Source organism: Pongo pygmaeus, chromosome 11 (assembly GCF_028885625.2).
Source record: "Pongo pygmaeus isolate AG05252 chromosome 11, NHGRI_mPonPyg2-v2.0_pri, whole genome shotgun sequence".
NCBI classification, from domain to species: Eukaryota; Metazoa; Chordata; class Mammalia; order Primates; family Hominidae; genus Pongo; species Pongo pygmaeus.
In genome coordinates, this window is record NC_072384.2 from 99,583,927 (window position 1) to 99,812,146 (window position 228,220).

The window sequence follows — 228,220 nt, forward strand, 5'->3', positions numbered from 1 at the left end:
CACCATCACTGGCCATCAGAGAAATGCAAATCAAAACCACAATGAGATACCATCTCACACCAGTTAGAATGGCAATCATTAAAAAGTCAGGAAACAACAGGTGCTGGAGAGGATGTGGAGAAATAGGAATACTTTTACACTGTTGGTGGGACTGTAAACTAGTTCAACCATTGTGGAAGTCAGTGTGGTGATTCCTCAGGGATCTAGAACTAGAAATTCCATTCAACCCAGCCATCCCATTACTGGGTATATACCGAAAGGACTATAAATCATGCTGCTATAAAGACACATGCACACGTATGTTTATTGCGGCATTATTCACAATAGCAAAGACTTGGAACCAACCCAAATGTCCAACAATGATAGACTGGATTAAGAAAATGTGGCACATATACACCATGGAATACTATGCAGCCATAAAAAATGATGAGTTCATGTCCTTTGTAGGGACATGGATGAAACTGGAAATCATCATTCTCAGTAAACTATCACAAGAACAAAAAACCAAACACCGCATATTCTCACTCATAGGTGGGAATTGAACAATGAGAACACATGGACACAGGAAGGGGAACATCACACTTCGGGGACTGTTGCGGGGTGGGGGGAAGGGGGAGGGATAGCATTGGGAGATATACCTAATGCTAGATGACGAGTTAATGGGTGCAGCGCACCAGCATGGCACATGTATACGTATGTAACTTACCTGCACATTGCGCACGTGTACCATAAAACCTAAAGTATAATAATAATAACAAAAAATAAAAAAAAATAAAAAAAAAAAAGAACTAAAAGTAGAACTACCATTTGATCCAGCAATCCCACTACTGGGTATCTACCCGGAGGAAAAGAAGTCGTTATTTGAAAAAGATACTTGTACACGCATGTTTAGAGCAGCACAATTCACAATAGCAAAATTGTGGAACCAACCCAAATACCCATCAACCAACAAGTGGATAAAGAAATTGTAGTATGTATATGATGGAATACTATGCAGCCATGAAAAGGAACGAATAAATGGCATTTGCAGTAACCTGGATGAGATTGGAAACTATTATCCTAAGTGAAGTAACTCAGGAATGGAAAACCAAATATTGTATGTTCTCACTGATATGTGGGAGCTAGCTATGAGGACGCAAAACTGTAAGAATGATACAATGAACTTTGGGGGCTTGAGAGGAAGAGAGAGAGGAGGGCAAGGGATAAAAGACTACAAATAAAGTGCAGTGTATACTGCTCAGGTGATGGGTGCACCAAAATCTCACAAATCACCACTAAATAATTTATTCATGTAACCAAATACCACCTGTACCCCAATAACTTCTAGAAAATAAATAAATAAATATTTTTATAATAGCTCTTATCCCCTGAAATAACTTTGGGTTTCCTAAATGAATACAGGTAACATAAAGATTTGCTCCTTTACTTTATAAATGGAAGGATAACAGGAATAACTAGACTTGTTTGCCATTCTCTAAATTTTAATTAACTCAAGACTATTATGAGAGCTTCTTTCTTTACCAAACTTAGGATAAATTTCTTTTTAACTGACAAATTTAAAGAAAATTTCAACATTTCTATGTCAATTATGTATAAATAAAATGTATTACTATGAATACGTCTCAATTATTGTCTGTTCTGCATGTTAAAGAAAACATGGTCATATAGATACATGTATATACAAAGATTTTTGTCTCTAGGTTTAATATGTAGTATCTGTAGCATATATTTTTGAATAAATTGAAGGCCTAGAGATTTATCACTGTCCTCACTACCTATATTATATTCTCCCTAAGATAATCATTGACTAAATACCTACAGGTTAATTTTATGTGACGCCTCAATAGAGAATTTTACTTTTCTCCAATCTAATACTGTAGTTTAATATAATACATTGGCAGGATATGTATATTCTTTCCACCAAAAGATATAAATAGACTTCCATGCCTGCCACCTAATCAGCCCCCATATGATATTAACCAGATGATTAGAAACTTTTGAAAGATGATCAGGTGGCTCATGCCTGTAATCCCTGTGCTCAAGCACTTTAGGAGGCTAAGGCAGGAATATCACTTGAGCCCAGGAGTTCAAGACCAACCTGCACAACGTAGCGAAACCTCATCTCTTAAAAAAGGAAAGATGACCAGATAAAGACTTCACTTAAACCTTATCAGAGGAGTCTTTTTCATAAACTATTAACAACTAACATAGCAGTAAGAATCCAATGATACATGTTTCCCAGAGAAGACATCATCCATTCTCCAACAGTAAAAACATAAAAAACTGTACTTAATAGAAACATTAATCTGAGGGTCTCTATAGAGTCTCCTAAAGCAAATGGTCCACAGAATAGATAGTGAATTCAAGATCCTTGGGAGAAACAGATGACTGTATATGGTCAGGTTTGGTTCAAGACCATCCCTTCCCGGCAAAACCAGAGGCCAGAAGCCACTGGTCTTGTGCTTCTTTACACATTTTGTTCTTTATCCTCTAAGCCATCTTATTTCCCCTTCCTGGTTCTGGTGTTTGAATTGTTAGTGGACACCTCTGTCCCTCACACATGCCAAGATCCTTATCCTATATAATTTTCAGCTAGTGGATCACGTCTTCAGTCACTGGCAAAGTTACACCACTCATAGCTGAACTAAAGATAAAAAAAAAAAAACTAGGTCATTTAAGAAATATCCAAATACAGTAGTTTGTGGGACACTTGGGGCATATTTCAATCATTGATTATAATCTTTGTATTAGTGTTTGTCTCCATGATAGCTGCCAAATGCATGAGCTCCAGTCTTAACTGTTGCTGCCTGCCCGCTGTCATACTAGATGATTCAACAAATAACCATTCAACAAAAACAGCTAGAAGGTATAATGCTTATTGTCACCAAAACAACTACCTTACAAATGTTCAAATCTTTTTAATAGATTCAGGCATTATAAACACAGGTGCAAAACTAAATAGACTGTATTTCCCAAAGAAAGTGATTACAAGAAAATGAAAAATGGCCATACTGGCAGTTGGGCTGTGGCAGAAATGGCAGAGATACTGAGAAGTGAAACAGAAGCTGTTACTTTCAAAGCTTCAAAACAGATAAACTGCACTGAACTAAAGTCATCTTGTACATCATACAGTTTCTAGGCTCAAACTTTTTTTTTTTCTTTTTTTTTTTTTTTTTTTTTTTGAGATGGAGTCTTGCTCTGTTGCCCAGGCTGGAGTGCAGTGGTGCAATCTTGGCTCACTGCAACCTCTGCCTCCCAGGTTTAAGTGATTCTCCTGCCTCAGCCTCTCAAATAGCCGGGATTACAGGCATGAGCCACCATGCCTAGCTAATTTTTGTATTTTTAGTAGAGACAGGATGTCACCATGTTGGTCTCAAACTCCTAATCTCAAGTGATCTGCTTGCCTCAGCCTCCCAAAGTGCTGGGATCTCAGGGGTGAGCCACCGCGCCTGGCCTCTAGGCTCAAACTTTTTAAACAGGACCTATTCAGATCTGTATGTAATGAGAAAAGACCACAGACAAACTGATCTAATAAACAGTAACTGCACAGGCTAATGTGGTTAAAGATCAGATACTGTTCCGGCAATTTGCCTGGTCAAGGCCATCCTTTGACTAATCCAAACCTCCAAAGGTTGTAAGAACCATTCATTAACTCCTGGGCTGTTGAAATGCCACAGAGATCCTCTGGAGTGCCTTCTCCCTTATGCACCAAGATAAACAAATGTTGACTTCAGGTGTGTCCCTGATCGTCTTTGCCTGGTAGGCTTTAAAAATCTTACAAAATTGGTATTATTTCTATTCCCATATTTCAGATTTTATTGAAAATATTATCTTATAGCAGCACTGTCCGAAAGAAATTTCTCTGATGATGGAAATAGCCTATAATCTGCAGAGTCCTTCACAGTAGCTACTAGCTATATATGACCATTGAGTACTTGAAACATGGCTAGTATGACTGAGGAGCTGAAGTTCTAATTTTGTTTAATTTTAACTAATGTAAATCTATATAACCATATGTGACTAGAGGCTGTGATATTGGACAGTGCAGTCTTAAGAGCATGTACCATTCCTGACCCTGGTTCAAGCAATTCTCCTGCCTCAGCCTCCCTAGTAGCTGGGATTACAGGTGTGTGCCACCACGCCTGGCTAATTTTTTGTATTTTTAGTAGAAACGGGATTTCACCATGTTAGCCAGGCTCGGCAAAGCTGCTGTGGCCAGACTGCCTCTCTAGATTCCTCCTCTCTGGGCAGGGCATCTCTGAAAAAAAGGGGGCAGCCCCAGTCAGGAACTTATAGATAAAACCCACGTCTCTCTGGGACAGAGCACCTGAGGGAAAGGGCGGCTGTGGGAACAGCTTCAGCAGACAAACGTCCCTGCCTGACAGCTCTGAAGAAAGCAGCAGATCTCCCAGCACAGCGTTCAAGCTCTGACAAGGGACAGACTGCCTCCTCAAGTGAGTTCCTGACCCCTGTGTATCCTGACTGGGAGACACACTCCTGATAGCGGTCTACAGACACCTCATACATGAGAGCTCTGGCTGGCATCTGGCAGGAGCCCCTCTGGGATGAAGCTTCCAGAGGAAGAAACAGGCAGCAATATTTGCTGTTCTGCAGCCTCCGCTGGTGATACCTAGGCAAACAGGGTCTGGAGTGGACCTCCAGCAAACTCCAGCAGACCTGCAGCAGAGGGTCCTGACTGTTAGAAGGAAAACCAACAAACAGAAAGGAATAGTATCAACATCAACAAAAAGGACATCCACTCAGAGATCCCATCAGAAGGTCACCAACATCAAAGACCAAATGTAGATAAATCCATGAAGATGGGGAGAAACCAGCGCAAAAAGTCCGAAAATTCCAAAAACCAGAAGGCCTCTTCTCCTCCAAAGGATCACAACTCCTCCCCAGCAAGGGAACAAAACTGGACAGAGAATGAGTTTGATGAATTGTCAGAAGTAGGCTTCAGAAAGTGGGCAATAACAAACTCCTCTGAGCTAAAGGAGCATGTTCTAACCCAATGCAAGGAAGATAAGAACCTTGAAAAAAGGCTAGATGAATTGCTAACTAGAATAACCAGTTCAGAGAAGAACATAAATGACCTGATGAAGCTGAAAAACACAGCATGAGAACGATCAAGCGGAAGAAGGATATCAGAGATTGAAGATCAACTTTGCCTCATTTTCTGATTGAATTAGCTCCAGCATCACTGAACAAAGATTAACAGGAGCATTCTTCTCTCTACTCATCAACCAAAGATGTTATTCTGATTCAAGTGGGACAGAGTGCAAACGACACTGTTTGTGAATTCAGCCCCAGCATACTCTTTTATTTTTTTATTTTTATTTATATATTTTTTTGAGACAGAGTTTTGCTCTTGTTGCCCAAGCTGGAGTAATGTGGCACGATCTCGGCTCACCACAACCTCTGCCTCCCGGGTTCAAGCGATTCTCCTGCCTCAGCCTCCCGAGTAGCTGGGAATACAGGTGCACGCCACTACGCCCGGCTAATTTTTTGTATTTTTAGTAGAAACGGGATTTCACTGTGTTAGCCAGCCTGGTCTCAAACTCCTGACCTCAGGTTATCTGCCCGCCTCAGCCTCCCAAAGTGCTGGGGTTACAGGTGTGAGCCACCATGCCCGGCCCCCAGTGTACTCTTATCCTTGGAAATACCATGAAGATTCTGGCACATGGTGAATGCTTGCCTTTATTATAGTTTCCTTTGTAATGTGAATTTGCATACTTAAGTGTCCTAGTGGGTATTTTAAATGGAGAGTTAGTAGACTGTGAACCAAAGGCTGCTTAAGTTGGCACCTTCATAAACCAGAAGTCCCAATGTTGCTGGAATGTTGATTGCAATGCTTGATGGTACAGCAAGAATGTCTATTGCTGAGATGAATTATTTTAGAGCATTGATTCTCAATCTCGATTGCACATTAGAACCACCTGAGGAGCTTTTAAAATTCCAAATGCCAGACCACATAATTCAGAATTTCTGAGGGTGGGACTCCGGCATTAATATATTTTACAGCGCCCTAGATGATTTCAATGGACAGCCAAAGACAACACTCAATTTTAATGTGTGGTTTAACACAACTAATGATTACATGCTAAAAATAGAATGAAACACTTCTAAGTTAAGTCAAAAGGATAGTAACAATAAGCCTTACTTAGTGACTTCCTGGCACTTTGCAATATCTTCAGTCCCACAGCATTTCTATGAGGTAGACATTATTATTCTTATTTGCCATTGGAAAAAACTGAGTAATTGATTAGGGATCTGAACTTTAAAACCGTTGCTTATTAAAAAATATGTTAATATATTTTACTGCTTCCACAGTCAGCTGAATCACTGATAAAGTCTTAATGCCATCAAGAATTAACATTCTGAATATTTATGGTATCTTATTCAGGACTTCTCTTTAAAGAAAATGGATTCATTTTGACATATGTTAGAGGGCATTATCATTTATCAATGAAAAAAGTTCAATTTAATGTGCTCTCATTTTAAGCAGTATTTTGCTTTTCATTAATGAGTACTAATTACTGCAGATATGCATTGACAGTCAACTGGTTATTCTGTCTAAACACCATTTTTAATTGATTTACCAAGCTTGTCCTTGTGTACCTTAGGTTAAAAAGAAAATATTTAAACCCCGAATAAAACTATAATATTGAATATATAAAGCTCAAGATTCTATATAGAATAAGGAAAATAGATGTTAGGGAGAAAAGACAAATGAAAACAGATAATTAGGCCGAGAATTGCCAGTAAGTGTCTGTGTACCGTAATAGAGTGCTCTGTGAAGTCATGCTAAACCTTGCTCTAGGTTGAGAGAATCTCCTCTGTTTTCTGACCATGAATTAAATCCAGCAAATACTTATTGACTTCTTTGACCAAGGCATAGCAAAGAGGAAATTATCCATCATGATCTTTTACATTAAGTAAAACTAACTGCAAAGCTATTTCCCATTGTACTAGATGCAGCAACGACAGATATACTTGAAGGGCATTTTTTAATCTTGTATTTGTTTGAGAAATTTGGCTGGGTCTTGCATCTTAGCTTTACATAGCAGATGCTACAGATCCTGAAATTGTCTCCACATTAGCCAAAATGAAGAGATTTTGAGGCCTGATGGGAGTTTGCATTTGTACATTGTCAATATCCTTGAATGTTTAAGCAGGTGTACCTATATAGCACAAAGCAAAATACAGTGGTTAAGAGTCCAGACTTCGGTGCCAAACTGCATGGAATCAAACCAACTCTCTCAACTATGACACTTTGGGAAAATTATTTAGAATTCCTTGTACCTGAGTATTTTCATCTGCTAAATGGCAATGATGAAAATAATAGCACCCACCTGAAAGGGCTGCAGTGATGTTTAAGTAATTTACATGCATGCATATTACTTAGACCAGATCCTGGTACAAATCAAGCATTATGCTATCATTATACTCTAGGCTTATACTTTGAAGAACCTCAGGTAATTGCTTTTTACACAAGAGTTTAGAAAAAGAATGTAATCATTAATTTGCCATACATCATATCAATCTTCATGTTACTAAAGGACTGTTGATCTAATACCTATGTGGTAATAAAAGGCTGTAAGCCTTTATTGTCTTATGGAAAGAACACACAGAGCGTTGACAAAATCAGAAGGCATCTTAGAAGGCATTTTTTCTTCTCTATTTAGGGCAGCTGATCTCATTCATCTAAGGTGGTTTGATGTACCTGTACAGAAGACATAGAACTTAACTCATCTGTGTACCTGAGTATTAGTCCTTGAAAGAAAACTCAAGAAGCAAGTTACAGGCTATGGAAAGGACAGAAATGTTTGGCAGTATGGAAGATTGAGGCATTTATGAGCAGCTTTATTTGATAATGAGCCCTTTAGAGTACACCCATTAGGAATTTGAAGAATTGTTATTTATTACAAAAAAGAATTAAGCAACCTGCTTTTCCTTTAAATCACACAACTGTACATTAGTATAAAACTTCATATTTTTTAAAGTAGGAGATCCATTGGCATCATAATCCTTCCTAGCTCTTTCTGAATTTTGATCATCATCTTCCCTGCTCTAGAGAAGTTGTAGAAAAAATAATATAATGAAGAGAAGGATAAAATGACAACTTCCTCTAAAAATATAAAATAAATCTTAGGTTTACATAAAAATATATGTAAACCTAAGAAAGCAAAATCTTCATCCACAGAGTATGAGTGAACTTGACCACATTTTTCTGGGATTTAAATTTGATTATTCATGTCCTGAAGAGTTTCTCAGGTAAACAGAATTCTGGTTTTCCATCGTTGTGGGAAACCTAGAACCGGCAAAAATTATGTCTTTCATTTTATGAACTTTTTTTTGTAATTGAGTCAACTGGTCTGATATACAAATTCCTTCATGGAGGGCTAGATCATGATATATTATGAATTATAAATTGATGGGAAAAGATCTGTGGGGCTGCCTAGAGATGAGTTTCTGAAGGTGTGAGGCTTAATGTTTGCTATTTAGCACAAAACTTCAAAAGTTGGCATTTCCTTACTGTGTTACTCTGGTGAAGATTTTTTTTTCATTCTACATATCAATATTTAAAATACATAAATTAACATGTTGCTGTGTTTGAAGTTTTATAAGATCTGTCTTTGGAAAATGCTTTAATTGTTCAAATTTAGATTGTGGCTTTCTTAAGGTCATAAATAGGGTATCATTGTCTAGTTTGGGTTTCTCTTGGCCACTGTGATGGCTTTTTACTTGTTTCTTTGCTGTGGACTCTCATTCCATGCCGTCTTCCACTCTACTGTCAGAATTCTGAAGGATAGATTTAGTCACATCACTCTTTTAAGAATATCTATTGTCTCCATATAGGCCTGTAGGATGAAGTCCAAATTCCTTAGGGAGATATACAAGGCTCTTCCCTCATGCTGGCTCCAACTTCCCTTTTAATCTGAGCTCCTCCCACTTGTCACCAGGAAGTCTTCTATAATACTTTGTTTGTTCCATGAGAACAAGAATCATGGCTGTTAGGTTCACTATTCTATCCCAGTGACCAACAGGCTTAGAAGTGGCCAGGCATGTAACACGAAGGAGAGAAGATAGCAAGGTGGAGACTGGGGTGAACTGGCAAGCACATACTTCTTTCAAAGAGGGAGGGGGCATGGGAGCTGCTACTCAGCTCCAGTCATTTGTTGCCATGTGGGAATGTGGGCCCAGTGTTGCCAGATCTTCTAATTTTTTTTTTCAAGAGAAGCCAGAAATCTGGAATTTTATGAGAAATCTTCCAATTTTTAAATCTTGGCAACTAATTCAAAATATTTTTAAAACACTGTATGGGCCAAAAAAGAAAAAAAAAAAAGTCTGCCAACCAAATTGAATGGGACACCAGACTGTGACCCCTGTGGTAAGAGCCAGAAAGTGTTTGTTATCTACCTAGCCTTGTGTTCCACCCACACGAAACTTCCTGTTGTTCCCCAAACACACCATGTATTTTGTGCATCTCTTCAGCATTGGCCTTGCTGCCAGGGATGCTATTCTCATTTTCCACATAGAAACTCCTACTCATCCTTCAGGACTTAGCCAAACATCACCTTCCTCAGTGAGGCTCATCTTCCCTGAGGAGATTGGTCAGTGCTCTGCCCAGACTCTGCTATAACATGCACCATATATATGGCGGTCCAGAAGAAACTCTCTTATGAATCTTCTCTGGCATCCAACACAGGGTCTGGCACATAGTAGGCTCTCACTAAATGTTTGTTGAATGGATGTGTTCCCATCAGAATGAATATATGAGATTTCCTGAGGAAATAAACACTTTTCATTTCTTCCCATCTTTGCCATGTTGATTTCAATGTGGTAGGCAAATCCATCTGTGGATGTTGGTGTCCTTTTTCAGTTCTACGCTGCGTGCAGACTGTACTCTTTTTGGAGCTCTCCACCGTTACACACTCATTGGCTTAGGGTTAAGTGTATCTAGGCAGATGGCTATATAACTATTTGTCTTAAATTGTCTAAATGATTCAGACAGGTTTTCGAAAGTGTAAGGTGTAGAAGAGTTGTTTCTTCAATGATCTGGGAGTCAGTTTTATAGAAATAAAATTATTACATTTCAGGTCAGGTATTCCCCATTAAAAGAATATATCCCTTTTTTTTCTAGTTTTGGGAGCTTATGTTCTTTGTGACAATTCATTTCTTAAAACTGTTTTGGATTCCTGCTTGATGTATATTATGAGAATAATTCCAGCTTAAATGATTTCATATGGAAAATGAAAGCCACTCCAATCCATCCCTACCTCTGTTAAAGTAAAACCATAAGGGCTTCTAATTCCTAATTTCCTGTATACACCCCATATTTCCCAACAAACAAGCCCATCCACATAATTTGACCACATATTCACCCACACAAAAAAGCCCACAGATTCCATACACATACATGCATATAAACAGAAGAAATATTGTAAGCAATTTGCATATAATCATTCCATCTACACAATAGTATTCAAAGTAGACTTCCTCCTCTGGGAAGTTATACGATAATACATTAAGTAAGAAATTTTATCTTTCTTATGTCCATATATCCATATACTCCTCCATTTTATTTTTCTAAAAATTTCTACGTTTTTTAGTATTCAGACAAAACTTGTCTGAAAATGTGAGAGGGTTTTTGAACAAAGGGCAAAATGGTTTCGTAAAGTTACCAACAAAAATTTACTTTGTTATTCAGAAGCTCACTAATTAGCTGAATCAAATAAGATCTGAAAGAAGTTCCCATGCACCCATTACCACTATATTTCCTATAAAATTTTAAAGAAAATTGTCTTCTTTACTAAGATGTTTCCAATTTGACAAGATGGAAAGAATGACTAAAATGTATAAAATAGAAAACTCCAAATAGCCAAAAAAGAAAAGGATAAAGCTTTCAAATGATTTATTTTCCAAGTCAACAAGACATATCATTTTGCATGATGACTGATGGTAGATTATTGTAATACAAAGTTTACTCTGCATGATTATGGAGCAGTATTCCTTCTTTCCCCTACAATATTTTCTCCTAAAATACACCACTAATGGGGTTACTCAGTTAGGACCTTGAGAACTCCAGAAAAAAGTCGGGGTAACACACAATGCTATGCTTGGCAGTGAAGCTGAACCACAATCCCAATCTCCTGCCTCTAGCCTCACACGCAGGGCTCCAGAGGCTAAAAATATGCCAGGTCATCAAAGTGTCACTGATTAACTTAAATGGCCTTCTTCAACAGTGAAAATGAATGAGAAATTGGAAGCACTACACAATGAACTTGAAGGTCATAGCTTTGAGCCTCCAAATTGGAAGACCTTGGTCACTGGTCAGCATAAGCATAATGAGGGTTCAGGACACACTATTGCCAAATATGGCATCTCGGCATTTGAGAAAACCACAGAAGCAGGAAGGTCACTCTCTCAACTTCTCTTAGCCCTCTCCCTGAAGCAGGCCATAAAACCCAGGAAGGAGTTTCTGACTGTATTAGCCAGGGTTCTCTAGAGGGACAGAAACAATAGGATAGACGTATATATAAAGGGGAGTTTATTAAGGAATATTGACTCACATGATCACAAGGTGAAGTCCCACAATAGGCCATCTGCCAGCTGAGGAGCAAGGAAGCCAGTCCAAATCCTAAAATCTCAAAAGTAGGGATGCAGACAGTCCAGACTTCAATCTGTGGTCAAAGGTCCAAGAGTCCAAAAGCTGAAGAACTTGGAGTCTGATGTTCAAGGGCAGGAGGAACCCAGCACAGAAGAAAGATGTAGCCTGGAAGACTAAGCCAGTCTAGTCTTTCTATGTTCCTCTGCCTGCTTTTATCCTAGCTGCGCTGGCAGCTTTGGGTGGTGCCCACCCAGATTGAGGGTGGGTCTGCATCTCCCAGTTCACTGGCTCAAATATTAATCTCCTTTGGCAACACCCTCATGGACACACCCAGGAACAATATTTTGCATCCTTCAATCCAATCAAGTGGACACTCAATATTAACCATCACACTGACCTTCCTCTGAAGCAGATCATAAGACCTTCATTCAAGAGGTGCCCTTTCTATACTGGGAGTAAAGAACATCCTTATCTCTGAAGACACAGTGTCACTGAGTTTTCTTCCAGTTTATGACCATTAGATCATACTTTTTAATCCAATCATACTTCCCTATGACTATCCACATTTTCTTCCAACCTAGCATAAAATATACACAAGTTTACCCATTTTGCGGGAGGGGTCTTCATTTCCTTAGGAAGGCTCGCATGTCATGTAAAACTTACTAAATACTTTTGTAGGCTTTTCCCTTGTTAATCTATTTTTTGTCACGGGGCCTCAGCCATGAACCTCGCGACTGATGATGAAAATATATTTCTTCTCCTCTACAGCATGAATTCCCCTACCCATTTGTTCTTTTATAGTCACTTTGAGTGCACCGTGATTCTTCTTGGCAGCTTTCTTGTTGTCTTAGTCCATTTTCCGTCACCATGACTGAATACCTGAGACTGGGTAACTTATAAAGAAAAGAAATTCATTTCTTACAGCACTAGAGCTGCAAAGTCCAAGGTCAAGGGCCAAATCTGATGAGAGCCTTCTTGCTGGTCAGGACTCTGCAGAGTACCAAGGAGGTGGCACAGAGCATCACACAGCAAGGGGGCTCACAAGAGACAGCCACAGTGGCTTTTATAACAGCCCCATTCTCATGATAGCTAATCCACTCCCTCAATAACTCATTAATCCATTAATCTATTAATCTATGAATGGTTTATCACTTCTTAAAGACCCAACCTCTTAACCCTGTTACATTGGGGATTAAGTTTTTTTTTGTTTTTGTTTGTTTGTTTGTTTGTTTGTTTGTTTTGAGATGGAGTTTCACTCTTGTTGCCCAGGCTGGAATGCAATGGCATAATCTCAGCTCATCACTGCCTCTTCCTCCCGGGTTCAAGCGATTCTCCTGCCTCAGCCTCCCGAGTAGCTGGGATTACAGGCATGTGCCACCACACCCGGCTAATTTTGTATTTTTAGTAGAGACTGGGTTTCTCCACATTGATCAGGCTGGTCTCGAATTCCCAAACTCAGGTGATCCACCCACCTCGGCCTCCCAAAGTGCTGAGATTATGGGCATGAGCCACTGTGCCTGGTGGGGATTAAGTTTTAGCATGAGTTTTGGAGGGGACAAATACGCAAACCATAGTACTTATCATTTTTGGAATTTCTATATTTGTATTCATTTATTATAAAGCATTTTCAGAATTACTTGTGATGGCAAAAATATTACAAATGACCTAGATATTGTCTTAGTCAATTCGAACTGATATAACAAAAATACTACAAACTGTGTGGCTTGTAAACAACAAACATTTATTTCTCACTGTTCTGGAGGCTGGCAAGATCAAGGCACTGGTAGATTTAGTGTCTAGTGAGGGCATGTTTTCTGATTCATAGGGAGTATCTTCTCGTTGTGGGAGAGGCAAGCAAGTTCCCTTAGGCTTGTTTTATAGGGGTACTAATCCCATTCTTGAGGACAGAGCCCTCATGACCTAACCACCTCCCAAAGGCTCTACCTCTTAACCTTGGAGTTTAGGATTTTAACATAAGTATTTGGTGGGACATAAGCATTCAAACTATGGCACATGTCAAATAGAAAAAAATAATATTGTAACTGTAAGTCAAAGGACAGCAAGAACAAGGATGTAGTGGCCTTAGGATAAAGTTACTTGTAAGTGAAGAAGGAAAAGGACTTTAACCGGGAGTCTGTGGCTCTCATTCAGTGGAGCTTCTCTACAGTTTTAATTTTCAGAGACTACAATAGGGAAACACCAGACAACGAAGGTAGTTAGAATTTCCAGTTGGGAAACTATAGCAGGTCATTTTTAGACCAAAAAATCCTGCATCTTTCCTTTTAAGGAAAATAAAACTCCTTCAGTATGATGCAGTGGTAGACAAAGCTCATTATTAGGTTATAAATTTTAAAAAACTTATTAGGATCCTCAAGCCAGGAATCTAAAAGTACAGTCTCCCTTCCCCCCTGCAGACATATTTATTGGCATCTATAGTAAAAAAAAAAGGCTTCTGAGAGTCCCAAATGTATCCAAATAAGCAGTTAAGAATACACAATGTGCATATGCCACATCAAAAGAGGTATTGTAATATAAGGACTGTGGGGTAAAAATAAAACCCAAATCTGCCACAGTTGCATAGAAATGTGTTTAATCCTCTGTCTGAGTTATTTGGTATGAAACATCGCCCAGCCCCCACAAACCTTGACACAAACCTTGGTGGAAAGTTAGCAAGGCCACTGGGTTCCTACAGCCTCTGTGGTGGGGTTAGCCAGTCTTCAGCCCCCTCCCAGGGCTACCACACTTCACATAAACTCATCTGACTTTAAAGAAATGTTATGCAGACAGACAGATTGTTTGTTTGCCCTTGTATTTCTGAAATGGAGACACTCCTGCTCACGTTAAAGTCACAGTAGAAAGCTTCACTGCAAAGAACAGAACCAGGGAAATCTCACATATACCTCATAAAGGGACTCCTGTAGGCATAATAGAGTCCCCCCTCTTTGGATATATAACTATACTTCAGACAAGTCAGGAACTCTGGGTCAATGAGGCCTCCACATGGTGCTTAGAGAAACTTGGGGAGTTTTCCCAAAAATTATATTTGTCATGCTTCAGTGCCAAGTGAGTGATTGTTTTTTTAGTTCCAATTGCACATGCATATAATGATCATAATGCTAAGTAAAAATTATTGACATACCAATAGAGCTAAAATTGGTCTTCTCCACACTTTCACATGTTTATTAAACATCTACTTCATGCCAGACCTTATACTGACTCAAACAGAAATGTGAGAAGAGCATGCATGTGGAGCACTGATGAAGTCACAAAGGCTAGACAGTGGGTGCTAGAGGAGAATGGCAAAATTCAAGGAGGGAACTCAGAAGCATTGCAATGGAATCAAACTTAACCAAGTGATTATGGCCAAAAGTCAAAAAGCAAGGCAAAAAAGTCTCAAAAAGTTTCATCGCCCTTGAAAATCTTTTATGAAGGTGCCATGTTGGTACCATGTGCCATCTCTCAATAAATTATTCCCAGGGAGGCTTTTCTCCCACCTTTGTGGAGAAGGCTGTTCCTTCAGTTGAGGACCAGATGAAAAGAATTGGCTTCCACTTTGAATTCATGGTGTACTAGGAGTACATCTGTTGAAACACTGGCATTCCATTCAGTGTGGTGAGATGTCCACCCCATGAAAGGCGTGAAAAAACTGTCAAGTAAGGTGACAGAGATGGAAAGGAGAGATTTAGAGAAAAAATGTAGGTGATAAAATTGACAGCCCTCTTAAGCCTTTGTGACAATATCCAACGCTATGTCCTCTCTCCCTCCCTTATATACCTCCTCCAAGCTACAACTCACCATTCTAAGTCACTAATCTGATAACGGTAAACTCCTTTAAACACTTATGGCCAAACAATAATGTTCACACTTTCAGCTTTGATTTTCTAAAAGTCAAATATTAATGCCTGACAGAAGAATCAAGAGTAACAAAATTGCAATTTATTTTTTTTATTTTATTTTACTTTTATTATTATTATTATTATTTTGAGTGGGGGACAGGGTCTTGTGCTCTGTTACCCAGGCTGGAGTGCAATGACACAATGATAGCTCACTGTAACCTGGAACTCCTGGGCTCAAGGGACCCTCCTACCTCAGCCTCCCAAGTAGCTAGGACTATAGGCGAGTGCCACCACACCTGGCTAATTAACAAAATTGCAATTTGAGTCTTGCTGTGTCACCCAGCCTGGAGTACAGTGGTGCAATCTCAGCTCACTGCAGCCTCCACCCCACCGGGTTCAAGCAATTCTTGTGCCTCAGCCTCCAGGATAGATGGGATTACAGGTGCCCACCACCACGCCTGGCTAATTTTTGTATTTTTAGTAAAGATGGGATTTCATCATGTTGGCCAGGCTGGTCTCGAACTCCTGACCTCAGGTGATCCACCCCCGTTGGCTGTTCAAAGTGTTGGATTATTGGATTACAGGTGTGAGCCACCGCACCCTGCCAAAATTGCAATTTAAATGTTGAAATACTGTAGGCAAAACTTAAACATTTCATTTTACTAAGTGAGAGCATGTCCTAAAGTGAGAAGAAGATGGGAAATGTAACTTGCTCTTTCACTCAACAATTTCTTCAGGCATTTCATGGTGTGAACATCTCACCACACTGAATGGAATGCCAGCCAGTGTTTCAACAGATGTATTTCTGGTACCCCATGAATTCAAAATGGAAGCCATTTTTTTCATCTGGTAGTCAACCGAAGGAACAGCCTTCTCCACAAAGGTGGGAGAAAAGCCTGCCTGGGATGAATTTATTGAGAGATGGCACATGGTACCAACATGGAGCCTTCATGAAAAATTTTCAAGGGCAATAAAACTTTTTTTTTTTTTTGAGACAGAGTCTTGCTCTGTCTCCCAGGCTGGAGTGCAGTGGCACAATCTCGGCTCACTGCAACCTCTGCCTCCCATTTTTTTTCAAACGATTCTCCTGCCTCAGCCTCATGAGTAGCTGGGATTACAGGTGCCTGCCACCACACCCACCTAATTTTTGTATTTTTAGTAGAGATAGGTTTTCACCATCTTGGCCAGGCTGGTCTCGAACTCCTGACCTCATGTGATCCACCCACCTCGGCCTCCCAAAGTGCTGGGATTACAGGCATGAGCCACCGCACCCGGCCGGGCAATGAAATTTTTTGAGAAGTTTTTGCCTTGCTCTCTGACTTTTGGCCATAATCACTTGGCTAAGTTGAGATTCACTGCAATGCTTCTGAGTTCCCTCCTCGAATTTTGCCATTCTCCTCTAGCACCCACCACCTAGCTGCTGTGACTTCATAAGTGCTTGATATGGTTTGGATCTGTGTCCCACGTCACAGATCCATCTAAATTTCATGTGAAGTTATAACACCCAGTGTTGGATGTCAGCCCTCGTGGGAGGTGATTGGATCATGGCGGCAGAGTTCTCATGAATGAGTTACCACCATTGCCTCCCTGGGTGCTTTTCTCGTGATAGTGAGTGAGTGTGTTATTGTGAGATCTGGTTGTTTGAAAGTGTTTAGCACCTCTGTCTTCTCTCTCTTCCTCGTGCTCTGGCCGCACCCTCGCTTCCCCTTTGCCTTCCACCATGACTAAAAGCTCCCTGAAGCCTCCCCAGAAGCAGAAGCCACTATGCTTCCTGTACAGCCTGCAGAACCATGAGCCAATTAAACCTCTTTTCTTTACAAATTACCCTGTCTCGCATTTCTTTATAGCAGTACAAGAACAGACTAATGCAGTGTTCTGTATGCATATTATTTTCAAACTTCTGTTTGAGTCAATACAAGGTCTGGCATAAAGTAGGTGTTTAATAAACATGTGGAAGTGTAGAGAAGACCAATTTTAGCTCCATTGCTATTACTCTGCAATAAAACAGAGGTAATGAAGATGGAAAGCAAAGATTTAGAGAGAAAATGTAGGTGGAAGAATTGACAAGATTTGGTGATTACTAAGATAAAAAGGATGAAGCTGGAAAAAGTAGAAGTTAGAATAAGGTTGGTTTTTGACAGGATATGTAAAATTCAATGTCATTCTTGAAAACAACTTATAACTTGAGTTGGTAACCCAGAGCACATATAAAAAAACTTGAGATTGATAATGTGGACTGTACAATAGTGTTTTCCCCAATATCTCTACTGTGAAGGACATAAATTAGGATTGATGATTTATTTGTCTGTCAAATTTTGAATGTTGTTATCACTTGAAGCTCTGAAATAATTTTTTTAAGCAGGATTAATTTTGATAACAAGGATAGCAAACTGGTACATGCAGGTACAGTGCTGGTGGCTGACTGTCATTGGGACAACATGTTTCCCACAAAAGCCTGCAATTGACAGATCAGTGATCTATAGATTCCACCAGGTACAACAGAATCCTGCAAGAAGTGATTAGGGTCAAAGGTCTTCATTGTTGTGTGTATTATAGCACTTTCATAAAAACAAAAATGTCAGCCCTGACTCAAATTTAAGGAGACATGCCATAATAGGGGTTAATGGGGGTTTCCTTTCACCGTGACTTATTTTTAGCATGATATTGAATCCTGTAGGGCTAGAACCTGCTATATACTTATGGGGAATTAAAAAAAAAAAAAAAGTTTTATCTTATCATTCTGACTGGTAAAACTTAATACTACCTGTATTATATGTATTGAAAACTATATCTTCATTCCTGCTCTAGGTGGGCCCATCTAGGAGGGAGCGCGTGTCAGTGTGTTTGCGGCATTGTATATTATAGTCAAGTGAAATTAATTATGTTTGTTCAGCTTATTTCTAGCTCTTCAGTGGTTTTAGCTAAAGAAACATGAATGGCTATATCTTATATTAAGCAATAAAGGAATGTGGCAGTGTTGACATATTAAAGTTCTTGTAAGATTTCCTGGCCGGGCACAGTGCCTCATGCCTGTAATCCCAGCACTTTGGGAGACCAAGGCAGGTGGAACCACCTGAGGTCAGAAGTTCAAGACCAGCCTGGCCAACATGGCGAAGCCCCGTCTCTACTAAAAATACAAAAATTAGCTGGGCATGGTGGCACATGCCTCTAGTCCCAGCTACTCGGGAGGCTGAAGCAGGAGAATCACTTGAACCCGGGAGGTGGAGGTTGCAGTGAGCCAAGATCGCGCCACTGCACTCAGCCTGGATGACAGAGCGACTCCATCTCAAAAAAAAAAAAAAAAAAAAAAAAAAAAAAAAAAAAAAAAAACAACGGTCTCCTTTCATAGAATTTTGCCTGGGGGTTGAAATATTACATAATTTCCCTAAGGTAAAACTTGCCATGGGTTTATTCTTCTCACTATTATTATACATGGTATAACATTATTGTTAAGTTCTAAGATACATGTTTTTTTAGTAATGACTAACATTTACTATCAAATCATATTATAAAAACTTTTTAAACAATAGACAATTCAGCTGAACAGTAGTTATAATAATAGATTACATCACTCTCTAAATTAATAAAAGATGGCTAAAATTTAAGAACATAAACAACACCTTTACCTTTGAGGAATATTAAACAGCTGAAATAAAACAAATCTATCGTTATAATGCACCAAATTGTTTTTTATTTTAGAAGGCCTGATTATATTAAAATCTGTGTAATACATGAAAAAAAATTATCAATTTGGCTATAGTGACTATACTACATTCAAGTATACATTCTCTTTCAATGATTTAAAGTGGTATTGTATTAACTCTATAATTATATATACTATGTGTGCAATAATTCCCAGGTATACTTAATTTTGATTTCCACCATTTTAGAAAGAATGTACCCCAGGCCTGAAGTAAAACCCTCTTCAGGGTAAAGTGCCTTTCTGGAATATTCAAGTTCAATGGGAATGTTGGAGAAATGTCTAGTATTTGCTCAGTAACTGCACATTCAAAAATAGTTAGTTTTGGCCAAACCTTTATTAAGAAAAAACCCACACATATGTAAGGAAAGACACAAGCTAGAAACATGTGAACACACTGAGAACTTTTCCCAGTGCATTGGCCCCTGGCAGTGCGACCACGGAGGCCACTTGGGAGGGTGCAGGAAGCCTCCCAAGGACAGAGCACAAGGCCGCATTTCTCCTGAACTCAGGCAAGTTGTGTGTTTTCCCTGAAAATCTGGACCCAACTCTTGGCTTCTTCCTCCAAGGATTCCATACTCTAGTTTTCTCTGTAATGCTAGAAGTTGGCCTGGATTTCCAACATTTCAACATTCCTAATTAAAGGAGGATTGTCTTTATCAAGCTGGCAGATGGTGCTGCGGCAGAGTCTGCTTCAAACTAAAATGTGTTTGTGAGGCCTTCTCTGTCGGAGATTTATCAGGAGAAGCAAATGCACAAGGCGCACCTTCCATGGCAAGAAAGTTGGTGGGTGACAGGTCATGAAGGAGGTAGAGAGAGTGATAGAGATAGGGGAAGAGACAGGTAGAGAAAGGTGGAGATAAACATAGGGCTCAGATTACGACTTGCAGGTCTTTCCAGCTTGAAGTCCTGTTGTATGTTTTCTGCAGGAGGCAGTCAAAGGCAATGGTTCCTATGAGAGAACTGAAGTCCAACAGATTTTATCTTGAATCCCTATGCTGCCACTTATAGAAGGGGAAGGTCTTTAACTTTTTTATGCTTCAGTTTTCTAATACACAAACTGGGGACAACATAACTCTCCCAAAGGGATATTGTCAGGACTGTATAATAATGTATTTAAAGAGATTATTATACAACTGGAATTGGCACAGTATAAGATTTCAGCAAATTACATTATGTCATTAATGTAAGTCAATTGAGTTTATATTTTTATAGAGTGCTGGCCCAAATATTACTGATTTTGGTGGCCTCAGAGATGCAGCTCGCTAGATTGTGCTGTTAATACAGCATAAAAACACTGGATCAATTGGTTTCTATTTGGGGCAAAACTTTAATTTTGGACTTAGTGACAGTTAAAGGTTTTGTTTTCAAATAGTCTACACTGAGTTTCAAATACCAGCATTAAGGTTAAGTTTATCTCCTTTTTGGTCTTACCATAACTCTACAGGCTAAGTGAACATTCTGATAAGAAAGTAGTCTCTAAAATGTGGAGGCTGCAAGCTAGCACTTGACCCGAGGGGTGGGTGATAGTGCTCTTCCTCACACCTACTGATGATATCCTTTCTGCATCTGTCTTCGGAATTAACATCAGGATACCTACCGTCAAGCTGTCCCAGAACTGTCAGCTATGGTCTTAGCTGAAAGTAAATCTTTGTTTCTCAATAAAGCACACCTGAAAAGCAAAAGACTTTAAGAGTCAATGGAAGCCATCTTTAATTGTAATATTTTAGCTAAGTGGGTGGACAGAAAGTCCTCTAGGAATAGCCTTCTTAAAATTCTAGCCGGGCGCGGTGGCTCATGCCTGTAATCCCAGCACTTTGGGAGGCAGAGGCGGGCGGATCACAAGGTCAGGAGATCGAGACCATCCTGGCTAACACGGTGAAACCCCGTCTCTACTAAAAATACAAAAAAATTAGCCGGGTGTGGTGGTGGGCGACTGTAGTCCCAGCTACTCCGGAGGCTGAGGCAGAAGAATGGCATGAACCCGGGAGGCGGAGCTTGCAGTGAGCTGAGATCGCGCCACTGCACTCCAGCCTGGGCGACAGAGCCAGACTCCGTCTCAAAAAAAAAAAAAAAGAACTCTAAATTATATTCCTATAGTCATTTACCTAAGGCTGACAATACTGGGGTAAAACAGAAAATCTTTAGGGGGTAGGACCTGAGACATCTCAAAAGCAATTAGAAATATAAAATAAATTTGAGACAAAATTCTTCTTTTCACCTCTTCAACTAACTTTTCTACAAATGAAAGAAAAGCAATAAATTTATTTCTTGAGAAAGGCATTGTTAGTGGCAAGTTCTGGCAAGGATATAGAGCAATTAGAACTCTCATACACTGGTGGTAAAGGTGTAAATTGGTACAATCGCTTTGGGAAATTGTTGGGCAGTGTCTACTAAAACTAAATTACAAATATTCTATGACTCAGCAATTCTACTCCACCAGTGATACATACATATGCCTGACAAAACATGTGCAAAAATGTTTCCTTTATGCATAATAGATAAAAATTGACAATAACACAAATGTCGACAATAGAATGGATAAATAAATTTGGTATTTACATAATGGAATACTGTTTGTCAATAAAAAAATAAACTATTACATATAATACAAGAGATGACTTTCATGAATATAACATTGAGCAAAAGAATCCAGACCAAAGAGCACATACCATATGATCCACTTTACCTAAAGTTTAAAACCAGGCAAGTCATAACAGTGGCAATTCTTAGTGGGACAGTGACTGGAAAGGGCAACAAAGTGGGAGGGGACTTGGTAACATTTTGTTCCTTGACTTGGGTGTTTGGTTATATGGATGTGACCACATTATGAACATGGATCCAGGTGTACACTTATGATTTGTGCACTTGCGAGCATCTATGTTATACTTCAAAAAAACACAGCAAAACAAAATGACTCATACAAAAACTAGAAAAAGTAGACTACGGTTTGGAAAGCCACTTTGCTAGTTCTGCCAGTTCTCTGAGAAGAAATATTAGAAGCAATTTTAGAAGACCTGGGTTCTACTGTAAACATTTGAGCAAGTCGCCTTTCCTCTCTTGGCCTCATTTTCCTTTTCTGTAAGAAGAAGGATGTCACTAAAGGTCCCTAAGATTTCTCTGTGTTAGACCCGTGGCTCTAACACAGGTACACTGACCTCAAAACCAGCACACTTAACTACCAAACTTGTTGCCTCTTAGATTGGACATGAGGAAGCAGATCACACTTTTGAAGTTTTCTCAAAAGTAAAGCCCACTTCTTCCTTAGGAAGATTCTTGGACAGTGTGATGGAAAACAACATTAGGACGAATCCCTAGAAAATGATTTTTTCTCTGGTAGTCTGTATCCTGTCAATGTTGGATCTCATTAAACAATAAGCCCTTGAAGAGAATTTATCCTAATTCTAAAACCGGTTGAGCATCCCTCAGCCAAACATTTCAAGTCTGCAATGATCCAAAATCCAAAACTTTTTGAATGCCAACATGTTACCACAAATGGAAAATTTCACACCTGATCTCATTCGATGGGTTGCAGTCAAAACACAGGTGTACAACACACCGTTTATTCAGCGTCCCCAAGGGAAACTGGGGACGTCCTATCCCCCTTCAGCTGCAATGTATCTTTTCTGCTCATGCCCAGATTACCCTACACAAGTACACCCACCAAGGGTAATAGAACGGCCCATGTGCCAGCCGGATGCACCAACAGGGGGTTCCTGTCCAATGTCCCCACATGGGGCCCAAACCTAGGTGCATCACTCACTGTGGTTTTTTGTTTGTTTGTTTGTTTGTTTGTTTATTCTTTGCACTGTGGTGTAAAGATACTGTGGAAAATGTCGAAAAGGACTACAGGTACTCCTACGGGTAACAGTGATATGAAAGAGGAAGCATTTATGTTTATCTATACCACAGAAAATCAAGCTGTTGGAGAAACTGGATAGCAGTGTAGGTATGTATAACATGTATATGAAACATAAATGAATTTCACGATTAGATGCAGGTCCCATCCCCAAGACAGCTCATTACATATATGCAAATATTCCAAAATCCAAAATCTGAAACACTTCTGTCCCAGGCATTTTGGATAAGGGATACTCAACCTGCAGACATGAGATGGTTTAAATCAAGAATTAGAATTCAGGCAATCAACCTAAAGACCTGGTGGCCTTAAGTGAGCTGCTCTGAGGGGGTTTATGTTCTTGAAGTTGCCAAATGAAGCCCTTGGATTTTTGGTTGCCTGCTGCATCTGACCTCCTGGCTGGGGTTATCAATATCCCCTTGCCAACTAAACTCTACTGAAGAGGTCTGAACCGAAATTAAATGCAAATAGTTTAAATGAGGCTTTTTTTATTACGCTAACCACGTCCTTCTCTGGACCAAAAGCTTCCCTAAATTGGGACTGTTGTTTAGAGATGACATTGCCCCTAGCCCAGCATGGAGAAGAAGGAAGAACCACGTTTTAACAGGCTCCCTTCCCTAGCCCCTCTCTTCTTACCTTGGGACAATGTAGAAAAGTTATTAGGATGGCAAATGTTTTGCTGAAACTTTTCTGCATATCGTCTCTGAGAATTTTCCAAAATAGTAAAGGGATGCTGACTTCCCACTAGGACTCAATAGAGTGTAGCAAATCAAAAAATTTTCCGAAAGGCATTTTCCTACCACTCATCCGACCACATTTCCCACCCCGCAGAGAAGTGTTGTGGCTGCAGGCAGAATCGGATCTGAGATTCTCACACAGAAATAGGTAAGTTTTCAAATCTTCAAAGGAGAAAAGAGCAGATAAAAACTCTGCTGTTGTAGATTTTGGAGTGGGGAGGGATGGGGTATATGAGATGACAAGGAAACAATAGACATGTAATCAGGAAAGAAACAAACTCACTTACTTTGTGTAGTTGAGTAGGGATGGGGTGACATCAGCTCTCTGATGAGTGTGGAGAATGACTTCTTGAGCAATACAGAGAACAGTTTCAGATTCTACTCCCAGTGATCTGCAGGTCTTGTCTAATCAGGGAAACTTTATTTTTCATCGTTCCTTACTGAGCTGTGACACATGAAAATAATTTCTGAGGTTAGAGATGGAAAATATTTATTAGGTCAGCTCGACCATCCTCTCCACTATGGAGGCGGGCTCCCTGCTGGGCCTGGAAGACGGAGCTGTGTCTTCCAGGCATGTCACAACCTGGCATGTCCCCTTCTCCCTGAATCTAAAACGCAGGTTATCCATCCCTACAGGGTCTCTGCTGTGTCTATGATCAGCCAAGGAGGAAAAAGAAGAAGACAGGAGTATGTAATCCAGCCACAGGAACGCTTGGCTCTGAGCCACCGGCCAACCATTCAAATGGGTAGTTGTTGGATCTGGCTTTAGAAGGTTGAGCTCCAGCGCCTCCTTGGGAGACTCCATTACCGGCTGCTTATATGAGAGGTGCAGGAGGCCATGGCTAAGGCTGGGAAGCCTTTGAATGGGTTGTGTCCTGTGCTCATCCTTTGTCTTTGAGTAAGGCCTGGCTCCTGGGAGCTGATGCTCGGTGGCACTTGCCGGGGTGCCTGCATGCCCCACTGGCTGTTAGTCAAGGAGGAGAGACCCGGTTCCCTCTCGGCTGGCCTGGTGGAGTCACTCCCCCTGAGCCTTCTTCCTTTCTGGCTGTTTTTCTTCTGCTTGTCTTCGAGCATGCTGACATTGAACCCTTCCTAAAGAGACCAGGGCAGCACTTAGCAGTCTAAAGGTGGGCTCTTCAGACCCATAAAGACAGGGCCGCCTCCTGTGCTAGGCTCTCCAAATAAACGGCTCTCCTCAAACCCCCACAGCTCCAGTCTGTGCGCCCTTGTTTCATGCGGAAGTCTGGGGCTGGAGGTTCTCTACAGGACTCAGAGGCACTTAATATGTGTAAAATCGTGCTCTCTGCCGAACCCCATTGCCCCCGGGAGCAGGGAGTGCGAGGGCCAAGGCAGCTTCCATCGCCTCAAAATCGCCTCCCACATCGACAAGGAGCTTTAGGACCCCACACAGAACTGGTCTCAGAAAACAGCCCAAAGAATGGATTCAAATTCCTATCCAAGCTCCAGAACATCTAGTGGGAAAACGGAGCACACGTTGCTATAAAATCAAGGAAGTAACTGAGGGAGAAGGTTATAGTGATTGCAGGGATTTACGTCGAGGGCCAGAGTTGCTTGTACAGGTGGTGGAGGGCGAGGAAAAGCGTCCACGGAAAGACAAATGATCCATACAGTCTGCTTGTCCACGGACAAGACGGGCCTACACGGGTTGTTTTTAGGGTAACTGAAAACCGTCTACAATCCTCCTGAGTAACTGCAGAGGTCTGTGGAGAGGGAGATCTTTTACTGGCGCTAGATTGGGCCCTGATGTTACCACAAGCTGTTTACATCCATCAGGTCTGCCAGGCAGGGGAAGCGATAACTGAGCCCTCAGCTCCGCATTGAGACTCTGTGTTTGGTGGTGAGTGGGGTTTTACATAACACATCTTCTCACAGAACTTTGAACGTGCTGCATATTAGTTAGGTCGCATTAGGGTCTCTTCACTCCCACGTCCCCTTCTGCGGCCCAGATGTGAGCGCCCAGTGGCCTGGACGTCCTCCACGCACTTCAGCAGGGAGCACCGCGTCCCGGGGAGCAACGCCCTCACGGGGAACTGAGGCAGGTGTCTGAGGCCATGTCCACACTTCACTAAAATAACTGGTCTACTTAGTGTTAAAAGTGAGGGAAGTCATCACAACCATTTGAAAAACCCAATTTATTATTTTTACTGCAATCATAATGTATAGTGTGGAGGCTTCCTTCCTACATATTAGCAGTTATTACGATTATCATGATTTTCCCTAGGAAAAATAGAAATATAAATAAGATACCATATATGATTGGATAAGAGTAATCGAAGATAACAGTCTTAAAACAGGAGGTTTTCAGATCCAAATAATAGTTAAAATTATAATGGTATTTCAAGACTTGACTGCTCTCTACCAAACTTGGATAATATCTCTTTCGGCTTTACCTTAAATTCCTATTTTTCACTTGCTCCATATCCACTGAGGGAACTGTGGTAGGGAACTCGCTAGCCTCATTTTGATATATTTTTCTCATTCATTTTATTATCCATAAACACTTCAATTTTCGTCCCTTATTCTGCTGGAAAAAAAATCATGCTTTTCACTTTTCTTTTTTGGAAAATAAATTAACCAAATGTAATATGATATTTAAGTGAAGAGTGCCACTGACATTAAATGGTCCACGTGGCGTTACATTATGTTTTCCACTTTATTCTGTGCATCTTTCTAATACAGGCTAAAACTGGTGTTCATGCAAATTGCTCTGGTTTTATCAAACAGGATGCTGCATTCTTTTTGAAACCCAGGGCTCTGGTGCGGTAATAGAAAAAAAGGCAGCAACAAAATAATGGGCACTGGCAATCAAACTATCATTATAGGTACATTATGTGCAGGGTGCTAAATTGGTAGAAGGCCTTTATTTTTAATTTCCGCTCATCTGTTCACCATTATTAAACGAGCTTAGACACCAGAGGAGATTTAAGAGTGACAGAGGGTAATTATACACTTTAAGAAAAGATATTTTTCATCATAGGGTTAGAAATGCACCAAGAGAAAATCCCACTGAAAATGTTACACAGGGCCTCTATGTATATTCTTGTTTGGACATGTACATAATTTTCATTTTATATTCTAGTTTTAGTTTCACATGCCTGCAATTCCTGTTAGATTTTTATAGTTTGTCTGGATATCGCTTCAAAGTTTTTTAAAAAAACATTATTTTAATAAATAAGTGCTCATTTTGCATTGTGTACTTAAATATAATTCATTATACAGTTAAGGAATTTTTAGTTTTCCAATTATGGGTAGTGTCATTTGGGATGAAACAGTGAATATTTTAAACATAGTCAGAGACTTTGGTTAAACTCTTGGATAATTAAGGGAACAAAGTTGTAGGACCTATATAATTTTTAAAGTTTTATTTATACATAATTGACAATACAATAACTACTTATATTTAAACTGTATACTTTTATAAGTTTAGATATACATATATGATATGATATCTATTTTTATGTCTATACCAACACAAACACAGACTAGTAAAACCATCATCACAATCAAGATAGTGAACATAGCCGTAACCCCCCCAAAGTTTTCTCATGCCTATTAATTTGTAATCTCTCTCTCACACCCCTCCCTAACCTCTGCCCCAGGCAACAATTGATCAACTGTCACTATAAATTAGTTTGAATTTTCTGCAGTTTTACTTAAACGGAATCATACAGTATATTCTCTTTTCTTTTATTATTATACTTTGTTTTAGGGGACATGTGCACAACGTGCAGGTTTGTTGCATATACATACATGTGCCATGTTGGTGTGCTGCACCCATTAACTTGTCATTTAACAGTAGGTATATCTCCTAATGCTATCCCTCCCCCCTCCCCCCACCCCACAACAGGCCCCGGTGTGTGATGCTCCCCTTCCTGTGTCCCTGTGTTCTCATTGTTCAATTCCCACCTATGAGTGAGAACATGTGGTGTTTGGTTTTTGTCCTTGCAATAGTTTGCTGAGAATGATGGTTTCCAGCTTCATCCATGTCCCTACAAAGGACATGAACTCATCATTTTTTATGGCTGCATAGTATTCCATGGTGTATATGTGCCACATTTTCTTAATTATTGTTGGACATTTGGGTTCATTCCAAGTCTTTGCTATTGTGAATAGTGCCACAATAAACATACATGTGCATGTGTCTTTATAGCAGCATGATTTATAATCCTTTGAGTATATACCCAGTAATGGGATGGCTGGGTCAAATGGTATTTCTAGTTCTAGATCCCTGAGGAATCGCCACATTGACTTCCACAATGGTTGAACTAGTTTACAGTCCCACCAACAGTGTCAAAGTGTTCCTATTTCTCCACATCCTCTCCAGCACCGGTTGTTTCCTGACTTTTTAATGATCGCCATTCTAACTGGTGTGAGATGGTGTCTTTTTGTGGGTTGTTTTTTTTTTTGTCACTTCTATCTTTACGATTACTAATATATTTCCCCTTTTTTCATCCGCTCCTTTTTGTGGTTTTGATTTGCATTTCTCTGATGGCCAGTGATGATGAGCATTTTTTCATGTGTCTTTTGGCTGCATAAATGTCTTCTTTTGAGAAGAGTCTGTTCATATCCTCTGCCCACTTGTTGATGGGGTTGTCTGTTTTTTTCTTGTAAATTTGTTGGAGTCCATTGTAGATTCTGTATATTAGCCCTTTGTCAGATGCGAAGGTTGCAAAAATTTTCTCCCATTCTGTAGTTTGCCTGTTCACTCTGATGGTAGTTTCTTTTGCTGTGCAGAAGCTCATTAGTTTAATTAGATCCCATTTGTCAATTTTGGCTTTTGTTGCCATTGCTTTTGGTATTTTAGACATGAAGTCCTTGCCCATGCCTATGTCCTGAATGGTAATGCCTAGGTTTTCTTCTAGAGTTTTTATGGTTTTAGGTCTAACCTTTAAATCTTTAATCCATCTTGAATTGATTTTTGTATAAGGTGTAAGGAAGGGATCCAGTTTCAGCTTTCTACATATGACTAGCCAGTTTTCCCAGCACCATTTATTAAATAGGGAATCCTTTCCCCATTTCTTGTTTTTGTCAGGTTTGTCAAAGATCAGATAGTTGTAGATATGTGGCATTATTTCTGAGAGTTCTGTTCTGTTCCATTGGTCTATATCTCTGTTTTGGTACCAGTACCATGCTGTTTTGGTGACTGTAGCCTTGTAGTATAGTTTGAAGTCAGGTAGTGTGATGCCTCCAGCTTTGTTCTTTTGGCTTAGGATTGACTTGGCGATGCGGGCTGTTTTTTGGTTCCATATGAACTTTAAAGTAGTTTTTTCCAATTCTGTGAAGAAAGTCATTGGTAGCTTGATGGGGATGGCATTGAATCTATAAATTACCTTGAGCAGTATGGCCATTTTCACGATATTGATTCTTCCTACCCATGAGCATGGAATGTTCTTCCATTTGTTTGTATCCTCTTTTATTTCATTGAGCAGTGGTTTGTAGTTCTCCTTGAAGAGGTCCTTCACATCCCTTGTAAGTTGGATTCCTAGGTATTTTATTCTCTTTGAAGCAATTGTGAATGGGAGTTCACTCATGATTTGGCTCTCTGTTTGTCTGTTATTGGTGTGTAAGAATGCTTGTGATTTTTGCACATTGATTTTGTATCCTGAGACTTTGCTGAAGTTGCTTATCAGTTTAAGGAGATTTTGGGCTGAGACAATGGGATTTTCTAGATATACAATCATGTCATCTGCAAACAGGGGCAATTTGACTTCCCCTTTTCCTAATTGAATACCCTTTATTTCTTTCTCCTGCCTAATTGCCCCGGCCAGAACTTCCAACACTATGTTGAATAGGAGTGGTGAGAGAGGGCATCCCTGTCTTGTGCCAGTTTTCAAAGGGAATGCTTCCAGTTTTTGCCCATTCAGTGTGATATTGGCTGTGGGTTTGTCATAGATAGCTCTTATTATTTTGAGATACAGCCCATCAATACCTAATTTATTGAGAGTTTTTAGCATGAAGGGGTGTTGAATTTTGTCAAAGGCCTTTTCTGCATCTATTGAGATAATCATGTGGTTTTTGTGGTTGATTTTGTTTATATGCCGGATTACATTTATTGATTTGCATATGCTGAACCAGCCTTGCATCCCAGGGATGAAGCCCACTTGATCATGGTGGGTAAACTTTTTGATGTGCTGCTGGATTTGGTTCGCCAGTATTTTATTGAGGATTTTTGCATCGATGTTCATCAGGGATATTGGTCTAAAATTCTCTTTTTTTGTTGTGTCTCTGCCAGGCTTTGGTATCAGGATGATTCTGGTCTCCTAAAATGAGTTAGGGAGGATTCCCTCTTTTTCTATTGATTGGAATAGTTTCAGAAGGAATGGTACCAGCTCCTCCTTGTACCTCGGGTAGCGTTCGGCTGTGAATCTGTCTGGTCCTGGACTTATACAGTATATTCTCTTATTTTCTGGCTTTATTCATTCAGCATCATTATTTTGAGATCCATATTATGTGTATCAATAGCCCATCCCTTTTTATTGCTAAGCATTATTCCATCATATGGGTATATCACAATTTGTATATCCATTCACCTGTTGATGGCCATTTGGATTGTTTCCAATTTTTGGCTATTTGTATTGACTTGGTTCACCAGAGAGACAGAATCAAGAGTATATATATATATGGATATATGAGAGGGGACTTATTGGGAGGTTAGTGCACACTATTATGGAGGATGAGAAGTCCTGCAACACACCATCTGCAAACAAGAGACCCTGGGGTGCTGGTAGCATGGCTCAGTCCAAGTACAAAGGACTCGAAACCAGGGAAGCCTATGGTGTTAACTCTCAATCCAATGCCAAAAGCCTGAGAACTTAGAGGGGCTGCTGGGGTAAGTCCTGGAGTCCAAAGGTTGGGAGTCTATAGTTGGTTTTCCAAGGACAGGAGAGGAAGGGTGTCTCCCAGATTCAGCAGATAGATGGACATATTTGCTTTTTCTTTGTTTTTGTTCTCTCCAGACCCTGGTGGATTGGATAGTGCCCACCCATATTGAGGGTGGATTTTCCCCATCTAGTCCACTCAGACTCACATGCTAACCTCTAGAAACGCTCTCACATACAGACCCCAAAATAATGCTTTACCAGGTTTCTATGTATTTCTTAATCCAGTCAAGGCCACACCTAAATTTGTTATAGACATTCACATAAAAATCATTGTATGAACATATACTTTCTTTTTTGGGAGGGGAGTGGTAAGGAATAATGGAATGGAATGTGGTGAATGGGTGCTTAAATTTTTAAGAAACTGGCAAACTTTTTCAAAGTGGTTTCAGCATCTTATATTCCCACCAGTGATCTATAGAGATCAAGTTGCTCCTCACCTTCACCAACACTTGATATGATGAGTCTTTTTTATTTTAGACATTCTTATAGATATGTAGCAATAGCTTATTCTGATTTTAATTTGTAGTCCCCTAATGGCTAAATATTTTGAGCTTTTTTTTTTTTTTTTTTTTTTTTGAGACAAAGTCTCACTCTATCACCCAGACTGGAGTGAAATGGCACAATCTTGGCTCACTGCAACCTCCACCTCCTGGGTCCAAGCAATTCTCCTGTCTCAGCCTCCCAAGTAGCTGGGATTACAGGTGCATATAACCACGCCCAGCTAATTTTTGTATTTTTAGTAGAGACGGGTTTCACCATGTTGGTCAGGCTGGTCTCGAACTCCTGACCTCATGATCCGCCTGCCTCAGCCTCTCAAAGTGCTGGGATTACAGGCATGAGCCACCGCACCCGGCCTTGAGCATCTTTTTATATGCCTATTTGCCATTCATATATTTTCTTCAGTGAAGTGGTTGTTTAATACTTTTGCCCCTTTTTTCGAAAGGGTTATTTGTTTTCTTATTATTGAGTTTTGAGAGAGTTCTTTATTACATATACTGGATATAACCCTTTTATCAGATGTATACTTTGTAAATACTTTCTCCCAGTCTGGGGTTTGTCTTTTTATTCTTTAAGAGCATAATTCAGAGAGAAGTTTTTCATTTGATGAAGTATAATTTGTCTTTTTATTTCTTTTACAGCTTGCTTTTGGGTGTTGAAAGAAAATTTTGCCTTAAGAAAATTTTGCTCCTATTTCTCCACATCCTCTCCAGCACCTGTTGTTTCTTGACTTTTTGATGATTGCCATTCTAACTGGTGTGAGATGGTATCTCATTGTGGTTTTGATTTGCATTTCTCTGATGGCCAGTGATGGTGAGCATTTTTTCATGTGTTTTTTGACGGCATAAATGTCTTCTTTCGAGAAGCGTCTGTTCATGTCCTTTGCCCATTTTAGTTCAACCATTGTGGAAGTCAGTGTGGCGATTCCTCAGGGATCTAGAACTGGAAATACCATTTGACCCAGCCATCCCATTACTGGGTATATGCCCAAAGGACTATAAATCATGCTGCTATAAAGACACATGCACACGTATGTTTATTGCGGCACTATTCACAATAGCAAAGACTTGGAACCAACCCAAATGTCCAACAATGATAGACTGGATTAAGAAAATGTGGCACATATACACCATGGAATACTATGCAGCCGTAAAAAATGATGAGTTCATGTCCTTTGTAGGGACATGGATGAAATTGGAAATCATCATTCTCAGTAAACTATCGCAAGGACAAAAAACCAAACACCACGTGTTCTCACTCATAGGTGGGAATTGAACAATGAGAACACATGGACATAGGAAGGAGAACATCACACTCTGGGGACTGTTGTGGGGTTGGGGGAGGGGGGAGGGATAGCATTAGGAGATATACCTAATGCTAAATGAGGAGTTAATGGGTGCAGCACACCAGCATGGCACATGTATACATATGTAACTAACCTGCACATTGTGCACATGTACCCTAAAACTTAAAGTGTAATAATCATGAAATAAAATAAAATAAAATAAAATAAAAATAAAAATAAGAAAATTTTGCCTAATTCAAAGTCATAAAAATTTTCTCTCATACTTTACTCTAGAAGTGTTAGAGTTTTGTGTTTTACTTTTAATTCTGAGGTCCATTTTGAGTTAATTTTTTAAATATAGTATGAAATGTGGATGGAAGTTTATTATTTTGCATATGGGTATTTGACTGTTCTAGCACCCTTTATTGAAAAACCTGCATTTTCTTCACTGACTTGCCTTTGCAGTCGTGTGAAAAAAAATCAATTATCTATGTATGTACCTATTTCTGGGCTTTGTATTATGTTGGTCAATTTATCAGTATGCCAATACTGAGTCTTCTGACCCATAAGCACAATTTATCTCTTTATTTATTTAGATTTTCTTTAATTTCTCTCAACAATGTTTAAAGTTTCAGCACACAGTTCTTTCGTATCTCTTGTCAAATTTTAATTTTAAGTATTCCATATTTTTATGTTATTGTAAATGGTATTGCCTTTTAAGTTTAATTTCTGATTTTTGTTAGCAGAAATGCAACTAATTTTTGTATATTAACCTTATAACTAGAAATCTCAATGAACTCACTTCTTCTGGCTCATTGTAGATTCCGTCAGATTTTCTACTTGAATGATGACATTGTCTATGAATAAAAACAGTTCTATTTTCCTTCCTAATATGGTGTCTGTTATTTTTCTTGCCTGATTGAACTGAATAGAATATCTAGTATAATGTTGAATAGGATTGGTGGTAGAGGACATGGCTTAGCTTGTTCCTGATCTTAAGAAGGCTTTTGGGTTGAGCGCAGTGGCTCACGCCTGTAATCTCAGGACTTTGGGAGGCCGAGGCAGGCTGATCATGAGGTCAGGAGTTCGAGACAAGCCTGGCCAATATGGTGAAACCCTGTCTCTACTAAAAATACAAAAATCAGCCGTGTGTGGTAGCGCACGTCCCAGCTACTTGGGAGGCTGAGGCAGAAGAATCTCCTGAACGTGGGAGGTGGAGGTTGCAGTGAGCCAAGATCATGCCACTGCACTCTAGCCTGGGTGACAGAGCGAGAATCCGAAAAAAAAAAAGGTTTTCAGTCTTACCATTAAGTCTGATGTTAGTTGCAGGTTTTCCAAAGATGCCTTTTATCAGGTTAAGGATGTCTCTTTCTATTTTTAGTTTTCTAAGCATTCTTCTCAGAAATGTATGTTGGATTTTGCCAAATCTTTTCCTGCATTTATTGAGATGATCACATGGTTTTTCTATTTAGTCTGTTTGATTTATTTATTTATTTTGAGGGAGAGAGAGACAGAGTCTTGCTCTGTCACCCAGGCTAGTGTCCAATGGCATGATCACAACTCCCTGTAACCTCAAACTCTTGGGCTTAAGTGATCCGACTGTGTAAGTCTCCCAAGTAGCTAGGATGACAGGTGCATGCCACCACACCCTGCTATGTTCGATTTTCTAATGTCAAAACATCCTTGCATTCCTGGGATAAACCCTACATGGTCATGATGCATTACTCATTTTATATATTGTTGGATTTTATTTGCTAAAATTGTGCTTAAAATACAGTGTTACTATTTTTTAAGTGAAAGCGAGTTTACTAAAGAGGTAAAGAAATGAAAGAATGGCTACTCTACAGGCAAAGCAGCCAACATGCAGTGTTACTTTAAATAATGGGATGTAATTTTGTTAAAAATACCAAATACAAAATACAATGACTGGAGTCTAATACAAAATTTAGACTCCAGTTAACTTTTGAATAGTTCAGAACATAAAATCTTAGGATCATAGAATTTTTTGAAAAAAAAAATCTTTTAAAATAAAAACTGATATTGACTTTCTGTAGCATTATATCTATACTATGCTAAGTAATTGTACACCTTATTTGTATTGCTTTAAATTATAGAATGTATTTAGTATTGCCTCCCCAATTATACAGTTTTTAAAAGCAATAATCACATTTAACCTATCTTCTATGTTCTTCTGAGCACCTAGAACAGTGTGTGACTATCTGGGTGCTCAATAAAATACTCACTAATTTAAATTAAAGGATTGATTGAATACCTTCTACTTCTTAGTGAACTTCAACATTGATAAGTTCAGAATTTTAGACTTTTGAGAGTGATGGGAAAAGAATAAAAAGCTAAACTTTTCTACTTCCCAGTCTTTTGTTTCCAGGCACGAAAATAGCCGGAAGAGAAAGAGTGGGAGGGGTTCAAAGTCAGAGGTGGGTCTAAATGAAGTGGGCTCTAGGAAGGCTGATATTCTGTTCCCTCATATCGTAGGTTCAAGTCACCTGTGTAGGCAGTTCGATTGCATGTAGAGAACCCAGGTTTCACATATGAACATTAGGATGGCATTTGCAGAATAATTTCACTGTTGTTATTGAATTCACATACAGGCTTTAGAAGTAACAGTCAAGAATTGGAATTGATACCACAGATCAGTTGCTATGATCCCTAAGATATCAGTTAAAAATAGCTTTCCCCCGATTCAGAGTGTCACAAAGAGTAAAATAACACTGATTATCTTTCCTAATGATGGCAAAAACTCTGGTGTTACTCAGTAAATGCTGTTATCTGGTGGCAGTGAGGAATTGCGAGTGATGGTGATTCATATACATCTGTTGATAGTCATCATAATTTTCTTATATTGATAAACAATTTTTTAAATGAGAAAATCAGAAAATATACCCTCAACTCTGCTACCTTAGAAATGATTTAATTATTCTTTTACAATTCAAAGGATCTGTCTGTTTTTTTTTTTGGTGGGGTGGAGAATGGAGTCTCGCTCTGTCACCCAACAGAGCACAATGGCACGATCTCGGCTCACTGCAACCTCCGGCTCCTGGATTCAAGTGATTGCCTCAGCCTCCCGAGTAGCTGGGATTACGGGCATGCATCACCAAGCCCGGCTAATTTTTGTATTTTTAGTAGAGAGGGGGTTACACCATGTTGGCCAGGCTGGTCTTAAACTCCTGACCTCAAGTGATCTGCCTGCCTCAGCCTCCCAAAATACTGGGATTACAGGCATGAGCCACCGTGCCTGACCTGTCAGTTCTTATAATGACTAAAAATTCACTGGAGCATAGAGAAGTTCTAATTAAGAAAATCTTAGTTAATATTTGATGCTTTATTGAAATATTGCTTTATCCACTTTGCAATAAAGATATTTCCTTCCATTTGTATATTATTTCCTTAAAATATGTAATTATGAAATATACATAATAAACATATAACATATATACATGATTAAAATAGTAATAAACAAAACACCTGTGTATCACTATCAGTAATTTGAAATTCCCTATGTAGCCTTCCCAAATTATATTTCCCTCTTTCTCCCAATCCTGCATTTTGTGTACAGAATTTTCTCAAAATTTATTGTATACTTATGTCCCTAAACATTATGTTATTTGGTTTGCATATTTTTTAACTTTATATGAGTTAAATAATAATTATGTATTTGGTTTTTATCTCCACGTTTGTGACATTCACCTATGCTGATACATTTAGCTGTAGCTCATTCATTTTTCACTGCTGTATGATACTGAAGATCCCTGACTTATGATAGTTCAATTTAATGATTTTTTTGACTTTACAATGGTGCTATCTTTTAAGTACAGTATTTAATAAATTACATGAGATATTCAACTTTTTATTATAAAATAGGTTTTACATTGGATGATTTTACCCAATTACAGGCTAATGTAAGTGTTCTGAGCATGTTTAAGGTAGGATAGGCTAAGTTAGCTGTGAAATTCAGTAGGTATATTCAATGCATTTTCAACTTAGGATATTTTAAACTTATAATGGCATTCTCAGGATGTAATCATATCACAAGTCAAGGAGTACCTGTATTCCATTATCGAATATACCATGCTAGGCATTATAGATATAAATACATGTTTGAAAATTTTTTGATTAATGTTTCTAGATTGTGCCCATGTCAGAATGCCTCAAAAGAGGCCGGATGCAGTGGCTTATGCCTGTAATCGCAGCACTTTGGGAGGCCAAGGTGGGTGGATCACTTGAGGTCAGGAGTTCGAAACCAGGCTGGCAAACATGGTGAAACCCCATCTAAAAATACAAAAATTAGCCGGGCTTGGTGCCGCGCGCCTGTAGTCCCAGCTACACAGGAGGCTGAGGCAGAAACACTTGAGCCCGGGAGGCAGAGGTTGCAGTGAGCCAAGACTGCACCATTGCACTCCAGCTTAGGTGACAAGAGCGAAACTCTGTCTCAAAAAAAACCAACCAAACAGAAAAAGAATGCCTCAAAAGAAACCCAACCATTTCCTTCTTGAGAAGCAGTGTAGGGAATGTGGTTAAGAGCCACTTCCAGGGCTTGATCTTTGGCTTCACTGGTGTAACTTTGAACAGGTTACTTAACCTGTCAGTGCCTCAGTTTCCTCATCTGTATCATGGGGATAACAATAGTATCTGTTTCATAGCATTGTTATGATGAAATGAGATAATATACATGAAGTGCTTAGAAGAGTTCCTGGCTCACTTTTTTTTTTTTTTTTTTTTTTTTTTTTTAGACGGAGTCTCACTCTGTCGCCCAGGCTGGAGTGCAGTGGTACAATCTTGGCTCATTGCAAGCTCCGCCTCCCGGGTTCATGCCATTCTCCTGCCTCAGCCTCCCGAGTAGGCGGGACTACAGGCACCCGCCCCCACGCCCGGCTAATTTTTTTTGTATTTTTAGTAGAGACGGGGTTTCACTGTGTTAGCCAGGATGGTCTCGATCTCCTAATCTCGTGATCCGCCCACCTCGGCCTCCCAAAGTGCTGGGATTACAGGCGTGAGCCACCACGCCCGGCCAGTTCCTGGCTCACATTTAAATGCTCAATAAATATTTGCCGTAAGAGATTTGGAACAATCTCTGCAGATTTAAATGTCTATGGTAAGGTATTTTAAGAATTTTCATTTAACAAGGAGAAAAGCATGGTTCCTAATACTTCTGGAGAAAAGATGACAAATTTTGTTTCTTTCTTGTACTGTCTGTGACATTAAAGATAACTTTAAATGGAACACAAAAGAAAAAGGAAAAAGGATAAGCTTTAAGAGCTCATATCACTAGGGTCTAGCCCTTAAACAGAAGAGATGAACATCTCTTATCTATATTGTAATCATAGACTTCACATGGCAAGTCCATTAGGATATAAATTTATGATGTTCTTTAAAGAAAATTAATCATCATGAAGACCTCTAAGTGAATTGAAAGCTCAATGAGTAATCAGAGATTAAATCATCATCTTTTTATGGAATGAATCCAATTTACAACTAAAAAACTACAGTCATCTCCACCTTTACCCTGGAAAAGAACAAATAGGGGGAGGGGGAGGAGGAAAACTTTCCTCTCTGAAGTACTTTAAGGATCTGGAGTCTAAATGAAAATCAACAACATACTTTCTGAATATAGGAAACATTCATGTAAGATAGGTACAGGTGAAATGAATATTCTTTAGCTGTCCCACAAACTGGGAAATAAAATTTAGGATTTTTAAAGGTGACTCTTCTGTTCATTATTTGGTTACAATCTCATTTCAAATGCAGAAATAAGCCTCAAAAGTAAAACTTCACCTTTCCTTTTCAAAATCTGTTATTCCTTGCTATTAAGGTAAGATAATAAAATTATAGGACTGGAAGCAATCTCATACTAGACATGAATTAATATATTCTACTAGGGACTAAGAGACTGTGAATAACATGATTCCAGAAAGTGTGCCCGCCTCAACCCTATTGCAGCTCCAGGCTTAGAACAATGCTTGGTGCATTCACACATAGATCGTTTTCAGAGACTAATCGTGGAATAAATAAAGGAATAAACAAACTTCTATGTTACCTTGAAATAACAGTGGTCTCTATTTTAATCAGTCTATCAAAGTACATGTCAATGCTTGTAGGTTAACAATTCTCATTGCTGGATGTTAGTTTTTGTACCTCACTTATTTCCCAATGCTATATTCAAGATCAGTGGTTCTCAACATTTTCAAAAACAAACACCCCCTTTTAGTAGCAAACATTTCACACAAAAAAGATAACATCGTTATCCTTTTTTGTATTTAGTGTTTGATACAATTATAACAGTCTGAGGATCCCTCTACGTAATTCCATGGGAGCCTACAAATTGGAAATCAAAGTTCTAGATTCTCTTCTTGTGCTCTTGTTTCAGACAGAAAGAGAAAACGATCGCTCTGTATGCTCTATGTGGAAACCTTTAATGTGATCGCCAATCACTGCATCAGTCACTCTTAAGTATTTTTAAACCTTAGCAAAAATAAATCCCTTTAATCTTGCTCCCAGCCTTTGTTTTTACAGTACTTTTATTTTTCATAGTCTTTTCTGAACCTTCTCCAACATTTCCACATTTTCAAGTTGCAGAAGCCACAAGTTGTCACAGAACTCTGGTAGCACTCATTTATTAAGTGTAACAGGGTAACAGGCTTCTTAAAGATAGGCACTTTTAAATCTAGAAAACAGCGACTAAAAATCCAAATTAAAAAATAAATGTTACTAAACAATGTTGGCCTATAGTATTTAACGAAAAAGATATCACAATATAATCCATAAAGTTACTGTATTTCTTGGACCTTATCTCTCTCATTCTAGTGTTATTCTGCTGTGTAACGGGATACACAGTTCATGTCTCTAACCCATAAAAATGCAGGAATGAGTCCCATATGTACCTTTGCCTATTCTTTATGATGTAGATTCTGATTAGCCTCTGGGCCACACAAGTTGAGTTAATGTGTCTTTCCAAACAATTCTGTTGTATTTCATTGCTCGGACTCCTGTTGGCAGGCTGATGAAGTGAACAGTTTTGTTCTCCCTGTTCCCTCAATCCAACTATGGTATCATGGAGTATGTTCCTAGAAGCTAAACTATCACTTCTTTGATCAGTCTTTTAAGGCATTAATAAAACACGAATCACATCATTTTTATCAGCATAGGTGGGAATTATGAGCTAACTAGAGATTTTCCAAAATCCTGACCGGGCTGCAAGTTGATGTGGTAATTTATCTAAGCCCTTAAGGCCACTGCACTGTGAAAGAAGTCGGGAATGTATGTTCTTGGGTTTTTATTCAACTTAAAGCTTGAGGGTCTCAGAGGACAGACATGTTAATGATGAGCTAGCAGCTTTCTCAATCTGATTTCCTTTATACCAACATTTTCTCTTACTCAATCTGAGTTTAATATAAAAGAAGAGCAACAAACGTGAACCACAAGATGCTTCATTCCTGGATTTCCCCTTTAGCATCTGTGTAGTTTGGGACAAGTCACTACCTCCCTGGGTTTGTTTTCTCTCTCATATAGGAATAATGATGTCTCGTAAGTGTTAGCTTGAGGATCAAATGGGACAATGTTCAAGCATGGGCTGGGTAAACAATAAAACAGAATTAAAACATAAAGTAGTATTGCAATTATAATCAGCAGCATCTCATAATCTGATGATTTCTGTATGACTTTATCTTCCAATGAGCCCATAAAGGGGTTGGCAAACTAAGCCAGTGGGCCACATCTAGCCCATGGCCTGTTTTTGAACTATCTTTCAGCTAAGAATGTTTTTACGTTTATAAAGGGTTGTAAAAACAAAAACAAAAAAACAAACGAAAGAATAATAATAAGAAGAAATCACAGAAACCATATGTCAGCTGCAAAACCTAAATTAATTTACTATTGGCCCTCGGGCCCTTTAAAGAGAAAGTTTGCAGACTCCTAAAACAACAGAAATAAGTCACATGAGTTTAGACCAACAATATCCCTACAGACTCTGAGCATAACACCTTCTGCTGCTGCCTCCATTTCTTCTCCTAGTTCGAAATCTCTCCCAATCCTACACAGATAGGCTATGGATGCAAAGAGTCCATCATTTTGCTATTGGGTGGGGGGGGTGCATAAAGATTCTTTGATCACATGTGAAAGATTAAATCAATTTCCAAGTCACATGATTTGGGAGGAAAGATTAAATCAATTTCCAAGTCACATGGTTTGGGAGGCCAGCAAATCTATGTGCTCAAATTGAGCTGTGGGCACAAATTATTTTAGAAAAAAACCAAAGAATTCATATTTTATATTTTTGTTTCTCTCCTAATAATCCACTGCAAATAGAATTATCTCATCTCTCTTTTTCTCCTATCACCACAATCTCCAAAAACCCTTAATCCAAACTAATACTGGTGGCAAAGAGCCTCTGACGTAATTAAATTGAACCATGTGAATTCTGGATCAAGATTAAGAAAAAATTAAAGCATTTATTGTGTTGAAATTTCTTATGCCAATTTTCTGCTAAAAAGGAGGATTCAAAAGGTCAAGGATTTTGCAGCACAGACTTAGTGGTATATTAGTTACAGTAATCCAGCCTGAAAACTCCAGCAGAAATAAATACAATGGAATGCCATGAATTACAAGAAACCACAACTTTAATCAGCTCATGGGAAAAGAAAAACATGCATTTGCCTATTGACGGTTGATAAACTGAATCCTGAAACTATGGGGCTGAGGAGCACCAGGGGCTCACCGTCACTGCTATCATACTGAAGAAAATATATTGAGCTTCCATTCCCCACCCCTGCTCACTGTGATATGAAGGCACACAGAACAGAATACTATCTGGATTCCTTTGGCAGATGCTCATTATATGCATTTAGTGGGTGTTCTCTGAGTCAGACAACACCCCAAAGCATAGGAATCAATATGGTTAGATGGTAAGTAACAGAATCATAGAAACTTTATGAATTATTTTACTTTAATTTCAAATGCAACTGTATAAACCATGGCACAAGCTTGAAACAGTCTTAGCTTGTAAATCTTATTTATACTAATATATGGGAGAAACCTCAAAATTGAAAAGAATACTATGCCAGAGACATATAAATATTTGTTGAATATGTTTTAACATAAGAGTTGTATAGAATTCATGAGCTTTTATTGAAACACTGTATCCAGATTTCATATGAGTTTTGACCCATAAGAATAATGCCTGGACTTACAAATCCTTTTGCTTCTTAAGGTTAAATAGTCAACAATGCTAAAGTAATTTTGGAGGGGGGGGAGTTACTTAATAAATTCATTATAAAATTTATATAGAGGACAAATACATGGAAATAGTCAAGGAAATTTTTGAAAAAAATTAATGAGGTAAAACTTCCCTTCCACATAATAAAATTTTCTCTAAAGCTGTGATAATTAATATGGTAAGGCACCAATATAGGAATAGGCAGATAGCTCAATGACACAGAGCAGTTTAGAAACATACTACAGAATATGTGGGAATTTATGAAAAAAGTGGTATTTCTGATCATAAATTGTTTGGAGACAAATGGTGGAAAACTGTGAAAAAAATTTTGGCCCTTACTCATGCTACACCTAAAAATAAATTTCAGAAAATCATTTGTTGTAAATATTTTAAATATAAAAAATGAGAGCATGTAAGATACTGGGTTTTTGTTTGTTTTGTTGTTGTTGTTGTTGTTGTTGTTGTTTTTTGAGACAGCTTCTCTGTTGCCCAGGTTGTACCCAGGCTGGAGTGCAGAGGTGCAATCATGGCTCACTGCAGCCTCGAACTTCCAGGCTCAAGTGATCTTTCCACCTCAGCCTCCTGAATAGGTGGGACTACAGGTGTGCACCACAATGCCGTTCATATTTTTTGTAGAAACAGGGTTTCATCATGTTGCCCAGGTAGGTCTCAAACTCCTGGGCTCAATTGATCTGCCCACCTCGGCCTCCCAAAGTGCTGGGATTACAGGCGTGAGCTGCCACACCCAGCCAGATACATTTTTTTGTAATTCTTCAGTGGTGTTACCAATGTCAAAAGATGTAAAGGGGATGATGAAAAGATTTGGTAACATAAAATTTCTAAGCTGATTTATTATAAAGGTGCCATAAACAAAGCTGAAGGACAAACAACAAACAAGAAAAAAGCTGCAATGCATTTGACAAGGAAATATTTTCCTAGATGTATAAAGGCCTATTACAGATCAACTATAAAAAAACAAAAACATAAACACTATGACAGGAAAAAAATAGACAAAAGCATGAACAGGTAAGTCACAAATGAAGTACAAATGTCTAACAAATATATGAAAAAAATTCTCAGATTCATTGATAATTAGAGATAAATTGGTAACAAGATATAAAATTTTGCCTTTCTTGAAGGCAACCTGGCAATATGTATTAAAGTTTAACCCATGAATTGTATTCCTAAAAATTGAACCTAAGGAAATTATTAGACAAATACACAATAAACTATATCCATGGAAATATATATTTACATGGTAATAACAAAAACTGAGACAAAACTAATTATCCATAAATAGAGAGTTGGTTACCTAAACTATACAGAGAAATATTAAATAATGATTTAAGAGACTCATAAAGAACATATACATAAAGTATATGTAAATAGGAAATATCAAGAATTATATATTCACACTGGCTATTTATGTGATACAACTTTTTTTAACTTTCTCCTTTGCAATCACCAGATTACTTGATTAAAACAGTGATGTACATAAGTCATTTAATACCAAAATGAAATCTGTATATACTTTTGTGAAAATGTACTAGTGATTTTCTTTAAGTGAAAAAAGCAAGTTTAAGAACAGTACATGTATTGTAGTCTCATTCAAGTAAAAGTATGGAAAAATATATAACAAAGGAAAGGAGAGAAAAGTCCAGAGGATATATATACCAAGAGGTTTCCTCTGACTACCTTTGGGAATACGGGATTATAGATACTTTCTACATAGAAACTTTCTCCTATTTGCCTATGAGTATTTTATTTCTTTTTTCCTTCTTTTTTTTTCAGTTTGAAGTCTGTATTGTTCTTGTAATAATAAAAAAATTAAGCAGGATTTTTAAATTAGAAAAATATCAAATATTTTAACATGAAGTTACTAGGTGCTGGCATACAGTAGGTCTTCATTAACTGCTTCCACTTGTTTATGTGTTTACAAGAAAGGCCCTTGAGGGCAAACAGTAAATCATCAAAAGAGCTCAGCCCTCACTTCTGTCTCACTCCTGTTTGCCACCCAATTGTGAAACAGGGATGGTAATACTAGCCAATCTATTGAGTTGTTGCAAAGAATGAGAAAATATTTCTGTACATATAGAGTTTGCCTAGTTTCTTGTTAAAATGAATAACAATTGTAAAATTAACAAATGACAAGCTTTCTGATTATATACGGCTGCTGTCCAGGCCCTTCCTGTAACTCAGGCCAAATTTCCATTAGTCTAAATGGGAAACATCTTCAGAAAAGACTGAAATTTTGGCATAAGAATCATTTTTTAACATGTTCCTTCCTGAGTAAATTACTTTGCGAAAGAATTAATAATTGGCTCCATGTCTGGAATCCTGAAAGGGCTGTACATAGCTTGCAGTGAAATCTATGATGTTAATGCTTATTTAGGCACTTAATAAAACATATATGCTTATTATCCAGTAGCTTATTAGAGCTCCTTCAGAGCCACCACTGCTGCTTTTGAATCTGCAGAAGACTGCCCCATAAAAATGTGTTGTTTCCTATAAAACAGAGTGAGTTTCGAATTGTTATGGAGCATCATTTAAATTTCAACCCAGGCTATTTTAAAAATGGATATCTGGCTCAAAAGACAGTAGAAGTTTCTCTGTTCTATTGTGTAAAGATAGATATTGGCACTTCCCTGACACTGCAAATGTGAGCCAAACTTCACAGTAAATGGCGTTACAGGGATGGTAGTCTAGAAAATGAGTCCACATGATGGCTACAATAATTATAACTGACATGACCTCATTAGAAAATATGAATTATATTCTGTTCCAATATCATGCTCTCATCATGCTTCCAACAATTATATACCTCTTTAAGGTAGTTTTTTAAAGCCCTAGCCTCTCTTAAACCAAAGGGCACGTCATAGGCCCAGGTAGCTCATTTTCTGCCTGTGCAACATTTCTTCACAATGCTTGGGAGTGGGGGTATTGAGAAGGTGATGTGTTTTCTGTTTCAGTCATAAAAATAAGTACATGCAACAGCAACACAACCCCTTAGGTGTTATTAGTGCTACTCAAGGAAAAAATAATGGGGAAAAGAGAAACAGACTCCATCTTCATCTTCTTAGGGGATGGAGGTGGGTGTGTGTGGGTAGATTCAAATGGAAAATGAACATGCACACTGGGGAGATTCCAGAACTACCTATTGGGACATAGAATAAAAATAAATAAACTAAGGCTGCAAGAATAATCTTTGACAAGGTAAGCAAACAAAGAAGGAAGAAAGGAGTGGTGGATGGGGAGAAGGAGAGAAATCTTTTTTCCCTTTCCTAGTGAAAAGATGTAACATAGCAAGGGATTTTCTTTAAATGGGCTGTCCTTTAACTTCTCTAAGCCAGAGACATTGCCATCAGCCAACTACATTTACTGACCATCTACTTTACACCCTCTTTTAAGCTGTGTAAAGTCATTTGCCTCAGGTAAGACCAAATTCTTAAACTTTGCCAGGCTCTAGGATTTAGATGTTGAAAAATATTAACATCTAGTCATCAAGGAAAAGATGATAAATAAATTTCAATGCTAAACTCAGAGTAGAAAGCATGTTTCAAAACTGTATACCCAGTGCTTTTGCAGGTGGTTGAGGAATCATGCATATGTGTTACATACTAGAGTTTCTTCAGTTGTCCTTCTTCATTTTGTATGTTAATGGTTGAGGGACTGTAATCTCATGTTTTACAAATATGCCTTTTAAAATGTATTGTGTTGCCTAGCCAATTCCTTCATTCATGTACTGAACCCTTGTTATATAACAGCCCTGGTGTTAAGGGCTAGTAAGACACAAAATTGAATAAGGCAGAGGCCTTATTTTTAAGGCTCACACTTTAATGGGGAAAAAAACTCCTTAATAGATCATTTCAACTTTGTAATAATTGCTATCACAGTAAAGAATGTCTTTTTCACCATCAATCCTTTGAAGTCCAGCTTAAAAGCAGCTATCTCTTTGAAGTTTTCAAAAGCTTCCCTGACCCAGTAGAATTACCCATCCCCACACCTCATTTCTTTCCATCATACTTTGTTTCTAGGAGAACATAGATTTAGTATTATACATTATGGCTAATTACATACATACATAAATTCTGGGCAAATTGTGAGCAATCTGCAATAGACAGGGGCCAGGCTGCACTCATTCTGTGTCCCAGGTACCTAGCAGAGTAGGTGGCATGTCGCAGACACTCAAAAGGTGTGACTGAAATTGAACTGAATTCCAGTGAGTCATTTAATTCCCAGTATGCTGGGTCTTTCATTTGATTATGTCTTGTCTCCAAAAACAATGGGCCAATGAGCCTGGAAGACAAAAAAAAAAAAATTAGTCCTTGAGGGAAAAAAACAAAACAAAACTGTAGTCAACAGTTTTTCATCAAATTGAAATTGAAGTAGTAGCTCCATTATTGTTTTCCTTTTGGTTAATAATGAACAGGCCTTCATAGCAGTGAGGATCTAAGTGGTCACTGAGAAGTAAAGGAGCTAGTATTTGGCTAATATGGCTAATTATGGCTATTTATTTATTTATTTATTGAAACAGAGTCTTGCTCTGTTGCCCAGGCTGGAATGCAGTGGCACTATCTCCACCCATTGCAACCCCTACCTCCCAGGTTCAAGCAATTCTCCTGCCTCAGCCTCCTGAGTAGCTGGGATTACAGGTGCAGACCACCATAACCTGCTAATTTTTGTAATTTTAGTAGAGATGGGGTTTCACCATGTTGACCAGGCTGGCCTCAAACTCCTGACCTCAGGTGATCTGCCTGCCTTGTTCTCCCAAAGTGCCGAGATTACATATGTGAGCCATTGCGCCCCACCTTAATTATGGCTTTAATCAAAAGTAAATCTTTCCTTATGGCACTTTAGCTTACTACCTTTGGGTTCATTTTCAATCTTCTTAAAAATCATTTCTAGGAAAGAGTTACTATTTCCAAGTTAAAAACTTTTTTGAGGTGCAAGTATTAAATAATTGTTTAAAAAAACAAATCATTTTGAAAATGTACATTTATTAATGCTTGTTTTAATATACCTTAAATAATGTCTTACAATGAACAATAGATAGGAAAACTATTATAATAAAAAGTAGCCAGTGGACAAAAAGTCTTTTTTTCCATTGTCATTCTATTCTGACATCTTTATAACTTCTGGCTTCTCAGAGTTATCAAACCTTTACATTTCATGGACACGTAAAAGTTGGAGGCTCAACATAGATTTTGCCAAACTTTTATTTTACCGAATAATGGCTTCAAAAATAAAAATTGATAACTACTATTTATTATGACATTATTTCATAAAATAAATAACTTTATAACATACAAAATATAGAAGGTCTTATGAAGATAGACATTTAAAGTGAATAAACCCATTTCATGTCCTTACTATTCTCATTTTGCTGTGGATCAGTGAAAATTTGGACATGGACTTGCAATGTACAGAGTTCGATTTTTTTTTTTTTTTGAGACTGAGTTTTGCTCTTGTTGCCCAGGCTGGAGTGCAGTGGCACGATCTCAGCTCACCGCAACCCTCCACCTCCCGGGTTCGAGCGATTTTCCTACCTCAGCCTCCCAAGTAGCTGCTTACTACTTGGTGCTCCCCGAATAGATTTTTTATTTTTCATAGAGATGGAGTTTCACCATGTTGGCGAGGCTGGTCTCAAACTCCTGACCTCAGGTGATCCACCTGCCTTGGTCTCCCAAAGCGCTGGGATTACAGGCATGAGCCACCGTGCCTGGCCCAATTTTTGAAGTTCTATATTTTTGTTTCCTCTTTCATTCATTCCTGCATCATTCCATCATCCAACAAAGTCAAGAGAGTTTCTTCTATGTCCCAGATATTGTGGTAAGAACATTCATGTGTTTTCTCACAGCACTATTGAAACAGTCTGCTCCTAACAGGGGCTCAGTGAGCAATAGTTCAACTGCTTTGAATCAAACTGGATAAATATCACCAGTAAAAGCTGAACCTTTAATAAAGGTTTCACAAAGAAGAATTAAGCACATAGCACTATCAGTTTGTTTAGTTTAAAAAAAAATGACTGAGGACTTTTTAAAGGTATAAGTTATAGAAATGCAACTCTGCATATATGATAGCAATGTAGCACTCTAGAAGAATTAAATAGAACACATCTTACTAAGGAAATTTAATTTTTAAGATCAGTTAATGTTAGAGGCAATGCATTTACCCTGCACACTGAAAAAAATTTAAGCAGTATGAAAGAGCATATGGTGAAAAGTCTTTCTCTTTCTTCTGAACCCCAGTTGCTTAAATCCCCCTCCCCAGAGATAACTACGGCAACTATGGTTACCAGATTTTTATGTATCTTTCCATAGATAGTCTATGATTATGCAAACACACATATCCCCATTTTTTCTTTTTTACAAAAATGATAGTATACCATATATACTGTTCTCTCTCCTTTTTAAAGTTAATTTATCTTAAGGCTGTGCCACATGAGCACCCACAGATCTGCTCATTCTTTTGAACATTTGTGTAGTATTTAATTGTGTACCTATACATACTTCATTTAACCTTTGCCTTTTAAGGTTTTATACTATCTTGTGCTATTTCAAATAATAATACCATCAGTATCCTCATACCCAGTTATGTGTACACCTGTAGGATATCTTCCTGGAAGTTGAGTTGCCAGGCCCAAGGGTTTGTACATTTCTAGTGCCCCCTTGCCCTGCCTTTCCACAACAATTTGGAGATTTTAAAAAGTCCATCCTGCTCATCACCATGCCATTTGGCTCTTCTCTAAACAGGCTGAACCTCATTTCTTTATCCCATGGCTCTGAACCCCGCTGTACATCACAATCAACTTCGAGTTTCTCAAAATACCAGTGCCACCTTCTAAGCTCCTTCTCTGGTAATCCTTTAGTTTGTCCTAGACAGAAAGTAATTCTAAGCAGTAGAGAAAAGACAATAGAATGCTCTTGACATCTGATTGCAAAAGTGTTGAATTGTTTGTAAGAAGGTCAATTATTTATATACTAAAGGAGTCTGCAGGGGCAGAATAGGGTTTCCTCTAGCCTTCTCCTTGCTCTCAGCTCCCTCTTTCACTTCTTAACTAGTTCACTTTAAATAGTTCCAGAGATGTCACTGGGTCTGCTCCTTTATTAAATATGGGATGAAAAATCAGTATTAGTAGAAGTCAGAGCAAAATCAAGAATGAGATACAAGAGTCCATTATGATCTTAACTCCTCACTACATACTTCTTACAGATCTTTAGTTTTTCTCCTTTTTGCATAATTTTTTCCTTTCATTCTCTCTTGTCCTTATCCTCCTTTTTTTCTTTTTCATGTTTCTTTTCTAAAAAGTTTGTTGCTTCTTCAACTTACTTAGGAACTCATTGTTATAAGGATCAGATTATGACTGACAGTATGCAGTCTGAATAATTCCTTAATTTTTGTGTCTAATAGGTGAAGTCACTATGTAAGTTTTCCTGTGTTCAGTGTTGCAAAAACACCTATCATTAGTCTTTGATAACGATTCATGGTTAGAAGCTCATCCGTTCCAGAGAAAAGCTGATGAAATATGTAACCTTTTGCTTCAGCTGTTCATTTACAGATGCTGGAAGCTCTACTCGGGGCATTTTTATATGCTGCTTTATAACAATTAAGCTAGCTGTGGTAGAAAATCAGTTCCAGCATGTTTTACGGGCAGCTACAATTTTGGTTCAAAGACTGGAGAGCATAATCTCTGCAATTCCAAAAGGGAAATACTACAGGCAAATTCCAACATATTTTCCTCTCATGGCTGTTTGAGGAACCACTGACACCTCACACTGCTGTGCTTCTTCCTATTTAATAAGTGAATAGTATAATAATTGTGGATAAACTGGGAAGGAGTGAGCGTGGAAGCTGTTCTCTATTGGGAGTGGAATGTTGTGCCCTTAGTATGATAAGCTGATCCCATTCCATTAAATCACAAAGCTCTCTCCCCTCTATGCATCCCATACAAACGGCTGAAGAAAAATCGTGGAATTGCTAACACTCGCTGCAGCTGTCAGGAAATGATACTAATTAGTTTAATTTGCAATAACACAAGCACTTAACTCTCCAAATAATCTAAGTTAGTAAGTCAGTTTTTATATTATGACAATGACATGTTTAAGAGACTCTGGAGCACTGCTTTTTTGACCTTTGACACACATTTCTGATAAAGCAGCACATCAAAGATGTTTTGTTTTCCTCCTCCGTTTTTCTTTCATCTATTTCAATGGGAATTATTTGATAAATAAGATGGTTTGGTAGCTTTACATAACGGAAAAGAAGCTAAGATCTGTGTCTTAAAAAGCACACATTAGCCAAAGAAGTATATTTTTAAAAAGAAATGATCACAGTACCAAATGAATGACACCTCTCAGATCACTAAATCCCCTAGAATTCACACATTCACATTTAATTCCATCCATTGTTCCCTCCCCACCCCCCCGCCGCCGCCCCCGGCCACTTTGCCCCTTTTTGGTGTTTGTCAGTTTAGGAAAAGGGAGCTCAAATGGTGAGTTTCACTTTCCCCTCTTACTCCATTTCCTTTCTCTGTTCTCAGGCACAGCCAGCTGCTACTGTTTCTGCTCCTTCTCCTGACAGGCGAATGTTTAATGTCTCTTTCTCCTGTCCCCTTTCTATACATTTGGTATCAACATCTCTTTCACGAAGCCAAAGAGGAAAAAGCTCTCAAAAACATTCGCATACATATTAAATGAGCTTCATCTGGGGTCTCCTGGGGTGCCTCTGACTGGGAGCCTGCGGCTGGACAGGCTTGATCTGCACCTTCATTCGTGTTATGTATTTTTTTCCTTCCACAGGCCAGGGGTTTGCGGCTGCCACAAAGCACACGAACAATTTCAGACCCTAATGGAATCCTTGTCTGATTAACCACTTAGATCTGGGGAGGTGGTCTGGGAGCAGGGATTCCTGCTATCAAGTCCCTGGGCTTTGAATGACTTTACACAACGGTTGGTTATTTTCATCAGTGCCTCAATTTCTCAGCCATCTTTTTTTTTTTCTTTAATTAAATATAAAGCGTAACATAGGTCTGTGGTGCTTGTTAAGACTTCGGGAAGAGAAGTATTATGAATTTCGATTGTTATTCAAATGGGTGAAAAGTTGCCTGGCCTGTTGGAGAAATTTTCCTCATAGAGAGCCATATTTGGACTCAGTGATTTTTAAAAGGAAGGGTTGAATTTGAGTTTCCCCTTCCCCTCCTAACTGCGGTTCAGAGGTAAAAGCAAAATATTATTTTCTTTTGGAAGATTTGATCATAGTCAATGAGAGTTAAATTTAAGATCAAACGTCAAGTGGTTACAGGACACTGCTCTGCCATATCTTGTTTTTAAAGTTAATTCCTGGGGAAACTAGAACAAGTTTTAGTTTAAAAAATTTGCAACATCAAGGTCTTTTATTCAAATGATGTATAAAGTTGATGTCCGATCTAAAAAAAAAATCACTCCAAAAATGGATCATATACTCTAGAAATGGGGAGACGGTGCACGATGTTGAGGGAAGGGCATTAAAATAGATGCTAAATATTTTAATATTTGCCCAATTTGGAAATTCTGCCTCACTGGAACATGTATCACGGAAGCCACTACAGTTAATATTCTGTCAATGTTTCCATCATAAATAAGCCTCAGTGTTGAAAGCTTTATAATTTGGTTATAAAAATTTGCTTTCTACTAAAATTTGACAGGATACACAGGATCCAATTGTCCCAGAGAGAGATTGTTTTAAAAACATTTGGGAGGAATAAATAAAGAAAGATTAACATATTGTGAAATGAGAATCAGAACTTTTATACCATATTTTTTTAGTGGTCTAAACAGTGACATATTTAGATAAATCTTGGCCCTAAAGTGAAATTTTAGAAAGAATTCACTTATCCACTGGAAACTGCCAAATAAACATGCCTCTAGTGCTCTCTTGCCCTCCACGCCCCCAACATTCCGGGGCAAGTTAGGTGATATTTAGCAGTGTAGACATTATGGAGAAAAAGATGCTAAGGTCTTCTCTTTTTTCCTTCTTGCTCTAACCTGATTTCACTTTCCATTTTATCGTTTTTTCACATTTTTTAGGTAATTAATACCAACGACCTGGGGTACTCATCATCACTCACCCTAAAGGTAACTCCCATAAATTTAACAGATGTAGCTAAAATAGTGTTACCATGGGAAAGTTTCTTTTTTTAACAGAAAAAGAATGATTGGACAATAGGAGCCCAAGAATCTAATCTGGATCCTGCCACTAACTGGTTGTATGACCTTAGGCATGTCATTTAATCTCTGTGGGGACTTTACGTTTTCTCAACTATAAAATGTGTGTGTTGACATTCCACTCCTTACGAGCACAGTCTTGTCATCTTAGGTGCAAGGGGCATGGTTTATGAAGGCTCAGAGTTCTCTCATAACACTTTGCAAATGCCTCCTGTGGAATTAACAGAACTTGTGGCTTCCACAATGGTTGGGGAGTGCTTGTCTCTCTTAGGACCTCCAAGCTTTATGGGGAATGCTTTGAGTTTAGCTATAAGTATGGCTGTAATGATTGGACGATGATAATGTCTATGTAAACTATTTTATAAAGCACTTTTCTTTTGAATATACAATCTTTTTTCATCTCACAAAGCACTTAAGACATAGATATATAAAAGAAAACTGAGATCAGTCAGATTCAATAAGGTAGCTGAAATGGAAAGTGATGGAACATTCTAAAACTGACTTTGGTCCTCTTTCTGCACACTGCTCCCTAACTTCATAATGCTTCTAAAAAATTAATAGAACTTAATTTAGGATCTATGGGCATGAGAGGACACATCTCTATATTGGTGCATGCTTGCCTGTGAACAGGTGCTTTTGTTTTTCTCCCATAGTTCTCATATGGTCAAAAGAGCCAGCAACATATTCTTGCACTCCACCTTTGCACCTCAGCCCACCAAGTTTCAGATGTTGGGATTCATGTTCAGCTACAGGCCAACTTAATTCCAGCTGCCAGAGGGCTCTCTCTCTGGCTTGTACAACCTCTTCAAAGCAGCCAAGAAACACAGATGCTCTTAGATTCTTATAGCTGAGTGAGCTTTCCTGACATTATTTCAGCCCCGACTCTCAGTTTCCAGAAGAAACAAAAAGTCCTCAAAGACTTGAGAGTTCACCCAGCTGGCTGGTGGAAGTACTGGGACCAGAACCTGGTCTCCAGGGTCAAACACAACAGCCTTCCCATCTCCACTTCATGAGCCAAGAAGACCTTTGTAGAGAGAAACCACTGAGGCCTATTTAAATGAGCAGATTACACTACTAACTGAAGGCCTAGATAGGGCACTGGACACAGCAGGTGTGGCTGTGGTTCGTAAACCTGTCTCTCCTCTTCAGTTCTTCAAACATTATATGCATCCATCCCCCATAAACACCTGTTTTCCATTTCCCTGCTTCCTATGCTTAAATATACATACGTGTGACACAGTGACTACTTACCAACATCTGCAAATCTTGAGTCCTTAAACTTATACATATAATTCTTAATGCTCTGCTCTCTGAAACATGAAAGAAATTCAACCATTAATTCAAAACAGCTAATTAAGGGGCCAGGCACGGTGGCTCACACTGGCAATCCCAGCACTTTGGGAGGCCAAAGAGGGCAGATTACTTGGGGTCAAGAGTTTGAGACCAGCCTGGTCAACATTATGAAACCCGTCTCTGCTAAAAATACAAAAATTAGCCGGGTGTGGTGGGGGGTGCCTGTAATCCCAGCTACTTAGGAGGCTGAGGCAGGAGAATCGCTTGAACCTGGAAGGCGGAGGTTGCAGTGAGCCGAGATCACACTACTGCACTCCAGCCAGGGTGACAGAGCAAGACTCCATCTCAAAAAAAAAAAAAAAAAAAAAAAAAACCCAACAACAAGAAAGCTCTCCTTTTTCAGCTGTAAAAAAGGTACCCTAACGGACAAAGATGGGTTACATGACATGTTTGGATTACAGTAGAACAGAGAAGGAACAGAACCAGGAGATACAGCAAGGTGAACGAAGATCAAAGAGCCAGCTGTTGCTTTGTACAGTAAATGAAAGAGCTATACTATCTAGAATGCAAGATGGTCTTCAATATTTCTGGTCAAATATTCAAGGTCTCAACTTTAGAAAAAAACAAAAAAGAACAATGCATTCCCTTACCAGAACTATTCAGCAGTTTTGCATCATAAATCAGTTGTTTGAAACCAAAAAGACCTAGCTATTATCCTCTCGTATTACAACAGTGACCACAATAGTATAGGGAAACTGACATTTTGGTCTTCTCCTGGGGGAAAGGCCAGACCTGCTGGGAATGGTACCCACAGTGGATGACATTCTGGTTTTGGTTCTTAGATCCATTATTATTCAGAACCTGCTGCAATCCAGATAACATACCTTGTTTCTGAGAGGTATCACTTGCCTTTGTGATTTTTGTCTGTACTTCAGTAAACAAAATTCAAAGATTCTGAGGAATTAAAGAAGGTCTTGGAGTCAGCCAAGTAAATTGAAGAAAACAAGTGATGTGTTGATTGCATAGACTCAATCAAAATACAGGGCTAGTAGACAGCACACATAACATACAAAATATCCACTGGACAGAGGAATCTCAATGCCACCTTAACATCCTTGAGTCCCTGAGTTGCATTTCATTTACCAGTCTCTCTCAGGGAAGACAATATGCTACATAATGTGAATATTTGAAGGGACAGAGCCACCATAGTGGAGACCCTGGCAAGTGGTTCCACACAGCATATACCCTTCAGGTCAGGAAAACACAATAGAACAATACAGGATGGCTTCTCTTGCCTTGTGGGGCTGTGGCAAAAGTGTGCTGTGTCCTCTATCAGAAGAAAACTCAATTTGGGTTTCACATAGTCATTCTTGACATGTATCCTAGGGGCTCTTTAATTGTTGTTCAGTAACTTAACAGGTCCACTTTTGAAGCAGAAGCCACTTTGCATATTGAGGTACACAGGTGATCTCTCTCCCTTGTTTGCAGAGATCAGCTTTAAGATTACGTGTGTTTGTTCAAAATGCACCCTCTACAAGACATGAGGGCTGCTTACTATAATCAGTAATTTAGAAACAATAAGAACCCTTTTCAGTAGAATTATAATGTGGTTGTCTGATACCCCGAATGCCCCCTTGCCAAAGCTTCACTTATAATCAACATGAGAAATGCAGCGTGAGTTGGCAGTGGCCCTGAAGAAAGGACTGGGTGGAAGGGGAGTTTGTGCCACATCAGGGCCTGCCTGGTGAAACTTTACTTTTCCCCCTTGGACACAACAATACAGAATTATCCCCATCTATGCTTCCACCCTCCCTAACTTGGACTGCTGTCACCTTTCCTGGCACAAGAAATCAGTAACAGATGTCCCAGGCCTTGAATAAGAAAACAGAGATCATAGGGTACTTTGTAACATGCTCAAACCTTATCCTGGAGCTTACATACAATTAAATTAAACTATGTCAGGATTTATGCTTCAACAGAGTCTAACACTTTGGAACATTCCCCCTCTTGGTAAAATTTTAAACTGTCCCTTGAAATAATTTACAATAGCTAGACTTACTCTACATCTCATATTACTGATTAAAACACAGTGCCTAGCTATTCCAACGGAGTATATATTAATATGAGGCATACGCACTCAGATTTTTATGTGTAGAGGTCTGAAGGTTGTTGGTTTTTTAAAAAGTGTCTTTCATTGGAAACATGAAGGACAACCTTACTTGGATTATAGGAGATCAAACACCGGGAGATAACAACAATTGTGAACAAGTGTTAGGTTACTTGTGTACAACAACACAGTTTATCTCCACCTGGATTGCTATATGCAGTTTTGGTTATGACAGCTCAAGAAATACAAAACAAATTGAAAATTTATCCATAGAGGGATGTAGAAAAATAATCCTGGGTTTTAAGGGGTTTCTTTGCCAAGATTAGACTGCAAAAGTAGCACATTTCTAATTGGGAAGATAAAAACTAATCAAAGTTAAAGAAATCATGAAAAGTATTAATACTCATTTACCTAAGCCTAAATCTGCAGATCTAGGAAATGGTAGTTTTAGATCAGGTAAAAAGAAGTTCACGTTTCATAGTGAACTTAAAAAGTGAACTTAAAAACTTTGTTACCTCAAATACTTGAGAAGCCTGTTAATTTAGATGGGATCATGGATGTCAAGTTCAAATTGTGAAGGGAAGATGGAACTACCTGGAGAATGTATTTAGTGATCTTGATGTGATATTGTGAAAATAACCCCTGACACCCCTATCTATCAAAAATGCATCGAGGGTCTGACCCAAGATGGTATTCCCATTTTTCCTATGACTTTGATGAGGAGAAAGGATGAGTTATATGATTTCACTGAGCTCTCAGGCTACCACAGTCTGGAAACCATAGTAAGGAGGCTTTGGGGCTTTTTCTACCAGAAACAGAAGTAGTCACAATACATCATTTATTACAATATTATTAGGATGGATATTATTTCTTTTATAAAAAGAAATGATGCACAGGTCTGAAAAAATCTCACTAGCAATAAGAACTTCAATATAAATGCAATAATTGGGGGTAAATGCATTTTATCTAATGCCTACATTAAAGTAAAATAAAAGCATCAGTGCCATTTTCTTTGTCACAGTCACTGGTAGCCTATAGATCATTAGTGCAAATTAAAAACAACAAAGGTTAAAAGTGCATTGTAAGGCATATGCAAGAATTGCATGAGCCTTGCCCTTTGGGTTCTCTTTACGGTGTTTTGTCAAATTGAACATCAGGACTGTCCTACGTAGACCAAGAGACAGTAATTCCAAATGTCTCTGCTGGGGACTGCTTTGACCAATTGCAGCTACTGACTGTGAGAAGAGCGACAGTGCTGCTGGGAGTTCGCCTGGCCCCAGGTCTCTCCAAACAGTTCTTGGGCTTCTAGGGGGCTGGAAAAATTCAATATATAATTTTGCTGTGACCTTGTCTTCCTGGGACCTGTCAGTGTTTGATACCAAGATGGACCCTAGGGAACTGGTCACTGCTACTATAGCTCCTTAGCTGCAGCTGTTCAAGCTCACAGGCTGAAGGGGAAAAAGGAAAATAAAGTTTTTAATGGCTTGACTAGTTACTGATAGAGCCTGGCACCCATATCTTCCCTTGAAAGAAAGATACTCTTTATAGCACACAGACTATGAGTGAATGAGAAGGAAAACAGCAAAGCGGTGGGAGATAAAGAAGCCCAGTAAAATGTCCCTCTACCCCCTCACTCTTCCAGGTTGGGGGAAATGCTGGTATGATTCAAACCAGTGAAACAAACAAACAAACAAAATTTACTTTTTTCCCTTGGATTTGAACTTAGTAATGTTATCATTTGAAGTGTAAGTACCGCTACCCGGGGCCCCACTGTATTAAGCATTTTAATTCCTGAAGAGGTTTGTAGTGGCTCTGAATGTCTTATTTTAAGAAAGTAATAAAAGTTCGTTTTGTCAGTTCTAGGACCCTGGGGTGCCTCTGACCCTCAAACCCCTGATCCAATTCACGAGGCCATTCCAGTGGGCCGCCTCTCCTGTTATACGGTGTTGGAAACCTAGGACTCTTTTGACAGTTACTAAGAGAGGGGGGAATATCATCCATAGATTTTTTTTTCTAAATGTTAACTAAAAGTACCTTATCTCTGCTGCTGCCCTAACTACCTCACTAATTCTGGTACCAAAGTCATGCTGTTAAGGAAATAGCTGATTTAAACAAAGCAGGAGTATTTTTAGAACAATAAAAAACCTATTCATGATATCTAATTATGCAAACTGTGAACAAGAAGATGCTAGTCTTGCATTAGCTGAGACTTGACTCTTGTTATAATTTGCTCTTTTTTCGCAGCAGAAAGCAGTTCTTTTTTGTTGCTTTACTGCCTTAGCGTGGCTTGGTGCTTTTGGCAGACTCAGTGCAGGTCACCGCAAAGTGTTTCTGTTGCTGCGGTAGACTGCAGTTAGGGAGCGTGGCAGGATAATGTATTGTAATGCAGATTACGGTGGTTTGCTGCTGTGTGATTCACAGATATGATTGCATCTAATTTCAGAAATAAGTGGAACCGTCTGCTCTTTTGTGTTAGCTGAAAGCTGTTCGATGGCGTTCAAATGACTGCTGCCTTTGCACCTAGAAAAAGATAAAAGAAACCCACCCATATCACAGCAATAACTTTCCTCATTGTACCCCCCCAAATTCAGCACCATACTGGCTTTTATGAGAATCGTAGTTCTTTCATCTTTCCTCCGAAAAATAATACGGTCCCATGTTTTGGGGAGTGGGTATATTTTGTTTTATTAAATTTTCTCATCTCTTCCTCTTGGAGAGGGACCATGCTAAATGTTCGTTTCCCTCACTCTCTGTCTCCTGTGGTTCTGTAACAATGCTGTTCTGACTCTTAGAAGAAAACATCTCCATGTAGACCTGCAGTGAGAAGTTCCTAAGGAGTGAGTTAGCATCGCGATATTTGGTAACTTTATGAAGCCTGTGGATAACTGGAGCTTTTGCAACTAAAAAATAATTGCAATTTTAATTATGAATCAGATTCATTTAGACTGTTGGTTCTTATCAATTTGTAGGTTTTCATTTAACCTTCCAGCTCCTTGGACTCCACTTCTAAGGGGGGCAGCTCTCCAAAAGCAGGCGAATCATGCACACACTCTTTCCTCTTCTTTGACCACACACAGTCCTATCCCCTTTATGAAATCAGCCTCCCCCAGTTTGAGTTTGTATCCCCTAATTATGTGCTTTCTTAAATGTTTGTTTTCCATTGCTCTAACTTTGGTTTTACATATCTCTCTAAAAAAGCCCACAGAAACAAGTTAACTATACTTTTCATACCAAACAGAAATTAAACCTAGGTAACAAACCCTTTGGCAGGAAAACAGTGGGATTTCCCAATGAGCCACATGAACACAGAGGATGCTGGAAGCCAGCAGAGTCACTTGGGACCCACAGAGCACAGAGGTTAACAGGAGGGGACATCAATCTACAATTTAACACTCACACTTAATGTTGTTCGGACCCTTTATGAGACAAAACCAAGCACAGGCATTGTTCATTTCTTATTTAACACTTAGAAAAATTCAAAGCTGTGTATAAGCACAATATTAAGGACGTGGAGCCAGAGGGAAGAAATATTCAAACACAGGCAGCTCCTTCAGCCTGACTCACCCTTCTTAGAGGCTAACCCTATTTCCCCAGGCAGGAGGTCTTATGATGGCAGGCCTTTATTTGACCCACAACAAATATAAATCTATTTCACAATGAGCTCTCATAAATGGAGCTATTTTATGGCTCCATTTTCTGGATATGATCTTTAGAAATTATCCTGTATCTAGCCTTTAAAGTGTATTTAAAAGGCACTTCATTTGGGTGGATAAGAGTATAAGATATGATGCATGTAAAATTCTGCCAGTTTTTTTTCAGATGCAATTGTTCATGCTGTAAACTTTGAAATTGTCTGATGACTGGGTCATTTTACAACTGCCTTCACTGATCTTCACAGCAAAGGGCAAAAGGACTGTGACTGTCAGGCTGTAGCCAGAACCTTTAATAAAATGCCATGGGAGATTTCCTCCCCAGCACAATAACTTATCAGAAAACATCTGATGAGCACCCTGTGTGTCCGAGGTAGAAGACCCCAACCTCCCTCCACCCACACACTAGGGTCTACACTATGGGAAGAGTATAATTATCCCACTGATGGGAAACTCTAGATGGGGGAATAAGCTTATTAGAAAACATAGACTTTGCAAAGAGCTAAAGATTTGGTTCTGTTTATATTTTTAAAAACTAATTATAATATTTAATATATTTTCCTCTCATGTTAAGTATTAGCTATCTACTTCAGAGGAAAACACTACAACCTAGAAGTATTTGGAGGAGAGTGTAACTCCCACAAAACACACTTCTCCACTTCACTTCGTAAATCTATTCAGTTTGAGACATAATGCCAGGAAAAAGGCAGTATGGCAGGGAGTGGGGGTGTGGGAAATCATTTTCTGCATTGCTAATTCTTAATGTCACTCAAAAAATAGTAAGTTAAACCCTTTCTGTGGACACAAAAAGAAAAAAGTATTTTCTGTTAACACAATGATAAACTTTACTGTAATTCAGAGGTGGTCAAGAGTGTAAATGAGACAAGAAGCCAAATCCACAGAAACAATAGTGCTTTGCATCTGGAGCTAAGAAATTTAGGTTTCCTCCTAGCACCAGTTACCTAGAGAAAGCCTCAGTTGTACCATCTGTAAAATGGAGAGTTTGCCTGCTAGCCTTCACAGAGATATGAAAATTAAGAACTCTCTATAATAGTGTTTTTAAATGTATACTATTTTAAGCTACTGCACACAGTTGGACATGGCACACACAGCTGGGATTTAAAAGCAGAAAGGACATCAGCAAGGTGATTCTACTGGGACAGAGTCAGCAATTCCATGGCAATTCTTGGAGGTATGATAACTATGTCATTAGATATAGCTTGGGTAGTGCACTTTGTCACTGACTGCCAATAAAATTGCTCACGTTGGCCAGGCATGGTGGCTCATGCCTGTAATCTCACCAATTTGGGAGGCCGAGGCAGGTAGATTGCTTGAGCCCAGGAGTTGGAGATCAGCCTGGAAACATGATGAAACCTCATCTCTATTAAAAATGTGAAAAATTACCCAGGCATGGTAGTGCATGCCTGTAATCCCAGCTACTCGGGAGACTGAGCAATCGCTTTGAACCTGGGAGAAGAATCGCTTGAACCTGGGTGGACAATCGCTTGAACCTGGGAAGCAGAGGTTGCAGTGAGCCGAGATCACGCCACTGCACTCCAGGCTCAGTGACAGAGAGAGATTCTGTCTCAAAAAAAAAAAAAAAAAAAAAAAAAAAAATATATATATATATATCGCTCAAGGCTCAAGTTACAGAGGACACTCTCCACGGAAACTTTTAGAGAGAGAGAATGAACAGGTGTGTTGTTGCTTCTTTCCTTGGTACAGGTGGGGATAGCCTTCTCATCAGCGAGGCCAGGCCTCAGCCCGCATGTGTTAACAGCACACCAGTGTAGAGAGCTCTTTCTCCTCCATAAGCAGCAGAGTAATAGCTCAATTCAGTGCACACATTAAGTCCACGCACAATATTCCTAACCGATCTGCAGACGCCTTCAGAGCTGACAGTTTCCTGCCTCTTCCTGCGCCTGCCTTACACCACATGCCAGTGTTACTTAGGGAAAGAGATGATGATTCCCTGTCATTGTTTTTGAGTAATGAATGGGCAATTACCAAACTCTTCTGGAAACTCCTGTCTTCTCAGAGCCCTAATGGAGCATTCGATTCCAAGTATTGGGAACGTAAATAGCAGTGAGGGTGCCCACATATTTCAAAGGCTGTAGAAATTACATTGCACAACTTAAACCACCAGAAGTTAAATGGCTTTCTGAAAGGATACTGCTGGGATATTTTTCATCACTTTTACAATATTTTTTTTCCTTGCTGTCATTTAAATAGATCCTTGGAAACTTGAAACTTAAATCTATTTCCTTACCCAAAGTTTTCCTTTCAGCATACACACACACACACACACATAACTGCCTTGTTATTTTAGGATCACTCATGGGCTGGTGGCACTGATTTTTTTTTTTAATCGAAAAAGCACATAAAAGCTTTTTCTCCACATATTTTCTCCACACATACTGCATCTCAGAATGGTAAATTAAAGCCACGTAGGCAAAAAAAAAAAAAAAAAAGAGAAACATCCTCAATGACTATAGAGAAGCAAGGGTTTTGGGCATAGGCCTCTGTCCAGATCCATCAACATTTTTTCTTTCTTTTTTTGGTATTTCTTTAAGGATTAAATTATGTAAACCAAATATGTCTAAAATAATTTTATTAGGTGCAAGGTTTATGTAATGTTTGCAGCTAGCACTCATAGCAAAAACAACCTTCACACTCTTCACATATGAAGCCTGAAAGTAAATCTGATTTTCATAATAGCTTGAATTCACATACATTGTTGGTGAAAAGCTACAAAAATATGCTTTGTGTTAGCTCTGCTAACTTTATATTCAATTTTTCTTTTAAAAATTTAATTGCATTTCCCATTGTTTCTATTGCATTCTTATAACACAATTTATGCTCCCTTTAGTAGCTAAAATTACACCTGTAACTGTCCAAAACTATCAGTAAAGTCAGCTTAGCTTGTGGGATAAAGTATCTGTCTTGTATTTCAGACAGATTGTGTTCCAACACCATTGTGGTCAGATTTTTATTAAAAATTCTTCATATTTCTTTTCTCTTTGTGCCAAACAAATCGCTACATTTTCAACACTTAATCATCTTCCTCATCTAAAAATATTTCCACATTAAATGAAAATATTTAAACTTCTTTTTGATGCAGCAAAACTTAGAACACTGTACAAAGTCTGGTTTTCATAAAGTTCTGCAAAAGAGCAGCATGCATATAGAAGCAACTATTCTGAATAATTGTCAAGGTCAAGGGGAGCAATGCAATGGTTAGCGATGGGATGGTTCTTTCCCTAAGATTTCAAATGGACTACTTCAGCAGGGAAGTTTGTTCCCTTTTCTTGAGAAACATCTTTGGAAAGCTAGCATTGGTGATGACAATTGGGGCTTCCCTTATTGGAGAGACTTCCCTCAGTGTCATGGAACTTCTGAAGTTCACTTATGCCAAAAGGGAAGTGCACCAAGACTTGACCCCTTTCCCAAATGGCCCTAGGTGAAATCCTTCATTACGTGCTGCCCTTACAGTTAGTATCCAATCAAGAAAATAGAAGCTTCTCTGAGCATTTAAAGCAAAGTAAGTTTAACATGGGGAATTGGTTACACTGGTGCTGGAAGAGAACAAGAAGCCCACAAGGGACACCTAGGAATCCCAGAGGTAAAAACAGCAGGAAGCCATGGGGTCCCCTAGATTGGAGGCACAGAGGAGAAGGTGAAGCTAGAGCTAGCTGGAGACAGTTGGCTGAGATATCCTCTGAGGCAGAAAAAGAGGGGACAGTATGGCCCCTTGACCAGGGCTAACAAGGCCACCTACCCGGGTCTGCACGTGATACGAGCCTGCGGTGGTCCTGCTCCAGCTTTGGGTCCTCCACCCTTGAGGAATGCTTGGGGCTACAGGGAGGTGCCTATGGCTTCAGGGCCTGTGTGACTCCTTCTAGCCCACACTGAGACTCTCTATCCCAATGGCCTGAGCCCACTCCCAGGGACTGTGCAGGCCTCTGGCCTTCTCCTCAAGTGGGACACACCTCCAGTGTTCATTTCAGATGGCCTAAGAGCCCCAGAGCAGGTGTTTGAGGGGAGGGGGAAAAAGCTTGGATGTGGTGACAGTGATGTCTATATGTGTGTATGACAGGTCACAAGAAGCAAGTGGGTGGCAGGCCAGAGGCCAGGCCAAAGCAGAGGCCAGGGTTGGGGTCAAGGCCTGAACCAGGTGGCAGAGCCCGGAGCCAGGGTTAACTCTTTCCATACCACCATGTCCGAGTGTGAAATTCCTAGAGTCCAAGAATTCTAACTCAAACTAGCCTTCAAGTTGATGTGAAAGTACAGTTGATGAGGTAGGAGAATAGAATGTGCTTTATTTAACAATTTGTTAGCTTGTTTTGGAACTTGTAAACATTTGGATATGTGATATGGGATCTCCATTTGACCTTTTACCTCTGACTCTGTAAATGTTAGGGGTGGACCTAGGCAGAGGAGAAATACTTTTGGCTTCTCCTTTTCTCTTACCTTTCAACCTCCCACCAGTAGCTGTCACTGGCTGACCCTGATGATACAGGCTCTGTAAAATACAGGGAGGAGCAGAGGAAGTGAGAAAAGGACTTGAGAGCAAAGAGGCTTAGGGCTGGGACTCCCACCCAGCAAGGATTGAGGGGCTCTGAGTCCCCTAGGTCAAAATCATATGCCCCCTTTTATACTAGGCTTATAATCTATTATTTAAAGCAAAGTTTAAATGCATGTCCCACTTGAGTTTCTTCCTTCCAGCTTTCTCTCTTCCTTCCTTCTTCCCAGCCTTCTTTAAAATGCAAAAACTCCTGAGACCGGTGGCAGATTAAACTTCTAGTGCCTTAGTGTGAATGAATCTGTTAAATATTTTTCTGGTCTGGAAAGCCTGGGGCAGCTTAAGAGAACAGGCTGTCCAGGAAGAGAGAGGAGGGAGTAGATTGGCCATCTTGTGACTTTCTGTAAAAGTCTTTTTGTAAAAATATACAAATTATAAGAAACAAATTATCAATGACAATATCCAGTCTTGGGAGCAAATGGTACAATAATTTTAAGATTGAGATCAACGTGAACCTCAGTCTCGATTTTGATACACCTATGTGAGCGAATGAATGTGCTTAACAATTCTTTGCCTCAGTTTCCTCATCTGTAAAACAGGATGATAATAATAAAACAACCTTTAGGAGTGGCAGCGAAGTGAAGTGAACCAAGGAAAGTATATAAAGTGCTTTGTGTAGTGCCCATTGTATAGCATTCACTCAATTAATGCCAGCAATTAAGATTAGCTTTAGGCTGAATAATGACCCCCACAGATGTCCATGTCCTAATCCCCAGAGCCTGTGAATAGGCTATTTTATGTAGCAAAAGAGATTTTGCCAATGTGATTAAGTTTTTGAAGTGGGGAGGTTATCTTGGATTATTCAGGTGGGCGCAATGTAACTACACAAGTCCTTATAAAGAGGAAGATGGGAGGATCAGAGTTGGTAGTAGCAGACATGATGATAGAGTGAGTGACTGGAGTTCTTCAAGGAAGAAGCCGGGAACTGAGAATGCAGATAGCCTCGGACACTGATAATACAAGGAAACAAAATCTCTCTGAAGCCTCCAGAAGGAACAGTGCTCTGCTGACATCTTGATTTTAGGTTTCTTATCTGCAGAACTAAAGGGAATAAATGTGTGCTGTTTTAAGCCACCAGTGTGTGGCAGTTTGTTATACAGCAACAGGAAACAAATACAGATGATTATCCTGGATGGTCTGGAAATAAATGAATGAAGGACTTAGAAATATGCATGGGAAGAGGAAAAATTCAGCTTATTTTAAACCTCTAAAGCTTGGAGCAAATTAAACAACCCCATCAAAAAGTGGGCAGAGGATATGAACAGACACTTCTCAAAAGAAGACATTTATGCAGCCAAAAGACACATGAAAAAATGCTCATCATCACTGGCCATCAGAGAAATGCAAATCAAAACCACAATGAGATACCATCTCACACCAGTTATAATGGCAATCATTAAAAAGTCAGGAAACAACAGGTGCTGGAGAGGATGTGGAGAAATAGGAACACTTTTACACTGTTGGTGGGACTGTAAACTAGTTCAACCATTGTGGAAGTCAGTGTGGCGATTCCTCAGGGATCTAGAACTAGAAACACCATTTGACCTAGACATCCCATTAGTGGGTATATACACAAAGGACTATAAATCATGCTGCTATAAAGACACATGCACACATATGTTTATTGTGGCACTATTCACAGTAGCAAAGACTTGGAACCAACCCAAATGTCCAACAACGATAGACTGGATTAAGAAAATGTGGCACATATATACCATGGAATACTATGCAGCCATAAAAAATGATGAGTTCATGTCCTTTATAGGGACATGGATGAAATTGGAAATCATCATTCTCAGTAAACTATTGCAAGGACAAAAAAGCAAACACCGCATGTTCTCACTCATAGGTGGGAATTGAACAATGAGAACACATGGACACAGGAAGGGGAACATCACACTCTGGGGACTGTAGTGGGGTGGGGGGAAGGGGGAGGGATAGCATTAGGAGATATACCTAATGCTAAATGAGGAGTTAATGGGTGCAGCACACCAGCATGGCACATGTATACATACGTAACTAACCTGCACATTGTGCACACGTACCCTGAAACTTAAAGTATAATAAACTAAAATAAAATAAAGAATGACAAAGAGATAGAAACTTATCCAGTACAAAACTTAGTGTTACGAGAAATTTCCCTGCTCATAAGTGTTCAAGAAACTGGAAAGTTCTCTGATAACAAAACTCCATTGAGAGAGTTTGGAGTAAAATCCAGCTTTATTTTTTCAGTGGATAACTCTGAGTATAGATGTCTTCTACTTTCTCTTGGGCACCCTCTGGTGGAAGTGCAAAGGAGCCATGAGAATCAGAAGACTGGCTGTCTTAGGGGAGAAAAGATCAGAAAGCTGCTAACCCAAGCTGGCTGGCATAGCATTTTACATATTTTGTAGAAGGTTAATATGTTTTCACAGATTTGATTTTTTTCCTTATTTTATTCTTCTTTGGAATTTAAAGCTTCTTACCTTTAATTCGATATTTATTCAGCAATCACTTATTGCTAAGAACTGATTTGCATTACCCAAAATTCATATGCTGAAGACCTAACCATCAATGTAATGGTATTTGGAGGTGGGGCCTATGGGAGGCGATTAGGTCATGAGGATGGAGCCCTCATGCTGGGTTTAGTGCCCTGATAAGAAGAGACAGGAGAGATCCCTTTTGCTTTCTACCAGGTGAGGATACAGTAAGAAGGTGGCCGTCTACAAGCCAGGAAGGGAGCCCTCACCAGGAACTGAATCTTCTGGCACCTTAGTCTTGGACTTCCCAGCCTCCAGAACTGTGAGAAATAAATTTATATTGTTTAAGCCATACAGTCTATGGTATTTTGTTACAGCAGCCTGAGCTAAGACACTCTCAGCCCCATACTGAGCAAAGTGCAGGAGAGACAGATGTACAACAAAGCAAACAACATGAGGAGAGAGCTTATGTCCAGAGAAAGAGGCAGATGAGTAACAGGTAATCACAACATAATAAAATGTGATGTGACGTGAACCACAGTATATAAACAAATGGAGTGCTCGGGAGGTTAATTCAAAAAGTCAAGAAATAATTCTTAGTGGAAGATTTATCCAGGGTTTGAGGGCTGAATGGAGGCTTACCAAGTGTGGAAAATGCTGGGGAGAAACGTGCAAACTAACAAAGTCTCAAAGGGTATGATATGTTCAAGGACAAGTTAGAATTACAGGTGAGTTAGGGAGAGAGGGAAGGTAAACATAGAAAGTTAGTTAAAGGTCAGAATATGAAAGGTCTTATATGGAAAGGCATACCACAGAAAAGAGATAGTGTGGTGGAAATAGAAGAGGCTAAAGAGTAGATGGATTTATGTTTGACTCTTGGGTCTGATTTTGCCACTCTACTGGCGTGATATTGGAAAAATTATTTAACTTCAGTTTTCATTTATAAAAATACAAATGGCAAATAAACATACAGAGAGATGTTTCTCTTTTCTATTAGTCATGAAAATACAATTAAAACAACGAGATTTCTTAATCTTCCAGCTCACTCAGTTGGCAAAAATTAAAATGATTGAAAGCATTTGATGCTGGCAAATATGTGAGGAAATGGACACTTTTCAAAATTACTGATGAGACTGTAAATTGATACAACTTACTAGGAAATAATTTGGAAATATCTAGGGGGTTTTTGTTGTTTTTTTGTTTTTAACATTCCCTTAGTCTTACTACTCCCTCCCCTAGTTACTGCACTATCCCTTGTGGTTTTCCTTCCCTACACCCACACCTCCGAAATCACTCCTTTGCAAATAAAATCTTTCATTTATCCTAATTTCAGTGTGCCACCTCTTTCCTGTTAGGACACTGACTGAATCAGTCCATAAAGCACTTGGCCACATAAAAGGTTCTCAGCACATTTAGATCCCTCCCCTTCTTTCCCTAAGGATCTTTGGACTACGTGTTGAATGTCACTGGAAACTCCTGAGTTTCTTCAAGCAAGAGAATGATTTTATTTGTTTTGCTCTTTAGAAAGATGAATCTGATTGCAAACAAAAAGGTCTTTCAGATGGGAGAAGAGAGAGTAACTTAGCCGTGCGGCCCTGATCTGCCACTCTTCCTGGGGACTCCTAGGACACAGTGGGTGATTGGTATAGTGTGGAGAGGATTCGGAGATGTCTCCTGGTTCTGTGGCCTAAAAGACTGATAGACAGCTACATTGTTAGTAGAAAATGGAATCAGGAGGAGGAGGAGAAAAAGAGGAAGTACGGGGCAAAAGATCTGAAAGAGTTGATAAGGGCTCACTTCCCTTCTCTCACTTTCAACTCTTTTGTGAGAAGAGGAAAATGAGTCTGGGAATGATGGCTCATGCCTGTAATTCCAGCATTTTGGGAGGCCGAGGCAGGTGGATCACCTGAGGCCAGGAGTTCAAGACCAGCCTGGCCAACATGGCAAAACCCTGCCTCTACTAGAAATACAAAAAAAATTAGCTAGGCCTGGTGGTGCATGTCTGTAATCCCAGCTACTTGGGAGGCTGAGGCATGAGAATCACTTGAACCTAGGAGGTGGAGGTTGCAGTGAGCCGAGATAGTGCCACTGCACTCCAGCCTGGGCAACAGAGGGAGACTCCATCTCAAAAAAAAAAAAAAAAAAAAGAAAAGGGAAATGAGAGACAGGATGGAGGAAGAACAAGTAGACAACAGCAAATACAATGAATTGCTGTGAAGGGGTGCAGAGAGAAGGAAGAGGGGCATAGTCTTCTATCATTGCATGTGAATGTTTTCCCCTATTTCTATGTGCTAAAGTTGATTAAATTACGCAGCCAACCCAGGCCTCTCTCCTGAGATGTTAGAGCTGTCAAAGCTCTAGTATGTAGCTGAAGGTCTCAAAGGTCTCAAAGATCTCCACTTAGAGGTTTCGAAGGAATCTTAAACACAAAACGTCCCACCCTAAATTCATCTCATACGCTCCTAGAGCTTGTCTACCTTCTGTGTTCCCAACTTAGTCAACAGCACCAAATTCCATCTAGTGGCCCCAGCCTGAAACACAGGAACTCTTTTTGATACCCCACCCACCCTGTCCTGACATCTAGTTCCTTACTAAGTCTTATTTCTATCTCCTAAACATCTTTTAAACTCTTACTTTTCCCCATCCCTCTTTTTACATCCTAGTTCTGGCCTCTAGAATCTCTCCACTTGGGCCACTGCAATAGCCTCAAATCAATGACTTCACATAGTTCCTTTCCAATCCATTTTCCACTTGCTGTCAGAATGATCCGTCTAAAAGGCAAATGGGAGTATTTCATTCCCTAGTGGAATGCTTCGAGGGCTTCCATTTGTCCTTAGCCTAAAGACCAAGTTCCTTATTGTCAAGACTACATTGCATGTTCACAGCCTCATGAAGCAATGAAAAGTGGAGCCTATACTCACAGACTACTGGGTTCAAATCTTGGCTCTGCACTTTCTAGATGTGTGATCTTGCTGACTTAATTTCCTCATCTCTACAATGGGGATAATAATGGTACATACCTCAAAGGGTTGTTGTGAGATGCTTGGCTTGTTTATATGCTCAGTCAATTGGCTGTTATTGCATCTCCAGCTTTATTTCCCCCTACCCTCCTTCCTTCTGCAAGAGCTTTTACCAAACTCTTTTATGCCTTCTCAATCAGCCCCTTGTGCATTCAGTTTCTTCTACCTACATACCTATTGCCTCTTCCTAACTCTTTTATTCTGTTTTTTTTTTTTTTTTTTTTTTTGAGACGGAGTCTCGCTCGCTCTGTGGCCCAGGCTGGAGTGCAGTGGCGCCATCTCGGCTCACTGCAAGCTCCTCCTCCCGGGTTCACGCCATTCTCCTGCCTCAGCCTCCGGAGTAGCTGCAACTACAGGCGCCCGCCACCACGCCCGGCTAATTTTTTTGTATTTTTAGTAGAGACGGGGTTTCACTGCGTTAGCCAGGATGGTCTCAATCTCCTGACCTCGTAATCCGCCCGCGTCGGCCTCCCAAAGTGCTGGGATTACAGGCGTGAGCACCGCGCCCAGCCAACTCTTTTATTCTTTATTGGGAGCTTGTGTGGTTCCTACCGTGTCTCAGACTAAGAGCTCTGCTAGATGGTTCCCCTTTTCCTTCCCAGTTCATACTAGGCTCTTATTAAATAATTAATAGTGGAATGAATGAACAGCGTTTATCATACTTTATGAGAACTGAGGTTTTTTTTAATAGTTTCTCCAATGTAGGGCACAGTGTATATGAAAGTTATCTTGTTCACTGTTCAATGCTGGCATCCAGTAGAGAGAATGACACATAGTAGGGATTAGATTAAATAAATACGTGTTGAATACATTTGCCATCCTAGACAAGTACTGACTTTCAAAATCTACTTATACACTCAAATGGATCTATCATGAATCATAAAATACTGCAAATTTTGCCAATTTACATTAGAGGTTTTTTTTTTAATTTCATGTTCTCTCCAAGTTTCTTACTCCTCCAATACTCATCCATTAATTATCATATGTGTTGGCTAATTTTGAACTCTAGGGCTTTATTTCCTTTATATCATGTGGCAAAATGTTTCTTGGTGAACTTTAAACCTTCTCTGTGATCCTGCCAATTTAGTAGATTATATCAGATATTTGTAGGCGTGCAAAAAGTTGCAAGTTAAAAAGCCATCAGTGTGACCATTTTAATATATAGTTTGAAGTAAAAAAAATATCTCAATTATTCCTTTGTTTTTCAATCACTTTTATTAATGAGTAACACTGCTTTCTGAGTAAAGACCACCTTAACTCTTGCGGGCAACATGACATCTTTTATTAAATTATATTAAAACACTGATTAATTGTAATCCAAATCCTCCATTATCTAGGGTTTACTTCTTGTTCTGTATTTGAGGAAACAAATCAAAAATCAAAGAAACAGGTCAGTGTTAGCTAAAACAACAACAAAGCCAACAAAACATTTTCAGCATACATACTGGGCACATGTGTATTAAATGTAATAAAACAAACATTACTTTTTTAAAAAGGGTGGTAATTTAGCCATATACTGAGTCACCAAAGATTTGATTCTTTCCCTCCATCCTATCCAAAAGGGAGAAGAAGGGAGTCATCCACTTAGATTTTTCAGTAAGAAATGAAACAAAAAGTGTCGCTGGCTTGATCATGGGTTAAACAGAAAACTTGCTTTTACTTTAACTTCATGTATCTTGGTGAATTGGGCTTTTATTACATTTCTACTATTACCTTAAATGACATCCTAATGACCAAATGCTTTTGATTTACTTTAAGATAACTTTCACTGAAGAAGCACTCAATATATGCTGAATAAATAAATGAATACACAAATAAACATGTATTACACTGGATATGGCCCCTTTAGTAAGACATTTGTTTGACTCGAAACAATTCTGTAAATTTCATAAATGATAGTGAAGGTGACATTAGCTGACATTAAACCAAGATGTTTGGAAGACTGATAGGAAATAACTCAAAACCCTGAAAATAAAGCTGTTAAATATTACAGGCACAGCCATGCCTTGCTAAACTCATTTTTCAGGACAGAAAAGCAGATTGTGGAATTATTCACGCCAAAGTAATCCTTGCTTAATTTAATCATCGAACTAGGTTTCCTAATATGGATATTTTCTTAGACTTCAGTTTGTTACATAGCTAACTTATTTTCTAATAGACTATGTTGGTAATAAGAAAATGAATTACATGCTGTTGGCAGAGTGATGATAACTTAGATCTGAATTTATCCCACACAAACTTGGTACCCCCTTTAAATTCAATAAGCTTGGGATACCTCAACAATCTATCAGCTCTGGATGCCATTTATAAACAGATGGTAAGCCTCCACATCCGTGCGCTGCAGAGAGCACAGGCCAAAGTACTTTTATCCAGGAATTGTCCGTGGCATCATCAGGAAGAACACACAGCCCAGCCAATTTTGAACAAAGACCATTCAGCTTCCTGTTTTAGGACCTTCTAAATCTTTAAATCCCATTGGCTTAGCACAGGCAAAACCTAACACCGCAGTAAATGTCATACTCCACCCAGGAGAGGGCAGCGACACTCACAACAAGCCAACATTACACCAGGGCTTGGAATGATTGAATAGAAAAACAGTGGAGAGGTCCAGGCTACAGGGAGCCATGATATTGCCACTGGATTCCAGCCTGGGCAACAGAGTGAGACCATGACTCAAAAACAAACAAACAAAAAAAATGAATTAGGAAAGAGAGAAAGAAGGAAGGAAGGAAGGAGAGAAAGAAAGAAAGAAAGAAGGACAGAAAGAGAAAGAGAAAGAAAGAAGGACAGAAAGAGAAAGAGAAAGAAAGAAAGAGAGAAAGAAAGAAAGAAAAAGAAAACCGAGTGTCTGATGCTTGAAAGATCATTTGTCTTTCATTCTTCACTGTCTCCAAGCATGAACCAGGAGAAATTTAAACGCAAGAAAAGCAACAATCACTATTTCATCAACTCTCTCTCACAGCAGGGAGTTATTCAAAAATAATAATGCCTTTCTATGATAGGAAACCTAATTATTAAGAGCATTAAACACTAGAAGATTGCCACCCTTCGTACTGGCTGCAGATCGTTTGTCTTACTTGTCAAACACAAGTTCGTTTTTGACACTGATTTCTTAAATTTCCGCTGACTTGGCAATCTGCAGCCACTTCTCACAAGCTCTGTAATATCTTAAAGACTTCACAGCTAAGCAGTTAGAAAGGATTTGGGGTTTAATTCAGCTCACTGACCTGTTTAAGAGAATAACGGAAATAAAACAATTTTCAGCTAAAGGCCTGAGAAGGCCTCTCTCTTCTGAAAGAGTCTTTGTATCAATGCCATGAATCAAATGGTTTGTCTAAGTGGTTATTCTGCACCACCAGTGAAGGCCCAGCAATGTGGCAGTGAATCACATTTAATAACTTGTGGTTAGCTGTCATGAACACTTAATTTGATGTTGAACACAAACCCTGCAGGGGCAGAAGGGAGCTGGGGAGGGGAGAGGTGGGTGAGGTGTGGGGGGCAGAGAGAGTTAAGATCCACTTGAGATCCTGCGGCTCCCTTCACCCCTTGAATCTTGAGGGACGGATGTGGGATCCTGTCTGCTGGTGCTTCTGCTGCTTTTTTTGCAGCACGGCGTTAGACAGAATTCGCTTTCTTGGCGTTTATCGTCTCCCCCACTTCAAGTCTTCCTGGGATCCCATTCACCCTCATAATGAAGGCTCGCCCAGTGTTAGAAGAACACTGCAGTCTTTTCCAGAGTGCTAGTGGAGGGCTGTCAGGCCGGCTAGAAGAATTCAAAGCGTTCAGGGAACCCACAAAAGATTTCTTGCAGCCTTTTAGCTGCCTGGCAGGCAGTAGAAACCCCTCTTGTGTCAACTGCTAAACACTGCTGTCCCTGTGTCCTAAATGGAATGCGTCAAAACTCGGGAATCCCACAGCTTCACATGTCGGCCATGTGCGCTGGCAGCAGCGGGCTCCGGCCGCTTCAGACGTTTTAATTTGTCACTCGGGAAAGCAGATGTGTCAGGGGGTTGGAGAACTTGGGAGGTGACCACAGCGAACTGCCTGAGGGGCCTACCCCACGGGGACCGCTGATGAGCCTCCTCCGTGGGGCCAGCCCAGTGCTGGGAGCGGAGGGAGGGAGCAGCAATTTGGTGGCTGCGATTGGAGACAAGACCGCCTCCCACCGCGCCTCTCGAGAGCCCCCGGCGCGCACACCGCCCGCTCACGGCCGGTCCCTTTAGTCCCCCTTGCCGCGCTACGCGCACGCCCTGCCTTGCGCTGAGCAACGGCAACCTCGAAAGCACGTTCCAAACACTTTCCCCTTAGTCCTCAGGCCGCTCTCACTGGTTCGTTGAGCTACACAGCTATTCTCAGAGATTGCTCTAAGTCGGTGTGAGAATCTTTTAAATGTCCTTCAAAGGCTACTTTGAAGTGACGCGAGCCTGAGGCATAGGTCCCGATCATTTCAATTTGGTCAATAGAGGAAAAACAAAATGGAATTTGACATTAAAAAAAACCTCAGTAGTCCTGTTTTCAAAGTGTAAATGTGATGAATTTTAAAGCAAAGCAAACTTTAATACATTCAAATAAACACTAAATTGTAACACCTCTGAAAGCATTAATCACTCCCCTTGGTGTGTCAAGAACTTGGTGTAATTAGAGACCTCCTCTTATTCCCCTCAAACTCCTCACCCTCACCCATCCCCACCCACCCCTCCTCACCCTCTAGACGCCAAGTGCATTGCCTGCCTCAGTGCAACTGACAAATACGTGCACTGAACCAAAATTCCTGCAAACTCAGCTGACAAGATGACTGTGAAAATATAAATCTCTATTTTACATATTTTTATTGGTAGTAATAATAGAAACAATGTTTATATTTTTAAAAAAATCCAAACCCATGGGATAAAAGTAACAAGTCTACAGCTACCCAATGAAACACACACACACTTGAAACTTCTGTGTTCTAAAAATGTAACAGATTCAAATCAGACTTATGACACCAAGTTCCATGGAACAAACTAGTCCCCACAGTAAAATTAGAAAACTGAACAAAAAAATCAACATTAAAGACATAATCATAAATGTTCACTTCAGGAAGGACAATGAAGTAATCACACAAATAAGAGATTTTAAAAATGGAAAAGTCCTTAATGGACGTTTCATTTACTTTACTTAAATCAAAGTGAATTTCATTTTAATTCATTTCAATTATTTATTAGTTTATTACATTATGGGAAACTGAGGCACAGGGAATTCAGCAACTTGCTGGAAGCCCATAGCTGGCTGGTTAATTAATGGCAGGTCAAAGATTAGAATTTAATTGTACATCTGTAAATTCTGCCTTTGCTGCCTTTCTCCAGCAGCATTGATTAGAATAGTAATCATTTATGACAATTTTATGGGATGGAAATCGAGGCAAATACAGGTAAAAATCACTAAGAAAATTGATAGCAGAAGGAGTGAGAGGAGTCTGAAGGGCTAAACTGTTCCACAAAAAACAATATTTCTTATTTTTAGAAGTGATTTTCTTAAACCATTTAAATTCTCAGAACATTATGGGTAGACCAAAAATATGCAGATAAACATATTAAAATATTTTAAAACTATTTCCTCCTTTACTTACTTTCCAAGACCTGCACTCCGATCTGTGCTTCCCTTGAAAGAATTCCCAAGCTTTCTCTTCCATTCTGTAGGATTAGGCCTCCAACAGGGCCCTGGGATTACAAATTGAAGACTCAACATAGAGCATAAGAATCCAGGATCTGAAAGCGCTCAGTGGAACATCTTGACGCTCAACTTAAAGTCTTCAAGATTTGGCCTCGGCAAGAAAGAAGCAAGTCCATGAAGGGGTGGGTCGCCCCTCCACACCTGTGGGTGTTTCTCGTTAGGTGGAACGAGAGACTTGGAAAAGAAAAAGACACAGAGACAACGTATAGAGAAAGAAATAAGGGACCCAGGGGACCAGCATTCAGCATATGGAGGATCCCCCTGGCTTCTGAATTCCCTTAGTATTTATTGATTATTTGTCGGTGTTTCTCAGAGAGGGGGATGTGTCATGGTCACAAGACAATAGTGGGGAGAGGGTCAGCAGACAAACACGTGAACAAAGGTCTTTGCATCATAGATGAGGTAAAGAATCAAGTGCTGTGCTTTAGATATGCATACACATAAACATCTCAATGCTTAAGCAGTATTGCTGCCCGCATGTCTCACCTCCAGCCCTAAGGCGGTTTTTCCCTATCTCAGTAGATGGAACGTACAATCGGGTTTTATACCGAGACATTCCATTGTCCAGGGACGGGCAGGAGACAGATGCCTTCCTCTTGTCTCAACTGCAAGAGGCATGCCTTCCTCTTATACTAATCCTCCTCAGCACAGACCCTTTACGGGTGTCGGGCTGGGGGACGGTCAGGTCTTTCCCTTCCCACGAGGCCATATTTCAGACTATCACATGGGGAGAAACCTTGGACAATACCTGGCTTTCCTAGGCAGAGGTCCCTGCGGCCTTCTGCAGTTTCTGTGTCCCTGGGTACTTGAGATTAGGGAGTGGTGATGACTCTTAAGGAGCATGCTGTCTTCAAGCATTTGTTTAACAAAGCACATCTTGCACAACCCTTAATCCATTTAACTCTGAGTTTGACACAGCACATGTTTCAGAGAGCACGGGGTTGGGGGTAAGGTCACAGATTAACAGCGTCTCGAGGCAGAAGAATTTTTCTTAATACAGAACAAAATGGAGTCTCTTATGTCTACTTCTTTCTACACAGACATAGCAACAATCTGATCTCTTGTTACTATGTCTGTGTAGAAAGAAGTAGACATAGTAACAATCTGATCTCTCTTGCTTTTCCCCACATTTCCCCCTTTTCTTTTCGACAAAACCGCCATCGTCATCATGGCGCGTTCTCGATGGGCGCTGTCTCTTCGGAGCTGTTGGGTGCACCTGCAGACTAACAACAGACAAAACAGGCACACAAGGATTAATATGAAATTTATAATCGTAGTACTTCCAACGGTCTTAACCCAAGTGACAGGGTTAAGATTTGCGAGGCCATCAGCAACTCCTGTAACTGCCTTAGTTCCTGGCACCAAATTTAAATGGGCTTTTGATGCTTCGAAAATTTGTTCTTTTAATTTGGAAATGTCTAAAGTGAGATTATCTTCTCTTCCTTGTAGATGGCATCTAACCATATCCCAGTGATGCTCAGACTCATTATAAATGTGGGGTGTAATACAAAAATCTGACATGTTCCAGTCACATTGTAACTGGAAACGATGTTCTAAGCTCATGAGTCTGTCTCTCATCCAAATGACCGTTTGTCTAAGATCATTAATTTGATTTGCCAATTTTTGATCAATACCAGATTGTGAATTCCACAGTCTTGTAGAATTTTTTTTGCCAATCATTAACAAAGTTTACTGACTGAACAGAAGAGTGCAACGCAACTCCTGCCACAGCAGCCGTAGCTGCAACTGCAATTAATCCCATAATCACTGCAATTAAAGTAAAAATGAATCTCTTGGATCTATTTAAAACACCTTTTAATACTTCAGTCAAAATATGGACGGATGGCGAGGCCTCCCACGGTCGGTCCATGGACACAGGGATCCACACGCCTTCTCTTGCTCTCACCAGCAGAATACGGTGCTGCCAATTAAAAGTTGAATCAATGCAAGTAAACAATCTGCAATTTTCACAGGTTATAGTTTGGGAGTCTGGTTTAATAACTATATTTCCTACAACTAGCATATAAGGGGGCTTTACGCAACTTTGTAAAGGAACCATTAGACTGGAATTTAGGTCGATAGTATAAAATGGCTTACGGTCTCTTGTTTCTAAAGTTTGATTTCCAGACCAAATCCTAATGCGGTGTGAGGCCACAGTAAGCCTCCACAATTCTGGATGTTCAGGACCAGAGACAGGACTTATTATTTTTGGTCTTGGGGTAGAGATTCCTTTTTCTCCCCATTCCCAAGGGTAGAAAGACTGTAATTTTTTATGCTTATATTTGTCTAGACTTTCTGTTAAGTCGCTATCAACAGCTGGACTCACTTGTGCACTTGGACACAACTGAGTTTGTCCTGAGCAATTGTGGTAGAATTGACCTCGAGGTGCCCAATCTATAATAGTTCCAAATTCATTGTTTTGTAATATCACCACACTATTGGCCACACATTCTTCCCAAACTAAGGCTTCTGTATTTTTTGATCCTTTGGGAATTTCCTTGGGGCAAGGTTTCCCTTTAGGTCTAAATTTTAATGATCTTTGATAAGAAAAGTCTTGTAAATAATTTACCCGTGGCCTGAGTGACATCCCGCTTACCATGTGATAAGTGAATCTACTGTTAGGACTGACAGTAGGTACTTCTACCAACCAATTTTGGACTGCAGGCATTAAGCATCCTGGTGCTCTCCCTAGGCAAATAGGAGGATAACGATACCCAATGGAAATATTTATCATCATCCCTTCTTCTTCAGGTTTGGCAGGGCAGCGATCATCTGTGGGGCCAGGTACCCATACACTATCATTAACATATACTTCTATACGATTATCCATCCATGTGACTGCCCGAATTAAGGGCGGGAAAGGCACATAGGCCCAGTAGGTATAATTAGCTGCAGCTGCTCCTGCAGGCATAGGGAGACTTACCACCGTTGATACAATCATCAAGGCTGCAAGCAGCAGCCTTGGAGTTTGTGTCACCTTTGTGTTCTCTAGACATTTTGTAGCTAACTGCGTCAGCTTCTTTAGTTGTGCCCAAGTCGGCGGCTCTGCCTTCTTGGTGGATGGCGACTTCGTCTGTTGTTCTGACATCACTATTTTGTTCATCTTGTGAGTCGACGGTGCTCAATTGCGGTGTCTCCGTCTCCACGGAGGTGCTTTTCTTTGCATCTCTGATGGGTTCATTGTAGAACTTCAAATGTCTAGTGGGTATCCAAACAGGAAGCTGATTTTCTCCTGGGGAAACACAAGCAAAACCTCTCCCCCACATTATCACCTTCCCTATTTCCCATGTCTTATTTTTATTATCTTCCACCAAATCAATTTTCCTTCATGTGGGCTGTTCTTTTTACCAGTAAGATGTTGTTCTGCAGAAGTAGTAGTCTGATTTCTATAAATGTTTAAAAAATTTAAAGTATAAAGTGCTAGATTAAGTTGCATCTGAGGAGTGGTACACTCCTTACTGTCTCTCCCTTCTTTTTGTTTAACTAATTGAGTTTTGAGTGTTCTATTAGTTCTTTCGACTACGGCCTGTCCTTGGGAATTATAAGGAATTCCTGTTGTATGTGAAATTTTCCACTGATTTAAGAATTTTTGGAAAGCTTTACTACAATATCCAGGTCCATTGTCAGTTTTGATTTTTTCTGGAACTCCCATTACAGCCAAACAAGACAATAAATGTTTTTTTAACATGGGAAGTACTTTCTCCTGTTTGGCAAGTTGCCCATATGAAATGTGAGTAAGTATGAACTGTTACATGATCATATGATAATCTTCCAAATGAAGGTACATGTGTGACATCCATTTGCCATAATGCATTAGGACACAGACCTCTGGGATTAACTCCTGCCTCTTGAGTGGGCAGGTGTAAGACTTGACACTGGGTGCAATGTTGTACAATATCTTTTGCCTGTTTCCATGTGACATCAAATTTGTTTTTTAATCCTGCTGCATTTACATGAGCCAAAGCATGAAGTTCTTGTGCTTTTATGAATGCAGATGATACCAGTAAGTCAGCTTGTTCATTTGCTTTAGTCGAAGGCCCTGGTAAATTACTGTGTGCTCGAATATGAGTAATATAAAATGGGAAATTTCTTTTTCTTACAGTTTGTTGTAATAAATTGAATAGCTGGTTTAATTGATCATCCATGCTATATTTGATTAGAGCTGTCTCAACATCCCTTGTAGCCTGTACTACGTATGTAGAATCTGATATAATATTGATAGGTTGGTCAAAATCTTGTAACACTGTAATGACTGCAACCAACTCTGCTCTTTGAGCTGATTGATATGGAGTTTTGATTACTCGTTCTTTTGGCCCTGTGTAAGCCACTTTTCCATTGCTGGAACCATCAGTAAATACTGTTAGAGCATTTTCTAAAGGTTTCCGTCTGGTAATTTTAGGTAGAATCTAAGTAGTCAAAAACTGGAAGATTTTTGTTTTTGGGTAATGATTATCAATCATTCCCACAAAATTAGCAAGGCCAATTTGCCATGTACCAGAATTTATAAAGGCTTGTCTAATTTGTTCCTTGGTTAAAGGGACAACTATTTTGTCTGGGTCATTTCCACATAATTTTATTATTCATAATCTTGTCTGACCAATTAATGTGGCTATTTGATCCAAGTACAATGTAAAAGTCTTAACTGTACTGTGAGGAAGGAATGACCACTTCATAAGATCAGTATTTTGAATAATGATGCCTGTTGGAGAATGTGCAGTGGCAAAAATCGAAAGTTGGAGTGGGGCTAAGGGATCTATTCTATTTATTTGCACTGACTGAATTTTCTCTTCCACTAATTTAATTTCTTTTTTGCCTCTGGGGTTAACATTCTCTTACTATTTAAGTCTGAGTCTCCTCTTAAGATAGAGAACAAATTTGACATGGCATAAGTAGGAATGCCTAGAGTTGGCCAAATCCAATTAATATCTCCCAGCAATTTTTGAAAATCATTTAGTGTTTTTAATGTGTCTTTTCTTATTTCTATTTTTTGTGGCTTAATTTTTTTATTTTCTATCTGCATCCCTAAATAATGAAAAGGAATAGAAGTTTGGATCTTATCAGATGCTATTGTTAGTCCTGCGTTGGCAACCTCTGCTTGCAGAAATGTATAACAGTCAATTAATTTATCTCTCGTTTCTGCAGCACATAAAATATCATCAGTATAATGAATAATATAACAGTCTGAAAACTTGTTTCTAACTGGTTGAAGAGCTCGACCTACAAAAGTCTGACAAATAGTTGGACTGTTAAGCATTCCTTGAGGTAACACTTTCCACTGAAACCTGGTGGCTGGTTCTTTATTATTTATGGCTGGTATAGTAAAGGCAAATTTTTTGCAATCTTGCTCCACCAGAGGGATGGTAAAAAAGCAATCCTTTAGATCAATTATAATTAAGGGCCAGTCTTTTGGGATCATGGCCGGAGAGGGCAACCCGGGTTGGAGAGGCCCCATGGGTTGAATAACGGTGTTTACGGCCCTTAAGTCAGTTAACATACGCCATTTGCCAGATTTCTTCTGAATTACAAACACAGGAGAATTCCAAGGTGAGAATGAAGGCTCAATATGTCCTTTTTTTAACTGTTCATTTGCTAATAAATGTAAAGCCTCCAGTTTTTGTTTTGGTAGTGGCCACTGATTTACCCATACTGGTTTTTCTGTCTTCCAAGTTAATGGTATGGGTTTTGGAGGCTTTACAGTGGCTGCCCCTAAAAAGGATACCCTATTCCTTTTCTTTCTTGATTTATTTTAGTCTCAATTGGAACTTTAATGCCATCTCCATTTTTCCTAGTCCCTTTTCTGGTATATATCCCATCTTGGTCATGATTTTTTGACTCGCGGGGCTATATGATGGAGCGGGCATAGTGATTTCCATACCCCATTGTTGTAATAAATCTCGACCCCACAGATTAAGAGGAATTGAAGTAATCATTGGCTGAACAGTACTTTCTTGATTATCTGGCCCTAAACAATGTAAAATCTTAGTACTTTGATACACTTCTGAGGCTGTGCCTATGCCAACAAGTCCTGTGACAGCCTTTTGTTTAGGCCAATTTTTTGGCCACTGATTTAAAGCAATGATAGAGACATCCGCTCCAGTGTCTACTAACCCTTCAAACTGTTTTCCTTGAATAATGGCCTTACACACAGGCCTGTTCTCTGAGACCTGACTTGCCCAATATGCAGCCTTTCCTGTCAGATCAGTGCTTCCAAACCCTCCTGTTCTTTTTATCTCACTATTTTCAACCTTAATATATGGTAGGAGTAATAATTGAGCAATCTTGTCTCCTGGACTGGCACTCCAAGGAATTGAAGAGCTAATAACCAATTGAATTTCGCCTTTATAGTCTGAATCAACCACACCAGTATGAATTTGAACTCCCTTTAGATTTAGACTTGATCTTCCCAAGATTAGTCCTACAGTCCCCTCAGGCAGCGGGCCATATACCCCGTGGGGATTTTTTGTGGGGGCTCCCCTGGAAGCAGAGAGACTGCTTGTATAGTACATAAGTCTACTGATGCACTGCCACTTGTGGCGGGGGACAATTGTTATATTGTGGTAACTGGCTTATTCCCTGAAACACTTGGGACAGTGGGGGTTGTTGTCCCTGAAAACCCTGAGGAACAAAGGGCTGAATTGGGAATGCCCCAGTTTGTTGTGGGGCCTGAGGCTGGCCCCTTTGCTCATTTCCTGACAATGGTTGCCCATTTTTATCAAATTTAGAATGACATTGACTAGCCCAATGTTTTCCTTTTTTACATCTTGGACATAAGTCAGGTGGCTCTCTACCTGTAGTTGTAGTCGCTTGAATAGTTATATTCTGTTTATTTGAGACTGGGCAATTCTGTTTTAAATGACCAATTTGACCACAATTATAATATTTCCCTTCAAATGTTCTAACTTGTCCTCCTAAAACGACTCCCGCTATTGCTTGAGCCATAAGCGTAGCTTTATGCATAGCTCCTCCAGTTCCATCACAGGCTTTTACATACTCTGAGATTACATCTGATCCTGCAGGAATCTTTCCTTTCAATGGCTTAATGGTTGATTGACACTCAGGATTGGCGTTTTCGTATGCCATCAACTCCACTATGACTTTACGGGCTTCTTCATTGGCAATTGACTTTTGAGCAACATCTTGGAGCCTTGCCACAAAATCAGGGTAGGGCTCTTTCGAACCTTGTCTTACTGTATTAAATGAGGGGCAGGCAGTTCCTGGGTCTTGGATTTTTTCCCAGGCTCTAAGACAGATACCTCTAACTTGCTCAATGGCCTCATTTTGCATTAATGCTTGTTGACTAATAGTGCTCCAATTTTGACCTGTTCCCAATAGTTGATCTGCATCTATGTTAACTGGAGGATTGGCAGCCCTATTTCTTCGGACCTGTTCTTGCGCCCCATCAATCCACCAAGTCTTAAATTGTAAAAATTGAGAGGGTGAGAGAGACGATTTTGCCAGAATCTCCCAATCATAAGGAATGAGTCTATGTCCATGAGCAATGGAATCTAATACTGTCCTCATATAAGGGGAGTTGGGTCCATACTGTTTTACTCCCTCTTTCATATCTTTTAGCATTTTTATTGAAAAAGACTTGTATCTGGCCTCAACTGTGAGAGGCTCTCCCTCTTGGGCTCCTTCTCCAGGTGGCATCAGTTCTAACATTACTGGGAATTGCCATGCCTCAGTATCTCCTTCCTTTCTTGATTTATCAATAATTTCATGTAATTCACTACCCTGTCTACTAGGTGGTGCCGTAGGATTAAGTCTCCTAGTGGGCGGCTGAGGGTAAGGTGCCCTGCCCTGTGGGGGGCATTCCTGGACATCCATACTGACTTTCTGGGGGTGGCCAATACTGAAGTTCAGCCGGCGGCCAGTATTGATAAGCTACTGGCGGTTGGGTCTTATTTTCTCTAACCTGCGTTTGATGTTGTAATGCTACGGGCATCTGACCTATTGGAAGAGGACTTGGCCCTCATGGTTTAGACTCTGATGGCCCCACTGATTCTGGACCTTTTTCTTCTAATTTTAATGTTTCAGGATATATCACCTCCTGTAATTGATTATAGTCAACACTTTGCGTCGACTGAGCCATTACCGGCTCTGCTACATATTCGCAATGTAAACTTTCCGTTTCCTTTTGGGATTTTCTCCCTGTATTTTCTTTACAATCTATTACACAGCTTCCAGGGGCATCAGAAACTGAAACATTATCTTCTTCTGTTTGAAATGGTTCTAAAGCTGCTTTAATAATGGCCCAATCATTCCATACTGTAAGTGGAATTATATTACCCTTCCTACCTGCTTGTTTTAGTTCCTTACCAATTCTTTTCCAATCTTTTAGATCTAAAGTTCCTTGTTCTGGGAACCATGGGCAAAATTGTTCTATTATTTGAAATAGCTTGATTAGATTTTTTGTAGATACTTTAACTCCCCCTCTTTTTAAAAGAATTTTAATAAAGCTGAGATAAGAGGCATATTTACTTTTAGTTTTACTTTTAGTTTGTCCCATTATCACCCTAGCTTTCTTCCGAGTGCGCAAGCTTACCATAAGGCTGACTGTAGACGTACTCAGGATGTCTCGTCGACTTGTCCTCAATGACCACGCTCGAGCGTACCTTCACCCTAGAGAAAAGCCTCCACGTTGGGCACCAGATGAAGGGGTGGGTTGCCCCTCCACACCTGTGGGTGTTTCTCGTTAGGTGGAACGAGAGACTTGGAAAAGAAAAAGACACAGAGACAAAGTATAGAGAAAGAAATAAGGGGACCCAGGGGACCAGCGTTCAGCATATGGAGGATCCCCCTGGCTTCTGAGTTCCCTTAGTATTTATTGATTATTTGTCGGTGTTTCTCAGAGAGGGGGATGTGTCATGGTCAGAAGACAATAGTGGGGAGAGGGTCAGCAGACAAACATGTGAACAAAGGTCTTTGCATCATAGACGAGGTAAAGAATCAAGTGCTGTGCTTTAGATATGCATACACATAAACATCTCAATGCTTTGCTAAGCAGTATTGCTGCCCACATGTCTCACCTCCAGCCCTAAGGCGGTTTTTCCCCATCTCAGTAGATGGAACGTACAATCGGGTTTTATGCCGAGACATTCCATTGCCCAGGGACTGGCAGGAGACAGATGCCTTCCTCTTGTCTCAACTGCAAGAGGCATGCCTTCCTCTTATACTAATCCTCCTCAGCACAGACCCTTTACGGGTGTCGGGCTGGGAGACGGTCAGGTCTTTCCCTTCCCACGAGGCCATATTTCAGACTATCACATGGGGAGAAACCTTGGACAGTACCTGGCTTTCCTAGGCAGAGGTCCCTGCGGCCTTCTGCAGTTTCTGTGTCCCTGGGTACTTGAGATTAGGGAGTGGTGATGACTCTTAAGGAGCATGCTGCCTTCAAGCATTTGTTTAACAAAGCACATCTTGCACAACCCTTAATCCATTTAACCCTGAGTTTGACACAGCACATGTTTCAGAGAGCACGGGGTTGGGGGTAAGGTCACAGATTAACAGCATCTCGAGGCAGAAGAATTTTTCTTAATACAGAACAAAATGGAGTCTCTTATGTCTACTTCTTTCTACACAGACATAGCAACAATCTGATCTCTCTTGTTACTATGTCTGTGTAGAAAGAAGTAGACATAGTAACAATCTGATCTCTCTCGCTTTTCCCTACAAGTCCAGATGCCTTCAGGACCATACTTTCTCCAAAAACACACTAAGTTTATTAGTTTCAGAGCTGTTAATTTGACACTTGCTTTCTTAGAGTTTACTTAAAAATAGAGTGTGGGGGGAGGGGCAGGAAGAGGGGCAGGAAGACAAAACCTAAAACTAAAATGTTAAGGATTTTGACTCGGATGGCAAAAATCATGTCATTTATAACATTTCAGTCAACGGTCTTACTGCATGCCACATCTTCATAGAAATCCTATTATCAAAGCCACCAGACACTATATTTGCTTCCTAATTATAGACCCTGAGCTAACAGTTGCTTTTTCTTCCCTATAATAACAACAACACTTTGTATTTATCTAGCGCCTTTCTTCCAACAAGCTCAAAATGCTTTGCAGACATTAACTCATGAATCCCGGCTTCTGGTGAATGGGATCGGTGGTGCCTCTTAGTCTCTATGTTTTGTAGTTGGAGAAAACAAGCAACTGAGCAAGCAGCCAAAGACATAGAGAGGAACATGTTGAGGAGTTCAGCTCTAGGGCCTTGGAGTTGACAGCAAAATGCTTCCTCTGTGTTTGCTTCTACTTAGCCTCCTCTGGACTTAAACAAAGGAGAATTCTTGGGTCTGATGAAGGTTCCATTTTGGACACTTTTCTCTCTACCTTTGCTTCCTCATCAGGATTTGCAAACATCTTTGCACAGTTGTTTAACTACTAATTCTAATCCTGAGCTTAGCCCTAAGGATTTCAATCACATCCATGATCCTTTCCCCACAAGCACCCACTTGTGGGTGCTTAGGGCGCCAAAACAATGAAACAGAAGACAAGCCTTCACCAAGGAGGTTAGGGGTTGCCTTTTAGACAAATTTAGTTGGTGGCTTGGGATTTCTATACCTTACACTGTTATTGAAAGTTTCCAAATGGATTTTCTCGGTGGTCTCCTTTAAAACTTAACTAAAAATAAAATATAGGACTGTAAAATCTTGGCGTTAGAAAAATCTTGGAGGCTGTCTAGAATTCCTTCTCCGATACTGCTGACATACCATCATTCAGCTGTTGCCTGAACATTTCCAGTTTTCAAGAAATTCAAACAATAGCCCATGTATTTGTTTAATAACTCTCATTAATAGAAATGTCTTCATTATATAAAACTGAAGTCATCTGCCTTTCTAATGCCATTTCATTCATGCTAGTTCTGCCCTCAGAAGAACTCAGCTAATACCAAACACTTCTAGTCACTTTGCAAAAATTTTAGGAAACTAATTTTCCCTTTAAGTTTTCTCTCCTCTAAGGTAAATACTCTCAGTTTTTAATGGTTCTTCACATGAATATTTTCCAGAACCTCCCTCCTCCTACATGCCATTCTCTGATTGAGCTTCAGCTGTCAGTGTCCCTGAAACCTAGTTTTGTTCTGACCAGCACAAATGATTGTGGAACCATATTCTCCATTATCTCGTCCTTTGTTTAGAAATGCAACTTAGGGTTTCATAAAATTTTGCTAGCCAGAACACACTTCTGGCCACTATTCAGTTGTAATACAACTAAACCCCTGGGTATTTTTCATCTTAACTGAGCGTAAGGTAGGTGCTATGGTTTGATTATTTCCAGCCAAAACTCATGTTGAAACTTAATCCCCGATGTGGCAATATTGAGAGGTGGGACCTTTAAGTGATTGGATCATGAGGGCTCTGTGCTCATGAATGGATTAATCCATTCATGGGTTGATGGATTAATGGGTTAATGGATTAATGGTTTATCATGGAAGTAGGATTGCTGGCTTTCTAAGAAAGGAAGAGAGACCTGAGCAAGCATGTTAGCACACTCGGCCCCCTTGCCATGTGATACACCTCAGGACTCTGTACAGAGTCCCCACTAGCAAGAAGGATTTCACCAGATGGGCCCCCTCAACCTTGGATTTCCCAGCCTCCAGAACTGTAAGAAATACATTTTGCTTCTTATAAATTACTCAGTTTCAGCTATTCTGCTACAAGCAATAAAAAAACCAGACTAAGACAGCAGGCCTCCTTCATTTTATTCTTGCATAGTTGAGTTTTGAATCATTGGTCCCCATTAAAATAGTTTCATTAGTTTCAGATACAGCATATTGAAATCTTTCTAAATTTGTATTTTGTATTAATTTTATTTTGCTATGATACCCTCTGCATATTTGAATCCTGAATAATTTGAAAAGCCTTTTTCCATGTTTTCAGTTGTTCACTAATTTACAAAAGATCCACTATGTATCTGCTGTTTTTCTAGGAAAGAGGAATACAAAAATGAAAAAGATCTTTGTCTTCAAAGCATTCACCATCTAGAGAGACACAGAGATGAGGAGCCCAAGGGATGAAACTGGAGAGGTAGGTGGGGTCAGCTAGTTTGATTGCCGTTACTTACCCCATTAAGGAGATTAAACTAGGAGACTTTCAAGCAAGGGGAATAACCTGATCAGCTGTTTATGTTAGCAGAACATCTCCAGCAGCAGCTGGGATGATGAAGCATCTTCTCTTGGCAAAGAAGAACACTAAAATCAGAGAGGCCAGTTAGGAGGCTACTGCAATATTTCAGGTAAGAGTTAATAAGGACTGAAGTACAGCAAGGACAGTAGGAGAGAAGAGGAGACAGAATTCAGAATTTTTCAGAGGTGGAATAATTAAGACTATCTGACCAATTAAATATAAAGAGTGAATAAGTATGAGCTGAGAGGAGTGAAAAAAAACAAACAAAAATTATATAAAGAGTAAGGAAGAGAACAGGGTCAAAAGTACTCTGGGGATTTCATCTTCAATAAATGGTGTTAGTCACAGAGGGTAGAAAACTTGAGAGAAAAGAAATTAAGGAAGGACATCTGGAATTGAAAGCTATTAGTTTGCAATTTTCTCTAATATTTCTAAGTAGACAGAATCATAAGAAAATGGAAGGTTGAATTATTCCAAAGGGGGAATATTTCTAGGTTGAGAGCAACAGAAAAACTAAGGCGTATGCTGGAGTGTGTGTGAATGCCACCCCAGTCACTAGATGCAGCTGAGGAGGCTGGTATATTGTGGGACCAATGAAGGGCTGAAGCATTGGAAATAGGAAAGCAGGTTTGGTGGGAATTCAGGAATGGAAAAGGCCAGAGCATAGGAGATTGTGCTAGCCACCTAGATCAATGAAGAAAATGAAGCTCCCAACAGCACATTCTCAAGAACATCTTTTCCAGGTTAACCTCAATTTATTAATTGACACCAGTTTGGATTACACTTCACAATCATCAAGGTAACATTTCCTCATCTTATCCACAAGATAATCAATCATGTGAGCCTTTATCAAATACCTTACTCATAACTACTCATTATGTCAAGAATATTCTACTCAATAACCTGATTTATTATTTTTTTAATTTTATTTAATCTTATTTTATTTGAAGTTCCAGGGTACATGGGCAGGATGTGCGGGTTTGTTACATAGGTAAACATGTCCCATGGTGGTTTGCTGCACCTATCAACCCATCACCTAGGTATTAAGCCCCACATGGATTAGCTATTTATCCTGACGCTCTCCCTCCCCCCACCCCCACCCCCAGTAACCCAATTTAAAAGTGAAAGGTTCTTTGTGATTCTATGTTAGTACCTAGTAATTACTGCATTTTTTTCTTTTCTTTTCTTTCTTTCTTCTTCTTTTTTGAGACAAAGTCTCACTCTGTTACCCAGGCTGCTGGAGTGCAGTGGTGTGATTTCGGATCACTGCTGCCCCCACCTTTTGGGTTCAAGCAATTCTCCTGCCTCAGCCTCCCAAGCAGCTGGGACTACAGGTACACCACCACGACCAGCTAATTTTTTTTTTGTTTAGTAGAGATTTCACCATGTTGGCCAGGCTTGTCTTGAATTCCTGGCCTCAAGTGATCTGCCTGCCTCGGGCCTCTCAAAGTGCTGGGATTACAGGCATGAGCCATTGTGCCTGGCCTCACTGCACTTTTTTCTAGTATTTGTCTCTTTGATTATCCATTCTTGAAACTAGGAAGCAATTAACAATCAAATTTATCATTCTACATTTTTCCCTTTTCTGAAAATCAGGAAAACATTTTTCCAGCTCCATTATCCAAGCAATTTCCCCATTCTTTATAGTTTCTCAAAAATCTACAAGTGTTTATGAGATCACATCATGAAATGTTACTTAAAGTTCTGGGTTATGACTTGCCTTAGACCAGAGATGTGAATATATTGAAATTAGTACATTCTGCTCTGTCCTCTCTATTTTCTTAACCAAGGTTGCTCTACTCTTTCTTTTTGGAAGAGATTATTTTCCTTGCTAGACTGGATAGAGTCAACACAGGAGTTGAGAAGTGAAGCTTCCTATATGTCACTTTCTATACCATAAAACTTCCTAGCTTTCTGTTGTTTCTTTTCCTTTTGGAAACATAGCTGGAATAATGTTTGTTTGTTTACAAGCTTCACTTCCTTAAGGATTTTAGCTTTTTCTAGATCAATTATTTGAATTCACCCTATTCTATAGTATATATCCTTGGGAAGTGTCTTAGGACAGGTTTCTCAGAATCGAATCCTGAGACAAGGGTGTGTATGCAAGAGATTTATTAAGGAAGTGAACCCAGGAAAATCCAGTAAGGGAATGAAGAAAGTAAGACAGCAAAAAGAAAGAAACGAAGCAAGGATGGGATCCAAGCAAAAGTCAACCTCAGCCCAGCCCTGTAGGAAAACTCTAGAGTTAAATTATGCCTCAAGTTTTTTCCTAGTTGAAGCCAGAAACCTGGGCTTTCATACTCTGCACCAGTGGATCATTGGCTGGGGGAACAGGGCAGGGAAAGGGGGTGGAAGATGTGTCTGTGAGAGCTTAAACTGCCCAGTCCCTCTGGCTCTCGGGGTGTGTGTGGGTGTGTGTATGTGTGTGTGTGCGTGTATGTGCATGTGCGTGAGCAGCTGCAGTAGTCCAACTGCAGTCTTCTGAAGGTTTTTGCAGGTATTGGCTGGTAGAAGCAAAGGCATATACAGAAACTGAAAAAGGAATCTGGGGGATTTGTTTCAATAGTATGTTGAATACTGACAGTGTTCATATACTGTTGATATATGACAATATATCAAATACGGCAAATATTCGATTTTTATCTTTTTAAAATACTTTTATTTTAAATCTGAGCCCATCAAAGACTTACTTGTGCAATCAGGTTGGTTTCCAAAATGCCTCTCTTTTTTTTTTTTTTTTTGAGACGGAGTCTTGCTCTGTCGCCCAGGTGGGAGTGCAGTGGTGCCATCTGGGCTCGCTGCAAGCTCCGCCTCCCGGGTTCACACCATTCTCCTGCCTCAGCCTCTCACGTAGCTGGGACTACAGGTGCCCGCCATCATGCCCGGCTAATTTTTTTTGTATTTTTAATAGAGACGGGGTTTCACGGTGTTAGCCAGGATGGTCTCAATCTCCTGACCTCGTGATCCGCCCACCTCGGCCTCCCAGAGTGCTGGGATTACAGGCGTGAGCCACCCCACCCAGCAAAGCCTCTTTTTTAATGACAAGATCATTTGTGTCTGTATTGTGAGAATTACATTTTTACAACTCACTGTTTCTCCTGAATTGTCTCCTCCTGTTCAGTCTTACCCTCACCCCCACTCCACCCAAGTTATTCTTGAGTCCTCTCCTCTCCATCAGTACCCACCCACCACATGTACACATCCACATTTACTTAAAAAGTCACTCATTTCTGTCCTTTTGACCTCCAAAACATGCCTCAATTCCATGCACTTCTTTCCAGTTTTTACTGCCTAGAGTGAGTCATCATCACCTCTTGCTTCAGAACTCTTCTCCAGACATTCACATTTGTACCCTGTAATCCATTTTCTACACAGTAGCTGGAATAATTTTCTCAAAGCACCAGGCAGGCCATATTATCCATGCTGAAACATTCCATGCCTCTTAGAATGAAATTCCACTCCTTCCCATGGCTTACAAATCTGCTGCCTGCAACTCTGGTCTCATCTTCAGCCCCTTTTACCATTGTTAACTGCACTTCTGCTGCATATTCCTATATTTCTGTTTCTCTTCCTGACCTCAGTGACTTCCTCCATGATGTTTCTTTGTCTGGAATGTTCTCTCTTCCACCCTACTTGGTTACCTCCTATTGATCCTGCAGATCCCAAGGTCTTTCCGTGACCTAGGTAACGGTGGTTGTGATGCCCTGTGCCACCTCAGGACTCTGCAGAGAATCCCCAACAGCAAGAGGGCCCTCACCCCCATCCTGTTATTTCCTCTTATCATATGCCAGTACAATGGAAAGAGAAGCTACAACAAGGCTACTATTTTCCTAGATAGCATTTTTCACAGTTTGTAATTAAATGCTTATTTATGTTGTAATTTCATGTTATCTGTCTCCCCCATTAGACTGTAAGTTTCATAAGGGAAAGAAATAAATATATTTCATTTGTTGGTGTATAGCCAATAATAGTTGTTGAATTATAAGTTTCTTTCTTCCTTTTTTTTAGAGAGAGAATCTTGCTCTGTCATCCAGGCTGGAATGCATTGGTGCACTAATGGCACACTGCAGCCTTGACCTCCCAGGCCAAGTGATCCTCCTACCTCAGCCTTCTCAGTAACTGTGGCCACAGGCGCATGCCACCATGGCCAGCTAATTTTTAAGTGTTTTTCTAGAGATGGGGTCTCACTATGTTGCCAGGCTTGTCTTCAACTCCTGGGCTCAAGTGATTCTCCCATCTCAGCCTCCCAAAGTGTTAGGATTATTGCATGAGCCACCGTGCTCAGCCAAATAATGTTTCTATTTTACAATTTGTCTCAAAATTTGTCCTTCTATGTCTAGGACACAAATCTGAGTTGCAAAGTAGTAGCTTTCATCTATAAAATGTCCATCACAGAGTGAAGACAAGCTATGATAAGGCTGCAGTCAGGCTCTCATAAAGAGCTGGGTCAGGCTTTCTCCTCACTTTGGGAGGTTCCTGTCGCTACAAAGTTCTTCAAACTTAAAAGCCTCCCGAAAGAGCACTTGCACAGAATGAGTTGGCAAACATTTACTATAAAGGCTCAGATGGTAAATATTTTACACTTTGTGGGCCATGTAATCTCTGTCACAACTACTCAATTCTAATGTACTAGCATAAAAACAATTACAGACATAATGGTTGTGACTGTGTTCCAATAAAACTTTATTTATAAAAACATTCAGTGGCCACAATTTGCCAACCCCTGACATGGAGGCATAGTGCCTTAGTCTGTTTTCTTTTGCTACAACTGAGTACCTGAGACTGGGTAATTTATAAAGGAAAGAAATATATTTTTTACAGTTCTGGAGGCTAGGAAGTCCAAAGATGAGGGGCTGCATCTTGTGAGGACCTTCTTGCTGGTGAGGAGTCTATGCAGAGTGCTGTGGTAGTGTGGGGCATCATAAGACAAGGGAGCACACTGAGAGCCAACCTGGCTTTTATAACAGATCCACTCTCATGATCACTAACCCTGTCTTATGATAAACCATTAATCTATTCTTAAGGACAGAGCTCTCATGATCCAATCACCTCCCAAAAGTCCCACCTCTCAACACTGCTGCATTGAGGCCTAAGCTTCCAACACATATGCTTTTAGGGAACACGTTCAAACCATAGAAGTTAGTGAAAACAAGGGACTCACACTCATGGTAAGCAAACTTTGGCTGCCTGTAAAACACTCCTGGCAGTGATCAAGGTAAGGAAGACAACTGCTTTGTTCACAAATGTCAAATTGAAGTAAGCTGTGGAGTACAGCAATTAGAACTCCACCAGCCCAGGGATTTCTGCCTGTTTTTTCCCTTGATATATCTGTTCCAAACACAAGAACAGTGCCTGATCCCTACTAGCCACTTGATAAATATTTGTGGAAGGAGCACTGTTGCTTTAAGATAGAGAAATCTTTATGCTGTCAAGATCATCTCTATCTATCATTCATTCTGCAAGGAAGGGCCTTGTTCCTGGTGGGTGCTTTCTGGTGGATGTTAACATGCTACACAAAAATGTTCATACTTCAAGATCACTCCCAAAACCCACTGTCTGGTTTCTGACTTTCCAATCTTTCTCCTTCCAACACCCTGACCAACCAGCCATTTTCTTCTACTCATAGATCCATATGTATATTGTTTTCATTTCAGGCCACTTCTCTTTCCACGTAAAGTAGATGATTCAGCTGTAAGTATGATCTGCAAGAGAGGCATCATTGTGACATGAACCATGACAAACGGGTCTATACTACCTACTTGTGCCCCAGCCCAGATGTGCCACTTCCATTTTTACAATGGATTGCTGCAGGGCTCACTTAATTAATATGATTTGATGATCCTGAAAGAATCCAGCTCCTTGATAGGTGGTTCTGGCTGCATGCTCACTTATACTGTGGGCAGACTTTTTATGCCTAATATTACACTGGTAGCTGTTTTGTGAAAAGTATATGGTTCTCCACTACAGATAGTGTGGCTCTGGTCAGCTGTTGATGTTGCAATTCCCCTTTTGGAGCCTGTCACAACCTCTACACAATATCTTTTCCCACCACACTTACCTCTAATACCAATGGTCTAGTAGATCATATGTTTCAAGAAGCAGAGCTGCTTGTACTGTCATATGAGCCTTCTGCAAAGCCATTTCTTTTTCATAGCTAAAAGCCTTCCCTATCATTCAGTAAATCAGTTAGAGCAATATTCTCAAGTGCAAAAGATGCTTCCTTCAAAATTCAAAGAACCCTACCAGGCATTATGGTCCTTTTTTAATGATCGGAGATACAAGACAAAATAATTTGTCCTTGCTTTGAATGGGGATGCTGTCAAAAACCCCAGATCATGGGACCCCTAAAAACTTTATGGGCTCCTAAATCTTCGTTGGATTTATCACCCACCCTCTGGAGTGCATGTTACCAACGTCTCCAGCACACTTGCCTCTACTTGCTTATCTGGTTCAATTAATAGGATGTCATCAGTAGTGAACCAAGGTGATGTTCTGTAGAATGTATAGATGTTCCAGTCCTATAGGGTAATGGAGCCTAAGAGATTGAACATAGCTCTGGCACAGGATCATAAATGTATATTGTTGCTTTCTCATGTGAACTCAAATTGTTTCTGGTCTTTCTTTCTGAGAGGAATGGGAAAAATTATCTTCATCAAGGCCGGGCGCAGTGGCTCACACCTGTAATCCCAGCACTTTGGAAAGCCAAGGTGGGTGGATCACCTGAGGTCAGAAGTTCGAGACGACCCTGACCAACATGGAGAAACCCCTGCCTCTACTAAAAATACAAAATTAACTGGACATTGTGGTGCATGCCTGTAATCCCAGCTACTCAGGAGGCTGAGTCAGGAGAATTGCTTGAACCCCGAAGGTGGAGGTTGCGGTGAGCTGAGATTATGACATTGCACTCCAGCGTGGGCAACAAGAGCAAAACTCCATCTCAAAAAAAAAAAAAAGATTACATTCACCAGATCAGTGAATGGATGCTGTGTACTTGAGCACGCACCATGCTAATCTGCTATAGCAAACAAACCATAATTAGTATGATAGTGATAAATAGGGTTACTGTATGGTTCAGTTTGTGCAGTCTACTATCATTCCTTAAAATTGACTTTATTTTTTTGTAGGAGACACATTGGCGAACTAAATAAGGATAAACTAGGAATTAATCGTTACTTCTTCTGAGTCTTTTAACTATAGGGGTAACATTTATTCTCTACCTTTGACCCTTGGATACACTGTTGGTTTTCATCTACCATCTTGGATGAGAAAGGATGGGGACAATTAAGAGCTGTTTCAGAGAATTTCACTTGCCTTATCCACTATGATGGCTCCTATCTTATTGGCCAAGGAATCAACATTGAGTTCTGCCAACTCCCAAGTATGTCCAATCCAAGTATACATTCAGGTATTGGCAGAATGAGCACTGGGAGCATTCATGGACTCAGGGAACACAGCATAGCCAAACTTGAGCCAGGACTTCATTTATTACGTAGCTCCCACTCTTCCTATTCTAAGAGGTCATGATGACAAATATCAACAAATATTAATTTTAATTCAAATTCTGTGTCCAATAGTCCTTGAAATATTGAGGTATTCACTGTCCTCCTGTGATGAGTTACTGGATTAAATGGCCATAGATAGTTTTGACAAAGCACAAGCAAATTATTACCAAATAATCTCACCATGATATCGGAGTCTTCCTGTTTATGGCCCAGGCTCTTCTTCATTCAAAAAGTTCTGGATCTGAAAATTAGCTCAGATACAGAAACTGGGCATCTATTCTGCCCTAAGCCCTAATCAACCCTTAATTGCTGCTGACTATATAAATTGAAGAATACTGTTGACTGTCCAGCTTATTCTAGAGATCCAGGTATCTTTATCGCTGTCTCTGCAGGTCAGGCACAATTCCTCTTGCTGTGCTCTGACCTTGTACTCATTACAGCAATCCCATCAACCTGGATGCTGACGGTTAAGTACCACTACTTGGCCTTCATTATTTTGAGATCCTATCATCTCCACATCTGCTAGGGGACTGAGTTCTATAACAGCATCTCCTACATTTGTCCTGGTCTACAGATGAAAGTTATCACTGAGTCTTTAAGGATGCTGAAGCTCTCTTCAGTATAGTCCTTATTACTTTAGTAAACAGAGTGTTTTTTAGTCCAACTTGTGGAACACAGTTGGCTGGTGCATTTTTGGCTTTATAAAGTATATTTATTCCAGGATATCCTCTTTGAGCTTTTCTTTGAGCCTTTGATTCCATTTTTCACCATTTGCATGGCAGTTCTGCCCTTTCTTTTTCACCTACTATGGACCAACAATATATTAGCACTGCCTCCTGTGTATTTGCCCAAGATCACCCATATGATGGGAAGGTGCTCACATATTGATAAATTATCCTTTAGCCAGCTCTATATTCCATAAGCCTTGATCCAGAGCCATCAAAAAGTCCAATATGCATTATCCTTCCTTCTGTTGGTTCCTGGTTTCCTAGGTCATACAGCTCTTTCGGTACCTAGTCCCTTTCCACCCTTCACAGGCCCAGCATATCCTCCACCAGGTTATGTTATGGTGTGTCCCTAATAACTGGTCAGCAGCCAAGAGTGGAATTGGGAGTAAATTCTAAAGGAGGGGCAAAGGGGAGGGAATGTGTTGTCCTGCAAAGCAGAAGACTTTGTGTTGTCTTCAAACAAGGAGGAGTGCTATCCTTTAATAGGGAAGAGTGGGTTACTTTTGCATATGCCAAGGGTCTAAGAGGACCTAGGATTTCAAGATTCTTTAATGCACTGACCCAGATATCCCCATCCAGGTCATAGAGTCCCACTTCTTCCTAACTAGGACTCTGCTGGGGGGATTGACAATTTAAATTTCTCTCTGGTGCTCAGCTACTCTTATAATTAAGTCCTGGGCCTGATCCTCAACTATTTCTGCTCTGTGGCTGCAGGAGATGATTGTCCTTTCATGTGCTTCTGAGGAGGCTCCTGAATTTCACACTCTACCTTACACTGGTCCTGAATTACCCTCACCTTTTCATTGTCTATTCCCAATGCATTGATCACACTCAACAAGAGCAACCTAATTCCCTTGTCTTTATAATTACTCCTTTCTGAATTTCTCAAACATCTGAGATGTTGCACCTGCCAGTGCTTTCCTTTCCCTTGTACTTCATCCCAGTTCTCTGTCAGATAAAGTTTTAACAATTGCTCTGCTACAAAATGCTAGAGACTGTCCACATTCCATCTATTTACCAAGGATGAGAACCTCATTGCCAGACAGCTAGCAGATGACCTACTTCCAAAAATTAGAGACTTCACTAAGGATACTTGCAGGAACAATATGTATGGGGGAGGGTGTATAAGGAACAAGATTAAGCAGTGGGAAAGGTTGAACTGCAACAGAGCCCTCAGTCTATCCTTTAGGGAATCTCTGGAGCTGGGACAGCCCTTCACAGGTGTTTTGAATTGAGATGAGGGGGCCTCGTCTTTGTCGCCTCCTTCTTGACCAAGACCTCATTGGATATGGGCTGCCCTTGGGGCAGGGACATACACTAGTGTGAGGCAGCACGTTTCAGGCTCAGGGCAATTCCTGGGGAAGAACTCACTGTCAGCCATCAACAGGCAAGAATCCTGGCAGCTGGGAGAATAGGAACCTCAGTCCTGAAGGTGAAGGTGGAGAGAGACATCTGGGGTGTACCTCACCACTGCATTTACAAATGCTGTTCTAAAAATTTAATCAGAACATGAATGTGGAAGGACTTTAGTTTGTTTTCAACACTTTATAAATCCAAGGGTTTTTCTGTTTTGTTTTTTTGAGACAGAGTCTCCCTCTGTTACCCAGGCTGGAGTGCAGTGGCACACTCATGACTCATTGAAGCCTCAACTGCCTGGGCTTAAGTGATCCTCCCACCTCAGCCTCCTGAGTAGCTGGGTCTACAGCTGCGTACTACCATGCCTGGCTAATTTTTGCATTTTTTTGCAAGATATTCTCATTACCTCACAATTTTGACTTGGGTTGGCCCAGGCACAGAATCAGCTGCCATAGTCAGTAAGAGAAGATGTCTTAGTGAGGTCAGACTCTCCCATGTGTTAACTAAGTTACCGACTTTTTAACTGTCCATTATATTCTAAGATTCCAGATTCTGGGTTGGTTTTAGACAATCCCTAATGGAGCATCATTTTGAAAATGAAGGGTCCACAATTGATTTCATTTTTTTGTCCAAGATTTTCATTGGTGAACAGTTTGGAACATCTGAAGGGTTAAATGTAGTATCATTACAAAGTTGAAACAGAACCATAAGTTTAATATTATTTTAAGGCTCGAGTGATTTAACATGACATCAAGCTTGAGTTAACATTCTACATGGTTGTGGAGATATTAGGGTTTAAACAGATGTCAGCAATTTTTTTTATAAAACGGAAATTGAGTTATACAGATGGTGAAGGCTAAGGAGTTCAAAGTGGCTGTACATAGTATAAAAATGTACACTAAAGTAAAAAGTAATCATCTTTATATTTCAAGTTTGAAGATTCTTTTTTTAGTGATGAGGATAATTTTCAAGCCAATCAAACAGAAATCTATTTAACTTTTACTTCCATATTATACATTTTTTCTGCTACATTTTCTAATTATGTAAGGTATTTATGCAGTAATATAGGACTTCACTCTTTCTCAACTCTCACCCTTGTTATACCTACCTTTTCTATTGGCATAATATTGTTCAATCTGCTTCATCATAGTTTCCATAGCAACAGGCCATGATGTCATAAAAATCATCACCTTATAGATTTTTATTATTTTCTATATACAGTTGGGCCTCTTTTAGAAAGTTGTAATTTTTATGCATTTAATAGAAATGCGGCCAGGCATGGTGGCTCATGCCTGTAATCCCAACACTTTGGGAGGCTGAGGTGGGCGGATTGCCTGAGCTTAGGAGTTCGAGACCAGCCTGGGCAACATGGTGAAACCCTGTCTCTACTAAAATACAAAAAATTACCCAGGCATGGTGGCATGCACCTGTAGTCCCAGCCACTCGGGAGGCTGAGGCAGGAGAATTGCTTAAACCCAGGAGGCGGAGGTTGCAGTGAGCCAAGATCATGCCACTGCACCCCAACATGGGTGACAGAGCGAGACTCCAACTCAAAAAAAAAAAATGCTCTTGCCAATTAAGAAAAAGGTTTTAAGGTTGAGAGGAAATAGGTATGTGAGTTTCACTCATCATCACCAGTTCTTTTAGTTATGTCACTTGGGCTCAAAAGTACATTTTCCATAAAAAATGAAACAAAATCCATATTTTTAAATGGAGAAATGTAAAAATATGTGATCTACAAAATTATTACTTCTTGTTTTCTGCCAAACAGCCAGATTTGTTTTTCAAATGTATAATTAATTCTAATTAATCTTGTGTTCTTGAAACACTAACTGCTGGAGAAGTTTGAGAAAATACACCAGTATACCTGTCTATACCATTCTGTAGATTAAAAGGGCTGTTTCAGAAGCGATATATCTGCCACAGGAATCTCACGTGAACAGACAGGAGAGTTGTCTGGAAGGATGAGGAATCTTCTCTGATGCATTGTGGATGGCCTGTGGACATAGGGCCTCTCCTTTTAGGTTTATGTTAGTTTCTAGCCTTGGTGCCTAAGACCTCAGAGAAAAAGGTATTCTTTTTTTTTTTTTCTTTCTTTCTTTTTTTTGAGACAGAATTTTGCTCTTGTTGCCCAGGCTGGAGTCCAATGGCACAACCTCAGCTCACTGTAACCTCTGCCTCCCAGGTTCAAGGGATTCTCCTGCCTCAGCCTCTGGAGTAGCTGGGATTACAGGTGCACACCACTATGCCTGGCTAATTTTTTGTATTTTTAGTAGAGACGGTGTTTCCCCATGTTGGCCAGGCTGGTCTTGAACTTCTGACCTCAGGTGATCCACCCACTTCAGCCTCCCAAAGTGCTGGGATTACAGGCATGAGCCACCGCACCCAGCCAGGAAAAGAATGTTCTAATGACAAGCCACAGATGCTCCTGGAGAATACCTATCTATTTCTAGCAAGAGGAATTTGGGGTCTCAGAGATCTTTGCATAAAGACTGCCACTGACTTCCCAATCATCTCACGTTCAGATGCCATAATTCTCATTTACAGCTAACTGCCCAGTGCTATACTCAGCATCCGCTTTCAAGTAGAGTGAAGAAGGACTTTGAGAGTTGTGAAGGAGTTGAGGTCATCTTTGGTGAGTTCTTCTTTTGGCATCTCCCAAAGGGACCACAACCCCATCTCACTCCACCAATCTCTGCCCCCACTTAGTACCACCTCATTCTCTTTGGAGAAAATTGTTAGTTGCTTACCACCAGGTATCTTCCCTCAACCACGAAAAACAGGTGACCTTGTTTCCCTTCTTCCATCTTCTTTTGAAAATCGCCAAAATGAACCCTATCCTTTAAAAAAAATGAGAGCTAGACTTTTTATCACTAACTGTTCTACTTTGCTTTCATCACCTCAACAACCACACTAAGTCACCTTTTGTTTAGCTCTCTCTAATATTTCTATTTCTTAGGATGATCCTATAAGTTGAGTTTTAGTACAACTTTCTGATGAAAATTGAAGCTCAGAAAGATTAAGTAACTTGCTTAATGTGTCAAAGCTAATAAATGACAACTCTCAGATTAGACGAGATTCTGTATGTCCTCCAGCACTGCCCTCTTCCCACTATAACACGTTGTCTCTTGAAATGAAAAGGGGATTCTTCTCCACTAAAGACATGGCTGTCATGAAAGTCTGTGACTAGGTGGCAAGTGTTGATTTCAGCCTCAGTCCCTCCAGAACCCTAATAGTGGCAGCATCAAGCTAGGTAGAAAGGGAGAAGACAGTGTTATAAACCAGTGAAGTCAGATATCTCTGAGTAGCTGTGCAGAGAGTAGAATTTCTCAAATAATATTGCTGCTGCCAGTGCCTCCAAAACCTAGGGCTGTGACTGACTTTTAACCCAATAAGTGGGTTTACTCAAGAACAGACTAGGATTCTCCTGGATGTCCAGGACATGCCTCTGAATGGTGGTCAGTCACTTCATCCTGAACAGTAGAATTAGATCCCAGAACCTGTGAATATTCTGGCTCCTGATCCTAATAACAATAGGACTGACAAAGGTAGTGAATAAATCCTAATGCCTCATCGCTAAGATCTCTAGATTTCCCACACAGACAACATTAGGTCAGAATAAACTATTAGAATCTCTTATCTTTTTCAAGCCTTTTGTTGCTGGGATCAGTGGTGCCTGAACATTGAGAGTTTCTGGAAACTCATTCCATTCAGCTTGCTAAGCAGCAGGTATCTGTTTTATATATGAGTATCTTACTGCCATTTTAGCCTTTATATTAAACCTATTTTGAAAGCATAGCCTGAAGCCATTCCTGCCATTGGCTTTCTTCTCTTTGCTCTTTCTTTGAGTTATGAACTGAGCACATCAATAGCACTCTGAAAGCTTTGATGCTTCTTTGGCAATGACTTCAGTCCTGTTGCATTTACCACAGAACCATAGTTACTGTCTTATGTGGAGAAGCATATTTGTGGTTGATAAAAAGCTAGTTCAATAGTGAGGGCAGGGAGTGAATTGATTATATTGAGCATTTTTATAACTCACTTTTCTAAAAGACAAAAGAGAGTAATTTTGGTTTCTTTCTCTATTCCACATATACACTGATTTTTAATTACAATCAAACATTATTAAAGGAAATCCAAGTGAAACCAGGGGGAAAATTATAACTATGGTTTAGTACATAGGATTTCATTTGATCCAGGGTGGAAGGAGGCTGGCAGGCACTTTCAAGCTTTTAGATTCGTGCAATATTTGATTATGTATACAATTACTCTAAAGGTATTTTACTCAGTATAATTACATGGAGAATAATACATGGTATGTAAGTTAGTGCAACCCTCTTCTGTAGTCTGATTTCTGAGAAATGAGAATCCTACTTTCCTCTGCCTATAAGCAGTGAGCTTAATTCTCCCATATCCTCCTTTTCTATCCCAAAGACATTTGAACAACTTTGCCCTTGTAACTCACCATCTTTATTTTTATTTTATTTTATTTTATTTTTTTGAGATGGGGTCTCACTCTGTCACCCAGGCTGGAGTGCAGTGGCACCATCTCGGCTCACTGCAACCTCCGTCTCCCGGGTTCAAGCGATTCTCCTGCCTCAGCCTCCTGAGTAGCTGGGACTACAGGCGAGCGCCACCACACCCAGCTAATTTTTTGTATTTTTAGTAGAGACGGGGTTTCACCATATTGGCCAGGCCGGTCTCGAACTCTTGACCTCGTGATCTGCCCACCCCAGCCTCCCAAAGTGCTAGGATTACAGGCATGAGCCACCGCGCCCAGCCAACTCACTGTCCTTCTACCAAGAGAGACAATGTGATGATAGCGTTTATGTGCAGGGACTCAATGATATATAAAATATGTTTCAAATCAAGGCTTACTCACTTCACACCCTTACTAGTCTCTGTGGCTCGGTATTTAATCTATCTCAGTTTCCTCATCCGTAAAATCATTATACGCATTATCTGCTTCATAAGATTGTCAGGAGGATCAAATGCAAAACTGAATACCAGTTGATTGGCATATAGTAAATAATAAATGTTAGTTGTCATTATTACCATGGTCATAAAAGTCTTTAGTGGAATCATGGTAACAGGCCAAATGTGTTTTAGGAGGCTCACTTGCCACAAGATAAGCCATTTGATGAATGTTAGAAAAATTCCTAGAGATGGGGGCTGCCCCTGGAAACAGCTTCTACTTCTTCTGAATAACCCATGTGGTTCTAGACTACAAGCCCTGGTGGGACAAATAGAGATCCTTAGCCATAGATGGCCATGTTCCCTTGATTAGCTACATAAATGAATCCAAAACTAGACTCAAGCTATAATTTTTACTTCATTACCTTTCTTTTGCAATTAGTTGTCCTTCTGAGGACTCCTCAACTATGGTGACAATGACAGCTGCTTTCAAGAAATATTTTTCAAAAACGGAATAATTTTGAGAGGCAGGGTGTGGTTGGAGAAGGAGAGGATTTGTAGTCTCTTGAGAGCTATGCTTTTGTTTCTCTATTTATGGTCTTAAAATTTGTTTCTCAATGTGTGGTTTTCTGAATCACTTAGAGAAAAAGTGTTTGTTACAAATGCAGATGCCAGAACCCCACCCCAGACTTCCAGGATCAGAATCTCTGGGGATGGCGATGGGCAGTCTCTGTCCTAACCAGATTTCTAGATGATCCTCATGCACATCCAACTGTGAGAACCTCTGACACAGAATACAGTTGAATATATCAACATCATCTCTGATGTTATTTCAATTTCAAGCACTTCTGACTTTGTTTTGAGAAGGAAACAGATTATTAATACTTATACTTCTGTATTCCTTCCTTAATGAGCTAAGGGCCTTTCATTATTATGCTTCTATAAAATGGGAGTTATGAAAGTTACCAAACTCTTTTTGATGGAAGAAAGAATAAATGTTTACTAAATGTTTGGGGCTCTCTGCTAAGAGGTAGCATGAATGTGCCAAGCACTATCATGGGAAAATATGTAGGTGGAGTTGACATAGGTATGCCACAAATCCCTATTTGCCATAATTTAAGAAAATAGGTACCAAAGTGGTGCCAGTGAATCTTATAGCTAAGCTACTGTTTTGGCTCTATAAAGGGAGGGCATGCTAAACCCACAGGGGGCTATAAAACATCAGCTGAACATTAATGGAGCTTGGAGTCAAATAGAAACCTGTTCTCCTGTGAAAACATGCACATCTGTGGAATTGCATTGCTATAATCAGGGCACAACCAAATTCACAGATGTGCCCAATTTTCTGTTTCCTCTATATTTTACCAGTTTCACGGCACAGCGACAAATGAGGAGAGTACTAAGCTGATTTTGCATAGCATCTCATGGAAGTTGGTCACAAATCTCACTGGTGGGAATGAACCTCACAAATGTTAATAGTTAAGTGCTACATCTGTCTAATCCATCTCTGGGATACACTAAGCTCTCTGTTACTTTGCATACAGCAAATTGAAGAAATCCCATTATTCTAAGTCAAGTTTCAAAAAAAATTTCCTTTAAAAAATCCTCCTCTCCCCAATGATTTTCTTTCCTCTATTTTCACATTTTCAAGTTCATGTGATTGATAATTATAAAATGGAACAAAAAAAATCTGACTGAGGAAATCCGAAATGGTGAAATAAACTCCTGAGTCTTGTCTCTCTGTGTTTCTTACCATTTCCTAGCTCCTAAAACCCAGGAGGCTCTTAAAACTCCTCTACCAACATCTCCCCTCCATGAAAAAAGGAAGGTAAGATTTTCATAGTTTGAAAAAGAGAAAAAATACTGTATAGTATACCATACTACACCCTAATGGACAATTGTGGGTTTGGGTTTTTGTTTTGTTTATTTTTTTGAGACAAGGTCTCACTCTGTCAACCAGACTAGAGTGCAATAGCCAGATTATAACTCATTGCAGCCTTGACCTCCGGGCTTAGGCAATCCTCCCACCTCAACCTCCTGAGTAGCTGGAACTACAGGTGTGTGCCACCACGCTTGACTAATATTTTAATTTTTGTAGAGACAGGTCTCTCAATGTTGCCCAAGCTGGCCTCAAACTCCTGGCCTCAAACAATCCTCCCACTTGGCCTCCCAAAATGCTGGGATTATAGGTGTGAGCCACTGTACCCAGCCAAATTGTGAGTTTTTTTTTTTACCATGAGCACACACACATACGTTTATATATTTACTTCTTTGGTAACAAGACTCCAGTTTCCTTTTTAGGAAATCACCTGACACCATAAAGAATAGTCTTGAGAGGTCTGCCAATTAAGATGTCCCTGTTCCCCCAGCCAGTGAATGAGTGCCTGAGCCAAGGTAGACCAGACAGACTGCATTCCTGAGACTGAGTCTTGAGCACAACATAGCAAGGACAGGTGGGTGCTTACTCTGTCTAGGGGCAGTGACTTGCCAATACTATTAGTTCCTACTACTCAGAATCTGACTGCCCTGAGTCCTGAACTTTTCCCAATATGATTATTTGGTCTTACTTTTGTTTATTTATCTCTTCCATGTCTTTCCCATTAATTTCTCTTTTCTTAACCTAGCCAAAGTTCTTCACTATTGTTTACAATCAGAGGTGTCAACCAAATCTTTACCAATTGGCTCACCTGTGGGAGAAGGCCTTCACCAGTTGGAACATGCCCCTCTCCCAGGAGAATGGATGCTGGCCAGGGTGCTTGCCAGTGGGCTATTTGCAAACAAAGAGCTTTCACTGAAGATATTAGATCCCACTGTTCTGCTCATTTTAAGAATAATGATATTTTCATCTACACTAAGCTGTATCTATAACCATATGCTACAAATAAAAAATGATGATGTTAATGAAAGACAGTGAAAGAGATTTCTATCCAACCAAGTTAGGGTAAAAGGACTAGTAAGATAAAGAAAATAATATTGAATAACATGAGTGAAAAAGCTGCATAATGAGGAGGTTTGCATTAAAAATAGTTCTCAGATCCATAAAATCCTACAGATTTTTTTGTAATGCCAAAAAACACAAGATCCATGACTTGAGAAAGATTGTCCTACGATGAAAAAAAGCACTAAGAATACAGGATTGGAGGAAGGTTTCCTCTATGGAGTTCAATAGTATTGATAAATCCCTCATTGACTTTTACACATGCCCCAAGAAATTAGAATGAAGTCACAGCATCCCCACTTAAGTAATGGGATCCTGTGAAGTATCAACATCTTGTTTACTATAGAAGAAGGGAAAACTATATCACATTAAGTTATGACGCTGAAAGCTAACAACAGGCCTGGGTAGAAGTGTAGATATTAAAAGAATGTGATCGAGGCCCAGTGTGGTGGCCTATGCCTGTAATCCCAGCATTTTGGGAGGCCGAGATGGTTGGATTGCTTGAGGCCAAGAGTTCAAGACCAGCCTGGCCAACATGGCGAAATCTCGTCTCTACTAAAAATACAAAAATTATCCAGGCATGGTGGCATGCGCCTATAGTCCCAGCTACTCAGGAGGCTGAGGCAAGGAGAATCGCTTGAACCCAGGAGGTGGCAGAGGTTGCAGTGAGCTGAGATCACACCACTGCACTCCAGCCTGGGCAATACAGCAAGACTCTGTGAAGAAGGAAGGAAGGAAGGAGAGAGAGAGAGAGAGAAATGAAAGAAAGAAAGAAAGAAAGAAAGAAAGAAAAGGAGAGGAGAGGAGAGAAGAGGGAGGGAAAGAGAGAGGGAGGAGGAAGGGAGGAAGGAAGGAAGGAAGGAAGGAAAAAAAATGTGATTGAGCCTGTGCTTACGTCTTCAGCCTCTCTCACTACACCTGAGCTTGGCACCCTATAATTCAATCATATAAAACTATATAATAGTTAAAATTCCTCCAATGCACCATGCTGATCTATGCTGTGCACATTTTCCATAACTGGAATGCCCTTCTGCCACAGCCTTCTAGTTTATGTGGCATCTCCGTACACACTAGAAAAACACACGCCTTACTCAAGACCCTTCATTTTCCTCTGTTGGAGAAATGTTGAACTATACTAATTTTGTTAACTTTAACTCTTGTTTAAAATATACTGATTAATGATGTCTACAATATAAACAATTCCCTTTAGGGATGCTGCACATGCATCCTTGTAGGGTCTGGATAACAAAATGGCTTACAAAGCTCATCTGAGAAGCCTTTCCTGGGTGTGTTCCCACTCTGTCTGGAATGCCGGTTCCATTGTAACACCTATTATATGGTTTGTATATGTTCATGTACATGTCTGCTGACCCCATAAGAAAGGGGAGACACTTTGAGAGGAGGGACTGCTTCTTGTTAACTTCTGTAGCTCCAGCGACTAGCAAAGTGTTGGCAAATTGTTGACATTCTGTGAATTATTGTTGAAGAAATGAATCAAGAAATGTTCATAAACAGCACCCAATGTAGGGCCTTGCACATAAATAGAATTTATTGAACTAAACTCCCAGAAACAAAAAATAGTGGTACTGGGACCACTATTTATTTACACCATCCCATTGGATATTGTTGGGGTGTGTGTGTGTGTGTGTGTGTGTGTGTGTGTGTTGAGATATTAGTGATAAAATACTAAATTCGAAGTGAAGACATTTCCAGTTTTTAATACTGTGTCTTGCTAGTACCTAACAGAGTAGATGTTCAATAAACATTTGCTAAATGAATAAATGTGTGTACAGAATGAGTCAACGAGTGAATCAGAGCAAGGAGAGTGTCATCATCATTCTTCTTTATAGACCAGAAATACTGAGACTTCTTTTTTTAATGTAGTGTGGAGCTTAGAGTAGTTGCTAAGTCTATCAGCATCATGATAAATGTTTGAGGAAACATCTTTTTCCCTAATATAAAAGAAAAATATCTCTCCTATTGAAGATGTTAGAAGTAGTGATATAGGGAAGGATAACGACCTATAATATTAGGTGCAGAATAAATTATTGCACATGAAGTTAAAGGATTTTTTTCTCAAATTTTTTGAGTAAGATAATGTTTCAGAGCAGACAGCTAATAATCTATTACATTGATTAAATGTTTCATTTGGCTTTTTGTGTTGTGACATCGCAAAAACACTGACTAGCAAAGGTAACTCAGAATTTTTGCTGCACTCCACTTTTGCCACAAAAAATTCAAGGCCATAGAAATAGTCTTAAGCAGAAATTTTGTTTTAAAGAAGATCAATGTCCAGAAACTATTTCTGGATCATTCCAAATGGATGCACCTTCAGAGCCCATTCGTGATAATCATCATCATGAAAGGTCTCATTTTGTTCCACATATGCTATTCACTAGGGCTAGAGAGTAAGCTAAAACAAGAAGGACTAAAGGAAACATGCTTTCTGGTTAACTATGAAATGCCCCAAATTCCTTTCTAGAAGACCCAAAAATTCCAATTTCTCAAGGTTTTGCTGGCTTACATTGGTGCAGGATCAGCAGACTCTCTAATAGTATATTTATTAGTAGTGTCAGGGAGGCTTCTTAGTGACAATAAATTTTCAAAGTATTTGCCTTAGGTCTGACGGGAATGACCATGTCTTCTTCCATATATAATGCACACAAAATGGGCAATGAATGAATGGCCATGCTCACTGGAGCCAGTGGACTTTGCCAAGCTGTTTTACACATTGGGCATAAAATGCTTAACATCTGGGGCCTATGAGATTTCTGAGGACCTAAAAAACAGTTTAAAAGCCGAAATTACAAAAAAAAAAAAAAAGAACATTTATTCTGAATGCAAAAAGGGCAAAACTAAAATTAATAAATGTTTAATTAAATATCTCCAAAATGTAATTCCATGCCAAATTCATTGAGTGTTAAATTTAGAATTCATGAAATTTTCATTATATTTGAAAGCAATTTGTAGGCTAGATTTCATCATTTTGTAAGTGATCAAGAAATCATAGTCAGTTATAAGTTATGTGTTATTCATAGCCAAATAGTTTCAAATACACAATTATAAGCATCAATTTTTAAAATTTATAAAAATTATACATAATACGAGATGTGGGTGCATTTTTATATATTTGATATCTTAAGCACTGGAGGAGAGATTGCCTGGAGAAGATTGCCTGGGACCTGCAAAGGTGGTTCAAATCCACAGTGAAGAACTCAGAACCTAGACACATCTTCCTTTCTTCTTGTTCTTCTCTTGCAGGGTCAGCCTAAGGAGCAGGAAGCAGCAGTGCAGGGAGTAAAGAGTACTGGATTTAGAGTCAGACACCCAGGTTCAAGTTCTAGGTCAGCCACTTCTTTTGTTATATGACCTCTGGGGCTGAGTCTCACCACAGTTAACAGGCTCTGTCTGCAAAAAGGGTATCAAGGTGATAAAATGAGGCGGTATATTAAATTGTACTAAATACCCATTTGTAGGGCAAAACAGGCTACTATCAGCAATTTCAGATGAAATTTCATTTTCATCATGATTTATGAATGCATTTTGCAAAGCATAAATAACTATAGGGATTAAGATTCAAAGGGAATTAGAAAGCAAAGAAAAGGGATGGAGAGAGGAGATTCTGGTAAGTGCCCAAGTTTGGTGTGAATAGCAGTGTGAGGGTTAAGGAGGCACAGCCCAGCAGCTTCTAAGTTTCTTATAGCCAGAGGCAACTCTTTGATCCCTGGTCTGGCATCCTCTGTGTCAACAATTATGTCCCCCTTCAACATTCCCGAAACTGTTGTTACTTAGAGGTCTGTGTAGAACCTTTATGTATTCCAAAAGCAGAAAAATATATTACTTAGAACTCTTGTTTCCCCCACTCCCATCCTCCTTCCTTCAAAGCAAATGGAGAAAATGGGGTTCGTTTGGTGGGAGTAGTAACGTGGTCTCCGGGGAATTTCCAGTTTTATAAGCTTGCGTTTACTTTGTGGACTAACAGATTCAGGATTTCCAATAGCCTATAAAATTATTTTCTCTTCCATCTTTGTTTAAAATGCCACAATTGGGCAGATGATGACTATATGTATTCTATATTTATTTTGCCTAGACATACTTTCTTTTTCTTCTTAAGTTTGCAGTTCATAGAAGCAGTCTTCCCAGCTTGATTTTATTCACAGAAGAAAAAGGCACCCCTGGGAAGTGCCTGACAAAACCTTGAAGAGAGAAGAAGCTCTGCTGTGGTTTGAATGCATCCCCCAAAGTTCATGTGTTGGAAACTTGATCCCCAATGCAGCAGTATTGGGAGGTGGGACCTTTGAGAGGTGTTTAAGTCATGAGGACCCTGTCCTCATGAATGGATTAATGCTATTATTGCAGGAGTGGGTTTGTTATCTCAGGAATGGATTTGTTATAAAAAGAAAAGTTCAGCCCCCTTTTATCTCTCACCCATAGGATGCCTTTTGCCATGTTATGATCCTGCAGGAAGACCCTCACCAGATATGGCCCCTTGATCTTGGACTTCCCAGCCTCCAGAATTGTGAGAAATAAATTTCTGTTTTTAATAAAGTTCCCAGTTTGTTGCATTCTGTTATAGCTGCACAAAGCAGACTGAGACAGGCTCCTTTACTCATGGTGAAGAAGGTAAGTCCCTTATGACTTTATCATATAAAAATAATGACTACAGGTAAAGGGCTAGAAATTTTTAGACAAAAGGCCAGTGGGTATCACAGGAAGCTTTCCAGTTGGCTGTTTTGCCAGAATGGCAAGACTTTCCTTCCTCATTCTCAAAGCTTTCTGACATTTACAGCTTTGGAAGGTGGTGGGCGAGAAAATTTTCCAAGGGACTCTAGACATTCTCAGAATCCCCTAGTTCCACACTTGCTAGGTTATGGAAGAGAGAAGAGACACCTAAAAGAAAAAAAAAAAAAAGAAAGGAGAAAGGGGAATCAGCTCTTTAGTCCCCTAAGACCTACTTGGTTGTGGCTCCTGGCTGCCAAGGGTTGCCTGTGAGTGGTTCTCCAGGCATGAACTGTGACCACCCTGCTATAGATTAATCCTTTCCTCCTACAAAGTTGGTCTTCAGTATACTTAATGAGGGAGAAATGGGATGTCTTTTTTTCCCTTCAGAATCACTCTAGTATGATCTGCAGAATGATTAGCGTGGCTCAGCCTCAGTTGGGTTATCATGGCTTAAATTATTCCTATTAGTTTCCAGCTGACCTTGGAACACAAGCATTACATCTGATTTCAATGAAACTTTAGACTTTGTTGTTCTCAGTTAACTAATGAAACAGTTGAAGCTTCCCATGACTTGTGGTAATTACAATAAAGGGTAAGTATTATCACAAATAATGCAAACCGATTTACAAGATGGCAAAGTGATGTTCTGGAAGTTGTGCGCAAAGACAAAATGTGAACTGAACACTTAGAAAAAATGTAGTGCCATTCAAAAGGTTGATGCATTACTGCCAAAATACAACCCCACCTGACAGTATTACTTTACAGTGAGTTTTGGCACAACTCACTGGTTACAAGAAACATTGTGTTAACAGGAAAAGCCACTTTAAAACTCTGTTTGATACTTAAAGCTCTCAAATACACTCTAAACGTTTAAACCAACACTCCAAACTGATTAAAGCATTTATGGAAAATAAAAGTGTTTTGCCAGTGGGGAAAGGATGAGGAATCTTGGTTGTTGTTGCTTGTTTGTTTTTATCGAGGTGTAAAACAAAACCCCCAAATTTAACAGATTTCCCAGTTCTAATTAAGTTTTATGAAGTTAAGAGTTTATGCTACCCTTCTCAAACAATTTATCCAAACTCAATGGGTTTTCAAATCACATATAATGACCCTTCTGGCCTAGGAGAGGGATGGTGTCCTCTTGATGGCCATATTCCTACTGTGGAATATAATTCCTGGCACATAACAGATGCTTAATAAATGTGTAATGAAGGTGGGAACTGTGCCTCATAATTCACTTTGAAGCACATCTAGCAACTCATCATATTTAAATAGTCATTTCAGAGATGTTTCATACACTCTGTTTTCTAGGACTGGAGTGTCATATCTCAGCTTCTCACCCCTTAATCTCCATATGCCTGGTAAGCTCTTCTTCATCTTCAGATCACTTTCTTTGAAGATTCCCCAACTTGTGATGCCTAAGGCCCTGGAACCAAACAGTCTCAATTTGATTTCTGGTTCTGCCACTTATAAACTTTGCCACCTTGATGAATGGCTTGATTGTTTTGTGTCTCAGTTTCTCCATATGTGAAGTGTATCTTTGTGAGGATTTGGTAGGTTAATGTGTATCATATGATGATCACTAAATAAATGTCAGTTCTTACTGCCTTGAGTACTTGCAATGTACTGCAATTTTTTGTTTGCTTGTTTTCCTTTCACTCAATTACAACTCATACAGAGTAGGACTTCTATCTTTTACCTTTGTGCTCCTGGGTTTACAAAATGCAGACTCTGAACTTGGTAAGAAAGCAATACATTTGCTGATTTAAATAGTCCAAAACCATGCCATTCCCTGAGAGGCCAGTGAGGCCAATCTTTTCCTCATTCTTTAGGGATGTCCTTCCAGTTGCAAAAGACCATTTAGGTTAGAAACCTGTAAATTCCACATCTTGTGATTCCCCTGAGTAGGAACAAATTAGAGAGATTTAATCCTCACTAAGAATTCTGAAATAGCTTAAGTTTCACTTTGGGCAAGCTTTCTGTAGTGAATACAAATTGCCTTGCAGTGTGATTTTGCCTTTAAGAAATATTTTCTTTTCCTTGTCATTATTTTGACCAAATTTACATCATTCTTATTATATTTCACTTTCTGAATGAAAGTCACCTCCTTCCCTACTTGCACAACAAGGACTGAGAGAGAGAAGTTTTCTGGGTACACCACTTTCTTCCAAAACTATCATTGATTGGAAGAATCTGTTTTTTCCCAACTTTTAACCACATTTTAAAAGCTTGTACAAAGTATTTCCCCAGTTTCTGTTTTAAGTGATGTCATTCCCCAAGAACCTAATATTCAAAGAAAAATCATAATAAAAAAATGTACTTTTAGGCCACAAAACACACAAAACACTGAAGCTATTTTGTTGTTTCTAGAAAAATAATTGCTTGTATACTGAACAAGCAATTGGTGTTAAGCTCTAGCATTAGGTTTAAAAATGTAGATGAATTTACAGGAAAATATCAAAGAAATACAAATACAGCTGGTACTTGGATAAGACAAAAATTGTGACCATTATAAAGAAATAACTTTGGTTTAGGAAACCCTGGGCTAGAGGATGTTGCTGGGGTTATTCAACTACACTATGAGAAATGGAGGAGGGTTAAATCCTGGAGGTAGGATTTCCCCACCAGACTCTCTTCTCTGTGCTTCTTTCAGGGTCTACCTAGGGAAGCACAGTGGTCATGCCACTGATTCATACGGGATGTCTTGAAAGTTAGCTGTCATCATGGCCTTCTTCATACAACAAGAAAGCATGAGATAGATCGTTAGCACAGCCTTGTCTCTCCCTCTTTGCTGCAGCAGGAGAACTTTAATGTTTTTATGACCTATATGCATTAGTCTCTTCTCTCAGCTGAGGGAATTCAAGGTCTTAGTTGATGGTTAGTTACTTTCATTTTTTTTTCCTGTTATGGAAGGGAACCACTGAATTACCAAACTGTGAAAAGCAGTTTGTTATTTAACCATAGGGGAATCACAAATAACAGAGGTCTCTTGGGTCACTGGGTTCACCACCTGCCAGTATGTGACCCTCCCACTCCCAAATAACCAAAAAATTATATTCAGTTCTTTGTCCACCCCAGTTTTCTGAGTTCCAATACTGCCTTCTAACCAATGGTATGCCAGTTGACAATGTGACTGGTAGAAAAGTCATTTTTGACAGTCTCAGAGTGTCTCATAGATAGTTACTCATCTTGATCCTCCATGGGCCGGTTTACCATTTGCATTTCCTCCACTTAGCACACACAGCTCCTGGGCACCTACTCTCTGCCAGCCCTGGGGCTGGGCTAGGACATACACAGCTAAGGTAGATCCAGTTCCTAAATGGCTAGGCCTCTACAAAACAAGTTATTTGTACTTTTTCTTCTCTCGCAAACCTCCTGCTGTTCTTTAATGTTCTTAGGGCCAGCTCTAGGCCATGTTGGGAAGTAGGGGCCCAACAGCTGTGTTGGGGAATCTGCTTAATCTCTATATTTTTTCTCGGGCATCCAGTGCCTCACACAGGCTCCCTATAGACCACCACACAGGATAGTCCCCATTGCCTCCAGCCCCTGTTCTCGAATAGCTATAGCAAGTATTCCTGGTGATAATAAATTTACTTTGCATTTTGAGCCTTCCCTCTGCTTGTGAATAGAAAGTCTTTGTGTGCTATTAGAGAAAGGAGGCTTTTTCAAGAGTCCAAAATCATATTCCACATTTTACTCACACAGAAGTTTAGCCTGGGCCAGGGGTTGGCGGGGGCGGGTAAAATGGAAAAATTGTTTGATTATGGTCAGAAAACCTAGTCTCAACCCTGTCACTAACTGGTTGGACGACCTCAACAATTCATTTAACCCTTCTGAAGCTTCACTGCTTTACTTCATAAAATGAGACTGCTGCTCCTGACCTCATGATTCCAGAGATATTCGTGAGTCCAATGAGACAGCGTTTATAAAAGTGCTCTGTGAATCGCTGCGTGCTATACAAAAGTCAAGAATTCATAGCACAGTGGCCACTGGATCAGAGGATACTTGTTTCTTGTGGAACCACACCCTACCACACACAACTATCAGGCTGCCTTTGGTTCTTTGCATTTCCTCACTCACATGAGGAGGTCCTAGAGAACCACTATAATGTTAGAGGCAGAATTAGAGACTACACTCATGCTCCCAAAAGCGAAAACACGGACTGTCTTGCCCCATCCATGTGCCCACTCCGGCTCTTAGGCTGCAGGTGTCAGCATCATGAGGTCCAAACAGATTCCAAGTAAGACCATTCTAAGGTTCCTAACCTGGGCTTGTGCTGCCAGAGCTCTGTGGATAAGTTTTAGAGGCAAATCTCTTGAAGTGGTTTGCAAAATTGCGTGTACATGTATGTTGCTTTTTTTCTGTTTTATTTTTTTAAGAAAGTATCCATAACTCAGATTTTTAAAATTATTTTTAATTGACACATAATAATTGTACCTTTATGAGATAGTGTGACATTTTGATATATACATACAATGTGTAATGCTGAAATCAGGTTAATCAGCATTTCCATCACCTCAGACATTTATCATGTCTTTGTGTTGGGAACATTCAAAATCCACTCCTCCAGCTATTTGAAAATATACACTAAATTGTTGATTATAGTTACTCTATAGTGCTATAGGACACTAGAACTTATTCTCCCATCTAGCTATACTTTTGTATCTGTTAACCAATCTCCGACTGTCTCCCCCCAAACCTTGTAGTCTCTAGTAGTAACTATTCTACTCTCTACTTCTATGAGATCAACTTTTTTTTTCTTTTTTTTTTTTTGAGGTCAACTTTTTTTTCTTTTTCCTTTTTTTTTTTTTTTTTGACACAGAGTTTTGCTCTTGTTGCCCAAGCTGGAGTGCAATGGCGCGATCTCGGCTCACGGCAACCTCCGCCTCCTGGGTTCAAGCGATTCTCCTGCCTCAGCCTCCCGAGTGGCTGGGATTACACGCATGGACCAAACACACCCGTCTAATTTTGTATTTTTAGTAGAGACAGAGTTTCTCCATGTTGGTCAGGCTGGTCTCAAACTCCCAACCTCAGGTGATCCGCCCACATCAGCCTCCCGAAGTGCTGGGATTACAGGCGTGAGCCACCGCGCCCGGCCTGAGATCAACTTTTTAAGTTTCCACATGTAAAATTTTTATTCCAAGGCCTCCAGAACTCTCCTTTTACATCTGCGACATCAAATGACAACGTTCCATGTGGTAGTTCCTCCATCAGCCAGAGTGGGGATGCTGATGACGTAGAAGCAGAGCCTCTCCATATCCGTTGTATATTCTGGAAATACTCAGCCTCGGTTCTGATTCCTTCTTAGCTCCCAAAACCCTACCTACAAAGCTTTGGGCAAAAATCACTCATTTCCTTTAAAGTGTAATTTTCGGGCTTTTGCCCAAGGACAAAAATTCCCACTGCTGGCCACTTATGGTGGGAGTGGGTAGGGATGCTCTTTTAAAGGAATAACCTGGAACTAGCCACCCTTACCCTTTGCCTTTAGTGATTTTGAACTTGGAGCTTTCCTGGGACTCCTGAGAACATCCCATATGTATTCTTGTTATCTTGGGCTATGGTTTCCTCTGCTCTGTCTCCGTCTATTGGGTCACATATGTTTTCAGTATTCTAGGAATTCTTTCACATTTTTGACAAACACATGTTTTTCAGCATTGTTCTGCTTTCATTAAAAGAAAATATTTGCTGTCATTTCAAAGGCATCTTTTAAGGAAAAGGAGGTAGATGTCTGTGCTCGGTCTGACATTTTTAACTGGAAGTTAATGCCCAATTTTAAACAAGGGTTATTTTAAGCAAGAGTTCCTAATGGGAAGACAAAAATCAGGTTGCTTCTGAGTTATCTAAGTAAAAGGGAAACATATAAGAATCTTAAGAATACAAACCATCTCCTTCTCCTGGGCATTGCATGAGCCCTTAATAAACAATTGTACTTAAGTTTTAGAAGCACAACTTAGAAGGACATGGAAATGTTAGAGAGGCCTAAAAGGATATAATAAAGATGATTTGAGGCTTAAGTAATAGGGTATTTGAGGAGAAGTAAACAGAATTAGGACTATTTATCTTAGCCAAATAAAATTTCAGATTGTCCTAATATAGTAAGGTTTCATATGCATAAAGTGCTCATGTGCAGATCAAATTTTCTGTATCTCTATTAAGGCCAAAATAAGTAGCAGCTGAACTTAACAGCAGAAAAAAGAGCTTCAGGTGAAAATTTTTTTAAAAAATTTCTGAATTTTAGGGTTTTTAACATTGGTAATGGAATACCCAAGGAAGGTACAGAAAATAGTCCTCCAATTTTTAGGGAAAAAAAATTGGGAAGGATGGTTTAGTTGTAGCTCTGTCTGAAGATAGGAGCCAACATTAGACTCTGTCCCTATGGCATTATGGTTCCCTGAGAGATTAAGTTGTGGTAAGTCTTTGGCACAATAGACACAAATCATGAGGTTGTTAATAAAGCTGTAAGTACGCATCTCTTCCATTATCTTTGTAGCAGGACATAACTCATAAGAAGTCTGAAATAGTAATGTATTGTGTTGGGGTACTCTGCCAACTATTAAAAAGATCAGATTTAACTTTTCCATTATGAACTTGAGCCTTATTTGGAAGTCATCTTCTTCCCATAAAGTCTTCCCAGATAATGTTTTCCCAGCAACACTTGATAGGACGGCCTAACACATACCCTGCTTAGTTATAAACCCCAGGCGGCTTATTGTTCCCTGTTCAATTATCTCTAGAGGTACAGATTTCCCCCTTATTCATTATCTTGATAGAATTGCCAACAAGGAAAAGGGAAGAAAAGAAAAACGGATTTTAGTAAGGATTATTTATTTTAGCCAAATAAAATTTCAGATTGTTCTAATACAGTAAGATTTCAAACACACAAAGTACTTATGTACAGGTCAAATTTTCCACGTGTCCAAAGGCCATAATAAGTAGAAATGGATTTTAACTGCAGAAAAAAAGTATTAGGTAAAAATACATAAAAATAACTTTCTGAATGTTAGGATTTTAAGTTTTGGCAAAGCGATACCAAAGAAAGAAACAGAAACTAGTACTCCAATTTTTTTAAGAAAATGGGAGGGATGATTTAGTCATAAAATCTGTCCGTATTTCAATGATAAAGATTTTTCAAATTTTTACAAGGCAGGGAATCCTAGTTCTGTCTTTGTACCTTGGAAATGTCATAAAGATGTTACAGATCAGAAGTAAGGTTGTGGCGTTAACTTGCTGGTGTTAATAGCCCAAAGTTTGCTTGGGGGTTTGCACATAGAGCCTCTTTGACTGGATTTGAGGGATAGAGGTGTAGTAAATGAAACGGTAGTTCAGTTTATAAAAGTGCCCACAATTTGGTTGGGGACCACATTTACTGGGTTTATCTGGAGGTATAAAATCCAAAAGGTCAATGAAGGCTTATTCATTTATTCACCTCACTTTTCTTTCTTTCTTTCTTTCTTTTTTTTTTTTTTTTTTTTTGAGACAGAATCTCGCTCTGTCACCCAGGCTGGAGTGCAATGGAGTGATCCCAGCTCATTGCAACCTCCGCCTCCCAGGTTCAAGTTATTCTCCTGCCTCAGCCTCCCAAGTAGCTGAGTTTATAGGCACCTCCCACCATGCCCAGATAATTTTTGTATTTTAGTAGAGACAGGATTTCCCATGTTGGCCAGGCTGGTTTTGAATTCCTGACTTCAAGTGATCTGCCCACCTCAGCTTCCCAAAGTGCTGGGATTACAAACGTGAGCCACTGTGCCCAGCCTTATTTTATTTTATTTTATTTTTTCATTTAATGTAGTTACTTTACTTTTTTGTTGTTAATTTTTAAAATTTTCCATAGGTTATTGGGGAACAGCTGGTGTTTGGTTACATTAATCAGTTCATTAGTGGTGATTTGTGAGATTTTAGTGCACCCATCACCCCAGCAGCATACACTGCACCCTATTTGTAGTCTTTTATCCTTCACTTCCTTCTCACCTTTTCTTTTGAGTCCCCAAAGCCCATTGTGTAAATCTTATGCCTTTGCATTCTCATAGCTTAGCTCCCACTGATGAGTGAGAACATATGATGTTTGGTTTTCCATTCCTAAGTTACTTCACTTAGAATAATAGTCTCCAATCTCATCCAGGTTGCTGCAAAGGCCATTAATTCATTCCTTTTCATGGCTGAGTAGTATTCCATCGTATGTATACACCACAGTTCCTTTATCCACTCATTGACTGATGAGCATTTGGGTTGGTTCCACGTTTTTGCAGTTGTGAGTTGTGCTGCTAAAAACATGCGTGTGCAAGTATGTTTTTTGTTTAATGACTTCTTTTCCTCTGGGTAGATAGCCAGTAGTGGGAGTGCTGGATCAAATGGTAGTTCCACTTTTAGTTCTTTAAAAAATCTCCACACTGTTTTCCATACTGGTTGTACTAGTTTACATTGCCACCAGCAGTGTAGAAGTGTTCCCTGTTCACCAAATCCCAGCCAACATCTACTATTTTTTGATTTTTTGATTATGGTCATTCTTGCAGGAGTAAGGTGGTATCGCATTGTGGTTTTGATTTGCATTTCCTTGATTGTTAGTGATGCTGAGCATTTTTTCATGTTTGTTGGCCATTCGTATATCTTCTTTCGGGAATTGTCTATTCACGTCCTTAGCCCACTTTTTGATGGGATTGTTGGTTTTTTTTTCTTGTTGATTTGCTTGAGCTCATTGTAGATTCTGGATATTAGTCCTTTGTCAGATATTTAGATTGTGAAGATTTTTTCCTGCTCTGTGGGTTGTCTGTTTACTCTGCTGACTGTTCCTATTGCCATGCAAAAGCTCTTCAGTTTAATTAACTCTTAGCAATTTATCTTTGTTTTTATTGCATTTGCTTTTGGGTTATTGGTCATGAAATCCTTGCCTAAGCCAATGTCTAGAAGGGTTTTTCCAATGTTATCTTCTAGAATTTTTATAGCTTCAGGTCTTAGATTTAAGTCCTTAATCAACCTTGAATTGATTTTGGTATAAGGTGAGAGATGAGGATCCAGTTTCATTCTCCTACATATGACTAGCCAATTATCCCAGCAACATTTGTTGAGAAGGGTGTCCTTTCCCCACTTTATGTTTTTGTTTGCTTTGAAGATCGGTTAGCTGTAAGTATTTGGGTTTATTTCTGGGTTCTCTATTCTGCTCCACTGATCTATGTGCCATTTGTTTGTTTGTTTGTTTGTTTGTTTGTTTTTGAGATGGAGTCTCACCCTGTCACCCAGGCTGGAGTGCAGTGGCACGATTTCTGCTCACTGCAACCTCTGCCTCCCGGGTTCAAGTGATTCTCCTGCCTCAGGCTCCCGAGTAACTGGGATTATAGGTGTGTGCCACCATGCCTGGCTAATTTTTGTATTTTTATTAGAGACAGGATTTCACCATGTTGGTCATGCTGGTCTTGAACTCCTGACCTAGTGATCTTCTGGCCTTGGCCTCCCAAAGTGCTGGGATTACAGGCATGAGCCACCCCGCCCGGCCTATATGCCTATTTTTATACCAATACCATTTTGGTGACTACGGCCTTACTTATATTTTGAAATCAGGTAATGTGATGCCTCCAGATTTGTTCTTTTTGTTGTCTTGCTTTGGCTATGTGGGCTCTTTTTTGGTTCCATATGAATTTTAGAATTGCTTTTTCTAATTTTGTGAAGAATGATGATGGTATTTTGATGGGAATTGTGTTGAATCTGCAGATTGCTTTGGGCAGTATGGTCATTTTCACAATATTGATTTTACTCATCCATGAGTATGGGATGTGTTTCCATTTGTTTGTGTCATCTATGATTTCTTTCAGCAGTGTTTTATAGTTTTCCTTGTAGAGGTCTTTCACCTCCTTCGTTAGGTATGTTCCTAAGAATTTTATTTTATTTATTTTTTGCAGCTATTGTAAAAGAGGTTGAGTTATTTATTTGATTCTCAGCTTGGTCACTGTTGGTGTATAGAAGAGCTACTGATTTGTGTACATTAATTTTGTATCTGGAAACTTTGCTGAATTCCTTTATCAGTTCTAACAGCTTTCTGTAGGAGTCTTCAGGGTTTTCTAGGTAAACAATCATATCATCAGCGAAGAGCAACAGTTTGACTTCCTCTTTACCAATTTGGATGCTCTTTATTTCTTTCTCTTGTCTGATTGCTCTGGCTAGGACTTCCAGTACTATGCTGAAGAGGAGTGGTGAGAGTGGGCATCCTCACCTTGTTCCAGTTCTCAGAGGGAATGCTTTCAAGTTTTCTCCATTCAGTATTATATTGGCTGTGGGTTTGTCATATATGGCTTTTATTACATTAAGATATGTCCCTTGTATGCCAATTTTGCTGAGAGTTTTAATCATAAAGGGATACTGGATGTTGTCGAATGCTTTATCTGCATCTATTGAGATGGTCATGTGATTTTTGTTTTTAACTCTGCTTATGTGGTGTATCACATTTATTGACTTGCATATGTTAAACCATCCCTGCATCCCTGGTATGAAACCCAATTGATCATGGTGGATTATCTTTTTGATATGTTGTTGGATTCAGTTAGCTAGTATGTGGTTAAGGATTTTAGCATCTATGTTCATCAGGGATATTGGCCTGTAGTTTTCTTTTTTGGTTATGTCCTTTCCTGATTTTGGTATTAGGGTGATACTGGCTTCACAGAATGATTTAGGGAGGGTTCCCTCTTTCTCTAGCTTGTGGAATACTGTCAATAGAATTGATACCAATTCTTCTTTGAATGTTTGGTAGAATGCTGCTGTGAATCCGTCTGGTCCTGGACTTTTTTTTTGTTGGCAATTTTTAAATTACCATTTCAATCTCATTGCTTGATATCAGTATGTTTAGGGTATCTAATTCATCCTCATTTAAGCTAGGAGGGTTGTATCTTTCCAGGAATTTATCCATCTCTTTTAGGTTCTCCAGCTTGTGCACATAAAGGTGTTCATAGTAGCCTTGAATAATCTTTTGTATTTCTGTGGTATCAGTTGTAGTATCTCTGTTTCATTTCTCATTGAGCTTATTTGGATTTTCACTCTTCTTTTCCTGGTTAATCTTGCTAATGGTCTATCAATTTTACTTATCTTTTCAAAGAATCAGCTTTTCATTTTATTTATTTTTTGTATTTTTGTTTGTTTGCTTGTTTGTTTGAATTTCATTTAGTTCTGCTCTGATCTTGGTTATTTCCTTTCTTCTGCTGGGTTTGGGTTTGGTTGTTCTTGTTTCTCTAGTTGCTTGAGGTGTGACCTTAGATTGTCTGTTTGTGCTCTTTCAGACTTTTTGATGTGGGCATTTAAGACTATGAACCTTCCTCTTAGCACTGCCTTTGCTGTGTCACAGAGATTTTGATAAGTTGTGTCACTATTGTGGTTCAGTTCAAAGAATTTTTAAATTTCCATCTTGATTTCATTTTTGACCCAATGATCATTCAGGAGCAAGTTATTTAATTTCCATGTATTTGCATGGTTTTAGAGGTTCTTTTTGGGGTTGATTTCCAGTTTTATTCTACTGTGGTCTGAGAGAGTGCTTGATATGATTTCAATTTTCTTAAATTTATTGAGGCTTGTTTTGTGGCCTATCATATGGTCTATCCTGGAGAAAGTTCCATGTGCTGTTGAATAGAATGTATACTCTGGGGTTGTTGGATGGAATGTTCTGTACACGTCTGTTAAGTGCATTTGTTCCAGGGTATAGTTTAAATGCATTGTTTCTTTTGTTGACTTTCTGTCTTGATGACCTGTCTAGTGCTGTCAGTGGAGTATTGAAGTCCCCTAACTATTATTGTGTTGCTGTCTGTCTCATTTCTTCAGTCTGTTAGTAATTGTTTTATAAATTTGGGAGCTCCAGTGTTAGGTGCACATGTGTTTAGGATTGTGATATTTTCCTTTTGGACAAGGCCTTTATCATTATACAACGTCCCTTTTTGTCTTTTTTAACTGCTGTTGCTTTAAAGTTTGTTTTGTCTGACATAAGAATAGCTACTCCTGCTCACTTTTGGTGTCCATTTGCATGAAATGTCTTTTTCCACCACTTTACCTTAAGTTTGTGCGAGTCCTTATATGTTAGGTAAGTCTCCTGAAGGCACCAGATGGTTGTTGAATTCCTATCCATTCTGCAATTCCATATCTTTTAAGTGGAGCAATTAGGCCATTTACATTCAATGTTAGTATTGAGATGTGAGGTACCATTTCATTCATCATGCTATTTGTTGCTTGTATATCTTGGTTTTTGGTTATTTGGGGTTTTTTTGTTTGTTCAAAGTTTTGTTTTTGTTTTTGTTTTTTTGAGATGGAGTCTTGCTCTGTCACCCAGGCTGGAGTGCAGTGGTGCCATCTCAGCTCACTGCAAGCTCCGCCTCCCGGCTTCATGCCGTTCTCCCGCCTCAGCCTCCCGAGTAGCTGGGACTACAGGCACCCACCACCAAGCCTGCCTAATGTTTTTTTTTTTTTTGTATTTTTAGTAGAGACAGGGTTTCACCATGTTAGCCAAGATGGTCTCCATCTCCTGACCTCATGATCCACCCGCCTCGGCCTCCCAAAGTGCTGGGATTACAAGTGTGAGCCACTGCGGCCGACCTGTTTTTGTTTTTTAAATTGTATTTTTGTTTTATAGGTCTTGTGAGATTTATGCTTTAAAGAGGTTCTGTTTTGATGTGTTTCCAGGATTTGTTTCATGGTTTAGAGCTCCTTTTAGCAGTTTTTGTAGTGGTGGCTTGTTAGTGGTGAACTCTCTAAGCATTTGTTTGTCTGAAAAAGACTGTGTCTTTCCTTCATATATGAAGCTTAGTTTCACTGGGTACAAAATTCTTGGCTGATAATTGTTTTGTTTGAGGAGGCCGAAGATAGGACCCCAATCCCTTCTAGCCTGTAGGATTTCTGCTGAGAAATCTGCTGCTAATCTTATAGGCTTTCCTTTATAGGTTACCTGGTGCTTTTGTCTCACAGTTCTTAGGATTCTTTCCTCTGTCTTAACTTTAGATAACCTGAGGAAAATGTGCCTAGGTGATGATCTTTTTGTGATGAATTTCCCAGGTATTTTTGTGCTTCTTGTATTTGGCTATCTAGGTCTCTAGCAAGGCTGGGGAAGTTTTCCTCAATTATTCCCCCAAATATGTTTTCCAAACTTTTAGATTTCTATTCTTCCTCAGGAACACCAATTATTCTTAGGTTTGGTTGTTTAACATAATCCCATAACTCTTGGAAGCTTTGTTCATATTTTCTTATTCTTTTCTCTTTGTCTTTGTTAGATTGGGTTAATTTGAAGACCTTGTCTTCAAGCTCTGAATTTCTTTATTCTACTTGTTCAATTCTATTGCTGAGACTTTCCAGAGTATTTTGCATTTTTATAAGTGTATCCATTATTTTCTGAAGCTTTGAATGTTTTTATTTATTCCATCTATTTCCTTGAATATTTCTTCCTTCACTTCTTGTATCATTTTTTGGATTTCCTTGCACTGGGCTTAGCCTTTCTCTGGTCCCTCCCTGATTAGCTTAATAACTAACCTCCTAAATTCTTTTTCAGGTAAATCAGGGATTTCTTCTTGGTTTGGGTCCATTGCTGGTGAGCTAGTGTGATTTTGGGGGAATGTTAAAGAACCTCATTTGTCATATTACCAGAGTCGGTTTTCTGGTTTCTTCCCATTTGGGTGGTTTCTGTCAGATGAAAGGTCTAAGGCTGAAGGCTGTTGTTCAGATTATTTTGTCCCACAGGGTGTTCCCTTGATGTAGCAGTCTCTCCCTTTTCCTATGGATGTGTCTTTCTGAGAGCCAAGCTGTAGTAACTGTTTTCTTGCTTTTGCATCTAGCCACCCAGCAAGTTTACCAGGCTCTAGGCTGGTACTGGGGGTTGTCTGCACAGAGTCCTGTGATGTGAACTGTCTGTGGGTCTCTCAGTCATGGATAACAGCACTTGTTCTGATGGAAGTGGCAGGGGGGTGAAATGGACTCTGTGAGGGTCCTTAGCTTTGGTTGTTTAATGCACTATTTTTGTGCTGGCTGGCCTTCTGCCAGGAGATGGCACTTTCCAGAGAGCATCAGCTGTGGTAGTAAGGGGAGGAACAGGTGGTGGGCAGGGCCTTAGAACTCCCAAGAGTATATGCCCTTTGTCTTTGGTGGGTAGGGAAGGACCACCGGGTAGGGGTAGGGTTAGGCATGTCTGAGCTCAGACTCTCCTTGGGTGGGTCTTGCTGCGGCTGCTGCTGGGGTTGGGGGTGAGGTTCCCAGGTCAATGCAGTTATGGCCCTAGGAGGATTACAACTGTCTTTACTGTGTCATGAAGGTTTTTAGGGAAGTGGGGGAAAGCCAGCAGTCACGGGCCTTACCCAGCTCCCACACAATCCAAAAGGCCAGTCTCACTCCCACCATGCTCCCCGCAACAACATCAAGTCTGTTTCCAGGCAGTGGGTGAGCAGGGCCACGTGCCCAGCTGCAGAAGCAAATATGGCTTTCCTTCTTCCTCTGCCTGTGGAGTCTGCACACTGGATTCACGCCCTCCCCAAGTTCTGGCCAGGAGGCTTCTCAATCAGTTCAAAGTGTTACAAAGTTCTGCTGGAGACTTCCTTCTCCCTGTGGCCTTTTCCCATCACCTCTGGCCACCCTCCCAATGGACCCCTGTGAGGCCAGGCAAAAATGGCTTGCTAGGGGCCTCACAGATCTCCCATGGCTTTTCCTGCTGTTTCCTCTACACCTGTATTTCTCTCGACTCTCTAAATTGACTCAACTCCAGGTAAGGTCAAAATCTTCTGTAACCTAGGGCTTCCATTTCCCCAGTGGGGGTGTGTGTTCAGAGGTGGATGATCTCCCTTTCCCAGTTCTACAGTTTGGACACTCACAGTAATATGGGGTGTCTCCTGGGTTCTGCAGGAGCATTCTGATTCCTTCAGGGTGGGTCCTCTCAGGTTTTCTGATTTATTCCTGCAGTCGTTTTGAAGCAAAAATTCACAATGTGAACCTCCAAACACTGCTCTGTCTGTCCGAGTAGGAGTTGTAATCTAGTCCTGCCTCCCGTCTGCCATGATCCCCCCCTCCTATTCATCTATTTTATTAAGCATTAATCAAATATATAACACTAAATTGGAGTTGAGAGAAAGCAAAAGAATGCTATATAGACTTTGACAGTTGTTACAAGGGCTCAGTGGTTGACAGAAAGGTACTAGAAGGCACAAAGAACAAAGTTCCTTTAATATCGGTAAAAGCTACAAGAACATAACTATATTAAGATGATCAATCACTGCCAAATGAAATCAGCTAACAAGGGTATGAATCATTTTGGGTCCTTCTAGAAGCTCCTTTTGCCATTTTCAGGAAGGTTTTAACCTCCAGCGCCACCCAGTTGTTCTGTAGTCTCTGACTGTTGGACTGTCTGACTTAATAGGTGCAAATGACTGACTGGTGAGCACTTAAGCACCTTGCCACTGAAAGTATGTTGTGATCCACAATCTGCATTTTAACATCTCCAGATTTATTTGCACATGAAAGTCTGAGAAGCATTTCCCTGATACACTTCTAAGTGCTTACCTGGGAAATGAGTGAATTTAAGGTCGGTTCTCCTAGAGTCATTTCCCCAGGTGACCTCCACCTCCTCCCCAAGCAGGACTAGGCTGTAAAGTCTGCTGAATGTCATCTTGGCAGTCCTTGTTCTTGAAGAGCACGAAATCTTGTTAAGGAGAAGAAACTTACCTAAAATAACCCAGTGTCAAAGTTACTGATTTGGTAACAAACATATGATTATTAACATGAGAAATACAGAAAATAGTACCCTAGAAGTTCAAATAAAAGGTACAAGTTTATAGGTAAAAGCTGACACAGATTTTGTTTTTTAAAGTTCTTTCTGAAGAATAGAAACTCAATTCAGGCTCTAAAGCAGTGGTTCTAACTTGAGCATGCATCAGAATTATCTGGCACCCCACCCCAGAGTTTTCTACGCAGTTAAGTCTGGGATGGGGGCTGAGAATTTGCATTTCTAACAACTTCTCAACCTCACCTCCACCTGCTCTGCTGACGCTGCCGGTGCAGGGACCACACTCTGAGAACCCCTGTTCCAAAGCAGTGGTTTTCAAACAGGGGTGGGGCAAGCAACATTGCTCCCAGGGGACATTTGGCAATGTCTGCAGATATTTTTGGTGGTCACAAAGTGTGGGTGGGGGAGCTACTGGCATCTGGTGGATGAAGGACACATTCTACAATGTGCAAGACATCCCTCCACAACAAAAGATTATCTGGCCCAAAATGTCAATCTGCTGAGATTGAGAAACACTGCTCTAAAGCTCAACCTTGGCTGCCCATCAGAAACACCTGGGAAGACTTTAGACATCCTGATATCCAAGCTGTACACCAGATCATTTAAACCAGAATCTCCAGGATTGGAACCTAGGTGATAAAAGTTTTTAAAGCTCCCCAGATAATTCTAACATGTAGCTGAAGCTGATGAGAATTCTTCTAGAGAATAGAAAATGTGTAAACAGGCAAAACAGCTGAAAATCGTGCTGGTTAAAATATTTGCTTCCAGATTCATTCTCCATTTTTCTTTATTCTCTTCCAGTCTCCATGAGGCTGTCCAGAAACCAGATTACCCAGGGGCTGGCTCCCTTGCCCTCTGGCTTCTGATTGGACTCAGCCAATAATAGGTACCACCTGGACATTGAAGGTGCAAAGGGAGAGGTAACAGGTTATTATTTTTCCCACTTCCCCTGTGTGTTGCCATAATTCTGGCAGTAGTTTTGTTTCTCTATAGCTACATCTATTTGGGGGTGGCTGTTTATTTATTGCTTTAGCTCTCAATGAGGTTCTGGCCACTCCTTATTCTCCTGTGTCCCTTCAGGCTTAGGATGGCAAAAGTTTGCTGCTGCTGCTAGCTAATGTCTTGGTACTTCAATATACATTATTGATTTCTCAGCTCTGCACACATCTCTGCAAATTATCCCTTAACTTAAAAGTCACCTCAAAATTCCAGGTGAATGTGCTGTCTGTTTCCTGTGCAGTCACATGGGGCTCCATGCTCAGAAAGATCCCGTGCTTGGTTTAATGCTCTTCTGCAACAGTCTTGGAATTCTTAATATATTTGAACAAGAGGCCCTGCATTTTCTTCTTTCAGTGGGCCCTGAAATTTATGTAGTGATCCTGTTGCCAGGATTCTGACTGATACAAAGCTATTCTTGATAGGGAGGAAATGGCATGAATAAGACTTGAAGCTAAAAATCACTTTCTGTATTTGAAGAACATTAAGTGTGGCTGTTTGTGACCTGGCTAGAAAGGACAACCCATCATCACATCTACTGGTAAACTTATGGTATCCAGAAAAAGCCAAAGGACTCTATTGCAAGACAGCATCACCTGGCTGCAGAGGTACCTAATTTGCCCTAGATGAGGTCATGGTGCTTGCTGGTTTACAAGTAATCAGTTTTTTTGTTTTTTGTTCTTTTTAACCTAGTTTATTGAGGTGTAATTGACAAATAAAATTGTATATATTTAAGGTGTATAATGTGATGATCTGACATACACATACGATGTGAGATAATTACCACCCTCAGGTTAATTAACACATCTATCGCTTCACAGAATTATGATTTTGTTTGTGTAGTGACAACACTTGAAATCTATAACACTCAGAAATTTTCAAATATACAATACACTATTGTTAACTATAGTCACCTGTTGTAAATCAGATCTCCAAAATTTATTCATCTTATAACTGAACATTTGTACGCTTTGACCAACATCTTCTCATTTCGCCCAAATGATAGGATTTTATTCCTTTTTATGACTAAATAATATTTCATCATGTATGTATGAAATTCATTCATCTCTCAACAGACACTTAAGTTGTTTCCCTGTCTTGACTGTTGTGAATAATTCTGCAATGAACATGGGAGTGCAGATATCTATATTTGACATACAAATTTCATTTTCTTTGGATATATTTCCATGAGTGGGATTGCTTGATCAATGACAGTTCTATTATTAATTTTTTGAGAAACCTCTATACTGTTTTCATAATGGCTATACCAATTTACATTCACACCGACAGTGCACAAGGTTCTCTTTTCTCCACATCTTCATCAACACTTGTATCTCTTGTCTTTTTTAATAGTAGCCATATTAATAGATGTGAGGTAGTACCTCATACCTCATTGTGGTTTTGATTTGCATTTCTCTGTTGATCAGTGATATTGAGCGCCTTTTCATATACCTATTGGCCATTTGTATTGTTGCTATTTTGTTTTGTTTTGTTTTGTTTTTTACTGAGTTCTATGAGTTCTTTATGTATTTTAGATATTAACCCCTTACTGGATATATGGTTTACAGATATTTTCTTTTATTTTATAGGTGACCTTTTATTTAATTGTTTCCTTTGCTGTGCAGAAACTTTTAGTTTGATGTATTTCCACTTGTTTCTTTTTACTTTTGTTGCCCATGCTTTTCGTATCATATCCAAAAAATCACTGCCAAGATCATTGTCAAGAAGCTTTTCTCCTATGTTTTTGTCTATGAGTTTTAAGTTGCAGGTCTTATGTTTAAGTCTTTAATCTATCTTGAGTCAATTTTTGTGAGTGTTATTAGATAGGGGTCCAATTTCATTTTTTTACATGTGGACATTACAGTTTTCTCAACACAACACCACTTGTTGAAAAGACCATCCTTTCCCGTTGTTATTCTTGATACCCTTAACAAATATTATTTGACCATATATGCATAAGTTTATTTCTGGGCTATCTATTATTCCATTGGCATATGGACAGGATTTATTCCAGGATAAATATGGAATAACTTTATTTTTGATTATTTTGAGTCTCTGATTTTATGCCAGTAAGATATTGCTTTTATTACTATAGCTTTGTAATACAGTTTGAAAGCAAGAAGTGTGATGATGCCTCCAGTTTTATTCCTTCTCGAGATTTCTTTGGCTATTCAGGGTCTTTCATGATTCCATATGAACTTTAAAATTGTTTGTTCTATTTCTGCAATTTCAAATTTCAATTTGAAATTGCAAATTTCAAATGCCATTGAAATTTTGATAGGGATTCTATTGAATCTATAGAAAACTTTGGGTAGTATGGGCATTTTAACAGTACTAATTCTTCCAACCCATGAACATGGGATATCTTTCCATTTAATTGTGCCTTCGTCAATTTCTTCCATCACTATATTATAGTTTTCAGTGCATATATCTCTCATTTCCTTAAGTAAATTTTTTCTTAAGTATTTTATGTTTTGATGCTATTATAAATGGAATTCTTTTCTTTATATCTTTTTCAGATATTTTTGTCATTAATGTGTAGAAATGCAACTGATTTTGTATATTGATTTTGTATCCTGCAACTTTACTGAATTCATTTATTAATTTTAGTTTAGTTTTAGATACTAAAGTTGTTTGGTATGGTCTTTAGGATTTCCTATACATAAAATCATGTTATCTGTAAACAGAATAATTTTACTTCTTCCTTTCTGATTTGGATGCCTTTTATTTCTTTTCCTTGCCTAATTTCTCTGGCTAGAACTTCCAGTACTACGTTGAATAGAATTGATGAGAGTGAGCACTCTTGTCCTATTTCTGATCTTAAAGGAAAAGCTTTTAGTTTTTCATAGTTGAGTATATAATATTATCTGTGAGTTTTACATATACGGCCTTTTTATGTTAAGGTGCATTATTTTTATATCAATTTGTTGAGAGGTTTTATCATAAAAAGATGTTGAATATTGTCAATGCTTTTTATGCATGTATTGAGATAATCATGCTTTTTCTCCATCATTTTGTTAATATGGTGTATCACATTTATTGATTTGTGCATGTTGAAGCATCCTTGCATTACGGGGATAAATCTCACTTGATCAGGGTGTATGATTCTTCTAATGTGCTGTTGAATTTGGTTGCTAGTATTTTGTCAAAATTTTTTGCATCTATGTTCATCAGGGATATTGACCTGTACTTTTCTTTTCTTGTAATGTCTTTATCTAGCTTTATTATGAGGATAATACTGGCCTCATAAAATGAGGTTGGAACTGTTTCTTCGTCTTCAATTTTTTAAGAGAATTGAAGAACACTTAGCATCAAGTATTCTTTAAATTTTGGTAGAAATCACCAGTAAAGACTTATGCTCCTGGGCTTTGGCCTGTTGGGAGGTTTTTGATTACCAATTCAATCTTCATATTTGTTATTGGTCTGTTCAGGCTTTCTATTTTTTTCATGATTCTGATTCAGTATCCATAGATCATATGTTTCTAAGAATTTATCCATTTCTTCTAGATTATACAATTCATTGGTATATAGTTGTTCATAGTGGTCTTTTTTGTATTTCTGTGGTATCATTTGTAATGTCTCCTCTTTGTTCTTTTAATTTATTTGAGTCATCCCTTTTTTTGGTTAGTCTAGCTAAAGGTGTATCAATTTTGTTTATTTTTGTTAAAACTAACCCTTTGTTTTATTCTTTTTCATTGTTTCTCTGTTTTTATGTTATTTATTTTAGCACTAATCTTTATTATTTTCTTTCTTCTGCTAACTTTGGGCTTGGTTTGTTCTTGTTTTTCTAGTTCCTTAAAGTGTAAAGTTAGATTATTTATTTGATATCTTTCTTTTTAAATATAGGCATTTATAGCTATACACTTTCCTTTTATTTTTTATTTTTTTATTTTTTATTTATTTATTTTTTTGAGACAGAGTTTCACTCTTGTTGCCCAGGCTGGAATGCAATGGCGTAATCTCGGCTCATCACTGCCTCTTCCTCCCAGGTTTGAGCGATTCTCCTGCCTCAGCCTCCCAAGTACCTGGGATTACAGGCATGTGCCACCATGCCCGACTAATTTTGTATTTTTAGTAGAGATGGGGTTTCACCATATTGGTCAGGCTGGTCTCAAACTCCCGACCTCAGGTGATCCACCTGCCTTGGTCTCCCAAAGTGCTGAGATTACAGGTGTGAGCTATCACGCCCGGCCTAAACTTTCCTTTTAGAACTGCTTTTGCTGCATCCATATCTTTTAGTTTGTCGCGTTTTCAATTTTGTTTATCTCATAATAGTTTTAATTTCCCTTTTGATTTCTTTTTGACCTATTGGTCATTCAGGAGCATGTTGCTTCATTTCCATGGAGTTGTAAATTTTCTAATTTTCTTCTTGTTACTGATTTCTAGTTTCCTACCTTTGTGGTCAGAAAAGATACTTGATATGATTTCAGTCTTCTTGAAACATATAATTTATCCTGGAGACTGTCCCATATGCACTTGAGAAAAAGGTATACTCTGTTGCTGTTGGATAAAATATCCTATATGTGTCTGTTAGGTCCATTGATTATACAATGGTGTTCAAATCCACTGCTTGCTTATTGATTTTCCTATGTGGTTGATCTATCCATTGTTGAGAGTGGGGTATTAAAGTATTCTACTATTACTATATTGCTGTTTATTTCTCTTTTCAGTTACTTTAATATTTGTTTTATATAGTTAAGTGCTCTTATGTTTAGTGCAGATATAGTTATAATTGTTATATATTCTTGATGAGTTGACCCATTTAACATTCTGTGATGATCTATTGTCTTTGTTGACAGTTTTTTATTGAAAGGCTATTTTTTTCTAATGTAAATGTAGCCACCCTGCTTTATTTTGGTTACCATTTGCATGGAATTTTTTTTTCTATTTTTTTCACCTTTCAGCCTATGCACGTTCTTAAAGCTAAAGTGAGTCTCTTGTGGGCAGGATGTACTTGGATCTTGTTTTTTTTTTTTTTTTTGAGATGGAGTCTTGCTCTGTCGCCCAGGCTGGAGTGCAGTGGCACGATCTAGGCTCACTGCAAGCTCTGCCTCCCAGGTTCATGCCATTCTCCAGCCTCAGCCTCCCGAGGAGCTGGGACTACAGGTGCCCACCACCACACCCGGCTAATTTTTTGTATTTTTAGTAGAGACGGGGTTTCACCGTGTTAGCCAGGATGGTCTCGATTTTCTGACCTCGTGATCCGCCTGCCTCGGCCTCCCAAAGTGCTGGGATTACAGGCGTCAGCCTTTTTTTTTTCATCCATCTAGCTACTCTATGTCTTTTGATTGAAGAATTTAATTCATTTATATTTAAAGTAATTATTGATAGGTAAGGATTTGCTAATGACATTTTGTTAATTGCTTTCTGACTGTTTTGCAATTCCTTTGTTCCTTTCGTTCTCTCTTGCTGTCTTCCCTTACAATTTGATTACTTTTTGTGGTGACAGGCTCTGATTTCTTTCTCTGAATCTTTTGTGTATCTACTACAGGTTTTTTTATTGTGGTTACCATGAGGCTACATAAAACATTATAGTTATAACAACCAATTTTAAGTTCATACAACTTCATTTGCATATACAAATTCTATACTTTACTTCCCCTCCACACATGTTTCAACTTACTGATGTTACAATGTAAATTTTTAAATATTATGTATCCATTAACAAATTATTGTAGTTTCAAAAATACATTTGTCTTTCACTCTTTTACTAGAGTTGAAAGTAGTTTATGCACAATTACAATATTACAGAATTCTGAATTTAACTATACTTTTTTTGCTAATGAGCTTTGTACAGTCATGTTTTTACATTTTTAATTAGCATCCTTTTCTTTTCAGCTTGAAGAACTTCCTTTATTATTTTTTTCCTTTTCTTTTTTTGAGACAGAGTCTCACTCTGTTGCCCAGACTGGGGTGCAGTGGCATGATCTCGGCTCACTGCAATCTCTGCCTCCCAGGTTCAAGCAATTCTCTTGCCTCAGTCTCCTGAGTAGCTGGAATTATAGGCATCTGCCACCACCCCTGGCTAAAGTTGTTTGTATTTTTAGTAGAGACGGGGTTTCACTGTGTTGGCCAGGTTGGTCTCAAACTCCTGACCTCAAGTGATTCACCCACCTCAGCATCCCAAAGTGCTGAGATTACAGGCATGAGCCACCAAACCTGGTCGATTTTTTTCCTATTATTTTTGAGACAGAGTCTTTCTCTGTTGCCCATGTGAAGTGCAATGGCACAATCACAGCTCATTGTAGCCTTGACCTCCCAAGCTCAAGTGATCCTCCCACCTCAGACTCCCAATGTGCTGGGGCTACAGGCATGAACCACTGTACCTGGCATCTTTATTATTTCTTGTAAGTCAAGTCTAGTGGTATTGAATGCCTCCAGTTTTTGTTTGTTTGGTAAAGTCTTTATCTCTCTTTCATTTCTGAAACACAGCTTTGCCAGTAAAGCATTCTTGGTTGACAGTTTTTTCCCCCCCTTTCAGCACTCTGAATATATCATCCCACTCTGTCCTGGCCTGCAAAGTTTCTGCTCAGAAATTGTCTGATAGTCTTATGGTACTTTACCTGTATGTGATGGGAGTCAATTTTTTCTTCCTGATTTCAAAATTTTCTCTCTTTGTCTTTTTGACAACTTAATTATACTGTGTCTCAGTGTATTCCTTTTCTGGTTCAAACTATTTGGGGATTTTTGCACCTTATAAATCTAGATGTCCATTTCTCTCCCCCAAATTTGGGGAGTTTTCAGCCATTTCTGGGCTCTCTGTTCTTGCCTACTGGTCTATTTATCTGTTTTTTCAACACCACCACACTATCTGGACTACTATAGCTGTATAGTAAGTCTTGAAATTGGGTAGTGTCAGTCCTTTAACTTTGTTCTTCTCCTGCAATATTGAGTTGACTGGGTCTTTTCCCTCTCCATATAAACTTTAGAATCATTTTGCTGATATTCATAAAATTTTTATTGGGATTGCATTAAACCTACAGATCAAGTTGAAAAGAATTGATATATGTTTTTAATTTCAAATTCCTCTTGTTCATTGCTGGTATATAAGAAAGCAATTGACTTTTGTATATTAACTTTGTATTTTGCAAGCTTTCTATAATCATTCATAAGTTCCAGGAGTTTTTGTTGTTGACTCTCAGATTTTTTATGGAAGAAATCATGTTATCTTCAAACAAAGAAAATTTTACTTGTTTAATCTCCATCTCTATAACATTTATTTATTTCATTTTCTTGTTTAATTGCATTAGCAAGGACTACCAGTACAATGTTGAAAAGCACTGATGAAAGAGGACATGCTTGCCTTATTCCCAATCTTAGTCACCATTAAGTATAATGTTAGATATAGGTTTTTGTAGCTATTCTTTACCAAGCTGAGGAAATTCCCACTCTATTCCTAGTTTGCTGAGAATTTTTATAATGAATGGGGGTTAGATTTTTATCAAATGCTTTTTCTGCACCTATTAATATGATTATGTGATTTTTTCTTTTGCTTTTTGATGTGATAAATTACATTAATTGGTTTTCAAATGTTAAATCAGCCTTGCATACATGGGATAAATTCCACTTGGTCATGTTGTATATTTCTTTTTTTAAATTATTGGATTCAATTTGCTAATATTTTGTTGAGGAGTTTTGCATTTATAAATTCATGAGAGGTATTGGTCTGCAGTTTTCCTTTCTTGTAATGTCTGTGTGATTTTTGTCTTAGGGTAATGCTGGTCTCATAGAAAGAGTATTCCCTCTGTTTCTCTCCTTAGGAAGAGATTGCAGAAAATTGATGTAATGTCCTTCTTAAATATTTGGTAGAATTCACCAGTGAACCCATCTGTCATGGTAGGTTCATGACAGATGAGTCATTTCTTTTTTAGAATATTATTATTGATTTAATTTCTTTAATAGCTACAGACTATTTAGATTGTCTATTTCTTCATGTTTGGGTTTTGAAAACTTGTGTCTTCCAAAAAATGGGTCTATTTCATCTAGGTTATCAATTTAGTGAGTATAGAGTTGATCATAATATTTACTTATTATCATTTTTAATTATCATTTTAATGTCTATGGGGTCTGTACTGATGTTTCTTCTTTCATTTTTGATACTAATATTTGTGTCTTCCTTCTTTTTTTCTTAGCCTGGCTAGAGGCTTATCAATTGTATTGATCTTTTAAAAAAAAACCAGCTTCTGGCCTTTTGCTTCTGGTTTTGCTGGATTTTCTCTGTTGATTTCCTGGTTTTAAATTTCACTGATTTCTGCACTTATTTTATACTATTTCTGCTTAATTTGGATTTAATTTTTTATTCTTTTCCTAGTTTCCTAAGGTGGAGACTTAGATTATTGAATCTTTCCTTTTTCTAATATATGCTTTCAATGCTATAAATTTCCTTCTAAGCACTGCTTTCACTTTATTCCCCAAATTTTGATGTATTTTCATTTTCATTTAGTTCAAAATATCTTTAAACGTCTCTTGAAATTTTTTCTTTGACCACGTGTTATTTAGAAACATGTTGTTTAATCTCCAAGTATTTGGGGATTTCCCAGCTACCTTTTTTGTTATCAATTTCTAGTTTAATTCCACTGTGGTCTGAGGGCAGACCTTTTTTAATTTCTGTAATTTTAAATTTCTAAAGATGTGTTTTCAGCAGCCCAGAATTTGATCTATCTTGATAAATGTTCCATGTGAAATTAAGAAAAATATGTAAACTGTTGTTGTTGGATGTAGTAGTCTATAGATGTCAATTATATACAGTTGACTGATGGGGCTGTGGAGTTAAACTATGTCCTTATTGATTTTCTGCCTGCTGGATCTGTTCATTTCTGACAGAGTGTTAAAGTCTGTAAGTACAAGAGTGAATTCATCTATTTTTCCTTGCAGTTCTATCAGTTTTTGTCTCACATATTTTGACAATCTGTTGTCATATATGTTAAAGTTTTTATATCTCCTTGGAGAACTGACCTCTTTATCATTATATAATGCCCCTTTATTATTAATATTATTATACTTTAGGTTTTATGGTACACGTGCGCAATGTGCAGGTAAGTTACATATGTATACATGTGCCATGCTGGTGCGCTGCACCCACTAACTCGTCATCTAGCATTAGGTATATCTCCCAATGCTATCCCTCCCCCCTCCCCCCACCCCGCAACAGTCCCCAAAGTGTGATGTTCCCCTTCCTGTGTCCATGTGTTCTCATTGTTCAATTCCCACCTATGAGTGAGAATATGTGGTGTTTGGTTTTTTGTTCTTGTGATAGTTTACTGAGAATGATGATTTCCAATTTCATCCATGTCCCTACAAAGGACATGAACTCATCATTTTTTATGGCTGCATAGTATTCCATGGTGTATATGTGCCACATTTTCTTAATCCAGTCTATCATTGTTGGACATTTGGGTTGGTTCCAAGTCTTTGCTATTGTGAATAATGCCGCAATAAACATACGTGTGCATGTGTCTTTATAGCAGCATGATTTATAGTCCTTTGGGTATATACCCAGTAATGGGATGGCTGGGTCGAATGGAATTTCTAGTTCTAGATCCCTGAGGAATCGCCACACTGACTTCCACAAGGGTTGAACTAGTTTACAGTCCCACCAACAGTATGAAAGTGTTCCTATTTCTCCACATCCTCTCCAGCACCTGTTGTTTCCGGACTTTTTAATGATTGCCATTCTAACTGGTGTGAGATGGTATCTCATTGTGGTTTTGATTTGCATTTCTCTGATGGCCAGTGATGGTGAGCATTTTTTCATGTGTTTTTTGGCTGCATAAATGTCTTCTTTTGAGAAGTGTCTGTTCATGTCCTTCGCCCACTTTTTGATGGGGTTGTTTGTTTTTTTCTTGTAAATTTGTTGGAGTTCATTGTAGATTCTGGATATTAGCCCTTTGTCAGATGAGTAGGTTGTGAAAATTTTCTCCCATTTTGTAGGTTGCCTGTTCACTCTGATGGTAGTTTCTTTTGCTGTGCAGAAGCTCTTTAGTTTAATTAGATCCCATTTATCAATTTTGGCTTTTGTGGCCATTGCTTTTGGTGTTTTAGACATGAAGTCCTTGCCCATGCCTATGTCCTGAATGGTAATGCCTAGGTTTTCTTCTAGGGTTTTTATGGTTTTAGGTCTAACGTTTAAGTCTTTAATCCATCTTGAATTGATTTTTGTATAAGGTGTAAGGAAGGGATCCAGTTTCAGCTTTCTACATATGGCTAGCCAGTTTTCCCAGCACCATTTATTAAATAGGGAATCCTTTCCCCATTTCTTGTTTTTCTCAGGTTTGTCAAAGATCAGATAGTTGTAGATATGTGGCATATAATGCCCCTTTTTATCCCTGATAAGTTTCCTTGCTCTGAAATCTGCTCTGTCTGAAATTAATATAGCTACTTTTACTTTTTAAATTAGTATTAGCATGGTATATCTATCTTCCTTCTTTTACTTTTAATCTATATATGTCTCTGTATTTAAAGTGGAATTCTTGCAGACAACGTGTAGTTAGGTCTTTTTTTTTAATCTACTCGTCAATCTCTGTCATTTAATTGGTTTATTTAGACTATTGACACTTAAAGTGATTATTAATATAGTAATATAATAATTATTATTATTAATTAATATTAATATAATTAATTATTAAAGTGTGCAATATACATTCACAACAAATCCAAGCCCATTTTAAAAAAACACTACACAACTTCACCATAGTGCAATTTCTTTTTTTTTCTTTTTGTTTTTTGAAACAGGGTCTTGCTCTGTCACAATTTATTGTCTGTTATTCTTTGTAATAACAGGATATTTCCAATTCTTCCCTTCCCTCCCTTGCCTCATTGCTGTCATTCATTTTACTTATATGTAAACATATCTATATTTATATCTGTAAAATTGAATACATTGTTGATATTATTTTGAACAAATTGTTGTGTTAAATTAATTAAGAATAAGTAAAATAAGTTTTTATTTTACTTTCACTTACGCATTCCCCCATGCTGTTCTTTTCTTTATGTTGATTTGAATTTCTGACCTATATAATTTTTCTTCTCTCTAAAGAACTTTTCTTAACATTTCTTGCAAGGCAGGTATATTTGCAGCAAATGTCCTCATTTTTGTTTTGCTGAGAAATTATTGATTTTTCTTTCAGTTTTGGGAATAATTTTATAGGGTACAAAATTCAGGGTTGATGGGTTTTTTTCTTTAACTCTTTAAATGTTTCACTCCACTCTCTTCTTGCTTGTATAGTTTTCGGGGAGATGGATACAATTCCTACCTTTGCTCCTCTCTAGGTAAGGTGTTTTTACTCAGGCTTCTTTCAGAAATTTTAAAAAATCTTTGATTCTCTGAAATTTGAATATAAAATGCCCAGATTTTGTTTGGCAATTATCCTGCTTAGTGTTCTCTGAGATTCCTGGATCTATGGTTTGCCATCTGACATTAATTTAAGGAAATTCTCAGTCATTATTGCTTCCAGTATTTCTTCTGTTCCTTTTCTCTTTCTTCTCCATCTGGTATTTGCATTAAACAAATGGTATACCTTTTTTTAGTTGTTCTACAGTCCTTGGATATTCTGTTCTGTTTTTTCAGTCTCCTTTCTCTTTGCTTTTCTGTTTTGGGAGTTTCTGTTGTCATGTATCTTCAAGCTCACAGATTATTTCCTCAGGAATATCCAGTCTACTAATAAGCCCATGAAAGGCATTTTTCATTTCTGTTACAGTATTTTTTATCTCTAGTACATCTTTTTACTCTTTTTTTAGAATCTCCATCTCTCTGCTTACATTATTTACCTGTTCTTGCATGCTGTCTCCTATATCCATTAAAGCTCTTAGCATACTAGTAATTATTTGTTTTAATTCCTGGTTAAATATCAACATTTCTGATGTATCTAACTCTGGTTCTGATGCTTGTCAGTCTCTTCAAACCATACTTGTTGCCTTTTCGGGTACCTTATAATTTTTCTGTTAAAAGGTATACATGATACGTGGGGTAAAATGATGTATGGGGTAAATAGGCCTTTAATAATATGGTAGTAAGTCAAAGTGGTTTTCTATATTCCCGTGATTAGTTCTCAGTCTTTTAGGGAGCCTGTGCCCCTGAACTATGAGCTTTACCAGTGCTTCTCAGTTTTCTCCCCTCTCCCTGTGAGACAGGATGGGTGGAAAAAGTTGGAGTTGGGTATTTCTCCTTTTCCCTGTGGAAAACTGGAGTTGGGCATTTCTCTTCCCCTTGGTGGATAAGGCTCTGATTAAACCCTACTAGATTCGGGTTTGATAAAATAGTTTCTCCTGAGGACAGGCCTTGTTAAGAAGAACAGAATATGGAGGTTTCTGTTTGTGGGTGTCTATTCTAGTAAATTGTTATTCTCTGTGTTCCCCTGCTGGTCTTTCCAATTTTGAAGTTTTCCCTGTGTCCTCACTCCTCTTACAGATACAAGAAGAGTTGTTGGTTTTTTAGATTCTTCAGCTTTTTACTTCTTTAGCTTGTTTTAACAAGAGTAATAATACCAAGTGTCAGCAAGTGTCAGTGAGAGTAAAAAATGATGCAACCACTTTAGACAATCTGACAGTTTCTTATAAAGCTGAATATATACTTATCATAGAACCCATCAATTTCACTTTTAGGTAGTTACCCAGAAAAAATGAAACCTATGTTCTCACAAAGACCAGTACATAAATGTTCATAGTAGCTTTATTCATAATAACCAAAAGTTGTGAACAGCCTAAATGTAACCTACTCATACATGCAACACAAATGAATCTGAAAACATGATGATGTGTGAAAGAAGTCAGACACAAAAGAGTACATATTTTGTAATTGAATTTATATCAAATTCTACAACAGACAAAACTAATCTATTGTGGTGTAAAGTACATCAGTATTTTCCTAGGGTCTGTAGGGGAGGGGATTGACTGCAAAGGAACATGAAGAAGCTTTCTGGGTGATGTAGGTGTTTTATATCCTGATTGTGGTGATGGTAGTTCCACAGATGTACAGATTTGTAAAACTCATCTAAATGTACGCTTAAAATGGGTGCATTTTATTCATGTAAATTATACCTTGATAAAGTTGATTTTTTAAAAAAGTAAGTTCTCATGGTAACTGAGAAACTATGACAATAATCTAATTCTCCAAACCACTGTGTTAGATTGGTAAGTCTAACTTACCAATGATAAATTAACCCCTTACACTTGAAGGCATTTAATTACCCAGCTTCCTTTATTAATGAACTGAAATAACTTCCCATAATACCATCAGCAAAATAATTACATTCATTTCTCTTTCAGACTTACTAAATAAATGCTACTACTTTCAAATACACCAAGGAATAAAAGAATTTATATTTAAAGTGTTTGGAGAGTAAACATTTTACAGTATTTATAACATTCCCTAAGTAAATAAAATAAAGCATTTAAAAATTTTTTCCTTTATGTTTTAAATATGCTGTATTATGTTGAATGGCCTTTAAACACAAAACCCAGCACATGAGAAGTTCCAAGGTGTCATCTAGGTCTTCACTTCTGTGTCTGCTCTGAGTTGTTACAGAAAATTGCCTACACTTGGGGAGCGTGGCGTCCCGGCTGCCGCAAGACCGCGCCGAGCCAGGCGAGCCCCCGCGGCGCCCAAGCGCGGGCTCGGGACCCAGCTGCCGCCAGGCGCGGCATTTTTATTCAAGCGACGCCTGGGGAGCCCGGCCACGCCCGGTGCATGGTGGGAGCGGTCCGCGGCCCGTTTTCGGGAGGAGGCGGAGGGCGCAAGGCGAGCCGGTGGATCCGTAAAGAACCCAGCCAACCCCCAGAGTGAGGGGAGGGGCTGAGCTGTGAGGAGAGCGGGGCACAAGAACCATATGTACGCGGGAGTCCTTTTAACCCAGAAAGTTACGAATTGGACAGGAGCTTCTGGCTAACCAGATTCACTGAACTGAATGGCACAGGCTGCAAAGTGCCCCAAGATGTCCTGCAAAAATAGCTGGAATCTTTACAGAAGAACCACTTCCAAGAAGATGAGCAGTTTTTGGGAGTCGTTAGGCCAAGCCTTGGCATTGGAATGGATACTTGTGTCATTCCTTTGAGGCATGGTGGGCTTTCCTTGGTTCAAACCATAGATTACATTTACCCGATCGTAGATGACCCTTACATGATGGGCAGGATAGCATGTGTCAATGTCCTCAGTGACCTCTACACAACGGGGGTCATGGAATGTGACAATATGCTGGTGCTCCTTGGAGTCAGTAATAAAATGACTGACAGGGAAAGGGATAAAGTGATGCCTCTGATTATCCAAGGTTTTAAAGACGCAGCTGAAGAAGCAGGAACATATGTAACAGGCGGCCAAACCGTTCTAAACCCCTGGATTGTCCTGGGAGGAGTTGCTACCACTGTCTGTCAGCCCAATTAATTTATCCTGCCAGACAATGCAGTGCCAGGAAACGTGCTGGTGTAGACAAAACCCCTGGGGACACAGGTGGCAATGGCTGTGCACCAGTGGCTGGATATTCCTGAGAAATGGAATAAGATTAAACTAGTGGTCACCCAAGAAGATGTAGAGCTGCTCTACCAGGAAGCGATGATGAACATGGCGAGGCTCAACAGGACAGCTGCCGGACTTATGCACACGTTCAATGCCCACGCAGCCACTGACATCATGGGCTTTGGGATTTTGGGCCATGTGCAGAACCTGGCCAAGCAGCAGAGGAACGAGGTGTCATTTGTAATTCACAACCTCCCGGTGCTGGCCAAGATGGCTGCAGCGAGCAAGGCATGCGGAAACATGTTCGGCCTCATGCACGGGACCTGCCCAGAGACCTCAGGTGGCCTTCTGATCTGTTTACCACATCAGCAAGCAGCTCGGTTCTGTGCAGAGATAAACTCCCCCCAAATATGGTGAAGGCCACCAAGCATGGATTATTGGGATTGTAGAGAAGGGCAACTGCACAGCCAGAATCATAGACAAACCCTGGATCATCGAGGTCGCACCACAAGTGGCCACTCAAAATGTGAATCCCACACCCGGGGCCACCTCTTTTTTTTTTTTTTTTTTTTTTGAGACGGAGTCTTGCTCTGTCGCTCAGGCTGGAGTGCAGTGGCGCCATCTTGGCTCGCTGCAAGCTCCGCCTCCCGGGTTCACGCCATTCTCCTGCCTCAGCCTCCCGAGTAGCCGGGACTACTGGCGTGCGCCACCCGCCCCGGCTAATTTTTTTAGTATTTTTAGGAGAGACGGGGTTTCACCGTGTTAGCCAGGATGGTCTCGATCTCCTGACCTTGTGATCCGCCCGCCTAGGCCTCCCAAAGTGCTGGGATTACATGCTTGTCGGGGCCACCTCTTAATCTAGACAGAAATAGCTGTTCGGTTTTGTTTTTAAATAGATCTATTTCCTTTATCATCACTTCAATTAAAGACTATAAACAACAGAAATCTCATTGTGTCTACACATCGGGTGACCTTAGGTCGGTTTGTAAGTGGATACAATTAATAAAATAAAATCCATTGCCTTTTTTTCCTGTTACATTAACTGAAGATGCACCTAATCTTGAGGCAGCTTCTGAGTTGAGAATTATATTGTTATCCAATACTGTTGATTCATTTTGAATCTTTAGACACTTATCTCTTTCTGCATAGGCTCTTTTTAAAGGTGCTTTCACATAGCACAGACATTACCTGTAGTCTTGTCAAATAGCAGTTGGTGTCTTCATTTTATGTATATTTATCATAAGTCTGATTTTTTTTTTAAGCATCTTGAATGGTTTTCTGGAGAGACAGCATTGGTAAGTGGCACATGACAGTATCCCAGTCATAAGAGGGTTGCATGATTCCTTTGAATGTTTGATTTGGAAAAGCCTAGTCTTGTCTCTCAAGAGCATCTCGGACCCAGAACATTCTCCAGTGGCGCACTCAGTTCAACAGGGCAAGTGCTTCACTGCATGGAAAACACTTTGAAGAGACAAAAAAGAAATCTTATTTCTTTTTTTGTAGCCTTTCTGATATTTACAGTAATACCACTAACTGTTTTCTTTATCGATAGCAAAGAAGGATACTTTTTGCAATGTAATTAGATGTTCTATAGTGCTACAAGGAATTGCCTTCTGAAAGGAGGCTCATGTATAATACTCATTTACAATTCAATATATAATTACGCAAATAATTTTTAAATATAATCAATAATAAAGACTGTTCTGTGGATGGTAGTGTTTAATACATTTTCTATTTTGTACAGTGATTTCAGGCCTTTTGTTTTCTTGAAATCAGCAGATATTTAGCCCAATTCTTAGCATTATTTTGTCCTTTGCACCAGTACTTTTTTGTGCACGCTTTTTGTGATCTGTGTTAAAAACCTGCATTGCCAACATTGCAGCTCCAACTTAAACTTGTTATTCAAATAAATATTTAATTTTTTAAATTGCTCTTGTATAATCAGATGCCCCTTTTAGTATTATTTTAGAAGCATTGGGAGGGTTTTGCCTAAAGTACAATTTATCGGGAAAAACTAGATTTTAGTTTTATAAAACTTCTAAGTCTTTCATGGGACCTATATTTTCTTGAATTCAACTTTGTAGTTCTAGAAAAAATAGGCAATCTCAAAAGGTGTTATCTGTGTTGCGTAAAGTGAAGCCTTCCTTATATTTTAACCTAGTAAGCAATTGAGGGATTCCTGTCATTAAGCACAAGAGCACTGGATCCTCAAGTTCCCATCTTCATCAGAGAAAAAATAGCACATCCTGCACGTTTCTGATGCTTCCTGTTCACAGGCACCAAAGCCGCACACAAAAACTGACTTATTGCCAAAGGAAATGACCCCCTGCGAAGATGGAGCTCCCGGAAGAGGCTTTAACTTGGATGCGCCCTCGTCCAGGAACCAGCGGGAAGGGCAGCCTTTATGCATGTGTAACTAGACCTTCAGTCATAAGCATGGTGCGCAGCATAGAAGAGCCTGCTATGGAACTGAAATTGATTGGACATTTTATAGGAATTGATACAGATGTTGGTCCTAAAAAGCTACAAACCAGTGGTCTGCAAAATAAAATGTATTGGAAACCTCTGAGTAAGAAAAAAGAAAAAAAAAAAAAAAGAAAATTGCCTACATTTTTTATTTCAGCGTTCATGAAACTGTACAAATTCTATTCACAATTTTGTGGGGGTAAAACATATGAGCCCAATAAGAATGATTTTTATTTAAATCATAAAGAATTCATTGAAAATTATTAACAATAACATATAATATTTTGATGCTATAGAAGAAAAAGGACAACCCAACAATTAACACATACTCTTGGGTTTTAAAGATTAGCCTCAAAAGACAAGATATTGTTACCATCTTATGCAAACAAATCTTATCATTTCCTTGGATATATCCTGAGTAGAATACAAACCCTTATGGTACCATCTAACAGGGTTTAAGATTTTAACACCAAAATAAATTCTTCGTTCATTAAAATTTTATAATAAAACAACATTCTTTTCAAAAGCATTCAATCATAAAAAGGAAAGGAGACAGGCTGGGAAACATGGCGAAAACCCATCTCTACAAAAAATACAAAAATTAGCTGGGTGTAGTGGCACACACCTGTATTCGCAGAGACTTGGGAGGGAGGTGGATCACCTGAGCCCAGGAAGTCAAGACTGCAGTGAGCCGTGATTGTGCAACTACACTCCAGCCTGGGTGACAGAGAGAAACCCTGTCTCAAAAAAAAAAAAAGGAGAACTGAAAGAGGAGAAAAATCTCACCGAGAATTGTCAGTTTCAGGATTATGTTCTAGTGACCTGAATCTGTACATTCATCGACAGAGACGTGACTCCCACAGTTTGTTTTGCAGATAGCTGTAAAGTAATTACACAAATTGCACCAAGTTCTTTCCAGATGAACTGAACACTTAGAACTAGAGAGTGTTGCCAATTTGATCAGAAATTAGATGTGATTCTGAGATTTCAAGAAAATTGCAGAAATATGATTTTTGAGATTTTAAGAAAATAATTCTTCTCTTCTTCAAGTTGTACAATGGGATCTATAGACAAAGCAAACTCTTCTATCCATACGGAAGAATGTTATCTCTAAGACTTTTGAATATCTATGTTTGAATTATATATAATCAGGAAACTCAGGGCTTATCTTCCTTCAAAACTCCTCCACTAAAATAGAATGATTTACTGGAAAGTTACTTGCCATATTCTGCATCTTCAAAGACAAGATCTCCTTTATTTCTCTATCACAAAGTGTTCTTTAGAATTTTTCATTGTATCAATATAAATTGATGCCAGTCATTACTACACGAAAGATCAAACTGCAACTTCTACGGAAGTCCAAGTAACAGGATTAACAGAGGGAGTGACCGATACACTGATGTGCTCTTCAGTGACTGATGGACTGTGTTTTCTGTTTAAAAAAAAAAAAAAAAAAGTACTATAATTGAACAAGCCCCCAGAGCATTAAAAAAAACTGTAAAAATAAATATAAGGAGAGTAACTAACAAATTTAAAAATATATAATCAATAAAGATCGGTGAATATGGTAGCATTTCAAGATAAAACTACATTTTCAACTATTTTTAAAATGTTTTCCATTTGGCAGAACCCCAAATGGGCTTTGCCAAGCACTTTTTCTTCTTAATTTTTAAATGCGTATGTATTTCAAGGAAAATTTAATCCATATGTTCTTCTCTCATTTACACAATTTATCAAAATGTTGCTTTGAATGAGCCATTTAATGTCTAAGAAAACTGAAGAACACTTCTTTTTCCCCCAATACAAGATTTTAGCTTTTTACTTCCTGAATTAAATATGTGTTCAGTACTACCTACAGAGCTAATTGAAAAATATTCAATTCTGCTTTAATATCCAGAACCAAAAGTCTAATAAAATTCAAAATAACAGGAAAGCATAAAATCCATTATAATACCATACTTTTAAGCTTCAAAAGCCTCCATTATTCACATGGTTCCTATAAATCACAGAATATTAGAACTTAAAGATATCTTAGAAATGACAAGTTTTTTTTCTCTCACTTTAAAAACTAGGAAACTGAGTCCCCAAAAAGCTAAAGAATATGCCAAAAACCACAAAACTAATTAATGGCAGAGCCAAGGCATGTGTCTTCCCATTGGAATTACTTCTTTGGTTTTTTAAAATTTTAATTATGATTTTATTCTATAACATATAACAGTGTCAGCATAATACTAGATTATGAAAAAACAGTGGAGCTCATTTCTGCATAAAATTTACTTGCCTGCTTCCAATAGCCTGGACAACCAGTAGGCTAGGAATCAATGGCCCAATTCACCATATAATCCTAGTCGTATCTGTCTTTACTATGCCCATAAAGGGAAGTGATGAATCTGTTTAAAAGAAAAATTAAGTCCAAGTACACTCTCAACCTTTACCAGCAAGATGCTACAGGAAAACACGCTGATTATGTGTTAACTGATAAGAATATTTCTTCTTCACTTCCTATCCTCTCCTTCCTTCCTACTTCTCTTTGCAGAGGGGATCATTTTGGGATACACAGAAACCTGGGGACGGGCATACCATGGAGTCTGGAGGGGCTTAGTAATGACATGAGCCCGTGGGATGGGATCAAGATACACCTTTGCTTCAGCCTCTGTCACCAGTGTCTTTAGACACCCCAGTTTCTTCAGGTAGGCAAAAAGGCACACAGGAATAAAAAGACTGCTATCCCCAGGGAAATGAAAGTAGATAACAAGCCGGGCATGGTGGCTCATGCCTGTAATACCAGCATTTTGACAGGCCGAGACAGGCAGATTACCTGAGGTCAGGAGTTCAAGACCAGCCTGGCCAACGTGGTGAAACCCCGTCTCTACTAAAAATACAAAAAAATTAGCTGGGGTGGTGGTGCACACTTGTAATCCCAACTATTCAGGAGGCTGAGGTAGGAGAATCGCTTGAACCAGGGAGGCAGAGGTTGCAATGAGCCAAGATCATGCCATTTGCATATCAGCCTGGGCAACAAGAGCAAAACTTCGTTTAAAAAAAAAAAAGAATAAAGAAAGAAAGAAGAGAACAGAGAGGATTATGGCTTCTTTTTGTCAGGTCAGGAGGCATTCATAAAGTACAGACCACAAATCACAATCAAAAGAACTTTGTAAGGCCCTGTTACCTCGTAACTAACTAATGTTTAGATTGTGTTACTCTGTTTTGTAGCAGTAATTACCAGCAAAACCCTATTTTTTCTAATGTGATGGGAAAAGGCATATAGTATGTGCCTGCCTTTTAGGAGTAACAAAGGAGAAATCTGGGAGAAACCAAAACGACATAGTGCAGAGCAGCTCAGTCACTTCCTTGTGATTTAACCTGCTAAAGTTACTTAACCTGTATCTCAGTTTCCTCATCTATAAATATGGAATAATATAGGATCTACTTCATAAGGATTAGCAAAATAATGCATGTAAAGCACTACAAACAGTGTTTGCGTATAACAAGTGTTCAATAAAAATAATTGTGGTTGCTCCATCATCTTTTTAAACTAAAATAGGAAAACAAGCTGAATTTCTAGGACTTGTGGCAAATAAAGAAAAGACACACAAACAGGAAGATAATTTAGGACTGATAAGGAAGGACCCCTGAGTCTAAGCAATCAAAGAGCTATTATAGATTTGCTGAATTCTAGACCCAATTGTATACTCTAAACAAAAAACAAGGACTCAATTAATGGTACTACAGCACATGCCCATGTTACGCATACATGCAGCATTTGAAAAATGGTCACACTGCCTTTTTCTGTCTTGACATCCAACTGTCAAAAAGAACTTCATATATTCAATGATTGGACAGCCATTAGAATCCAATGCAAAACACTCACAGCTCTCCTCAGAACTCTTGGTTTTAGAAATGGTAGCTTTGGCAATAACCTTAATGATGTGATACCTTGGTCCAGGGTGGTGGCTCACACCTGTCATCCCAGCACTTTGGGATGCCGAGGTGGGCAGATCACGAGGTCAGGAGTTTGAGACCAGCCTGACCAACATGGTGAAGCCCTGTCTCTACTAAAAATACAAAAGTTAGCCAGGCATGGTGGTGCATGCCTGTAATCCCAGCTACTCAGGAGGCTGAGGCAGGAGAATTGCTTGACCCCAGGAGGCGAGGTTGCGGTGAGTGGAGATTGCGCGACTGCACTCCAGCCTAGGCAACAGAGCAAGATTCCATCTCAAAAAAAAAAAAAAAAAAAAAAGTGATACCTTTGGGGATCTAGTGAAGTGGAGTTGCTTTTCCTTGGTGGAGTTTTTCTCTTTTGTCTATACTATGATTCATCAGACCAGGTGTAAATGCATTGGAAAGCACACTGGCTTGAGGAGTGGGGACTGTGATTGCAACCTAAGTGCCACTTTGAAGATGACATTCTATTCCTAGCAGGCTTTTTTCTATGTAAAAATGAGGTTAAATTTGGTGATCATAAATGCCCCTACCACTCTAACATTTTATGGACTTATAATGATACAGTTATAAAATAGTGAGTCAGTTTTCCTGTCCATTATTACTCTAACTTCAGAACTGATTTTTATATAGCACCTTTCTTTGAAAGTTCTAGGCATTGTGTACAGACAACCAAGAAAATGGAGAGGAATGTTGAGATAAAATATACTTTAGAGTTGGATCTGGGGCTTGACATGGTAGCTCATCCCTGTAATCCCAGGACTTTGGGAGGCCAAGATGGGAGGCTCGCGAGAGAGCAGGAATTGGAGACTAGCAAGGGCAACATAGTGAGACCTCGTCTCTACAAAAAACAAACAAACAAACAAACAAAAAACAATACATTAGCTGGGTGTGGTGGCATGCACATGTAGTTCCAGCTACTTGAGAGGCTGAAGTGGGAGGACTGCTTGAGCCTGGGAGGTCGAGGCTTCAGTAAGCTGAGATTGCACCACTGCACTCCAGCCTTAGCGACAGAGTGAGACCCTGTCTCAAGAAAACAAAACAAAATAAAAATAAATCAATCAATCAAAGAAAATAGAATTGGATCTGGGTTCAGATGTGGGCTCTTCCACTTTATTAGTGACTTGGTATTGAGCCAATTAATGTGTCTGAGTCTAAATTTGTTCTGTCATGAAACATGATTATTTAACTTCTTCACAGGGTTGCTCAAGGATTAAATGAGGCATAAGCCTCATAGTAAGTGCTCTATAGAAGGGAGCTATGAGAGTGGCAAGAGAAGAAACAATGAACTCAAGCATCTGAAAAGGTCTTGCATCACAAGAGAGAGACAATATGCACAAAAAATAGTAGTCACCAAACCCAAAATATTATTTTTATTTTACATCATGTGCTAAAATACTATTAGTAGAGATCCAGAGGAAGCAATGTGATGGTGCTTGCTGACAGTGTTAATGAAGAACTCCCCTTAGAACTCTTGGGCTTTGCTGAATGCTTTCACAGTTGTCGTTTTAAATTACACCACACACTTGACCACATTGTATTCACAGTGCCACACATTTTGGACCTACTGGAAACAAATATATATTATATTGATGACTAAGTGAAACATCTCATATTTAAGTGATAAAAATATTATTTTAACTTTAAAGTTTAAAAATTGATGAGTCTGAAATACCTTAAAAATAGTTTTTCATAAATAGGAGGGAGTACATGAGAATATGCCCAAAGAGGTTGATTTTATACCGCACATAGCAGTAGTGAACAAATGTCCTATAATCAGAAGGTCTTCAGAAATGGAAACTTCTCCCTTAATACAAGTAGACATTAATGATGCAATCTGCATAGTGTCTCCAGGCATGGCCAATGAAGGACTCACTTGACCTTCAGATGAGCAGGTCTGGGAGCTGAGATCTACCCTCAGAGATAAGAGGCAAGGCAGGACTGCTGTATTCAAGTTTTCAGTTGACAGAGGAAGTAAGGAACAAGAGATCAGGGATTACTCTGCCACTACTCTGAGACCTCCCCTTGGTTGTTATTTTTGTCGCCCCAGTCAGTTTCCTATTATTATTATTACAAATAAAATATCTAAAATAATATTTTTAAAAATATATGCTTTCTGAAGTAGTCATGAGTAACTGCTTCACACTGCAGCCAGACTTGGATTTGGAGACAAAAATTGCAAAGAGTAGAGAGAAACAACTGTGGAAGAATTAAGGAAGCAGGCTGAGTTCCCAGGGGAACTCGGGAAGAAAGGAGAAAGAATCAGATCTGGGCCAGAGAAGAAATTCTGGGAATCCCAGATACAGTGTAGGATGAAGCAAAGAAACTGTTGTATCTCAGATTGTAATAATTCAAGCTTTTCTTTTTTTTTCCTCTAGGCTTACAATCTATTTTAAAATCTGTAGTCTAGTACGTAATAATTCTTTCTTACAACTTTTTCACAGTGCTTTCTGAAAGAATTTATTTCGTGGGTTTGGGGAATGCTGAGAAGTCCAACTCACTAGGAAATAAATTCAACTTAACCGAACTCCCTGGATAACCAATATATGAATTTATCTTTCAATTCAAGAATGAACAGAGCATTGTTTAACCAAATATCATGGTTTTGTGCCTTTGAGAAGAGACTAGAAAGACTTCAGCTGAACCAATTCAGAATATTTTAGATAGGTCTTCAGCTGAAATCTGGAAATCAAAGCAAAAGAGAAAAAAATAAATAAATAAAAGCAAAGTTTGTGAGCTTTGGGAAACAAACAGCTTGGAGGAAAAGATAATTTTCAAAGGTTTCCATCTGCCCCATGGCCACTCCCTTCTCTTCTAGGACCCCCCTGCCTCTCCTCATTTTAGTTTTCAGTTAGAAATACTGGAACTGATCATTTTTCAGCCTCAATAAGTCCTTGCTAGTTATTTTAACATTTCAGGTTCAGGAAACCCAAACCCAGTGTTTGTTAAGTGGTCTTTGCCTTGATTTGTGCATCCTCTTATATTTCAAGGGAAGTCAAGTCCATGTGTTTCTGATTCGTTTTTATTTAACTCATCAAGACATTGTTTCATAAAGGCCATTTGATGTCCAAAGATTCTGCCGAACCTTTTGTTTGTGAAACCATAAAGCCAGTAAAATAATACACAGTTTATAACAAAAGAACAGAATTAGGAAACCCAGGAATGAACTATTCTTACCTCCATCCTTGATTTGCTTTTATGTAATGCTGGGTCATTTTCCAGATGTTATCTACATAAAGATAATATTTTATACAAGATTTGGGGAATTTTATAATAAAATATAATTTTCGGGAGTCTTAAGAGAAAGGCATGTTATAAACCAATACCAAAATAGCTCTCAAGTTGAAAGAATGAGTTTTTTCCTAGTTTTGAGATTGATATAGTGGCTCTCCTGGGCAAGTACCACAATTCAAAATTAAAATTTCAAATGGTGATTACATGAAACATAATGTTTCTACCTGCAAGCATAATCCTTACATGGATTTATACCCTGGGAAAGTTACTATATTTCCTACTGCTTTCCTTTAGCCATCAATCCTTTTAATAATTTGCAGAAAGATAATGGGAAGATATTTGTGACAGAGAGAACTTTCTGTTTCTGGCTTAAAAGCAGAGATTCTCCTAATATTTAATTTTGGAATGCCAAATACTGGAAGTCACCTCTAAATGAAGTGGTAGCAAATTTAGCAGGTATCAACAATGAGATTTTTAAATTTAAATTTATTTCAGCTTTCCAGTAGGTGCATTTACCTGCTGTCACTTTCTGGCCTCTGGGTTTTTAAGTAGAAACCCTGATTATTTACCAAGGCAAAATAGGACTCAAGAATCAGTTTTGTCTAGGATCAATGGCAGAAATCAAGAGACTTTTCAATCAAAATAACAAGGAAGTTGCAGAAAACACGTTCAGGCAAAGTAATAAGGTCTTTCTCTCTTTTTTGTATCAGTAGAAGAGAAGAGAGTGACTGATGGGGGTTGATGGAGACCTTTAAACCTTAGCTTTTCCGCAAACCACTTGTTCCCCAAAACTCACAGACTTTGTATGTATGTATGTATGTATGTGTGTATACATCTTCTCTTGATCACTTTATCTCCAAGCAGTGGCCTAGTATCAGGCAAAGGGCCCAGTTGAACATGGCACAAGAGACACTAGAGCAGGCTGAGATGCACAGGCAGAGTCAGTAGACTCACAGCTCCCCTTTCCTACCAAGAGGTGGGTTAGATGGACCAGATACGGTACACAAGAGGGGCCCAGTCCCCTCTTCTTCTGTCCTTCTATAAGGCTCACATGACATTAGCCTTGTGAAAAGAAGGCTAAATAACCTAAGTTTTACTACCAGCTTCTCAGAAGAAGTACACGCCAATGCTGAGCATACAAGCTGCCCAGCTGGCTCTTGCCAGGCAACCTAGAGAAGGTCAGTGGAAAACTCGGTCTGTGTTTCCATAAATGGCAAGTGTCAAGACCCATTAGGAGAGTACCTACTGCTTGGCTTGCCCGGGAAGTGGGAAGAGGAAACCAGGAAAGGCATAATATCTGTATTAAATCCATGGCAAAAAAAAAAAAAAAGGTAGCCTTCTAGGAGATCACAGCCTAGTGAATGGAGTCAGAAAATAAATAATGACCACACAACATGGAAAAGGGTCTTGTAGAGGCCTAAGCACCATCAGTGGATGTCACAAATGAGGTGGTAATCAACTCTGGTGGCAAAAGGGAGACTTCTTGGAAGCCACTCCAAGAAGCATATGCTTATGATGGGAGGGCAGCCTATGGGAGTGCAGGTTGGGAGAAGGGCATTCCAGGCAGAGGGAACCACATGTAGGCAAGAGCCCTAATTACAAACAAGTCAAAGAAAGTTTGAAAGGAAAAAAAAACCTCCCAAACTCTCTTACATATCCTGGAAGAGTCAAGTCATAAGAACCTGAAGTTTGACAGTATGCAAAAGTTTTTCAAAATTCCACAGACAACTAACAAATGCCAGGTTCTTTTCAAAATTGAAGATTCTTTTAGGAGCTCCTAAAATCATGCACTGATCCTCAAAGGTCTACTGTCCCCTGCTAGCTGAGTGGTCAATGTTCTCTTCCAGATTGACTGAGCTGGGACAATATTAGCCCAGCTGCCCTGCCAGGTGGCTTTCCTGACAATCTTTTGGCCAGGGATTGTTTCTGTCTCGCCCAGAGTACCTAAAGACCTGAGCACCATATATATCTTAAGAGGAACATAGACTTCTCTTCCTGTCAGATCAAAGAACACAGTTCTTATAACAAAACTCAAAGCTCTGAAAATAAGAAATTCCTTCTTTTTAAGTTTTATTGTATCTGTTTATAATTGTTCCTGCTTCAGAACCTCAGATCTTAACATGGGGTGGGATCAAAGTGTCATCGTCCGGATTCAGACTCTCCCATGTTCTGGGTCACAGAAAATGTGATATGCTATCTTCCTTAAAGAGTTACATGTTTTTTGCCCTAGAAGACTACACTGTGTTTGTAATGGGGATACCAGTGTGTGCCAATCACCTGCTGATTGACTTCCATAGCTACCTGGTACCCTTGCTCCTTCTCTATCCCTCTTCCTCCCAGCCAGCCCTGAATGTGTTACATTCTTGGTAGCTCTGAAAGGCTGCAAGTTCTGAAGTTTCATATTCATAACTCTCAAACTGACATGAGAGGGTCTTTGCTTTAGCTAATCAGGGATATACACAAAAAAAGGGGAATAAAATTTAGAAGCATATAAATAGATTTACTACATGTAAGTTTTAACATGTTTTGAAAAGCATGATGCACTTAAATAGATGAATTTGGCTGATTTTAGAGATGATAATTTAGTGAGAGTGTGTATCTATGGCTGTATAGCAAATCACCCCAAAACTTAGCAGTGTAAAATAATAAAAATCATTTATTATCTTTTAGATTTCTGTGGCTCAGGAATTTGGGAGCAGGGTAGCTGGGTGGTTTGGGGTCTAATGAGGTTACAGGAAGACAGTGGCTGGGACTGAGGTCATCTTGAAGACTTCTTCACTCACATGCCTGATACCTGGTGCTCTGGCTGGAAAGATTCAGACAGCTGGCAACTGGAAAAACTGGACCTTCTCCAAGTGGTCTCTCTGCTTGTTCTCTGCATCAGGGCAGCTCTAGGATATCTGGACTTCTAACATAGCAGCCTGAGCCCCAAAAGGCACATCTCCTAAGAGACAGAGTCAGGCAGAAGCTGCATCTCTGCTCCTAACCCAGCCTCAGAACTGTTAGGAGGTTGCCTCTCCCTCATTCTGTTTGGTAGAATTGAGTCACTAAACCTGACCCATGTTCAAAGGAAGGGTAATTAGACTCAATCTTTTATTGCAGGAGTATCAAAGAATTTGCAGATTCTTTTTAGACAATCACAGAGAAAGTCAGGGAGACGTAAGTGTCAACTGCAACTGAAAGTCACAAAATTGGCTGGGCGCGGTGGCTCACACCTGTAATCCCAGCCCTTTGGGAGGCCAAGGTGGGAAGATCACTTGAGGCCAGGAGTTTGAGATTAGCCTGGTCAACATTGTAAAACCCCGTCTCTACTAAAAATACAAAAATTATCTGGGTGTGGTGGCACGTGCCTGTAATCCCAGCTACTTGGGAGCCTGAGGCAGGAGAATTGCTTAGACCTGGGAGGTGGAGGTTGCAGTAAGCTGTGATCACTCCATTACACTCCAGCTTGGTCGACAGAGCGAGACTCTGTCTCAAAAAAAAAAAAAAAAAAAAAAGTCACAAAGAATAAAAGCTAAAAGTAATTTCCATTGACATTTCCTTAAAATTCATCATGAATAAGATTCAGACCTTCCAAATCTTCTCAATATAATTTCTACTCTTATTTAGCTTCTAATTTTTGCTATATAATTATATTTTTTCGTAATGACATCATTTTTTGTTTTAATTTAATTGGCAAATTTTGTTTTGCACCTACTATATGCTAGGCATGTACTAAAACAATTGGAATACAGAAACAAACTCATACAGTCCATGCGTTCACAGGAAATTCACAGTTGAATTTATAATTCCATGTGACAACTGCAAAATTAGACGCATAAACAAGACATGGAGATGAAATAGATATAAGAAAGAAAAATAACCTGATAAAATCATATCATAGAGTGTCTTTTTTTTCAGACTTGCAAAATGAGACTTTTGATTATGTCTAATTTAAATGTGCCATAAACCATATTGTTAATATTAATATGGAAAGTATTCCTTAATATAGTCCTTCAAGGTTAAAGTCAGACAAAGATTTTCCAAGTTAAAACACAAAAACATAAGCTTAGGATCCCAGTCTAGAAATAAATTACTGAGATGTCATTTGGTTCTCCCCCATGCATTCAGGTAGATTTCTCAGCCCAGCCCAAATCTATGGAAATCTATCTGCTATTTTCAAGATAGTGCTAATAGAAACAGCTCTTACATTTTATATGGTGAAAGATATTTACTATGCTGCAGGAGGTCCCAATGTACCATCAGGTGTGAAAACCCTAAGAGGGAGCAAGTGTCAGAGGAGGAGGTCACAGGGCAGCCACTGAGGGAAAGCTGCATTCTGAGGCTGGAAGAAGGAAGAATGTCACTGAGTAGACAAAATAATGGTCATCAGGGAGTTGGTAAAGTAAAGAGGAAAAGAAGAATCAAGACAGTACAATGCCATGACAGCTCAAGTGAGAAGACTTTTCATAAGGAGAGGGGAGACAACCCCATGAATGAGCTATGTAGGTCAAGAAGAATGAAGGCTGAGATCAGTGCTGCAGAAATCACAGGTAGCACAAGGTGGGCATTGGTGAACTTCACATAGTAGTTTCTGTTGAATAATAGTGAAGCAGCTCAGATACTCCTGCATTACCCAGCACACTATTTCCAAATAAGTAGCCCTACAATATTATCTGGATTGCATTACTCTTCAGTGCAATTTAACAACTATGCATTTGAGTATTTTCTGTGCTTCTGGCCACTTTCAGTGGCTCCATACTCCCCACCAGAGATTAGATTCCTTAGCCCAGTATGCATTGCTTTCCAATATCATTTAGCCTGTCTTAGCAACTATGTCCTCACATGCACACTTTATTTTGTCAAAATGTAATTAGGCCAATAAAAAACCCTTTTCAACAAATTTATTTACAAAGACATATCTAAGTTTTTATTTCTCATGCTTCCAGGGAAGAAATCTAATGAGGCTAATTCAAAGATTCACTTTTAGTAGGGAGGTATTATGGAAAAGGAGAATGTTTAGATAAAAATTTTAGACAAAATTCAGAAAAACCATCTGTCTGGTTAAAGAACATCAATAGAGGAGGTAAGGAGCTGACTTCCCAGAAAAGCTTTTAATTGCATTAAAGTTTCTCAGAAAATTGCTTAAGCATGTATCAGGAATGCTAATTTCATTGCAGAAGAAAGTTGGTTGTGAACTGTCTCGCACACAAAGAGTTTTATTCCAGACCAAATTTGGAACAATTTTCCATCTATTGACCCCTTTTTGTCGACATTTCGTGCTTTCTCAATGTCATCAGAATGTACTTTGTGTCTGCATGATCATCCCTATCTACCAGTTTCTTCCACATTCCCTCCTCCTGATAATATTCTCTTCTCTTCTAAACTACAGTTCCTTTATTGTCCCACTCTTGCTTTTAATTGTTGTAGTTTGTGTCTGTATCTCCTATTTTAACTGTAAGTAATCACTATCTTTTCCTCTCTGTATATGCATTAGTGTTCAATAAAGGTTGGAATAATAGGTGTATATAATTAAATCATAGTATATAAGATATTTTATGATGCAATATTCAATATGTTGTACTTTTAAAAACATTTCACAATTAAAATTAATAAATTTAATTTAATCTTAAGTTAATAAATTAATTAAAATTAATAACTACATTAGCCATATAAGATTCAGTACTGAATAACAGAAAACTCAAAATTACAGTGCTTTAACAAGATAGAAATTGATTTTTTTTCTCTCATAAAGGCAATCTGGAGCTCAGCAGTCCAGAGCTGGTATAATGACTCCATCGTCCTTCTGTCTTGGTCCTTCTAATGGTGGCTCCATCATCCTCAGTGAGTGGCTTCTTCCTCATGGTTCAAGATAGATGTCTGATGTTTAGCCTTATTCCTGCTAGCAGGAAGGAAGAGTGGAAGAATGGCATACCCACCCCCAACCTCCTTTTTTGAGACAGGGTCTCACTTTATTGTCCATGCTAGAGTATAGTGATCATAGCTCACTGCAGCCTCAACTTCCTGGGCTTGAGGGATCCTCCACCTTAGCCTCCCAAGTAGCTGTGTCTACAGGAACACACCACCAAGCCCAGCTAATTTTTGTATTTTTTGTAGAGACAGGGGTCTCACTGTGTTGCCCAGACTTGTCTCCAGTTACTGAGCTCAAGTGATCCTCCTGCCTTAGCATCCCAAAGTGCTGGGACTACAGGAATGAGCCACCACAAGTGGCTTCCTTTCCTTTTAAGGACACATCTCAGAAGTCGCATACATCTGATTATATCCCATTAGCTATAACTCAGTCACATATAGCACCCAGTAGTAATAGAAACTGAGGAATGTGCATGGTTTAAAAATCATGGGTTCTGCTACTAAGGAGGAAGAGAGAACAGATATTGAGAGACAACCGGAAGTCTCCATTTCTATGGCCCATTCTAATGTTTGCCAGACCTTGCTGGTCAGTGAAATTCTATTTTCATTTAAATTGGTTTTTCGTACTCTAGCATATTTGTTCCTATTGAGTTCTCAAGAAATATCAATAGATTCCATTTTTAATGTAGCAAAATATAAGTTCCAAGCTCTGGGAGGTTTCATATATATTATACATAATCAAAAATGTTGGGGGCCATTTTTATATAAAACATAATGGTCTCCAACTTTTTTGATCATGAACCACAATCAATAAATTTTAATCCTCCAGTATATTTACACTTATTTATCAATATGCTTTATAAAACGTACCCCTATATTAATATATTATATATATAACAAAGCATGCACAAAAAATAAAATTGATGAAATAAGAAGTAAAAATCAAAGTTCGAATATTTTCTTCCTTCACACCAGCTGATGTTCTTAAGCAAATGCTGATCTAACAGATGGTGGATATTCTGACTTATGTTCTTTAGTGATCACATATATCATTACTGCAATTGAGAATTCAACCAAAACCTAACAAAGAAGGCTAGAACAAAATGCTAACAATATAAGTTGTTATGTTGTTATGTCCCACATGGAAAAGAAATAATGATTGTTGCAACTCCCACATTTTGGGTCCGACAAACAAAATTAAGCGTCTCGACAAAATGTCTGCATTGAAACACCCATTTGCGTTTTTTCACAACATACTTGACTTTGCTAAAGAGTTCAATATCTTCTTGTTTATGAAGCTTTAATTTTACTACTATTGGGTTACGCAGATGGAATAAACAAGGAACACCGCTGCTCTGCTCATTGTGGTCATGAGTTACAGGGCCCTGGAGAAGCGTGTTGAGGTACTACAGAGTCTTGATTTCAATGTGCCATGGGTGTACTATGTGTGCTTCTATATAACATGTATGTAGACTTGGAAGCTTTTCAAACGAAGCTATAGCTGGACTAGTCATGTTGCATTTCCCTAAGGCCAAAACCTAAAATTGACAGCTTTCACTTTGTGTTACAGAATAAAACCAAGCAATCAGGACTAGGCAGACCCCTGCCACACAGCTACTTGCTGATATCAATTACTTAGCCTAATTATCTTGACAAAGTATACTATTCATTTAAATCTTTCATTTTCTGAGACCATAATAACAACAGAGACTACAGAAAAAAGTGATCATGCCATCTAGGAATAACTAATATATAAGATGTTGACTTTTGGTTAGAGTCCAGCATATATCCAAGGCCTTAAGACTAAGAAGATTTGAAAAGTAGTTTAGAGGAAGTTGAAAATACAGCTTTATGAAGAGAGAGCATTGCCTAAGAGAGATGGTGGGCTCTAAAAATGAAATTCTGACCATGTTATGATAAATAAATGTGGAAATAAGGACACGAGTAAGACTGCCCAGAAATCCTCTGATGAGTTTAGATTTTGAAAGAATACATATATAAAGCAAGGAAGGTCATATAACCAAGGTCACAAATTGTGAAATGTCTAAGAAAATTGTCAGAATCGTTAATGTGCTCATAAGCCAAAGCTTACAAAACTGACAAAAGCAATAAAACCAATCGTTTCAACTCTGTTTAGATCACTGATGTGAACAAGAAAGTAAAATGTACAATACTGGAGATGACAGTACAATGCTAATAGATGAGAGAAACGGTTCCATTGAGGAAAATTATTTTCAAAACTTAAAAGTCAAGTATGGGTTAAAGGGGACACAAATTTCTAGAAAAGAGAGGGCTGCTTAAATGAATCCTACCCTCATTTCCAGAGAAATCTAAAGGAATTCCTAGGCATGATTGTGAGGTAACCATTGAATCGAGGACAAACAGAAATATGTCGAAAGACAAACAAAACAGAGTCGCTTTGGGTTTACAAAAGGTAGGAGATTGGGGGTTTGGAAGAAATTCTAGAAACAGTAAATAAATAAGTAGACATGATGTTATTATATTGCAAAATTCTAGAGGGGACAATAAAAGAGGTGGCTTGTGGACCTCACAAAACAAAATGATGATCAGTAGGATCTAGTGAGTATTCATAATGAAAATCCATTCTAAATGGGCTTTCAGTAAAATAAATAGATTATCTTTTTAGTAAGGTAAATAGATGAGCAGATGTGGGCACATGCCATAACCATGGCACAGAAGAACTGTAAGACAGCCCCCTTAGAAACTTGAAATGCAATTGTTAAAGGTATGCCATGCAGGACTTTCTTTCCTTTTTAAAGAATAATTTAATTTTTTATTATATAAGCCATATTTTTTAAGTACGTGGACACAGTATTTCCTTGACCCTAAGATGTAATTTATTGTAAGATAATCTATTAATTTAAATATAGCTTTTTGGGTTGTAAAAAATATTTATATTAAGTGTATAATTTATCCTAATTTTGGAATCACTGAAATATTTAAAAAACCTTAGAATTGAGGAAATACATACACATAAACAAGAACATTTACAGAATTGAAATCATACATTTTGTTCAGTTGGCATTTTATTGTAGTTCTTGATCCCCATGTCATAAAAAACTCTATAAACATAATTTCTAGTAAATCAGTTACATATTATAATTCATTTAATTACTACTTTATTCTGAAATTTTTTATTGTTTTTCTTATAAAATTGCAATTTACTTTTCAAAAATATTTACCTGCGTTTCTGATTATTTCCTTGGGGTACATTTCCAGAAGTGGAATTATTGACTGAAACGATACATTATGTTTTAAAGATTCTTGATACACACAGTACCAAACTACTTCTCAGAAAGCTTGTACCAATTCACACTGCCGCCAGCACTTGTTTGAAAGAGGACCCATCTTACCGGCATTCAAAATGTTCTTTCCTTTTCAAATTCTTTGTTGATTTAGCAGGGGAAAAAAATCTAATTTTAATTTGGTTTGAATTTCCTTAACTACATATTTAATATTGAATATTTTTATATGAACATTATTGTTGATGTTTCTTCTGTGAATTGTCTGTTCTTGCCTTTTATTCATTTTTCTAATGAAAATTTATTTTCCTTATCCATTGTTATGTCATCTTTATAATATAAAAGACAGTAACCATTTCTGCCTTATTTGTGGCAATTTTGGGGTTTTTAAAAATTAAACATTTATGTTATTTGTTTTAATTCTGTCTGCCCTCTTATTTATCTTTTATTAAAAACTCATCCTAAGGAGTATATGCCTTTTCATTGGAAAGTTTACAAAATTTACTTCAATTCTTATATCTGATATTTGACCTTACCACTAGCATTTTGCTTTTTTCCTTTTGTTTTTGGGTAATGTCTTGCTGTTTATTTTGTGGGTGCCTGTGTTTTTCTCTATGATTGGTGTTTTGATTGCTTTTATCTCCCATGGTGATTTGGAACACAGACATCTTTTTTTTTTTATTTTTCTGGTGGTTGCTGCTAAGTTTTTCAAATCATATGTGAACCTATATTTCATAAAATATCAAACTCATGGATGAAACAAAACCTTTGATTTTCATTATGTGAGATTAGGAATTTGGTGTTTTCATTCCCCTATCCTTTCCTGCATTTGATTTCTGGTCTTCATTGATATCATCTGGGATTTCAATCTAGATCATTACTACTAAATTATTACTTTTCTATGTATAACTTTTAGAGTAATTTGATATTAGTTTTCAAAGAAATTATTTATTTTGTATATGCATTCAGCTTTGTATGAATGTAACACCAATTATTTTAATTTAAATGTATGTTAGTGTGGTTTGTTGCTCACAGTCACTAGCAGTCCTTTTATATTAGAGCTTTTCTTTCCTGGGTCCTTGAGTTTTTAATGTGATTCTCAGGCAGCTAGATTGTAAAAAGTCCAGAACAATAGATTGACCAGATGACATTTAACAATGAAGCTGGAAAAGTAATGCACTTAGGTTGAAAGATTAAATAAATACAGGTTGGAGGAGTCTGTTGGCAATAATTGTAATGAAAATGACCAGGAGATTGGAGTTTGCAACCTCAATATAAGCAAACCATTGTAATGTGATAGTTTAAAAAGCAAATGCAAATATGGTGGTCATGTTAAAAAGCACAGATCATAGAAGAAAATGATAACAATTCCACTTGAGTAGGTACAAGCCATGGAATCTTTGGCTAGAATATTCAAGTCAGTTTGAGCATCTCAACATTTAAAAACTAGCAAACATCATAAAGGGCAACTAAGACAGAGAAGACTCTGAAAATCATATCATATACATTTTGACTGAGGGAACTGGGGGCTTGAAACCAGGAAAAAATGAGATTTAGGAGTTCTGACAGTATTTGTGTATTTGAAGAGCTATCACAGAGAATAAATTTAGACTCATTGCTCCTGGAGGCAGATGTAGGGGGATAAATAAAGTTTCAGAGTAAAAGATTGTGATGCAACAGGAGGAAATTTGTCATAGTTAGAGCAGTCCAAGATTGCCATGGGCCACATCAGACACTCTCATTGTTTCCATCCTCAGAGAGTAGATGGTATCTTTTGAAGATGACACATAGCCTATATGATATTGGCAAATAAATGGTTAATTAGAAATGTGTTTGGGACAAATATACTACTGTGTGTGATTTCCTAGACTTCTCCTTGCTACACAATGTTCCCCCTTGCCACCACCCCTAATACCGCTACTAAAGAGCATCTTGTTCTCACCTGCTCACTCTCTTTCCTACTTCATCTTTGAGGAGAGTTCTGCTTTTGCCGGGCAGGGTTCTGGGCTTCTTATATAGAGGTACAAGATCTGGAGAAGTGGAAGAAAAGTGGGAAATGCTCTCACCTGCTGGCTTAGCGTCCAGAATTGCTTTGTTATTGAGAATACAGGGAAAATGTGAATAGTATTATTTAAAGGGTTACTTGATAAGTTTACAAAGTTAAAAGGATGGCATGGTGTGGGAAAAGAGAGATAGAAAAGCCAGGCTTTCGGCCGGGCGCAGTGGCTCACGCCTGTAATCCCAGCATTTTGGGAGGCTGAGGCGGGTGGATCACCTGAGGTCAGGAGTTCGAGACCAGCCTGGCCAACATTGTGAAACCCCATCTCTACTAATAATACAAAAAAATTACCCGGGTGTGGTGGCACACGCCTGTAATCCCAGCTACTTGGGAGGCTGAGGCAGGAGAATTGCTTGAACCCGGGAGGTGGAGGTTGCAGTGAGCCAAGATTGCGCCATTGCACTCCAGCCTGGGCAACAAGAGTGAAACCCCATCTCCACAAGAAAGAAAAGCCAGGCTTTCTATCTGAATCTCTGCAGGTTTTGGAGGGTTTTGGAGGGTTGGGAGGCTCTGAAGCCTCTGCATAATATGGAAGAGCAAGAGAAACAAGAAAAGGGGATGAGAGCAAGTTCAGAAACAAAGTCAGTCTATTGTCCTGAAATAAAGAAGTATGCTCCCTGCAGTATGTTTCTTCCGTCGGAGAAACAAAAGAGGATCACGAGAACCTAGAAGAGTCTCTGGATATATTTCCACGGGCAAAAGTCACAAGACTCTTAGTGATGAGGAATCAGAATTTTACATCAGGTCTCTTTTCCCACTTTAAATAACATACAAATTGTTATATATACTGGTGCTGATATTAATCATGTAGTGTTGTCATTCCAAAGTGTGGATTCACTCCTTCTCTATTAACCATTCTCTGCTTTCATAAAGTCTAACTATGGACTGCTCCAAGGGGTGTGTGTGTGTGTTTGTGTGTGTGTGTGTGTTACTTTCCTATTACAATCAAAATTTGGTTGCCCAAAGAGGACAGAAAGGAAAAGCAACACTCTTTCCAAATGCTGTCTCATTTTTGTTGTTGTTGTTGGGTGTTGTGATGGTTAATTTTATGTGTCAATTTTGCTGGGCCACATTACCCAGAAATGTGGCCAAACACTATTCTGGATGTTTCTGTGAGGTTATTTTTAGATGAGATTAACATGTACATCAGTGGACTTAGAGCAAAGCAGATTGCCTCCATAATGTGGGTGGGCCTCATCCAACCAGTTGAAGGGCTGAATAGAACAGCAGACTATACTCCTTGAGCAGGAGAGAATGCTGCCAGCAGGTGGCCTCTGGACCTGAACTGCAATGTTGGCTCTTCTCTGGGTCTCCGGCCTGCCCACCCAGCCTGCAGGTTTTGGACTTTACAGCTGCCATAATCATGTCAGCCAAGTCCTTAAATTAAATCTCTTTGTATGTTTATATACATCCTACCAGTTTTGTTTCTCTGGAGAACGCTGACTAAAACAACTGTACTATATATTGTGGGAATAAAAAGACAGCCTGCATCTGAAAGGAAATCAGGCTATATGAACCCAAAAATATGACCCCACTCTCATATTTTACATACTTTTCTGTCAGGCTCCAGATTCCATACAGAACCATAGTATATTGTTTAACATACACAGTGTTTGTATGAGCAGGGTTGTAACTCACCAAAACTTTCAAAATATCTTAATCTCCTCAGAAATTTTGCAATTAGCAACAATATGCAGGAAGGTATTGTTTAATTGAGTGATGATAATAAAGACATATGTATTAAGTGTATTAGCAAAAAGTGTGAATAAATGGATACAGAAAAAAGTTTGGTAACGTATAATAGATTTCTCATTATCCTGTGCAGATCTTTCATTAAGGGAATACCCACCTAAAACTGATTATTCATCATCAAATGATTAACAGTGAGAATTCTTCTGTAGGAAATATTTTGTAAGTTCTTTTTAGAATATAGAGAAGATGATCTGTCCCCAAGAATTCATATTCAAGACAGATTACTCAATGAATGTCATCATTTGGAGACCCCATTCTATAATTGTGAGGAGAGGACACAGTTTTTCAAAGACTGAAGTCCCTTTCTTCTCTTTCCCACTGTACAGCTCCATTCAGGTCTAAAGTTTTGCACCCAAAATTGAATGAGCTTTTAAGCCTTGGATATGATTCATCATCATCTTTTACAAGAAGAATGATCTTCCAGTTTCTTCCAAATTAAATCAGCAATAGCGAGCCATTCCATGAAAAACCCAATTATATTATATAAATTGGGATTAATATATTAAAATGGAGTTTGTATTGGAATGAAATTGCCAAAATAAAGAGCAGAGAGGACAAATGACTATTATAAGCCGTGATGCATAAGAAAGGACCTACACTTACTGCTTACACATGTTACAAAGTGAATTAATGTTGAAGTTCTTTCTTGCTACTCAGTATTCATATTTCCAAGTAAATCCAATTTCAAATCCAGTGTATCATGTAGAGGCACATTAAAATTTAAATTCCCTACAGCTTTAATAGGCTTATTTTTAACACTACCAGTGATAATCCCAGCTGACTGAGATTTCCATATAGGTGGGAAGTTGGCTAAGTGGCCTACAAGATCTCTGCCAAATCTGATATTCTTGAGCTTTCTTATAGGAGCCCATAGTTGGCTGCTGTAAAGATGGAGCAGCCCGTGCACATTCCTGACAGTATTTTCTTTTGATCCTAAATGTATTTTGCATTCACGAACTCATAAGATAATACCTGCGATGAGGCATTCAGGTGTTACCTTATGGGTTCGTGAATGCAAAATACCTTTAAATCCCTGTGGAAATCCTAATCCTATATCTTCTGTCCTAAAGCTCACATTGTCTACATAAGTTTAGCTAAAGGTATGTGGCAGCCAGCAAAGTCATGATGTTTGAAAACCAGGGGAATTAAGACATGCTCAGTTTGTGCATTCACTAATCGGCTGTCTGTTCTCTCTTGTAGGTGCCCAGAGGGCAAGGTCTGGGTCCACTTTAACTGTGGGTGCAATCCATAATATAGAGCCAGTGGCCTATGTGTGCTTAACAAATACCATCAGGTAATTAGGATGATGATGGGTAACTGTCTGTCGTTACCACTTGCCAAAGAATTAAACTACATTTACACTTTCAGTAATTATCTCCATGCCAAATTGTTCCCATGTAGACCCAAACATTGCAATTTTAGATGGATTCACACTATAGCAGCGATTACTTAATTATTCTATTGTGAGGAGAGCCCAGTTTTCAAAAGAAACAACTTTCACAACTCATTAGACAAATCTTCTGTCTGCTGTAGGTATTATTACCCAAATAAGTTGAGGATGGAGGTGGGAGTGGGATTCAAAAATTTTTACTGAAGACAGATGGCGCTATAAATACCCTACTTTCTAGAGTCATGGCACTTAAGTTCCACTTTCTTTTAAATAAAGCAGTTAGATTGCTAATTTACCCCCAACTATGTAAATAAATTATACACACATATGCATTACATCAATAACATTTTGGACTGAATTCTGTGCAACTTCAAAGAAAGGATCTATGGCATTGATTGGGATAAGACATACAACTGTATGGACTCAGGCAAGTGGGTTGGGCCACAGACAACCCTACTTACTTCTCTTCACTTAATACTGGCGATCTCCAAATCCCCTGGATCAATTACACACAATATTGCATAAGAACTTTTTTATTAATTCTCAGATTAAGTGTCAAATCAGACGGCAGAGGGGAGTGTGTTACGGAAGGGCCGTTCTCACAGTATATCAAAGTCATCTATAATCTTCAAGGAGCCTTTCACTTTTAAGCATGACGATACATAAAGTCTCTTTCTAGAAATTATTAATTCAGTAAGGAATAACTTTTGATAAATGTATATTCTCAAAAAGTATGGCAAGAAGACAGGTGGCCTAGAAATAGATCTAAACTGTACAGGATGCTTGTACATAAGCTTCTTCACAAACAGACTAAAGTGTCTGTGGTTTTCTTTTTTCCCTGAGTCTGTAATCTTTTATGATGATCATTTCACTAAAATTTACCACATGCTAATTTGCATTTTCTCTGTGGAGCTCGTACTTCCTCCATGTTAATGTAACTTTCCCTTTCTCTGGGCTAATCTTGGTTTGATTGAAATAATGTGGAGTCAAAATGGTGGCCTGAACATAGAAAACCTTTTATTCCAGAATGTGATATAATTGGCTTCAGGAATCTACAATGGAACCTCTGAGACAAGGGGAAATGGCACCTAAGAGACCCGCAGGCAAAGGAAATACCCAGCCCACACGGATCACCCTTCTTGTGCCTTTGGCAAGAATATGACCCAGTGATAGGATTTTGGAAATGGAGCCTTAGAGTGGATAAAAGTGCCTTTACCAAGATACTGCACTACCTCCAGAGCCACCTAAGACCCTCCTCTCCACACGCATCCTCTTTCCATCTTTACTTCGGACCCCATGTTCATTTAACTGCACAGTTTTGTTTTTGTTTTTGTTTTTTTTTCTAAACCAAGAGCCTCCCAGAATTGATAGGTAGCTCCATTCTTAACCGTGTGACTGATCACGGTTAGAGTCTTGCTGTAACTGCAATGTGTTTTTATATACAAATATAAGAAGAAAAATTAAGGAAGTTCTCTAAGTTACCCAGACAAGTTGCAATCAATTCAAATCCATTAATAAGAGTTTTTAAAATCCTATATTCCTAATCCAACACTATGGGAACACAGAACCTGGTTTATAAATCCAAGAGTTTTAAATAAACCAGGTGAAGAATATAACCCCACAAATGTGAAAGTGACAACAAAACAACTTACATTAGAATATGGTGTCACAGAAGTTCAGAGAAAGGAGATCTAGTACATGAGAGAGCAAACCAATTGAAGAAATCACAGACTCCTTTTAACCTGATGTGTTCCTAGAAAGCCCCAGACTTCTGCCTACCTCATGTGTGAGAAATCTCTGACCTAGTCTGGAACATGAATAGTTACAGCACATAAATTGTACATTTTATTATTGAGAAATGGGTATACTCTTTGGGAAAGTTTCATTTAATAACTGGAATCTAATGTGAGGCATGGAAGAATAGCTGGGAAAGTATTCCAAACTTACTTCAGATCCCAGAATGAAGCCAGTGGGCTATCTTCACTGTTCAGCGTGGTGTGAACAGAGATATGATCGTAGTGGTAAAAACCAATTGGTTTTCTAAAGAGAAACCTTTGGTAGTCAAATTTATTTTTCTTTGTTATGCACTATGAATAAAATGATACTTACACCACTGCATAGTTTAAATTATTTCCTGGAGTGCAGTTGGGCTTTGGAACTTCGTGATCTCAATTTTAAACTAACTCTTGGGGGTGGGAAGGAATTGGCACTTCATAGTGAAGCATTTCATCACCTAAACTCCCTTGCCCAAAAATAACTCTTTATATTTTAGATATAAAAATTCCATTACTTTAGCCTGAGATTGAGTTTCATCATTCCATAGGTTCAGTTAACACACTCCAAATGAAAGAATCCAAACAGACATTTGATAAGCTATCTACCATGTATCAAATTCATGCCAGTTGATTAGAAGAATATATTATGAAATGATTGACAGTTCTTTGAAAATAACAATTTATTACCTGTCACACTGCTAAAGTATGCTTTTGATATACAGAAGTGAAATAATATTGAAATAAAACTAACCCTAAGCTGAAACAGGAGTTACACTATTCCAAATAGATCCCAGATGACTATGAAAAACATATTTGTCTGGGTAATAATTAAATAAGCAATACATGGTTATTACATAGATAACAAATTTCAATGCAATATACTATGCAAGTGCTCCTATCCTATTAACATAAAAACAACACTGAGCTCAGCAACTCAAATGGAATAGATATTTGGAATTCTAAATTTGGAGAGCAATATATGGCAAAAGTTTGGTAATTAGTATTAAGAATCTGACTTTATTTCCTGTTAAGTCAGTGGATTTACCTCTAAGTTTTAGGCCCATCCATTACAGGAAATTTGTTATAATTGGTTCACTTTGGGTTAAATGGTTGATATTTTTAGCATCTAAAACCTGTTATTTTGTAGCTGAGGTTTATCCTACTTTCCTGTGTCTTCACAAACTTTCCATTTTAAATTACAGAACCTCCATGCTAATTATAAACTTTTATCTTTAAAAGTGGTGCTGCCTTTTAATCATTTGCTGTAGTTGGAGTTTTTTTCTAAAACCTTATAGAAGATGGCACTGTTCTTAATTTTGATCAGGGAAGTTTGTAGAATATAGCAAAAGTTCAAGGTCTTATTAATACTCTGGTAAGCCTTGGTCAAAGGCAGAATTTAATGCACAGCTAAATGTTTAGACATGAGAACCTACACTTGCAACATACAAATTACAGTAGCAAAGGAAATGAAAGTTCCGATTTTGAACTTACCATGGAACATAATGAGTGCTATCTCTCCCTATATTAAAATTAGTCACAGTCAGGTTGGCTCTGGCAATGAATAAAGCTATGGTCAGCTCACAGGTGAGCCAGTTAATGTTATTATTTTTGCCTCTTTGGTCATTGGCTGTGCTCTAAACTTGAAAGTCTTTGCACCTGGAGGTAGAAGTTGTAAGTGCAAACCCATCTCTGGGAGGGGGCCAAACTGCTAAATATATATGGCCCAGGGATAGTTTTTCAGTAACCTTAACTCTGAGTGATTAAAAAAACACAGAAATGGGACTGACCATGGGAAACTACATTAACTCTGGTCATTAAAGTACCAGTAAGCATAAACAAGAATAATAGTAACAACTATAATTTAGTTAGTGCTTCTTAGAACCAGACATTGTCTATGTACTTCCTCCTTCTTTGTAATATATGTGTTTTTATCTCCATTTTACAGATGAGAAAACTGAGGCTCAAAGAGTTTATATCACTTGCCCAGTGTTACATAGTAACTAGTAATGGAACCACGATTTAAAGTGAGCATGTCTCTGGGTCGGGTGTGGTGGTTCACGCCTGTAATCCCAGCACTCTGGGAGGCCGAAGTGGGTGGATCACTTGAGGCCAGAAGTTTGAGACCAGCCTGGGCAACATGGTGAAACCCTGTCTCTACTAAGAAATACAAAAATTAGCCAGGCATAATCTCAGCTACTCAGGAGGGTAAGGCAGGAGAATCACTTCAGCCTTGGATCAGAGTTTGCAGTGAACCAAGATCATGCCACTGCACTCCAGCCTGGATGACAGAGCAAGACTCTGTCTCAAAAAAAAAAAAATTAGAATTAGAAAATAAAAATAAATTAAAAATAAAAAATAAAGTGGGTGTGCCTCACCCTAAAGCGCATACTATAATCCAGGGGCTTTGGGAACTTGATCTGTAAACCAAGAACATCAGAATCACCTAAGAAGCTTCTTAGGCCCCAGGAGCCAAGATTTGATCCTGTAAACTTAGGGCAAGTCTAGGAATCTGGTGCCCTTTTTTGTTGTTTTTAAACAACTCCCCAAGTAATTCTGACCCGGATTCAGGCTTGGAAACTACTGCTTGAAGTGGTTCCCCAACCTCACTCACACCGATAATGGTACTATCTGTACTGTTCACAGGGAAAAGTGGCTGTTCCCAGGCAGTGGAGACAGGCCTGGAGTCTCTGGTCATTCTGATCTTCCCCTGGCCTTAGGTCTCAACATCCCAGCACATTCCTTGCCTTGAGAAAGCTTGTTTTTTTATTTATAAAACAGGAAGCTTTGGACAGGAAGACCTTTTCTAGCTCTAAAATTCTGTGGACTATCAGAAAAAGTGCATTCCAGACTTGGAGGCAATCTCAGTACAGTTCTGCCTCGGGTTGATAGTGAATTCCTTCATTTAAGGGCATTATGATAAGATGCCTGCTCTAGGCTTTCCTACATCCTCCATTATTTCTATAGCACTTCTTTTGCCCTGCCCAGAAGGGCAGCTACTCAGCTACTCAGGAGGCTAAGGCAGGAGAATCGCTTCAACCTTGCAGGCAGAGTTTGCAGTGAACCAAGATCATGCCACTGCACAATGATGTTTAATGGAGCATTATTTATAATAGCAAAACATATGGAAATAATATAAATGTCCAACTATTGTTTCTCAATTGGTATATTTCCATATGATGAAATACTGCATAGTTATTAAAAATCATCTTGCAGAAAAGAATTGATATGACAATGTTCAAAACACCACATAAAGAGCTTTGCCTAGGGAAACTACTCAGTAAATGTTCTCTTATGAATAAAGCAAGGTCATTTTTATGTAGTTAACCTTAATGAAAGAGAATTTTTCTAATGGTTTGGGTCTAGGCATTTGGATCAAGAAAGTTAAAAAGTTGTTGATATGAGGAAGGGGGAATTAGCCAGAATACACATTCCTAACTAAGAGTCCATAATGAGGGCCTTGAAAGGAATTGAGTTATTCCCTCTGCATGCTCTTTCTCTCTTAGGTATATCCATGGTTCTTATCACCCAACACAGGAAGCTGGGCATCATCCCAGATGCCTACCTGTTTTTGATCTACCACCTTTAATGAGTCACCAATTATTCTCCATTGAACTACAGAAACAGCCTTCTCATGTGTCTCCTGGCCCATAACCTCACCCCTGTTCAGTACAATACTCAGTTTTTTGGGGGGTAATTTGGCAATATGTTATCAAATTCATGATAAGTTGCTTCTACTCCTTCAACCAACAATTAGGTTTTTAGGAATATTTGTAAGCTACTCGGGAGGCTGAGGCAGGAGAATCGCTTGAACCCAGGAGGCAGAGATTGCAGTGAGCCAAGATGGCACCACTGCACTCCAGCCTGGGCAACAAGAGAGAAACTGTCTAAAAAAAAAAAAAAAAGAATATAATTAGATATGGGCACAAAGATGTATGTGCACAGTGATGTTTAATGGAGCATTATTTATAATAGCAAAACATATGGAAATAATATAAATGTCCAACAATTGTTTCTCAATTGGTATATTTCCATATGATGAAATACTACATAGTTATTAAAAATCATCTTGCAGAAAAGAATTGCTATGACAATGTTCAAAACACACCTACTGCTAAGTAAAACAGCAGGTTATTGAGTAGCAAGTATGACATGTAACTATTTCTAAATACATGTATGTGCACATAGATATTTACATATATCAGACACATAAATAGAAAAGCGATCAGAAAGATCTACATCAAAATGTTAACAGTAGTTTTCTCTGAGTTGTTGGAGCGTAAGTACATTGGGGTTTCCATTTTATGCATCCAGTATATTTTATCTTATAAAAGAAAGTGTATTATTAAAATACATCCACACAAATCTGATTTTGTAAGTTCCTCAGGAGATCCCCACTACATTAAAATCGAAGTCCTGAACATGATACCTGAGAGTAGAGCTTAGCTCCTGCCTAGCCCCTGCATCCTCAAGGCCTAGGCCCATTCCATTCACTCCCCTCTATTGTACTCTCAGACCTGCTTCCTCTCTCACCGGCTGTCACTTTGCAATTGCTGAGCCCTCTCCTCGTAACGTCCTCTGCCTTTCTGTGATTAGCAAACTCTATCTGGCCTTTCAAAGACCACCTCAGAGAGGCTCCCCTGCCCCAGTCCTCAGAGGTGGTCACTAGCTCCTTTGGGCTACCTACAAGTATCTCCATGTTTGCATGCACCCCATTCAACTATAGTTTTATGTTGACTTTTCTGTCTTTCCTCCAATTCCCTAAGAAATTGAGCCCCGAGAAAGCTAGGACCAGGTCTTGATCTCTCCTGCATCAAACACTGAAGCAGGAACTTTGTAGAGGCTCAAAAAATATGTGTTGGAATGAAGCAAATGACAGAAATCTAAAGAAGGAATTTCTGTTTCCTATACATTTTTGAGTTATGCTTCAGGTTCATAGACCACTTTGTCCACTTTTATTTACTCCATGGTCTAAACTTTTGGATCCAATGTAATTTGCATGCCCAAACTACAAGCTTAAGCACCTTGAATAACTAATTTTCATCAATCAGCTTATTAAAAATAGTAAAATGACCCACATATACAAACATAGGCCAAAAGCTAAGAAATAAAAAATAAAGAACAAGTTATTTCTATGAGTAAAATAGTTTTGAGGCCTAAATAAAAGTGTGGAATTTGCTATAGTGCATTTGTTTTTGGTTAAATATTTTGATAAGAAATAAAGGTTGCCAATTTTTATTTATTTATTTATTTTGATTTTGATTTTTTGAGACAGAGTTTTGCTCTTGTTGCCCAGGCTGGAGTGCAATGGCACGATCTTGGCTCACTGCAACCTCTGCCTCCTGGGTTCAAGTGATTCTCCTGCCTCAGCCTCCCAAGTAGCTGGGATTACAGGCATGTGCCACCATGCCCGGCTGATTTTTGTATTTTTAGTAGAGACAGGGTTTCTCCATGTTGGTCAGGCTGGTCTCAAACTACCAACCTCAGGTAATCTGCCCGAAAGGTGGCCAATTTTATCAGCACTAAATAATTACAGTTGACATAATAGCCACACATTTTAAGATTATATTTTTCTAGGTAAATATTTTCCTCCTAAATAATGAAAAATCACTTTAACCATGTCAATATTACAATGGTAAAGTAGGTCCAAGAATATTGCAAAACTGGAAATAAAAATTGTTTTTAGTTTTCTCCCTTTCCCAGAATTTCTCAAAATTGGAATTGAAATATCATAAGCACTTACAGAACTGTTGTATACTATACTTTCACCATCATAATGTGGGTAACTCTTCCTTATAACTACAATCAATCATTATCGTGGTAGCAAATATAGCTCTGTGCATTCTCAATGCTCTTCCTCTACACTACGGATGTGCATAACTTGATGAGATTGATATTTAATGAGCAATTGTCTAATAACTTAAAAAAACAAGTTATTAACCAATCAGCAGCAGAGCAAGAGACACAAAAGATTTCACTAATAAGATTCATTTAAATGGAATACTGGGCTGACTCTCAAAAAAGTTCTCAACTCATGTATTTGCATTATTAAAATAGCTTCTATTAAAATATAGCAATACTCATAAGGTACATTTTATACTGTTATCTTAAAATGCGGAACACACTAGGGAAAGCAGCAGAAGAGAACATACAAGACCAAGAATGGCAAAAGATGAAATCATCCAGATTTTTTTTCTTTTTTGAGGTATCATAGCTCAGACCGGCTTCATTCTTTTAAGGCCTCAATGATATTCTACCAGGCATTAATTTAAAGCCTCAAGCCACCTTGAGTCACTCAATAGAAACAAAAATCTAAGCAGGGGGCAGAGAAGACTAGTAATTTTTCAAGAAAGAGAGAAATGCAACTGGAGAGAATAAGATGTGTTTTGTTCCACTAGAAATATGACTCCACTCTCCCAATCTAACCAGGGCTTATTTTTTGTAATATGAATAATATCACTATAACTCATTAGAATTGTCTACATTTTAATTTGAAAAATAGTTGGTATGTTAATCTTAAATAGCCTGTCTTCTGGACCAACAGAAGGAGTTACAAAAGAAGTCATTTACAGTGGCGTAATAAAGGCTTGTGAGAAGCATATTTAGTAATGCGTTGCTGTTCTCCTTTCCATCCAATGGCCTTGTTGGTATATAGATCTACCATTTGATCAGTGCTTCTGCCCCAGGGGATTCATGGTCTGCAAGCCACAACTTACTAATAAGCACCCTCCAGCTTGTTTGCTAAACAGATCAGTCCTGGCAGGCACCCAAAAACTCCAGTCCTTGAAACTTGGAGCTCTTTAACTTGCATGGCCCATTGTGTGGCAAGCAAGAGAATAAACTATGTACCTCATAAATGCAGAGCAATTATAGATGAGTTAGTAATACAGCTGTGGCTCAAAAGATTGCTTACCTAAACCAAATCGAGGCTTAATTTATTTTTGTATTGTCTTTGTTAAAAACCAAACAAACAGCTCTGCAGTGCTTGTATACACAATAAAGAAAATGGCTGTGTTTTCCTTATAAACAAGATGGCAACTCTGGCTACAATAAATCATCCTCAGTAGCTGAAGGTTTTTGTATTAGGGTCTGAACCAAGCCATTGCTTGCTGTATTTATTAGGTTGTTTGAGGAAACAGGATAGAATACTTTCTTTGGTAGAAGTGCAATGTGTTGGGGGCTGGGCATTGTACAGTACATTCTGTTTTCTGTTATAGATACCAGATTAGATACTGTCAACTTCAAGTACAAGAATGTAAAAATGAAGTAGACTGAAATGACAAGGTAGCTTGCATTTGTGTGCATTAATCTGCCAATGATTATGATGTATAGAAGTAAGCTTCTTTTAGAAAACACTGTTATATGCATATTAATACTTGCCAATTTGTAAATTCTCACAATACAAAAACAAAACAAAACAAAAAAGCAAAATCATTAGGTTTGTGACGGTATCAGTTACCTGGAAGTGGCTTAGTAAAGCAATAGCATATACTTTTTACTCTATGACTAAGGTTTTTAATACTCTTTTAGCATCTATCCTGTGATAAGTGCATTGAGTGACAAATCTTATATCCTTGAGAAAGTGCTGTGAGAGACTTGGTATCTCAATTTTAGGAAGTCTATAATAATTTCGAAAATGTCTACACAGATAATTATAGGTAATAAAAACATTACAAGATTGGCTCAAAGGAGATAGCACCTAGACCTGGTTCTATTGTTTATTAACCATATGACCTTACTGAACCTCAGTATCCTCATCTGTAAAACGGAGTAACTTCTGCCTATCTCAGAGGGATGCTGAGCAGGGGAAATAAATTAACAGAGCATTAGTACTTAGTAATATGCAGACTTCTACACATGCAAACTCTTGTTGCTACACAGAACAAACTTAGAGAATGATCAGGTACATATTTGTATGGCTGTGAACCACTGGACAGATTTCTTTGAAACCAACTGTTAATAATCCTAATCGGCTTCATCTGGGGATTGGAATATGGGTTTAGGATGTGTAGAGAATTTATATCATCTCATCTTAGCTTCTGATGTGGGAAATGACCCCAACAACTGGTGCTTTGTAGATTGGCCTGACAGCAGAGAGATGTAAGGATTGGGTATTTAATTCCAAGGTCTGTGGCCACCTCTGGGACTGCAGCCAAAAGGAAAGAAATGTGAGAAAAAAGGTTTAAAATTACACTAAGAATGCAAGTTGCCCTTGCCCCCTGAGCAGTCTTAGGAAAGCTCAGCCTGGGACCCTGCACTGGAGTGGGAAGGACGTGAGGCTCCTGCCTTGGCCTGTTCAGGGCAGCTGTTCTACTTATATTCAGACCTACCAGGTGTTTTGTCGTTGCAGTTATTTTGTTTTATTTTTCAAATCCCTGATTTTGTTCTACAAGTGCAGATATTTGAGATGAAGAGATGACTAGATGCTCCAGTTATTAGCTACAATTTTTGAGGTACCCAATCTGATGTGCCCAACCAGGTTTCAAGTGGATGAATATTTTGGGCTTTTCCCGGACATGTGGTCAGTGTTTGCCTTCCTGCTTCTAATCTTAGGTAGTACATTAATCAGCTATTGCTGCAATAATGCTACATAATAAACCTGTCCCAAAATTCATTGACTAGCCAGGCACAGAGACTCACACCTGTAATCCAAGCACTTTGGAAGGCTGAGGCAAGAGGATTGCTTGAGTCCAGGAGTCTGAGACCAGCCTGGGCAACATAGTAAGACCCCATCTCTGCAAAAAAATAAAAAACTAAAAAACTAGCTGGGCATGGTGGCATGTCCCAGTTACTCAGGAGGTTGAGACAGGAGGATTGCTTGAACCCAGGAGGTTGAGGCTGCAGTGAGCTGTGATTGCACCACTACACTCCAGCCTGGGTGACAGAGTAAGACCCTGTCTCAAAAAAAATTAATTAATTAAAAAAATTCATTGACTTAAAACAGCAAGCATTTATTTCTCAGTAAGGTCTACAGTCAGCTGCAACTTGGCCAGACTAGGCTGAACTCCAGTCTCTGGGATCTAGCTGCAGGTTTGGTATAGATCTGTTTCACATATCTTCTATCTTGCTTGGATTAGTGACTACCCAGGAAATGCCCTTTTCATATAAAATGGCAGAGGCTTATGGCACTGGCCCAGAATGCACACACTAACATTTCCACCCATATTCCATTGGCCAAAGCAAGTCAAGCGACTAACCCCAACATCCATCAAGCAATAAAATATGTTTCATTTCTATTAGAAAGAACTTCAAAATCACAAGACAAGGGGAGTTGGTGAATAATTCTAATAAAGGGAAGGCATGACAAATTGGAACAATAATATAATCTACCACACATGTTTTATCAAAGGGAGCTTTTATTTTATATATCTAATTTTTAAATATCACTAATAACTTTTACTTACACTCTGAAATCACCATAATTTAAATAATCCATGTGGCTATTGAGCACTTGGAACATGGCTAGCCCAAACTGAGATGTATTATAAGTTTAAAATGCACACCAGATTTTGATGACTTTGTATGTAAGAAAATATTGTAAAATATCTCTTAATAATAAAAATAGGGGAGAAAGTCATTGAAAGTGGATGGAGAGAGGACAGAGACCCTGGGCTGAAGGGAGAGGAAGCTGGGAACCCTGCATGGGGTTGCTGAGCACCAGGACTCATTCCTGGCCCCAAGCAGCTCCTGGGGAAGGGGTGACTTGAATGAGGGTAGAGTGACCCACTATCACCACAGACATCCAGAATCCTAGCTCCAGGAGACCCCATGACCCCCACAGACATTTGAGCTGGCGGGAAGAGCTGCTTGGAGAGTTGACAGGAACAGGACTCCAGCCTGTGCAGAGTGCAGAAGGTTTGGTGCAGGAACGGCTGTACTGGAGCAAGGGCAGGGATGCCCATCCCCAAAGATCACCATACTCTTCTAGGTGGCTTTTGCCTTTGTTGACTGTCAGAACTGGACAGAACAGGGCTATCTTGCCCATGGGACCGAGGCAGTCTAATCTGAGCACCCTCCTGTCTGCTGGCCTGTCCTGGGGTTCTGCCTGGCTGCACCTGCTTACAACACAGCCTCAGGTGCCTAACTGGGGCACTTCCCAGCAGCCACTGCCACAGCTCCTTCACCAGCAGACCCTGCCTAGCCATTGAAGAGTTTCCACAGATAGTCCCCCCTCAGTAGGCACTCTCCCGAAGCTTCCCACACCACTTATCCAGGGCACACACATGCACATGCCGCCACCCTGCCACTAGGGCAAGCATGCATGGGCAGCCCCCACCACCCTGCCATTGTTGGCTCAAGCATGCATACATGGACCCCACAGCACCACCACCCTGCTGCCACTGGCACACATGCATGCAGACCCCGCTGCGCTGTTGCTCTGCTGCAGCCAGTGCACATGAACATGGACCCTGCTGCCACCACCTCGATGAAGAGTTTTTGCCAGCAACCTCCCTCCCCCTGCCATTGAAGTGTTGTTGTCGGCAGACTGGGGACACCTAGGCCCCTTCAACACAGCAGGGCCTTAACCTTCAGGGGCCAGAGAAGAATGCCATGAGCCTGATCCCAGTGCCCCAGGGTGAGAGCACACTTCTCAGGAGTGCTGAGCTGAGCCTTGGCCACCTGAAATTGTGCAGAAACAAAGCCAGTCAACTGAATCCAACTTATAACACCAACCCTCAAGGGCATCAAAGAATATAAAAGCAAAAAAAAAAAAAACCCCATCCAAAGGACAGCAACTTCAAAGATTAAAAGAACATCAATTTACACAGATGAGAATGAACTAGTGCAAAAACTCTGGCAACTCAAAAAGCCAGAGTGCCTTCTTCCCTCCAAATGACTGCACTAGCTCCCCAGCAATGGTTTTTGGCCAGGCTGAAAAGGATGAAATGACAGATGTAGAATTCAAAATCTGGATAACAATGAAGATTATTGAGATTCAGGAGAAAGTTGAAACCCAATCCAAGAAACCTAAAGAATCCAGTAAAATAATTCCAGAGCTGAAAGCCAAAATAGCCATTTGAAGAAAGAACCAAACTAATCTAATAGAGCTGAAAAATTCACTACAAGAATTTCATAATACACTTGTAATCCCAGCACTTTGGGAGGCCAAGGCAGGTGGATCATGAGGCCAAGAGATCGAGACCATCCTGGCTAACATGGTGAAACCCCGTCTCTACTAAAAATACAAAAAATTAGCCGGGCGTAGTGGAGGGTGCCTGTAGTCCCAGCTACTCAGGAGGCTGAGACAGGAGAATGGCGTGAACCTGGGATGCAGAGCTTACAGTGAGCAGAGATCATGCCACTGCGCTCCAGCCTGGGCGACAGAGCGAGACTCTGTCTCAAAAAAAAAAAAAAAAAAAAAAAAAAGATGCTATATGACTATCCCCAAGATAGTGATCAGATCAGATTTTCCAAGGTCAGTGCAAAAGAAAAAATATTAAAGGCAGCTAGAGGGAAAGAGTAGGTCACCTAAAAAGGGAACCCCATCAGGCTAATAGCAGACCTTTCGGCAGAAACCTTACAAGCCAGAAGAGGTTGGGGGTCCACATTCAACATTCTTAAAGAAAAGAAATTCCAGCCAAGAATTTCATATCCAGCCAAACTAAGTTTCATAAGCAAAGAAAAAGCAAAATCCTTTCCAGACAAGCAAATGCTAAGGGAACTCATGACCACCAGACCTGTTTTAAAAGAGATCCTTAAGGGAGTGCTAAACATAAAAATAAAAGACTGTTACCGACCACTATAAAAACACACTTAAGTACATAGAACATTGACACTATAAAGTAATTACACAATCAACTCTACATAACAACCAGCTAACAACATGATGACAGGATCAAATAAGCACATATCAATATTAACCTTAAATGTACATGGCCTAAATGCCCCCACTTAAAAGGCAGAGTGTCAAGTTGGATAAGAAGCAAGACCCAACTCTATGCTGTCTTCATTAGGTTAATCTCACATTCAATGACACCCAAAGGCTCACAGTAAAGAGATGAAGAAAAATCTATCAAGCAAATGGAAAACAAACAAACAAACAAAAGCAGGGGTTGCTATTCTTATTTTAGACAAAATAGATTTAAATCAACAATGATCAAAAAGGACAAAGAAGGGCATTACATAGTGATAAAGGGTTCAATTCAACCAGAAGACTCAACCGTCCTAAATATATATGCATCCAACACTGCAGCACACAGATTCATAAAACAACTTCTTAGAGACCTACGAAGAGACTTAGATGACCACACAATAATAATGAGAGACTTCAACACCCTACTGACAGTATTGGACAGATCATTGAAGCAGAATACTAACAGAGCTATTCAGGACCTAAACTTGACACTTGACCAAATGGATCTAACAGACACCTACAGAACATTTCACCCAACAACAACAGAATATAAATTCTTCTCAGCTGCACATGGCACATACTCTAAAATCGACCACACACTTGGCCATAAAGCAATTCTCAACAATTTTTTAAAAATGAAATCATACGAAGTACATTCTCAGACCACAGCACAATAAAAATACGTCAAGAGGATCTCTCAAAACCATACAATTACATAGACATTAAACAACCTGCTCCTGAACGAGAAGGTAGAAATCAAGAAATTAAGGTAGAAATCAAGAAATTCTTTGTAACTAGTAAAAACAAAGATGCAACATACCAGAATCTCTGGGACACAGCTAAAGCAGTGTTGAGAAGGAAATTTATAGTGCTAAATGCCCACAACAAAAAGTTAGAAAGATCTTAAATTAACAACCTAACATCATACCCAGAGGAATTAGAACAAGAACAACCAGTCCCAAAGCTAGCAGAAGAAAAAAATAACCAAAATGAGAGCTGAACTGAACAAAATGGGGTGAGAAAAACCCATACAAAAGAGCAGAGGCAAAAATTGGTTCTTTGAAAGAATAAATGAGATTGATAGACTGCTAGCTAGACAAAGAAAGAAAGAGAGATGATCCAAATAAACACGATGAGAAATGGCAAAGGGGATATTACCACCGACCTCACAGAAATAGAAAAAACCCTCGGAGACTATTAAGAACAATTCTATGTACACAAACTAGAATACCTAGAAGACATGGATATATTTCTGAAAACATACAACTTTTCCAGATTGAATCAGGAAGAAATTGAAACTCTGAACAAACCAATAACAAGTTCCAAAATTAAATCTGTAATAAATCAACCAACCAGAAAGAGCCCAGGACCCAATGGATTCACAGATGTATAAAGAAGAGCTGGGCTACGTGTGGTGGCTCACACCTATAATCCCAAAACATTGGGAGGTCAAGGCAAGCAGATCACTTGAGCTCAGGAGTTTGAGACCAGCCTGGGCAACATGATGAAACCCCCTCTCTACAAAAAAATACTAAAATTATCCAGGTGTAGTGGTGTATACCTATAGTCCCAGCTACTTGGGAGGCTCACCTATGCCTGGGAGGTTAAGGCTGAAGTGAGCTGTGATTGCACCACTGCACTCCAGCATTGGTGATAGAGTGAGACCCTGTCTCAAACAAACAAAAAAAAAAAGAAGAAGAAGAAGAGTTGGTACCAATACTACTGAAACTATTCCAACACATCAAGGAGGAGGGACTCCTCCCTAACTCATTCTATGAGGCAGCATCATTCTGATACCAAAACCTGGAAGACATAATAAACAAAGAAAATTTCAGGCCAATATCTCTGATGAACATAGACACCAAAATCCTCAACAAAATACTAGCAAACCAAATCCAGTAGCACACCAAAAAGCTAGTCCACCATGATCAAGTAGGCTTTATTTTTGGGATGCAAGTTTGGTTCAACATATTCAAATCAATAAATGTGATTCATCACAGAAACAGAACTAAAAACAAAAATCAAATGATCATCTCAATAGATGCAGAAAATGTTTTCACTAAAATTCAATATCCCTTCATGTTAAAAACCCTCAGCAAACTAGGCATTGAAGAAGTGTACCTCAAAATAATGAGAGCCACATATGACAAACCCACAGCCAACACCATACTGAATGAGCAAAAGCTGAAAGCATTCCTCATGAGAACTGGGACAAGACAAGGATGCCCTTTCTCACCACTCCTATTCAACATAGTACTGGAAGTCCTGGCCAGAGAAATCAGGCAAGAGAAACAAATAAAAGGCATACAAATAGGAAGAGAGAAAGTCAAATTATCTCTCTTCATAGACAATATGATTCTATACCTAGAAACCCCCATAGTCTCTGCCCAAAGGTTCCTAGATCTGATAAACAATTTCAGCAAAGTTTCAGTATACAAAATCAATGTACTAAAATCAGTAGCATTGCTATATACCAATAATGTCCAAACTGAGAGCTAAATCAAGAATACAATCCCATTTACAATGCTACAAAAAGAATAAAACACTTAGGAATACACCTAACAGGGAGGTGAAAGATCTCTACAAGGAGAATTACAAAACGCTGCTCAAAGAAATCAGAGACAACACAAACAAACAAACAAAAAGCACTCCATGTTTATGCATAGGAAGAACGAGTAGTGTCAAAATGGCCATACTCCCAAAGCAATTTACAGATTCAATGCTATTCAATGCTATCAAACTGCCAATAACATTTTTCACAGAATTAGCAAAAACTATTCTAAAATTCATATGGAATCAAAAAAGAGCCCAAATAGACAAAGCGATTCTAAGCAAAAAAAAAAAAAAACAAAACCAGAGGCATAACACTACTCAACTTCAACCTATACTACAAGGCTACAGTAACCAAAACAGCATGGTATTGATACAAAAACAGACACATAGAACAAGTTAAAGGACTCAGAAATAAAGCCGCACACCTGCAACTATCTGATCTTTGACAAATTGACAATAACAAGCAATGGGGAAAGGACTCCCTATTCAGTAAGTGGTGCTGGGATAACTGGCTAGCCAAATGCAGAAGACTGAAACCGGAACCCTTCCTTTCACCATATACAAAAATCAACTCAAGATGGATTAAAGACTTAACCCTTTCTCATCTAGAAAAAAAAAAGGTCAGTTCGCTGCCAGTGCTCATTTAATTTTACATAAACACACTCTTTGAGGCTGAAGCAAATCTGACTGATTTTCAAAGTGAAAATAAAATATAAAAACTGTCCTTGAAGTTTTTTCTAAACAGAACTAACATCAGAATCATGTGAATCATCAGAATCATCTATTTCGGAAAAATCAGATTCATCAAATAAATCTTTGGCCAACAATTATTTGAGAACGATGTTAAACTCATGCATAGGAATGCTACATTTTCAACGTCACTAATCATTGAAGAAATGCAAATCAAAACTACAACGAGATACCATCTTACACCAGTCAGAATGGCTGTTATTTGAAAGTTAAAAAACAAAACAAACAAACGAAAAAAAAAACAAAAAAAACCACCACATGCTGGCAAGGCTGCAGAGAAAATGGAATGCTTATAAACTGCTGTGGGAAAGTAAATTAGTTCAGCCACTAACTACCATTAGACCCAGCAATCCCATTATTGGAATTAAAGGAATATAAATTGCTCTACCATAAAGACATATGCACGCATATGTTCATCACAGCACTGTTCACAATAGCAAAGACATGGAATCAACCTAGATGTCCATCAGTGGTGGACTGGATAAAGGAAATGTTGTATATATACACCATGGAATACTATGCAGCCATAAAAATATAAAATCGCATCCTTCACAGCAACATGGTTGCAGCTGGAAGCCATTATCCTAAGTGAATTAATGCAGAAACAGAAAACCAAATACTGCATGTTCTCACTTATAAGCGGGAGCTAGGCTGAGTGCGTGTTCTCACTTATAAGCGGGAGCTAGGCTGAGCTAGGCTGAGCTGATGCCTGTAATCCCAACACTGTGGGAGGCCAAGGTAAGCAGATCACTTGAGGCCAGGAGTTTGAGACCAGCCTGACCAACATGGCGAAACCCCGTCTCTACTAAAAATACAAAAGTTAGCCTGGCGTGGTGGTGCACACTGGTAATCCCAGCTACTCAGGAGGCTGAGGCATGAGAATCACTTGAACCTGGAGGGTTGAGGTTGCAATGAGCTGAGATTGCACCACTGCACTCCAGACTGGGTGACAGAGTGAGACTGTCTCAAAAAAATTAAAATAAAATCATATAATATTAAAAAATAAGTGGGAGCTAAACATTGAGTACATATGGATACAGAGGAGGGAACAATAGACACTGGGGCCTACTCAAAGGTGGAGGTGAGAAGAGAGTGAGGATTGAACACTACTGAGTACTATGTTTATTACCTTGGAGATGAAATAATCTGTACATCAAACCCCCGTGACATTCAATTTACCCATGTAACAAACCTGCACATGTACCCTTGAACCTAAAATAAAAGTTGGAAAGAAAATAATAATAATATTTCCACCAAAGTCTTAAACCAGAATTTGAGTCATCACATGGTAACAAAGGTGGGAAAAAAGAAACCCCAGAAGACCCTCGCCTCCCTATGCAACTCTCGCGACCTTTGTAGGAATAATTCAACTTTATTCCAAACCAGTGCCTAAGAATAAAAAATACCAGAGTGGCAGACCCTCAGCATACTCAATAAATAGTCCCTCAAATGTGTATCTCAGTTTTTGGTAAATGAATATTAGCAGGTCAATACAATCCTAATCTAAAAATATGGTTCCTTCTTCCATTCAACAAATATTTATCAAGCTGTCTCTATGCATCAGTTATTATTCTAGGTTCCAGAGATATAATGGTAAATAGCACAGATCTGTGCCCTTGTGGAGTTTACAATAAATAAATGCATAAAAACATGTATAACATAGTGGCAAGTAGTGATAAAACACTGTAAGGAAAAATAAAACAGGCAATAGAACATAGCCAGGGAAGGCCTTTCTGAGTTGGTGACATTTAAGGAGAAAGTAAAATGAAGTGAGGACGGAAGCCCTGAAAAAGCATCAGCCATTGAAGAAATAGCAGATGGAACGACCCTAAGGTGAGAACAACAAGAAAGCCAGTGTTAAATCCAGAAATTAAGCAGGGTGATTGAGTGGGAGGTGGAAAGAAGCCAGATTATGTAAGGTCCTAGAGGCCTGGCAAGGACTCTGGGCTTTATTCTAAGAGTAACAGGAAGGTATTAGGACTGTGCTGTCCAGTAAGGTAGGCACCAGCTCATGTGGCTGTTGAGCACCTGAAAAATGGCTAAACTGAGATGTGCTGCAAGTAACAAATACATCAAAGATTTTGATGAGTCAGCATGAAAAGAGGAATGTTAGATACTTCAGTGATAATTTTGTTATATTGATTGACATTGAAATCGCATTTTAGATATATTTATTAGGTAAACTATATTGATCAAATTGGTTTCCCCTGTTTCTCTTTACTTTTTAAAGCCATATGTCTTGTAGGAAGTTTAAAATTATGTTTGTGATTCACATTATATTTCTACTGGACAGCACTGCATTAGAGGGTTTGAGCAAGAGGTGTGAAGGTTAAAAAATTGCCTACAGGGTACTATGCTCATTACCTGGGTGGCAAAATAATTTGTACATTGAACCTCTGCAACTGGCAACTTACCCATTTAACAAACCTGCACATGTACCCCCTTAAAAGTTATTATTGGGTGCATGGAGCTTATTAAATTATTTCTTTATTATTGTATGTATTTAAATTTTTCTATAACACAAAGTTAAATTTTTCTATAGAATAAACCTTTTAAAAACATATAAAAATGGGCTAAAATGATAGAATTACCTTCCCCTTCCCATACCCATTTTTAGGTATGGATGAAGGTCTATGGAGTAGGCTTTACCCTTCCCTTCTCCTAAGAACACTGCAGCCTGGATTCAGAAATTGTCCTGAATTCAGTCTTGATTTCAGAGGACTGTTTTTCTGACCGCCCCTCAGAGGACAATTGAATCTTGCCTCTAGAATATAGCTCTTCCTGGAAATAACCTTTTATATCCAGTGTTGCCCAAATCCTAAGAGGTCAGGAACTAAGGAATTCCATAACTGGGGTAATAGTTGCTGCGTCAGTTTGTATTTTCCAACACATTCTCCAAAAAACAACCCAATAAAGAATAGCAATAACAAAGAAAGGAACATAAAAATCTGTCCTTGGCATGAATAAAAGACAGAGAAAATCCAAATTCCCAATTACTGTAAGTTAAAAAGACAAAAACAAAAACCAAGGAGCATGAGATCCTAGCATACTACCCTACATGGTCCTGCTGCCCCAAGCCTTGGGGTTGGGGGTCGAGGGGCAAGTACTGTCCAGGGAAGACTGGGCGGAAGAGGGAAGAGAAGCAAAGGCCATAGAGTGATCTAAAATCACAGAAAGAGAAAGTCCTCCCTACATGCAAAATGCTGAAAAGTGTGGTGGTTGATCAGAGTGAAATGAGAAGAGACTTGTAAGTGTGTGCAGGACTCAAGGTGGCATCTTGGAAAAGTAACTCTTCCAAGAAGAGCTGGGTAAATGGGAAGGGAGAATCACCTTTAGAAAACCGTACAGTGCAGAACGAAAAGGCAAGAATGGGAAAGTTAGGACCCTTAAAAACAAAAGAATGCACAAGTCTTCCTCCCATCAGTGCCCCCACCCCTCACACACAGCCAATCAGCAAAGAAAGCAGCCACACTTTGCTACACTGACAGCAGAGGGAGCTCTTGAACTAGGAATCTTGTAAACCACCCCAAATTGTAAATCAGCCCTATCCACAGACATAGAGATCCTAGTGATTTTTAGGCAAAATATACTATAAAACAAGGATTGAAACAATTCTGCAGATGAAAATTTCTCCCCACTAAGAGGACTGAGGTTCTGTGGAAGCCTTCATTCAGGAGTCAGGACCATTCTGTTAGGACATCCTGCTCAGATACATGTTTGCATGTGAGCTCATGGGGCCACAGAAACAACAAATGACAGCCCAGAGGCCAGTCAGAAGGTCAAACAAGGGAGATGGACATGGATTGCTCTAGGAAAGGTGGTGAAAATAGGATTCAAGATATATTTTAAAGATGCACTAGACTTGTTGATAGACTAGATGTGTGGTAAGAGGGGGAAAGTAAGGAATATATCCTACAGTTTTGGTCTGGACAACTAAAAGAACATAAGTACTATGGGCTGAGATAGTACTGGAACCTTACCCCCAGGAGGTGGTAAGAATCCAGAATTTGGTTATGTTCAGTTTCAGATAGCTTCTAAATGTATCCCTATGAATTCCATCATTTTTATCCTATTGTAAATTATATTTTTCTTTAATTTCAATTTCTAATGTTTTAGTTCTAATGTTTTGAATTATACTTTATTTTTGTATGCTGATTTTGTATACTGCAACCTTACTACACTTAGTTCTAGTAAGTTTTTTTATAAACATCTTAGGATTTTCTTTATAATCATCTGTAAATAAATTATATTTTGTCCTACCTAATCCATATGCTTTTTAGTTCTTTTTCTTGCCTTACTGCTCTCACTACAATATTGAATTGGAGTACTGACAGTGTACTTATTGCCTTGTTTCCTACCTTAAAGAGAAAACAGTCATCGTAATGCTAGCTGTAGATTATGTGTAGATGCACTTTATCAAGTTGAGCAAGTTTCATTTTGTGTCAGTCTGGCTCCTCAAAGAAGCAGATGCCAAGATGAGATTAGATGCACAAAAGATGTACTTGGGGAAATACCTGTGAAGGATAAAGGAGGAGGCAGTGGAGTAGCCAGCAGAGACTTCATATCTGCTGCAGGTTGGACAGCTATGAAAGGATGGCAGGAAGTCTCACTGGCTAGCCAGGTGGTATGAACCAAGCCTTCATTCTTGAGGGCTCTGGGTCCTTGCTAACAATCCCTATCTTGGGCTAGGATTGCTAACCATGTCTATTCACAGTTATAACAGGGGAAAGGAGGTTCTCAAATGCATCATCTGATCTCCATGTTTTCTGTCCTGTCCCCATTTTGTAAAGGCAGCCTTAAGTCTTCCTGCTGATTAGTGTCCATTATCCCTGTCAAAAGAGTGATACCTCCTTTTTGCTGCTATTCCCTGAATACAGGAAGTCTAGAGTGTCCTGGGGACAACTGTTAAGTCTTAGTTTGATGTGACCTTTGCTACGTCACCTGGTAAAAATGCACCCTCTTTAGGTGTTAGAATCCTGATGAACCCAGAGATGCAGGGATGGAAACCACAAAATCCCAGTAGGTAAATTGGGTTGAACATTCAGAGATAGGAATAATTAATTGGACTGGCCTTGGAAGTAGGAGGTTATGCTCATGAGACCATGCATAGCCTCTATCTCTGTCACCTTGGGCACTCTGTTAATCCTCCAATTATGCTGGTTCAAGGTAGGCCAATATTAAAAACTCCTTAATGCTAACCGGTTAAACCATTTTAACTACAGATGGAGCCTTTTTATTAATGTATAATATAAAAACCTTCACACTTCATGTCCACTCCCATATGTTCATCCACATGCCTTTATCCTAGACCATTTATCTTCCAAACTTTGCTTTTCAGGGCCCTGACCAGATGGCAAGGCCATTGGTTACTGTTTATGAATATGGATATATTATCACTTTGGGCCATGTCTCCTTCCTTAAAGTGAATGGCCAGCTGCACGACTCACAGCTCTGTCTGCTGAAGTTTCTTCTTTTCACTGACCTTCAAGGCCACCCCTGAATGTGGCTACAATGCAGCTTTCGACCATGTTTAGTTGTTCCCCATAATTAGCTGACCCATCTGTAATCCAAGCTCAGGCTTTTCCCTCCTTCAGCCGATTATATGGGACATCCCCCATAGGACTATAGTTGCAAGCTGGGGAAGGGGCTGTGTGCTGGTTGACATAGGGATCTGGGCTATCTGCTCCTGGTCAGCTTATTTAGGCCCTCTGGTCATATTTGAGCTTTCTCATATATACTATTTTCATCTTATGATGAACTACTGCTGGGCATGTCAGACTTTATCACTTATATATATCCCAGATGATAATGGACACTTAGTTACTTAATGCCCCATGGTAAAGTGTTTCTGGCATGTTATTCGACTCCTAGATTTAGAGACAAAACACTTGACCATGGGGCATACAGGTGGAATGTCCTCCCCACTCCTCAATTTTCTGAAAGAATTTGTATGGTATTAGTAGTTCTTCCTTGAATATTTGAGAAAATTCACCAGTGAAGCCAACTGGGCCTGAAGATTAGATTGTTACAAATTTTTTCTTATAAATTCAATATTTTATATATATATATAAATATTACTATTAATATTTTCTATTACTTCTTGAATAAGTCTTTACAATTTGTGTCTTTCAAGAAATTTGCCCATTTCATCCAAGGCATTGGATTTATTATCATAAAGTTGGGCATAATATTTCATTATTTTCTTTTTAATGACTGTTGGTTCTGTAATGATGCTTCCTCTTTCATTCCTTATATTGATAATTTGGTTTTTCTCTCTTTTCCTTTAGCATATATGTATGTCTCCATTTGGTAAAGTTTTCTTTCCTCTTTAACATATCTTGTAGAGCAGGTCTACTGACAACGAATCATCTCAGCTTTTGTTTAATTCAAAGTTGTTTTTTCTCCATTAAAAAAATGCCCAAAAATAAGTATAGAATTCTAAGTTGACAAGTTCTTTCAGGACTTTAAAGATAGTATCCCATTATCTTTTGACTTACATAATTTGTGAACAGAAGTCTGCAGCAATTTATGTCTCTGTTCATCTATACACAATGCACTATTTTTTCTCCTCAATGCTTTAAAATTTTCTGTGTTTTGGCTTTATAGGAGTTTGATTCTGATGTGTCTTGATGTGTTTTTCTTTACGTTTGTACTGTATCTGGATCTATAGATTGATTATTTTTATCAAATTTTAGAAATATTTGACTGTAATTTCTACAAATATTATTTTCTGTGCTTCTCTCCTTTTCCTCTTAGATTCCAACTACATTTATGTTAGATTGTTTAATATTGTAATATCACTGAGATTCTGAGCTTTTTTTCTGAATTTTTTTTTAAATGTCTGCATGTCATTTTGGATAAATCTACTGCTATGTCTTCAAATGTACCACTTTTTTATTCTACGTTGTCTAATCTGCCAATAATGCCATCCAGAGAATTTTTCATTTCAGATATTGTGATTTTTTCATGACTAGAAGTTCCACACGATTACTTTTATATCATCAATTCCTTTCCTTACCATGCATATTTTTAAAATAGCTGTTTTAATGTTCATGTCTACTAATATCATCCCCACTATCATTTCTGAGTCAGTTTCTATTGACAGTTTTTTGTCCTGGTTATGGATCAGATTTTCCTGCTTCTTGAAATATGTAACATTTTTATTAATACTAGACATTGTGGATTTTATCTTGTTTAGTACCTGAATTTCATTATCTATCTTTAAAAAGTACTGGGCTGTGTTTGTGTTAGACAGTTAAGTTACCTATGAATAAAGCAAATTATTTCAAGGTTTGTTCTCAGTCTTTGTTAGGTAGGCCTATAGCAGCCTTTTCTCCAGGGGGAATTTCACCCTCACTATGAAGACATAACCTTCTGGTATCTCAATTACTACATTCTTCGTGCCTTCAACAGGGGTTTTCCACTCTGACTGCTGAAAGCATGACTATTTCTTGGAAGATTCTATGAGCTTAGAAACCATTCAGTTCCCTGTTTGGTCTTTGACCAAACGAAGTTTAACCTTATTTGTGCATGCCTTAGTATTTAGTAAAAACTCAATGGTATCCATAAGTACATTTCTGGAGCTCTTTCTTTGTAGCTCCTTTCTTTCTGAAACTCTGCTTTATAAATTCTAGATCCCTCAGATACCCTGAACACCAGTCTCTGTTTGCCAAGACTCAGAGAAATCAAAGCCATCACACTGTACTTGGGATCTCCTCCCTGTTCCCCAAGTGAAAATCTAGGGCAATTACAGGGCAGATGTAATTATTTCTCTTCTCTTTGGAATCCCGATACTATACTCCCTATTTTCAAAAACTTAAAAAACATCTGCTCCATATCTTTCTCCAGTTCTCCTGTTGTTTAAGGTAGAAAGTAAACTTATGCATGTTACTCCATCATGACCAGATGCAAAAATCTATTGGCTGGGCAGTTGAATATTTCAGTCTGACTCTGACTCTGAGCTCAGAGAAGCCTAATCTGAAGCTATAAATTTGAAAGTCATATAGTACAAGTGTTTCTCCTGAACTTATTACATTGTATGGAGATAATGCTCCTTTTAACCCAGGGCAGCTAGTCCTAGCCAATAACAGCCCCCCTCATTTTCCACAGTATGAATTGTTTAAATCTATTTCCATCTGTGCTACTAGAAAGAGAGGATAGAGAATAAAGCAAAAAACTGAGCCTTGAGGAATTTTAATATTTAGAGATGGATTGCAGGGAGGGGAAATTGACAAAGGAGACTGAGAATTGCGTATGGAGTAGGAGAAAACTATGAAAGCATATTGTATTGAAAACCAAGTGAGGAAGATGTTTCGGAGGGCTGGGGTGATTAAATGGTTTTAGAGGTTAAATAAGATGAAAAATGAAAATCTGCCACTGGTTTAGGCAAGACAGATCTAGCAAGAATATTTTCAGTGAAATGGAGAGGAAAGGTAGGTGAGAAGGCAGAGACAAGTTCAAGTTTTGCAGTCGAGGGAGCAAAGAAGATACCTGGAGAAGAATATAAGAAGTAGAAAAGGTTTTTGTAAAAACAGGCATTCTTTACAGAAAAATCTTATTTATTTCTCTAATAAGAGGTGCCAATATTGTCACAATACCACTTTTGTAGCCATGATTTGTCCCATTCATATATTTGTTAATCTCTTTTTCTATATTCAGTTGATCATCATTCTCAGCTTCCATATTTGCACATTTGCCTATTTGCTAAAATTTATTTGAAACCCCAAAATTAAACCTCATGAAACTTTTGCCGTCATTCATAGACATATACAGAGTGGCAAAAAAGTTGAGTTGCCCAAAGTGCATGTTCCTAGCTGAGGTGAACAAGGCTACACTCTGCCTTCTTGTTTCAGCTCTGATACCATAAAGAAGTGTCTTTTTCACAATCTACTTAGTGCCACATTTTTGTGCTTTTTTGGTGATTTCACTAGTTAAAATGTGCTTCAAGTAATGCTGAAGTGCTGTCTAATGTTCCTAAGAACAAGAAAGCTAGGAAACACCTTATGGAGAGAATATATGAGTTCAAGAAGCGTTGTTCAGGCATGAGTCATGGTGCTGTTGGTCATGAGTTCAATGTTAATGAATCAACAATATATATTAAATAAAATGTCTTTAAACAGAAACACACATATAACAAGGTAATGTGTCAACTGGTTGACAAAAATATTTTGACTGGAGGGCTCGCAAGACTCTAAGCTTGGGAGCAATAAGTCAATAGTTTGGTAACTCAGTGTTCCCAGTGACTTTATAGAACATAATTTGCACAAATTAATGAGATTCAACTGTATAATATTTTTCTTTAAAAGAATGTATGGTGCAGTAGAAAAGGCACTAGACCAAAAATTTTGAGATCTTGGTTTTAGTTCTAACTCCTTCACTATCTAGCTGTGTATCTTTCAGCAAGTCTTTGGGCCTCACTTGGCTTCTTTATCTATGACTGTAGCTCTTTAAATTAGATTATTGCTAAGGCCCCTGAAGTCGTAGCATTCTATGAACTTGAATCATCAGTAAGGAAAATTCTCAAAAATAGTCTCTTCCCGAGAAAGTCTTCTCTTTGCTTTAGTGCAAACCATCCTGTTCCGTATGAGGAATTAGGGTGGCAATAATGATCTTACAATAAGACAAGAAGTGAGTGCTATGTTCTATAGAGTGCCACAGAGATTAAGTAAAATGCACTGATTTTTTTTTTAATCTGGGAATTTTTCCCAGGAAAAGAGTTGCTCATGACATTGGAAGTAATATCAAAACAACAGTACATGTCACATTAAGAAATAGATATTAATAAGGAATTTTACAAGAAAACAGCCACAGTAGGCTTCAATAGGGTGCAGCCTTCTGATGACAGCTTTGAATACAGAGTGCCAAAATGCAGTCAGACTGAGTGAGGTATGGGCACATTACTAAAAATACAGGAAGAGTACAGTCAGGTGGCAACCTGAATTCACACCCACAGTTTTTCATATAAGAAGCAAAAGTAACTTACAACTCCTTGCTGAAGGATGAGGCTCTGCTAAGTGTAAAGAATACAGACCCATATGTGTAATGACAGAAGGTGACTATCTAATGGGGGTTGTGAGGGGGCGGGAGGGGGGGATTGAAAAATGAAATGAATTCTCTGTATAATTTGGCTTTTCTGCTTTATTAGAAAAATATGTATTAATACTCCCTTGAAAATGAGAAGTAAAATTTTTTCAATCGTTTTTCCCTCAGGAGTCTTTGTTATGGGCTTTGATATTGGGTTGTTATGGACCTACCTTATTCTATTGTGGTATTTGGTTCTACATGGCTATACCATTTTGCAACGCTGAGAGTGTGATTTACCAACTGGTCTGTATCAGTCATAGTCCTAACAGGAATAGATGGAAAACTGAAATTAAGATTATTCCAGAAGGGCTTTTAAAGGGACTGTTGAAAAAAGGCTATAGAAAACTAGAAGGGACATTGCAGTCCTCTAGGACAAGTAGCAGCGGAGCTGTCACCACACCTGGCTGGAAGCAACCAAAGGGATGGGCTTCCAATTCCTGGGTTTCCACATCCTGGAATTAGAGAGTCATGATGAGAATGTCATGTTGAGAGGAGCAGTGATGTTTAGTCAATCCTCAGCCAGCCCAAGAAAAGTCTAGGAAGAGAACTAAAGGAAAATACCTCAACCATCTGATGGCTTGCCTGAGTTCCCCACTGCCCAACCAGAAGCCAGACAGTAAGATGCCCAATGATGTAGACCAGATAGGAGAATCCAAAAAGCTTCTATGCAGATTTAGAGGTAAAAGTACCCCTAACTTCAAGGTAGAGATACTCTGAATGCACATATCAGTCAAAAAAACAAACAGCCAAGAGTAAAAACCAATACCCAGCCAAAGCTAAAAATCATCATCATGGAATAAACTTCAGGAATACAAGAACAAATATAAAATTTTATTCAAAATTGATTAATTTTCAAATTCAGTGTTAGTCAAATTTTAATAGGGCAAGACAGACAATTTTTTCAGAACTGTCAGCTGCTAACTTGCTCCTGCTGTTACTGCACCATTTGGGATATTAAATAGACATTAACTTCAACTGGCACTTTTAATAATATCACTAATCTTTTTATGTGCAAAAATATATAGTTCAGAAAAATATTTTGAGTAGCATGTTTGCTAGAAGAAGCCTTCTACCTAGAATGTACTGCTCAATTCTCCAGCTTTGAAAACCAAAAATGGCTAGCAAACTATAAGAATCATTTTAATAACTTTAAAAGAGGTATAATCTCTGAATGAGGCTCCCAGGGCTACCATAACAAAGTACCATAAACTAGGTGGCTTCAGTCAACACAAATGTAGTCTCTCCTAGCTCTGGCAGCCAGAAGCCTTATATCAAGGGGGCAAGAGGGCCCTGCTCTCTCTGATTCTCTGGGGAGGATCCATCCTTGCCTCTTCCCAGCTGCTGGTGGCCACTGCCAAGCCTTGGCATTTCTTGGCCTGCAGCTGTGTCACTCCAACCCTGCCCCTGTCATCACATGGCATTCTCCCCTCCATGTCTCTGTGTCTTCACATTGTCTTCTTATGAGGACACCAAGTCATACCATATAAAGAGCTCACCCTACTGCAGTATGACCTCACCTTCACTTCTTCCAACTGCCAGGACATGACATCCAAATAAGGTCACATTCTGAGGCACTGAGGGTTAGGACTTCAAAGTATCTTTTTTGGGACACAATTCAACCTACAACAGTTTCCATAGATTCAAAATAATAGAAAACTGCTTCTGAAATAATTCTGTAATGTAGTTTTGCAGTATAGTGAGAAAAAATGTGTTTAGAATTCTTCATTTTTCTTCTTTTCATCACATTCTTTTTTCTTCTGTATTAGGTCTGGGTCTTAAAGTTAATTTGTCATGAGTGCTATTCTGCTTTATTTAGGAGATTTTCCTTCATATAAACGTTTACATTTATAAGACTGTCACCGCTAATCAAGATGGAATAATAGAGACCATATTTATCCTACTGCATGAAAACCTAAAACACCAGACAAAACAAATGAAACATTTTTTTTTAAGACATTGGACATCAAGGAACAAAGGACAATGATCCTTGAGAAATTGGAAACGAATAAGGTGAGCCCGCAATCAATCCCCACAGCTTACAACTTGGGAGAGCTTCCCAGACATGGCACAGGGAATGAGAAGCCAGGCAGGGCAAACCAAAGAGCTGCCTAAGTTGAGGAGAAAGACCTGGGGATTTCCCAGCTGAAACACCATTTCTAATAGTCATATTAACTCTCAACTTAGTTTCTTGTTTGTGTATTTTAAAGTTCTTAATAATTATTTTTAATCCATAAAACTGATATTCTGACAATCATTGTCAATTGTTAGTGTGCCATGTTAGTCTTATAATATTTGCACATTTTTACTATGATAGAATTTCAGAATGTAAAGAATTTTTTTCTCACTAAAAGTTATACCTAAGGTACTTAGCTATATTTGAAAGTAAGGATCTAAATAGTAACAATAATCTGAACAATATGCCTTTCTTCTAATACCATTATTGGACTAATTTTATATTAAGAAACTTACTCAAGAACATAATTGATCATGCACAAGTTCAGTGATGCCAGAAATGACATCTAAGTCTCACTTATTTTGACTTACAGTGTCTGAAACCAAAACCTAATGGCAAAATTGGGTCAAATACCAAGATAAAAGCCAAAGTATAGTGTGTCCTATAAAAAGGGAATGCAAATCAGATTGGCTTCGGACATCAGAATAACTTGATTCTAGAAGTCAACAGAGCCATGCTTTCAAAAGTCTGAAGGAAAACTATTTTGAATTTAGAATTCTATGAAATTCAGACTAGTGATTTTGAGGACAAAATACTGATATGTTTATGTATGCAATGATGCAGATGATTTACGTCTCATGCCTACTTTCTGAAAACAGTGAGGATAGGCTCCAGCAATGCAGAAAGAATCCAAAAAAGGTAAAGACATGAGAGTCAAAAGACAGTGAAAAACTCAAGGGATCAATAGAAAAATCATTCCAAGATGACAGCTGAGAATCTGACTAAAAAAAAAAAAGTCCAAAATTAACCATCAACAATGTTTATCTCTTATTAACATCAGTAATGAATAAACTATTAAAGATACATATGGTGACAGAATAAGATGTAAATGTTACAAATTACAACAGGGTAAAAGTAATGGCATAACTAAGAGAAGTTGGGGGAAGAAAGCAGAGAAGGCAGAGGAGAGATGAAGGCAAGGATGGGAGGTTAATTTCTTAAAGATGGTCTAGCCACCATCATTGCCTACATGTAAATTATATTCTCCTTCTTTCCAAATGGATGTTCCCAAGTTGGCAGTGAAAATAAACTCCCCAGGTGAAACACAGCTTGGCTGAGGAGCACTGGGCAGCCAGCTGTGGCACAGGAATGCTGGGGGGTTGCAGAGGATGTGACCACCAGAGGAAAGGGAGGGTCACAGGTATGGGATGGGCAGGCTTTGTTTGTACAGGGACGGCAGAGGAGAAACACAGACACTGCAGTCCTGTTAAAGCTGCCAGCAAACTACTGCAAGGACAAAAAACCAAACACTGCATGTTCTCACTCATAGGTGGGAATTGAACAATGAGAACACATGGACACAGGAAAGGGAACATCACACACCGGGGCCTGTTGCGGGGTGGGGGGAGGGGGCAGGGATAGCATTTGGAGATACACCTAATGTTAAATGACGAGTTACTGGGTGCAGCACACCAACATGGCACATGTATACATATGTAACTAACCTGCACATTGTGCACATGTACCCTAAAACTTAAAGTATAATAAAAAAATAATAATTAAAAAAAAAAAAAAGCTGCCACAGCAGCCCTGGGTGCCTGCCTTCAAACTTTTTGTAATTCAAGCAAAAAATACATTTCTACTTTGTTTGAGCCACTGTTATTTTGTCTTATATATATATGCTATATATATGCAACCAAATCTAATTCCATATGTGATATGGTTTGGCTATGTCCCCACCCAAATCTCATCTTGAATTGTAGCTCCCATAATCCCCATGTGCCATGGGAGGGACCCAGTGGGAGGTAATTGAATCATGGGGTGGGTTTTTCCCGTGCTATTCTAGTGATAGTGAATAAGTCTCATGAGATTTGATGGTTCTATAAAAGGGCAGTTTCCCTGCACATGCTCTCTTGCCTGCCACCATGTAAGATGTGCCTTTGGTCCTGCTTCACTTTCTGCCATGATTGTGAGGCCTCCCCAGCCATGGGGGACTATAAGTCCATTAAACCTCTTTTTCTTTATAAATTACCCAGTCTCGGGTATTTCTTTACAGCAGTATGAAAATGGACTAATACAGCATAACACACAATAAATTATCCATTTAATCATCCCTACAAGGGATAGCAACCCTATGAGGTGCAGAGCATCATTACCTTTACAGATGAGGAAACTGAGACACAGAGAGGTTAAGTTTCTTGTCCAAGAAAACATAGCTTGTAAGAGGGAGAGCCAATGGGGCAAGAATAATGGAAGAGACGAGAAAAGGGCTGGTAAAATGGCTATTAGAATAAGGGCACAGGAACAGGCCCCTAGAGCAGCAGATTAATCCTCAGATTAATCCTGCCCTGAAAAATGTGCTGTCTTTACATTTTCTTTACATTTCATCCAATGAGAATATTAGTCCTGAATTACCCGCTAAGTTCTTTAGAAATATATCCCGCATGTGAAAACAGGATCCTGAACTCTACTGCCTCTAGTTAAAAAGGAAAAAAAAAAAAAAAAGGAACACAAATAGCAGATTTTAGAGAGCAAAAAAGCAGCAGCTTTAGCATATTCTGAATAATTGGCAGTTCTCTTTAGTTTAAGATTGAGCAGCACTCCCTCTGTTTTCACTGTCCTTTCAAAAATGTATTAATTTTCTTGCTTTACTAAGTATAAGGAAGTGCAAATTTTATTTGGCAAATGATAATCTAGAAACTGCTTCAGGCCATTACACCAAATAAAACAGTCAGCTTGGGAATGAAGAGGTCTGCGTTCTAGGTCCAGCTCAGCCCTGATGAGCCCGAAGCTTTAGACATTACAATTTATATCCGGCTCCCTGTATCCTCATTTATTTAAAAAGATGGTTGGACTTTAGGTAATGTTTGGATGACATTTTCCAAAGCCTTTTTTAGCCCCAATTCTCAATGACTCTGAGAGTAATTATATCATCTACACATGAAGAAAACGTGGAAGGCATATCCTGAAAGGCGTTTTACGGCTTTTTAACTCCCTGTGATGGAGTTGTTTAATTGATTCTGTTACTCTGCCCCACTCCCCCACAAAACAATGGAGCATAGTAAAAACACTGCAGATTAATGGAGGCTTCTGATTATTTAGGAGATGCTTAAATAGGACCTTATTATAACACTATTTACAATGAGGCCGGGGAAAATTGGTGGGCTTACGGTTACAGCCTTAATAATTTGCCTTAATAGATTTAACCTAAAATAACAGGCTGAAAGGACAAATAAAATTAGCAGTTTCCCGGATAATTCCTGGATAAATGTAAGTGTTAAATCCTTTTGAAAAAAGACACAACTTAGTAGCTATGGTTCAAAAGAGACATAGATGGGAAATGGCTAAGGTTACTCTGACCCTGATTAAGGGCTTAGCAAAGTTCTGACTCCTGTAGCCTGCCTCACTCTGGGCTGTTCTGCTTCGTTTCTTGGAGTGTTAGGTGTCAGAGTGACTAATGTCTTTCTTTGTGGGCAATCTCTCCCAGATGGAACTTTGCCAAGAATCCAGAAATAGGCAAAAAGGGGAAAAAAAAAAATCTCTCAGGAGCCCAAAGAGCAACAGAGAATATGAACATGGCTTGTGTCCTTAATACAATCTCATTCATTCATGCAAGTGCCTCCTTTTTTGCTGACTGTGGAACACAAAAAGAATTAGAAGCTACAGAAGATATTGCCATGTCGGGCATCAGAGAAATGACCGTTCGTGTAGTCTGTATTGCTGACACTTCAGCTTCCCATCAACACAAGGGTGTCTTTTTATAAAGTTGTCTTTACTTTGTACATTGGTTCAGTACTTATTTCAGTAATTTTCATGTTCATCCTTATTCTGTACCTTTGCCTCCACAACTTCCCTCCTTATGTTTCTTTGTTGTTAACTTCCCTCAATGTTTCTTTAGAATTGCTCAGCAGCAGGAGACACTCCCAGCAGCAAATGCCCACGTTACAAGGGAGAGATTTTTTTTTTTTTTTTTTTTGCTTCCTCACATCTGGCAAGGCCTCTGCTGTTTTCATTTCACAGAATAATATACAACCAACAAGGACTATCTCCAACTCTTCATAAAAGCCCCTCTCCATCAAGAGGGAACTTAAGGCTTAGTGGTCATGGAGGCCACAAATGGTCAGCATTGGCTCCTTCCTATGAGACAATGAGGGCGAGTAGGGCAAGGCTTGACTTAGTGCTATTCCAGGAGGCATGCTCACTTCTAGGGCTTGACAGATTAAATTCATATTACTACTTCAAGCACTTGTCATCAACCTTGCATAAACATCCTTGCCCAGTTATTTTCAAAGAACAAGATCCCAATTGCAAAGGCAGCCAGAAGATCCACAATGGACTCTCCAACATGCTACTTATGGAATAACAAAGGCAGGAGCAACACCATCGTCTCTGGATTCACTGCTTAAAAACAAAACAAAAAAAAACCCAAAAAAACAAACAAAAAAAATCACTTAATTCTCCTGCAAAATGGCCCAAAAAATGTTTCCAATGAGTTTTAAAAAATTTTTATTTGTATAGATTTAGGGGTACAAGTGCAGATTTCTTACATGCGTATATTGTGTAGTGGTAAAGTCTGGGTTTCTAGTGTGCCCATTGCCCAAATAGTGTACATTGTACCCAACAGGCAATTTTTCAACCTCATCCCCCTCCCCACCTTCCCATCTTTTGTAGTGTCCAATGTCCACTATTCCACTCAATGTCCCTGTGTACCCACTGTTCACCTTCTACTATTTGACTTTCTGTTTCTGAGTTATTTCACTTAGAATAGTGGCCTCCAGTTCCATCCATGTTGCTGCAAAAGACATGATTTTATTCTTTTTAAAGGCTGAGTAGTATTCCACGGTATAAATACACCACATATTAAATTTGTCCTGTTCCTCACCGATGGGCACGTAGGTTGATTCCATGTCTTCACTCTTGTAAATAGTGATCCAGTTAACATAGAAGTGGAGATATCTTTTTAATATAATGATTTTTTTCCCTTTGTGTAGATACTCAGTAGTAGGATTGCTGAATCTAATGGTAGTTTTATTTTTAGTTATTTAAGAAATCTCCATATTGTTTGCTGTAAAGATTATACTCATTTACAATCCCCACTAACAGTGTATAAGCATTCCCTTTACTCTGCATGATTACCAACATCTGTTATTTTTTGACCTTTTAACAATAGCCATCCAGACTGGTGTAAGACGCTATCTCGTTCTGATTTCAATTAGCATTTCTCTGAAGATTACTGATGTTAAGCATTTTTTTCATGTTTCTTGGTCAAGTGGATGTCTTGTTTTCAAAAATGTCTGTTCATGTACTTTGCCTGCTTTTTAATGATTTTTTTTTTAATTTTTTTCTTCTTGAGTTGTTTAAGTTCTTTGTTGGTTCTGGACATTAGCCCTTTGTCAGATGCATAGTTTGCAAATATTTTTTTCCCATTCTGTAGGTTGTTTACTCTGTTGACTATTTCTTTCACTGTGCAGAAACATTTTAGTTTAATTAAGTCCCATTTGTCTATTTTTGTTTTTGTTGCATTTGTCTTTGAAGACTTAGTCATAAATTGTCTAGATCGGTGTGCAGAAGAGTTTTTTCTAGGTTTTCTTCTAGTGTTTTTATAGTTTCAGGTCTTATGTTTAAGTCTTTACTCCATCTTGAGTAAATCATTGTATATGGTAAGAGGTATGGGTCCAGTTTCATTCTTCTGCATATGGCAATCCAATTTTCCCAGCACCACTTATTGAATAAAGTGTTCTTTCCCCAGTGTATATTCTTGTTGACTTTGTCAAAGATCAGTTGGTTGTAGGTATATGGCTTTATTTTTGGGTTCCTATTTATCTGTCTATTTTTATATCAGTACCATGCTGTTTTGGTTACTATAGCATTGTAGTATAATTTGAAGTCAGGTAAATGCGATACCTTAAACTTTGTTCTTTTTGCTTATAATTGCTTTGGCTATTCAGGCTTTTTTATTACAATACTAAGTGCTGAGGCAAAGAGCCAGGGCCACTGAGGGAATGAGCTTCACTTCCTCCTGGTAAGATACTCTGTGATGAGATGATGGAATACAAGACATTTGGAAAATAAAAAGTTGAATATATAGAGAACATAACATATACAATCTTTTAAAAGACATGGGTTCAACATGTATGTATTTCCAAAGTCCATTCCTTACTCAAGCCACTGATGCTGATGGCACTGTAGCTTAAATAAAGATGGAAGAATAAATGGCAGACTTCCAACAAGGATGCCCTCTCTCACCACTCCTATTCAACATAGTATTGGAAGTTCTGGCCAGGGTAATCAGGCAAGAGAAAGAAATAAAAGGTATTCAAATAGGAAGAGAGGAAGTCAAATTGTCTCTGTTTGCAGATGACATGATTGTATATTTAGAAAACCCTAACGTCTCAGGCCAAAAACTCCTTAAGCTGATAAGCAACTTCAGCAAAGTCTCAGGATTCAAAATCAATGTGCAAAAATCAGAAGCATTCCTATACACCAATAACAGACAGAGAGCCAAATCATGAGTGACCTCCCATTCACAATTGCTACAGAGAGAATAAAATGCCTAGGAATACAACTTACAAGGGATGTGAAGGACCTCTTCAAGGAGAACTACAAACCACTGCTCAAGGAAATATCATAGGATGCAAACAAATGGAAAAAAATTCCACGCTCATGGATAGGAAGAATCAAGAGTGAAAATGGCCATACTGCCCAAAGTAATTTATAAATTCAATGCTAGTCCCATCAAGCTACCATTGATTTTCTTCACAGAATTGGAAAAAACTACTTTAAATTTTATATGGAACCAAAAGAGAGCCCGTATAGCCAAGACAATCCTAAGCAAAAAGAACAAAGCTAGAGGCATCATGCTACCTGACTTCAAACTATACTACAAGGCTACAGTAACCAAAGCAGCATGGTACTGGTACCAAAACAGATATATAGACCAATGGAACAGAACAGAGGCCTCAGAAATAACACCACACATCTACAACCATCTGATCTTCAACAAACCTGACAAGAACAACAATGAGGAAAGGATTCCCTATTTAATAAATGGTGCTGGGAAAACTGGCTAGACATATGCAGAAAACTAAAACTGGACCCCTTCCTTACACCTTATACAAAAATTAACTTAAGATGCACTAAAGACTTAAATGTAAAACCCAAAACCATAAAAACCCTAGAAGAAAACCGAGGTAATACCATTCAGGACATTGGCATGGGCAAAGATTTCATGATGAAAACACCAAAAGCAATTGCAACGAAAGCAAAAATTGACAAATGAGATCTAATTAAAGTATAGAGCTTCTGCACAGCAAAAGAAACTATAATCAGGGTTAATAGGCAATCTACAGAATAGGAGAAAATTTTTGCAATCTATCCACCTGACAAAGGTCTAATATCCAGAATCTACAAGGAACTTAAACAAATTTACAAAAAAAAAAAAAAACAACCCCATCAAAAAGTGGGCAAAGGACATGAACAGACACTTCTCAGGAGAAGACATTTATGTGGCCAACAAACATATGAAAAGAAAACTCATCTTCACTGGTCATTAGAGAAATGCAAATCAAAACCACAATGAGATGCCATCTCACGCCAGTTAGAATGGCAATCATTAATAAGTCAGGAAACAACAGATGCTAGCAAGGATGTGGAGAAATAGGAACACTTTTACACTGTTGGTGGGTGTGTAAATTAGCTCAACCATTGCGGAAGACAGAGTGGCGATTCCTCAAGGATCTAGAACCAGGAATACCATTTGACCCAGGAATCCCATTACTGGGTATATACCCACAGGATTATAAATCATTCTACTATAAAGACACATGCACATGTATGTTTATTGCAGCACTATTTATAATAGCAAAGACTTGGAACTAACCTAAATGCCCGTCAGTGATAGACTGGATAAAGAAAATGTGGCACATATACACCATGGAATACTATGCAACCATAACAAAGAATGAGTTCATGTCCTTTGCAGGGACATGGATGAAGCTGGATACTATCATTCTCAGCAAACACAAGAACAGAAAACCAAACACTGCATGTTCTCACTCATAAGTGGGAGTTGAACAATGAGATCACATGGACACAGGGAGGGGAACATCACACACCAGGGCCTGTCGAGGGGTTGGGGTAAATGGGAGAAAGATCATTAGGACAAACACCTAACACACGTGGGGCTTAAAACCTAGATGACAGGTTGATAGGTGTAGCAAACCACCATGGCACATGTATACCTATGTAACAAACCTGTACATTCTGCACATGTACCCCAGAACTTAAAGTAAAATAAAAAAATTTTTAAAAAATGGCATACTTCAATGACCAACCTAATTGAGAGAATTTATTTCCAAGGAAAGACAGTTAAAAGGTGAAGAAATTGAAGTTAGGAACAATGTAATTAGACAGATGACTTGCACCCTCACATTTCACTCATCATTAACATAACAGTTGTGCGCCCTAGGAATTTTGAGTTCACTGAACAGATTACAATAGGTAAGGGTTTAAAGAGAGAATTAAGAGCTAATAAATCATCCACCAGGAAAAATCCCCTAGGAGAAGTCACCTATTCTAGCTCTGTGCTATCGGATAAGACTACTGTTACACTGTTTCTTAAAGAGGAGAAACAATTTTTGTTTTTTCAAAGTCTCCAGGAGGGAAATCCACAATTATCCTAGGTCTAATAATCCTCACACCAAATCCAATTTAACATGTTCACTGTTCTCTCCTGCTTCTGCCTCTGTAGAGAGAGAACACTGATCTTCATATGGAAAGAATATTATCAAGTTCACTCTCAGCCTCCTTTTGGCCTTTTTTCCTAGGCCTTCTTTTCTACTTCTCTAATCTTCATTCACCTCCTTGAAACTCTCTTTCATGTTCTTCACATTTCACTCTAACTGTGAAGTCCAAATATGAGTTGTCCCCCAGGGAATTTCTACAGACCACCTCAAGGGACTATCACTCCTAATCTCTTAAACAAAAAGTTAACAAGTCTTGGGAACTCCCCGGTTTGTTCAATTCCACAAGTATTTATCAAGCATTCATGTGGGTGAGGCATTGTACTAAATTCTAGAAAAGACAGACATTGGCATAAAGAAGTAGAAATAATTCTGATATTGTAATAACAAAAAAGTAGAAATGATTTTGATGTACATCAATAGGCAAAATGAACTCAGGTACATCTCTTCCTGGAAGGTTACGGGGCAGTCATAAAATGAGGTAGACCTATGGGTATTGACATAAAAAGATCTCCAGGACATATCACTGAATGAAAAAAAAAAAACTTTCAGAATAAAAGTGCTAAAAGCCAACACATAGACTTCCTGACATGTACACACAAAATAAACATATTTCTGTAGTTACATGTGAAAATAGATAAAAAAATGAAAAGGTCTCAAATAATGCACCCTAACCCATCGAACCCATGATCATTGGTTACCCAAGAGATTGAGATTAGGATAAGTGATCAAGAGACAATTAACTCTCTCCATACTACTTGAACATTCTTTTTATGGCAAAGGGAATGTATGTTCTATTCCATAACTAATAATAACTCTTTTTTTATTTAAAAGACTAGCATGACTCCTAACTTCAATTTGTTCACAATTGAGTTAGGGTGGGTTGGAGAAGAAGAGAGGGAAATTATTAATTCTAACCTACAAAGCACCATAGAGCTGGACAGAAGAGCATCTGTGTCAGCTGAGAGGTACAGACTATTAGAGGGAAGAACAGAACATACCCTCCAAAGAGGCTTCATGGAGAAGGTGGTGTTTGGCATGAGCACAGAATGATAGAGAGGATGCAAATGACAGGATACTGAGGTTGGGGGATAGTTTAAGCTGGGAGGATAGCATGAGAAGAGGCCAATCAGCAGGAAAGCGTAAGGCAGGCAGTGCTCATTTGCTACACCATAGAAGATTTGTGAGAAAAGGAGTTATATATTTAGGCATGTAGTTGAAGAATGTCAATTCAATCACAGTGTGAAGAGTACCATAGACGGGACAGAGGCTGGTAATGGTGCAAGCAAGAAGACCTGCCCAGAAGGGTAGAAATAGGAATAGAGAGAAGAGAGATGCCTGAGAAGTTAAGTTATGGGTATTAGGTAAGGGAGCTGGCAGAATCAAATATTGCCAAGGCATAAGGCCCAAAAGAGCATCACTGGAAATCTAAATGTGAAATATTCAGAAAGATGTCTCATCAGTGGAGCTACTGTATCTAGGAAAGCAGGAAGAGAGATGGTAGTTCAAACCACATGACATGGAATTAGAAACCATCAATGTCAGGTGCTAAAAGAATACCCTTAGGACAGTAACAACAGGCAAGTTCTTCCTGCTCCGTATGCAGAAGCACAGCTACTCTAAGTGTGGTCCGCAGATCTGTGCCAGTCCACAAGCTTTATGTTACACATACATGACGAGATGGAAATTAAATTTAAGCAAAGCATTTAGAAACCTTTATATCAAAATTTAACATTTTATGTTTATTGGGTCTAATTTTTTTCATTGCACTTCTATTTTTGTCTTTTTAATTTCTTTTTTTGGCAATTCATTTTTATTGCATTTTATAAAGATTTCAACCCACAATGGATTGAAGGGAAAAAAAAAACTGTCTTCCACCAAAAATAGTTTGAGAGGTGCCATTGGGAAGTATGCTTCAAATATAAAGATTATAAAGTTCTGTTAATTTATTATTTCATTTTATCCTGAAAAAATCTTCAAATAAGTAGGGCAAGCCTGGTTTCCTGAATTTTACATGAGGTAAGATCTAGAGGGTGTTTACAGATGATCTTCCAGTCACACAAAAACGTAGGCAGTGGAAGGCAGGTCTGGAAAGAAGGATTTCTGACTCTGAGCCAAAGAGTCTCTAGCAGCTCATACAGCATTGCGGGTGGATGCTGAAACTGCTTTTTAAGAGACAGATTAACCATTTTGCTTTATACAACATACAATGTGTACTGCAGTGATTCTTAGAAGCAAATTTAAGGTACCATTAGACAGAGAAGAAAAGCTTCCAACTTTTTTACTTTCTTTAACTCTAGGATTTCAAATGAATCAATTTCAAGTGGATTCAAACAATATTCTGAATCAATTACTAATGATTTTATTGTAGCCAGGATATTTGGAGATTATAAAAATTATCTAAATATCCCGTTTTTCAGAAACTTTCCCTTTAGAGTCAATAAGTTATCTTTAAATGTCTTTAAATCAATAAGTCTCAAAAGTTATCTTTAAATCAAATTTATAAATTATTATTATTCTGGACCCAACAAATTTAAATGACACACGATCACCAAAGGCAGTGAACATGCTGGTATTTCAAATAGCACCCAGAATGACTGGTTCCTGAGAATACAGAATTATAAAGTTCAGATTTTGCTTATTCTCAGAAATTGTGAAAGAAAAAGGATAGAGTTTGCTAAGGGGATTCACTGATCTCCCAGACAATGAAAGAACTCCAGCAAAATAACATTCTGATGAGCTAAGTGTAAATGAATCAGAGACATGTAGATTAAATTTCTCTTGAAACATACATGGGTTTAAAAAATTATGGGGAAAGTGCCTGGCAAAATGTGCTAAAGGGATTTGCCAAACCCCACATGTCTGACAGAGTTGGAGAAAAGAGGCCAAGACAAAAACTCTGTTTGGCCATTTATTCTTCCAGGTACTAACCACAAAGGTGTCTTAAAACGCATATCAAGGCTTCAGAAGACGAGAATGTTCTTAAGCCCCCCTGATAGTCAAAGAAACAAAGCCACTACCTTTAGAAAAAAAAAAAAAAAAATTTCTCAGGGAAATCAGTCCTAAATATGAGATTATCCTAGTGGCTACCAACATAGAACTCTATGAAAGGCTCAATTTGTAAAAGATAATCGGCTCTAGGGTTGAAGAACATGGTCCTGACTTTGACCATTCAATTTCCCAAATGTTGGAGAAGGAAGAAGAAACTCTTTCCATGCCACATCATTTATGCTGTGCTTTGGTACAAGCGCAGCAACATTAGTGAAATAGATAAATAGATTCTGTGTTCTGCTTTATGAGATCCATTGTGCATAAAAACATTTTACACGGTAAACGGTTGGTTTGATTTATACAATAGTGAATATTACCCTGCTTTTTTTTACATGTGTATAACAAATTAAAGTTTACAGCTTAAATTAGTATGGGGTCCTATTCCATGCTTCCTTGGTTTTTCCCTAGACATATCTTTAGTGGTGGGCAAGAAGCATTTCCATCTGTCCTCAGGTAAAAAACTTCTTTTATAGAAATGGGCAAAGAAATCAGAAAATGCCCAAGTGGAAGAGTTCTTGCTTGTCTTTTCATGTTTGGTGGTGAGCAAGCACAAGGTATGCAGACGCCATAGCTGTGTTCTTCTCGCACTAAGGCTGTGTCTTTGTGAAGGCAGTGCTCTTGTCTGCCATATTCACAGCTCTGTCATAATTTCTAGCATGACACCAGGCAAAAAGGCACTTGATAAATATCTGTTGCATATTTGTGAATGAATACAGCAGAGCCAGAATAACTACCATCTATTTTTCCCTCAAAGACTCATATACGACAGCGCACAAATCTATCATTTCTCTATGTATACTACCCTCTAATAGCCTTTCCTTTTATAGCTATGAATTCTTTGAAAATGTTTCAAGATTTTCTTCCCAGCAAAGTCAGAATAGCCTATGCCAATCCCAATTAGCTTTGTGACTATTGGGAAGTAAATGGGACAGAGGGCATTTTCATCAGCCCACCAACTCCAGCATTAAGTGCCTTTTAAAACTGGCTTTCTGATAAGCAAAGCTCTCCAAGCTTCCAGGCACTTAAACATTTATCTGTAAATATTTGACAGTGATAAAGAGATGGGTGCAGGTTAAGTGAATGCATCTTCAGATCTTTACAGAGCAAAGAGGCTATCAACCTGACTCTTAAAAACATGCCTCAGGTTTTCAATTGTCTGCCCTTCAATGTTTCCATGAGCTTCCTTGGATCATTTACCTGCCTTAGTCAACCTTAAACAAACAGCAGTTTGCACTCTGGCCTCCAACCTGTACTTCCAGAGTTATGGGGAATGCCTGACTTGCTTGTTAGAACTCACAATGTGGATGTTAACCTTGACTTTCTAGACAGAAGAAAATCTTCTCAAACGCTACCTGCAGCATTCTCCCTTAAAGGTAGAAATAACAGTATGCCTTCTGTCTCATATTTTGTCTTTACCTCTGTATTGCTAATTCAATCCATTAAGCTGCCTTCGCTGAGGAAAAACAATATTTTAACACGCTTAGATTCAATTAAAGAAGAAGCAAATCCCCTTCCCACAGAGTCAAGCCCGGTGATGTTGGTTTTTACAGGAAGAACTTGACTAGTGTCATTCGGCATCACAGTAGTGATACCATTTCAATCTACAACTGTGAGTGTCTACACAGCCTCAAAAGACTCAGCTACCCATACACTGAGTTCAGGCACCAACCAACCAGCCCAGTCAAAGCAGTAGTCAGTTGAACTGGTTATTTGACTGGGTTGAAGGGCTGTTTGATTGAACTGATTAATTCAGTTCAAAGCAGTCATCCTGGGGACCCCCTGTTGCCCAAACTGTCCCATTGTGGAATGAATGTGGAGCACAGTGGACACAGGGAAACAGGAGAGGCTGGCAGAAAGCCACTGGCTGCCGGACTGCTGAGCCACAGTGCCTGAAGTATCACGGAATACATTTCCAAAACAGCAACCTTACTCTCTGTGTTCTCCACCTTGTCTGAGAGCTGTGATGTTGTTAAGAGCAAGAACTCTGGAAACAATTACCTTGGACCAAATCTCATGTCTGTCACTTACCATCTTTGTGACTTTGAGTGACTTAACTAACCACTCTCTGCCTCCAGTCTATAATTTGGGCATAATACTACCCATCTTACTGGGTTGTTTAGTGAATCAACAGGTCAATACATATAAAGCACTTAATAAACAATGAATGTTAGCCATTATTTTTGTTATTATCTAACAAAAGGAAATTTCAGATAGGAGCCTATAGTATGTATAGAATTTCCCAGATTGCCTTGGATACTTTTAAATTTGAAATAATATATTTCCTAGCAAAGACATTTTCATTTGTCAATAAATATTTTATTTTTCCAGAGTTCTCCAAATACTCATAGGTATACTAAATACATCAACAGAAAGGTTACCTGGAGTTATCCTTTTGAGAACTTTTATAGTGGTGCTAAAATGACCAGAACTCTTCCTGTGTTGACTAAAACAATCTTTTAGAGAGATGAAATGTGTAGAAAAAAATTAATTTTGTGTGTCAGGCCTGGGGCGACTGTGTTTCCTGGGCACAGAGCTGGCTTCATAGGCTCATAGGGCCCACACTTAGAAGGCCCCACGCTTGGTTTAATGCTCTGCTGTCATCGTTTTGAAATGCTGAATAACGTGAATAAAGAACTCCGCATTTCATTTTGCAGTGGTCCCTGCATGTCATGTAGCTGGTCCTGCCTGGGTGTGACCTATTACTGATAGCTAGAGTAATGCAAATTCCACAATTATGAGCGTTTCAGTTAGAAGTTATTTGTATGATACTTGGAGCTGAGACATAAGGTTTCCTGTTCCTGTCTGTTGGGGAAGCTGCCTCAATGCAACAGCTGCCTCACGGCACAGCCTCACGGAGCCTCTCCATTAACTGCTTCACTGGGATCTCACAGGTTGGGGGAGTTGATAAGAAACGGGATTCTCAGTCATTTCCCTCACCTGCAATTCCACAGATGTCTTCTCATTATTCAAAAACATATTTTGAATCATTTTAAGAGCCTAAAAGTTTCTCCATACCATACACTGAAAGAAAGATTTGGGTTTCTCTCCCCCATCCCAGGCTTCTCTAGTTCATGGCTCATTCGGAAGCTCTTGACGTGGTCTCTGTATTGTTTTTCTACAGCATGAGATAAAAACTACTGTTTTAGTTGTTTGATTTTTACTGTGTGATTAGTCTAGGCATGATAGAGAGGAAAGCACGTAAAGCATTATTTTATTTGAAAGCCAGAAGCACATCATGTTTATTAATAAAGAGCCTGGTTTACATAGATTTTCTTATTATTGAGCATAAAATGGTTTATATTACAAGCAAGGGTGAAATTACTAACTAATTAGCCTGTGAAGATCACGTTTAATGGAATATATAAATCTAGGGCATTGCTTTTTTTTCCCCCTTGCAAACCTTAAGGGTCTTTTTCATTAAACATGTACATATGCAGTCTTTATGCTGAAAATAGAGGATTGTGATACACAATTCAAGGTCAAATGATTCACTTTGTGTTTCCCAAAAGTCCAAAATCTCAGTGCTTTAAATTCCTTAACTCTTAAGAAAGCCCGTTTCAATACACAGCTGCTTTGGTGTGAACACCGAATTCAACTATCAATGATGGTAAAGAGAAAAGCAAATAATGATGGAGTGAAGCAAAGGTGAAGACTGTAAGCGCTAAATTTCCTCCTCTCTCTCTGTATCCCTCTCTCCCTCTCTCAGTACTATAGCTTAAGACCCACTTAACTCTTCCAAAGGAACTTTGTTTCTATTAACTCAGAGGATTGCACAACCTTTGTAAACACACCATTCTCATGTATTTCAGTTAAATTTCGTAATAGCACCATAAAATGTGTCAGGCGTTGCAATAAACCCTCAGTCACAGGAAGCCCAAATTGTATGGGAAAATTACTAGAAACCATGTCTGAGAAGGAAGAAATGCAAAATTCTTCAAGAACCTGGAAAAATAATGTTAAATGTTTCCTTAAAGTGTGTGTCTCTCATTGAAATAAAATGAAGACTGTGTTTTAAGTAAGATTTCAAAGTTTGAAGCAGTGTGGCTATTTTAATCATCTGACTTCACTCACATTCTTGAATGCTGGTTCCTGCCTCAAGGCCACTGGAGAGGAGATAGCCCTTCCTCTTTCCCTACCCTCTACCACTTCGGAATCGGGGTGCTCTTATCAACAGGGGGATAAAACTGCAAGGATGCACACAAATGTGTGCTGCGAATTTTTTATTTTCAGAAGGGGCTTTATGGGTAAAACAGAGTATATTGGGCTTATCATCTATTCATTGGTTAAAAGTTGACTTGCAACATAGTGTGATTCTAGTTTTTACATTCAAAATCCAAGTCACCACACTGTGGACAACTCACTTCTGTTTTGGGAAGCTAGGGTATACTTATGTGAAAGAACAGAGGCCTCCGTACAGGGGTTTGGCTAATTGGGAGAAAGTTGTTTCATTCCTCCCTTGCTTATTCGAACAGCCTCAGGGTGACTACAACAATCAAAACCAAACCAAAACAAAAACCCCAGTTTAGCAGCTATGATAGTACTAGAGTGATTTTCAGTTACTCTGTGACCATCCCAACACCCCGAAATGCTTAAAACATTATTCACAATGAAAACAACGCTGCATGCTGCCATAAAGTCCCCGTCATTCCGTTTTATGGAAGTGCTTTTGTTTAATGTCAGAACTCAGAGCAAATCTAGACTTACCAGTCCGTAAGATTTGCATTCAGGAGATGTGTGTGTAGGAAGAACTTCAGTATGGGCTCTGGAGGGCCTGGGATCCTGGGACACGGGGGTTTGCGAGCTCGGGAGCCGGACCTGCCAGGCTCACGTCATTTAAAGATGAACACTGCCCCCTGCTGGCGAGAGTACGCATTGCCGCCAGAAGAACTTTGAGGGTGGAAAACAACAACTGTTTAAAGGGGAAATTAATTTCAATTACCGCACCTTTTTTCAGTTCTTAGCTGTCAGTTCAGAAGAATTATAACTGCAAAGAATCACTATTGCATGGAAAAACAACTCTGTTTATTTTATGACTGTTAGTCTTCTTTATGAGCTACCATCACTGGCAAACAGCCGCCTAAATGAAAGGACAAGAGAGACAAAGGCAGCCACGGTGGTGACGGAAACTTTTGAGATGGAGCAGGGCCTGGAGAAGAGAAAACTCTGCAGGTGCTGATAGTTCAGAGTTTGACGTAGCCAGTCGCACCACCAAAAGGTAGAGTGAGACCTCAAGCCAAGCTGTAGTTCTGAGAGCTCTCCAGAGCCTCTGAATCGCCTTATTTTTTGCCCCATTCCCTCTTGCCCCCTAATCTGAGCATCATGGGAGCTGCCCGGAGGAGTGGAGCACAGGGCTGGAGCCCCATTCTAAGAACGTGTTAGAACACCACAAGGACATTCCATAGGTGCCCTTCCTTCCCCAGCTTCGTGGGATAAGCTGAGATCAAGGTGATCTCCAAGAGCAAGGCTACAGGGGAGAAAGGCCCATCCAATGGATTCATTAGAAACAAAGAGTTGCCTGCTCTGGCAACCTCAAAGGCAATTGTCATTGAATCTCCTGAAGCCTCTTTGAGTTAGGAAAACTTGGAGGGAGGTTGTTGAGAGGAGTCTGGAAACGCAGTTTACATTCACACGACAGGGAGGTGGCAGTCCTGGGGAGGGCTAACAGGTAACAACCCTAGATTTCAAAATTTGAATTACACAAATTGAGCACATGCCCCTTTTCATGCTGTTAGAAGACAGGGCTAAGATCTACTTTCATGAAATGGTTTGGCAAATGTTATAGAGGGTCCACTGTGTGCCAGCTTCCTGCAGTGTCTCACAAGTCTTCATTCAGGCAGTCCTTCACAGATCACAAAGAACGGCCATGCCACCCTATCAACACAACTCCCTGAGGCAGGAATTATGACCTCCCCTCTATATGTTAGAAAATTTGCAATTAGAAAGATTAAATAACTTGCTCATGTTCGTGCAGTTAATAAGTGGAAGAGAGCCTGTGTTCATCCTGCCTTAGGTATTTTGGAGTTGGCATTAGCAGGAGGATCGCTTGAGGCCAGGAGTTCGACGCTGCCGTGAGCTATGATCGCGCCACTGCACGCTAGCCCGGGCGATAGAGTGAGACCCTGTCTCTCAAATAAAACAAAACAAAAGAAAAAACAGAACTCAAAATCTCCATATCAACCTATGAAAATACAAATGCAAAACTGGGTAACCACAGAAGTCTATTAAATATGTACCTAATTAATTGATGAACTCCTTGTAGGAAGTAGCACTGGCCAGCAAAGCACCGCCATGCTTTTTAAATAAGAACTAATTCAATATTTTATTTTTTAATTAGCAGTCCCTTTCGATTAGGTGACATATTTATATTACTCATTTCAGAATAATTATTATACTTACGGAACAAATAATATATTCCTTCAAAAACACCTCCCCCTCATTAACATTCTCTAGCTCATCTCCACTTTGCTTCCAGAATTGTCTTTGTAATCCTAAATAAAATATTTTCATATGTTACTTACCTCCTCAAAATTCTTTATTGTCCTCTAGAACTAGATGTTAACAAGCGCACTATAAGAAGTATTTCAAAACCAAATCAAAGCTTTTAAGAAAGCTTCATTTTATATCTTCCTCTTGACATATTAATGCTCTGAAAATCCTACAGTAAAAAAAAAATTAACTTTTTTGTACTAAACATTTCTCAAATATATTGGACCACAGAATGTTTTTAAATTAATGGAACAGCTATTAACATATCGAGGAATCTGGGGAATACGGTTTATGGAATATTGGCTGCCTTGATAAAATCTGGACTCTTTAGCATGGCACATGGGCTTTTCATAAACCAATACTTGCCTACCATCTCCAGCTTCATTTCCTACCCTCCGCCCTCATATGCCCTACAGCAGACCCAACTATTTGCTATTTCCAGAATGTATCTTGTTCTCTCTGCCTCAATTTTGTTTTTAAATACACTAGTCCTTCTGCCTAGAGCATCCTGGGGCTTCTGTGTTCATCTGATCCCCTCCTAACCATTCTTTCAAATTCAAGTCAAGTCTTCCTTCTCTGTGAAGACTCCCCCACTACCCCCAACACTTCCCTAACGCCTCCCACAAAGACTTACACCCTGCTCCTTCTTTCCCCCCGGCCCTGTGTGTACCTCCCTCCATTTACTATACCAATGTTGGGGGGGTTTCCTCTGTTTCCCCATTAACTGCTCAAAGGCTCCAAAGTAACTCTGTTTCTTAGGGTTTATCATAATGCCTAGAACATTCGGGGATCAATGCCTGGAGAATTTTGCACTGAGATTCTCTTCCTTATTTTAATTTCTTCTTTATTCAAAGTAGTCCTACACAAAGCAATTTTATCTCTTCTTAAAAGTCTTGATGATACTACTACTAATAGCTCATAGTTATTGTGTGTTTACTATGTGCCAGGCTCCATACTAAGTGTTTTTTATGGAATACCTTGTTTAATGATCTCAACCACCATATGATATGAATATATGATTATCTCCTTTTACAGATGAGGAAATCAGGCACACAGAAATGAAGTCATTTGCTCAAGGTTACACAACGGGTGGAAGCAGAGCTGGGATTTGTACCCAAAGAGTCTCTCGGTTTCTATTCAAACAAAGAAAAAGTTCACTACAATAGAAGTAGAAAAATAAGGTATGAGTTTTCCTCCAATTCACCAAGGAGGAGGAAGAATTATGCTTGGATATTTATGGTGCAGTGTAGGAGGACCACAAAGGAACTACAAATGGGTCTCGCAAAAACCCACCTGTTAGGTTCTTGGGGAAAATAAGCGAGCATTATAAAGAAGACTGGAAATGTTATTTATCTGTAAGAATGAAGCAGCCTTCAGGGGTTACCTGGAGGGCCAGCTGGAGGCTAATCTCCAACTAAGCTCCTGTTGTTTTATCCCTAGGGCAACGGGAATATCAGTGGCAGCTGTTTTAACAGCAGCTGGGGCTACAGTGGTGTGGTTTCCATAACCACCATGATCACCTCAACAGCCCATGTGGATCTGTCCCCAGCCCTGTAGTCTCCTCTCTACAGATGGGGAAACTGAGGCTCAGTGGGCCCAGTGACTGCTTAAGGTCACTCAGTTAATAACAAAGTTGAGCTCAAATCCAGATCTAACTTCAAAGCCCCTCAAAAGACTCTCAGGAAACCAAGCAGTCTTTAGAAGCCCACTAGGATTTTAGCTGCTTATGTGAAATTGTATATTCTCTTGTATTCTTTTCTTGAATGTTAGCCTGAACATCCAAAACCAGACTGTTTACCTCTTGAGACAGAATGTTGTGCTTTTGTCTATCACTGTTGAGTGGAGAGTACATATTCATTGAATGTTTCTGCACTGATTAAATGAGGACCAAAAGCAAAGGTGTAGATGGAGTGGTGGAGGCTCTCCCTGACTTGCAGGCAAAGGCAGCCTGTCAGAGGCTCTGGGCGTTTTTCCTGAGACTACATGCTGTGTGGAACCTACGCACGTCCCTTGCCTCTGCCTCTGACTGGCTGCAAGATGGTAATTAAGGCTCTTAGTGTCTCGGGGTCTGCAGGCCATCGTTAATAAAATGAGGATATAGATTCCTCTGAGGGTTCTTCTAACGCTACATTTCTGGAGTGATATTTTCAGAATTGAAGGGGATAGAAATTTCCCCCAGGAATTCCAACATGACTGGTAAACAATTTGCATTTTCAGTGGTTTGCGTAAGAATCTGAAAACCAAAGTATTATATTTCCAGTATATAGCTTGCTTTTAAAAATAAATGAATAAAGAAATAGGCTGGCTCTCTTCCTACTGAACGTGCCTGTTGCCTAAGCTTCTCAACCATAAAGAAGGCCTTAGGCTTTATATGTATCTTGTGTCATGATTAATGCCACAATCCAATAGTAATAATGGTGCTCTAAATAGGAGCCAGAGATCACAGAGCATGCCATCCCCTTAATACTTGAGAAAGTCTTTCATTTTTAATGACTATGACTGCTTTAGGAAAAGGGCTGGCAAGGCCTCAGAGATTCCCCCTCCGTGCTGACACCTCCAACCTGAGATGGACTCTTTAAGCCCCTGCTATGGACTGAATTGTGTCTCTGTCAAAAGTTATGTGTTGAAACCTGAACCCTCAATGTGACTATATTTAAAGATAGGGCCTTTAGGCAGGTAATTAAGATTAAATAAAGTCAGAAGAGTGGGGCCCTAATCTGATAGGACTAGGGTTGTTATAAGAAGAGGAAGAGACACGTGCTCTCGTGCGCTCTCTCCCTCTGTTTCTCTCTCTCTCTCTCTACACAAACACACACACAGAGAGAGAGAGAGAGAGAGAGAGAGAGAGAGAGAAGGCCATGTGAGGATACAGCAAGAAGGTAGCTGTCTACAAGCCAGGAAGAGGGGCCTCAGGAGAAACCAAACCTGCCAACACCTTGATCTCAGGCTTCCAGCCTCCAGAACCGTAAGAAAATAAATTTCTGTCGTTTAAGCCACTCAGTCTGTGGTATTCTGTTATGGCAGCCAGAGCCGGCTAACACACTCCCTAGGGCTGACACTGTGATATCCTCAAAATAACTTTCATATTTTTTCAATGACTTAATCACGACTACTTGTTTTCCTTACGTCGGAGTTTAAGAATTGAAGCAGGATTTCTAATTTCTCCTCACGTTAGCTCATTTCTTTATCTCCCAACCTTCGTAGGAGTAAAAGGCTGATTTCCTAGAGCTAAGCCGGCTCTCCCAGCCTCTGGAACTTGGCCACAGGCAAGAGACAGGAAAACGCCCGTTCCTCACAAAGGCCTCTCCATTTTTCCTAAGAGAACTCCTGGTGACTGTGCACGCCTCTCAGCTGGCAGCCCTCCCAGACGCATCATCCTGTGTCCACCAGGGAAACCAGGCCCCAGAACTCTGTACTGTCCTGTGGGTGCCCACCCGCCTACCTGCCATTTTCCCCGCATGTCAGTCTATGGCTTTGCCTGAGGAGGAAAGACAGATGCAGATTGCCACTTCACTGCAGTGCCTAGTTTTACTGATATTTATCGATTCACCCTTACATTCAACAAATGGTTACTAATGCCTATTACTTGCTGGACTCTGTTCCAGGGACTTGGGATATTGCAGTGAACAAAACAAGCAAAAATTCCTATCTTCATGGAGTTTACATTTTATTGTAAGCCCTACTTAAATAACCTTTAATCAAGTAAGATTCTGTTTTATTTTATCTTATTCTAACACGGCTCTTTATTTGTCACAAGATGCCTTTTCCTACTCTATGACAGGCTTCTGTTTTTAACCATTTTTTTATCTGCTTTCCCATTTCTTAGAAAGTGAATAACATTATCATTAGTCCATTTTCCCAATAGAGATGTTGAAGGACAAAGGATAATTGAATCTGTCTTTTCCCATAGCACTCGTACACATCATCTCAATGCCAGGGAGAGGAACTAGGATTTCTAAAGTCTGGAGTACAGATTAACCATCAGAAAGCCAAGCACAGTGCTTCACATTCTTACTTTCCACTTAAGCTCTGCACTGGCAGTAAAAATACAAACAAAATTTCCTATAACTTCTCCACAAGGACCCTTCTTGGCTGATTTCTTATAACTCCATTGTACTGGTTCAGACAGAAGCAACCAGGGTCGTGACAGTGAAATGCATATTGCACGCAGATCAGAGACCTTGGGTAGGAGTTACAAGCATGAACTCCTATCCAAGTAACGCTGAGTTTACCCCGTAATTATTTTATTTTTGACTATAGCAAGTCTCAATCAAATTGCTATCCTGGGTTCAAAGCATTGCTTTTTGAAAAGACCTAAAAGCCAACTTATACATAAGTGTAAAATGTACATATTAAATATAAATGATTCCACAACATTGTTCAGATTTTACGTGACATTAAAATTGCTTCTTCAAGGTCAACCAACCCAGAAATGACCTTTATCATATTCATAAATGTGTTTGAAGATAATTTATTTTTTTCCTCTACCAAAATCAGTAATCATCAGTGTCCCAAGGTTTTATGTTAAAGCAGGAGAATTTCTCAAGGCTGTGGTTAATCACCCCTTTGCATCTTGCTTTCTTAATTCCTCTGACAGTTGTGTCGTACTAGAAACTCACCCTCTCCAAATCTCTAACAGTGGCAACAGGGCTAGTGGGGGATGGGTCAAATGTGTTTGGGTCAAAATAGAATAGGATTTAATTCCAAGAAACTTATCTTAGAGAAGTTGCGTCAACTTAGCCTTCTGTCATGGAGTGACAAGTTAGAATCCACTCTTAGACTTGTTGTATAGAGTCAAACCAATCTGATCATCAAGGCAAAGCTTAATGTCTATGCCATGGTGCCAGCTAGGCAGAGAGGTCCAAGCCCTTGCCCTTGAGCCCTATGAGGAGGTCAGCATCTAGTATTTACATGGAGCCAGACTGAGAAGCATTAAAAGCAATAGGCTTTGTTAAAAATCACTGATGTTTGGCCACCAAATGTCAAGCTGGTTTTGAAAATCAATGATAATCTTTCTGCTCAGGCCTCAGGTCCTGTTGAAGACTAGCAAGAGGCCCTGAACCCTCATGAATGAGACAATGGAAAACAACCTCCACTGAGAATCATAAGCAGATGGCTAAGACCACTCACGGTCAGGGTGTCCTTTGCATTTATTTTTCTTCGAAAAATTAAATGAAAAGCCTCCATCCCCAGCATTATAATTAAAGATGAGAGAATGTTCCTTGTGTTCTGCCAAACGAAGGTCCTTCTTAACTCCTCTTCCCTCCCTCACGCCTCCCACTACCTTAAACATCTTGGGTTGTGAGTTCAGATTCAGAGTGAGGTTCTTGTGAATTTTGTTCAGCCAGCGTTGATATGAGCAATATCCTGTTTCAGAGAAGACGGTTTATTTAAAACACACACACACACACACACACACACACACACACAAAACAAAATCCCTCATAAAGATCCTTGGACATCAGATGACTCTTACAAAACAATTTGATGAATTAAGTGTAAATGAATCAGGAACATGTGGATTAAATTTCCCTCAAAATATGCTTGGGTTTGAATATTCAGAGAGAAAGTGCTTGGGAAATATATTCTGGATTTTCCTGAGCTCAAATATTCGATAAATCATCTCAAACTTTACTTGACAGCTTCCCCACCCCAGGTCAGATCGCATTATAAATACATGGATATACATCTATCGCATGGTCATAGGGGCGCACACATTTTTGCGGCCTGGAGTAATAACTATGGTATATGGAGTGTGCTGTGAAGAAGGGCTGCAAGGCCTCGAGCCTGTCTGTGTTCACACTCACAGAGGGTTTGTTTTTGTTTGGTTTTTCATATGAGAGAAGAACGTTATAATGATTTCCACTACCACTCACCCACCCCCCTCCCAATCATTTTATTCCCATCGCTAAAACCCTCGGGGAGAATCTACTGTGTGTGACAAAGAAATATGTCTTTTCTCTGTGTTACAGACCTTGGATCACATCCAGGACCCCTTTTCCCCGGAGGCCAGCTCGCATCGTTTATGATTTGCATTTCATTGCCGTACACTGAACCCAGTGAGAAGTCGTCTGAACCAGCAGAATGGTGAGAGCTAAAAGTAGCAAGCAAGAAGTCTCCATTTTCCAGCTCATTCTGCACAGTCTGCATTGCCAGAAACCCTAAGCCAAATTTGATTTAAAATTTATACAAGAAAAGAACATCAACACGAGTACACTCAGTCTCTTCTCTTCCCCTTTCCCAAGACCCTTCTTGGCCTGGGAACCTCTGTTTTAGGTCTCATTTGATGTTGGATGGCTAATTATTAGATTTTTCTCTTTTCCCTCCCTATTTAATCCTGCCACTTACTTTTACAATGTCCTTATTTTCCTCAGTCCTCTTTATCCCACAATCTTTAACCTGCAAAACAGAACAAAGTCAACTTTTGAAATGTAAACAAGAATTTTAAAGAAGAAAAAGTAGGGTCAAAGAGAGCAGTGTAATAGTTGAAAAAATATAATAATTCAATGAAAGTATATAGATTATACTCCGTATAAGAAAAGGAAACTCATTCGTCCTGTCCTGCACATGATCATCCTTATACATACTACAGAAAGAGTTTGAGAAAAAAATTCTGATGAAGTCATCTCCCATATTCGTATAGATCAGCTAGGACTATTAAACAAAGCTACTGATTTTAAGACAGAACTCTCTCCTAAACTACATAGCTATTTTTTTTGGAAACTATGTTACCAAAGTATGTCCATGGGGAAGTCTTACCAGCCCCTCAAATAAAAGGTAAACTGCTTCCTCTCCTGTATTCCTGCCTTAGTTAATGACACCACATGAAGCCGCCTCTTCCCTTATCCCCGTGTTCAAGGTGCCACAAAGACAGGTCGCTTTCTAAATGGTTCCTACTTAGTTTACACCTGAGCTCCTTTGCCTGAGTTTGCACTATCAATCCCATCCTAATCAGCCCCTGATCTGCGAGACAGTCTGTTATCTATACTATTAGCGATAGTTCTAACATGCACCTCTGAGTGTGTCCTGCCCTGCCTAAATCCTTCCATGACTTCCATTACCAAGGAAGGTAGCCAAAAGGATCGAGGAGTGGAGGGAAGGGAATTTACTAGGATCTCTCCAGGAAAGTTTTATACTTTGCACCAATTCTACAGGAACTGCCCTTCATGCCTCTGGATTCCGACATGATGTGAGAGAGGGGAGCTGGAAAGTTCTCTGGTTTATTCTGAGGAGTTCCTCTGCCCCCTTCCTGCTCACCTCTCCTGCTCCCCATTGCCTCCCAAACCCTCTGGCCCACAAGGTGCTGTCCAAACTCCCTAGGGCACAGGAGGCCTTGCAGAAGTTGGCCTCTCTCAGCCCCTCCACCCAAGCGCCTGCCAATCCAGACTCACCTGTTCTATATGGGGAGTGCCTGCTTTTCCTCCATCTGAAGGGCTCTTTCTTTCCTGGCTAACTCCCACTTCTCTATCAAGCCTTACCTTAGACATTGTCTCCTAACGGAAGGGGCCTCTTCATCACCTGGGGCACACACCTGGCCCTTCTCACAATGACTCCACATGTGTGACCTGCCTGTCTCTTCTCTCCAGCCTAGGACTTCCTGAGGGGGGAGACAGCAGATGCTTAATGGTTTTTGAATGAATAGATGTGTGGGAATAAATACACGGCTAAAGGAAATCATGGTAGTGAGGTCTCTATGAACTGACTAAATTGACTGTTTTGCAAAAAGTTGGTAGCAATATCTTTTTACCATACAATCAACTCAATTGGACCACTAACCCACCAGCCAATAACCAGAGTATGACACAACTGAACTCACTGTTTTGATCATCTTTGCAAATGAGACTAGTCATTTGTTGATTAAATCACATATGAAATAAATTCTCTCTCTCCCCCTAAAAAAAAAAAAAAGAGTATTTGTCAGCTACTATGAATGGAAAGTATTAACATTTATTTGAGTGTTTACTATGTACCAGGCACTATCTTATTCATTTTGCGTGGACTGATTCATTGAGTCCTCACAAAAACTCTAGAAGGTGCGTGTTTTCGTAGTACTCGCTTTGCAGATGAGAGAGCTGCCTACGGGCACCCAGCAGGCATGGCCGAGGTGGGCTCACAATACAGCCACGCAGCACAAGTTCTCCCTCACTAGGTTCTACTGTCTCTGAGGACACGAATGAGCATTGTGTGGTTTCCACCAGAAACAGCACATGATATTTTCCAGTGTAGATCCATAATTCAGTTATCTACAGCTTCCATCTTATATTCACATCAAAAAGACATCACAGCGATGGACACCCCATTTACCCTGATGTGATTATTACGCATTGCAGGCCTATATCAAAATATTTCAGGTAACCGACATACACACCTAGTATGTACCCCCAAAAATTAAAAATTTAAAAATTTAAATTTAAATTAAAAAATAGGCTGAGTGCAGTGGCTCACACCTGTGATCCCAACACTTGGGAGGCCAAGGCAGGTGGAGCTCTTGAGCCCAGGAGTTCGAGACCAACCTGGGCAACATGGCAAGATCCCCTTTCTATAAAAAATACAAAAATTAGCCGAGCTTGATGGTATGTGCCTTGTAGTCCCAGCTACTCAGGAGGCTGAGGTGGGAGGATTGCTAAAGCCTGGGAGATGGAGGCTGCAATGAGCTATTATCTCACCACTACACTCCAGCCTGGGTGACAGAAAGAAACCTTGTCTCAATAAATAAATAAATAAATAAATAAATAAATTGCAAATCTCAGTTGCTCTATAGCTCAATCCTATAATTCCTGTTGGTCAATTTTTTCCTGATACCCAACACACCAAAAGTCAGGGGGGAAAAGGTTGTTTCCAACTTGACTGAACTTATTTTTGCCCCCTTCCCCCACCTAACTGGTTCTGAGAAGACCTTAACTTAATCATTGCCTGAAGAGAAAGAAATATGGATGCTCTGCAGCTTTGAGGACACCAGGTTCTAGAAAACACCAAGAAAATGCAAATCTGGGGAGGGAACGTAGAAGCCAAAGTGAATCAGAGAGCCAGGTAGGGGCCCTGAAGACTCCGCCATGGGTGGCTTTCCACGGGGTGGACTCTGTCCACACATCCTGCTCTCCCCTCCAAATTCTGAACTTTTGAATAAAAGTAGCTACCTTACTTGTCTGTTGATATTCTCTTTATCTAAGATAGGAAGCCAGGCTTAAAGGAGATGAAAAACATAATTTTGCCATGCCATCCTTTGCTTTTTCCTTTTATAATCCTGTGTCATATTATAATTGCTACAGCTAAGAATGAATCTTAAAGCAATAATTGTTCTTTTTTCATAAGAGTGGGGGCTTTGACTTGCCATCCTCATCTTCGCAGCTCCTACCTGCTTTCCAAAGACCCTCAGTTGGACCTCCCCCATCTATCGAGAGACCCTATAACCTTGTGGACCTGAGGCTGGATTATATTCCCAGCTCATCAGTGGAAAGTGGACATAACACTTAACCTCCCTTCGCCTCTGTCTCTCCATCTGCAAAATAGCGAAATAATGCAGGCCACCTGCTTCCCTCACAGGAGTGTGGTGATAATTAATGATATTAGGCTAATGCTGTCAGCCTTCTGAAGAGCTGGATGAATTTGGAATGAGAGACCTTGTATGGATATCAAATATGGTTCCCTAATCAAAGGACTTTGAGGCTGTCCATATATCTTCAGAACCAGGGACACGGGAACACCAGCTTTTCTATTTGTTATTTGAAATGATGCCCAAAAGAGAAGAGGACAAGACATGACTGAAGGCTATGATCGAGTCAACCCTTCTGGTGACTGTCCATTCAACATCTGTCCGAGGGGAGGTGATTACAGACCCTCAGATTGCCTGAGTCTATTATCATTAGTGCATTATTTGGTGGGGAATGGATTGGAAGGACAGGTCAGGCACAGCCGTCTTTGTTAAAGGCAGAGCACCCCCACTCCTCACAAGCCCATTCCAGAACATTGTAAAGTGAGCTGTAGGGTGCCTTTCTCCCCTTCTCTCTCCCCGACTTATGCTAACATCCCCCCACCCCTACCCTTCATTTAAGAGTTCACAAACTGTTCCTGCCAGTTTAAGCAAAAAATGTTCCACGAGGTAACAGGGCCATGGTAATTAATTTTGCTCCTTGACTAGAAGGTGAAAAGCTTTTTATTATGTAAATTGTAAATGTCCTGAAGGGAAACTTTATCTCCCTCTCACCAATGAGCCCATCAGGCTGCCTGAATCAGGATTTTTTTTTTTATCTTTATTAGTCTTGGGGGGCCCGTTAGGACGTTTCATAGCTTCTAAGTGCTGACATTTATGTATTGCTTCCAAATAAACCTAGTGGCAGGGAGCCACGGGTGGATCACTAAATACAGAGGAAGGGAGGGGGCAGGCTGACTGTCCACAGACAGTCAGAGAATGATGCGCCCAAAGGCAGTATAGAAACCCAGATAGCTTTTCTCTCTCTCCTTCTTGTTTCCCCCCCCAGCCTCCTCCCCTGTGATTCCCTCTCATCTGTCTCCTTCTGCCTTCTTCAATGATGCCTCGACTTCTGGGCACAGCCAACCCTCCCTGGAGCTGAGGCTGCCCTCCCTCTCCCTCCCCACGCCACAGCATTCCCAGATACTACCTAGGTCCTTTGTTTGGGGACCATCCTTGTTTTCAAAAGAACACTGAAACTTTTTCTTCCCTGAGTGGAACAAATTTACACCCTGTGGTGGTCAATTTTATGAGTCCACTTGGCTTGGCTGTAGTGCCCAGATATGTGGTCAAACATTAGTTGGGATGTTTCTATGAGGGTGTTTTTGGATGGGATTTACATTTAAATCAGTGGACTTTGAGTAAAGCAGATTGCATCCATAATGTAGGTGAGCCTCAGCCAGTCAGTCAAAGGCCTGAATAGAACACTAGACTGTCCTCCTCAGAGCAGGAGGGAATTTGGCCAGCAGATGGCCTTGGACTTGAACTGAAGCTTCGGCTCTCCCCCAACCTGCAGAATATGGACTTGCCAGCCCCCATAATCACATAAGCCAATTCCTTAAAATTAATGTCTCTGTCTCTGTGTCTCTCTCTTGCTCTCAGTATATACATACATACATACTCTCTCTCTCTCTCTCTCTGTGTGTGTGTGTGTGTGTGTGTGTGTGTGGGTCTTCAACTAAACTGGAGATATATAGATAGAGAGAGAGAGAGAGGGAGAATGAGAGAGAGAGAAGTATATGAGATATGAAAGTGATTGGGGCTTAGCAAGCCTTGAGAAAGGGTGAGCTTAGTTTTTCTCATCTGACACAGCAGTGTATCTAATTGGTCTGTCTCATTGATGATAAGTGCCACAAGTAAATAAGAAGCTTATAGGGAGACTTTCATCCTCCAGCAGTGCTTAAGCCATGGGCACATGGTGGGGAGTGAAACGGGGCCTTGCCTTCTTGAAGCTTACACTCTAGTGACAGATTCAGCAATTAAATAAAGACACACATGTAAAGGTATGTGATGATAGCTGCTGTTTCCCATCAGAGGAAACAACCCTGTATAAAGTTATAAGAGGTATAAGAGGTGGTATAAGAGGTCATGAAAGGCATCTCCAAAAAGCCAACATTTTAGAGAAACTGAAAAACAAATAGTAGTTTCCCAAGCTGCAGGAGAGCATTTCAGGTGAGGCGGCAGCAGGTGTGAGGCTGGAGGCAGGAAGATCGAGAGGAGGTGCAGCAGGGGACAGCAAGCAGGCACGGGACAGGGCCACGCTGTACAGGAGCCTGGCTGCCCTGCCGACGACGGTGCTGAGGACAGTGCATCTTCCCCAGGTACAATGAGAAGCCAACGAAGAACTTTAAACAGAGAAATGACATCATCTTGATTTATGTATATTTTTAATTATGTTGGCTACCTCCATGTGGGACACGATCAGAGAATACACATGGGGAGCCCAATGTGATGGAACAAGCGTGGTCACTGTCACTGGGAATTCAGGGCAGCATTCGCTTCTACTCCCATCCCCAGCTGGAAAAGGGACACCTGCATTTACCCTCTCCCCTTCGGTTTGTTGCCTCTCAAGAGGAGAGATGCTTCCTTACAGGGAGATGGCTTTAGTTAAAATACATAACTAAAAAATGAAGAGGTAGGTCAGAGAGAAAGCCATTTGAGGGTGAATATTCAGAGATTATTTGTGGGGAGAGGAGTAGCTGGTGAGAAGCTCCTCCAAGGATCTGAGGATAGAAAACCAGGGAGAAGGGAAAAGGGAATTTAACCCTCTTACTGTGGATTATGATGGGATCTTTCTATAGTTAACAAGAAAACTACATTAATGAGTTCTTTATTAATGAATGTTGTGTTTCCTTGGAGATATTGCCCCTCCAAGACTACCTGGGCCCTTATCTAGAGGCAAATGCGCCAGTGACTTGGCCAGACTATGATAGAGCAGGGCCTCAGGGCCTTCTCATGGAAGTGGAGAGAGAACGCAGCAGAGAGAGCAGAAGTGTGGCACAGCCTGAAAATTGTCCCCCACAATTCATTCTTCACTTCCTCTGTAAATAATACAATTCGTAGCTGGGCACTCGGACACCCAGAACACAGCCTCTGTTTTCCAGCCTCTTTTGGAGTTGAGCGTGGCCATGGGGCCAAGTTGTGGGTCGTGGGAAGAGCGGAAGGAATGTGTGAAGCTTCCAGATCATGCCCCAGAGGGAAGTGGCACGCCCCCTCCTAGCGCCTTTTTCCGCGTCCATGGGCTGAACTGTGGAAGTGATGGTAAGGACTTTGGAGGATGGGTTAGAGGCAGCATATCAGGGCTGGTGGCCCTGCAGATAGGAGGAGTCTAGTCTTCAACACCAGGAGGTCACCATTTAACACCAGGAGGCCACCACACCAGACCAGGAGCATTGATGCCTGGACTAGTTGCAAGAAAGGGAGAACTTCCATCTTATTTAAGTCGTTATTTTAAGCCATATCCTAACTGATACAAGTTGTTTCCTAGAGAGTCTCCAGGGCTTTAAACTTTTTCTACCCACTCCCATCCTAGAGGTGTGGGGGTCAAAACAAGGGCAGACTCTTCCGACAAGAGTGAATCCTGTGAACGTTGTTCACAGACTGGGGGCTTCGGAACCTCATGACCGCGCCTTGCAGTTTAGTTACGCAGTGATTTACCAAGTGAGTCCTTATCCTTCTGTAGCTGCTTCCTTAGTTGCCGTTAATTAAAAAGTAAAACACACACATAATTTTAAACTATATATATGTTTCTAACATTTCTTTTGAATAACAGTTTAAACACTTTTAGCGGTAGAAAATTCCAGTCAAGCTTTGGAAATCTCTGCAAACGACTTTACCAGATGGTCAAAACTGTGAAATCCATCATATAGAGTGTAATCTCTGAGTTAAAGGACCCAAGTTTTACTACGAGCCCCACGACTAACTTCAGAGTTAAGCAGCCTGAAGCGCTCTGCTACTCTGAACCTCAATTTCACGTCTCCAAAAGAGGAGAAATGATTGCAACTCTTCCAGAGAAAGGCAGTAAGGATTGCAGCCTCATGGAAGCTTAAGGCAAGAGTGGACATTACTGGGTACCTGGTTCATACGCCCATCTGATGCCTGTATCCCCTTCATCACTGGCTTGATAAGTAGGTATCTATCTGTTCTGTTTAGAGTCTACATTTCCATTGACAGGGACCTCACTATTAAGCTACCCAGTGTATTTGATACATAAAGCAATACAAATTTGCTCAGCTAAAAGCAACTCCTTCAGTCTGTCTCACTGCATTCTTGTGGAGAAGACATGAAAGGCAGAATGGCAAGGTGAGGGAAAGTCAGACTTGGAGAGCAGATGCATCTAGCCTTGAACTCTAGGTTCACCGTTTATGTGATCTTGGGCAAGTCATTTCATGTCTTTAAGCCTCAATTTTCTAAATTAATAAAACACATAGTTTAGGGATTACAAATGATGACCACAGAATGGTACACAGTCCCTACACACAGCAGTATCTTAATACTTGCATGGTGGTTGCTGCTGCTATTGTTACTTTTATCATTATCATCGTTACAGTCATTCCAGGAGCAGTACAGCTATGCTGCCCAGGTTCAAATCCCAGCTTTGCCACTCCTTAATGGTGTGAACTTGGGTAAATTACTGAATTTTTCTGTGCCACCATTTCCTCATCTATAAATAAGGGATGATAATACATGTTTGCTGTGAGGATTAAGCATTTAAAGAGATGTAAAGCATTTGAACAGCACTTTGCTAACAGTAAGTATGACATAAATATTAGCTTCTGTTATTATGAAGCAGTAATAATATACAGAATAAGAGGGCTCTCTGGGAAGTGACCTGACCACCTTACATGTTCTAAAACAAAATTAGGCTTAACTGATTTGGAAAAATAATTACATAGAGTCAACTGTCAACTGTATGGTAAAATGAAAAGGATTATGAATATGGGTATGTTGGAACAGTGACTAAAAGAAAAGTCTTATATTTGTCTTTTACAGTAAATTTACTTCTCTAAATATGCATTTCATTGGGGTAATATGAGGTATCCTCGACATGAACAGTAGTACAGGTAATGAGAGACAATCTGGATTTCAAAGTGGATAGGTGAAAATATTATTAAGCTTGTGAGACATACTTTAAATAAAGTGATAGAACAATTTTATTTAAGAATCTTCTCAATTTATTTATGAATCTTTTCTTCAATGTTAACTAAGCTAACACTTCAGGAGAAGGTGTGGGTGAAAGGGCGTGGGGGTGGGAGCCTGGCATCCTCCTCTCTGGGCCTTGTTCTTCCACCAGCCAGTGGGCTGACTGAAGAGTTTCACTTCACATTTTGAGCCTCAATTTCCTCAACTGCAAAACACAGTGACCTAATTAGAAGAGCTCAACGATCCCTATAATTTTTCACACTCTAAAGTCCTATGTTAACCTGGCCAAACACACATTAGCAGGCAAGCAGCACTGCCTAGTTTTCAGGGTAACTTTCCTAAATCTCCCATTTCATGTTCTACTATGTAGTCTCAATATGTTGATTAGAATATTTTATTGTAGATGTACAAAGGAAAGGAGGTTGTATCGGTCACAATAGGTTAGGTTATGCTGCAGTAACAAATACTTCCAAATATCTCCGTGGCTTTCAACAACTCAGTTTTATTTTTACCCATGTTGCACATGCATCCAGGGTCAGCTGCGGCCCTGTTCCGTGTCCTCTTCATTCCAGAGCCCAGACTGATGGAGCAGTCTCCAACTGGACATGGCTATTCTTCTGGCACAGGGAAAGAGGAATTTCAAACCATAAGCTGGCTCTCAAAACTACTGCATGAAAGTCACACACATCACTTCTGCCCACATTATATTGGCCAAAGTGAATCACATTCACATGGTTTCTCCTGACTTCAACAAGCAGGACATGAATAACCTAACCTCCCACAAAGAACATGACTAGGAAAGAAAATAGAATAATCGGCAAACACTAATGCAATCTACTACAGAAGTCAATGGAGAATTTATCTCCTAAACAGGAAAATGATTTGTGCCTAAAAGGAAGGAAGAAGAACCTCCTCTTTGTTGAGGGGAAAAGTCCATAACACAGGAGTGCTTGGACCCAAGTACACAAACATAAGAACCCTTCTAGGAAAACACGAGCTGGGGAAGCAGTTTCTCTTTGCTATTTTGTGAGAAAATAAATGCCAAACAAATAGGAAAAAAAATCCAAGGAAAGGGGTGCCACTAGAGATGGGGAGAGAGATTAGGAGCTGGGGAAACCCAGTCTTGGAGAGATGACACCATTTTCTGCAGCTCCAGGCAGTTCCAGCTAATGATGGCGTGTAAGCAGAATGTGAATGCAAAGGATGCCAGAAAGTACATAAAAGGCAGAGGAAGAAGGATCAACATGTTTTGCTGCCATTTCCAGGAAAGGGATGGTGTCCCCAGCAGCCTCCCACAGTAGATGACCAGAAAAAAAAAGCAAACACAAATAACACTTATTGAAAATCCGAGTCCTGACTACTGTGTTTCACTGCACATCCTCCCTCAAATCCTGGCTGCAAACCAGCCCAGCCACTTGAAGCGGTGTTGGCAGCTTGCTCTCTCTTGGCACGGAGTATGCGTGGCAGCTGGATGGCTTGTAGTCAGTGTAGTTTTGCAGCTGGTGGTGGTAGCAATTGGCAAAAACTAACTGTCCAGATGGGCATTAAATTTTCTTTAATGTTTATAATATGTCAAAAGAGAATAATCGTATGTCAAAGTGGCTTAGAAGAACTTTTACTCAGGAGCTTACAGAAATTCCTTTTTGACAAAATGGAGGTTGCTTTATTTCAATTCCATATGTGAGTCTTATTCCTTAATTAATTTGGGGTGCTCCTCCACAGTGGAATATCCGTGGCTAAAGGGAGTTGGGGAAGTCCCCAACCTATTCCCTTTCTTGAGTTCTCCACAATTCGTTGATCACTAGCCAACATTCAGCAAAACAGGCACAGAGTGTGAGCTGAGGGTCCAAAAGGAAAATAATGTTTTATTCTGGAATTTTTATGATCCTCAGAGGGACCAGTACCATTCAGGTAACATTATAAAATTAGGAGGGAAGTAATAACTATGTTGTATAGAGGAAAGAGAACTGGAAAAAAAAACATTTTCAGACATATAAAACAGGCAAGGGTTTAATATATGAAATATTTATTTTAAAATTGCTATAAATAAATGAGAAAACA

The 228,220-nt window shown here is 39.2% G+C and overlaps 1 protein-coding gene, 1 long non-coding RNA gene and 1 pseudogene across 2 annotated transcripts; 2 read left to right on the plus strand and 1 right to left on the minus strand.

The window, feature by feature from the left end:
* Nucleotides 1-24,550: 24,550 nt before the first annotated feature.
* Nucleotides 24,551-84,236, minus strand: LOC129031592 (uncharacterized). Its single transcript, XM_063648224.1, has 8 exons — nt 83,974-84,236; nt 83,228-83,394; nt 77,769-77,914; nt 77,009-77,734; nt 72,886-73,073; nt 25,301-25,403; nt 25,059-25,139; nt 24,551-24,838 (listed from the first exon to the last, which is right to left on the minus strand). The coding sequence occupies exons 1-8, from the start codon at nt 84,099-84,101 to the stop codon at nt 24,551-24,553; spliced, it is 1,827 nt and encodes a 608-aa protein (XP_063504294.1). The 5' UTR covers nt 84,102-84,236.
* Nucleotides 84,237-86,647: 2,411 nt separating this feature from the next.
* LOC129032174 (uncharacterized) lies at nt 86,648-139,080 on the plus strand. Its single transcript, XR_008501210.1, has 7 exons — nt 86,648-86,707; nt 103,070-103,134; nt 107,506-107,588; nt 108,359-108,532; nt 108,679-110,327; nt 126,109-126,291; nt 138,947-139,080. It is a non-coding gene; the product is annotated as an uncharacterized LOC129032174 (long non-coding RNA).
* A 585-nt stretch (nt 139,081-139,665) lies between these two features.
* Nucleotides 139,666-140,679, plus strand: LOC129031594 (selenide, water dikinase 1-like; annotated as a pseudogene).
* Nucleotides 140,680-228,220: the final 87,541 nt, after the last annotated feature.

Coding starts and splice junctions, on each gene's coding strand:
- LOC129031592 (XM_063648224.1), bottom strand. CDS start 84,101: ATGTGCTTTGTTAAACAAATGCTTGAAGGCAGCATGCTCCTTAAGAGT. Junction 77,915..83,227: donor CGTCTACAGTCAGCCTTATG/GTAAGCTTGCGC, acceptor GTGTTTCCCCAG/GAGAAAATCAGCTTCCTGTT. Junction 24,839..25,058: donor CTGCTCCCGGGGGCAATGGG/GTTCGGCAGAGA, acceptor TGGTCTCTTTAG/GAAGGGTTCAATGTCAGCAT.